This window comes from Papio anubis, chromosome 9, assembly GCF_008728515.1.
Source record: "Papio anubis isolate 15944 chromosome 9, Panubis1.0, whole genome shotgun sequence".
Lineage (NCBI taxonomy): Eukaryota > Metazoa > Chordata > Mammalia > Primates > Cercopithecidae > Papio > Papio anubis.
Window position 1 is genome coordinate 97,641,590 of NC_044984.1, and position 259,412 is coordinate 97,901,001.

Below are 259,412 nucleotides of genomic sequence, written 5' to 3' on the forward strand. Positions count from 1 at the left end.
GTATAAAACATTACTTTGCCCTAAATCAGTTATGATTAAATGAGTCATAGGACACGTATACACCTAACTATTGGACCAAGCAGTCTGTTGGCTATGAAGTGCCTGATACCTGCCCAAACCAAGCACATTAAGATACTAGAAGGAGTGTCTAGCTAGAGCAACACAAAGGCCAGAGGGAAGAGGTGGCCATTGAGCTGGACCTCGAAGGAGCTGGACAGGCCAACATATGAGTGAAGGACACCCAGGGGTGACAGACGTGAATTAGTTAACAAAGTAGCCAAAATAATGGGCAAAGTTCATTTAATTTGGCCACATTATTTTTTACAGAATAGAAGTGATTGGCAGTAGTTAGCTTGCTAACCAATTATTATGAGTTATCACAAAGTTGCTAATTTGGTTCCAACTTACAGATTCAGTAATAGTAAATGGAAATAAACTAATATTTTAAAAATCAAAACATGGAAGCACTCCATGTAACTCCAAGAAATGTTACCCTTAAATAGTTGAAGCAGAAAGACGCCATGCCATTAAGAATATCAACTCTTTCAATACCAAATCAAGTTTGTTTGTCGATTTCTTTCAAGTAAACCCAACTGGAAATCGAAGTGACTTTTACTGAGGGAAGTTTTGCTGGATAAACATTTCCCATACATTAATTTACCTCTTTAGCAATTAATTCTATTTTAAGAGGGCTGGATTTAAAGGATTTGGAAGAATACCAAAATATATTCAAATGATCTTATGCCATATGACTCTGTACCATATGTGAACAAACTTAATTAAACTGATTTCAAAAAAAAAGATGTCACTGTTTGCCTACGGTGTAGATATAACCCTTGGAACCTAAACATTCCAAATATTGGAAATGAAGTCATAAAAGTAGTTCAACCGTGCAAAGATTTAATATCTTTTTAAAGACAGACCTGAGTGAAAGGGATTATCTGTTCATATGGTCAGAGTAAACAATCCACTTTGGGGCCCAACAGATGGAGGCTTTGAATCTGGGAAGGAGAAAGCAGAGAAGAATAAAAATGCAGAGCTTAAAATGATCATTGGACTATGTTTTTAAAAGCCTTCTTCCCTACTCAGTGTGAGCCCAGAGGCTCATTATTACAGGTAGAAGGAAACATAAAAATCCTTTGGGTGTGAAATTTATCAGTCTATATTATTTATTCCTAGTAGGTATACTTCATTTTTAATATGCATAGTTAATTTCATAAAAACTGAAATAAGATTTTCATATTTTATTTTCTCTATTTGTAATAATTTATTTCATTTTATTTTTATAAAGCTATGTTTTGTAAGAAATGAAAAAGTTTTATGATTTTTAAAAAGGAACAAAGTATAAAATCAACATTTGATAAGAAATTTCAAGACTATGAATTCTTAAGTTGGTTCTGACTGCAACAAGTACCATTTTTTCAAAAAAAATCATTATCAATAGTCATCACCTTAATATTTCGAGTTAATATTTAATTAAGATCATATTGGGAAAATATAATAAGAATGTAAGTATTATAGAAAAACATAAAACAACAAAGTTCTTTGCAGTTTTTCAGACTCATTCCTGCTTGAAAAAAATAGAGCAAGAACAAACTTTTTTATTTGTTCTAGACCTCATAAAACAGTATGAAGGCTGGTAAATAAATTTGTCTAATAGTCTGTGCATTTTATGTCAAAAAATTTTATACATAATGAGATATTGTTTATGACATCAATATTTCTTGTACAGTTTCAAAAAGGAACTATTTATCATTCTATTTAGGGATAAAATGTTTGAATGCTATAAGATTGAAACAAATAAGCAAAAGTAAATCTCTGACCCTCTAGTGCCCAGGAGTATTCCTAGGCCAGCTTGTCCTCCTCACACCCACACCAATTCTTCTTTTCCCTTCTAAGGGAGTTCTCCTCCCTTTAAGATTCACTTTACTCATTGCCTTCTGTACGGGACTCACCCTAATTGCCCCTAGTCTAGCTGGGTCAAACTTCCTGACTCCTCTGTACATGTCTCTAGTGGTTAGGCTTGGCCATACTGGTTGGAATTTAAAGCTTTTTTAAATGGTCAGGTAGCCATAATTGAACTGTAAGACAGTTATGAAGAGAAACAGTAGCTAATAGCTATTAAATGCTCAGTAGGGTCCCAGGCACTATGCTCAACCCTTTTACATGGATGCCATTCCATTCTCCCAGTAATCCTATAGGGTAGGCACTCTTACTATTCCTATTTTACCAATGAGGAAACTGAGGCTTGAAAAAGAAAAGTAATACACCCAAAGTCATGGTGCAAGTAATTAGCAGAGAGAGAAAGCACTTCAACTCAGGTCTTTCTGCCTTCAGTCTGTTTCCTTAATTACTGTGGTGCACTTATTTTCCTTAGGGTCTTATTCTGTGCTTAAGACCTAAAATTCCTTTGAGTTGTAAATTTGAAATTTATAAGAAGGATTTATGAGAAGAAAACAACTTCCTTTTCTTTGTAAAACAATGAATCCATTTTTCTTAGCAAATGTTTAGCCATTATACAATGAATTGTCGGCATACACCACCATTACTCGTTTACATCTATGGAAATCAACATGATTATGTTTTAACACTCACAATGCAAACATTATGGCCTGATATTACAGCAAGTCAATAGTAAAGTACTCAAAATAATTTGACTTAAACTCTCTAAAGCAGAGTGTTCAGAGCCAACCAATAATTCAGATAATCCACTCAAGTCAAGGCAATTATGCATTTAAAGGTTCTATGTGAAGAAAACATTTCTAAGTCAAAAATCAAGTTGTCTTTCAAGTGTTGTTAAACATATTTATGTTATATTTATACATATATTACATACATAATATATTTCTGACCCCTTTGAAAAACATAGAGACATGACAGTGATTGAGAAAATTCCAAAGATTAAAGAAGTCATTAAGGAGTGAATTTGTAGTACTTTGAGACAGCCTTCTGGGAACCAAATAGAAATGGAATAGGATCCTGGTCCAACACCCTCTAGCTGTGAGACCTAGCACAAACCACTTAACTTCTTTGTGTCTTTAATTTCTCCATCTGTAAAAATGGTTTCTGGAAAGAATTAAATGCAATTATATATGTGAAAGTGCCTTTCACAGTGTTTAGTATATGGTTGACTATTTTTTTAAATGTTAATTCCTTTCCTTTGAAAGTTTTACATACAATTGTTGAACCCCAACTAATATTCTAGAAATGGTTCATTCTTGGCGAATACATAGATTGAAGATAGAATTTGGCCTCCAAAATGGTCCACAGTTTAGTGCGTAAGAATGATCAGAAAACCAACTAATAAAATGCAACATTAGATGTGTTGCCATAGAGATGATCACAGAGTGGAGGGAGGAATCAGACTCGAGTAGGAGCCCTGAGGGAGGTCATATTTGAAGGAGATGCTTAAGATGGGTCTTAAAAGTTCAGAGGATTGGAGTGAGTTTGGGGAAGCCAATCCAAGCCTGTGAATACTCGCGGAGATTGTAAGCAAGTTTTCTTTACTTATGTTTCTTCATTTAAACTCCACAATAACCCTTCGAGTTACATATAACTGTTCTTACCTTCCAGATAATGAAAAGGCAGGACTTAAAGAGTAATTATTAATTTTTATACATATGAATACCAGAAAATAAATAAAGATGACAATAGTATGCTACCATGAGTCAAAAACAGCAAAAGATGATGGTTGACTAAGACCAGCTGGTCCAGAATCTCAACATAAGTGAAGGAAGAAACTAAAATAATTTTAGTTTCAACTCTAGACTCAGTCTAGATTTCTAAAGATAGCAAAGATCCTATTGGAAGTCCTTGGAGTGGTGAAAAGTTTGGGAATAAATAAGAAAATCTCCTATTCTTACACTATCCCATATCTGTTTTCCCTGGTTCAATTCAATCCGAGAGAGAAGGCAGGAACTCACAAGAGGCTGCTGAACAAACAGGGACTACCCAGTTTCAGTACAGCACATATTAAATAAGAGAACAAACTCAAACACACAGGGCTGACAATACCTAGTGATGCAAATCAGTCTGCTTTATGTTATCATGCTGAAAGACTAATATTACCCATTCGTTAGGAAACAAAAGCCAGGGTGAGTGAGCAAACCAGTCAATCCTTAGATTTTCTAACCTTCCAGGAAAGAGTTACAAATGTCAACATTGACTCACCAGGGCTGGTTGTTATTCAAAAAGAAAGTTATGTTTTTCCCACTAAGGTTTTTGTTCAAGTTATGACAATATTCCCTGTAGAACATCAGTTTCTGCAGTTAGACTCATGATCTTGGTTGATGTAAATAATTTTTTTCCACTTTTAAGAAATCAAAGATGTCTATATATATGTTTGACTTTCTAAAGGAATCTAGTATGTTTTACTTCTTGGAATGTCAGCGAAGATTTTTTAGGTTGAGATTAAAATGCAAAGAAGCTTATCAGCTCATATAACTAAGACAGGCCTTGCTTCAGGAATGCTTTAATTGGGGGTTCCAATTACATCACGAGACCCTGGTTTTCTTTCTGTCTTCCATGTTGGCTCCTTTCTCATGTTGTGGTTGCAAGATAGCTTCCACAGCCCCAGAGCTAACATCTTTCACCTTCACATCCAGTATAAAAGCACAAACCTTTTCTCCAACAGCACCTACATTTTAAAGCACAGAGATGCAGTACAATTGGTATAGCTTTGAACTGCGCCCATCCTGAATAAACCAATCATTATGGCCACTGGGATGCAAAATGTTGCTAACCCAGGGAAGGGAAAGGCAAACAAGGAATGTCCAGTGCTCTTGTTCATGAAATATTGTTCAAGAGCTCCCCCAAAGGACAGAGGGAGAGAGTAAAAGCCAATTAAACTGATCTTCAAAAAATGTTAGGTGAGAAAGATCACTATTCCTGTAGATATTGACTTATAGCAGTCACGTGACTTCAATAGAAAGTTTTATTTTCTATCTTTCTTGTTTTCTCCAATGCCACTTTTTCTTGGTTCTCTTCTTTCTCTAATCGCTTCTTCTCAGAATCCTTCACAAGCTTTTTCCTTCCCACCTGTTCCCTTGAGTGTAAGTGTGTTCTTTCAGGATTCTGCCCTTGAGATTCTTTTATCACTCTGTGTGTATGTGTGTGTCTGAATGAGTCCATCTACTCCCATGACTTCAACCATTACTCAAATTCATATTTCAAATTCAGACCCCTCTTTGGTAATCCCAAAGACCAGCCCTTTCTGGCACTTAAGTGACAATCACTCATTCATTCATTCACCTGGTGTTTATCAAGCAACTGTGATATGCCATTCACTACTTGATATGCTAGGATGACAACAAAGCAAACACAAGAAGTGGTTCCTGACCTCATGGAGTAGTCATTCTGGCATGAAAGCCTGGCACCATCAGACACTTGGTTGCAAATTTGTAGTCAGTGCCCACAAACAGCAACCAGCTTCTACACCATCCCCCTTTCCCAACCCCACTATAGCACCTAAATGTGCCTAGCTTCCAGAGCTCTCTGCAAGCTTTGATTTGTCCATTGACATCTCTTCCTCAAGATGGCTGGTTAGTGCCTCTTCTTTGATCCTATAATTCCCCTACACAAACTTTAATGCCCAGCTCTTTCTGCATTGGGGAAATTCCAATTTCTATAATACATTCCTTAATCTGTACTCTTCATACAGTGTTCTGCTTCCTTGTTTGAACCCTGATTGAAAATTGCAGAGTCTGTAACCCAAGGATTTTATATATTAATAGTATGTTTTATATCCCCCACTATACCTTCTATAGAAAGGACAAGAGATTGCTCAAACAAAGGAAGAGGAACTTGACCATATACTCTCATTATCTTAACTAATTTTGAACATGGCCTGCATAGTATGACGTCTACTAGGACTTACAGTACCAGTATTGATCATGAGAATCCTTCACATTTACAGGGATTTATAATTTTTAAATGTTTTCATATATATCAATTAATCTTCACAACTGCTACAAGTGATTGTTTATTGCTACACACTGTATACACTGCACTAGATCAGACACTATATATAAGCATATAAGACCCTCACCATGTAATGAAATAAAAATATAAATTTTCTTAACAGTGACCACCAAGGTGTCTTTTAAGACAGAAATTATTTTGGGGCAGGGGATATATTGATAAACAATTATTTTATTTTATTTTAAGTTCTGGGATACCTGTGTTGAATGTGCAGGTCTGTTATGTAGGTATACATGTGCCATGGTGGTTTGCTGCACCTATCAACCCATCATCTAGGTTTGAAGCCCTGCATGCATAAGGTATTTGTCCTAATGCTCTCTCTCCCCACAAAAATTCTTTTTTATGGCTGCATAGTATTCCATGGTGTATATGTGCCATGTTTTCTTTATCCAGTCTATAATTGACGGTTTCAAGTCTTTGTAAATGGTGCTGCAATAAACATATGTGTGCATGGGTCTTTATAGTAGAATGATTTATAATCCTTTGGGTATGTACCTAGTAATGGGATCTGCTGGGTCAAATGGTACTTCTGTTTCTAGATCCTTGAGGAATTGCCACACTGTCTTCCACAATGGTTGAACTAATTTACACTCCCACCAACAGTGTAAAAGCGTTCCTGTTTCTCCACATCCTCCCCAGCATCTGGTGTCTGCTGACTTTTTAATGATCACCATTCTAACTGGCGTGAGATGGTATCTTACCGTGGTTTTGATTTCCATGTTGCTAATGACCAGTGATGATGATCTTTTTTTCATATGTTTGTTGGCTGCATAGATGTCTTCTTTTGATAAGTGTCTGTTCATATCCTTTGCCCACTTTTTATGGGGTTATTTTTTTTTCTTATAAATTTGCTTACGTTCCTTGTAGATTCTTGATATTTGCCCTGTGTCAGATGAAAAGATTGCAAAAATTTTCTCCCATTCTACCCAACAGGTAGGTTGCCTTTTCACTCTGATGATAGTTTCTTTGCTGTGCAGAAGCTCTTTAATTTAATTAGATCCCATTTGTCAATTTTGGCTTTTGTTGCCATTGCTTTTGGTGTTTTAGTCATGAAGGTTTTGCCCATGCCTATGTCCTGAATAGTGTTGCCTAGGTTTTCTTCCAGGACTTTTTTAATGTTTTAGGTCTTATGTTTAAGTCTTTAATCCATCTTGAGTTAATTTTTGTATAAGGTATAAGGAAGGGGTCTGGTTTCTGTTTTCTGCATATGGCTAGCCAGTTTTTCCAGCACCATTTATTAAATAGGGAATCCTTTCTCCATTGCTTGTTTTTATCAGGTTTGTCAAAGATCAGATGGTTGTAGATGTGTGGTGTTATTTCTAAGGCCTCTGTTCTGTTCCGTTGGTCTGTATATCTGTTTTGGTACCAGTACCATGCTGTTTTGGTTGTAGCTTTATAGTATAGTTTGAAGTTAGGTAGCATGATGCCTCCAGCTTTGTTCTTTTTGCTTAGGATTGTCTTGGTTATACATGCTCTTTTTTGTTCTATATGAAATTTAAAGTAGTTTTTTTCTAATTCTATGAAGAAAGTCCATGGCAGCTTGATAGGAACAGCATTAAGTCTAAACATTACTTTGGTCATTATGGTCGTTTTAACCATATGGATTCTTCCCATTCATGAGCATGGACTTTTTTTCCATTCATTGATTTCCTCTCTTATTTCCTTGAGCAGTGGTTTGTAGTTCTCCTTGAAGAGGTCCTTCACGTCCCTTGTAAATTGTATCCCTAAGTGTTTTATTTTACTTGTAGCAATTGTGAATGGGAGTTCACTCATGATTTGGCTCTCTGCTTGTCTATTTTTGGTGTATAGGAACACTTGTGATTTTTGCACATTGATTTTTGTATTCTGAGACTTTGCTGAAACTAAAGTTTTTAAAATAAACTTTCACTCCCGCTTTAAAACTTGCCTCATTCTCCCCTGCCTTATTCCCCTCAGTAAAATTCTTACCCCACGGTCTCAGCCCAAAAACTCCTTAAGCTGATAAACAACCTTTGCCCACTTTTTAATGGGGTTGTTTTTTCTTGTAAATTTGTTTAAGTTCTTTGTAGATTCCAGATATTAGGCTTTGTCAAATAGATAGATCGCAAAAATTTTCTCCCACTCGGTAGGTTGTCTGTTTGCTCTGTTGACAGTTTATTTTGCTGTACAGAAGCTCTTTAGTTTAATTAGATACCATTTGTCAATTTTTGCTTTTGTTACAATTGCTTTTGGTGATTTTGTCATGAGTTCTTTGCCTATGCCTACGTCCTGAATGGTATTCCCTAGATTTTCTTCTAGGGTTTTTATAGTTTTGAGTTTTACATTTAAGTCTTTAATCCATCTTGAGTTAATTTTTGTATAAGGTGTAAGAAAGGAAAGGAGTCCAGTTTCAATTTTCTGCATATGGCTAGCCACTTCTTCCAGCACCATTTATTAAATAGGGGATCCTTTCCCCATTGCTAGTTTTTGTCAGGTTTGTCAAAGATCAGGTAACTAACCTGTACATTCAGCACATGTATCCCAGAACTTAAAGTAAAATGTAATTTTAAAAAAATCAATGTTCACTGGGTATATTGGCCTGAAGTTTGCTTTCTTTGTTCCATCTTTGCCAGGTTTTGGTATCAGGATGATGCTGGCCTCTGAAGGAATCATATTACCTCACTTCAAACTACACAACGAGGCTACAGTAACCAAAACAGCATGGTGCTGGTCCAAAAACAGACACATAGACCAGTGAAACAGAATTGGGAACTCAGGAATAATATAGCACATCTACAACCATCTATGCAGCCATAAAAAGGAACAAGATCACGTCCTTTACAGGGACATGGATGGAGCTGGAAACTATTATCCTCAAACTAATGCAGGAACAGAAAACGAAACACTGCATGTCCTCATTTATAAGTGGGAGCTGAACAATGCAAACACATGGACACTGGGGCCTGTTGGGGGATTGTGTGGGGGTGGGAGAGCATTAGGAAGAATAGCTAATGTATTCTGGGCTGAATACCTAGGTGGTGGTTTGATAGGTATAAGAAATCACCATGGCATATTTTTACCTCTGTAACAAACCTGCACATCCTGCATGTGTACCCCAGAACTTAAAATAGAAATAAAAAATTTTTTAAAATTATAAATGTTTCATGCACCCTTCAAAAAATACATTTTCTGTAAGTGTTTTATGCAAGATTCTGTTTATATAGTCATTACATCAACTTTTACTATTGTATTGTCAAGCTCTCTGTTCTCCTACTAATTTTTATCATCAAGAATATGTGGGCCGGGAGTGATGGCTCACACCTGTAATCCCAGCCCTTTGGGAGGCCGAGGAGGGCAAATCATGGGGTCAAGAGATTGAGACCATCCTGGCCAACATGGTGAAATCCCGTATCTCCTAAAAATACAAAAAATTAGCTGGGTGTGGTGGTGCGCACCTGTAGTCCCAGCTACTCGGGAGGTTGAGGCAGGAGGATCACTTGAACCCGGGAGGCAGAGGTTGCAGTAAGCCAAGATCACACCACTGCACTCCAGTCTGGTGACAGACCAAGACTCCGTCTCACCAAAAAAAAACAAAAACAAAAAAAATGTGTGTATGTATATATAATTAAAAGAATGGCATGTTAAAATCTCCCATTTAAATTTTAGATTTGTTTATTTCTCCTTGAAATTATCCATTTATTCCTCTATATATTTTTAAGAACTATTTTCCTAGGAGTACACAAGTTCATTATTATATATACTGTTAGTGAATATTTTCTATTTAATAACACTATTTCTTTTTCTTTCTTTTTAAAACTTATTTATCATTTGTTTTAAAGACTAGTCTAAAATTAATATGTTAAACCACCCATATTTTGATTTAAACTTGCCTAGTACATTTTTTCTATCACTTTACTTCAAAAGTTTCTGCTTAAATATGTCATTATTATATCTATTATAAAGAATATATAACTAAATTTATTGTAGTAGTTGTAGTTTCTGCTTTTTAAATCCAATCTAGAGATTCTGGGAGGATCATGATGATAGTGACAGTATAGTTTCCAATCTTTTTGAATCCTCACTTTAAAATAGAGCAATTAAATTGCAAAACCAAAAATCCATGAGCAATGTTTACAACAAAACTAGGCAACAAGGTATGCGCCCTAATACAAACAAATGGAAACAAACAACCAAGAGCCCCAGGACCCACATGGTGTTGGCATCTGTGCAGGAGAAAGTAGAGGAAATCAAATGGTGCCATGTCTGAAGGTGAATGGATCCCCATAAGAGCCAACAGTTATTTACTGAAAACCACAGTGGGCCAATTTGAGAACACCTATGAAACTGAAAATAGATTTTTCTCTCCTAATACCAAGTTCAAAGAGCATGAAGTAAGGATTAAAGGGGTGGGCAGGTTAACTGTTGTGAAATCTCAAAACCAAAATAGGCTCCTTTCTAATACAGGAAACACCTATGGAGAAACCACTCGAACTAGAATAAAAATGAACAAGTTGGGGAAAACAGAGCCTAAAACAGAAGATTTTTGGTTTGGGAAGATAACCAAGAAATATCAAGAAACAAGCAGTTTTTTTTTTTTTTTTCAACATTACATAAAATTTACACTCCTACAAGCAGTGTATAGGCATTCCCTTTTTCTCCACGACCTCACCAGCATCTTTTTTTTTTTTTTTTTTTTTTTTTTTTTTACTTTTTAATAATAGCTATTCTGACTGTGTGAGATAGTATCTCATTGTAGTTTTCATTGGATAGAAAAATGTGGTACATATACACCATGAAATACTATACAGCCATAAAAAAGAATTTGATCATGTCTTTTGCATTTGCTAAGGCCATTATCCTTAGCAAACTAATGCAGGAACAGAAAACCAAATATTGCATATTATCACTTACAAGTGGAAGCTACATGATGAGAACATATGGACACAGAGGGAAACAACACACACTGGGTGGAGGTGGGAGAAGGGAGAAGATCAGAAAAATAACTAATGGGTACTCAGCTTAATACCTGGGTGATGAAATAATCTGCATAGCAAACCCCCATGACACAATGACACGAATTTACCTTAATAAACTTGCACATACACCCTTGAATATAAAATAAAGTTAAAAAAAGAAATGAGCCAATAAGGAACTCAATATTATTTCCAGAGATGATTAAAGCATGCTGAAAAGTTATACCACAAAACAAAACAAAATACGACTTCCATTTCAAAATCAATTCAAAGACATTAAAGAAAAGTATACAAGACATGAAGAAAGAATAAAAATCAGATTTTTAAAGATGAGAACTGAAGTGATAGAAAATAATTAGAGATAAAAGAACATATCATTTTGAAAATGAAGACTAAACTAGGACACAGTGTGGAAAAACACATAGTTAAGGGAAACAGAAGGCAGAAAGGAGCATTTCTTAAAGTCAAAGGGGAATAATGAGGTTAAAGGGGTTCAAGAGAAAGTAACAAATACAAGAATAGCAAAGAATATCTAATATAAAGATACTAGGAGTCCCTGAAGAAAAAAACAAAGCAAGAAGAGAATAAAATTATAATTAAAGAAAACTTTCCTGATATTTAAAAAAAGATTTAAAGCAACATATTGAAACAACATACTGACTACCTGAGACTATTGACCCAGTATGACCAATATCAAAAAAATTCTAGTAAAATTAGTAAAGATTTCTAAAAAATCCTATGGTCATCTAGAAAAAAAGGTCATGTGGCTTTTAAAGAAAATAAAATTAGATTTCTACCAGACTTTTAACAGCAACATTTTATTTCTGAAGAAAATAGAGTAGCATCAGTAAGCTGTTTAAAACAAGGAAGTATAAACTGAGGGTTTTATTTTCATTAAAACAGACTTTAGAGAATACAAGAAACACACAAACTATCATCAACATTCAAGAACACATGGAATATTATCCTAGTGAGCCCTTCCTAGTTTTGACTGTTTAAAACTAGATAACTAAGTTTTAAACAGTCAAAATAGAGAACTAAGTCTAAATAATAGCTTAAGAAGAGAGTAGAGCAGCCAATGGATGAATGCTGTAATCATGTAGATATTGTAACCTGCTCTAAAAAATGTGATCAGAGTAGAAATAGATATGTCATCTAACAAAAATTTTCAGCAAATGTATAATTAATAATGTAAGCATTCAATTTAAAGTAATAACCAGGTCAAAGATGCCCCATCACCACATCAACATTTTACCAGTGGTCCAAGCCAGCACAATAGTGCAAAGGTATTATATTGAATTACAACATTTCTCTTGTTTTTTGATTTATATATATATATATATATATATATATATTTGAAAACATATAGATAAATAAAAAAATAAGAATAAAATATTATAATTCAGACATGATAGTCCAAGAGACTATACAAACCATTAGAACTAACAAAGATCCAAAAAAGTCCTGTATATAAGATCAATGAACAAAAAAAACTTGTCTCTATATATCAACAAAAACAATCAGAATATGTATTCTTTCAAGGTACCTTTGCAAATAGCATCAAAACCTATATGATACCTAGGAACAAATATAACTGAAGTTGTGCAAGATTTTAATGAAGAAAAAATCAAAAAACACAAAAGGGGATTGAAATAGTGAGAATTATACTATGTTCATGGACGAGAAGATTCAACACCATAAAGATACCAGTCCTCTTCAAATTTATCTGTCAATTTGACATAATTTTAAGTTGAACCCCACTAACATGCTGATTATAAAATTCTCATAACAGAAAAAATGGCCAAGCAATTTTTAAAAACAAGGTGGTGTTCTTGCCCTATAAGACATAGAAAGTTGTAGTAATTAAGATAAGGTGTTCTTGGAACATGGATAGGCAAACACACCATTTGAATAGGGCAAAGAACCTAGAAAGAGAACTACATATCTGAAAAATTTAAAGCCTAAGCCATAATTATATTTTAGTAGATTTTGTTTTAGTTAATTCAATATTTTGTCAGGGCTCAGATTTCACTACACTAAGATTCTGAACTGAAATTGGATTATAACAAGAACGGTTCTCCTGGAGTCAATTTCTTATCTTACCTTTGTTTTTTCTTGAGACAGTTTTACTCTTGTCGCTCAGGCTGGAATGCAATGATGCAATCTTGGCTCATTGCAACCTCTGCCTCCCGGGTTGAAGCAATTCTCCTGCCTCAGCCTCCCGAGTAGTTGGTATTACAGGTGCCCACCACCACACCAGGCTAATTTTTGTATTTTTAGTAGAGACAGGGCTTCACCAAGTTAGCCAGCTGGTCTCGAACTCCTGGCCTTGGGTGATCCGCCTGCCTCAGCCTCCCAAAGTGCTGGGATTACAGGCATGAGCCACCGTACCTGGCCATCTTACCTTAACATTAAATCTCAGGATGTTCAGTTTTTATATACGCTTTTTTTTTTTTTTTTAAACTATTCGTAAGACAGCGTGAAAAAACCTTGGCATAGCAGGCAGGAAATGTCAATGTCAGTGTTGCCTTTTGTCAGTGGTTCACTGTGAGTGACTCCACCCCTTTTCTCATTTAAGGATAAGATGAATAATGTTCATAAAAGCACTTTAAAAATTCACACATACCCCTCTACCTCACATACTCCTTTATAAGTAATAATAATAACTGTTATTGGAGCCTTTCTCATGCTCCAGACACTGTACCAAACACCTTGCAGTACCTGGACTGTAGGCATTAATTCTGGAAACAACCATATAGGCAGGTACAATTCGTTTCATGTCTGGCACATTCCCGTTTAGAACAGTTAAATAACTTTATCTAAGGTTCAGATCAATCAGATAGTAAAAAAATAGAGCTAGGACTTGTATTTGTATCTATTGAATAGTAGCTCCTGAGCTCTTAATAGCTACTCCACAATGTCTCGCTAAAAAATATTGTCATTAACCTGCTTGAAATTGAATTAGTACATTTTCAGTCTTAAAATAGAAGAAAAAAAATTGTACAATCTGAATTAATTAAAACCAACTAATTATATCTCCCAGAAACATATTTATAAAATAAATTGGCTTCTTTATAATTTAGTCAGCTAACAAGAAATATACAGGGGACCAGTAGCTACTTCTAAAAAACAACAAATTTGAAATGTGTGAGAAACTTGGAGAGAATGCTGTTTCCTGAAACAAGAGTAAACTCCTAATGCCGTGTTTATGGAGAAGGTCTTGCACTGACACATGAAGAAGCTCTTTTTAATTAACTGGATAGGAATTTAATATCTTCACATATGCAAGGCAAGTCGACTTGCCCAGGCAACCAGATACACCAAGCTTTGTATATTAGTTCTGCTCTTTTGGCTTCCAAGTGAACCTTCTAAGTCATGGGCATTAAGGCTGGGTCTTAAGTAATGGTTTTGTACTCAAGTGTTTCTTGGGAAAACTAGGATATGCTAACTAGTGACAAAGAGTACAAAGTGACCCAGCAAATTAAAAATTATTAACAACAAGAATAAACCACAAGAGCTCAAGTTAAAACATCCAGAAGATTAATTTGCTGAATATCATGTTGTTTTCACTGAAAACATTGCTCTGATCTTCAGAGCGATGGCAAAATAGGAAACTGACAATTAGGCATACCATGCAAATGCATATATGTTTTTGCATAGTTTATGCAGAAACCATTTCCAAGATGCGTAAAGTGTGAGTTTTGCCACTTTAATATAGTTGTAAGTGTGAAGGTGTATTTTCAGACTCAGGAATAGTACTAAACTCTGATATAGGATTTATGGCTCTGTTAGTTGTCCCCTGAGTAGTCACATTACCAAAACTGAGAACAGTTTTTCTATTATTTTTTTCTGATATTTTTATCCTAATATTTTGCACTTATGATAAACATAACACCTCCTATGAAATTTGTCAGTTGTATTGTTTTTGCTAAAAATTGTTTAAAATTTTTCTTGACATTTTATTAGTGTTATTTCATATGAGTACACAAACTTTGGGTCTCTTTATGAGACTAAACACCTTAAGAGCAACTGGTATAATTCTTATTTATTATAAATTTCCCCCATCAAAATTAATGTATGGGGCCAGGTGCAGGGGCTCATGCCTGAAATCCCAGCACTTTGAAAAGCCAAGGCAGGTAGATCCCTTGATCCCAGGAGTTTGAGACCATCCTGGGCAATACAGTGAAACCCCATCTCTACAAAAAAAAAAAATTACAAAAATTAGCTGGGCTATGTGGTATATGCCTGTAGTCCCAGCTACTGGGGAGGCTAAGACAGGAGATCACGTGACCCAGGGAGGTGAAGATTGCAGTGAGCTGAGATTATGTCACTGCAAACCAGCTGGATGACAGTGAGACTCTGTTTGAAAAAAAAAAAAAAAAAAAGAAAGTATGGTTTTTCTTGCAAAAATACTTCAGGGCAGGAACTATTTTTTTATTTATATTTCAGTCTTCCATAATACTTAACATAGATCATCTCCCAAAGGAGACACTCAGTAAATTATTCTTCTAGTGGAATTAAATTTGTTTAATTACATTCTTTAAATATTTAACTTAATTTTATACATCTCATTTTATAATTTTCATTTTCCCTTATTCAACAAATATTTATTGAGCCTGTACTTTGTTTCAGAAATATATTAACATTGTTTTCCTTTTGAAACAATTTTTATGACAAAATTACAAAGAGTAAAATAATAGAATTTTACAGTTAGAAGGAGACTTGAGGATTACTATTCAACACACTTATTTCAGAGAAGATGAATAAATTTTGCAAGAGTTTGTAAAAGTAAGTTTGCAAGAGTAAATAGCTGAGCTGAAGGGAAAACAGCTGGTTGGTGCAGAAGGGAACTAACACTAACAGCCAAACCTGTTGACTTTGCTGCCAGGACTTGCTCTGTCATGAGTTATTTTTTAAAATTTTAAGTATAGTTATAGATATGAAGTTCATAAGAATATGTCATGGTTTGCACCTGGAAATGGTTACTAGTCACTACTTATCATAATAGTGCTACTTTAATAGAAGAGAAATAAATCTGTATTAAAAACGTTTAAGATCACAGTCAAGAAACTTACAATTATTTGTACCTTTCAACTCAATAATTCTACTTTGGGGAATTTATCCTAAGGAAACAGTCAGAGGTACACATAAAGGTTTGCATTGCTGGCCTTTAATCAAAATGTCTAATCATAAATTATGATACACCTCCATGGTGGAATTCTATGCATTTTCAAAGATGTGTAATTATGTGTCAAAATATATTTAGTATAATCTTAAGTTTTAAAAACGTACATTGCATATGGTTTAATTCCAGTTTTGTAAATTGAAATTGGATGTGTGCACTAGTCCATTCCAACCTGAGGAAAGTAAACAGATTTATAACTCTAGTTATTTCGGAGTATTACAATGATCAGTACTTTTATTTTCTTCTTTTTATTTATTTTTTGTATACTCAACTTTATAAAATAAACATATATGCATGTATAATAAGGGAAGAGAAAAGGAGAGACATTCAGTCCATAACAGATTACTTGCAGTACTTGGTTTCTTTCAGCAAGTATTTATCAAATGTCTTCTACATGCTGCGTACTGTGGTAGGTGCTGAGGATGCAACAATAACCAAGACTGATCATGTCCCTGACCTGCTTTCCTTCTATGGAAATTATAGAAAACTCCTTTACCTACTTTGAATCTATTTTATTTTGCTCTAATAGAATTAGAATTGTATAATAATAAAAATAATATTTAGCAATTTAAAATTATTAAAGCAGTTTCACATTCAGTTTTTCATTTGATGCTCAAAGAAGCTCAATAGGATAGGAAGAAGGACTAGTTCTAATGCCATTTTACAGATGACAAAGACAAGACGCTGAAATGTTCATGGTATTAGCAGGACCCATTCCAAGGACTTGTAGAAACAGACTCACATGGGTTGGGGGACCTGGAAACTGTCAGGGAGAGAAGGTAGCAGCCAGCATCTCATGGGAAAATAGAGTTCAGGCACACTGCTCATGATTGCTTTGGACATTTCTTAAGTTGTTTTGTTTTGTTTTGTTTGCAATGGGTACATACTGCTGCAATAACTATTACCTGCCATGCTTGAATCTTTTGTCTTGAGGTGTGTTGATCGAGTTCACCTTTGATGTTCTTCTTAAATGGATAACCTTCTCACGGGCATTTAGTGGGAAGGCCTCTTTCACAGCATAATCTACCCCTGGATTAGACACCCTTGCAAGGCGAGAACAAAATCGTTGCCTGTAAAAGTTTACCAGTGTCACCTGAGGTACTGTTTATGCTCTCTCAGGACAAGCAATGTGTCTTCTTTTTATTAGCCTCCTCAAATGCTTCTAAAAGCATTTTTTTAAAGTGTATTATTGAAGAGGTCTCCTTAATATCAAATTATGACAGTCAAAGTATTAGAAAAATTGTATTTGGAAATGATACCAGCACTCCAAGAACTAGATATCCAAAATAGAAGGAAAAGAGAAAGATACATAAAACAAAAGCCCAAGACTGGTTGTATTTATATCTGTATCTTTATTTTAGAAAGTGGACGGCCCAGCCCTGGACTTTCTAGTTGATGATATCATTTAGGAAAATGTGTATAAACTCTGTTATCAGAGGAGTCAGAAATGGAGAATTGGAGAATACCTTTTATATTATTTGATCTGATCAGTCCCCTTTTTCTCTACAGTTAAAGTAGCTAAATTTGTACCCCTTGTGGTTTTTAAATTCTGAAGAATTAAAAGAAATAGCAAAAAGCCAAGAAAAGGAGTGTCAACTTGGTCGAGGTAAGCATGTGTAAAAGTGGGAGCTATCTCTTCCATTTTTTTTAACCGTATCTAAGGTTGTACAAAAACTCAAACTAGGCAGATGGAGCCCAGGCTAACCTTGAATATTTCTTGCTTAATTTGACTATTTAAACTTTTTAATTTGGTTCCTTTCTGTTCTACATCTTTTTTAAAAAGTAGAGTATTTTTAGATTAAAGAAATAACATATTTTGTGAGCAGGTGGGGAGCTAGAAAATTCCAGTCACCAGGTGTCACACTATCAAACAGCACACCAGGTGTAAAAAGTGGAAAAATAACCTTCTAGGGTATCTGGGGAAAATTCCAAGAAAGGTCAGACAGTGATTATTTTAACCTATGGCAGACATTTTGCTTTAAAACTTGACTACAAAAAAACTATGAGTATTAGGAAGATATGTGCTAATTAAGCACAGCTTCCAAATCCAGAAACAAGCACACAGGGAGCAAAGCAGAAGCATGGGCACCTATTTTCACCATCTCTTGCTTTGGCTCACATTATACCTCAGCATGCAGGGCTGGTCCATTCTTCACCCACCTGTGTAAATCCTGCATGCCCTTCAGGTGTCAGATAAAAAGCCATCAATTCCAGGAAGCTTTCTCTGGTTCAAGTCAATTCAATAAATATTTATTGTTCACCAACACTGTGCCCGGAATTGAGGGATCAGCAGCAATGAAAAGAGACATTGGCCTCAAGTTGCTGAGGGTCTAATGGAAAGAGAGACCCTACACATTCGACAAATACTGACTGAGTGCTCAGTGTAGGCCAGGCACTATTCTAGTAATACCCACGCATCTATGTAAGTATCAAAACTCAGTTCTGAGAAAAACAGACAATTGTAGCATACATGTATACACACATATACATATGTAATATGTATAAATGTGAAATTACACAAATTATATGTGTATGTCAGTGTATGTAAATTATAAGCAAGTAGTATCACAATTGATTATAAATACAATTAGAATTAATAAAATAATAATAAACCTTTCAAAGTAATTAATTTATAACTTACAAAACACTTTGCATCAGTATCTTACTTGATGTCCAGAAAAGCCCCATGGGATGAGAAGGACACTTAGTTTCTCAGTGAAGGTGTTTTACAGATGACAAAGCTGAGGAGTGAGCAAGTGGGGTAAACTTATAAACACAGAAACTGGAAGGATAAATTTAAAAATCAAAGAAAGGAGTAACATCTAACAGGGAGTGAGGAAGTAGAATGGAATGGGAAATGGGAACAAATGTGACTTCGAATTTACCTGTGGTTTTCTAGTTCTTAGATTTGAACAAAATCTAAAGCCGAGAAGGCAAAACATAAACTTTAGTTGAGTTATTGTGATAAATAAACAGTCCTTCCTATATTAGACTCTACTTTTCAAAATCGTATCAAAATAACAGAGAAGAAACATATATAACAAAAAAGAAATTAATAGTATTTTGAAAATAAGCCTTCCTCTGTGTTTTTACAACATATTGTAAAAATCAAGAGTGATTATAGAATTGGAAGTTCTAGCCTGGCTAGTAGCAATAAGCATCTAATACACTGTCTTTTTCTTTTCTTATTTCTTTCCTTTTCTCTGTCTCCTCTTCTTTATCCCCCTACACAGCAATTAAATTGTTGTTTTGTATAACAATTGGAGTAAGGTGTTTCTACATCTTTTTCCATTAATAGATCATGACCGTCCTGAAGGCAGGGGTCCTCTCTTAGCCACCTCTGTATATTCAGAGACTGGCACCATGCCTGGTTAATGGTATGTGATTTGTGTTTGTTGCAAAACACACCTACACAGACCACAAGCAGAGGACTTACTCCTAAGCAGTATTAGCAGAGTCTGTTTTATTTTTTCCCCACAGTGACCTGTTTTTTCATTAGCATCCAGAAATGAATTAATAATTTTTCATTAAAAAAAAACAAAACCCCACCACCACTCAGGATCAAGCTCATGACGTCTTTAAAGTGTGACTGTTGAATCACAAGTCCTCCTGAACTTGTAAGCAAGATTTGTTTGCACTATATACTTGGAGAAAATGAGGATTTGGTATTGATTTTTCCCCGATTCAAAGAGAGTGCAGGTGTTTAAGCACTTATGAAATTGATTGACTCCCCTCTAGAAGTCAATTGATAATAAGTTTAAGCTTTGGAGTGAGGCTGTAAAAGGTTTGGTTATATTAACAATACTAATAGTCATGGGTTCATAAATCTTAAGAGAAAGCATGCATATGTCACATACAATGCATGAAAAAGTTGTTCTTTTATCATGGATAACTCTCTTTTGTGTGGAGACCCTGTTGATCAGCTATTCCATTATTTGAATAAGTATCTGATGTCTTGTTTTCTTTCAAGAAGGCAGGTGCAGGATGAAGCAGGAAACCTGCCAAGAAAGATGATAAATTACCATTTGGTGCTGGCGACCAGAGCTCTACAAGCACAGGGCTGCCAGGAACTGTGAGAGAGAGTAACCAGAAACAAGGAGGGAAATGACTTCTGATGACAACTTCAGAGATGTTTACTTTTTGTCTTCATTATCTTTGTAGTATTTTAAGGATCTCTGTTCATTTTGTAACCTACAAAATAAAGTGCTATTTTAAAACAATCATGTACTGCCTCAAAATATTCTATTACATCTGCTGAGCTCAAATTTAAAAATCAGAGTTGAGAGGGGGCTGTTCAGAGGAAGGAAGCAGATGACGTCAGTAGACAAATGACGTAAAGCAGAGGTGAAGTGTGGCTGCAGCTTCACTGGAGGGAGCACCTGGGCTCTACTTAGAGGAAGCAGTCTGCCCCAGATCAACCGCATTGACAGGGCCATATTGATATTGTGTTTCATCCCCCAAAACTCAGAAGAGTAAAAAGAATAACAATAGTCATGATCATAATAATGGTGTTTGGAATCAGTCTATTTCATTAATATCTCCTGCCTGCAGGTTGACTGTTCTGTTATCTTATTACAAATGGATCAATCAGTGTTTAATATTCATCAGTGACTCGACTGGAATCACCACTGGCAATGGACTATTCCTAATTTATTAAATTCAACAAGAATTTCTTGAGCCCCTAAAATGTACCTGGCACTCAGCGGGGTGCTTGGGATATAAAGATAGAAGACCCAGTCCCTCCCCTCAAACTCATGCTCTAGTGGAGAGGGACAAATCCAGTGCCGTGTGCTCAGTACTATGGTAAGGATGCAACGAGTGTCACAGGAGAGTTTGGAAGACTCACCTGAGAAGCCCAGCAGTGCAGGAAAGGGCTTCTAGGAGTGATGACATCTGAAATGGCAAAGGATGGAGGAGAGGGATATTCAAGGCACGGGGGAAAGAATGAGCTAGAGATGTAGATGTGAATAACGCAGCCATTTACAACCTTCCAGCTTTGTGTCTAGAACTCAGGATGAACATATGGATGGTAAGATATGAAACTGAAAGAGTCTCAGGGTTTATACTACAAAGGATTCTGGGTTTCAGACTAAGGAGTTTGGAATTTATTTTGACACTAATGGGAAGTCCCTAAAGAATTTTGAGCAGGGGAGCCATATGATCAAATAGCATCTGGCAGCAAATACTTACAGTACAACATAGTGGACACTGTGCTGAAAACATGACCTAAGTACTAGAGAAACACAGAAAAGGAGGAGGGTAAGGCTGTGCTTCCAGAGGAAGCCACATGTGAGATGAGCTTGAGAGGATCAATAGGAGTTTCCAGGCAGAAAGGGAATGGAGAGCATTTCTACTAGATAGGAGTAGGTGGGGGAAGGGAAGGGGAGGGGAGGGGAGAGGAGGGGAGGGAAGGGAAGGGAAAGGAAGGAAAGGAGGAAGGGAGGAAGGAAGGAAGGAAGGAAGGAAGGAAGGAAGGGAGGGAGGGAGGGAGGGAGGGAGTGGGGGGGGAGGGAGGGAAGGAAGGAAAGAAGGAAAATTATAAACATTTCAATAAAGCTGTGAAAATCTAAAGAAAATCTTGATTTGATTTAGACGATGTAGACTTCATTTAGATTTTTATTATTGATTTTTTGTTTTTAACTATCTAAAACATCTAGGTCTTATAAAATGAAAAACATCCAAAATATGTCAGATTGATAAAGGAGTTGTAATCTGTTCTCACTTTATCAAAATATAACATAATAACCTTCTTCAGTTATGATAATATCAGAATATCAAAATATCAGGGATAATTTTGACAGTTTCCCAGAACAATGTAGGAAAGAATTATGAAATAGAGGACAAAACCAATAATCCAGAAACATGAATGATATGATTTGCTTTGCCAAGGGCAAAGCAGTAATTCTGGGAATTTTTTCACAGCTGCAAAATAGCAGGACAGCATCTTGCTATGTATCAGGCAACATCTGTGTGACTTTTTGCAAGCCACAGTGGCCCCTGTAAAGTGGGGCACTGGGAGGCCTCCTCTGGATTTGAGGTTTAGCGCCTACCCACCTAAGGTGTTTTGTGTGCACCCTAAGTTAAGAATCAGTTATTGTATACTTCAAGTACAACAGCAGCTTAACCACAACAGCCTCACAAACAAACCACTATGAAATAATTGTCTTTGGGAAGATACAATGTTTAGATGCAATTTTCATTAGTGGAAGAGACAACTCTTTGAATTTCCATATGTAGCTATGTCAAACAGGAAGCCCTGGACAGTGGCTTTCATACAGGGTGAGAGGCAGGAAAATGCAATGGGAAGGAGTGAGACCTATCAGCTGTAATCCTGGTTCTGCCATTCACTACTTGTGTGACTCCAGCAAGATATTCCCTTTTAACATTAGTTTGCCCCCTCTGTAAAATGGGGACAGTAATGCCAATTTCCCTAGGTTTTTATTAGGAGTAAATGAGACAGAGTAGGTAAAGCACTTAGCACTGTGATGGAAGCTGAGAAAAACGTTAAGTAAATGGAAGCTCTAGAAGAATGACAGCAAGCTATGACCATGAAGAGTAAGGCTAAGGACACAAGACACTGAGGGATATAATACTCTGGGGCCTCTGTTCCCCCACTCAAATGCTACAACCATTACTCATCTTCAACATATGCATTTTAATGGTTTGATTGGCTTTTACCTTGCTGACAGATTTTAATAATTATTTAAAAAACAAACAGCACTGGATATTAGCTGCATTCTACTATGATGGAGAATGTATCACTCCAACTGTTAGAGAGCATGTGCTAACAATGTAACTTTAGCTCTATTACCAACTCTGTAATTGTGGACCCATCATTTAAATCTTTGGCATGTTTTCTCATCTATGAAATGAAAGATCTAGACTGCTCATTTACATGATTGGCCAACTCTCAAGTTTATTAATACACAGGAAGCTATGCCTAAAGATCTAAGAGGTGAGAACAAGGAGGTCATATGGAAATAGAGTCACTAAATTAAGCATTACTTTAGACAGCGTGGTGAAATAAACACAGGTAGGAAGAGGAACACACTCTCCTGGGGCAAAACATTGACCATGGCAGTCTTATTTCTAGGTCTCTAGCATCATAATTATGTTGGCATTAAAGGAGCCACTCAGGCAATCTGCTCAGTTGAACATGTTTAGACCAAGAAAGGGAATGACAGGAGCTCTTAATGTTTACCATATGGCAAGCACTGTGCAAAATTATTTACTCCCTACCCAGCACCTCTGAGCAAACTGAGGCCCATAAAACAATTTCATTCTTTGATGAAGATCATTCGATTTCTTACTGACTGGTATCTGCCTCCATGGCTTGAGGACATAACCATTATGTTGAGCTGCCCCTCATGAGAAACTGTTTTGAAAGCTAGATTTCATTTAATACATTTTCAAGAAGGAGCATCCTTATTTTCTAATGCACTCCCTCTGACACCTGATACAGAGATGGTAGTGTGTTTCTTTTTCAATGAAAATGGGCTCAAAGAAAATAGTGCAAGACAGAACTTTAGACTTTGAATCACCGAGAGTCTCTTTTTCTAAAGAGAATTTAGAAACAAGCAAATCTGAAGATTTCCAAACACACAGGAGAAAACTGAGACCCAGGGAGGCAGGTTAACTTAAGTCTGTAGGACATGCAGCTAGTCAGAGGCTACGGCAAGAAGGAATGCTCAGGCCTCCTAACTAGCACATGATCTGCTTTTCTGTCTCTTGAATGTCAACCAGGTGTGTTTTCTGTTCAGTACTTTTCCAGACTCTCCACTTCCAGTAAATCACAAGTTCATTATATTCACACCAAAGACTACTTTGCTCATTTGTTCCAGTTATTATTTTTATGCTGTGTGTTCCCTAATAGACATGAAGTAGAAGAACATTTTTAACACAGGTTGTTTTCCTCCTACATCTTCAACCCCTGATGACATTTAGCTGTTACAATATTAGTCATTCTTTCTATGCTGATATGACTCAGTCTGGGACCATCTGGGAGCTAGAATCCATATTTTCAGCCTAGATCCACCAATGACCTGTTAGGTGACCACTGGGAGGCCTTTGCCTAGGTTCAGTTTCATGAAAGAAGAAGGAATGTGGCCTTCTTTTTTCATGTAGGGTCACTATGATTTTTTTAAAAAAGTTATAACAAAATCATAAGAATGTCTTGAGTATACATATATACTATATAATTAAAACCATAAATAAAATTTTAATGAACATAATGATTGCTTTAAATAGCTTTTTTAAGAATAAACACAGCATTGTATATTGGCCATTTTAGACTGTAATGGAGGGTAAATCACTCCAACTACTAGAGGACACATTCCATTTATGTAGTTTTACCTCCACCACCAACTCCGTAATCTTGAGCCACCATCTGACTCTCCTGGTATTATCTCATCTGTGAAATGAAAAGTCTGGACTCTTAAATTTCTAATACCATGTCAAGTTTACTAATATACAGGATGTTTTGTCTAAAGACCCAAGAGGTAAGAAGAAGAAGGCGGTATGAGTATAGCACAATTAAATTACTTTAGGAAACCAGAAATTAGGGAAAAAAAGAAGGAAAAGGAGGAGGAGAAAGAGAAGAGAAAAAGAAAGAGAAGAGAAAAAGAAAGAGAAGCCCTTGTCTTTTACTTGATGACTTCATGGGTCTGAGTCAGCATTAATATGTCAGCAGTTTCAGACTGATGCACTCACAGTAGGTCTCCTCACAGTGGCTATTTAACCTAGAAAGCCAAAGTCCAAGGAGGGAAAGCAGAAAAGTGCTTTCCACATACTCACAGTAAGTACTCAGTGTGCTGTCCATGGTCAAGAAAAATTCCCCTAAGCGCACTCCTATTGCCCTGCCCTGCTTTTTTAGTTCCTCTCTGCCTTTCAGGCACTCAAAAAGTTATTACTAAGGGCTTATTCAGGGACAGAAACCCCTCTAAGTGCTTTATTATGTACTCATTTATTTAATCTTCATAACCCTAGGAAATAGGTACTGTTAGTAATCCTACTTTACAGAAAAGGAGTTTGAGGCAGAGAGAGACTAAGTAATACAGCCAAGGGCTGTCAAGCGGCAGAGCAGGATTCAAACTCAAGACAGTTTATCTGTGATGTCTGTGCTCCTAAACACGGACTTGGAACTCTGGAATCAGTTGCTCCTGTGTCCTTCCCAGATGAGATGGTTAACTGTGGGTACATCTTTAAACTGAGAACAGTAAACCCTACCCCCCTTGGTTGTAGCGAGCATTAAATATATATAATACTTAGAATATATGGAGGGCTTAATAATTTTTTTTCTTTCCCTTAGAAGTCTCCATTTAAATCTCTCCATTTCTCAGTCTATAGAGCTAGAATTCTTCTTATAGATATTCCTCATTTGCTACCCTTTCTCACTGTGGCTGATTTTGGGAACCTAGTTTATTATACATTGATTCACCTGGGCATAGAAAAAGGTATTTCATTTTTCTAGTGTTTGTGTCTGTCTGTCTGTCTGTGCATGTCTGTGTGAGTATGCATGCACATGAACATGCTCTTGTTTTACACCTTTTTTTCATATTTACTGAATAAATGAATCCTTCTCAAGGTTCAGCACTTGTTGTCAAAAAGAAAACAAAAACAAAAAAAAGAATACAGCTTGTTTAAATTTGATAAACAGAAGTTTCCAGCTGCTATGCTTTCAATCTGGCCAAACACTTTATGCTAACTTTAAAATTTGTTTCCTTTAGTTTTCAAGCTCCTAACTGATATGCCAGAATTGAATTATCTTTCCTCCTGATATCTTCGCTGCTTGGTTCTATCCACATTTAGTAATTTTAAAGTTTCATTCATGAGAAAAGAGATGACCTTTGGAGAAAAAAAAATCACGACTTTTTTTTCCATCGATATTTTATTTACAAGCTTTATAGTAAAAGCATTGCCTAAATTCAGTTGAATTTCAATCCTTAAATACTAAATATATATTTGTATTGGTATCTACTACAACCAACCTGAGGTCAATAACCCAAAAAGCAGAACCTTATTTCTATGAGTAAATAATCTTCAAAAGCTTCAGGGATACTGATTTTGCTGGAAAAATCTTACAAAAAGGAAAAATAAAACGGGTTGATAGAATTAGTAAAAGATTGTATACAGATGTTTTTAAAACTATAAAAGAGTATCATGAACAGCCATACACCAATAATTTTGAAACCTATACTAAATTTGGAAAAAAATGTAAAAAGCCAATACTGACACAAGAAACAAAAAACTTAAATGCACAAACCTATGAAATACATTGAAATTAAATATACAACATCCTCTCTCTCCCCTCTAAAAACAAGGCTGAGATAGTTTAATGCCAAACTTCAAAGGAACAAGTAATCCTGACCTTAGATAAATTGCTCTATAACACAGAAAAATAAGAAAAGCAGCCCAATTCCTTTTATGAGGCTATAATTTTATACCAAAAATTAAGGAAGGGCATATAAATAGAGAAAACTTATAGGCCAATTTCATTTGATAAAATAGGTGTAAAATCCTAAATACAATACTAGCTAGCAGAATTCAGTGGAATATTGATCAAGTATTATGATCAAGTAGGATTTTTTTTTACTCAGGAAAACAAGACAGACAAACTTTTTTAAATCCATATTGTTGACTGGGACAGTGGCTCACACCTGTAATCCCAGCGACTTGGGAGGTTGAGACAAGAGTTTGAGACCAGCCTGGGCAAAATAGGGAGACATTGTCTCTACTAACAATAAAAATAAATTAGCCGGACATGGTGGCATGCTCCTGTAATCCCTACTACTCAGGAGGCTGAGGTGAGAGGATCTCTTGAGTCCAGGAGTTCAAGGTTACAGTGAGCTGTGATGGTGCCTCTGCACCAGCCTGGGTGACAGGCAAGATTCTGTCTCCAGAAAACAAAATTCCATTTAATTCATGTTAATGTACTAAAAAATAAAAATTGCATAGCCACCTTAGTAGACATAAAGAGGGGAAAAACTTTTAATAAATTTTAATGTCAAGGTAATATGTGTTTTAAAAAGTTAAAAGTGCAAATAGTAGTTCTGTAACATGATAATAAGTTATCTGCCAAAAACTTACAACAAGCATTATACTTAATGAAAAAACTTTTCACTCATTTTCTTTAAGGATGGAAACAAACAAAGTTGATGACTCCCATAATTATTATTCTTCCTAGTATTTGTGGAAGATTCTAATATTCGTCCTTCATAATTACTTACCACCCTCTGCACTAGGCCTACCTCTAGAGACCTCTTCCCTGGTACTCTCCCCATTGCAAGAGTGAACTTCCCATCCCATTGTTTGCAAGTATGAACATCCGCTGTCCAGGGAGAAGCATTAACAATTACCCTGTGGTTCTGCCATTATGCTTTTTCCTCTGCCATAAGAAGGCCATGTCTCCGCTAGGGGTTGCTTCTTCCATCTGGATCCCAAAGAAAGGAGACAAAGCTGCTGTCAACCACAGCCAATGGGGTAGGTAAATGTGACCAAAAAATAGATAAATCTTTGATCTTGCAAACCTCTGAGATTTGGGAGTGATGTGATTTATTATCTTATCATAACATAATGAAAGCTGACCAATACAGTGCATTGTAGGTTAGGATGGCTGTTACGCAGTCTATTTGTGCAATTGATGGACAGGTTAGGATTTTTCATAGGTATTTTTGATTTAGTGCTCCTCATCCTCCTTCTAGAATTGATAATATGTGGTAATTAATTTTACTTTTAGGTCAATTGGTGATGAGACTTGAAGTAGGGTTGAGATTAGTGCTAGTTTTTTAAATATTTTTAAAATTAGAGAAGGGATTGAAAGAGAAATAAAATTTTTACAATTAGTATAATTATTTATAATAAAAACAAAGGAATTTTTCAAAGTACTAGTACTAATCAAGTTTGGGAAGATTGCTGGATACAAAATCAAACCAAAAAATCAATAACTTACACTAGCAAAATCATACCAACCAATACTCACTCTTCAAGGTGAAGAACCACAGCTCCCTGTAATTTCTGTGTGGCCTGCCCATGGTGACTTCCTTCCAAAAGGACATATGGAAAGAGGGATAGAAAGAATAACTGTGCATTAATTCAAAAATTATAATAAACTTATTAATCTATAACACAAATAACACTATTTAATGAAAAATAACTATATTTTCCAAAAAAATTAAACAGAGGAATGGCATTATGTTACATTTTTGCAAATCTCTAATGTTTGGTTAAACTCTCACATCTGCTTCTGCATTATGGTTCATTTAGCTTCTGGAAAATGAGAATGAAAAGTTAAATAATTTCTTAATGTAAATATGAAAACTATTTTGATCTTACAGACTCCTCAAAAGGGTATCAGAGATCTCTGGTAGTTTCTGGATTACGCTTGAGAACCACTGGTATATAATAGAAAATCATCTGACTTTGATGAGCACAATTTATATTTATTTATTTATTTATTTATTTTGAGACGGAATCTCACTCTGTGTCCCAGGCTGGAGTGCAGTGGCGCGATCTCGGCTCACCCAAGCTCTGCCTCCCGGGTTCACGCCATTCTCCTGCCTCAGCCTCCTGATCAAGCAGGACCACAGGCGCCCACCACCACGCCCGGCTAATTTTTTGTATTTTTAGTAGAGACTGGGTTTCACTGTGTTAGCCAGGAAGGTCTCGATTTCCTGACCTCGTGATCCGCCCGCCTCGGCCTCCCAAAGTGCCAGGATTACAGACGTGAGCCACCGTGCCCGATGATCACAATTTTTAATTCTATTAAGAGATAAAGAAAATACCTAAATAAATTGAAGAATAAATCACATTCATGGATAGAATAACGTAACATTTTTAAAAGTAAATTTCTTCCTGAAAATTGCTCAATGTATTAAAAAAAGAAATTGCACCCAGAATTTCAGCAAGATTTTTGATTCAAAAATGAAAACCTTAGAAAAAGGGTACTCAAATAACAAATACGGTGTGGGAGCAAAAATGGGGCAGCTATGTCTACCAGAGATTAAGAGCAAACATGGGGGCTATGTCTATCAGATATTAAGGGTTTTTTTTTTAAATCCACCTTAGAGATGCGGATTTTCTGTGAAAATGAAACTAGCTGATTTCAAAAGATGCTTTTAGAAATCATTTTTCCTCCACTGAACCAAAATACACTTTAAAAATCATCTATTTTTTCTCCAGTAAGATAGGAAAAAGAGCAAAAAGAAACAAACAAAAAAAAGCCCAGGAGTGTAATACTGCAGACCGAGCGTTCAGAGATTGGTAGAGCTGCGATCTGCCCAGTCATATGGAAGGGAGATGCCGGAAGCGTTAGAAGGGGCTGTGTTGAGGAGAGCTGCTGGGACAAAATGGGGACAGCTCATCTCCACTCCTGCACTGGGCTGTGGCTGGGCAGGTGGCACCTGCCAGTCAGCACAGGTGAGCTGGGTGAGTGGTCTCATCGCCCCTTGGTATGTGCTGACATGAAACAGCAGGCAGGAGAGGTGAACAAGTCAGGCTCGTCTTCCATTGCTCATGTATTAATAGCAACGTCGACATTTCACAGGGACTCTAAGTGGGGAAACTCACTCAGTATTTTCGGCCTGTTCCTTCCAAGGAATCTAATAGCGATTCCTCCAAAATAAATCCAATGCCTTCTCTCAGTACTACCACTGTGAGTGCACCTGACAACCAAGTTTTAATGAATAGGCATGTAGAAACTCCACATTTTCCCCTCCTGACCGTTCCTGTCAGCCATTATTCTCCTCCCTGCATCTGAGTTTGACTGCTTTAGATACCTTGTGTAAGTGGGAGGCGGTATTTGTCCTTCTGTGCCTGGCTTATTTCACTTAACATAATCTCCTCTGGGCTTATCTGCATTGTTACCTAAAACAGGATTTCCTTCTTTTTTAAGGCTGAATAATATTCCATCATCAATAGGTATAAAGTTTCAGTGATGCAAGATAAAATAAGATCCAGAGATGTGCTGTACCACATCGTGCCTATAGTCCATAATACTTCATTGTATGCTTAAAATGCTCTTAAGAAAGTAGATCTCAATTTAAGTGTTCTTACTGCCCCCCCCCCCACCACACACACACCAAATGGGCAGGAGGAAACTTGGAGGTGATGGATGTTTATTACACTGATGGTGGTAATGGTTCCACAGATGTACGCAGGTATGCAAACCCATCAAAACCTATACATTAAATATATGCAAGGTTTTTATTATAATTATATCTCAATAAAGCTATTAAATATACATGTGTATATGTATTTATATATTTATTGATGTATATATTGTTGTATTATGTTTATATAAAATAAATATAGAAATAAAAGCAAAAATATAGGCAATGTTTGGAAGCTACAGCTGGCAGAAAGAAATATTGCTCACAAAATTGGTTTCCCCAGGAACTCACCTCCCACACATGCTAGTTCACTGTTCCTATCAGAAATCACTGATAGAGAAAAACCAGTGTCATGAGAGACCAGGAAATGAGATGTCAGCATAATGACTAGGTGTGTGGTTGAAGATGAATTTACTCTTCCTGAAACGCTAGCTTGAAATGTTAAAGCTGATGCCTCTTATGGGTTTGAAAACAGGCAGGAGAAAGAATCCAGCTTTCTCTCTCTTGTATTGAAAGGTGGGACACCATGGCATGGAGACAGCAGGTAACCTAGACATAAGCTGTAATTAATTGGAGAACAGGTTTTCTGCTTTCATGGTGCTCTGTTTAGGCTAATAACATGGGAACTAAGACTGGAAGTAAAAGCATATGACAGGGTAAGTATAAAATTTCCATTCATTGATCAGGAAACATTTATTGATGCCCAACTGTTTACTGAACACTGATAGAGGCATTAGGAATTTAACAACATCGACAGTAATATTAATAATTAACATTGAATATGTACAATGTCCCATATACTCTTTTGAGCCCTTGACAAATATGACCTCACTTCATTCTTACAATAACCTAGGAAGTGTATACTGCTATTACCCACACTTTGTAGGCAAGGAACTGGAGGCTTTACAGATTAGGTGATTTGCTCTGGATCACATAGATTGTAGTAGTAGAGCAGGGATTCACATGTAATCCAGTGACAGGGTCTGTGCTGTGAACAACAACAACAGAAAAGAGCTATATTTCATTTTTCAAATCTTGAATGGGGCTGGGTGCGGTGGTTCATGCCTGTAATCCCAGCACTTTGATAGGCCGAGGCAGGCAGATCACTTGAGGGCAGGAGTTCAAGACCAGCTGGCCAACATGGCGAAACCCCATCTCTGCTAAAAATACAAAAAGCTAGCCAGGCATGGTAGCATGCACCTGTAACCTTAGCTACTCGGGAGGTTGAGGCAGAAGAATGACTTCAACTGGGGAGGCAGAGGCTGTAGAGAGCTGAGATTGCACCACTGCGCTCCAGCCTGGGTGACAGAGTGAGACTCCATCTCCAAAAAAAAAAAAAAATCTTGAATGGTAGGGGAGGATAAAATACAATAAATAAATAATACTAATTATGAAAACTATTTGTTATTGAGTGTTTTGCTTTGAGCAGTCAGCATGGTGCTAAGATATTACCAAGGTTTTCCCATTTAGTCCACCACATGAACCTATGGATAAGAGTTGTTCTCTTCAGCTCATGGAGTGAGAGCTGATACCAAGGGAAGAGAAAGTGACTTGTAGGTCACCCAGCCACTAAGAGGAAAATGTGGACTTCCAACACTAAAATCTTTACCTCCAAAGTCCAAATGCTGAACTACTCTTCAACATGGAAAGGCCACTAACTCAACCTTGCTGGAGGGTAAGAGGGAGGTAGATTAGGAAGACCCTGGAGGAACTAAACTGACAGTTGAAGTTTACGTAGAAATAAAATGCTAATACTTCATATTTGAGGTGACTGTATGATTTTCTACCCAAGTAATCAGTTACTAAGATGATGTCTATTTGAAAGAGTAATTCTACATTTATGAGATTCTTTACCCAGAATTGCAAGAATCTTAATGTTTGGGAAGAGAATTGAGATTATCTCCAGGTCTGAGAGGGTAAAATGAAGACTCCAAATGACTTTTCACCTACTCCACCCTTGTACTCCTTGTCTTTCTGTATAAAATGAATAAGTATAAATATGGGAGTTATAATTTTTCTTCTATGCTACTTTTGTACCATCCAGATGTGTTTGTTGTTCTCTCATTTTAATGTTTTGTTTGTTTGTTTGTTTGAGATGGAGTCTTGCTCTGTCACCCAGGCTGGAGTGCAGTGGCATGATCTCGGCTCACTGCCAGCTCCACCTCCTGGGTTCATGCCATTCTTCTGCCTCAGCCTCCAGAGTAGCTGGGGCCACAGGCGCCCGCCACCACGCCTGGCTGATTTTTTGTATTTTTAGTAGAGACGGGGTTTCACCATGTTAGCCAGGATGGTCTTGATCTCCTGATCTCCTGATCTGCCCACTTGGCCTCCCAAAGTGCTGAGATTACAGGTGTCAGCCACCGTGCCTGGCCTTTTAATGTATCTTTTTTTAAGTGAGGGTCTCACTCTGTTGCCCAGGTTGTAGTGCAGTGGTGCAGTCATAGCTCACTGCAACTGCAAACTCCTGGGTACACTTGATCCTCCCACCTCAGCCTCCCAAGTCACTGGAATTACATGTGTGAGCCATTGTTTCCTGCTAGTGTGAAAAAAAAAAGCACACAACTAACTCAACTAGACTATGAAGAGAGAGAGAAAAGAGAAAGAAAGAGGGCAAGAGAAAGAGAGATCCTGAAATTTCATGATATTTCTTGAATTCTTAGATTTAGCCATGACTCAATTATCCCTGTATTCTTGAGTTATGTGAGCCAATAAGCTTTCTTCTTTGGTTATGTTTATTAGAGTTGCACTTCTGTCCATTTAAAATCGAGAGTTCTAAATGATGTAATGACTATTAAGGAGTCTCTGATTCTGTAAGGTAATTAAGTTAAATTGGTACCTGCATTAAACATTAACTTCAAAGAAAATCCTCAAATAAAACAAATCTAAATAATAGAACAAATAAATAAAGACCTTGTTGTCTTAAAAAGCAAGATGAGAGAGGAAGTGAAATGGGAGAAATACCAAGAATATAGTCATGTGCTGCATAACAATGTTTTGGTCAAAGACAGACTGCTTATACAATGAAGGTCCTCTAAGATTATAATGCTGTATTTTTACTGTATCTTTCCTATGTTTAGATACAGTACTTACCATTGTGTTGCAATTGCCTACAGTATTAAGTACAGTAAAATGCTGTATAGGTCTGTAAGCCAGGAGCAATAGGATATATCATATAGCCTAGCCTAGATGTGTAGAAGGCTATGTCATCTAGGTTTGTGTTAGTACATTCTGTGATGTTCACACGATAACAAAATTACCTAATGATGCATTTCTCAGAACAGATCCTCATGATTAAGCAACACATGGCTATATGCTGTTATTATGGTGATTTGTACAATGAAAAAAAGAGATGAGGACTCTAGTTAAAGTATGTAAAGCAGAAGGTCAGCTTTAATTTGTCTTTAAGGTGAACACCTGCTACTGCAATGTAATGTGAGTGGCACTCTCGAGTCCTCTGTTCCAATTTTTGGTATTTTCCCATGAAAGAGACACTCTGAGTTTTGAAAACCTTTGGATTTTTCAAGATTCATTTATCAAGAGACAAGAACCACCCAAGGTCCGGAGGATGGTAGCACCTCAACACAGCATTTTTCAAATTATTCCATAGAAATTACTGTCAGAGGCAAATGACATGCACACACACACACAAAGGGAAACCAGGAGGTTCAGCCTCACAGATCCTGGCCCAAACAGAAAATGTCTTTGAAGTCTTCTGTTTTAGGTTTAAAATGTCAAATGAATGTTTTGTTCTATTTTGTATTCTATTTTTTTTAACATAAAACAATTTTTAAATTGCCATCTGGAATTATAAAAGCTTCCTAGCATTTTATCCTGTGCCTTTGCGTGTCATCAGTATACCACATCAGCATGGAGTAAGGTGCTGCCAGAGAACACCAAAGTTAGTGAACGGTATCTAGGAATCCATTTGTCCATTTCTACAATCACTATCTTGGTCCAAGTTGCCATTATCATTTCTCTGGACCACAGTGCATGGCCTATAGGCTGACTGCTTGCTTCTGCTTTAATCTACTCTGCTCTGTATTCAGAGCCCATCCCACTGCTTAAAACCATTTAGCGACTCTCCATTGCTATTAGAAGAAAATAAAAATCCTTAACAAGGTGTCAAGGCCCTCGGGGTCTGGCCTCCACTAATTCATCCAACCTCATCTCTGACCACAATCCCTTCACTCCTTGTGTTCCAGGCATGCTAGCCTCCAGCATGCCAGCTCATTTTCCTCTCTGCAGTCTTGGACCGGCCAGTGCTCACACCTGAAATACTCTTCCCCTTCCCATTTCCTTCCTTTGGGGCCTCTGACTAAGTCATTTTCTCCTATTATGCTTTCTGACAGCATCATCTATCTTCCCCACACTGGCACAAAGCTCCTTAAGGAGAAAGGCAACGTCTGTGCACCAATTTGTTTCTAGCGCCAAACTCCTTCCATGAAACATAGTAGCTGCTCAATAAATGTTTTGTAAATGATTGAATGGATGAATGTGCTAGTGAATAGCTTGTCTCCTTTCAGGCACAGAACAAGAGAAAATAACTTGAACCATTTTCTGGGCAAATGCAATGCATATTTTGTTCAAAGACCATTTTAATTATCACGAGAGGAAAAAATAGCATGAAAGCACCCCGTCAGCTTCACTTAAGACACCATTTAGTTACTTTTGGAATGAGAAGAAATTTTGAGTGGCAGAATCTTGTCAACAACTTGTGAAAGAACTTATCATAAGTTCTACTACACCTGAGTGTGACGCCTGAGTGCTCCTAATTAGGGCTATCTCGAAGAACATTACATAAGATGGCAAGGGCTTCTTTTATTTCTGAAATTTCAAAATTGCTATATAAATATCTGGAGTTCTTATTTTTAGTACATTGTTTATATTTGGAAGCACAGAGAAAAGAATGTTTTGTTAACAAGTACATCCATTGATGATAATCCTTGTATTGACTTGGGACAAGTTGGTGGGGAAAAAAAAGCAGAATGAACCGGAAATGAAACACAGAGAAACATTCGATAATCATTCTACCAACCTTATAGAGCTCTACCTGTCACTTGGAGACACAAGGATGAGTGACTGACATTGTCTGCCCACAGGTAGCTCTCTGAGCCTGGTAGCAAAGACAAGTCATCATCAGAGAGGCACTCGGGCCTAGCAATACCCAGACCACAAGAAAATTATTCTAAGATCAGGAATTTGGGGTGTTGGGAATATTTTACCCAAGGTTATTAAAAGACAAGATAAGAAGTTTTGTTTATTACAATGTCGCTAATACCAAGAGCAATATTTCGAACATGGTAGGCCTTTGTTACATATTTGTTGAATGAATAAATGAATGCATATCCAGGACACACTTCAGAGACACCTGGAAGGTGACTCTGTGAAAACACATGAGTTTTCCCACAGAGCCACAGTTGACTTTTGTGGGTCCTAGATACTTTTGCTTTCATGGGCCCCTACTGAAATGGTATAAAGACTACTATAATATAAGCTGGATTACACTCACTTTTTTTTAATTTTAAAAGAAATTAAGATATTTTCATGGAGCCCTGGATAGTGTAGTGGCTGCTAGGCTCTGTACCTGTTGTGCCAAACACAGAGGTGGGGCCTGGATTTCTCACTGGTCCCTAAGCAAATGATTCCCTTACCTAGGATCAACGCTCAAAGCAAGTAGTCCTCATAACAAAGCCCTGGCTTCTGGCTGAAATACACAGCAAAGGCAGAAGAACTCATGAACTAGAACATCAGTACATATGGAAAAGCCTCCTGGATACTGCTGTTTACTGACTTATGATATACTTTGGAAGATATTTAGTTGTATAAATATTGTTCTCTATATTACAGGCAATTAAAGAAGAATCATTGCTCCTGAAAACCTGAGCTATCAACAAAAATAATCATAATAAGTTATATTCATGAGGATCTACTCTGTGCTAAGCACTAAACTTGATGCAATTCATATATCACTATTAACCTTCCTAAGGATCCAGCCAGGTAAGAATTATTTCCTCCATTTTACATATTTGGAACTTAGATTAGGGCTTAGAGAGGTTAAGGATCTAGCCTTGAAGGACTGGAATCTACCTCTTTCTAGTTTCAAAGCTCACATTCTTTCCACTATGTCACCTTGCCATTAAATTATAAATATACACAAGTATAATAGAATACAAATAACTGTTTAAGAATAAAGATGAAGCCTTTGATAGGATAATTATAAAAAGGAGTGTTATTTGAAAAAAAAAAAAAGGAGTTATCAAAGCAAATTTCAGATCAGACTTCTGACAAATCACTGGGAATGTAATATGATAAATTATTTGAATAATATAGGATGTATAGTCCGATGCCAAATGTCAGCAACTCCAAATAGCTGAAAATCAGCTTTGTTGCATATGGTAACACACATTTTCATGGAGAAGATTGTTTTAGTCCCCCAAAATAATTGACACAAACATTGAAGTAGGTATCAATTTATTCACATAAAACTGAAAATATAACTCTGTGAAAGCAGGGATTTTTGTCAACTTAATGCTGAATCTTCAGTACTTAAAACAGTGCTAAACAGATAGTAGGTGTTCAAGTAATATGTCCTGAAAAAAGTAAATGAATGAGGTTGGGCATGGTGGCTCACACCTGTAATCCCAGCACTTTGGGGGATTGAGGCGGGTGGATCACGAGGTCAGGAGATCGAGACCACCCTGGCTAACATGGTGAAACCCTTTCTCTACTAAAAATTAGTCAGGCATGGTGGTGGGCGCCTGTAGTCCCAGCTACTCGGGAGGCTGAGGTGGGAGAATGGCATGAACCCAGGAGGCGGAGCTTGCAGTGAGCCAAGATTACGCCACTGAACTCTAGCCTGGGCGACAGAGTGAGACTCCACCTCAAAAATAAAATGAAATAAATAAATAAACAAACAGAGTATTTTCACATGAAGAAGTAGCATAGAGTGGAGTTACTAGCACAATTGTTAGAAATAGATGCCCATGTAGTCAGGCCTCAACTTAGCTATTTCTTATTTTAAGACAGTCATGAATTATATTTACACCCACTAAGTCTTGTTTTATTTCCATATATAAAATAATATCATAGTAACCAACTCAGACTTAATATGAGGTATGTATCAACTGCTTAGCAGAGAGTCTAGCACATAGTAAATAATCAGTATACTTTAGCTGTTATTATCATTATTACTATTACTGTTATTATCACTATTATTTTGCAATAGAGAGGAAAAATGTGTGTGGTGTTTTTACAATCAAAATATCTCTCAACTTCTGGATGTATTTGTCCCTCTTTTACAAGTTTTGACATAAAGATAAAATGAAATGGATCATAGAATATGGAAGCAAATTGGAATAAGTTGCTATATCCTAGGAACTAGCAAAAAGAAAAGATGGTCGTGAATAATTGAAAGCACTCTAAACAGGAATGTGTTGGGTACAGTAAAGGGAGGTTGGTAAAGCTGGGAAAAGTGTAGAATCATACAAGATCATCTCTGGAAGTCCTTCTCATTATGTAAATGACAAAAGGAGGACCCAGAGAAGTTAAATAACTTATTTATGGTACAGAATTTCAATTGGAACTTAGGTCTCCTCAAGCCTATGCCAGATTTTCAAAAGTTTTTGTTAAAAACTTCAGGCTAAGGATAATCGGGAATGAAATACCTAAAATAGTCTACAATTATTTGTGAAATCAATTACTATGCATTCACCATATAGGTGTCCTTCCATCCTGGTATAAAAACGTTAATAAATAGAAGTTTTTTGGTGTTAAGAACAAATTCCAAAGCTTCTTGGTTAGTTGAGTGGCACAAATTCCTGATGGACATACATTGCTTACAAAAGCCTTCATTACCTATAGCATGAGCTCAATCTCAAACTGAAAGCTTGATTCCTTGCACCTGATGACAAAAGAGAATCTCTAATTCAATAAATATTCAAGTGATCTGGGCTCAAATCATGACTTGTTTCCACTTGAAAAAGCCCAGTTTCTTTTCCCCTGGAAATAGAAACAGCTACTGTATTAGCCTATTCTCACACTGCTATGAAGAAATACCTGCGACTGCGTAATTTATAAAGGAAAGAGGTTTAATTGATTCATAATTCCATATTGCTGGGGAGGCCTCAGGAAACTTACAATCATGGCAGAAGGCAAAGGAGAAGCAAGCGCCTTCTTCACGGGGTGGCAGGACGAAGGGAGTGCAAGCAGGGCAAATGCCAGACGCTTCTAAAACCATCAGATCTCATGAGACTCACTCACTATCACAAGAACAGCATGGGACAAACAGCCCCTATAATCCAATTACCTCCACCTGGTCCCACCCTTGACATGTGGGGATTATTACAATTCAAGGTGGGATTTGGGGGGGAACACAGAGCCAAACCATATCAACTACTCAGAGATTATAATCTAATATTTAATAGTTTAGATGTGACTTTCTGTCTTTGATTTACCAATTTGTCCATGGACTAGGTATGTATGCAATGGGTGGGAGAGAAGTGATGTGTTACATGCTTCTCAACACAAATACCATAAATATATGATTATCTTTCAGATTCTAAAAAGATGGAATTAACTTGAATATTAGAGAGGGACAAGACACAGTGGCAGGTCAGAGGCAATGGCCACCAGATTTGAAACCCTAATAGTAATAATAATATATATTGAGACCTTCAGATTATCAGATATTATCATAAGACATCAATATACATTGTATATTTCACTTAATTCTCACAACCATCCTTTGTGGTAGGGACTGTGATTTTCAACCTCACTTGGTAGATGAGGAAACTGAGGTTCCGAGAGTATTAGACAAGTGGAAATGATGAAGAAAGTACCATTCAAGTGGAACAGGGTCAGTCATGGCTACATTCAACTATATGTAACAGAAATCAGACTTCAGTAGCTTAACCAAATATAAGTTTAGTTTTTTTCTTACATAACAGGAAATCCAAGAGTAGAGAAATCAGGGCTGTGCATCAGCTCAGGAAGTCATCAGAGACCCGGTTTCCATCATAGAACTCATGATCTATGAACTCATGATCTATGAACTATGAACTCATGATCATAGAGTTTACAAGAAAGTATCAAGTTATAATATAATAGTGCAAGCTTCCGGTTGCACTATTCTTAGCATATGGTTGTTATCCTCACGGTCAGGAAATAGCTGCTCCACATCCGACCATTGCATTTGTCATGGCAGGAAGAAGAGAAAATAACAAGGGACAAAGAACAAACCAGCTGAATTCATTTCTTTTAATCAGGAAAATGATAGCTTTTCCAGTAGAGTTCTGTTTACATCCAGTTGACTAGAACAGGTTAATAAGTGACTCCAGCTACGAAAAAGTATGAAGATTAGAATATTTTAAACCTAGGACACTGTTGCCCCAAACAAAACTGAAATTCTGTTAATAAGAGGAGAATAGATATTGGATAAAAGACCAACAGTGCCTGTCATGAACTCAGGTAGCTACTGAATGCTAAAACTCGATAAATAAATGGGCTCGTAACCTCTATCCCATAACAAAAATCAGAAATTCTAAACTTACACACACAGACACACAGAGGAGAAATAGAGAGAGAGAGAGAGAGAGAGAGAGAGAGAAAGTTTGAGACCAACTTGTCACTGGAGTGATAGTTTTTGTTACATTGCTTCTTCTGAAAGCCTGGAGCTGGAGCAAAGAAGGAAGCCTGAATGATGTCCCCGCTTTCTAATGGCCACTTTCCTCCCTATTTCAATGCTGTAAATGACCATCAAGCCTTCTGCTCCCTGATGACCAAACAGCGAAAATAATTTCTTTGAGAAGACTTTGTTCAATCTAATTTGTGAGTAAAATTTTCTAAGGGCAGCAGTGAAAGGCCCAAGATAATGAGGAAGTCTTCAAACTCAGGGGAACTGATGAGATATTCTCCCAAAGTTACCATACACCATTAATCAATTGTTACTAGGCAGAGTCACAGAACCCAGATAGAGGTCAATTGATCACATGACCCACAGCACTCCGAACTCCTGGTGTCCTGCTGCATAAACTAAAGTATAAGGGATTTTGTAACTTAACAGAAGTTACAATCTCAGTTGATTTTTCATAACGAGAATTCAGTGCAAATTGTGTAGAGTCTGAGTAAAACAAAGAAAATCTAGGGAGTGTTGGTAAAGGAGGGGTAGGACTCACCAAATACACAGGATAAATTGATCATAGAGTTTACAAGAAAGTACCAAGTTATAAATAAAAATTACATTTAGAACCTTACCTTGTTTAATGTGTCCTTGTTTGAAAACTGCAAGTACTTTTACCTGTCACTTTTAATAAACATTTAAATATAATTTCATCCTTTCTTAATCCAAAACACAGATGTTATATCCCATCATTTTCCACAGAGCACAATATTTTTATTTTTTCAGATGCTCTGTAAACCACACCCCACTATGTCAGACTTGTAAAAGATTTTGCCTTTCACTCACGTCCCCCGATACTGCTTACATGGCAAGATGCTTTATTTGTAAGTCAGAGTATCTTCAGAAGGTTCTGAATGATGGATAAACATCTCAAAATCTCCTATAACTATTTTGTATTAGCAAAAACCCCAAATCCTGAACTCCCCATTTATTAGTTCATTCATTGCCAGATTCTAGAAATTTTTAGTACTAAAGAATAACATAAACTTGAACAAAAAATGTAAAATCACTCATTACAAGGAGCAGGGCTATTTTTACTTCCTTTTATAAACAATTTCCTCGTATCTTGGTTCAGTGTGTTGTTTTTAGACATAATTGGAACAAGGTGTTGGACAACAATCACATTTAATAGAAATACACATAAGATCACTTGAAAAAACAAATCGAGCAGTGTTAAGGTTCTATTATCTTATCGGTTTGACATAGAACAGGTAGTACTAATATATTACATATTTGGAAGCCCCCAGTCTTAGTGCCTGAAGAGAAGTCCTCTAATTTGTCGGATAAAAATTCTACCACATTTACACCAAAGCAGAAAAATCTGTGTAGATCTAATTCATCATGACAAAACAAAGGGGCAAAGTCATGTTATTTAGGATCTCTGATGTCCATTTTTGTTTTGGACCAAATATTTCCTAACTAATATCATCATTTTTTTAAGTTCTGTGAGTCAAAGAGCATATCAGGCAAAATACTTAGGAATATTTTCGGACAGAAAAGATACCAAAAGTTAAACCTTAGGAATTAACATTATAAAAGTAATTAGAAGAGTAGATAACAATTATACTTAAAATATATTCATCAAACTCTTCATAAAAATATTTCCTATGGTGAAATTTGCAAATAATTAAAATGTCCCAAAATAATGAATTGGTTAATTAAATTATACTACAATGATGCAATAAAAGATTCTATAGGTGTTTAAAATGCTGATGTAGATCACTGTTTGTTGATATTGCAAAGATGTCAACAGTTCATTGTTAAGGGGGAAAAAACAGCTTATGGAACAATGTGTGTAGTAAGAGTTCATTCCTGCACAAATAGTTCTATATGTGAATATGCTAAGAAAAATGTATGAAAGGATATGCTCCAAAATGTAAACAGTGGTTTTCATTAGGTTATTAAGCTAAAGATAATTTCTGTTTTTTCTTAATGCCTTTTGGTAATTTCTTTTTTTCTCTGTCTTTTTGTAAACAATGAGAAGACTATGCAAAAAGTGATTTCCATTTTGAGGAGGAAAAGGGGAAGGAAGGGTAGGAGAAAGGTTCCTGCTCTAATGCCTGCCTCCCCATCTGGGTTAGTGACATGCAGGCAGAGGGTCTAAAGAGAGAAGTGGAAGGAAAGCAAGAAGGATGGCTTCACCACACTAAATGAAAAGCAAACAATATGCATATCAGCATCCTAAGATGTACCACTCTGCTGGGAAAACCCAAGACAAAAGAATTATCAGACACAACAGTTCAAAGCATATTGCACCTGTCAAAACGTCTGTCATCTTCTATAGAAATGCACCATTCTAAGAGAGAAAAGGGAAACTTTAGCAAAGTCACTCAGGAACAACAGCTTACTTTGTCTCCTTCCTCTAGCCAACTCCTCCATCTGAAAGCCATTGAGCTCCATGCTAAAGATTGCCTGGAAGGACCAGACAATAGGAAGGTCTCTTTCATTGTCAAGGACAGTTACACTTTGAAGATGACGCTCAAAAGAGGTTAAAATGGGTCAACAAGCAATTGTTGAGCCTATGCAAGGACATGTGAAGAGAACATTGTGAAAGTCACACACACAAAAAATCTTGATCTCAAAGAATTCAACTTTAACCTAGAGGAGGTGTGGGAAGGAAGGAACTGACACACAATACTGATTTCTGATTTCATCCCAAAGAATTAAGCGGGGAGGGAACTTACCCCAAGAGGATTAATTAATAATAGACAGTTTGGGGATGGTATTTGCCATTCTAACATCCACCCACACAGTATAGAAAGATAAGTGCAATTTAGGCCATAGTAAGAAAATTTGGTTTAAAAATAAAAAAACAAAAAATGTAAAATACGTAAGTGGTGTTAATTCCATGCGTGCTATACATTTTTAAGAATTCTATTTTCTGGATGCACTTTAGAAAACGTGTAGAATGGACATACAAAGTGGAGTAACGAACACTGGAGATTCTAAAGGGTGGAAGGGTTGGAGGGGAGTGAGGGATGAAATGCTACCTATTGAGTTCAATGTACACTACTCAGGTGATGGATGTACTAAAAGCCCAGCGTTCACCACTATGCCTCTCATGCATGTAACACAACTGCATTTGCACCCCTAAGTTTATAAAATGTTATTTAAAAAAGAAAATATAGTATTTAGTCAGATGATTGGCAAATGGCTAGAGGTAGGTGGGTATATTTAAACAGCAGACTTTTGTGCAACTTCTTAGATATCCTAAGTAAAGAAAACTTAGAAGCCCATCTGAGAAATTCTGATACGGAGAAAAGGCGCATGGCAAATTCTGGTCAGTCTGCCTGGGCTTACAGTCCAGCTCTGCCTTGAACAGACTGCGTGACTTTGGACAAGTAACCCCTTTATTCTGAGTTTCCTGTTGTGTAGAAGAGGATAACAACAATACGCCATAGAAGTATTGGCAAAATTAAAGGAGATACCAATGCAGGGGAATCCGAAAATTGGGCCTCAGCCCAGGGCAGTTGTTGGTTTCATGCAGCAAAGAATTCAAGAACAAGCTTACAGAGGAGTGAAAGCAAAGCAAGTTTATTAGAGCAGCAGAGCACAGGAAAATGGCTGCTCCATAGAGCAGGGCTACCCCATAGGCAGAGTATCACTCACAGATTGCTGGCTAGCTACACTTAATAGCTACTTCTTAAACACATGCTAAATAAGGGGCGAATTATTCACAGATTTTCTAGAAAAGGAGTGGGGAGTCCCCAGACTTGAGGATTCCTCCCCTTTTAAACCATATAAGGTAACTTCTGGGCATTTCCATGACATTTGTAAACTGTCATGGCACCGGTGGGAGTGTCTTTTACCATGTTACCCTATTATAATTAGTGATTAATGAGCAGTGAGAGCAACTGGAGGTTACCATCTTGATTTTAGCTGGTTTTGGCTGGTTTCTTTACTGCATCCTGTTTAACCAGATCTTGTTTTGATCAATGGGGTCATGACTGGTACTTGGAAAACAAGTCCTGCTGATCTCCTACCGCAGCTCTGCATGCAAGAGAAAGGAAAACTTATGTCCACACAAAAACGGGTACATGAGTGTTGATAGTAGCATTATTCATAATAGTCAAAAGGTGGACACAGCCCTAATGTCCATTAACCAATCAATGGATAAACAAAATGTGGTATGTCCATACAGTAGAATATTATTTGACCATTAAAAAGAAGGAAGTACTGGCATGCAATATGATATGGATGAACCTTAAAAAGTCATGTTAAGTGAAAGAAGTCAGTCACAAAAGACCACATATTATATGATTTCATTCATATTAAATGTCCAGAATAGGGACATCTATAGAGACAATAGTGGTTGCTTGGGGCTGGGTGTAACAGAGGAAAGCAGGGTATCAGCTAAAGGGTACAGGGTTTCTATTCAAATTCACATACCTGTGAATATACAAAAAACTCATGAACTGAACACTTCAAATGGGTGAATTATATGATATATAAATATGTCTCAATAAAGCTGTTAAAATAAATAAATAAAAGTAACCAAGCAAGAATAATAATCAAATCTTTGTGGTTTAAAAACAAAAAAGAAGACCAAAAGAAAGAAAGGAGGAAGGAAGCAGGGATTCTGCAATAAAGGAACCAGAAGAGTGCCTAACATACAGTAAAGATGCAATCAACACTATCAGTATTATTTAGTTACTTTTATTGATTCTTAACACCACTCAGTGATGTCACTATTCTTTTTAGTAAATATAAATTATTATGTATAGCTTTGAAAATGCTTTGGAAAAGAGTATTGCTACGTATAGTGACTAATAGTAAGACTGAAATCTCCATTTTAATTTTAAAGTATTCATCTTTAAATATATTTTGAAATTCATGCATATATTCTAAAATCTAAAGAAAATATATCCCTAGTCTATTAAAAAGGTAAACTTCAAAATGAAATGCAGCTTTTTCTCTTCTTTAAAGAGTTTTCCATTTAACTACATTAAAATAATTATGATTGACAAATATTTAAATGTTAGCAATTGACTAGCTATAGAGTCAAACATGAGAAAACTAAAAAAGGCCACTCACTCTGAAAAATACCATAGAATTCATTGAAGTGAATTTAATGAAAAATTGATTCATTCTTTAAAATCTCTTTAGACTATTTTCCAAAAGCCACTATGCCCAAATTTTTTAAAAAGATGTCTTGTTTTGGCTATCAATTTCCAAAATCTCAAACAATTCAAAAAGAAAATAAATAAGATTAATTCCCCTCCCTTTCAGGAACCCACCTTTGGTCTCCTCTTTCTCTCCTCCATGAGTCAACATAGATCTGCAGGTATATTTCACTTTATAAGGTAAATTCCCATGTCTTTTGCCTTACTCAGAGATGGATTTATTTAAAAACAAATAAAATGAGCTGAAGGGTCCTTTATTTGTAAGGACCCTTTCCTCTACCCAACTATATTTATAATGTTGTATTCTATTCCTGAAAGAGCTCCCCTCAAAACGTATAAGCTTCAGGTACCACGAAAGTTGATCAGTCCCTGGTTGCTACTTCCATTTTATCCACTATTTTGTCCCTTTAAATCCTCCACACTCCAAAATCAAGTTCAAATTCTTCTACAGGAAGCCTTCGATGATTATTCCAACCAGAACTGATCCCTCCCTTCTCTAACTTTCTACTGCACTTATTCACTTTAAAACTTCAAAATCCTTTTTTTCAAAACCCTCCAGGCTGGTTGAGTTCAGAATTTAGAATTTTTTCTATGTTACGGCCATAAGCTACATATTATGGAATGGTGCATAAATCACGTGTTGTTTAACACTTTCCGTGGGGGTCCAAGGCAGAACTACATAATCAAATATATTATTACATCTTCACTGAAATACATGAATATTCCCACAAAGTGAGAATACTCATGTATTCAGTTTGGCTCATAATTGACAGAAAAATGAACTTCAAATTTTCAGAAATTTTGGGTCTCACAATTGTGGCTAAAGGATGATCATCAAAGGACTTAAATATCATTGTGCCATTATTTCATGTTTCACTATCTAGGTCTCACTTAATTAAAATGGCTCTTCACTATTCTGTCTCCAGTAAAACATATCCAGCACATAGCAGATGTTCAGTAAATATTTTAGAATGAATAAATGAAAGAACTAAGCCTTGCACTAGGTTGAGCTAGTCAAGGAAGAAGACCATGTCCTTTTCAGTAGACATCCCCAGCACCAAGGCCAGTGCCTTGCACGTGGTGAGCACAATAACTATTGGTTGAGTTGAATCAAATTTCTCAAGTCTCTCTCAGAGTACCTAGGATGGTAAGGACCCAATTAACACTTCATGATCTCAATATCTCTCAATATCACGACTTACAAAATCAGATTGATTCCCATAGAGGAGGGAAAACACAGAGCATGGGAGTGTGGAGGAAGCAGGAGTGGGTAGCCTAAACATGGCAGAAAAAAAAAAGGAAAGAAAAAAAAACCTTGGATTGTGCAAGAGGGACCCCACACACCTTAAGAATTCTGAAGCATTTTTCTTTTTTTTTAAGTTCAGGGATACATGTGCAGGCTTGTTACACAGGTAAACTTGTGTCATGGGGGTTTGTTGTACAGATTATGTCATAACCCAGGTATTAGGCATAACAATACCCATTAGTTATTTTTCCTGATCCTCTCCCTCTTCCCATCCTCCACCCTCCACTCTCCAAAAGGCCCCAGTGTGTGTTGTTTCCCTGTATGTGTCCATGTGTTCTCATAATTTAGCTTCCACTTATAACTAGGAACATGGGGTATTTGGTTTTCTGTTCCTGTGTTAGTTTGCTAAGGATAATGGCCTCCAGCTCCATCCATGTTCCTGCAAAGGACATCATCTCATTCTTTTTTACGGCTACGTATTACTCCATGGTAAAGGGTTGGAGCATTTTTATTGAGGTTGAGTCTTCTCTTGACAACAACCTCTTTCCTGTGTCCCTGTGTGACTTCAAATCCTCAACATGACATTTGTAGTTACAAAAACATTATCTTATCCCTTCCCTTTTCTGGGTAGTTTTAGAGTCTTTTATAGAGAGCTGAACTAGAAGATCACATTTGGAGGATACCACATGGCATCCTGTACCCAATCTGAACTTTTCTAAATTGGAGGTTCTGCATGGAATAGTTTGTAAATTCATCAACTGCATACATTGTTCTTTTTTTTTTTTAACATATAACTTGCTTTGAATAAGACATTGTAGTGTAATGTTTGTGAGCATGAGTGATGGAGGTAGTCATTGGCCAAATTGCTTTGTCTCCCTATGTTTCAGTTTCCTCATTGGTAAATGGGACACTACTACTGACCTCACAGTATTGGAATGAAGGTAAAGGATATAGTATATAAAAACTTCTTAGAGAGGAACATGATGACACAGACAGCAGAAATAGTGCTCAATGTCAGTGTAAGGCAGTTAGATCTATAACCTCTTATATCAGCCCTGCATAAATAATGATAATATATGTACTAATTATTGTTTATATTAGTCATAAAATAATGATTTGAATTTGTATACCACTCTTACTTTTCAAAATGCTTTCATTTAATAGCAAATTTGGTCCCCAAGTTATCCTATGCAGTAAACAAAACGTGTAATCCCAATTTAACAGCGAAGACACTCTGTCCAAGTGGTAGGAGTGACGCTGAGTTCAGGTCACATTTATAGGAATGCACCCTTGGCTCCTGAGATCTGGGTCAGCCCCAGTACCTTAGCTTTTTCCTTAATGCTCCCACTACAACATCCCATGTCTTTCACAAGTCTGATTTTGGTCAGCTCCAATAATCTTAAAAGTGCTGCCATCTTTTGTAAACCTCAAAACAACCTCTCCTTCCCTTATTTTCTGAGCCTTCATTCACAGGGATAATGTTGTTTCAAATAAAAAGAACTATGTGACAATAATCTCTTATGCTTTGTTCTTCAGAGAGTTCAAATGTTCAAATGTATGCTATGTTGTCAACCCATAATTATCACTTCTAGTTCTCTACTATATAATCAGGAGGTGACGGGATGTGAGTAGAGTCTCTATTCTCACCTCACTTATGTACCAACAGCAGGGTATAAAAACTGATTTATAGATGTAGGTGGAACACAAACATATTCATATATGCATATATACTAGCTTTCATAACATATTGTATAATACAGCACCATATATAAAATAACATACAGTTTTTAAAAACATATTTGTATATGTATGTATATGTTATCATTATTATCATTAAAGATGAAGCTACCTTCTCTATGAAATGGAGATAACAGTAACTACTTCATGAAGCCATTATAAGGACTAAATGAATTAATACATGTTAAACAGGACAGTCTCTAGTATAATACACAATAAATATTAGCTGTTATTATAATTATTATTTTATATATTATAAAGAGTCCTTATTTGTAAACATTATTCACTAGAGACTATCCTAAATACTTAGTTTCTTCAATGCACCAAATTTTTATATTTGTCAATATTTATTTTCTAATGCAACTTTCATAAAAATATTTTTCTATGAAGTGGCATATTATGTTCTTTAAAGATACTTATAGTATGTGGTAATGCCACATAACCATAAGTCAAACCACAAAAGAAATAAAGTCAAACTGTAACTCAGAACCTGTGAAACAATTATTTTACACAATAGGGCCTCATTCTAGTCCTCACTGCCTGTGCTACATATAAAAATATATTATTTATTTCCTTAAATGGATTCATCCTCGGTTATGACTGTTTAATTTAGCGCTGCTTTCAGAACAAATGGTATTAGTAAAGAATTCACTACATTTACCTTGGTGCATTTGTGTCTAAGTTATAGTACAAAAGAAGCTGTCATTCCAAAGGACCTCCAGCCCATGATGATGACAGAGTTGAAAATGCTTCTCATCCATCACTAAAGAGCATAATCAGGGCTGGATCAACTAATTTTCTCCCAGACATGTGCATCCAAAATGAGGACAAATAAACAGAGACAGTTCATTACACTGCTCCAAGGAAGAATAGGGTCTCAAAGTGCTTCTTTCTTTAGCCCTGATTTTTACCGCACTAATGTGAAAAGAAATCCTTACTTTGAACCCTACAAATCTACAGAGACTTTGGTGTATTTAGAACAGAGTTCTGAGCAATGTTTTCCCAAGTGTGTTGCATAGGACACTGGTGGTACAAAGTACTGATAGGATTTTTTCAAAAACACGTATATGTATATACACACACACCAATCTATCAGGATTCCATGATTAAATAAGGTTGCTAGACATTGGGTTAAACAGAGTTTATCAGACTTTTTTAATTATGGGATTTCTCAGGGACCTAATGTTACTATGACTCTCTAAGAGCATGCATAGTGGGCGTCTCTCAGACATATTTATCTATGGACTCTCCATTTCACAAACTATCTTTCTTACACCAGTGTTTCACAAAACACTCTGGGAAACTTCTTTAGAATACAACATATTTTATATCTGTAGCCTGTATTCCTTTTCTGAATTCTGAACAAGATCTCTCCTTCTGTTTTGCATTTTTAATAAATTCAGTAATTTGCACTTCTACAGTTGAAGGAATCCATCTATTACATCAAGTACATTTTCTATTCTTGAAATTGACCATTACAAATTTTTGGTTAATTGTTTTAAAATAACTTAATGATTTCTTGACCTAAAAACATCAGTTGTGTTAACTCATAATTAAATAGCAAATTAAAATATCCCAGAATCAAACTTCTATATAAGTCCATGAGTTTGCCTACACACTTAATCTCCAACCAAATGGCATGAAGTTGAATTTATGATTGTCACATGAACTCTGGTGAGCAGATGCCAGTATATCTTCAAGAAACCACAAAAATCAACATTGATAACCTGTACATTGTCTTATAATAAAACCATATTAATAAATAAAATAAAAGCATATTTATTATAAAAATCATATTAATCTGGAACCAAGAAAGCTCTAAAGTTTAGGGATACCATTTTTCTTTAAAGTGCATTATTCCTAAAGCATGCTAATATTAAAAAAAAAAAAAAAAGTAAACAGTCTTCAGTCTCCAAAGGACTAAACAGACTCTTAAATGTTAGGAAGTTATTGCTGATAACACTTCATTCCTCTCAAAACCTTGAGACTTAAATTTGGACTTGAGACATTATGCTGTCTTAAACGTAATCATACGACGTCTATTAAGTTGAACTAAAGCAAAAAAAAAGTTTTTTAAATGCAGTAAGATTTGACAACCTCCATCTATCAAACTCTGTGAATCTAAGCTTGTGGGAAAATTCCAAGGAACTTGAGTGCAAAACTGCATATAAGCATATCGGTCACATTGACTTCTCTTTGTTTCTGAAGGGAAAAAAACCCTACTATATTAAAAAGAGAAAACCTAAACTCATAAAATCAATTGATAAAGTTGGCATCAGCATCCCATCATGATGAAAAGTTGCTATATTAAACAAAATAAAAGGTATTGCCTAAAATTACCAGTTTGATAAAAGGTTCCCTAAGCTGCTCCAGTATTTTGTATTACAAATCAGCAAATTCAGCACCTCTTTTACATTAAACTTGGTTCCAAGTGTTTCAGGGCCTCAAACTAGTGCCCAGCTTCAGGTTTCTAACATTAAACCCTTAATACGACATGAAAAATTCCCCTGGGCACATCAGGAGTAATCAAATTTCATGTAAATTATTAAATTACAGACATTCAATTATGTTTTCCCAATCACTGTTTAGAAATTCTAAAGGCCCTTAGAAAACATCCTTAAGCTAAAGGCGAAGTTGGCAAGTGAAACCGTTTACCTGCGAAAGCAAAACAAAGAGGGGTCCTCACAATCCCACGAGGCACGTTGCAAAGTGGCACGCGATGTACCCCATCCCTATTGTGAGGCACAAATTCTTTGTAACACTGGGAGACACCGCAGAACAAAAATACTATTAGAGATGCTTCAAAAGGAACATTTTTGGCTGCGCTACGGACTTTTGACATTATTTATTAGGTTCAAAAATGCTTCACAAAAGCCTAACAATGGTTCTGTGGAAACCAGTACATCTGAGGCCCTTTCTGTTGTTCTGAGCAGGCATTGATTTGAAGATGGGCAGCACTCGCCGAACAATTCCCTCGCAGCGGTCAATGTAAGTGAGCATTCACCACTGGCCTAGAAAGGGCCTGTGAACAAACCGTATGGAAACGCCGGGTTGGGCGGGGGGGTGCTGAGGAGCAAACCTTTATTAACCTCTTGGAGGGGAAATGGGTGGAAGCACCGGCCAGCAGAGGAAGGGGCGCTCCTGCCAGATTGCCATGGAGGGAGGTGTCCGCCCGAGGCCTCCTGTCCCGCGGGGGATGAGGATGCTTGGGGAGCATCTCCGGCGCCATGGCAACCGCGCCTCTTCCGACGGGATTTCCGGACGCGCCCAGGAGTCTGCTTTGGATGTCGGGGTGTGCCTGAGAGCCTGCTGGGGCTGCCATCCTCTTCTTCGGCTCCAGCTCTGCGTTACTCGGGCCGGCGCTCTGCAGGGCGCAGGGGGTCTGGCTCCTCCTGCAGAGGCCAATGGCAGTGAAAGGTCTGGCGGTGGAACCTGGAAGGCAAAGCAGGAAAGCAGGACAGAGATGAGGCTCAAGTGTGCGGGACCACACCGCGCCCCCGCGACAACTGGACATCTGAGAAATCGACATTTGTAATGTGCTCAGAGGGGAAAGAAAAATAAATAAATAAATAAATAAATAAATAAATAAAACCCTGACATGATCCTCACCTGCCTCCCCATATTTATCTAAGAAAACAAAAATGCTATCTATTCCCTTCCTGTTCTTTGAAACCACCTCCCCAACGCCTCAATATATATATAGCTTTTGCATAATCCTCAGAAAACTTTCTATTTCAAGGAAAACTGTTCAAAACCCCCAAAGAGAGAGACACAGAAGAATCGGTGGCTAAAATAGGGCTCGAACTTCTAAATGAGGGGAATGTTTGTGAATGGAAAATTGTCAAGTGGAGTTATTAATGGATATGTGAAAGCAAATGTGTCTACAGTCCCTGTAGACTGTCAACTGATGATTTTTTTAAAAAAACAAAAGGCTGTTACTTAATTAGTTTTATTGGAAACTTCAAACCAGCTGAAGATTAAAACAAACAGTAAATTAACCTAAGACTGGGTCTACATAACACACACATATCCACTAATACTAATAAGTTTGATTTTTCTCTTTCTTTGCCCAACAAAATAATTTTTCCATACAAAAGATGTGGTTTTCTTACAACATAGCCAAGACTGCTATATGTGTGTGTGAATATATATATATATTCACATACATATATTTACCTACTTGTTCATATATATATAAACTTCCATATTATATAATATATTGCATATATAAACTTCAAGATTTATATATAAATACATATATAAATCATGGAGCTTTTACCTGAGAAATTCTGCCCATTGACCTACACAAATTAAAGTCCAATTCTTCAGTAGGGACTTAAGATAATTTATGTGTTTAAATCACTTTCTAGAAGCTTTCAAAAGGTTTTTAATAGCATATAGATGTCTAGAATATTTAGAGCAACTCAGATCATTCCGAAATTCAAAAAATACGTAAAAGAATTAAAATGAATAGTACCTTCCTAACAGTGGTTGTCAGTCAGTCAGTCTATCTTTATGTAATTCAGTTTAGTTCATTACACTCTGTTCTATGCCTAGTATGTACTGAGTACCTCCCTCTGCACATGTCACATGCCCAAGTCAAACAGTGAAAATTTTTTTGTGACTCTGAATTCTCCAATGCAGGAATCACTTCCTGAAATAAAGGTCGAATGGCATTTTAATATCTCCAAGTAAATGAAAACTTTCAAGCGTGTTGCTTTGTGAACACTAGGTGCTTAATAGCTGTTGATTTGGATTTCTGGCCCTGTCAGATGGACCATTCACTGCCAACAATATTCAGTGCAAGAAGAATCCACTAGAGAACACTGATGTAGCTTTGGAGTTTGGAGCAACAGGGCATGACCTAGACAGGATATGCTTTCCTATGTTTTGAGTCAAAAAAAAAAAAAAAATAGAAATGTCCTTCCCTGAAAGCAATTTAGTAATGATACATTTTGCAACAAACTATCTTAAAGGGACAGTGTGGTATAATGAAATAAAGCTCTGGGGTCAGGACTTCATAGATTCCAATCTTGGCACATGACCTGGCCTAAGTCTCTTTGTCCTTACCCGAAAGATGGGAGTTATATTACCTACTTCACAGGGTTGCTAGTGAGATTAAGTTTGTTCATTCATTTAATAATATTTGAATGCCCAGTATGTGCTCAGCAGTATTCTAGACCTTGGGGATACAAAGGGAACATGGCAGGCAATAAAAAGTAGGGAGGAGAAGCAGACTAACAAGTAAGTGAATGAATAAATTTTAAGTGCCAGCTGGTAAATAAATCCTATGATGAAAATTAAACTGAGACAGGAATTTGAGAAAGAGCTAAGTAGGTGACATTTCAAGTCAAAGACTTGAAATGAGAAAGGAAACTAGCTAAGAATTGGAGGAAAGAACCTGACAAAATGTTGAGCATCAAGTACATGGCAAGTGCTCAGTGCTCAAGAGTCACTATAGTCATATTTAGAACCTGGATCTAGAAATACTCTGACCTGGATTCTGCACTAAATCATAGGAAAATAACAGTTTCTATCTCAGAGGAGGGTCATGTGGATCAAAATGGAAGATATACATTCCAATTTCAACATATTGCCTTGTTCATAGTAAGAATTCAAAAGTGTTAGCCAACCAGCATCTTCTGTTTCTCATTACCAGGCCCAGCTTCCAGAAACAAAGGAATCTCTGACATAGCCTTTCTGGAAGAAGGTCTCCCAACCCCCTGCTTGAGCACTTCTAGCCCATGCAGTATATTCTCTTCTAGTTCAAAGAAAGTTCTCCTTTGTATTGAGTCAAAATCTATCTCTTTTGTCTTCTAGTAAATTCCAACAAACTGCACAAACATGTGGAGGGAACCTACCTCAAAAGGTCCCTATAAAGCAGGGCTGTCCAATCTTTTGGCTTCCCTGGGCCACATAGGAAGAAAAAAAGTGTCTTGTTTTGGGCCATAAATAAAATACACTAACACTGATGATAGCTAATGAGGGAAAAAAAAAAAACCACGCACAAATAATCTCATGTTTTCAGAAAGTTTACGAATTTGTGTTGGGCCACATACAAAGCCATAGGCCATGAGTCGGACAAGCTTGCTATAAATGAGAAGAGTATGTAACATTAGTCTCATCCCTCTTCTACATGACAGCTCTTGGAATATTTGGAGATCCGCATTTTTTTTTCCTTAGATTTTCTCTCCTCCAGTCTGAACATCAGCACCATAAGTACCACGACCATCATCACCACCCCCATTAAGTCCTTACTATGTTCAGGAAATTTTATTTATATAAATAATTTAATTTGAAGTAATAATTGTCATTTTTTACAGATGAAAAAACTGGGTTGCAAAAACATTTATGGGACTTGATAATGGTTACAGAGCTGAGATGGGAGAGAGCTGATATTTGAGCACAGTTCTTTCTGGTTCCAAAACTTATCCCTTCTGGGCCATGTCCTTACTTTGAACCATTCCTCCTATATCTTGTGCTATGAATTCACAACTTCCTTGTCTGTAAAATGGGGATAATAGTATGATCTGCCTTAATATTATATTAAGATTTCATAAAATAATATAAAATGCCCAGCACAGTGTCTGGCACATGGTGAAAGCTTAATAAGTGGGGCTGGAATTGTGATGATAATAGCTGTCATTGTCAGGTGCAATAACTGAATCATCAAATTACCTGTCATCGACTCACACCTGTTCTCTCCTCCAATATAGTACTTGACAACAAGCAGACTTTCATTGAGGACTGGCTACTGTAGTTCTTGTGGTACCTTCTAGAATAGGACTAGCCATGAAATCAATATTTTTTCTGTTTATATTGAAGTTGAAAACAAAATGTGACCAGTTGAAACAAGGAGAATCAGTAACCACAATATGATACTTACCAGAATTTTTCTTGGGATTGCTCAAGGGCTGGGCCTTAGGTCTTGTGTGTCTATTGATGTGTATGCCCTGAGCCTCCAGGTGAACAGGATTTACTGAGTGTGCCCAACTAGGCTTTTGTACCAGTTGTTCCAAAAATGAACTGTTCCAAGCCTGCTTGGGTGCTCCTCTGGCTCTCTCCTCAGTTTCTCCACTGGCAGTGAAAATCAATGGGGTCTCATCAGTTTCACCAGATGGTGCTGGAGGGGAACGGGCTTCTTCACAGCTTTTTTCATCCAAAGAAACTGTGCTTACAGAAGACCTGGGGACTATGTACTGGCAAGTACAAAGTAGTCTTTTATACGCCACTGAACTTTGAGTCCTTTCTGGAAACACTGTGAAAGGTAAACACATTCGTTTGAAAAATTCACCAAAAACACCTGCTAAAGTAATGGCAGGAAGGATGGAGTCAGGTAATATGTAAACTTATGGTTGCTTGTTTTGTGTTTCTACTCTGAGTAAACAAAAATGACAGACTGGGGTAGCTGAGTAGGAGAAGAAGAGGAGGGGAGGGTCTGGAAAGGGAGGTAGAAGACTGCGGATGTTTGTGCTGAGTTCTGGTTATGTTGAAGGTACTGTGTGAGGGCCCAGACATGTGTGTCACTGAATCCTCTCAAGAACCATATCTAGCAGGTAGTATTATTATCTCTCTTGCACAGGTCAGAAAGCTAGTTTTGAGGCTTATGGGTTGAATTGTGTTCACCCCCTCCCCTCCCTGCAAAAGAGGATATATTAAAGTCTTCACCCCCAGCACCTGTGCATGTGACCTTATTTGGAAATAGGTCACCAAATTAAGATGAAGTCATTCTGGATTAGGGTGAGCCATAATCTAATAAGACTGGAGTCCTTATAAGAAAAGGAAACTGAGACACACAAGAGAACGCCATGTGAAGGCAAAGACACAGAGGGAAGACCCAGGTGAAGATGGGGACAGATATTGGAGATATGCTGCTGTAAGCCAAGGAACACCTGGGCTACCAGGAGATGGAAGAAGCCACAGGAAGATCCTACCCCAGGGGCTTCAGAAAAAGCACAGACCCGTGAACACCTTGATTTCAGACTTGTAGCTTTCCAAACTGAGAGTATACATTTCTGTTGTTTTAAGTCACCAATTTTGTGGTAATTTATGACAGTGGTCCTAAGAAACCAATACAGGCTTACAGCAAGTAGCTTGCTAAAGGTCACACAAATAATTAGCCGAGTTGCAACTTGAATCCAGATCTGTCAACCCCATAGCCCAATATTGACTGCTCAAGCCACTCCTTTTGATGCACTGTCAGAAGGTAAAAAACAATCTCAATTGCTTAAAACTGCCTTAGAATATTGTAAAGAGCACAGACAGAAAAGAGCTAAACCACCCACATTGATTCTTATCCAGTAGTTGATGTGGGTTCCTTTACCTAATTCATTTCCATTGGGAAACTGACAGCGTACTGTGTCAACTCAAACCATTCACATCTACATTTCTAACTTCTCAGTAGAAAGTAAATAGGAGAAAAAGTTCCCAACTGTCAAAGATATTAATGAGCAGAGCTGGTGCAATGCCACATTTCCCTGCCACCGGTGATGGTGACCTGGAGGAGATGGAGATAAGACAGTTTAAAGATGTATCTAAGAAGCAAATCTGGCTTCTTAGCCAATTTGGTAGTGGGTTGATTATGGGAGGAAGAGGCACACAGAAAAAGGGAAGAATAATTCCCTAGATTTACAACTAGATGAATGGTAGAGGGGCATGCATGTGTGTGCACATGTGTGTGTAGGTGTGTGCTTGTGTGTGCATGCAAATGTAGGATTGAGATTTGAGTGTTAAGATCTCTTTTGGGGAGAGGGGTGCCGTAAAAGGGATGAAAAGATACAAGATTCATTTGCCTTTTCCTTATTACCCAAGCCAATTCTTTTTGAGATTCTTGCTTCCGTGTAAATCAAAACGAATTATGGTTCGTTTCTAAGTTAAGATATTCTTCACAGTGCTGTGAGTGCAAGCTCTGAAGCTTGGTGAGCTGGAGTTTAATCCTGATTCTATGAAATACTAGCTGTGTAGCCTAGAAAAAATTCTCTAGGTTTACTCTGCCTCAGTTTCTCATTCGTAAAATAGGAATAATCATATCTACCACTAAGAATATTGTAACTATTAACAGTAGATTAGATAATGCACATAAAGTACTTAGGGTAGTAGTTGGCATTTAGAAAACACTTAACAAATATTTAACATTATATAGTATACTAGAGTTTACATGGAAAAAAATGCTTAATTATAACGACACATAAAATTATACAATTTTGATTTTTCAGAGGCAAAGAATAAAAACTGGAAGAAAATCAAATTAACAGTTGCTTCTCAGAGGTATAATTCAAACTCTGGGTAGCTTCTATGTAATATTCAAATTTTATGCACTGAATATGTTTTACTCTTATAATTCAGAAATCATCTTTAATTAGACAGTGCAGATAAACTTTAGAGAGTCAATGTAGTTTAGCATTCCTTACCTTTATTTAATCAGATGACCTGTCGCCTAACAGTAACATGGAATGAGATCATTCATGGAGGAAGCAGGATAAGGAAGGATAAGTGTTTAGAGCTTTGGGATCTGATTGGGTGAGGTGTTGAGCAGACTTGTCTGGACAAATAAAGGGCAATTTGCAGGAAGGCATTGGGCCTGAGGTAGCATGAACAAATGACCTAGCTTGCTATGATATAAATTGTGTCCCTTAAAAGATACGTTGCGGTCCTAACCTCCTGTAACCTGTAACCTATAACCTTATTTGGAAATCAGGTCTTTGCAAAGATAATTAAGCTAAAATGGTGGTCCTTAATCCAATATGACTGGTGTCCTAATAAGAAAAGAAAACAGAGACACAGCCATGCAGGAAGAATCTCATGTGATAAGGAAGGCAGAGATTGGAGGGGTGTACCTACAAGCCAAGGAGCCCCAAGTACCACCAACAACCACCAACAGCTAGGAAAGAGGCACTGAAAGGCTTTCTCCTTCAGAATCTCCAGAAAGAGAAAACCCTGCTGATACCTAAATTTGGACTTCTGGTCTCCAGAATTGTGAAAAAATAAATTTATGTTGTTTTAAGCCAGGTGGCTTGTGATGCTTTGTTATAGCAGCCCTAGAAAACTATTACACCTACAATAGCTCCAATTTACACATGTTGTCCCAGAGTACAGTTGACCCTTGAATTGAGCAGGTCCACTTATATGGGAATTTTCTTCTGCTTCTGCTGCCCCTGAGGCAGCAAGACCAACCCCTCCTCTTCTTCCTCCTCCTCAGCCTACTCAACGTGCAGACATAGTTGAAGACCTTTATGATGATCCACTTCCGCTTAATGAATAGTAAATATATTTTTTACGATTTTCTTAAAAACATTTTCTTTTCTCTAGCTTACTTTATTGTATTATAAGTATATAATACATATAACATACAAAAAATATGGTAATCGACTATTTATGTTATCAATAAGCTTCCAGTCAACAGAAGACTACTAGTAGCTAAGTTTTGGGGGAGTCAAAAATTATATGCAGATTTTCAACTGTATGAGGAATCAGCACCTATCCCCTGCCTTGTTCAGGGGTCAACCATAATTATTAATACCAGCCCTTTTCACTAAAAAAAAAAAAGAAAAAAAAAGAAAAAAAAAAGTGCCCAGATTTGGGGGATAGAAAAGAGGGAAAACCAGGAATTGGTAGGTATGAAATGGGAGCAGGATAAGTTGAGAGTTCTTGAGTTCTACCAAGTAGAAGCAACGGTGCTGGAGTGTAACAACTTGTAGCAAGACATATATTCCCTGCATTCAAGGCACAGTCAAATGGCAAGAAGGGTGTTGGCCATGCCAGCCCTCCTGAGTCACAGTTTTGTCTGAGAGGGGAAACCAAAGCAAACGCCTTCAGTGGCCAGGCGGATGACAGAAATGAAAGAAGGGTCCAAGTGAGGATACCCTGGGGTGGTATGTCCCAGTGTAAGGGGCCAGAGACCGTCAGATCCTATCTTTTATTGCCATGAGAGAATGTGGGTCCACTGTAGACAGTTGATATAGTTTGTATATTTGTACCCCACCCAAATCTCATGCTGAATTGCAATCCTCAGTGTTGGAGGTGGGCCCTGGTGGGAGGTGACTGGATAATGGGGACAGATTTCTCATGAATGGTGTAGCACCATCACTCTGGTGCTGTTCTTGTGACAGTGAGTGAGTTATCCTGAGATCTGGTCTTTTAAAAGTGTGTGGCCCCTCCTCCCCTCCTCTCCTACTCTCTTTCTCTCTCTCTCTCTCCCTCACTCTCTCTCTCTCTCTCTCTCTCTCGCTTGCTCCTACTTTTGCCATGGGACTTGCCTATTTCCTCTTCTCAGGAGCCAATTAAATCTCTTTTCTTTGTAAATGACCCAGTCTTAGGTATTTCTTTACAGCAATGCATAATAGTCTTTCCAGATTTTCAGGAAAAGCAGAAATATATATTTTTATGCATGTGAAAACCTCTGAGTTTTAAATGTTGGTAACATTTTGGATTTTTTTAACATAGTGTGAGACACACAAAACACAACTGCTCTTGGAATCATCAGAGGCCACCAATTTATGTCTTTGGCCTATGCCAGCCTTGTAAAGGCCACACTATCAATTACCTCCTTTCATAGAATCTTCACTCCAGAACATGATTTTATAAATATTCAGCTTTGAACAGCGGGAATGCATTTGCAAACCCTGTGCGCAAGCAGATTTTAGAACTCTAGAAATCTGGTCTACCTCCAAAACGTTAGGCTTTTCATTTTCATTTTAATCGGTTGCCTCATTTCATCTTAAAAAATGTCTACCAGAATTTGAAATGGTAGACAAATTGAGCAGGCTTTCCCAAATGCAGAGAAACATTTAGAATTATTCAAAACAGTAGCACTGGATCTCTTGATCTTAAAGGAAAACAAACAACACTAGAACCAATAGCATTCTATCTGCCCTTGTTCTGCTGTTCAAATATCATGAACAAGATGGAAGGCCTGAGGTACTTTATACACTTTCACATTCCAGGAGTTGTGGTTGAAAGAGACCTTAAAAGTCATCTGAGGCTGAGCCCCCACCAACTTCAATATCCACCTCTGTTTAAATACCTCCACGGAACTGGATCTTATGACCTGTGCATTAAAGATTTCACTGCTTCTCAGAAGAGAAAGTAACTTTGTATTTGCAATATTAACAGGCATTATGTGTGTGTATGCGCGTGTGTGTGTGTATTCCTTATACTTAAGTATAGGGAATAATTATTAAAGCCACCAGGTATGATGTTGGGACAGGTGATGACTGCACTTATTTATTTAGTTATTCAATCAATATTTATAGCTTCTACCATATACTAGGTACTACCCCAATGATTACCCAGGCCAATAGAAGTGATCATTTTAAGACTAAGTTGATCAGCTGATTTATTGCAAAATGAACTTCAGCAAACCAGAACCTTCTAGTCTCTCAGACCCCTGAATGAATTTTGGATTGCCTCTATGATACAACTACAACTACCAGGTTGCCTAAGTGGCTAGAGCAACCAGTTGTTTTGGCATTAAACAACCAGAAACAGACTGTTGGAAATGGAAAGTCCTTTTGCAATCTCCAATGGCTTTTATTAAGAGTATTATTTATAATTTTTCAAATCTACCATTCTAGATAGTGACAACTTGAGCCAAAATCCATAGCCCATGACTTAAAGTCCAGTGCTTTTTGTTACGTGACACATCTCTTGCATCGAATACAGTATTTCTCAATCCTGGCTGCACATCAGACAATACCTGACATGCTTTTAAAAATATAAACATGTGCTCCCATCCTTGACCGATCACTGAGAGTGGGACCCTAGTATCTGTTCATGCTAAGTCTTTCAGCAATGAAAATGTATAATCAGGGCAGGGAGCTACTGATCTCAGTCACTCATCAGAGATTTCAGGGGCTGTTATCATTTTTGTTCAGTCAAACAATCATGAATACACTAGAGCTATAAAATCGGTAAAGTCTTTCTCCTCAGGTATCTTTCTATAGATGGTCCTCATTTCAGAAACCAGCATTATTTGCTCCTTTACAACTTGTATGTTTCTTTAGATTTTGTTTTCATACCAGTAACTCCACTTGAGCCTCACAAAAACTCTCTGGCTTACTCATGTTACTGAGGAGGAAGCAGATTCAAAGAGAGGAAGTGTCTTGTTACACCCCCTTCTTAGGCAGTGAAGAAGCTGAGCTTAGGATCCAGGTCTTAAAATTTGGGGATAGCTTTGTTTTCTACTACACAATCAATGCCAGTAGTGCCAGAGGATATGCGTGACTCCCATGAACTGGGCTTCATGAAGTGAGGTGGATGCAAGTGGTCATGGTGCTAACAGCTAACAAACGCTGGGCACTGACCATTGGCCAGGCCCTGCTCTATTGTCCATGCCTTGGCCCACAGAAAATGCTATGAGCATTATTTCTAACATACAGAAGAAGAAATGATATCTTTAAAAAGTCTAGTACTCTCTACATTGCCCAAAGTTCCAATGAATAAAATGAGAAGGATCAGAGTTTAAACTATCCGCCTCTCGAGGTCCAACATTCTTAACCGTGTCCTCCAGCGTCCTCAGGCTACTGACACAAGGGCACGACTTTTCGCAACTACTGATACACTTGGGGTTTTTTTTGGTGCTTTGGTTGTTAAAAGATTCTTCCGAATATTCAAGTTTTACCAGTTCTTTTAATATGTAAGCATCTCTGTGTCTTATTTTGCAGCACAGGACTTCCATCTGTTGCCAATTTTATTTGAAGTAATATTGTGGCAGATGAGTTCAAGGTACAATAAAATAAAGAATGTATTTTACAGAAACAACTTCTCATTCCCTTTGAGCTGCAAAGCAGTTCAGGATAAATTATGACAAATGCTAATGTATTCATTTTCAGTTTTGATTCAATAGAAAAAGACAAGTATGATAACTCCTATACTTTCAGCCCCTCTGAGATACTAGCGAGGTGATCACTTCACACCCACTTCTTGTAGCCATCTCTTAAAAATAACTTCTATGTGTTCATTTTTCCACTCTGTCTTTTCCTCTGTCTCATGCTTGTAACTCTAGTATGTTCATGTTATGAAAAAACTAATGGCAATTGTCCTAAAAGGAGAAATGAAACAGAGACAATTAATTCCCCAAAGCTCATTTTGCCTTTCTCTCTAGGCACAAATAAGAGTTTGAAGCTAATTGATTTCATCTCCAGCATATCTAAAGTTCAACATAAACCTCAAATAGGTTTTCTATTCGTGCTAAAACTCCAGTGTTAGGCTTTAGAAAGTATTTTTAGACCACATAATGGGGTTTAATGAAGGCTGCCATCTCCTACTCAGCTTTTCAGCTAACTAGGGAGTGAAAGTCATTTTTAAGTTTACAGGGCTGAAGCGAAGGAAGAGTCTGAGATACACCACACCCAAGAGGTGGCAGAGGTTGGAGGCCAAGAGAACAAGCACTGGACCCAGACTGCTCAAGTCAAATCTATGCTTTTCCCCTTCCTGGCTATGTTACCTAGGCCCAGCTAATTAAGTGTTCTCTGCCTCAGTTTTCCCATTCATAAAATAAAAATGATGATAATGTCTATCACACATGATTGGTATACAGATTAAATGAATTAAACTTAACAAGAGTTTGGAGCAGTACCTGGCACATAGGACGTACTCAACAAGTCTTAGCTGTTATTATCGTTGTTGTTGTTACTGAAACTATTCCTTCCTCTCTCCCTCTGTAGTTCCTGAATGACCTCTTCCAGTAGCAAGGACTCAAGTAGAAAATTATATCATTTTCATCCATGCAGGATGTGCCTCATCTTATACATATCTTCATTCAAAAATATTTATTGAATGCCTACTATGTGTCTTGTCCTGTACTTGACCCTGGAGATATGACAGAATAAGGCAAACGTATGCCCTTGTGGGGCTTGCAATCTATAGGGGAAGGTGGCAAAAGCAGGCCACAATTACATGGTTATAAATAGTAGTGAGTGATATTAATGAAAAACAAGGTACTGAGACAGAGAAATATGAGTGGAGATCAGTGAAGATGATATTTAATCTGAGACTAGCCTGAAGGCTGAAAAGGGTTTAGTCACTTCAGGAGTGGAAAAAAGAGTATCCCAGCCTGACAAAGACAGATGTGTTTTCAGAACTGAGAACAGTCCCGATGGATGGAGGGAAAGGGCAGGAGAGGTGTTGGGATGTTGCACAACATGCAATAGAAAGCAACCAAGGGTTTTGAGAGCAGAAGCAGGTTAGAAGGCAGTCGGCAGTTGCCCAGTAAAAGGTGATGGCAACTTTGATGTGCCTGGTAGTTTTGTATGGTGAATCCAAATAGTCAAACCAGGATCTGTTTACCTAGAGCAGAAGCCTCTGGAACCGTAAACTGGTAGGAATGTTTAAAAGGTAAATTTGATGAGCTGTAGGAGGCTAGTTATGAGGTAGCTTGAGAATAAAAATCTTCTGGGGACCAGGTTTAGAGAGAACCTATAGTTTAGTGAGTTTTGCCTCAAGGAACTCCACCAGTTTCCCAAGGTGAAAGTCTGAAAAAGATTCCTTCATGGATTTGACAGGAGGAAGAGAAGAGTAATCATTGTGAAACATGGCCAGGGAATTCTTCATAACAAAAGCATATCAGGGCCTTGTTCTAGCTGAGGGAAGGGAATCTTTCCTACTCCAGCCTCCTTTAGCCTTCTTGTCTTACTTATCTAAGAGGGAGAAAAAAATGCTAAGAAACACTTGTGAAGGTCACAGGCACACTTACTAAAAGACTGAGATTTAATCACAAGATTATAGAATCTTTCCCCTCAATCCATACCTTATCATCACACCCACAGGGATTCAGAATAACAGTGGATTACAACTAAATATGTTGCAAGATGCAGCCTTTCTGTGTGAAAGGGTAGTTAGGGAATCTCAAAGTCCAGAAAATAGGAAAAAGAAAGAACACTGGACAAATTTGAAGCCTCTGGCCCCTACAGCTACAACAAACATTAAACACAACCCGACATCTAGCCAGATTAACATAAAACCTCATACTAAAGATTTGTTTATCCCAGTTTCTATCACCTGCTACATCACCCTTGGTTTTCAATAAAAATTAGGAGGCATACCAAAAGGCACAAGAAGATACAGGCTACAGCGACAAAGCAAGCATAAGAACCAAATTCAGATATGACACGGATGTTGGAATTTTCAAATAAAGAATTTAAAATAACTACAATTAATATGGGCTCTAACAGAACAAGTAGACAACATAAAAGAACAGATGGCAAGGTAAACAGAATGATGAAAACTCAGAATCAAAAAGAAATGCTATAAATAAAAAAACACTGTAACAGAAATAAAAAATGCCTTCGATGGGTTCATCTGTAGATTAGACATGGCCAAAGAATCAGTGAACTTGAAGATAGGTCAATACGAACTTCCCAAACTAAAATGGAAAGAGAAAAAAAAAAAAAAAAAAAACAGAACATACAAGAACTGTGGGACAATTTTCAAAGGTGCAGCATATACATAATTGGAATATATGAAGGAGAAACAGAGGAAGAGAATGGAACAGAAAAAAACATATAAAGTAATTATGGCTAAGAACTTCCTAAAATTAATGACAGGCACAAAACAGTAGATCCAGACATCTTAGAGGACATTTAGAAAATTTACAGGAGACATACACCTTATAGAAGAATGAGGATAACAGTTACAGTGAGAGATCTACTGAACCACAAGGTGACTACAGTTAATAACATCGTATTGTGTTTCGAACATCGCTAAGAGGGTAAATTCTAAGTGGTTTCACCACAAAAAATGGTAAGTATGTAAAATAATACACAAGTTAATTAACTTGATTGGGCCATTCCACAGGTACATATATTTCAAAACATCACACTTCACACTATAGATACACACACACACACCCCGACAAAATGTTTTTATAAATATACACACACATGCACTGATGCAGTATATATATATACACATACACACAGTACTGATACAGTATATACATATATATACACATATAGTACTGTGTATATGTGTATATATATATACACTGATACCTATATATATACTGATATAAATAGCATATATACACATACACTATTTTTATTTGTCAATTTAAAATTTAATTAAAAACAGATTACAGTAGACTTCTCATCAGAAATCATGAAAGCAAGAAAATAGTGGAATCAAATATTTAAACTATTGAAAAACAGAAAACATCAACCCAGAATTCTATATCCAGTAAAATTATCCTTCAGCACTAAAAGAAAAACTAAGACTGTTTTAGATACACACAAAAATGAGAAATTCATTGCCAGCCTACTTGCCCACAGGAGAGGATAAAAGAAGTTTTTCAGGAAAAGGGAAAATAACATAGATCATAAACTCATCTAAATAAAAAAGAAAGGACTTGGAGAAGGAATAAATAATATGAAATCTTTTTTTGTCTCCTTCTTGATTGATCTAAAAGGTAACTGCTCCTCAAAGAGCTTACTGCCTTTTTCATTCCAAAAAAGCCCCCTGTGACCTCCATCATGTCTCCTTTTCCTGCTTTATTTTTATTTGATTAACCATATACCATAAGTGTAACTGTTCACAAGTTTAATGTTCATTTCCCTCACTAGAATGTAAGTACCATGAGGGTAAGTACCAGCTCTGAGCCATATCACAAGCACTTGGCACATAGTAAATTCTCAAAAACTTATACTGGAAAAAAAAAACAGCAAATGAATGAATCCCTCATCTCTCCAGTGAATGCTCTTCAGTATTATAGTGTCACCCTTCTCCATGTTGCCACATCATCTCCGTCCTCTTCTGCAGAGTTCCCTGGGGATAACCACTTCACTTCTCTTTCCTCAGAGATTAGTCCACATTGCTCAGTTTATCATAGTCACTCGTTCCAGCTCTAGTCACCACAGTGGCCTGCCCCCATCAAAGGTGGCAAACAAGTTTTGTCTCAAACACCAGTCCCCCAAAATTGGTTGTGGCACCAATTTTTCAAGAAGCATTTTAGGGCTGTGTCTTGGTTCATGGAGCAATTACTGATGTCTGCCATGGATGTGGGAAAGTAAAGTTGCTACAAGAGGAACAGGCATTTTTCATAGCTCAGGTACTCTGCTAAGTATAAATGTGCCTTTTTCTTCTTCTGAGAAAAGTATATTCTTTCTCCAAACGTCACTCAACCACTCCCTCTCTCCTAGTAAAGGGACACATGGGTCAGCCTCTCATCGTGCAACAGAAGATGACTGCAGAGTATTCAGATGTAGTTCATCCTCCTCCCACGATATCACCTCTTCCCTATGACATCATCAGCCTTATTCAGTTGCATGTAAATCACAGAAAATCTCCAGCCTAGGGACATAGATTTATATTGGAATGTTTTATTTTTAAATGTCTGGGCTAGACTACAAACTGTTTCAAACATGAGATATAATTTTAAAAACACGGATTTGAGAGCCAGAGCATTTGGTTCTCATTGATACATTGATTCATTGAATGAATGTCTCTAGGCCTTGGTTTCCCCATCTACAGAAAAATAAAAATGATTTCCAAAGTCTTCTCCAATTTTAATAAGCCTATGAGTTTCTGAGTACTTTTTTTTAACTACACTGAGTATTTTTTTCTTTAATGAACTTCATTTATTTATTTTTTGAAACACTATGTTGCCACATGAAATTGTTATTTTGTAGGTCAAAAATGGTCAAATATAGGCCATTTCACACATTACAACTTAATATCGTATGTACAAAAGGGTATACATATACACATGTTAATATATACATAAAGAAAATAAATAGCCCCAGACTCACCCAATTTCATTATATGAGTATCCACAATGTATTTGTCCATTCTCTTACTGACAGACATAGGGGTGAAGCCCAGTCTTATGTTGTTTTTGTTTTAATGTTACCAACATGCTGGGCACAGTGGCTCACATCTATAATCTCAGCACTTTGGGAGGTCAAGGTGGGTACACTGCTTGAGCCCAGGAGTCTGAGGCCAGCCTGCGCAACATGGCGAAACCCAGTCTCTACAAAAATTACGAAAAACTAGCCAGGTGTGGTGACATGTGCCTGTAGTCCTAGCTACTCCAGAGGTTGAGGTAGGAGGATTGCTTGAGCATGGGAGGCAGAGGTTGCAGTGAGATCACACCACTGCACTCCAGCCTGGGCAACAGAGCAAGACTCCATCTCAAAAAAAAAAAAAAAAAAAGTATTACAAACAAGGCTTCTATGAACACCCTTGTATATGTCTTCTTGTGCATGTGCCCTAGTTTCTCTAGGAGTGCCAAGTCATGGGATGTGCATATCTTCAAACTTATTGTAGAATGCCCATTGTTTTCCAAAAATGTTTATACCAATTTACACTCCTACAAGCAGTGAATGCAGTTTTCTGTTGTTCCATATCCTTGCCAACACTTGCTATTACCTGAATTGTTTTTTGAATTTTTGCCTGTCCGGTAGAAAATGGCACTGCATTGTGGTTTTAATACATATTTTCCTAACAAAGAATGAACTTGAGCATCTCTCCTCCCACTAAATCTTTCATCTGAATTGCTTACAAACTGCATAATTGTGGGCTGAGTTTCAGTCCCTTTCCTTTCTCCTGCCCCGTGTATTCTAACCAGCTGGTGAATAGTGACATAGCCCTGGAGGACACAGTGGGGAGCTCTTGGAGAATCCACAATGTCAATAATCTGCCTCTAAATGAATAACCAGGATTTGACCTTCAGGAATTGTACTCACACAATTCAACTGCCATGTCCCAGTGTAATATTTCACATCGTGCTAAAACTCTGGTGAAGCACTATTTTGCATGCAATTAAGTAGTTGAATGATTCTTTCATCTAAATGATTAACTTATGTCAACCACAGCTTGCTAGAGACACAAAAGGCTTGTGCTACCTGCCTACATTATTAGTCCAGACAACACCTTAGCTTTCTTATATGAGGCTGTTTCCAAGTCTTTCATTCTCCCCACTTGAGAACATACATTTTCTCACTGACTCTTTTAAAACATGATATTAAGATGGGAAAAGGGCTGATATTAAAATTCGAAGGGGTGTACATGTGAACCTTTTAAATCACATCATTCAACAGCACATATTCAGGAAACCAACCCTTCACTGTGTTTATTCTTTAAGAAAAAAAGCTAAAATGTTTTCCCCTCATGCTAGAGAATTCAACAGGAATGATGAGCTTTCTTAAATGAACCTATGGATAAATAATTCTGATGAATAAAATTAAGCAGAAGAGTGGAAAAAGAGTCACACAGGGAGTCAGAAACAATTGAAAAATAAATCCAGGCTACCTTCAACCCTAGTCTTTGCTGAAGGGATCACCAGAGATCTACGTAGATATTATTTTGAAATTTAGAGCTTCAACTTGTATGAACAAGAATACCCATGCTGAGTTTTTGCATGCCCCTGTGAAACAGCAAAAGAACCCGACAGACCCTATTCTTGCATTAAAGCAACACACTGTGGAAAGCCTGAAAATAAACCATCTATGCTTGATTAATTAGGTTTGTAAGTATTGTTTCAGAACCAAACAATATTTCTAAAGATTTCAATAGTTCAAAGATTGCCCTATGGCCGTCTGGCCAATACATCTTCTAACACACGCGGTTTACAAGCATTTTTCTTCCCAATATGTTGTCTTTGGTTGGTGCGACATTGTTTGAGTGCAGGGCTATTTGGGTCATAGTGGTTTTCTCCTCCGCACAGCAGTGGTGCTGAGCACAGCACTTTGACCATACATCTTCCATGTCATTTCCATCAAAGGCACATGATACTTCCTGGTGACCAATCAGGAGTGGTCCAGCATCCTAACAGAGGGCATATTGGCAAACCAAGCTTCCTTAATGACAGCCATTGTTCAAGGCCAACAAAAGGGAGGTCCTGAATATTAACATGTGGCCTTGTGTAAAGGTCACTGGTATGGCACATCCATCATATTTCACAACCGAGAAAGAAAACGTTATAAGTTCTGTCAGAACCTACTGCTGTCCACATAAATGTATTAGGCTGACAGGTGACTCCAACAAGGCAGATGATCTTGACTGATGATATCCTCTTTCAACAAACATCCTTTCACTTCTTTGAAGCAGCAGCAGACATTATGGTGAGAGATAATGGTTAAGGAATATACCTCAAGGCCACAGGGGGTTAGAATAACCAGGCAACCCAATTGAAATATTAACTTAATAACATGTAATCATTACGCCAAATGGTATCTCCTTCTAACAGGTATAATTTCCCACACTGAGAAGAGAAATCGCATATTTTAACACTTCAGAGTCTTCAAGCATCTTCTTAATGGTAAAGACCAGTAAATCCATGAAATTTCTACCAGTAAGAATTACACTGTTGATACAGTTAGTAAAAGGGAACTTACTCAAAGGCCTGAGTTTACTGACAACGCTTTGTTTGGTTAAATGTTATGCAAAGCAAACTATAATGATAGAACTGAATGGAGCTCAATTACATCACATGATTTCAATACTAAACCTAACAGCAAATAGCAAGCTTTCTTCACTGACAACTGTGCTTAGAGATAGCTCTATGTTCAGTATTAGAGATATGGGGTTCTGGTTATTAAATATCATGCTTTTTAAAAGTTGAACTTTATTTCTAGTTAAGAGATTTGGAAAAAAAATAAACAAGGAAAAGATTAGTGAATAAGCATGTATCTAATCTGCTGCTTATGCTCACAACAATCTCCCTGTCTTCTGAATGACTCCAGTTATTTCTTGCTGTATCCTCACTGGACATATTGTAACTGAACGTCTTAGGTGAGTATACCTTTTTGTTAAAAAAAAAGTTGTAAATTATTAGAGAGAAGAATATGCATCTTTATGCTTTTCTGAATCCAGCCCAGTGCCTAGCATGCCACACTCTGTGAGTGTTCTATAGTTGTTAAATAAATGCATTAATACATACAAATAACAATTGTAAGTACTTAAGGAAGTTTTTTAAAAAAATTTCTGGTTGGCAATGCATTATTAAACTTACATAGTAATTATGTTTTATTCTGTCTTCTCATACACACACACACACACACATACACACACACACACCTGTCTTTAAGCCAATGATCCTACTACTCTAAGTGGTTTAAATGAGAACTTCCTTACTCTAGAGTCTTCCCTTCTCTGGCTGCAATGGGAAAATCACACAAGGTGATACCCTACCCCCTGTCCACAGTTGATTGGTCAAGGTTGTGCAAGTGACTCATACTTGGACAATTAGACTCCTTTGATTAATTTTTTTTTCCTTAGGGCTTAACAGACCACATCTCAGTTCCTTTCTGGAGGCAGATGCTGGCAGCTATTGAAGGCCATGTTTCACTGTTTTCACTGCAGAGGCTACAGTGAGCAAAAGAAGATGACATGCAGGAAGAATGAGAAGCACAGACGCAGGTCTCAGGACTGCTGAAGATCCTGGCTCAGAGCCTCCCTGAGGCCAACCTCACTCCGAATTCCATGTGCTTTGGATGTATGAGCCACCTCCATTTTTGGCCAGTGTACTTCAGATAGATCTCTGTAATGTCTACTTGAAATAACTTCAACAAAACTAGTTGCTATTATTGTATTTCATTAACTAAAACTGCATTTTTTAAAAACATTTAAACTGGTCTCACCACCACAAATGTCCACATTCATAAGAATGCATTAGGTTCATCTGTTATTTCTCTTAAAAAAATGGAATGTTTATGAAAAAGATACTTCAATAAGTTGTGAAGACTTGTTTTATCCTCATAAATATGGTCAAACTTATTACCATCTCTTAATGAATTCAAAAACCAAAAGTAACAATGACAATGCCCCAGGTAACAATAATGCATAATTGCATATTTCCTACTGATGATAAAATACTGCTCAGTTCCATTCTATTTGTTCCATTCTGCAGATGATGAAGAAACAGGCTTACAGAAATTAAGGCTGCCCAACTTTTCATTGGTAGAAGCAATCTTCTATGCTGGCTATAAAGTGCCTAGAACCATGTCTAGTGCCCTGTAGATGCATATATATATATATTTCCATTAGTTTTCCTCCAACTCTTTTTTTACCTCCAAATTCTGGCCTTTTCCTGCTATATCGCTCCTAAATGCTATCAGGGCAACTCCTGAAGCAGATTTCTACAGCCTCCCTTTCTGACTTAGGGCAACCCATGATCCTCTCTGCCTCTGTTTCCCATCAGAAAGAAAGACAGAAATAGTTATTATGCTCATCCAACAAAAAGGAAATTAATGGTTGATTAGATGCCTGTTCAACACAGTGAGGATGAAAACCAGTCTTCATGGTGAATTATTGAACTAAGGGGCCAACTTACAGTGCAGCTATGTCTACACAAAGCCAAACATACAGTCAATTCATCCAAAAAAAACTACAGTTTAGCAACAGGAAAAATGAAATTAGCAGATCAAGACTGTGCAGACAAAATAAAATGAAGAAGTGAATGTCAACACAATAGCACAGTTATAGTCCTGGCAGAGTTTACAAACTTAAAGAAAGGAGTAAGAATGAGACTTCTGGTGCTATCAGAAAAGTAGACGTTCTGTCGAATATGCAAAAGTAGATTCATTACATTTGTGTGAGAGTATACGTTTCTCTCTTTCTTCTGACATTTCTATTTTAGAATTCAAATTTAAAATGAAAATAAGAAAAAAAGAAAGCTAGTATCCAAAGAACTGAGTTACACCCCAGCCTGGGATATTAAAAAGAAACACTCCCTTTGGTAAGTCTGGCATATAACATATTATAATGCAGTCATTCAACATGACTTAGTATCATATTTGATGAATTAAATATTACCTTATTTTCTACAGGGCACAAAGTATATTGAGATGTATTTTATCTATAGAGAGTTCTACATAATGAAATTCATTTGGTGTTCACACTGATTTTTCCACATCCTCTTTAATACTGTGGCAAAACAAAATGTGTAATCTTTTTAGGTAGCAGTTGTTGATTATCACTGAAGTGTGTATGTGTCAACTGCGCTTTTAGGAAATGTCATTTTAATGTCCTGTATCATTTTTAGATTTATGTTTTAATCATAAGTACTTGCAATATTATTATGTTGTAACATTTAGAGCCTATAAACTTTAAATAGGCTCTAAAACTGCATTGTTTTCATAACTACTGATTCAGCAGAGTAGAAGAAGAGATAATAACTTATGAGTAATTTATCACTCTATTAAGAATAAACTACAATTAAAATTATAGATCTTAATTAATAACTTATTAAGTCTCCCACTCACCCTAAAAGAATTAGTCCCAAGAGGTAGACAAAGGAAGCATTCTTGAAAACAAATTGGAAAGTATAGTTTTGTGAACTGAGTCCTGAACCCCAGGAATGAACGCTTGCAGCTGCAACATGAACTGTTTTCTGTTACCTTAAATACTACTGGGCCATATGGAGTATTTTTGAGGACCTGCTATTTTAAAATGTTCTGTTCATGTTTTATGCGATTCCATATGTCTCATCCTTACTTCAGAGTTTCTATTCATTTCCATAAAAATAAGATCTTTGTTTTACAAGTGCTCATTTTTCCCTGTCCCCTCATCCCTATTATGGCCACAAACCTCCACTTGGGTTCTCACAGCCACTCTAGGACCAGCTGATTGTGGCAAGACGAATAGAGAATTATTTGGAAGAAGAAACTTCAGTGGCAGATGATCCGTGGGGCTGCAGAGCTCCTGTTTCCCTTGCTCATTCCAACGACCTAGTGTGGAGGGTAATAAACTTGACATTGGTGTTGAACTATTTCAAAATAAATCAAATATTGGCAGAAATCATTGGTGAAACCCTGAAGGAAGTACTGAAGGAAGATATAATTTGGTTAACCAAAAATTAACCAAAATGTACTTTCTGTAAAAGAAAGCTGCCGGTAGTTGGGGTAGACTTCGAGCAATTATCCAAACAAAACGGTTGGAGCCTGTGTTGGCAACTAAGTAGCGTTTGCATAAAGTAGAGGGAGAAGACAAATATGCATGAAAATTAAATTTAGGCCTCTGGGACCACCCTTTTGGGGCCATAGAAGAACTGATTTCATGTTCACAGCTGGAACTGGTGTTGGCAGGCAGGCCTTATTCATGGGCAGAGAGAAGGACTCCCTTTTTGAGGGACGTTCTTGTGGCAAAGCAAGAACAGAAGCACTGAAAGCATCTGATGCTTACAGACCTTAAGCTCTGCGTCCTCACACTGCTCAGATCTGGCATCCAACCACAGAAGTCTCTACCAATAAATAATTATGTGACTCAAAGTGCATGTGCCTGCCCAACTACAGGTTCTCTCTCGCATCATCAGCCTCCCAGACTGCTTTTGACCGCTTTACCATTTAGAGGGTAGCAAGTACGGCTAAGCAAACAGCCAGTATTCTGGATGACAAGAGGGCTGAGTCTTGTAATACTAAGGGTGAAGGTCATGGCATCATGCTGAAGCTGTCTTGGGACAAGGTTGTTTGGATCCTTTAATAGCCATAAGTGTGTGCTTTAGCAAGCGTTTGTCAACAGTTCTCTCAGCATGGTTGTCTTGGCATCTGTGGCGGTGGCTTGCAATATTGGCCCCAATTCTTCACCCTTCCTTTGCACTGTGACATTGCCCCATATTAAGATAGAGCTTGTTTTCCTCCTCCTTAATCTGGGCTGGATTTGTGGCTTCTTTTGTCCAATAGAATATGGCAGAAATGATATGGAGGGCTTCCTATGACAACTTAAAGCATGGAGAATGAGCAAAACTTAACCTGATGAATCGGAGAAAAATGAACAATAGCATCCTAAGACAAGAAAGAGTACATTGTACTCAATAATAATAATAATAATATTTATTGGACACTCATGATATGCCAGGAACAGTTCAAACTATTTTACTTGTATTAATGAATTTAATTTCCTCACAAGAACTTGATGAGGTTATCATTACCCTCAATTTTTTCAAATAAAGAAAACAAGGCCCATGGTGGTTAAGAATCTTGGCTAATGTCTTACTAATTGGCAAAGTCAGGATTCAAACACAAGGCGATTGGGCTTCAGAACCAATATTCTTTCGCTATTATATTATGGGGCTCTTGACAGAATTGGAAGAAGCTCAGCAGGACAAGATCAGCTTGCCAAACGTAAAAGCCAGGACTTCTGCAATAACCTCACAACCAAGGTCCAGTGGCCACTCATAGACTCCTTAGCCTATTCTCCAAAGAGCCACCAGGGGGATCCTTTTAAAAGTTAAATCAGATCCTGCTACTTCCTCGCTCAAGGCCTTCCAATGGCTTCCCATTACACTTACAGAAAAATTCAGATTTATTTTTATGGTCACAAGGCCTTACATGATCTAGCCCCTTCCTACCTCTCTACTTACATACCTTACCACCCTCTGCCTTTTGCACTCCACTCCAGCCACAGTGGCGTTCTTCCTGCTTCTTGACTGCTCCAAGTTTGTTCCTCCCCAGGTTCCATGCTTTTGTTGTTCCCTCTGCTTAGAATGCTGTTTTCCCAGACATTGACATTGGCTCAATCTTCTTGTCTCCTTCAAGGCGCAGAAAACTTATATCCTCAGAGAGGCCTTCCTTGGTCACCTTTTCTAAAATGACATCTCTGAACTGCACTGCTCTTTCTTTACCCTGATCCTGATTTACTTTTATTCATAAGACTTAGCACTGCCTAAAATTGTATTAGTTTGTTTACTTGTTTACTGTCTAGCTACTACACTAGAATGTATGCTCCATAAGGCAAGGTCCTTGGTATTTTTGTTTACTGCCTAGACCAGTGTCCAGCATATTAAAAGCACTCAATAAATATTGCTAGAAATTGTTTTATTTTAAAAGTTTCAAAAATTTGGAACATGAATCAATAACAGAATGCCCAAAGTAGGACATGTAGGAGTATAAGAAATAGTTACATTCCTGGCAGGGAGGGGACGAGGTAGGGGCAGTGCGGATGGAAGCCAAAGATCTCAGGTTCCTGGAATACTCAGGCTGGGGCCTTCAGGCTTCTGTCCCCTCCCTACCCCCATGCCTTGGGTTTCTCCCTAAAGAAGTGGTATTCAAGCTTCAGTGAACAAGAGTACAGCTTTCGTGTCAGGACCTCTTAGGTAAGAGGCCCCAAGCATGATTCTGATCCAGGTGTTCTGGGCATAGGGTTGCCAAATTTAACAAATAAAACTATATAGGAAACCAAATTAAACTTGAATTTCAGAATAGCCATGAATATATTACATGTGACATACTGATACAAAAAATCTAAATAATAGACTATTTTATATCTGAAAACACTGTCTGTGGACCACACTTGGAGAAAAATTGTATAAAAGAAGTGATATTCAGTCTGGAGAAAGTAAGGTTGGTTGAGGAAAGGTAATGATTTATAGTGACATACAAATATACAAAGAAAAAGAACCTCTAGTCTCTGCTGCTCTAGAGGACAGAACTAAGACCAGGTGTTGAAGTCACCAGATAATGCATTTTGATTCTCTGGAGAAAGATAATATTTACCATACATACAGGTAGGCCATGGTGGAATGGGTTACCTCTTACAGCATCTACCTCTAGGAGTATGCAAGCCATATTGTTAAAATAATTGAATGAACATTGAAGAAGGGAGTCTGTTCTGGTAGAGAATGGAAATGTCAATTCCAAAGACATTTTCAACACTAGAAATTCAGTATCTGGGAAAGAGTAAGAACAGACCTCCTCTGTATTAAACAGGACTCCATTCATTGCAAGTAACCAGAATCCAACTCAAATGGGCTTGAGTAAAAAATTGAGTTTGTTATTTTGCACTGAAAATTCCAGGAAGATCCTGACTCAGGAATGGCTGAATTCAAGTGTGCAGAAGTGATATTATTAGGATTGAGCTCCATCTCTCAGCACTATTTTTTCAGGTTGGCCTAATTCTCAAGCAGCCTCCTTCTTCTTGGTGATAAACGGTCACCAGTATTCCAGGTCAACATCATAACATGTTAGCAATCTCACCAGGGGAAAAATATCCCTCCTTTTCAATAGTTTCAGCAAAAATGCAAAGATAACATCTTATGGCCTGCCTTCAGATATCAACCCCTGAACCAGTATCACAATGCAGGGAGAACTAAATGCTCTAATAGGACTTATTTAAGTTATGTACTCATTTTATTGCTGGAAATTAGGAGTAGGCTTAGCCTCACCCAAGTTATAGGAACTGAGAGTCGGGGAGGAGGGAGATGTTACTTGAAAAAAAAATGAAATATTAATTTCTGAGCAGATAAAAGTAACAGACTGTCCTATATCCAAATTCAATCTATGTCCGCTATATTAAATAGCATCATATATGATAACAAGATTTTATTAAAGTCATCCTCATCCAGTACATCCTTCACCATTTCTTCAGCAAATTCTTCTTTCACAATAGGAAGATGCATCTCTTCTCCTCCCCTAAAACTCAATCCTTCCCACAAAGTTCAGTTCCATTGAGTGAAAGCATTTATTGAACAGAAAACATTTTTATTGTCTAGAAAGATAACCTTTCCAGTAAATACCAGTGGGCCATAGTGAAATGAATGACCTCTCAGAGCAGTGGTTTTCCATCTCCAGGAGTATGCAAGTCATGTTGTTGAAAGAAAGTTGAGGAAGGCAGTCTGTCTGGGTGAAAGTGGAAATGGCCTAATTCCAATAGTGGGAGTTCAGTACCTTGAAAGGAGTGAGAGATGTGCCTCCTCTGTATTCTTGAATGTTTCTGAATTTAAAATAATGATTGAGCCCTTACTCTGTTCCAGGTGCTATTTCAAATACTGGGGATATGAAGATAACTAAAGCACCGTTCCTGCCCTTCAGAATATCCTGATCTAGTGAGGGTGGAAATAAATTCAGAGGAGATGGTAACATGCAGTGATAAGCACAGGGATGCAAGCATGCATTCAGAGCTATGGCAGTACGAAGAGGTGGCACATAACCCATCAGGGACACAGGGAAGGCTCTCATTTTATCCTTTTCATCATGCAGGGGCCATATGTTTCCATGAAAGTATTTTTAACATCTTGTAGCATGTCACCTTGCAGTTTCAACGGTTACTAAGAAAGTCCAGTGAGAACACATGGACACAGGGAGGGGAACATCACACACAAGGGCCTGTCGGGGATGGGGCGCAAGAGGAGGGAGAGCATTAGGACAAATACCTAATGCATGTGGGGCTTAAAACCTAGACAACAGGTTGACAGGTACAGCAAACCCCCATGACACATGTATACTTATGTAACAAACCTGCATGTTCTTCACATGTATCCCAGAACTTAAAGTAAAATAAAAATTAAAATTAAAAAAAGAATTAAAAGTCTCGCTTGTGTGTTCAAAATATGGACTCAGGCCTGTTTATAAAAAAAAAAGAAAGAAAGTCCCAAAGAGACTAAACTAAATGATGCCGCTGCTCTTTACAAAACACAAAGGCTTTTAGTTTCTAATGATAGAAGCCTACATATTCATCGTACAAAATTTGGCAAAGAAAAGACATGGAAAAGGGGGAAAAAGTACATAGCCACTATAAGCATTTTTGTGCTATTTTTATTCCAGCCTTCCTCCTTTCTATTGCTACAAATAGACAAATATTAATACAAAATTGTGATAAATCTATATTAATATTATATATATAAATTGTATGATATGTATATCCACTGACATATCTGTATAATACATATAATAATACAGATAATTTCGTATTCTATTTTTCACATCATTAGACATTTCCCATGCCAATACATATTCTTTGAAGATTTTTGGAGAGAGAAAAATGTGGGACTTCCTTTGCTCATTTACTTCTCCAATTATAGAAGTATATGAAGTATAATTAGCAAGTAACCCTCACATAATTTTATAATATCTTTCTTCACATTCAGACCAACAGCATGCATTATTTATTATTTTTATAGTCTTTAATTGGGATTATATCAGTTACTTTTAATAATCAATTTAAAAGAATTTAATAAGCCTACCCAATTCCAGATGAACCTGTGTACAAAGGAATTGGCTCTTGGTTTTAGACACTGTATCTGTGTTAAATACCACTAATAATTGTCATATTGTTTTATCTTATTTTGCAAATTTAAGAATGAGGATGGAGTTCCGTTGGAGGTAAGGGAATTGCTCCCAGGGGTACATAGGGAATTCTAACAGGATTAGTCTCATTAGTCTCAATAAATTCCTCAGTGTTAAATTCTGGATAATCTGTGACCATTAGCTATAACCTGAAGTGGTTGGCTACTTGGGTTCAGAACATACAGGCAGTATATGGGACCGAATTTGTTTCAGATAGCTGGCCATGAAAAGCATGAGTCCATGTGAAAGGACAAAGGCCTTTGTCCACTATCACAAATCTTCTTAAATCTCTTGCTTTCCAGGAGTATTATTTTTTGGTGACCCTCTCTGTTATAACTCCCCATAGAGCTTTACTTTTCACAAGCTATATCATCTTGAATTATAGTTCTCTACGTTCTTACCTGGGCTCTCTTGTTTGCAAGGATTATCTATGTTTACCATAGCCTATGAATTCCTTAGGGAAAGAGAATATGACTAATATATCATACCAACAGCTTCAAACACAGTTCTAACACATAGCAAATACCTGATAAGGCAAATGAAATTGAAGTCCACTACTGAATAAATATTTATCTCACAAAAGTACAGAAAGTAGCCAAAGATAATCAGGGAGCCTAGAATGATATTCAAGACTCATAACTGCTAATTCATGCTAATTCCTTAATAAAATAAACCAATTCTCTACATAAAAGATATACAGATGCTCTTTGACTTATTATGAGGTGTGTGCCAATAAACCCATCATAAGTTGAAAATATCCTGTCAAACTGCCTTTAATATATCTAACTTACTGAACGTCACAGGTTAGCCTAGACTACCTTAAATGTGCTCTGAACACTTCCATTAGCCTACAGTTGGGCAATATCACCTAACACAGAGCCTATTCTATAACAAAGTGTTGAATAGCTCATGTCGTTTACTGAATATTGTATATTATATGTCAATATTGCCATAATTTCACTTCACCATAAAGTCAAAAAATTGTAAATCCAGCCATCAGTAAAGTCGAGGACCGTCTACAGTATTTCATGATTAACCCTGATCCAATCATCAGCTACTTCAACTGCAAGGAATTATTCATTCATTTCTTCATTCCTTCATCAAATGTTTGAGTAACTGTTTTGTGGCAGAGACTGTGCAAGGTTCTGCTCTTGTCGACTTTACAGTCTGGTGAAAGGACATTAATTTTCACACACTGTCAAGAAGTAAAGGTAAAGCAAGTCCAGGGAGCTGAAGGGGAACAGAGGCAGAACATGTGGCCCCAGTTTACTCATGTAAAGGGTTGGCAAGAATTACAATGCAGAGGGAACTATGTCTTGAAGGACTGCAGGCTATAGAGACAATGCAAAATTGAACAAAACAACTCTGAGACCACGCAGCATGGGAGCCAGACACAGGACACCTCCCAGGAGGCTGGGCATTGTCAAGGGTGTCAGCAGCCTAGATACAAGGAATTAAATAGATAAGGAGGGTATTTACAGTCATTTCCCACAAGGGGGAAGACACAGGATAGCAGTATGGGCAGGAAGCATGAACTCCTATGGAGAGTTAGAAGAAGGAAGAGTTGGTTCTATGCAATAGTGAGAACAGGGGAAAATGTACAGCAATGGAGCTGGGCTCTGGAGAATGGGGAGGACCTTGATTAATAGAAATTAGGAAAAGGGAATTCTAGTTAATATATAGAAGCAGAAATTAAGAGCATGACAATGAAAGTGGTTTGAGAAAACGTATAAAGAAAGGAGGTGTAGAAAAAGAGAATGAAAAAGCAACATGAAACCATGTTCACAATGGGGAGTGATTGTTCGCTGAGGACCTAAGAACAGGCATCTGGACTTAGCACTTGACACACACTAGCTTGCTTAACCTTCACCATCATCCCATTTCACGCATAATGAAACTGAAGCTTTCTTTTAAAGTAACTTGCTCCAAGTTCATAAAGTAAGTGGTATCCTGTCTAGCACACTCACCATGTAAATTGATTCCCAAAGGCATAAGTCAGGGTGGTAGAATTGGGTGTCTGAGCCAATTTCTTAGACAGTGAATTGCAGAGTAGATTGGGGATTTGAAATGGGAGACTGAGAACAGCACAGAGATGTTTCTGACACACCCATTTTAAGAGTCCTCAACAAACCAGCTGTAATACCACCCGAGTCTTATTGCTGTGACCATGTTTGATTTTCTTTAATAGCACTCATCCTTATCTGAAAATATTTTGGTTATGAGTTTGTCTGTCTCCATTCAATAAGAGCTTCTTAAAGGAAAGATTGTGTCTAGATTGTCTGCCAATGTATCCTCAGTAATGCCTGTCCCAGGCTATACACTGGGTTGAATTGTGTCCCCACAAAAGATATGTAAAGGTCCCAACTGCTGGTACCTGTGAATGTGACCTTATTTGGAAACAGTGTCCTTACAGATGTAATTAAGATGTAAGTAATCTACAAGCCCATGGACCAAATCCAGTCCACCAACGTCCTGCAAATCCTAACATATTTACTATCTTGACCTTTACAGAAAAAGTTTGCTGACCCTGGATTAGCAGGTCTGCCCCTCTGTTTTGAGAATCAAATGAACATTTAGGAAGCCACTTTAAACTGTGTAACACATAAGCCGAAGGCTTAGTACACAAAGAGAAGAATTTCAGATAGTAAGCAATGAAGATGAAAAATGCCGATTATGCTTGTCCCATCAGGCCTTTAAAAAAAAAATGGCACAAATTTGAGAACAGAGTGATGAACTTATACCTAATAACAATCTGAGCAGGTTCTACATCTCATTACCCCAACCTCTAATGCTGTCACATTTTTCCTTCAGAAAGGAGGCAGTATAATAGAGTGATTGAGATGATGAACTTTGAAATCAGACAGACCTAGTTTTGAATTGCTTCTCCATTCCTTATTGGCTGACTTTGAGCAAGTTAGTTACTCTCTCTGGGCCTCAATGTCCACATATGTGGCTGTGATGGTTACATGAGATCATATGTATAGTTTTTATAGAGTATTTGTTACATAGCAAACGCTCAATAAATGCCAGTCATTATTGCTATTGTCAGAAACTAGAATTTTACCTGACTTTAATTCACATAATAAGGAACTATAAAGCTCACTCTTTAGAAAAACACAGCTTCAATTTTCCAAATAGTTAAATTATATTAGACTTACTGAAAGTTAAAAATCAATTTCAGAAGCAAGGAAGAAACAAAGAAGAATAAAACCACTTTTTCCCTTTGTAGCTATAGCAGGTAAACTGTGTGCTGGCTCTAAAAACTCGGAATATCACATCCAAGATGAGTTGAAAAATTATCAGGGTCAAGGTCCTCTTTCAATATTATCTGGTTGTACTAGAACCAAATTTTCAGAGACAGAATTTTGAAATGTGAAAAGATTAAAAAAAAAAAATAGGCCTGTAATTCTTCAATCAAGCCACTTTGCTTTCAAAAGCACACAATATGTGAGTCACTGTCGTAAGTATCCAGGACACTCATTTCTTTGTGGGGAGTTAGCTTTGGAAATCAATCTCCAGAGTTAAGACCATGAACAATGCCTCATATTTACTACAAGAACCAGAGTTATAACAGCAGCGTAAGTACCTGCCTGGGGCTGTAACTTCAGTGCCCTAACTTCAAGCGCTCCTTCTTAATTAAAATTTAAGTTGCTGAGTGTGAACAATTTTAGCTTAATCTGTACTTTTATGCATATGAATGCTGAGTTAATTTCTAATTGGCAACTTTCACCTCCTTTTTCCATATTGTTTCTTTTGGGACAATGTAGAATCCAAAAAGCATCCAAGTTGTGCCTGTACAATGTTCATATTACTTCCAACTTTGCTGCATCAGAACCTCTGAAGAAGAAAAAAATTATAATAACCCACAAAAACTAATTCAGGAGGTTGGCGTATTCTGAGTTTAAACCAGCTCTTATCTTAACTTGCCTATGTGAGATTTACAAACAGGAAGAGAACAAATAAGGAGTAATTTAAATTTTAATTTAAAAACCCCTCTATTTTCTTATCCCTTATCAAACTGCCAGCATTTTTCCTACTGACAATGAGCAAGTGTCATTGGCATGGACCAGACCCTACCCAAAACCAAGGAATCTCTTTCATCTAAAACCCTGATCCCTTTAATAAACAAAATACGAAAAGGCAGTCAAAATTACGCTGTGGCTTTATAAAAGAAGGCAGGGAAATCCTCCGAGTACAATCCCCTACTTGTTATTTTCACATACCATGTGACTTCAAGTCATTCTGAAGGATAAAGAGACAGGGCTGCCACTAGATCCCAGCCACGATTTCCCCTGCGTTCCCAGCCCCAGCCCATCTGTTCTCCAGAGGCCACGTGAATGGCATATGTCAAGAGAGTCAGAGCTGTGCAAACTGCCCAAAGAAATCGCTCGGCCAACTTCCCTTTGCTTCCACGGCTTCAGCAATTGTTGCTGAGCCAACCACCATATGGCGAATAATTAGTTTTTCGACCCCACTCAAGAAAAATGTCCGCTTCATTGCCAAGCGTTAGCAATATGTGTGTTAATGAACAGTGGGAGTTGAATGCCTATACATTAACAAAAGTTCTGAATTTTTTTTTTCTTTTCCAGCTTCAAACTCTGTTCTCTCCTTTGCTTTGCCCCCTTTCAAGTAGGTGACAGTCTGGAGTCCACAGCATTTAGGAGTAAACTGTATGTTTCGTTGCTTTGTTTTTATTTTTATTTCTTTGTTTTATGAGAGGCTGGAATCCAACGGGAGATGCCCAGTTTTAATAGCCAAATGTCTATCTTTTAACAAAATATCTTTAAACTTCTTTTGCTCAAAATGATGAATTCAGTTCATACAAAGATCAGGACATCAGAGTTGAGCAACAGAGTGCTTTCTGCCATTGATGCATAAGAGGAGAGTATAAATTTACAGGCTGACATTAGTGCCTGTGCTCAAAAAGGATGCACCCTTTTGGCTTCTTTAAATAAACACTTACCTCCACACTCCAATGGAAAATACGTAGGACGCTTTTAGCATAAAGATTTAAGAACCCAGTTAAGGCTTCAAGTTCACTATCCCAAGAATAGAAGCCTTAATAGGCAGATAATTGCTCTCAAGAGGGAAATATTTTTGTGTGGTCAGAAATAAACATTTATTTAACATATATGGTGCAAGATAAAAATATCTAAGTTTGCATCTATTTTTGCATTTTCTGGAATCAGGCAACACTGATTTCGCCCACTGAAGTTTGAAGCTAACTGCTTTTTGACCTTGGCCTTCACATTCTCTGCCTGCAGACATACAAACCCTGAGAAAAAGAGACAGGCAATTGAAATGTTCCCTAATGCAATTCTCAAAGAATCTTGCTATAGGTCAGTGGTTCTCAAATATCTTCAGTGTGCAGACCATCCTACCATGGCAGAAGTCCCCAAAGATCCTCCCTCCTATTTGTGGCTGAAAAAGAAATGTTTCGCCAGAATAAATGAGCAGAGGGGTGCTGATTTAATGAGACAGCCAAGAAGAATCTCACAAGCAAAATACGAATTAGCTCCAGACACAATGACAACTGTTATTTTCTTTTTATGTTTGACTCAGTTAGAATAATATCTGCATGGCCCTCTAGACTATAAACGCCCTGAGGATACAATTGCCTCTGTTTTGCTCACAGTGTGTCCTCAGCACCTAGAGCCCAGTACCCAGCTGGATGTTGGGAATACAATGTACAAACTTTCAACACGTATTTGTTGAGTAAATACCTTACTCTAAACAATCTTGAATATTATAAGAGACCACCCTAGGAAACACTGGCATTTTGTAGGTCACAGCTGGAGAACCTTTGCCAGTGGGCACCGTAAGGTGATATTGAACATAGCGCCTAGTGGCATCTTTAATTTCATCTAATTAGTATTGTCCTATCACTGGCCTGTATTTATAGTCTTTATGTCTTTCTGTGCTAAAATCTTAATTTCAGAAGATATAGGCTTCATTTTTCATCAAAAAGCAGCTGATCTGGTGTTTTCCACAAACTTTTAATCAGAAAGCTTAGGGGCAATGGCATAATTTAGAAATCATACATCCTGAGATTCACTCCAAGCTTCACCACTGACTAGCTCTCTCTTCATTCCTCTAAGCCTCAGTTTTCTCATCTATTTACAAAGAGTGAGGAGAGAGGAAACAATAATTTCTATTTTGCAGCATTTTGTGAGTTAGAAAGTAAGCTGACCTGACACATAGTAGATCTCCTACAGAATGTGGCTATTTCTGAGTGTCAATCAATGAATATATCCTAAAAGCATCAAATATACGTAATCCTGGGGACCATAAAAGCTTTAAATTTTAAGGAACTGTTAATAAACACTGACCAAACATAAAGGGATTAGGGATTGGCCCTCTTAATTTGAGCAAAGCCTTTTTTTAGATGCATCAACTCATCAAACACTAAAAATGCATCGCTGGGATAAATCCGCAGCCTGAAGTGGCTCCCTTTACGGCCCAAACAATGCATTAGAAATGAGTTTCCTTTTGCTCCTCACTCTGAGGAGCATAACAATAACTTGGTTGAACAAAGGGTTCTCAAGGTTCCAGCACCCCACCTTCATCCAGTTGGTGGATGTCAAACCCAGTTTTAGGTACAACCCTTGAAGGAAGAAGGCTATGCTGAGGGTGAAGTGGCTTCACCAAGGAAACCGCACTTAAGGGAAACACTTCTGCTGATTAACCAAAAAATGTCATCCCGCAATGTTATGGTTAAATTGTGCTGTGTTTGATTGAAAACTTACTGAAGCAGAGCTGCTGTTCTGAGTGGTCTATGATCAAAAATTAGTCAAGAGGAAGCCAGAATAAAAGTCAACTGTAAACTAGAAAGTAACTGCCTGCAGACATAGTCTGTCTCATGTGCTACTTGCCCCTTTGTGCACAGTTGAAAAGTTTGCTCCTATCTGATGGCTTATAAGTCCCAGTGGAGGTCTGGGGACAAGGGTCTGAGACTGTGACGAAGAACAGATGGAAAACCTGGGGGGCAAGGTTTGTCTGTTTGTTTTTGACTGAGTCTCACTCTGTTGCCAGGCTGGAGTGCAGTGGCACAATCTTGGCACACTGCAATCTCCGCCTCCCAGGTTCAAGCGAATCCCCTGCCTTAGCCTCCCGAGTAGCTAGTACTACAGGTGCACACCACCCTGCCCGGCAATTTTTATTTCTATTTTAGTAGAGACGGGATTTCACAATGTTGGCCAGGATGGTCTTGATCTCCTGACCTCGTGATCTGCCAGCCTTGGCCTCCCAAAGTGCTGGGATTACAGGTGTAAGCCCCGTGTCCGGCCAAGGGATTTTAATATTTGACATGGACCATATCCTTCTAGGTGGGTATCCTTTAATAAGCCACACACATCCTGGTATGGCAGCCATGCAAACTTTCTCTATTCTCCTCAGAACAAGACCTCATTCCCAGCCCAATCCTTACACCACTGAGAAGAGCAAGCTATTCAGCATGAACCCCTTCACACCCCTCTACTGTCTGTCTCCACTTATCCACTTTTTTTATCTGTGCTCTTTTCTTTGCCAAGATTCAATCATGTCTCTACCTGACCTCATTTCATCCCTTGATACTTCTCCCAAGACCACGTTATATTAATTGTCCATGTTTCTACTGGAAAATTTGAACTCTTCTTTTATCTCTGTAAATGACTATACCCTTTTAGTTCTATTTAGTTCCAATCTTATCTTCTACTTTCCCTTTACCAGCAAATTTTGGGAAATAGGTTTCCAATATAGTAGCCACCAGTCAGAGGTAGCTACTAAACACTTGAGTATGGCCCGTGCAACTGAAGAACTGAATTTTAAATTTTACTTATTTTTAGAAACCTACATTTAAATTGCTCCATATCATATCCAGTGGTACAGTCATAAAGTTCTATCTCTTTTGTGCATCACCTCTCTCAAAACTTTGCTTACCTCCTCTGTGCAAAGAAGGACCACAGCTCTCTAACAGAATTAAGAAACAGACCCATGCTTTCAATCTTCCTCTGAAGTTCCACACCAGCTCTCTCAACAACACCTGAAACTCAACATTTCAGATTTTGCATTTTCCTGCTGTGCTTATGCACTTGAAACTGATGTTATCCTGGGAAAGCTTGGAGCCGTGTCTGGCCCCGGTACAGCAAGCTTTGCTAAGAAGGCCTGAAGAAGTGTTTTCCTGGCCACTCGAAATTCTTGCATTGTATTTAATCTTTACAATTATCTTCTGCCAGATTATATATCTTTGTAGAGCCCCTCCACAAGGTAAGAGCCTTCTAAAGTGTTTTTATTTTTTCCCAACATATTCGCCCTTTTTTTTTTTTTTTAGAGCATAGATTTATTCTATTGCCTACAGTTTCTGGGTCCCTGGCACTTGTTAAATAAGAGAGACGCTCTGTGGCTTCTCTGGCTGATCCCCAGGGTCACAAAAACTATTGACGCGTGCATTTGCAGAAAGGGGTGGGATGTAGTTCAGCAGGAGTGGGAGCAGGAAAGGAGGAGGAAGAGAGGAGTCGTTTTGACTGATCTCAGCACTTTATCAAATCCTGAGCTGAATTCACTTCTGTTGTGACACAGCCACCTAGCCACAAGGCACAAGCATATCTTGATCTCGTCTAAAGATACACTAAAAAGTACATTCATTCACATTAACATAAATAATTGCTCACGTTTCATCATTTTACTGATTTTTAAACTACAAACAAATTAGATTTAGAATCCTTTCCTTTTCTTAACCTTCACAATAAAAACAATTCAAGACATAAATATTATTTGCATTCGGGCTCCCAAAGGCAGGATGACATATTAAGACACATATATTACTAGATAAGTTCATACACACTTTTTAAAATCTTTTAAGTTCAGGGGTACAAGTGCAGATTTGTAACATAAGTAAACTTGTGTAATGGAGATGTGTTGTACAGATTATTTCATTACCCAGGTATTAAGCCTAGTACTCATTAGTTATTTCTCCCAATCCTCTCCCTCCTTCTACCCTCTACCCTCTGAAAGGCCCCAGTATATATTGTTCCCTTCTATGTGTCCATGTGTTCCCATCATTTAGCTACTACTTGTGAGACCATGTGATATTCGGTTTTCTGTTCCTGTGTTAGTTTGTTAAAGATAATGGCCTCTAGTTCCATGCATGTCCATAAAAAAGTGGGCAAAGGACATGAACAGACATTTTTCAAAATAGGACATACATGTGGCCAACAATCATATGAAAAAAAGTTCAACATTACTGATCATTAGAGAAATGCACAATGAGATACTATCTCACACCAGTCAGAATGGCTGTTATTAAAAAGTCAAAAAATAACAGATGTCAGTGAAATTGTGGAGAAAAATGAACACTTATACACTGTTGGTGGGAGTGAAAATCAAACACACTTTTGTTATATTTCATTTAGGTGCTATGGATATTCTAACAAGATCATAGCATTTTGGAACTTCAAGTTATATTCAGAAGTTCATCTGTACTCAAATAATTCACTTGGAATTTAAATAAAAGAAACTATGGTTAAATTAGAAAATACTTAGCGAAGTTCCTGAGAAAGAAAAAAAGACTTCTTAACAGATGCTACAAAAAAAAAAAAAAATTCGCGTGTCAATCTAATAGCACAGTGAACCCAGAAAGATGGGAGAAAACAAGGTGATCCCTAAGATTATTTAGCTTGGCCCCTTGAAAGAAGTTTACTGCAGTGACACAGGGAGGGGAACCATGGCAGAGCCTCACGGACTCCTTGAGTTGAGGAGAAAGAGTAGGGCTGGGGAGAACAAAATGGATAGTGTTCTTGGAAGACAATACTAACAGAAGAGCACTAAAGTGAGTGAGTTATCCAGGAGTCTGTAGAGGGTCCCCCTCAAGTATTCAGCAGAGTATTGATCAGTGAATGGCAGTGAGGAAACTAAGTTAAAAAGAACCCATCCAAAAGGATTAGCAGGAACTCATGTAGGGCCAGGAATGATGCCTGTTTTCACTAGCCAAACTGGAAAACTTCATAATTCATGGGACACTGGATAGTGTGCTCAAAAGCGTCTTGCCACAGTGATGGGGAATTAGCCCAAGACTAACTGCTTCTATTGTCCTGACTTAATAAAACACTTAAAAGCAAAACCCAAAAGAATCATACTGTTACCGAGTAACTTAACTGCATCACAGAACAAAGCACAAGAATATTTATAAGAAGACAAAAATATACAGCACCCAAAAGGGTAAAATTTGCAATGTTTGCCATCTAATCAATTCTTACCAAGGAGGCAAAGGAGTAGAAAAATATAAAATAAAGAGAAAAATCAGTTAATCGACGTGAACCACGAAATGACACAGACCTTAGAATTAGCAGACAAGGACATTAAAACAGTTATAACTCTATTCCATAAGTTCAAAATGTTATGTAGAGACGAAAGACCTTTTAAAAGACTCAAATTGAGGATCTAGAGATGGACACTGGAATATCTGATATTAAAAATAACCTGGATGGTAGATTAGACATTGCAGAAAGAAAGGTTAGTTGAGCTAAAGACATAGCAACAGGCCTGGCACGGTGGCTCACGCCTGTAATCCCAGCACTTTGGGAGGCCGAGGTGGGCAGATCAAGAGGTCAGGAGATCAAGACCATCCTGGCTAACATGGGGAAACCCCGTCTCTACTAAAAATACAAAAAAAAATTAGCTGGGTGTGATGGTGGGAACCTGTAGTCCCACCTACTCAGGAGGCTGAGGCAGGAGAATGGCATGAACCCGGGAGGCAGAGCTTGCAGTGAGCTGAGATCACACCACTGCACTCCAGTCTGAGAAACAGAGCAAGACTCTGTCTCAAAAAAAAAAAAGAAAAAAGACACAGCAATAAAAATTAACCAAAATAAAATCCAGACAAAAAAATAATTTTAAAAAATTTAAAAATATTGCCAGGCATGGTGGCACATGCCTGTAAGTCCCAACTACTCAGGAAGCTGAGGCAGGAGGATTGTTGGTGCCCAGGAGTTGAAGGCTATAGTACACTATGATCACACCTGTGAATAGCCACTGTACCTCAGCTTTGGTGACATAGCAAAAACCCTCCTCCAAAATTAAAAATATTAATAAGAATATCAAAAAGTCCAATACATACACAATTGGAGGTCACAAAAGAGAGAGTTCAATGTGAATACCATAAACCCCAAAGCACCACTGAAACAGCAAAACAAAGATTTACAGATAATGAGCCAAACACTAAAGCACCACTGAAATAACAAAACAAAGATTTATAGATAATGAGCCAAAAAAGATGATAAAATGGAATCATAAAATATCAGTTAATTCAAAAGAAGACAGAAAAGAGACAAAACAGAGAACAAATGAGACAAATGAAAGCAAGCAAGATGATAGCCTTAAACCAAACTAAAGTAATACTCACAATGTAAGTGACCTAAATACCCTCAGTTAATAGACAGAGATGTCAGATTGACTAAAAGTGCAAGACCTACCTACAAGTTGCCTACAAAAAGCACATTTTAAATATAAAGACATAAATAGTATTAAGGTAAAAACACAGACAAAGAAAGCCCATGGTAACATAATCAAAAGAAATCTTGAGTGCCTTATATTAATGTAAAAGTATATTTCAAAGAAATAAATATTAAAGATGAAGAAACTTTGATAACAATGATAAGGAGGACTTCCCAGCCTCCATAATCATGTGAGTCAATAGTTATAATAGATCTTTTCTTGTCTACATCTATATATAGCTTATGTGTCTGTTTCTCTGGAGAACCCTGACTAACAGAGTCGAGAGAGAGAGACCTACTATAAATAGATAGATAGATCGATAAACAGATAGATAGATAAAATATCTACACCAAGCTGACCAGTTTGCAGGCACATCCGCATTTTTACAGACCCTCTAGGTAGTGGGGTGCAAGGGTAGATACCTCTGACATATGGTAAAACTCAAAACTTGAGTTTATGGGCTCCTCAACCTTTTAACTTGATGGGCTCCTCAACCTTTTAACAAAATGTTCTAACAACTAAAGGATGTAGAGATATCAAGTGACTGAAGACTTCAACTCTTATGCCATCTAGTCTGGGATATGTTATTTTACCCTTGCAGAGACCTAAACAAGGATGAATGCCTTCTTGGGTTCCATTTTAAAAGGTACTCAAATAGAGAGGAGGGATGGAGAAAAACAAATATGCATGGAGCACCTACTATATGCCAGGCACTATACTAGGTGTTCCATGTATAAATTCTCATCTAATCCCCAAATCTGACTGAGTGTAGTATTATTACCCCATACTACAGACTATGAAAGAAGCTTAAGCAAAGTTCATCAGAAAGCCTGTAAATTAGAAAATACATTAGCTCTTTTAAGTTTAAAAAAGAGAAAAAAGGAAACCCAGATTGAAAGATTATATATTCATTTCCCCACACCCTCATCCCATCTTTCTACAGAAACAAGCTCACTCTTAAACAAAACTTCATGATAGAAGCTACAACATGCAAGGACAGCTGAACTGCATTAAATTAGAGCAATTACGTCAGTTTCTGAAGGAAGACACTGATAGGAAAACTTCGTTGTCCTGACACAGAGGTCTCTGCTGCTCTTCCAGATGTCAGAAAGAAAATAACCAGGCAAGTGCTTGGGCACATGCAAGGGTGCTATTTGAGAACCCTTTACCTCCTCACCCTGTGTACAGCTTATACACTTCATCTACCATGCAGAGTTCTAAGGAGCTGTCAGAGCTGTTTTACCATTTAATAAATAAAAAGAAAATATGCAAGTAGTAGAATTTTAGCACAAATCCAAATGGAATAATTCGTTTTCAAAATATCAGTGTTTGCTGCCAATGTGATTTAACAAAATTTAAAGTTCTAACATTCACAAGTGAAAACAAACCACTTCTACACCCAAGAAACCCACAAAATTATTCCCCTAAATGTCTTCCCGTAAGAAATGGAGACATTCCATATATTCCTTTAATTTTTTCTATATAGGCATTTAAATCACAAAATCAATTCCTTTTGATTAACCACTTTTTTGCCCTGATAAAAATAATAATTCAGTGCAGCAAAATTAAAATCTTGCTTTAAAATGAGAAACCCGCTGAAATCAAAGATTTTTTAAAAACTTCGACTACAGACAAAGTTTTTCATTTCAAAAAGAACATTTATAAAAGTCAGTATGTAGTTGAATGATCTTAAAAGAAGCAATACAGTCAGCTGAGGCACTGGAATCAGTGCAAATAAAACACTTTCTGAGGCTGGACATGGTGGCTCACGCCTGTAATCCCAGCACTTTGGGAGGCTGAGGTGGGCGGATCACCTGAGGTCAGGAGTATGAGACCAGACTGGTTAACATAGTGAAACCCTGTTTCTACTAAAAATACAAAAAATTAGCCAAGCATAGTGGCACACATCTATAATCCCAGCTACTCAGGAGGCTGAGGCAGGAGAATCGCTGGAACCCGGGAGGCGGAGGTTGCAGTGAGCAAAGATCACACCATTGATTGCACTCCACGTTGGCAACAAGAGTGAAACTCCATCACAAAAAAAAAAAAAAAAAAAAAAAAAGGAAGGAAGGAAGGAAGGAAGGAAACAAGGAAACATTTCCTGACATGCATTTTAATAACATTTCAGATGCCAGAATTTTTACTAATACCCCAATTAAAACACGAAGAGAAAGTCCACTGTTTTTCTCCAGGGCTGTTAGTTTTAATGGCACAAATTCATTGAATTGAAAACATATTAAGCACTACCAATTAGTATATCCGGGTGCTTTTAATGTACATATCTACAAGGAAAGACGTTTATCTTTTTCATCTTCCAATTCAGCCAAGAAGCAGTAGCCAAGCCCAGGCATGTTACCAAATGTCACCTGATGTGACCAAATTAGAAAAAGGCTGGAGGTCTTCCTACAGTTGTGCAAAATTAGTCATTTTAGCTGTTTTCATTGTTGTTATATAATAAAGAGGGATGGAAGGGCAGCTGAATCATGGATCGAGATAAAGAAGACCTCCCCACCTCATTGGCAAAGATGAAAATTAATCTAATTCAAACTTCCTGGAGCTGTGTTCTCATGGTGCAAAGAGGACAGCTGCTGAAATGGCCATGTAGATGACAGAGGAGGGGTAACTATCAGACATTAAACCCCTCTATGCAGAATTACACATGAGAACTTAAAGGCTGGGCAGTGAAGTCACTGGTGGATGACAAGGCCCACACAGCCCCTTTACCCTACTTAGAAAACTCTGGATTTTTGCCTGGTTCCAATCAGTGACATAGTGACATGTCAACCCCTACTTTGCTGCCTATATACCCGTCTTAGAGAAACTGATCCACCCATAGCCTGGTACCATGTGACACACACACACACCAACACAGGTGATTGAGTAAGCCCTGGGATGGATTGGATCAATTAAATTGTTCGTTCTCAAAAATCTGAAATTGAGGCACAGGGGCTAGATCAACTGGCTGGAAAGTCTGATGACCTGGGAGACAACGGCACATTTTGGGCTGCCTACGATCGTCCATGTACAAACAGAGCAGAGACAGTTGGTCTACAGAAAGAGTGAGACAAGTGAAGACACACACACACACACACAGAGAGAGAGAGAGAGAGAGAGAGAGAGAGAGAGGCAGCTTTGAGAAAGGGCGATACAAAAAAGAGAAGTCACAACAGAGTATCAGAAAGGACACTGAACTGGGAGAAGTGACATGGTTCCAGTATAGGACAGCTACTGTTCACAAGGTAGTTCTGGGTGAATCATTTAACTTCACTGGATTCAGGTCCCATGATGGCAGTACAACTTAGTAGCTAAGACTTTAGCTTTTGCCTGACTTTTGGATTTAGGCAGAGTTAGGTTTGAGTCTCTGATCTTTACAAGCACTGTGACCTCAGTCACCTGACTTGCCCCTTTTGGCTTCAAATACTACATCTACAAAATTGGAGTATAATTATACCCCTCATAAGAATTTTTGGGATCATTAAATAAAGGAATATATGTAAATCAGTTACATAGTCATCAACCTAAAGCATCCAAGAAATATTAGCTCTATAATAACTAGGAATTATTCACCTCTCTTTGTATGTTTTCTCTTCTATAAATGGGGATAATAACAACACCTTACTCATAGGATTCCTGTGAGGATCAAGTAAGGTAATATACAGAAAGCACTTAGAAGAGTGCCTGGCATATAATAAGGGCTCAGTAAATGTTTTATCACTATTATTGTTGTTGATGATGCTGTGCTCATCATTACTATCATTATTCCAGTGCCATCCATTCACAGCACTTTTACCATCACCACCTTTGCAGATTAAACCAATTAATCAGAAAATTATGGCATTATGTTGTCCTCTGTGTAGAACTTTGTAAATCTTGGATGCTTCATTAGGACTAATTTTGCTGATATTACCATTAAATATGCAGCCAGTGCAATAGTTTATTTCAATATGGTTCTTGAGTTTTACAGAAGCAAGCATTTTAAATTTATTCATGAAAGGAAAAATAAATAAATAAAAGCAACCTAAATGTCCCACAAAGGATAAGTGTTTAATTCAATAATATTATAGTAAGTCAGCTGGGTATAATATCATTGAGCCATTAAAGGAATATGTATACAGGTTTACTGAACTGAACTATGAAGCAATATAGAAATAAAGATGTAATGGTAAGGCAAAATATGCAATTGTAAATACTCTATGATTACTACTGTATGATAATAACTATGCACATGGAGTTATAGGCCTTCAAAGCAACGATAAGTGCACAGTTATAAGTCTTCAAAGCAATAAGTTTTGTCAAGTTATGGAAATTACAGAACTTCTCACTCCATTGACCATACTTCCTGAAATGAATTTTTCATAATAATTGAAATATCTGCAGCATTCTCTTATTAATTACAATCCTTCGGTGTTAAATAACAAGAAAATTCATAGAAAAGAGATAATTTTTCTTTCTACAACATAGAGGAAGCAGATTATAATCCCCCACAGTTTTGACTGTAATCACTTTCCTTAATTACATGCCATTAAACATTAAATTAGAATTGGTCAAATATTTAAATAAATAATGTTATTACTGCTATAACTAGTAGGTTATTTCCATCCTAATTCAATACAGCACATAACTGTGGTTTATAAATGAATAAACATATTAACACTAGCGCTTAGCCATATATAACAGAGAATACTCTTTTTACTTTCTTTTTCTAAATTATTTTTAATTTATTTTTAAGCTATGGGTAAAAAATGTGTATATTTGTGGTATACAATATGAGGTACCAACACAGGTATACATTGTGAAATGCCTAAGTCATGCCATTTGATGTATAGCAGAACACTCTTTTTCCAAATCATCTCTGTGCCACGCAAGAGAGTCCTGAAATAAAGTGGGTCTCTAGTAGATGTAATTAGCAGAGAAAAGTTGTTACTCCTCTCTGGAAGCCTCAGTGTGAGTACAAGAGGCACTCCTATACAAATGCATCTGTTTCCAGTGGTTTGCCCTTCCTAAGCAGAATCCCTTGGCAACTGAGTAACATGGTTGCACTACAATAAGCCATCTGTATCCAGATTCTCATATGCTGTCGGCCCTGTGGATTCTATTCCAAAGTCAGGTACCATCTTGACAGAACTGCAGGTTGAAGCAAAGACTAGTGCATGAGGTATTTATGGCTGAAAGCAAGTTTCCAACTACATACTACCAAAAATGCATTCTTGCTTACCTGTATAGTCTTAAGGAAAGTGGCAATAAGCTCATTGTTAATAAAGAAATTATTTATCATGCAATGAGAAATGTGGAACAGCTTGTTGGTCAGCCCCTCCCAGAGCTGACATCACAGCATCACTGACAGTCTCCACCATCTTTTGTAATTACCACTTTTTTTTTTTTAATTATACTTTAAGTTCTGGGTTACATGAGCAGAACATGCAGTTTTGTAACATAGGTATACACGTGCCATGGTGGTTGGCTGCACCCATCAACCTGTCACCTACATTAGGTATTTCTCCTAATGTTATCCCTCCCCTAGCTCCCCACCTCCCTGACAGGCCCCACTGTATGATGTTCCCCTCCCTGTGTCCATGTGTTCTCATTGTTCAACTCCCACTTATGAGTGAGAACATGAGGTGTTTGGTTTTCTGATCTTGTGATAGTTTGCTGAGAATGGTGGTTTCCAGCTTCATCCATGTCCCTGCAAAGGACATGAACTCATCCTTTTTTATGGCTGCATAGTATTCCATGGTATATATGCGCCACATTTTCTTAATCCAGGCTATCGTTGATGGACATTTGGGTTGGTTCCAAGTCTTTGCTATTGTGAATAATTACCACTTTTATAGATGCTATGAAATGTAGACAAGGTTACATGGCAAAATTCCATAAAATCAACAATATCAAGTGAAAATTCATTATTCAAAGAACAGTGCCAACTACTAGCCATCATTCCCAGGTGCAGCCTCTTCCCACTTCCTACTAAAATCTAAGCCTGAGAAATATGCTATGCTTGATTCTAAAAGACATTTATATAAAAAAGTATTGGAATGAGAACAAGGTGGGGAGCCATACATAGCCATACGATAACAAAAGATCCCCAACTGACTAAAAAACAGGAGGGAAAGATTTTACCCCAACCAGTTGCCCACACACTCAACCCTAGAAAGCGAAGGTCTGTGGTTAATTCAATAATTGAAAGAACTGGGTATAATATCATTGAGCCATTAAAAGACAATGTATATAGGTTTATTGAACTGAACTATGAAGCAATATTGAAAAAAATGATGTTGTGGCATGTTAAGACAAAGCATGCAATTGTAAATACCCTATGATTACTACTATATGATAATAACTATTCACAGGAAGAAACAAAATATATCAATATATCAATAAAACTGAATAAAAACAAAAAATCATAGTCATTTCTATGTATTATGCACACTGATGTGTAAGGCAGGCCATGTACTACTCCATCCCTGCCCTTGAACCCTGCTGGAATGTATAAGAAAGAGATAAGAATAGCAGTTGTATGGTCTATCCCAGAACCTAGAGATCTACATGAGAAGCATTAAGTCAGTAAGAGGCCTTGTGGTAATCATGCTTGCTGGAGTTGTAAACTTTCTTATAATTCATGAGTACCAGAAAACAAGACAGTGGAGGAAGATCCCACCTTATTGTGGAAGAAGAAGATGGATGTAGGCAAAGCCCTGAGAACAGGCCTAGCTTATACTTACCAACTAAAGAAAGATTCAAATAACTTCGAAGTGAACAAAGAACAGATGCAAATGACATCTGTACAACATGTCTTCCAAAAAACACCAAGGACCAGAGATACTGCTGTTCAAAGATTTTTAAAATGTGAATTAATACAATGCTACCTATAAGTATAATAGGTACTTTTCTATAGCAAAATAGAGAAGGTTGTCTTGAAGGCTCAGAAAAACCTCCTGGAAACAGTCATTTTGGGAATTTTTGAAAAAGAGTTCGGCATCCTTAATGGTATACAAAAGACATAGCCTTACTGAACAGGAACAGAAACCAGGAAAAGAACAGGATAAAATGACAATATAAGAGCTTTTGATGATTAAAAACAACAGGATGAACAGCAAAGACCAATCAGCAGAGACAAAACAGAGCAGGGTGAGATAAGGAACAATTGCAAGGAAATTAAATGTCCAATAGCAAAACGGGTGAGTAAATTGAATAACCGACACAACGAAAAAATCAAATCAATAGAAGGAAAGAGCAGACACTGTTGATGCAAATAGAAATTATGTTCTTCACACACAGAAACCACCTTTTGTTCAATATCCATACCTCAAGGAAGTCATCCTTTTCCCAGCTCAAGGGAAAGTCTCTACTAATGGTGGTCTCATTCTTCTTACTGTTATTAGTTTAAAGGAGGTCACATGACTTAGTTAAAGTCTATGAGATCTGAGCAGAAGTCTGCTGAGAGCTTCTAAGAAAAGTCTGCTCACTGACACAGGAAGAGGGCTGTTCTAGAATGTGAGGCCATCTTGAGAAGAGGAGAGAAACTAGGGCAGGATCTCTACATCGGGCATGGCAGCTTCTGTTAGTTGTACTTGGCAGAACCCCGATATGCAGAACAAACTTGAGAAGCCCACCTTTAATGAAGAAAAAAGAACAAAGAAATGAAAGTTGTGAGAGAATAGAAAATATGATGGAGGATGAGGAACCTAGGAAATTCTGGAGTTGCCTGTTGACAACATAGAAAGAGTATCCAATTCCAGTAACTGAAATCCAATTAATAAGCAAAGATATAATTTAAGAAAAATAATGCGGTGAAAAATCCTGATAATTCAAACCAAAAGAGCTCACTGTGTTTTAAGTAAACTTAATTTAAAGGAGTCTTATATTAACTTATGCTAGCAAATTTTACTTTCCATCTCTTTTGTTCATAAAGAAAAACTGTGTAAGTATCTTGGTAGAAAAATAAAGAACATCTACTTCTATACAAAAATAAGGTTGGTACCATGCTTCTTTTTATGCAATTTCAAATGCCAAAGACAATGTCCTAACATCTGCAAACACTAAATAACTTTACTTCTTGTTAAATTTTTATTCACATGGAAATACAATGGTAAAATTTTTTTTAAGATATGCAAAGGATCAGGAATATACCAAATAAATGTTCTTCTTTAAAATTTTACTTGAAAATGTCCAAATTCTAAATTATATAAACAAAAATGAGACGTTGCATTAGGAGTAAGTATAGTCCACAAAATTCCTTGCTTTACAAAGGAGTCAAAATATACTTTTTCATAAATTTTTCAATCATAAAAATACAAATTGAAGAATATTGTGGAAAGGATTAAATGTATTTGGGAAAAGATTAAATTTGGTCATTATATGACCAAATTTAGGAAGATAAGGTAATGACCAAATTTAGGAAGTTTCCGCCATTATTTCTTCAAATACAGAAGACCCCCCTTATCTACCATCTCACTTTCCATGGTTTCAGTTATCCACACTCAACCACAGTTTGAAAATATTAAATGGAAAATTCTGGAAATAAACCACACATACATTTTAAATTATACACCATTCTGAAAAGCATGATGAAATCTCGTGCCGTCTTGCTCCGTCACACCTGAGAGGTGAATCACCTTTGTTCAGTGTATCCATGCTGCATATATGCTACCTGCCCACTAGCCACTTCCTAGCCATCTTGGTTATCAGATCAGCTGTCACAATATCACAGTGCTTGTGTTCAAGTAATCCTTGTTTTAGCTAATAATGGCACCAACACAGAAGAGTAGTGATACTGGCATAAGATTATAAGTGTTCTATTTTATTATTAGTTATTGTTATTAATCTCTTACTGTGCTTAATTTATAAATTAAACCTCATCATATCTATGTATAGGAGAAAACATAGTATATATAAGATCCATAGTTTCATAGGTTCAATCGTCCACTGGGAGGATCTTGGAACATATTTCCCCCTGGATAAGACGGGACTCTTGTACTTTTTCAGTCCCACCTTCTACTCTTCTGCAGGAACTCAACAATGCAAATGTTAGCACTTTGTTATTGTCCCACACATCCTTGATAACGTTCTTTTTTTTTCAGCCTATTTCTCTCTATATTGTTCAGATTAGGTAAATCTAATCTGTCTGACTACCTGGATTTTCAAAAAGAGAGAAGTAAGGAAATCTTATTTTCCTAAAAATTACCAAGAGACATTTTTTTTCTCCAGAGTTCTTTGTATAACTAGGTCCTTACTTTTCAGATCCAGGTTTAACTGTCACTTTCACAGGGAGTTACTTCAATTTTACCTTCCTTATAGTCCCTTTCACAATCTGTAATTGCATTGTTTGTATGTTTTAATGGTTTATTTTCTGCTCCTTCCCCTAGAAAATAAGCTCTATAAGGTGTTAAATCAAGCTTAGCCTAAAGCTACCTCCTTACATATTTTAAGTTCAGCCTAAAGGTTTTTCTGTACATCATGAACTGTAACAAGTTGAGGTGTAAGCAGACCACAGCCTACACTTGTGCAAATCACCAAGCAATCCAATTGTTTGAACCATGTTTAAATAAGGCAAACGCCAACCTGTAACCTATCCAGCTGTTTCTGTACCTCACTTCCATTTTCCGTTTCTCAATTTCCCTTTTCCGTCCATAAATCTTCCTCTATCACGTGGCTGTACAGGAGCCTCAGAGCCTACCCTGTCCCGGAGGCTGCCTGATTCATGAATTGCTCATTGCTCAATTAAACTCCTTTACATTTAATTTGGCTGAAGTTTTTCTTTTATCAAAAGGCAAGGAAGATGTCTTCTTCACTATTGGTTTACACATTCAACACATACTATTTTGAACAGAAATTGAATAAATGTATCAGCTACCTCACACACGTCTGAGGAGAAACAACTGGCATTTCCCACTTGCTTTAATGACAGAGTCAGACCAAGAAGAAGTCAGGTAGAACATATGCACACAGTCTGGCGATTTTAAGATGTGTCACCCCTAAGAAGCGAAGCCCGCCCGTGCTCCCTTCTGGCCTAGATGTGCCTAGAAGTCTTGATAAAATAAACTTTAACTGGTATCCAAAAATAATTGAAGATTAATTTAAATCTTAATGTCAGTTTATTGAGGAAATACTGAAGAAGGTTTAGATTCACAAGACACAACAAATTCCTTAAAAGCCTCTTTTCTTAATTTTCGCTCATTTTCTCTCTCTCTGTCCCCCTTTCCCCTCCACCCTCTTCATCTCTTTCTCCCCCATCACTCTCTTTCATATACACAGAAACTGTCCCTCCCTTCCTCTCCTCAATCCTCCCCTGATCCAAGCTCCCAAGAGCCCACCCTCACCCAGCTACCACCACAGGCTCCCTTGCCCTTCCTCTTCACCCCACTTGACATTGTAATTCTTCTTCTCTTACTCTTGGAATTTTTTCTGGTTCCTCTGTTTCTCTGGTTCTTCACTTACCCATTGCCCCAATCTGCCTAAGAAAGGCCAAGGAGCTTACTGGTGAGGACAGAATTCTTCTTTACTTGTAAATTTGAAGCAGAGGCCAAATAGGCTAAGAGAAAAAGAGAATTTTCACTATGGAAGGAAGGAAAGGGGGATGGTGCTGTGCAGGATAGAGACTGTGAAGAAATAAAAATAAGTACCTTCACTCTATCACAATGGCACTAAAACAAGTAAGTACCAGATATCAAAGTATCCACATACCTTAGTATATTTCAAGACTTTGCTTTTCTCCCATTTTCAGCTGCTCCCTCGATCCACTTCTCCTTCTGTATTATTTTTTCCTACGAGGCTTTCAATAAGGGTTTTCTAACTAATGAATAACAGCAACAGTGGGCTGAAACAGGAAATGATCTACCATATTATCTTACCTCTTTAAAGTCCCCGCGCACCAAGAAACATTAAAACATAGAGTGAGCACATGAATCTAATTGTTGAAGGCACAATTAAATAGGTTTAAACAAACAGGCTTCAGGCACGCAAGAATAGCAGCGTGGGTTATGGTCACAAGCTATGAAGGGTACCAGATTTAAGTTGTCTCAATGCAACCACTTATTTTGTCAGAAAATGGAGATAATATATGATTACGCCATAGGATTTTTTATGAGGATTAAATGGACACTGGACAAAAAGTGTCATAACAGTACCTGGCACATAGTGAAGTTCAAGGAATGTTAGCTGTTTCTGTGGTTGAATTAGACATAGACCAACTGGTCTTGTCCCAAAAAACAGAGAGGTATAGGTGTATTAAAGGTAAGCAGGCTAAACAGAGTTAAGACAGATGCATACTCACCTAACCAAGGCCCTAATCACCATGTACTAAATGCCTTTCTTTTTTTTTTTTTTTGTTTTTTTTTTTTTTTGAGACGGAGTCTCGCGCTGTGTCACCCAGGCTGGAGTGCAGTGGCGCGATCTCGGCTCACTGCAAGCTCCGCCTCCCAGGTTCAGGCCATTCTCCTGCCTCAGCCTCCGAGTAGCTGGGACTACAGGCGCCCGCCACCACGCCCGGCTAGTTTTTTGTATTTTTAGTAGAGACGGGGTTTCACCATGTTAGCCAGGATGGTCTTGATCTCCTGACCTCGTGATCCGCCCGCCTCGGCCTCCCAAAGTGCTGGGATTACAGGCTTGAGCCACCGCGCCCGGCCAAATGCCTTTACATTTTGTGTAGTTTTGCTATGAGTGAAAAGTACCACATTGAAGTTCTTTACTTGCATGCAAAAGCAAAGGCTAAATTTAGCCTTTGCTTTTGCTTGCAAGTAAAGAACTTCAATGTGGTACTTTTCACTCATAGCAAAACTACACAAAATGTAGAGTCCAAAAGACACCGTGAGTTTTTCCCAAGGTGCAAAACAAGATTTTTGCACACTGAGAAATGCAGGGAGCCTACCTTCCACAGGGTTTGGACCAATGGACTGATGGCCATGGTACTCATAGAAAATGTCACCCCTTTTGTTCCCATAGAGTTCCATCAGATTTAAAAAAAAAAAGAGGGGGTGGGGGCAAGTACAAAGACTTGAAGGCACCAGTGAGAGAAGGCGACTGTGTTTTATTAATCCATGTGATTAATCCAGCATGCTAAGGAAGATTCTTTACAGAATCAAAACTTGCACGTTTTGATCCACATGGATTAGGAAACTGCTGCATTCACTTGCCAGTACCTCTTCTGCTTTGTGCTTGAGTTTTATTCTTCAGGGTCCAGCACGAACAAAAGAGAAAGAGTGTTTATGTGAGGACCAGTAGCAGAGGCACTTTGACAAATGTCCTTCTCCCCCTCCCTTTCTGGGAGACACTTCCTGAATTTCCCAAGAACTAAGCCCTGGGTTTGTATTTGCATCATTTCTCCCCAAAAGCTGAACAACTAAAAACTACCCCCTAAATTCAAATTTCTGTCAACCTATGAAAAGTGGTTTTCACCAAGGGGAGGGATGGAAAAATCCCACTCCAAACATTTTGCAAGACAGTAATGAGAATGATGCAGAAATATTCAAGGGTCCAGTGGGAACCACCAGCCCTTCACCAGGGTGAGCAACCTGAAAGAGTCCTGTCAGCATCTGAGAGGTTTCTCACAAGCTTTAGTGTGAGAGGAGTGGGAGCCTTTGGATATGCCAAAGAAAGAGAAAGAAATCTTCAGGGAATCAGAGAGAGAGAGAGAATTACCCAGCAAGGCTCAATCAGGATTCACTGCCTTCCATTGCCCATAATGTGATTCTGAAACCTAGCATGAAGTATATGTGTACAAACTAAGATGTTTTGAATCCATTTCATCTCTTCTTATTCTACCTGGGAGAAGCAACAATGAGTCATCTACACAAAACCTCTGTGGTCTGCAATACAGCAGTCTCCAATATTTGTGAGACTTTTCAAAGAAGGAGTTGGTCTAAGGCTGCTGTTAGGCCAGCAGAATGATGGTGTATGATAACAGTCACAGACACCTTCCCAAAGCACATTTAGAAACATGAGAAGCACATGCCTTTCAGTTCTAGGGAGAATTATGGCTTCCAAGTGAAATTGGAATAGCCCAAGTAAATGAGATCTCAGTTCCCCTCTCACCTTTCGACCTCCCATCTGCCCAGGTTCTCCAAGTCATGGTCCCTATGCTACTGCAAAGACTGAGACCAGAAGCTGGAAGACTTCCCAGGTAGCATTCCAAGACCACCTGGTTGATAACAATCAATGCGATTCATCAGAAATCTGAAAGTTTGTGAGGCCTCCCTTTTACAAATAATTTTACACTGCAAGACTTTATCCATATTTTTCCTATAGCTGCCCCCAGTACCCAAAACAGTGTTTAGTGCAGAGTAAGCATTTAATAAATATTTGTTAGATTGGTGAATGCGTATAAAATTACAGATAAATAGGAGGAATAAGTTGGGGCATTCTATTACACTGTAGGGTGACTATAGTTAAGAATATTGTTTTGTTTTGTAGAGATGGTGTCTCACTATATTGCCTAGAATGGTTTCAAATTCCTGGGCTCAAGCAATCTCCTCAGCTTGGTCTCTCAAAGTGCTGGGATTTCATGTGTGAACCACCATGCCTGGCCTATAGTTAACAATATTGTATTATATATTATCAAATAACTAGAAGAGGGGATTCTGAATGTTCTCACCAAAGAAGTGATACATGTTTGAGTGATGGATAAGCTAATTACCCTGATTGACCATTACAAAATGAATACATATATTAAACATCACAGCGTACCCCTCAAATATGTGCAATTACTATATACCCATTACAAATAAAAATTAAAAAATAATAAATATTTGTTGAACTGTATCATAGAACTGGTTGTCAGCTAGCTTCCTTATCCTTGGAATATTTCCCCTTTGAGAAAAATCACCATGACCAATGTGTCTGTGTATACCCAGCTCCTAGCAGAGCACCCAGCACATGGCAGGTTGTCAGTAAGTGTCTGCTGAATCTGTGGTCTATGGCATAACCTGCTTATGAGCAGGCTTATCATATGGATCTCTGAAGAGTGTGATTTGTGTTTGTATGTGTAGGTGTGTTTGCATATACATGCATACATTCTTATCTGCATATACTTCTGTATTGGTGTATCTATCCAGCTCTGAAGGCAGCAGCACGAAGGAAAATGAGAAGTCAGATGTCTTACATTTTGACTGGTCATTGACCCACCCATCTGAAAGGAAGAAAATCATTTCTACAACATTCTGCTTGTTGACTATCCAGGTTCTCATCAGTTGACTGAAGAATATTTTTTAAATGGGAATTCGATCAACCAGCCTCCTCCTCCACCTCCTCCTCCTGCTGTATAGCCAAGGAGATGAACCCAGAGACGTTAAACAGTTTGTACAAGGTCACATGGCCAGTCGTTCAGCTAGGCCTGGATCCCCAATAACTTTACCACCTCCTCAGTCCTCATATCTCACCACCCTAGTTTGAGCAACATGACTCTAGAAAAACAGTTTTTGTCAATTTTAGCAAGACATCCTAGCTGTTAAATCAAATGGGCCTTCTTAGTACATTTCTTAATTGTCCTCCCTTAGTATTGGATGCTAACTATCCTTTCACTTTTCTGAAACTCATGAAATCCTTTGAATGCAATAAAAACAATGCTAGTAATTATTGAACATTAAATATGGGCCAGGCACTGTTTCAAGGACTTTAACTATATTGTGACATTCATCTCTCACAATAAATCCTAGGAGTTAGATATTATCATGATCCTCATTTCAACTCAGGGTAAGTAAAGTGCAGAGAAGTTAAGCCCAAAGTCAATGGCTAATTAGGAATTCAAACTTAAAAGTCTAACTCCAGACTGGGCGCTTCTAACCACAATGCCTCTTGTTAGCTTCTGCTCCTTCCCTACCTTTCTAGGTCACATGGCTTCTCAGCTTCCTCCCTTTTATGCCTCCTCCCTTCTCTTGATCATCTCATCCACTCTTAAGAATTGCTTATCACCTCCTGATGACTCCATAACTTTTTACTCCAGCTCAGACCTTAATTCTAAGTCACAAACAAATAAAAACCTCTTTAAACATGCCCACTAGAATGTCTGTATCTATTCAGGTATATTAGGCAAAATGGTCTCCTTTGCAAACTTCTGCTCAGCTGGTAAGAAATTAGATGTAGCTTTATAATGTTCCATTTTCTGTTTTCTTCATGCCACATGGGGTGGTTTTTTTTAATGCAAAAATAGCAATCTAATCCCTACTTGTTATTTTAAGTAAATCCGTATTTGTTGCTTTTAACCAAAGAGTTAAGTATGTTATAAGAGGAATGCTCCATCTGTCTGCTGCAGGCAAGGTCCCAGTTGCTCAGCCATTTGGGACTCTGAAAACTCCTTTGATCACTGCCATCATACTGGGCCTGGCATCTGACATCATGATAATAACCAGGAGAGAAAAATGAGGGGCTGATGCCCCACTGATGAGGGAATAACATGGAGTCAGTCTTCACCAAAAACTCCAAGTTTCTTTTGTGAATCAGTTTTAACCCCTTTCATTGGCCAGTTCAGCCAGGTGCTATATTTGCTCTAGCATTCATTTACAAATAAGGCCAAATAACAATGTTATCCATGGAACAAATTTAGGCAGCAGTAAGTCTGAGGTTGGTTACCACCACCGAAACTCTGGGTGGTGTTATCAGTTAGCATTTGCTGCATAATAAACCATTCTAAAGCATAACTTTTTAAATTATTATTTTACATGATTCTATGGGTTGACTGGGATGTTCTGCTCTGAGTCTGCTCATCTTAAGCTGGATATTTTAGGATTACCACTCTGTACATCTAAAAATTGGTAGACTGGTTGGTATCGTAGGGGCTTCAACTAAGTGAGTCCCTCATTCTGGAGGGTCCCTATTGTCTTCCTAGTCCCACCCATCAGTGCCTTCTCAATCCCAGCATGCCTAATGGCTTCCTGTCTCCAAATCTAAGTCAAATATCGAGGAATTTAGGGCTATCAGAGCAAATCATGTAATTATAAACTATGTTATTTCTCAAAGTTATACCCATAATCTCAACTCTCAAGATCCTAGTATATCAAATCTTGAAGTCACATATTTTTCAGATTGTGATAGTGGCAATTATTTTATCTCTTCCTCCATCGTGTTTTTAAAGGAATAAAGAAGTCGGCATTTGCTTGTATTGAGTTACCACAGTAGGCTGGAAATAAGCCTAAATTACTCTTTCCATAAAACTATCAAAAGCAGGATAGGTCAAAACCAACTTTTAATATGTGCCATCAAAGCCGTGAAATATGAAATCCATATGATTTTAGTGGGCTCTTTGGGGGAATCACTAATGTTCATCAAAGGGCACAAGCTAAATAAATTAAAGTATATCCATAAAATATATTACTCTGAAGTTGTAAGAAAAATGAATGAGGCTCTGGATTCCATTACAAGTTTATACTCTTGCACCATTTGAGTTTCCAACTGCAAATCTTTAACAGGTATCTGGGGGAAAAAATGGTGGATAGGAGGCAGGACAAGATTGCAGCTCTCACTGGGACAGACAGAGCAGCATGTGGAGACTCATATCATGAACTTTTGCTCCAGAGCTACTGCAGAAATATACCAGGAAAGCCAAAAGAATCCACAGACCCTATGAAGAAAATGGTTTCCTCCTGCAGGACCCAGGAGACAAACCAAATACTGTGAGTGCCCAAGTTGTGAAAGTGGGAAAGGGGTATTATCCGTCCCTGAACACACACCCTCACTGGGGAACCTGAAGGTCTAGATCATGGGAAAAAGATTTGACCTTACCTGGAGCTGAGTCAATTTAGAGAGCCAAGTGAAATACAGTGGTAGAGGAAGCAGGAGGAAAAGCCCTGTGGGCTCTCTAGGTCCCTGGGAAGCAATTTCTTTCTCCCTGTGTGTGCCTCACAGGGGTCCTTGGGTAGGGCTGCCAGAGGTACTGGGAAAAGACCACAGGGAGAAGGAAACCTCCAGCTGAACTTTGTAGCAATTCCAACCCAATGTGAAATCTCCTGGCTGGAACTCAGGGGAGGGTGGGAATCCAGTAGACTCAACAGGCAGGGAGGTGCAAAAGCCCTAGGTGCTTTCTCAGTTGAGAGGCTGCTAGTCCAGGGAAAGTTCTCAGCCTTGCTCGCCCACTGCCTAGAAACAAACTTGGTACCTACGGTAGGAGTGAGATTAGCCTTTTGTGTTGCATGGGAGCTGGGTGAGGCCTGTGACTGCCAGCTTTCTCCCACTTCCCTGACTACCTGCATGACACAGCAGAGGCAGCCATAATCTTCCTGGGAATATAACTCCATTGACCTGGGAATCACACCCCCATCCCCCAAACCAGCTGCAGAAAGACTCACCCAAGGAGAGTCTGAGTTCAGACACACCTAACCCTTCCCCCACCTGATTGTCCTTCCTTACCCACCCTGGTAGTTGAAGACAAAAGGCATTTTCTCCTGGGAGTTCTAGAGCCCCATCCACTGCCTGATCCTCCCTATACTACCACAGCTGATGCCCTCTTGAAAGTGCTACCTCCTGGCAGGAAGCCAACCAGCACAAAAATAGTGCATTAAACAACCAAAATTAAGGATTCTCACAGAGTCCATTTCACCCCCCTGCCACCTCCGCTGGAGCAGGTGCTGGTATCCACAGCTAAGAGATCTGCAAAAGGGTCACATCACAGGACTCTGCAGACAACCCTCAGTACCAGCCTGGAGCCTGGTAGCCCTGCTGTGTGGCTAGATCCAGAAGAGAAATAACAATCACTACAGCTCAGCTCTCTGGAAGTCACATTCCCAGGAAAAGGGGGGGAGTACTAGATAAAGGGAACACTCCATGGAACAAAATAATCTGAACAGCAGCCTTGAACCCCAGATATTCCCTCTGACATAGCCTACCCAAATGAGAAGGAAACAGAAAAACAATTCTGGTAATACAACAAAACAAGGTTCTTTACCACCCCCCAAAAAAATCACACTAGCTCACCAGCAATGGATTCAAACCAAAAAAAACAAATCCCTGATTTACCTGAAAAATAATTCAGAAGGCCAATTAAGGAGCACCAGAGAAAGGTGAAGTCCGATGTAAAGAAATCAAAAAAATGATACAAGAAATGAAGGGAGAAATCTTCAGTGAAATAGATAGCATAAGAAAAAAAATTCACAACTTCAGGAAATAAAGGACACACTTAGAGAAATGCAAAATCTTCTGGAAAGTCTCAGCAATAGAATCAAAAAAGCAGAAGCGAGAACTTCAGAGCTCGAAGACAAGGTTTTCAAATTAACCCAATCCAACAAAGACAAAGAAAAAAGAATTTTAAAAAATAAACAACACCTCCAAGAAGTTTGTTATTATGTTAAATGACCAAACCTAAGAATAATTGGTGTTCCTGAGGAAGAACAGAAATCTAAAAGTTTGGAAAACATATCTGGGGGAATAACTGAGGGAACCTTCCCTGGCCTTGCTAGAGACCTAGACATCAAATACAAGAAACTCAAAGAACACCTGGGAAATTCATTGCAGAAAGATCATCATCTAGGCACACTGTCATTAGGTTACCTAAAGTCAAGACGAAGGAAAGAATCTTAAGAGCTGTGAGGCAAAAGCACCAGGTACCCTATGAAGGAAAACCTATTAGATTAACAGCAGATTTATTAGCGGAAACCCAACAAGCCAGAAGGGATTGGGGCCCTATCTTCAGCCTCCCTAAACAAAACAATTATCAGCCAAGAATTTTGGATCCAGTGAAACTAAGTTCCATAAATAAAGGAAAGATACACTCTTTTTCAGACAAACAAATGCTGAGGTAATTTGCCACTAACAAGCCAGCACTACAAGAACTGCGAAAAGGAGCTCTAAATCTTGAAAGAAATCCTGGAAACATCAAAACAGGACCTCTTTAAAGCATACATCTCATAGGAACTATAAACAAAAATACAATTTAAAAAGACCAAGGTATACAGGCAACGAATAGCACGATGAATGGATTAGTATCTCACATCTCAATACTGACATCGAAAGTAAATCGCATAAATGCTCCGCTTAAAAGGTACAGAATTGCAGATTGGATAAGAATTCACCAACCAAGTATCTGTTGCCTTCAAGGAACTCCCCTGACACATAGGACTCATGTAAACTTAAGGTAAAGGGGTGGAAAAAAGATATTCCATACAAATGGACACTAAAAGCAAACAGGAATAGTTATTGTTATATCAGACAAAATAAACTGTAAAGCAACAACACTTAAAAAAGACAAAGAGTGACTTTATGTAATAATAAAAGGCCTTGTCCAACAGGAAAATATCACAGTCCTAAATATATATGCACCTGACATTGGAGCTCCCAAATTTATAAAACAGTTACTACTAGATCTAAGAAATCAGATAGAAAGCAACAAAATCATAGTACAGGACTTCAGTACTCCTCTGACAGCACTAAACAGGCCATCATGACAGAAAGTCAACAAAGAAACAATGGATTTAAACTATACCCTAGAACAAATGGACTTAACAGATATTTACAGAACATTCTACCCAACAACTGCAGAATATACATTCCATTCATCAGTGCATGGAACTCTCTCCAAGATAGACCATGTGATAGGCCACAAAACAAGCCTCAATACGTTTAAGAAAGCTGACATTATATCAAGTACTCTCTCAGACCACAGTGGAATAAAACTGGAAATTAACTTCAAAAAGAACCTTCAAAGCCACGCAAATACATGGAAATTAAATAATCTCCTCCTGAACGATCATTGGGTCAACAATGAAATCAATGGAAATTTTAAAATTCTTTGAACTAAACAATAATAGTAACACAACCTATAAAAATCTCTGGATACAGCAAATGTGATGCTAGCAGGAAAGTTCATACTCTTACATACCTATATCAAAAAGTCTGAAAGAGCACAAATAGACAATCTAAGGTCACACCTCAAGGAACTAGAGAAAAAAGACCAAACCAAACCCAAACCCAAACCCAAACCCGGCAGAAAAAAAGGAAATAAAAATCAGAACAGAACTAAATGAAATTGAAACAAAAAAGAAATACAAAAATAAATGAATAAAAATCTGGTTCTTTGAAAAGATAAATAAAATTAATAGACCATTAGCAAGATTAACCAAGAAGAGAGAAGATCCAAATAAGCTCAACTGGAAAAAAAAAAATGAGAGACATTACAATCAACACCACAGAAATACAAAACATCATTCAAGGCTAGCATGAACACCTTTACCTACATAAACTGGAAAATCTAAAGGAGATGGATAAATTCCTAGAAATACACAACCCTCCTAACTTAAATCAGGAAGAATTAGAAACCCTGAACAGAACAGTAACAAGCAGTGAGAATGAAATTATATTTTAAAAATCACCAGCCAAAAAATGTCCAGAACCAGGCAGATTCACAGCTGAATCCTAGCAGACATTCAAAGAGTTGGTACCAATCCTATTGACACTATTCCACAAGATCCAGAAAGAGGGAATCCTCCCTAAATGATTCTAGGAAGCCAGTAGCACCCTAATATGAAAACAAGGGAAGGGCATAACAAAAAAAAAAAAATACAGACCAATATCCCTGATGAACACAGATGCAAAAATCCTTAACAAAATGTTAGCTAACCAGATCCAACAGCATATCAAAAAGATAATCCACCATGATCAAATGGGTTGCATACCAGGGATGCAGGAATGGTTTAAGATATGCAAGTCAATAAATACGATACACCACATAAACAGAATTAAAAACAAAAATCACGTGATAAACACAATAGATGCAGAAAAAGCATTTGACAAAATCCAATATCCTTTATGATTAAAACCCTCAGCAAAATTGGCATACAAGCAACATACCTCAATGCAATAAAAGCCACCTATGACAAACCCACAGCCAACATACTACAGAACGAGAAAAAGTTAAAAGTATTCCCTCTGAGAACTGGAACAAGACAAGGATGCCCACTCTCAACACTTCTATTCAACATAGTACTGGAAGTCCTAGCCAGAGCAATCAGACAAGAGAAATAAATCAAGCGCATCCAAATCAGTAAACAGGAAGTCAAACCTGTTGCTGTTTGCTGATGATATGATTGTATACTTACAAAACCCTAAAGACTCCTTTAGAAAGCTCCTAGAACTGATAAACGAATTCAACAAAGTTTCAGGATACAAAATTAATGTACACAAATTAGTAGCTCTGCTAAACACCAACAGTGATCACGCTAAGAATCAAATAAAAAACTCAACCCCTTTTACAGTAGCTGCAAAAATAAAATAAAATAAAATAAAATATTTAGGAATACCTAACCAAGGAGGCAAAAGACCTCTACAAGGAAAACTACAAAATACTGCTGAAAGAAATTGCAGTTCACACAAACAAATGGAAACACATCCCATGTTCGTGGATGGGTAGAATCAATGCTGTGAAAATGACCATACTGCCAAAAGCAATCTACAAATTCAATGCAATTCCCATCAAAATACCACCATCATTCTTCACAGAACTAGAAAAATCATACAAAGCCAAAAAAGAGCCTGCATAGATAAAGCAAGACTAAGCAAAAAGAACCAATCTGGAAGCATTACATTACCCAATTTCAAACTATATCATAAAGCCATAATCAACAAAACAGCATGGTACTAGTATAAAAATAGGCACATAAACCAATGGAACAGAATAGAAAACCCAGAGATAAACCTAAATATTTACAGCCAACTGATCTTTGACAAAGCAAACAAAAACATAAAGTGAGGAAAGGACATCCTATTCAACAAAAGGTGCTGGGATCACTGGCAAGCCACATGTAGAAGAATGAAACTGGATCCTCATTTCTCACATTATACAAAATTCTACTCAAGATGGATCAAGGAGTTAAATCTAAGACCCAAAACTATAAAAATTCTAGAAGATCATTGGAAAAACCCTTCCAGATATTGGCTTAGGCAAGGATTTCATGACCAAGAACCCAAAAGCAAATGCAATAAAAACAAAGATAAATAGGTGGGACTTAATTAAACTAAAAAGCTTTTGCATGGCAAAAGGAAAAGTCAGCAGAGTAAACAGACAACCCACAGAGTGGGAGAAAATCTTCACAATCTATACATCTGACAAAGGACTAATATCCAGAATCTAAAACAAACTCAAACAAATTAGCAAGAGAAAAACAATCCCATCAAGAAGTGGGCTAGGGACATGAATAAACAATTCTCAAAAGATATATAAATGGCCAACAAACATGAAAAAAAGCTCAACATCACTAATAATCAGGGAAATTCAAATCAAAACCACAATGTGATACCACCTCACTCCTACAAGAATAGCCATAATCAAAAAATAATAGATGTTGGTATGGATGCGGTGAAAAGACAACACTTCTACAATGCTGGTGGGAATGTAAACTAGTACAACCACTATGGAAAACAGTGTGGAGATTCTTTAAAAAACTAAAAGTAGAACTACTACTTGATTCAGCAATCCCATTACTGGGTATCTACCCATAGACAAAGAAGTCATTATATGAAAAAGATACTTGGACATCCTTGTTTATATAAGCACAATTCACAGTTGCAAAAATGTGGAACCAACCCAAATATCCATCTATCAACGGGTGAATAAACTGATATATATATGATGGAATACTACTCAGCCACAAAAAGGAATGAATTAATAGCATTCACAGCAACCTGGATGGGATTGGAGACTATTATTCTAAGTGAAGTAACTCAGGAATGGATAACCAAATATCGTATGTTCTCACTCGTAAGTGGGAGCTAAGCTATGAGGATGCTAAGGCATAAGAATGATACAAGGGACTTTGAGGATTCCGGGGAAATTGTAGGAAGTGAGTGAGGGATAAAAGGTTACAAATTGGGTTCAGTGTATAATGCTGTGGTGATGGGTGCACCAAAATCTCACAAATCACTACTAAAGAACTTACTCATGTAAGCAAATACCACCTGTTCCCCAAAAACCTATGGAAATAAAAAATTAAAAGAAAAAAAATAAAAGAAAGAAAGAAAAAAAAAGAAAAGAAAAATGAATGAGAAAGCACTCAATGAACTGATGCGGGAAGAACTCCAAGATATAGTGATAAGTGAAGACTGAGGTGCAGAATACTGCTACTCACCTGTACACTTTCATTTGTCATAAACACACTTATTTGCGTAGAGAAAATAATGAAGGATTCTCAAGAAAAGAGTGTAAGTGTTTTCCTATGGGAGAAAGGGGAATGAGGCAGATTGGAGCAGAAGTAGGAAGAAGACTGTCTTCCATATACCTCTTTATATTTTTGGGTTTTGAGCGATGTAAATCTATTATTCCCCCCGCAAAAATATTTTCAGTTCTTTTTAAGTAGAATTTGAGTGTGTACCACAATGTGATTCTCAAAAAACTCATTAAAATTACATTACTCCAAGAGTTTGAAACCATTATAAAATCAACAAAACCTTTCAATGGCCCTGATATGAATACATATGCAATGAATTTTATTAGCATATAAATATAAGAGAATGAATAAATACATTCTAAAACAATGCATTGTTCAAATGAAAATGTAGCAGTTACCTGCTTTATCAGTTGTCCTAAAAACATTTTCTCTTAGGTAGTAAATTGGACAGGTACATTTAAATATATCGTTTCAGATCAGTGAAATGGTCCTAAAAATGGAGTTTATGGACAGTCGCAGGGTGTCAAAATCATCTATGGTGACAGTGCTATGGGGAATATAACTAATACAATTATATATCATTTTTGGCTTGACACAAAATTATGTTCTTTTGCTTGCCCTATATCAACTTATTTAGGGAAATCATCCTTTTACTATTCTCTCTTTTTATCTGCCTCTCTCTCTCTCTCTCTCTCTCTCTCTCTCACACACACACACACACACATTTTGTGTAATTTAAGTGCAGCTGTCAATCAAGTGGCCCACCTCCCCTGCCTCAGAAGTAGCAAATGTTGACTGGTGTATTCCATTCTCCCAGCTACCTGGATTCCAGGGGTGAACGTAAGACCAAAGTTTGGCCAATCAGAGCCATTGGATAAGCAGTAGAGACTGTTATAGATGAATGAAACAAGAGGGTTTCTGTACTTTTGAAATTACAAGCTCTAAGAATCAGATATGCCTATAGCTGCCAGGGCATGTTACATGCCAGGGACATTTTGAAAATGAACCCAACTTAGTGAAGACAACAGGGAAATTAATAAAATGAAATTAATCATGATATTATTGGTGAACACTGGATCCAGCCATGCCCTAAGCCAGTCCACCTTTGGATTTATTAACTTCATGATCCAATGAATTCCCTTTTGTTGCCATTTTGAAACACAGTGCAACTGTTCCTCAATAAAATCTTTATGATTAGTACCTGTACATATTCCAGAGTTTCTTTGGAAACTCTGGTCTTTCTTGGGATTATGTCTTAATTTACCTGGAAAATTTAGACAGTGTAGACTACGAAATTTAGGAGATTCAGAGAAATTCTTCATGTGATTAATGAATCTGGAGCAGGTCACTGAAGTTCTTTCATAACAAGGGATATTCTGTAAGATAGAGGAGAAAAATACACAAAATAAAATTAGGTTAATGGCTCCAAAATAATTCATGCCACCTAGCACTCTTACTTCCCTAAAGTGAGTGATATTTTTTAAATATTTTTGTTTCTTTATTCTTTAAATGAAACAATCCTGAAAACAATCACAGTTAACTCTAGTTACCTTTACATGCACATTCCTCTTATGTATTCATTAAAGAGGCTAATTAACTTAATTATTTGTTCATTGAAAAAAATCGTATCCAGTTACACTATATGCTAGATATTATTCTAGGTAGTGGGAATACAAGAGGCGAAGTCTCTGCCCTTATGAAATTGACATATTAGGGGAGAGTGACAAAAAATAAACAAATATATCTACAATAGATTGGATGGTGATTTTTCTGTTGCTAAGATGAAAAACATAAAATAAGAGATATCTTCTCAGACAAGGTGACATGAAAACAAAGATTCACTGGCACAGATGGAGTAGCCATGTGAGGTCTTGGATGAGAGTCATTCCGAGCACTGGGAACAGCCAGTGTGTGAAAGAATGGAGAGGCAGGGGATAGGGAAAGGGGTCAGAAGGTAGGGGAGAGGAGGCTCTTAAATCAAGCTTTGTCACCTTGAAATAGCAAAAACAGAAAATAAAGAGGAGAAAGAGCTAAAAATATCTTAGTTAAATAATATGAAATAAGGTCATAAGTAAGGATCCAATTTGATTTAAATCAAAAACTATTCATTCTAAAACCTAAAACTATAAAAACCCAGAAAGATAACCTAGGGAATACCATTCTGAACATAGAACTTCGCAAAGATTTCATGAGAAAGACACCAAAAGCAATTGCAACAAAAACAAAAATTGAAAAACGAGATCTAATTAAACTAAATAGCTTCTACACAGGAAAAGAAACTATCAACAGAATAAACAGACAACCTACAGAATAGGAGAAAATATTCGCAAACTATGCTTCCAACAAAGGTCTAATACCCAGAATCTATGAGGAACTGAAACAAATTTACAAGCAAAAAACAAACAACTCCATTAAAAAGTGGACAAAGGACCTGAACAGAAACTTTTCAAAATAAGACATACATGTGGCCGACAAGCACATGAAAAAATGCTCAACATCACTAATCGTTAGAGAAATGCAAATCAAAACTACAATGAAATACCATCTCACACCAGTTAGAACGGCTATTACTAAAAAGTCAAAGAATAACAGATGCGAGATTGCAGAGCAAAGGGAACGCTTATATACTGCTGGTGGGAGTGTAATTTAGTTCAGTCATTGTGGAAAGCAGTATGGCAATTTCTCAAAGAACTTAAAACAAATTATCATTTGATTCAGCAATCATATTATTGGATATATATACTCAAAAGAATATAAATCATTCTAACATAAAGATATATGCACATGTGTCTTCATTGCAGCACTATTCACAATAGCAAAGACATGGAATCAACCCAAATGCCTATCAGTGTTGGACTGGATAAAGAAAATGTGATACATATACACCATGGAATACTGTGCAGCCATAAAAAAGAATGAGATCATGTTTTTTGCACCAATATGGATGAAGCTGGAGGCCATTATCTGAAGCAAACTAACACAGGAACAGAAGCCCAAATACCATATCTTCTCACTTATAAGTGGAAGCTAAACAACAAAAAACATAGATACTAGAAGGGAAACAAGAGGCACTAGGGCCTACTTGAGGGTGGAGTAGGGGAGGAGGGAAAGAATCAGAAAAAATACCTGATGGGATACTATGCTTATTACCTGGTAAGGAAGTTATCTGTACACCAAACCCCTGTGGGTGTACACAGTTCACCATATAATAAACCTGTGCATGTACTCCTGAACTAAAATAAAAGTTAAAAAATAATAATATAGATAAATAAAAACCAGTCATTAAACATGTAATCAGAACCAACTTCCCATTGGTTTGATGTGTAATTTTTATTGTTTGGATATGATTAGATATTATCGATTCAGGTGATTTGGATATTGTATAAATTTGGATATTGGATATTAATGTATGGCTAGTACTGTTTGGATATTGTGAATATTATGTGTTCAGGATAGCATTAATTTACTGAGTCTGTACAAGGTCAACTCATCCCTGCATGAGCAATAGTATCTTACTGAAAGGGTAAGGTTTTCATCTTGTCACTTCACACGGCCTATCACTCACCCAACTCTACCCACTCCCTGAGGAAAAGGTTTGTGTCTCAAGCCAGAAACTGTAAGCTAAGTGAGAGGGTCCTAGGAAGGCACTGGAGTGGGAACTCTCTCTTTTCCATAACTGTGGATCAAGGAGGCAGAGATGAAAGCTTAAGAAGATACACACCTCTTAAATGGCAGGAGGCAGCTGGGACTTGAGAGACCCAGTACAGTTGTACCAGTCATGGAGCATGGGAGATTAACTAAGGAAGGGTCAGAAACCTATACTTTATAAGACTTTTTTGCTGCTAGCATTTTCTTTCTTTATATTTGCTTGATATTGAGTAGAGTCTTCTTTAAAAATCATCACAAATGAGCTAAAATAAGTGAAAGGGAGAGAATTTCTACCATTTTAAAGAGAGAAGAGTACCACAGGAACAGCAGTGATTCCAAGAGAGGGCTTGAGAGAAAGTGAAATGAGAGAAAAACTGTTTTCCTGACTTGGTTAGAGCCACCGTCCATCTGGACAGTATGTGGGCATGGGCAATCTTGGAGGTGATAACTCAGAGCATGGGCTGTAGAGTCATGTAGGTCCACATCCAAGCCGCATCTCCACACCCCGCTCTCTATACAAGCCGGGGCAACTTACCTTCTCTATTCCTGTTTCCACCTTTACAAAATGGGGCGAATGCTATCCCACAACAACTATTACCCCCATTTTACAGATAAAAAACTAAGTAACTTATCAAAGCTATACAAGTACTAAGTATTGAAAGCAAGTCTCAAATCCACTCTTTCCTACTCTAACGCCCATGTTTTTAACCCCATTCCATACTGCTTCCCCATTTTAGAATAAGCACAATATAAGTATTCAAAAAGAACCTAGAAGATCACCGTGGCCTCCTCACAGTCAGCAACCTAAGTGTCCAAAACAGAAAGCATCCAAAACAGAAAGTGTCCAACGTAAGTGTCCAAAACAGAAACTAGAAGATCACCCTGGGCTCCACTACCTCCCTTATCCCTCAGATCTATGCACAACCATTTCCTGTCAACCTCACCCTCTCAATGTCCTCCAGTCCCATTCCCATATCTGCAGTCCTCTGCCACCTATTAGCATCTCCATCCACATCCCTGCTTGCAGTTCACCTCCATTGAATTTTCTTTCTCGCATTATCTTTCTAAAAGCCAAGTTTAAATATGGCACTGGCCTTCTTAATGGTGTTCATTGATTTCCCACCATTTAAACAGTGGTTCTCAAACTGTACCGTGCATAAAAATCACCTGGTAAAGATGTTAAAGTGCAAATTTTGATTCACATATGTCTAAGGGGATAAGCCCAGGCATGTGCACTCTTAGCAGTCATCCTGGGTGACAGATACAAGTGATCAACTTCTCGTTTCTCCAAGTGTGGCTCAGGACCCAGCATCACCAACATCACCTAGGAGCTTGTTAGATATGAAGATTCTCTGGCCTCGCCCTAAAACCTACTGGATCAGGATCTGAATTTTAACAAATCCCCAGCCCATCATACTCTGACCTAAAGAACGAAATGCAAAACTGCAAAACTCTATGGTATAGGAGGCTGGTCATGACCCACCATCTATTTATCTCTTGCCCCCAACCCCATCTCACAGGACTCTCCCCTCTGTGATCCAAGTGTGACAAAGTAGGAAAACTGAGGCACCAAAAAGCTAAGGCAGTGAGTCTCAGTTTCTTCATCTTGGTCAGCCCAATGCCTAGCACAGTCCCTGTTATGCGCACCCTGCTGCTTCATTGATATGTTTTGAATTTGACTGAATGGAATTAATGTATGTTTTAAAACAAATGTTGAAATGCAGTATTATATTCAAATTGCACCTTTCATCAGGGTATGATTTACTGAAATGAAAAGGAATGAATGCAGACAAAGACACTCCATATCATGGACCTGATGCATTTTACTCCTTAAAACACCTTACATTTCTTCGTTCAGCAGGGGAGACAGGTACTGATTCTTCTCTGTGAAGACACTGTGGCTTTTAGTTGATTCACTGCCTGAAGTCAAACCCATGCTCTATATATGAAAGCACAACCCCACCTTCTTTTTTAAGATGAGCAAACTTTCACCACAAAGATACAAGAACAGTAAATATTGATCTTCTGGACGGATGGCGCACCTCACGCCACAGGCCACTCAAGCATCTGCTCATTACCACCAGCCCTCCCCTTTGTTGGGAAATAATGCCAAGTGGCCTCATGTGCTATCAGCTATAGATTGCAAATATTTAAAAGAAATAAATTTCTCTGAATGAAAAGCACCTTTCTTTGTTATCTAACCCCCTCTCCTCCCAAGTCATGTTGATTTTGGGGTTGTGCACACTCCCAGCACCTGTACTTTTCAATTGTTTGCCTGCCAAGAACAGTGTGGTTTTCTTGCTTGGTTTTAGAAGCCATTCTAAGTACAGTAGCCAATGAAGGCATATTTTCTTTCTCTCTTGGCAATATGTAAAGGAAGTTTCAACTTTAGGACACCTAGCAGCAACTGTAATTAGAGGACAAGGAAAGAAATTGGAGTTTCTCCATCTCAGTATTTGTCCCACATGATCATGAAAAATGTACCACCACTGCAGACCAAAACCAAAAGTGTAGGTTTCTTCAACAGTCTTATTATTTGGCAGAAAGTTTTCTAAATTGGTTTTGCTGAAATCCAGAATCATTCTTTAGTGGAAACGTAAGATCTGGACAATAAGACAAGAATGGAATTTCAGCAAGTGGAAAATCAATTTGTGATTGAGAATAGCCACTAGGTATACAAATCCAAGTGTCTGAATATATAAATGTTGGATCAAACTATTATTTCCTCTACGTGGAGCATTATCAATTTGATGTGGTATCATCATGCCCTGTGTGTTTTTAATCATGGTTCTTAATCTCTTACCACTGAGGCACATGCAATGCAGTGTTAACGAGAAATAACCTACTGCCAAGTATTATGATCTGATCAATGCTGATGGCAAACTGGGTCTGGAGACAAATGATCTGTGTGTAAACTTTTAGTCACTCTCTTACACTAAGCTGAATTCTAATTCAAAGGGAACACTGCAACCTCTATTACTGCCACCACTTTTGTTACTTTTCATTTTGTTACATATTTTATTCTACTTTCATGAACGAGTATTTGGGGATTTACTCTTCCCCAGTTCTTGATCCATACAGTCTGGACAAAGCAAATGCCCAGATCTGAGCACATCACATTCCATTGGCTGCATGAATTGGAATTCAGAACCAGCGAGGTTTAATGGGATATTTTGAGATTTCCAGATTGAGGTTTGATTGTGAGAGATGGTAGCATCTGTGGCTGCTGCAGCTATTTCAACAGCATGAGGCAAGTGTCTCTTGGCTTTGAATTACTTCTCTGGTAAGCTAGCTTGAGCTGGATAAGCTATACTTTCTTGCCCATTCTGCCTGGTGTCAAGAGATCTGTATTTGTGAGATGAGGGTTCAAAATGTAGTCTATGTTTATGGAAGTTTATTTCACTCTAGGTCAGGGGTGTCCAATCTTGGGCCACACATGAAATACACCAACACAAACAATAGCCGATGAGAAAACACACACACACACGCACACAAAATCTCATAATGTTTTAAGAAAATTTATGAATTTGTGTGCAGCCATATTCAAAGCTGTCCGGGGCTGCATGTGGTCCACGCTGCGTCCTGGGCCACGTGTGGCTTGCTCCTGGTTGCTCTTGTTCAACCTAGAGCAAGCAGGTTAGACACGCTTGCTCTAGATAAAACTGACCAGTTCTGATAAAGATGATTCTGATAAGGACAATGCTCACTTTGTCTTAGTTGGCATCAATCTCCAAACAAACATTTAAGCCAAAATATTCTAGGTAACTTACGTATTCCAAAAATGAAAGAGATGATATTTGCTACAACATACAACCCTTATAACTAAAATGAAGTATTTTGTTGTTGCCAATGTAAGTAGTAAGCCATGGAGTAATAAGCTGAAGTGACTCTCTCTCTATTTGCACTGGATTAGCAAGATCTCCATGGAATTGTTTTAAATTATATATAAATCATAAAGCCACTTTCAGTTTCTTGTAAGACTTGAAAATTATAGGAAATGTCAGAAGAAACATAAAAATGACCTTTTATAAATTTAAATTTAAATTCAGAGTTATCCAAAACTGATTTGAAGGAAAATTTAAATCTTTTTAGAAAAATTATTCGGTAAGAATCATCAGCTCTAGATGTACTAATTTACATTCAGAATAATTTATCAGAAATGCATCCCAGTGTTGTTGGAGTCTGTAAAATACTCAGCAGTTTTAGGGTCAGCTGTATCAGGAAAAAGATTCTTCTCAAAGTAAAAATCATCAAAAATGATTTGCAATCTTAAAGATGAAATTGCTGAAAGTATAACATATAATGACCTAGTAAAGGAATGTGCAGAAAGCAAGCCCCGAAACACAGCTTATGATCAATTAAGATATCACATAGCAACATATTATTATTTATTGCATCATAAAAAATTGTAACACCAAAATGTTAATTTGTTCATGTTGTAGGTTCAGATTGTCATTCATGTATTGCTATTACCCCTATTACATTTTATAATTAATAACATAGTTATAAAGAAAAATGTTTTATATTTTAGTATTATTAACCACCCGTTCTCCTGCTTTCATTTCACACTGGGCTCCACAAATTGTGTAGCTTGCCCTGACTGTATCTATACAATTTTTCAGGCTAAGCCTTACATTCTCATAGTCAAATGGACAAGGTCAAAGGCTGTCAGAAAGATGATGGAATTCTATATTTCTCACTCATGACATTTGGAGGTGGCCCTTCTCCTATCCTGCAAGATCACTTCGTACCAAAGCTTAAAATATGAGACCGATATATTGCCACTTTGAAAGAAAATAATATCTACCATCTACTGAGTGTATTCAGTTGGCCATATATTGCCTCAGGTTAGACAGAAGATTGTTTATACAAGGGCACATGTATTTTTGAAAATTCCATCTTACACACATATGTTTAGTGCAGCACTATTTACAATAGCAAGGACTTGGAACCAACCAAAATACCCATCAATGATAGACTGAATAAAGAAAATGTGGCAGATATATAGACCATGGAATAATATGCAGCCATTAAAAATAACGAGTTCATGTCCTTTGCAGGGACCTGGATGAAGCTGGAAGCCATTGTTCTCAGCAAACTAACACAGGAACAGAAAACCAAACACCACATGTTCTCACTCATAAGAGTGGAAGTTGAACAATGAAAATACATGAACACAGGGAGGGGAACATCACACACCAGGACCTGTCGGGGGGTTGGAGGCAAGGGGAGAGAAAGCATTAGGACAAATACCTAATGCACGCGGGACTTAAAACCTAGATGATGGGTTGACAGGTGCAGCAAACCGACATGGCACATGTATACCTATGTAACAAACCTGCACATTCTGTACATGCATCCCAGAACTTAAAATAATACTTAAAAGGACAAAATTTCTCTGTCTTTTAGCATCAAAAGCTGATGTAGTCTGATACCATTATGTTCCTTTGTTTGTGATCTATCTGGGAGATATTTGTTTTATTTGTATTCTTTGTTCTTACATCTCTGAAAACTTTTATGATCTCTTTGTGACTATTGAAATAATGTTACAACAAAGTGTCTTAGTGTGGGTTTTCTTTCATTATACTGGGCACTCGAGTAAGCCGTAACAATCTGGAAATTCCTGTCTTGCAATTCTATAAATATTTTTTCTTTTTTAGAAATAATTTTCTCCCGTGTTCTCATTCTCGCTCTCGCTCTCTCCCCTCTTTCACTCTGTCTTCCATTTTTAAAGCTTTTCCTTTCTACTTTCTAAGGGCTTCCTTTAACTTATCTTTTCACTCTTATGCTGCTCTTTTTAAAATTTTTGGTTTTCACACATATAATTCCTGTCTATTTCTTCTTGTTGTTGTCACTTTTTAAAATATGGCATCCTATTCTTATTTAATGGATGTTCTCTGTTCCCTTATTCCTGAGTGTTTTGATCTTAGGGTCTGGGTTTGCCTTAGTAGTGTTAGATTTGTGTTCATATTGTTTGGTTCCCTGGGTTGTTTCAGTGTCGTCTGAGCTTCTCTCTTCTGCTTGTTTTCATTTATCTCATGTTAAAAGCCTTCCTCAAGGATCCTTGAGAGCCTTGACTGCCATTCATATATAACAGAAAGGCACTAAAAAGCTGACTGCAGCTCTGGATTCACTCAGGTAGCGCTTATGACCAGTGGGCTTCCCTGAAGCATGATGGGGTAGCCAGCCTACCTTCCCAATGACAGGTCCCTCACCATCAGAATGGGAAAGGCTTTCCCCTGGTATTTCCTCCAAGCACCAGTCCAAGAATGTATTTACCAGACCGGTAGCATTCTGGGAAGAGAGCAGGAGGAAACGGCCTGGGTGTTCCACAGGCCACTATCTAAAACTTCAAGAAACCCCTACTCGGAGCCCCCACCTCATCCCTGAGTTGGGAGTCCTTCTAGCCTAATTTTGCCAGAGAATAAATCTTTGTACCAACTCTGCAGGGTGAGCCAAGAGGAAATAGAACTCTGCATCCAGCCCCTCACCAGGCCCCTGTTCTAAGCCCTGCGTGATATAAAACTTCAAGAAATCCCTACTTGGAGCCCCCACCTCATCCCTGAGTTGGGAGTCCTTCTAGCCTTATTTTGCCAGATAATAAATATTTGTCCCAACTCTGCAGGGTGAGCCAAGAGGAAATAGAACTCTGCATCCAGTCCTTTACCAGGCCCCTGTTCCAAGCCCTGTGTGCACTCCCTGATTTAGAAGATATGGAGAACCTTCAGGATCCAGGTTTTTCTGGGGGGTAGCATGAATTGACTCACTTCTCCTCATCAGGCCCCTGTGTAGACTGAAGTTGGGAGTCACTTCATTCTGTTAACTCAGTTATCACTTTTTAACCAACTTTACAGCTTTCCAAAAATTGTTGAAATTCCTCACCTAGTATAGTCTTCTCTCTTTGTCTTTGTCTTTGTGTGTGAATGCATTTTGTTTTAAAGCACGGTGTTTCAATCTTTCAAAATCATGTGACATTAAAAATGGATAATAGTTGTAGGGAATGCTGGGGCAAATGGAAGAAGCTACTCAAAGCCAGGGGGAACTAGCCTGAGCTGACCTGGCTACTCCAGCTCCTACATGACCACCAAAAGGGCTCGATAAATTTATATTTCTGCCCACATGCAGCCTATTTGCAGCATACCATTTAGAGGCTCTGTTTCACCACAAATTTTACAGAGTTTAGGGAAAGGGATATGAATAAGTGTGGCCAGTCTACCATGTTTGACCAGATACCCTCATTGCTCACTCGTCTACACTGTCTAGGTTTGGATGATTTTTTTTTTTTCCTGTGGCTATCCATCTTGTGGTCCTGGAGTATCCAACCAGCTTCTTCAAAAGGCATCCTCCCAATTCTTTTTACCAGGATAACCATAGGCACTAACTTGTCTCTATGATTATTCTCCCTGAAAGTAGTAACTGCCATGCTTCTTACCTCACTATCCCCATCCAAGACAAATCCTGGACCCCATGAAGAATCACTTAAGTTGCAGGTACCTGGACCTCAGACACATTCAGCCTGGTCTCTAGTCACTGGAGAGAGAGGGGATTCTACCTCAGCCAATAAAACAGAATTGTGATAAAGACAAAGGGAATAATTTAAAAGTAGTTAACACACAGCTTGTTGGAGCATTATAACATATGCTCTAGATTATGGGATTTGGAATTCATACCTGAGTTGGAATCCTGCCTCTACCATCTACTGGCTATGTGATCCCAGGGAAATTACTTCACCTCCCTAAGCTTCAATAGCTTGATCTGGAAAGCGAGATTTAAGAGTAACAATTGTTGCTGTGAATGTTTAAGTGGAAAAGCAACCACAGAAGTGGAAAGCAAATGAATGGAAAGAAATTATCAAGGAAAATTGAAAGGGAAAAGATAATGTTTGCAGATGAAGAAAAGATACGGTGTTAAAAAAATTAAACAGTGAATAAAAAAGGTCAAGGCTACAGTTTACACACATACATATAGACACTTAGGTCCCTACCATCCACAGAGAAGAAGGAGATACATAGATATATAGATATAAATATACACAAAAATCACAATTCTCAATATCATCTGAGGTTTTATATGTGATCATGGTTCCAGAAATTAGCTTTGTGAAGTTGTCTTCCAGGGGAAGCACAAAGTTACTATCTCCACTTAGTTATTAATTATCCACCCAAATGGGATCAGGCATCCTCACCTATTGTTAGCTTTCTTTTTACAAGACCATAAATAAAAATACAACTGATGTCCCATCTCATTATCTGCCTCCCTAAGACACAAGCCCACACATTATTTTATGCTGCAAAAAGAGCTCAGTGTGAATATTTGAGAATGATACATTGAAGATGCATATGGATACAAGGCCAGATCATTACACACTTCTAACTATGTGCCCTAAGGTGTCAAAGGAAAACAAAATACTAACTTGGGAGAAAATATAAAATCGATCAACATCTCCTTGACAGCTATTGATAGACATATTACTAGACCTAAAGATGTTCCTTCTCAAGAAAACATAAATTCAAGTTCCTTCCAGGTTCTCTGTAGTGATGGAGTTTGGATCATGCTTGGACAAAGGAATCATAATTCAATTATCCAATGATTTATTACAATACACTTTGCCCACACTAGATATTTGGATGTGTAAACATCAGAGTATTATCCTCCCTTCCATCCCAGGCTTCGCATTTCAGATTTCATTAGCCAATAAAGCCAGGTTTATTTATAATAAAGTTAAGCCCTTCAAACCACTGACCATGGAAACCAGATTTTGAAATAATTCAGATTTGTGTTTCTGTTCTTTCTAATTAAGGGTAATATCGGGAAGCACAGACAGTGGGTAGCATTGTTCAAGCACCATGGATTTAAGCAAGAAAATCTGATTATCAGCTCATGTCAGAAGCCAAGCGATAATGCAGCTTAGCATTCGTTTGGGCTTTTTCTTTGGCCAAAAGATAATTACCGTTAGTGAGGCCTTACGTAAGTGTATCTAATATCTAAGACCCTAAAATTTATGAATAGCAAAAGCACACAATAGGCAAAGAAGAATTACTGTATTTATTATTTCTATGGCTTGTTCCACCATGATAATTTCATTATCTAGCAAAGTTGAACCTCTAAAATCAAAGTATAATTTCTTAAAGGACAAGAAGTTAAATATGCTGGCAAGGTTTTTGGCCTGATTTCCTTCAGCGAAAGTTATTACTAACAAATAAGAAGTAGATCAGCCAGAATTTTCATAGAAAATTTACTAAAGGGGACTCAAAGTTACCTATTGAGGTCATTGCATAAACAGATGTTAAGCTTCTGTAGTGAGTTGTTTTTTTTGTTTGTTTGTTTGTTTGTTTTTTGGTTTTTTTTTTTTTTTTTGTAAACTGTTATTTCTTAATCTTATGCTGCAGGAAAAATCTGAAATTTGAAAAGCACTTCTTGGCCAAAGCAGGATGGTGTCAGAATGCTCATTGCTGAATACAAGTAATGTCAGTATGTATCACAAAGAATAAATGCTGGAAACCCAGAGTGGGGGAATTATTTAAACAAGGAGTTAGAACTTTGTTATATAAAACCAAATCTAATTATGAGGATGAATAAAATCAAGTTGTAAAATTTGCAAGGTAAGTTGGCTGAGATTCTCCAAACCATAAAGAAGTAAATGCTTTTGAAAGAGAAAAAATAGCATTATTGTCCTTAAGTATATTTTTTTATTTAAAAGTACATTTTATTTTCTTGCTTATTATATACTAACAGCAACTAACATGTTATTGAGTAGCTGCTACAGTCCAGGCATTGTTCTAAACACTTTAGACAATTTTAACTCATCAAATCCTCACAATAACCTTAAGCAATTGGTACTTTATTATCCCCAGCCTACAGATGTGGAAAACAAGTGACAGAGAGGTTAAATAACTTGTCCATCTGGCTCCCATCACTCCAAATTGTATATATAGGGTACCTGATTTTATTCATCCTCGTAATTTGAGTTTGTTCTCTCTCTCAAACTTCTTACCTCTAATACAAATAATGTTTCCCCTCTGGGTTCTCAGAAAACTTATTCTGTGTGATATTTCTCAATCTGCTTGTATTACAGCAATATTCATTCTGACATCACCCTGAAGCAAAAGGAAATGTATTAGGACTCATCAGAGTAGTTACACTGCTGGTTCAGGCACTAACAACTCCCCAGCCTTCAGCAAATCACTAAACTGAACACCAGTCAAACAGGAACAATGTTCCCTTCCCTGCCTACTTCTCATGGTTCTTGAGACAGTATGGAGAGTCCAAAAGATCTCTGAGAAGTATGGAATGCTCTGTAGAGCTGAGCACATTGACAGGACAATGCAATTGCCGAAGGATGAAAGCACAGGGTGAAGGCATCCCAAGCAAAGCTCTCAGAATTGGTAACTGGTACACTTCCCACCTTTCCCTACTCTTCTCTTGAGCTCTTACTTGTAGCCGAGGTTTATTTGAGGGAGAGGAAAGAAAGGGGAAAATATTGTTGATGACGACAACAACAACAATAATAAATAGGTGTACTCATCAGCACTGAGAAGCAATGTGTGCAGTGAACCAAAGCACAGACGTTGGAGCTAGACTGCCCAGATTGGATCCTGGATCTGGCACTTGGGCAAACTGCTTTATCTTTCTCTGCCTCAGTCTCCTCATCTGTACAGTGAAGACAATAATAGTCTCTACTTGATTGGATAGTTATGACAATTAAATGACAATATTCATAGAGAATTTAGAGTAGCCTGACAGAATCACCACTAAATATATACAATTGAGAGCTGTGAGTAGCAGGTGCCGCCAATCCATTGGTTATTGTACTAGCAAACTAAAAGATGGAATCACGGTTTTTTTTGTTCTATTTTCTATCCTCATCAAAAGTTAGTAATTCTCTTTCTACTTTGGCCAAATGACTAGAACAGAAAATTGTGCTTCACAATTTCTGCGGCTGATTTCATCTACTTCCCATTGCTTTCATAGTTTAGTAACAAAATGTCCACTTCAGTATTATAGAACCATGTTAGATTATTAGGACTTTGGAGATTCATGGAGATTATGTTTATAAAGATGCTAAGGCAATAGTCGCAGAGGACTAAAGAGTCAAGTCAGTAGCAGACACAAAGCGGGAAAAAAGTGGAGCAGATGAGCAGTGTATTTCCTGCCCCAAAACCCCTGGCCTTAACCCATATGCTTTTGCTTTGACCCTAATGAGATCTACTAAGGAAGAAGACCAAATATAGTAGAAATAGACCTAAGCCTCCATGGCACTGAGCTAGATGTTTAAATCAACTCACCAAATGCTTGCTACAATACCATGAAATAAAGAGTACAGTGCCTATTTCATGGGTGCAGAAATTATAGCTGAGAGTAGGTGGCTAAACTTGTCAAAGGAAAGTTACTCATTCTCCTGTCTCTTCCTACCTCTCTCTCTCTTCCATCCCAAAAAGCTGTCTCTTCAAAATTCAATCCATTCTAGTTCTAGTCTTTCCCCCTCTTTCCTCCTGCCTTTCCTATGTGTTTATTTTTTTCCTTAGTCACTTAAGTTCACTCCAAAATCACTAGCCTTTCTAGAGTTCTTTCACTTCTTCTCTATACCCATCGCTGATTAACCCAACAAACCAACCTGACATGGCTGGCCCAAGCAGCAAAGGCACTTGCTCTTCAAAGACCAGTCAAGATCCAGAGAGGTCAAGATCAGGAATATGCACCTGTACACTGTCCTTGTCACAATATGATACTTACCGTCTATGCCATGTTTCTTGTATTTATAAATTTGTTCCTCGGGATATAGCATTCTGACTCTTTTTTTTTTTTTTTTTTTTAGATGGAGTCTTGCTCTGTTGCCCAGGCTGGAGTGCATTGGTGCAATCTTGGCTCACTGCAATTCTCTTGCCTCAGCCCCTCAAGTAGCTGAAATTACAGGTGCCCACCACCATGCTTGGCTAATTGTTTTGTATTTTTAGTAGAGACGGGATTTCACCATGTTGGTCAGGCTGGTCTCGAACTCCTAACCTCAGGTGATCCACCTGTTTTGGCCTCCCAAAGTGCCGGGATTACAGGTGTGAGCCACTGTGCCTGGCCTCATTGTTTTAAAAGAATGTCCTTTTTAAAAAGGGCATAGTATTCTATAATATTAAGAATGCATTGAACCAATCCCCAGCTGTTAAATATATAGGTTGCTTCTGGTTTATTACTACGATAAAGAATGCTGCAATTAATAAATTTTGTACATGCATATCTTTACATGTGAGAGAGTATAAATGCACTCTTGGCAAACATTGATTTGTGTTTCTCTGGCTCACCATCATATAATAACAACTAATACACATTTTTGAAAATCAATGAATAAGTGAGCAAATAACTGGGAGTGTGGCAATAAACCACAGCCAACATAAATGACATAGTAGTTCAGCCTGCTCAGTTCAAACTGCTAAGTATAGAAGTTTGCCTATACTTAACCACTCTTGAATTCAACTTTCCTTGCCTATAAAATAACAAAGTATTTTGAAAAACTGTTGAAAGGACTAAAATGAGATAATATCAATAAGGTGCCTAGTCCAGAGCAATGTAAGCTATCATGATTGGGCTAAAATCACTTATCCATGTAAATTGTTTAAATAAGCAGAGCCTAGGTGCTCTGATCATATCATGGACAAGGAAAATCACCCGAAGTGTGTGAGAGCCACAAGGCAGAAAGAACTGTCTCAAACCCAGAGCAGTGGTTACAGGGATGTAGTGGGTAGATTTTCATGACTCCATTGTTTTGAATGGTATTCATAGCACTATTCAAAGTGTTGTTATTTGTCTTGATCTTCCAATGACAACTTCAAAAATTAATTTTACAGGTACATGATTTCTTCTCTAAAAACTGTAATAGCAGCTATGTAAGCACTGAGGAATTTATACATCATCGTAAGCAAAAGGTATTTATTAAATGACTGCTTACATGCTAAATGACATTCAAAAACAAAAGTGGGGTGTTCCTGACCCTAGGAGAAACAAAAAGGCACCTAAATATAGTGAAAAGAACACTGGAGCCACCTAGATCTGATTTAAAGCCCAGCATTCATTCAACACAATTAAAGTGGTTTGTATACCAGTCACTACATTAAGTGGTGGGTGAACCAGTCTACCACACTGTCACTTAAAAGATGTTTAACCTTATCAAGTGATTTAGCTTATCTTTGTCTAGGGTGAAGTACCAGCTTCACAATCTTTTTATAAAGGTAACACATGTAAAATACACAGCAGTATTAAGTAAATGATGGTTTTTCCCACTCCTTCTTGACTAAGGGCTAACCATTCAAGACAGGACACAAACATTAAAACATTAACATGCATACATCAAAGAAAGCATGAAGCAATCAGAGACTAAACAGCAGAATAGTTACACCCAATCAAGTGAAGGAATTACACACTTATCCCAGAGCTAGAACATGCACAGAACCTAACACACAACACGTATGCAAAGATGTCTATTGACTGGATATAGTGAATCAAGAATTCAAACAATTAGAGCCTCAGGGTTAACAGGAAGCAATGTAACACACTGGGAAGAGTTCAGACATAAAAATTAGGAGATCCAAGTTCATGTCTAAGGAGTCTGAACCACCAGCCAAATTTTCTTGAGCAAATCATGCAAATCATGGTCTTCTGTAGCCTCAGTCTTCTCATCTGGGAAGCTAGAGGGTTGGGGTACATCTTTCCTAAGTACCAATAATTTCAGGTAACAATGCTTGTCAGAGCCTCCACTTTGTATTTCATTTGCTCCATCTGAAATTGAACTGCATACGGTTTGTTCCAAAACCCAGAGATGGTTTGAAACCCCCAAACTGGTGGACTTGATCAATACATCCACGTTTCATTTCTTTTTTTTTACCCTAAAATATAGTGTATGGACTAGTAAGTTAAGAAATACTGCTGCTGAAAAAAGAAATATCCCATTTTAAAATCTAAAGACTAAAATTAACCAGCCACTTCATGTTTTTAGCAAACATACTTACCATTGTGTGGGGTTTTATTGTCCCCTTGGTGAATAGAAATCTTTTAAAAATGTATACGCCTGGAACTGAATACCGTGTCAAATCTATTGGCACTGCATGTTTAAACACCTGCATCTCATCACCAGCCCTTCATAATATTGTTAAACAATAATTATACTTATGATGAGTAATGAATCCAGATATGGTCTTCCTTGAGATGTACTCATTCTTGTGTTAAAAGTAACCCATTAGTAGCATATGAAAGCTTCTCAGGTAAAACATTCATAAATACATCCATATAATACTCAATAAAGTTTTTAAATGGTAATAAATTGCAATGATACCCTCTTCTTTATTGGAGAATCTCACCTTATTTTTCTGCGAATGATCCATTTTTGTTTACCACAATTCTAACTTTCACTTGCCTAATCAGATTTAAATCTTAAAAATAAAAATCTTACTTTGAAATTTGACTCAAGTTTAATTTTGATTTTTTTTTCATACTTGTAAGGAGAATGGTAACTTGAGACAAAGGCTAAACTTGCCATGGAAGCTACCCTCACACTTTGCTTAAAATCAACCTTTGCTGATGGATTTAAAGAGAACTTCAAAGAAAATTATTCACCTACTTCCCAACCAGAAAGACTACAGCACGCTGATCACTGTGATCAAAAAGGGTCAGCTTCATTAAAAAGAGTCACAAATATAAACAACATTGGTCAAAGGAAATAATAGTAACAGCTAGCATGCCTGGCAGTACGGTTCTAGGCATTTTACATCTAACTCACTTGATTCCCACAACAACCTTATTAGGTTGGTGCTATTATTACCACATAGGCAGATGAGAAAGCTGAGTTGCAGAAAGATAAGACATTTCTCACAAAATCCCAGGACATAAATTGGCAAAGCCAGGATCTGAACTCAGGCTGTCTGATCCTAGGGTCTGTCTGCATAATCACTATCCTCAACCAATTATTCTGTTTGTGTTTGTCACACACTCATGCAGTAGCCACCTGAAAGCAGGTACCAGCAGCCTCAGCATCACATTTGTAGGTGATGTGGCAGAGAAATTCCATCCAGTGTGGGGCTGCATGCTGAGAACAAGGGGAAGACAGGTGGGAGATACGGTACAAAGGTGGGAGCTTCCAGAGAAAACAGAGTGAAGACATTCTATTTCTCAAATTACTCTCTTATAAAACATCTTAAAATGCCTTTCAGTACAAAGGCTATATTTTGCATATAGCCACAAAACGGAAGTCCATCCGTGGCTGTTCTCTGCTCCTCCTGATGATCTTGTAAAGCATTCACTGTTATTTTTATTTAATTCCTTTTTTGGTCAATCAACCAGAATTGGTTTCTATGTTGGTCCATTCTTGCATTGCTATAAAGAAATAGCTGAGACTGGGTAGTTTATAAGAAATGAGGTTTAACTGGCTCACAGGGGTGTGCAGGTGTGTGTGTGTGTATATATATATACACACACAAACACACCACATTATATTTATCCATTCACCTACTGATGGCACTGGGTTATTTTTTTTTTTAGCCATTTTGAATAATGCTGTTATTAACATTGATATACAAGTATCCGTTTCTCTGTTTTCAATTATTTAGGAATAAAATTGCTGAGTTACATGGTAATTCTGTTTCACTTTCTGAGGAACCACTAAACTGTATTTACAATGGCTATACCATTTTACATTCCCACTAGCAATGGATGAGTTTCAATTTCCGCACATTTTTGCCAAAACATATCATTTTTCATGTTTTAAATAACAACCATTATGATGGGTTTTATTGTGGTTTTATTTACATTTCTCTAATGGTGTTGAACATGTTTTCATGTGTTTATTGGCCATTTGTACATCTTCCTTGGAGAAATTTCTATTCAAGTCCTTTGCCCATTTTTTAATTGGGCTGCTATTTTGTTCGTGATGATAACTTTTAATTCTTCACATATTCTGGATATTAACCATACATATCATATATACTAATCATATTTAATTATATATATAAAATAGTATATATGATATGTGTGTGTGTGTGTGTATATATATATATATGATTTACAACTGTTTTCTCCCATTTCGGTGGGTTGTCTGATCACTCTCTTGATAATAGCCTTTGACACACAAAAAATGTTTAATTTTGATGAGGTCCAATGTGTCTATTTTTTCTTCTGTTACCTATGCTTTTGTGTCATATTTAAAAGACCATTACCAAATCTAAGGTCATGAATATTTTGCCTTATGTTTTCTTCTGACTTTTATAGCTTTAGCTCTTACATGTCTGTCTTTGGTCCATATTGAGTTATTTTTTAAATATGGTATAAAGTATGTGCTCAATTTCATCCCTTTGCATGTGAATATCTAGTTTTCCCACAACAATTTGTTGAAAAAACTCCTTGCTCCATTGAATGATCTTGGCATTTTTGTTGAAAATCAGTTGACCATACATGTAGCAGTTTATTTCGTCACACGCTATTCAATTCCATCAGTTTATATGCCTATCTGTATGCCAGTACCACATTGTTTTTACTAGTGTCATTTTGTAGTAAGTTTTAAAATCAGGAGTATGAACCTTTAGAATTGGTTCTTTTTTAAGATTGTTTTGATTATTTGGGAATCTTTTGAGTTTCTACATGGATTTTAGGATACATTTTTCTATTTCTAAATAATTTAAATGAAAATATCCATTGGAATTTTGATACGGATTGCATGGAATTTGTAGATCACTTTGGGTAGTATTATCATACTAATGTTAAGTCTTCCAATCCATGAACATAGAATGTCTTTCCATTTATTTAGGTCATCTTTAATGTCTTCCAGCTGTTTTACAGTTTTCAACATACAAATCTTTTGCTTCCTTGGTTAAATTTATTCCTAAGTATTTTATTCTTTATGATGCTATTTTAAATGAAATTGTTTTCCTTAATTTCCTTTTCAGGTTGTTTATTGCTAGTGCATAGACATACAACTGATTTCTGTATGTTGATTTTTCTGCAACTTTGCTCACTTAATCTTGAAACAAATCTGTGAAGTAGCACTGTCAATGTCCAGGCACTTTCATTAGCAGCCAGACTCATGAACTAGTAATACATGAAGAAAGGACGGGAAATTCTCTTTCTCATTCTCTTTCTGGCAGCTGTGCAGTAGCAGAAACTGCAAATTTGAGTTCCTGCCACAGAAGTGGCATCAGTACAAGCTGTGGTATCTCATTCTCAGTGGTGGAGGTAGTGGCAGGTGTTATCAGGTATCACAGCAGTTGTACAGTGTCCCTTGGGACACTGTTCCTGGAAGTCCATGCGTGGCTCTTCTTATCTACTCCTCCTGAAGATCTTGTAAAGCATCCACTGTTATTTTTATTTAATTCCTTTTTTGGTCAATCAACCAGAATCAATTTCTGTGTTGGTCCATTCTTGCATTGCTATAAAGAAATAGCTGAGACTGGGTAGTTTATAAGAAAAGAGGTTTAATTGGCTCACAGGGGTGTGCAGGCTGTTCAGGATACATGGCACCAGCATCTGCTCAGCTACTGGTGAGGGCTTCTGAGCTTACAGTCATAATGGAAGGGGAAGAGGGAGCAATCTTCTCACATGGTAGAAGTGGGAGCAAGAAGGAGAAAAAGTAGGGGTGGGGAGGTGCCACACTTTACAACAATCAGATCTCGCAAGAACGCACTATCACAAGAAAAGTACCAAGCCATGAGAGATCCATTCCCATAACCCAAACACCTCCCACCAGTCCCCAACTCCAAGATTGGGGATTATATCTCAACATGAGATTTGGAGGAGACAGCCAAACTATACTAGCTTCTGTTGCTTGCAAATAAGACTCTTATATGGCAAATATCAACAATGACACATGCTTCCATTCCCTTACCCTGCTTTTTCTCTATAGTATCACTAACACTATCTGGATCATCTGTTTATTGTCTGATTCCCACACTGCCACACTGGAATGAAAACTCCATGAGGTCAGGGTTTTTTGTTCACTGCTATATGACTAAATTAATGCCTAGTATATATTGTACTTAATACAATTTATTGAATGAATGAAATAGCTAATTATTATTAATTTACCCCAGACAACAATACACATCTGTTAGAAATCAAAACCTATGGTGTTTATTCATAACTCTGTGCCATGATTTCACCTCTGAAAAGCAACTCTTTCTAGCTTTATGCTCTATGACTCTAGGCAGAGCAAATTCCTGGAAATCAGAGAAATCCCTAGGGGAACCTTCCCCAGGTTTGCTGATATGATCCTCAAATCATTTCCATAGGACATTGACTTGCGAGCTATCCTCTGGGGCAATTATTAGTAGTTTTGCCAAAGTGAATGGACGCTTTTTCTTTCAGGTATTCATACTGGATATTAGAAAAAGCAAACATTTCAAAAATCTTCCCATGCTCATACATAAATGCCCAAAGAAGCACCTAGTTGAATATAAAAGGTATCTCCAGACCATCTCAGAAACAGCAGGAGTTAATCCCCGCTAAAGTCAGAAAGGAGATTGAGAATGAGTTCAGCGCCATGTCATGCTGAGATGAAGACACTCTATTTCTCAAATTACTCTCTTATAAAACATCTTAAAATGCCTTTTGGCACAAATCTAACTCACACCTGCTGAGAAAATGATGCTCTTTTCTAGGCCACAGGTTGTCTGTCCTGCCCTACGTTTACCTGACTTCTTAGAGTCCTCAGGTCACGCATGGCCTAGATGCATTCTGGCTTGTTCTTTAAAAGGTCCACTTTAACACTTGCTGTGGGAAAGATGCAGTCCAAGGTTACTAACCTGTTTACGACCAACTCTCCTGTGTCTCCTCCATGCTAAGCCATACAAACCTTGGTTTGTACACTACATAATTTTAAAAGACATGTTTAACATAGGATCACTGATTTGGTTATGTGTTTGAAACACAAAACCACTGAACATACTTTTCAGAAAGCAATTTATTTTTTCCACAAATACTACCAATTGTTTCCGAACAGTTCTATCAAGAAGGGTTCCTGCAGAGCAGCAGGAAAGCAAGCACTGGAGGGGTGGCTTTAGTGGACAGCTCATTGGGAAGCACAGATGGGGTCCCCTTTCCACTCCTATTCCCCAAGGAGAGGCCTGATAACTGAGGCTGACTCCAAATTGTGGCAGAGAAATTCCATCCAGTGTGGGGCTGCATGCTGAGAACAAGGGGAAGACAGGTGGGAGATATGACACCAAGGTGGGAGCTTCCAGAGAAAAGCAAGGTCATTCCAGGAACAGCAATTAAACACAGCAATAGAAAAACAGGAACAGAGGCTTACCAGAGTACCTCTAGTACCTGCAAAGTGCTCACTCACTCATTTATTCATTTATTCAATAAATATCAAGTGAACATCTACAATGTACTGCCATCCTGCTGGGAGCTAAGGATACCACAAAAAGTAAGACAGACTAGTACATGCCCTAAAGGAGCTTACGTTCTATCATTCAGCAGGTACTGAATAAATATTTGTTGAACTGATCAATTGAAGAAAATGATTGAACCAACATACTTCCTTCTGAGCCCCACTTGCCTCAGAATGAGTAGATCTGTTGTGGTTGTACTCAGAACCAGTACATCTGGGGTTGGTACTCTCCTAAGCAACTCGCAAGAAGGTGCATTGTTAGTAGACAAAACAGTAAATGCAAAGGACCTAGGAGGGAAGCGTGCTTGGAGGACTGAGCAGAGGAAGGGGCTGGAGAGTAAAATATAAGTGAAGAGACCAGTAGGGTAGTGGGGTACAGATTATGTAGAGTCTTGGAACCATGATAAAGACTTCAGATTTTATTGTGAGTAAAATCGAAGCCCATTGGAAGTTTGTGAGCAGAAGAATATGATCTGTTTATATTTTTGGAAACATTACTAAGTTCTTCAATCCAGCTTTGACCCGGAATATATTTTTACCACCATCTTTCTGATCTGTGTGTCTACATCTCAAATGGCTCCAAACTGGGAGGGAAAAGCAAAGGTGTATAACTTTACCTTCTAAGTGACAGTATCTGTCATACCAAATATGTAAGTAATTCTATAACTTGATAACGTTCAATCACCATCAGATTATTGAGATTTATCCTTGACGGTCTGTACAGCTTCAATTTATTCCTTTAAACTAGTTGCAACAGACCATTGCATAAATTAGGCCACAATGTATTTATCTACTCTACTGTTAATGAACACGTGCTTTTTAATTTTCCATTACAAATCAATGCATCAGAAAACGGTCCTCTATGTCACGGGTTCCCAAGCCCCAGACCATTAGGAACCAGAAGGCACAACAGGCGGTGAGTGGCAGGCTTGGAGCAAGTGTTATCACCTGATCTCTGCCTCCTGTAAGATCAGTGGTGGCACGAGATTATCACAGGAGCTCGAACCCTATCGTGAACTGTGAGGGATCTAGGTTGCACGCTCCTTATGGAATCTAACTAATGTCTGATGATCTTCTAAGGTGGAACAGTTTCATCCAGACACCATCTCCTCCAAACCCCTCCTGGTCCGTGGAAAAAATGATCTTCCACAAAACGCAAAAAGGTTGGGGACTGCTGGTCTATGTGTCTTCGTTGAGTACAAAGTCTCTAATTTCACACCTTGATGGAAATTGTTGAGTCAAATGTGTTTTCATTCCAGAATGATGAATACTAGAGGCTGGGAAGCGTATCAGGGTAGGAGCAAGGATAAAGAAAGATTGGCTAATGGGTACAAACATGCATTTAGATAGAAGGAATACATTCTGATGTTCAATACCAGAGTATGGTGACTATCGATAACAACAATCTATTATATATTTCAAAATAGCCAGAAGAAAGGACCTGAAATGATCCCAACACATAGAAATGATAAATACTCAAGGTGGCGGACACCCCAAACACCCTGACTTGATCATTATACAGTCAGTGCATTAAACTGAATATCACATATGTACCCCATAAATATGTACAAATATTTGTATCAAAAATAAAATAAAAGGTGTTTACATTCTACAACTGTTTTAGATCATGAAAATTCTCTCTAACGTGATTCTGCAGCAGCTTTTGTGAGACTCTCCATTTCTCTATACCATTGTCAACATGTTTTATCATCTGACTTTTTCATTTGTGTCAACTTACAAGTATGAAATCATCTTTCATTACAGTTTTTATCTGCATTTCCCTTGACACTAGTAAGCTAAAACTTTTATTTATACTTTTATTGGATATTCAGGTTTCCTCTTCGTGAATTGTCAATTCATATCCTTTGCTCATTTTTCTGCCCAGTTAACTATCTTTCTCTTACAAATTGGTGGGAATTCCATGTAAATTATAGAAATAAATTACTTGTTAGTATTTGCTCTCCAAATATTTGTTGTTAACTTGTAACCTGTCTTTATTTTTGTTATAAAGCTTGGTAAAGGAAACTTTTTAATCTATAATGTAGTAAAATGTATCAATATATCTTGAAAGTTTATGATATTTATACCTTGGGAAATCCCTTTATACCCCTCAGGTCATAAAATATATTTTGTATTTTCTCTAAAAGTTACTGTTTTCTTAAACCTGCCCAAAGTTTACTTTTCTATTTAGTGTGAATAGATAAATATTACCTTTTTTTTCTGTAGGAATAGCCAGTTGTCCGTAGTCCTTCCTTTCCCCATCAGTATCTAATATCCTTTCTTTTGTATATCAGATGTATATATTCTGTTCAGTTCCACAGGCCTACGCTTGAGCACACAGCATGCTGTTTAATTACTAAGGCTTTATAAAAAGTCTTGATATCTGGTAAAAACAAGTTCCCATATTTTTTTCTTCTTCATAATTGAAAGATCAAGTTATGGTCTTTCATTTAATTTGTAGGATCAGTCTTCTTTTAACTTCACCAAAAAGACTAAGATGGACATCTCATTCACATACATAGTATCTCTTCATTTATTTGGGCACCTTCTTTTGTATCCTTAAATAATATTTTATACTTTTCTCCATATATGTCTTATAATTTTTTAAATTTATTCCAAAGTAATTTATAGTTTTGGTTTTAATAATTTATATATTGTAATAATTTTGAGATAATTTTAGAATGTCCAGGTAGATAATAAACATTATCTTTTCCCCCCAATTCTTATACATTTTCCCTGTATATTATTGCTTTGAACCCTGAGGACATTTTTGAACAGACATAATAATAGTAGTCATTGGCGTTTTTCTTTATGTTAATGAAAATGCTTCTAAAGGCTATTAAGTCTATTTTTGTTGTTGCTGTTTGTTTGTTTGTTTGAGACATTCTTATTCCGTCACCCAGTCTGGAGTGAAATGGTGCAATCGTGGCTCACTGCCACCTCCACCTCCCGGGTTCAAGTAGAATTACTATATGATCCAGCAAACTCAAAAAAAAAGAAAAAAGAAAAAGAAAGAAGGAGAAGGAAGGAGAAGGAGAAGAAGGGAGGAGGAGGAGGAGGAGGAGGAGAAGAAGGGAGAAGGGAGAAGAGGAGGAGGAGGAGGAGGAGAAGAAGGGAGAAGGGAGAAGGGAGAGGAGGAGGAGGACGAGGAGGAGGAGGACGAGGAAGAGGAGGAGGAGGAGGAGGAAGAAGAAGAGGAGGAGAAGGAGGAGGAGGAGGAGGAGAAGGAGGAGGAGGAGGAGGAGGAGGAGGAGGAGAAAGGAGAAAGGAGGAAGGAGGAAGGAGGAAGGAGGAAGGAGGAAGGAGGAAGAAGAAGAAGAAGGGCCTTCCGTGACCACCTTACCCTAGCAAAAGCAGCACCCTCCTCCCACCCCAAGAGACACTCAACCTCATTACCTCCAATCTACAGTTTTCATAACAAAGCAGTTTTCTGGAATTACTTGAATTATTTATCTGATAATTTCCCATTATTTATGTTCTTCACTATTGATAGTCTCCTAAAAAGCAAAGACTTTTTTCTTTACTGTTGCTTTTAGTATCTGACTATTGCTAGGTGGTCAGTAAATACAATATATAAGGTATAATACTGGAACACATACACACAGCCACAGCCACAGAGGCACACAAAGACACACACACACACACACACAATACAGGTTATCTGACATATATGATAGTATGTTATACATAGTATATGTTTCATATACATGTGCTATATAACATCTGATGTACAGTGCATAATATACAATGTATAATATATAATAAAGTATATAGCAGTCAATATACAGTATATACTATATGCAACAACATAATATGAAGGTATTTTAAAGATATAAATCTTAAAATTTTTTAGTCCTACTTCTATAATTCCTCCAAAGTCACAAAAACACAGAGAGGAAGAGAGAGAGAAGAAAGAGAGAGGAAGAGATGATGCAATTTGAAAGAGGATCTAGCTGTTGCCAAGCCCTGCTCTACATAGGACTGCACTTGCTTCCCCGTTCTAACTTAAGCTGTCAGAGGAAAGGAGTGGCACCCAGGGGGCACTGGTCTGTGAGTTCCAGAGGCATCATCTTGCTGCAGTATGAGCTAAATGCCAACTCTCATTGTCACCTGCACTACTCCTTGATGAGAGAATGGATCTGTGGTCCCTTTTCATGAAGTGTTGTCTTCTAAGAGCCTTGACATACTAGTTATGGAATAGTAGTAATAAAGGGACTTTACTGGGGCCTGTCTCCTTTCCAACACAGTCCATTCTGGGAGTCATGGAATCCTTCAGTTGCACAGATCCTTGAAGTCCAAATGGACATATAACTAATGAAACAGTATATTGCAGGTATCTTACTTAGATACATTCCTCTGCTTTAGTGCAAAGTAAGAACAGGGAGAAAACTAGGTCATGTTTTTCAACTACTTCATATTTTTCATGTTTTCTACTATTATTGGCCTTTTCCATTAATCTTAAAATGTGATTTTCTACATCTTTGATTTCTACTCTTGAATTGTATTTCCAGTCACCATATGCTACTTTTCTGCAAGCTGTAATTTAAGCCAGTACTGCTCACAAATTTTGTAAAAGGGAGTCCACAGAAGAGAAAACTCTCTCCTCCTCATGTGCTTGGGATGTTGTGATTTCATCAGTGTTGCTGGACTGTGTGTTCCTTTTTAGAGGAAGTTGCAATTCCCTTCATGGTAAATAGGAAGGAAATGAAGGTGATTAAAGCCCTTAGGATGTAAATTTCAGTGTTGGCCAAAAGGTTCTTTTCATCCCAATCCTGCTTTTGTAAACAAAGCTCCAGTGGGACTGAATCTGGAAAGCTACCACAGCTCCATGACAACTGGACTAGCCAGCCATGGTGACCATCTCCATGTTCACATCGTAGTCATTTATAGCCATGCATATGCACATCGTAGGGACAAACATTCACTTTGGCTCTCACCAAGAAAAAGAGCATTAGCAACCAATTAGTAGAAGATGGTACAGGAAAGGAACACTACTAACAGGTCAACTTTTTGCCTAGTGAACTCAGCTGTAAATTTTTATGGATGATGGTAAGATAAAATTATTGCCCTAGTTTCTGTATGTTGGTCACATAAATGCACTGAAAAGACCCCTAATGTACTGTGATTTCTATTCTTGGACATCAGTGGATGATACAGGTTTTTCTAGGTGTACATATCTGTGTGTAAAGAATAAGGAGATAGCATGACTCTCAAACAGAGATCCAAGGTTTTCTAGGAAATGTCTTTTAACATCCTTCTTATTTTAAAATGTAAAAAATCCTTTACTAGTTATAAAGTCAAAAATACAAAGGAACAAATCTGCTTACACGTAAAGCAACTGAAGCCAAAAGGTCGGCACTATGGAGCAGCCCTGCACATAACACTCCACTGACTCACCTTTGCATGGGGTGTGCTTCTATCCCACAGGGTGGCACTGCTCACAATGGGAATGTAGCAAGGGGATTTCTGAAACATTAGAAACAAGGCATTTAGTATCACTTCAGTAATTCTTAGAAAGAAACATTTCCATTCCTGTGATGGTTTCTAGGCAGATCAGAAGCTAATTCTTTCAAACAATGGCTGTTCATTCACTGAGCACCAGATATTGCCCACAGCACTGTCCCAGGTGTTTTGGGAACAATGGTGAGCCCAAAACACAGTTCCCATCCTCAAGAGTCCAGAGGAAGCCATGGGTAGTAACGAAATAATCACACAAATAAATGTAAAATTTTAACTCTGATACATGTGATGAAAGAGAGAGACAAAGTATTTTGAAAATATGGTGATATATTGGGATGAAATAGAATTAAACATTTACACCCTTTGCCATGTGACTTTGCTGTACCTCCCATAGCCTGAAGCCCATCCCAGCTGAGCCCAATGCAGCCATAGTCAACCCACAGGTTCATGAACATAAGTAAGAAATGAATGTTTCTTGTTGAAAGTCACTTATTTGGAGTTGCTTGGCATGCAGAATTATCACTGTAGACACCTGTGACTGAAACAAATATACAAAACATACAATAGATAAACTCAGGGAGGTCAGAAGAGGTAACCCCTGAGGATCTCACAATGGAAGAGAACAAATTTACTTAACTATCAAATCAGACATTTGATTTGAAACTTACTTGCAATTTTACTTAAAATACCAAACCTTAATAAGATAATATCAGGATTTGTTTTCATACTTCTGGTTTTCAATTCAGTGCTTTTTATTTAGTTAGTTATGCTCCTCAAGGTCTTTGACTTTCTGTTGCCCAATATTTGCTAAAACCAGTCTGTTAAGATTGGTGTCATGAAGGAGAGACCCCCAAAAAATCTATCACCAGGATACAAGTATATGTCAGAAAAACAATGGTGAGTCTGCCACTACCTTTCCCAGAGGTGATTAGAGTCTAAAGCAGAAGGTAGTAACCAAAGAATCACATAAATAAAGTTAAGATTCCAATAACACTAAATGTCCTGAAGGTACAGAAACAGGTGGAGTCAAGGAATATAGATTATGTAGACTTGGGTGAGGGCTAGAGACAGAAACTGAGACAAAAATGGTAGAAGAAACAAGAGCTTCTCTGAGATTAAAGTACCATGATAGAAGAATGGTGCGAAGAGCAGTAGAAGGGGGCCCAAGGGGGAAGAAATAGGTAAAATTACTAGAACTTGGAGTAAATAATTGGGGAGGGTAATAGATTTCACAGCACTGAAGCTGAGTAGTGCTACCACTGTGATGCATTTGTACTGCTGCCAAAGACAGGCGGGGTGCATGGGCCCCCCGATATGTCTTCCCATGAGATCAAGAAAATGTGTCTTCTACCTAGTATCCCTGACATCAACTCTATGCTGGGCACATGGTAAGCATCCAGTCAATGCATTGAAAGAATGCAGGGGAACTCTCCTGTCATCCCAAAAGGAATGTGGTGTCACAGGGTGTGGAGCCAGAAGGAATTCTAAATTGCCAACATTTGCACTTGATAGATGAGGAAACTGCTCAAGATCACACAACTATGTAGTGACAAGCCAGGGCTCAAATTTCAGCATCCAGACTTTGTATTCTACCCATCGTCCTCTGTTGGGTTATCAGCACACATGCATAGCCTTCGAACCTCAGCTGCCGGTTTGATTGGAAAAGCAACCCCATGTCTGCAGGGAGGGGAAGGAATTTCATTTACAAAGCAAGAATTACCAGGGGGAAAATCAGGCCCATCCCCATGATGTGCATCTCAGTTCTCCTCCTCCATGGACTTCCTGCCACTCACTCAAACCATGTACATTCACACATGTGGTATCTTCCAAGTAGGCAACCTTTGCCCAGGGCAATCAGCACGAAGCACTGAATGCTGTCCCAAACCACCCTGCTCTGATCCATTTTTTATTTCATTGGAGATTTCTTAGTGCCACTCCTCAGAGCTATGCAAGTTGTGGATGGCACAGCAGGGTGGCATCATTCACAGAGATTGTGATGCAAAAACAGTACCTTTTAGGGTAGTTCAGTGTACCACCTGACCGTCTATACAACGCAGTCCTGAGATTTCTGTTGTCCAAACAACAAGACTTTATGGTAGCCAATAGCCCAAGGAAATCATGTGCATTCTGATTGCCTTGGTTTTTTAATTTTTTATAAAGCATTATTGAGATAAAGTTTATGTACAAATAGCTACATATATTGGACATATCTGCAGGAAGAAAGAACAATTAAGGAATGGGAGTACCTTAGAAACCTTTACCTTGAACTTTTAAGCAAGACGAGGAGTCCAGAAAGAAACAGACTAGGAGTACAGGTAGAATTTCCTGGTAAACAAAAAAGCTATTGTAATCAACAAGGCAAAAATAAATAACTAAAAAGCTTGAAAGAATAAAGTAGCTGGGATATTCATTGCCAGTCATTAACCTGATTTTCTAATGAATATGGTATTAGGCATTCATTAACAATCATTTGTGTTTATGTTGAACAGTGGATGTATAATGAAGGTTGGTAAATGAAAGCAAAATTAAACCAGGGAATTTTGGACACTTATAAAGCAATTAACTTGTTTGGCAGTAATTACACATTGAAAGCTAAATCAAGTGCATTTAGAAAGCCACAAGAGTCGCCACATAAACCAGAGGTGCTTTGCTCTAAAATAATAGAAAAGCCTCTCTTTCTTTCCAAATGAAAGAGAAAGGCAAAAGTATGGTATAAATGACAAACAAGGCTCAGGTCTAATGAAAAGAAATACGGTTACAGCCCATATGTTAGAGAAGAGGCAAGTTATGAAAAAATAGGACAGCTCAGCTAATTAAAGGAGGAAAAAAAAAAGCCTTTTGTAACAACAATGATGTGAAAACAGGTGGTATGTGCTAGAGAGTTGAGGTTTTTGTTCTGTTCACGCTCATAGGCATGCACACACATGCAAGCGCACACACACGCATCTATACACTTGAACCACCTAATAGGTGCGTGAAGAGTAAAAACTGAATCCACCATCAGGTCCTTGGAAGGCCACAATATCTCAGTAGCAGGTCTTTGTCACTGACGATTTTGTAACATGATTCTCCAGATGAGTGTTTGACCACAGCCTTTTATTCAACCTAGCGCATGGCATTAGAGATCAGTCATTGAACACTCTCTGGGACTCTGTTATTTAAAAAGGAGGAGGGAATAAGGTACTATGGAAGATACAAAGGTGAGACCCAGGGAGAAACCATGACTGAACTGGTGATAAAGCAAAAGCAGTAAACATAAAATTTCATGCATCTACAAGATTCATCAACAGAAATGTTAGTATAAAAATGCATTTAAAATCCAATGAAGCTTTCAGATAAGGAATGAATTTTCTCAGAATTTTCAACCCTACAATATACTAGCCAAGAAATGCTACAGAAGTGCTGTTTTTGTGTATCTGTGTGTGTGGAGGGGCATGTTCCAACGGGATGATAAGGCTGGAGAAGGGAGTCTTCAGATGAGCCCAAAGGTCTGAGCAAAGGCATAAAGTTTTTCAAACTGGAGTCTTGATCATGCTCCTCAAAAAGATCTGAAGATTCATGACCTCTTTCTGTCTGACAAATACCTTCACAAATAGGGAGTTGTAGGCTCTCGAGGGTTAGTAACCAAAAGAAAAGTTCCCAGGGGGATCTATAAAGGGCAGTTGGCTTTGTGGAAACATTTGCAAAACGCTTGGGTGTCAACTATGCTGAAAGCAAATACTTGCTTTGCCTCTAAGATTGGAACAGAAACCAGGAGATAGCTTTTGAAATCCTTGCTTCAGTCATTAAACTGCTACCAAATAAAAAAAAAAAAAAAAAAAAAAAAAAAAAAACATGTTTGCCTTGATGTGGGATAATGCATTTCTTTCTAAAGAAATAGTCTCTTTAAAATGATAATCATTTTCTATCCAAGCAGAGGATCAAGACATTAAGATGAAATACTTGTTTCTCACTTATTGAACCCGTTTTAAATATTTAGGTTGTCTACTTAGTTCTAATCTAATGTGGATTGTTTCACTTGCAGTTAACTTGGTTAGAAAATTACTGCCTGATTTTGGCCAAGATCTCATCGATATACCAATGTTCTATTTCATTCTCTTTGCAACAGACCCAATGCCATTCCCTGAGACATCATAGGCAAAGGCATTTAAATATCAATAAATTCAGGGAATACATTATTCTTAAAGGCACCTACTACTAATCCAGGGCTTCTTACATTTTACTGTACATCCAAATCACCTGAGGAGTAGCTAAAATGCAGATTCTAATTCAGGAGGTCTAGAGGAGGGCCTGAGATTTTGGTTTTATAGCAAACTCCCAGGTGTTGTTGGTTCTGGAATAGCAAGGTACTGATCTACTGATGTTTGTAGATAGCTGCTTTCAAGAGGTTATACGGTCAAGACAAGACATAACTGAAGCCCTGGAAAGAGATCAGTTCTTCTCCAAGAAGAGACCTGGATAGCGCAATGGATCAGAAATTAAGCAATAGAGGAATATCCATTAGAGATGAAACATACAAGGAAGGGGTCTGGTCACCACTGCTTCTAATCATCTATGTTTCCCAACTGCCATGGCTTTGCCGACACTTTTCTCTCCACCTGTCCAGATGTTGAGATTAAGACAATGCAGCTTATCAAATAGTTATTGGTTTGCCATGTACTATGTTCAGTACCAAGGATACAAAAAAAAATGAAGCATAATGCTCCCCTGGTGCAATTACAACATAGCAGGATAAAGACTGTGAAAATGGATGCACAAGGTACCGGGGAGCTCATCTACCAGACCTGAGGAGAAGATTTAGACAAATGTGAAGAATCAGTAAACACTTCTTGGAAGAGATGTCAGCTGAGCAAGATGTTAAAGAAAGAGCAAAAAGAAAAAAAAAAATCCAGTTGAAAAAGAATAAGTAAAAGTAATGTTAATAGAGGGTCAGCATGGGGAAAGTGTAGACTGAGAGAACATTCTGACTCTGCTATGAGCTGCTGCCAGGTCAAATAGTAGATGTGCCCTGTAATAACTCCGTTTATCCTCCACCAAAGGACATTGAGAACCAACAATTTTTATCCTTATTTTGTAGATGAAAAATCTGAAGCCCACAGAACTCAATGACAGCCAAGGCAATATCACTGCGTAAGTGGTTGGAGTTGCGATTCCAAGGTGAGCCTTCCTAGTCATAAAGTCTGCAGACTCTTCACAGTGTTCAGGTGTCTCCCATCAGGATGACTGCAAAGGAGGAGGGCATGAGACAGCCAAGTGATTGAAAAAAAGAGATTGGCATTGTATTTTTACATAATGATTTTAATTTTTATTTTTCTTCCTTCAACTAGTATTTTGTTTAAATATACAGAAAAATACAGTAGACCTTTGACCAACACATGGGTTTGAACTGCGCAGGTCTACTAATACAGTGATTTTCTCCCATATTTGCCACCCCTGAGACAGAAGGTGAACCCTCCTCTTCTTCTCAGCCTACTCATTGTAAAGACAATGAAGATGAAGACTTTCATGATGGTTCACTGCTACTTAACAAATAGTAAATACATTTTCTCTTCATTATGATTTTCTTAATAACATCTTTTCTCTATCTTACTTTGAGAATACAGTATACAATATGTATAACATACAAAACTATGTGTGTTAATTGTTTCTGTTATTGGTAAAGCTTCCTGTCAACAGTAGGCTATTAATAGTTAAGTTTTGGGGGAGTCAAAAGTTGTGCATGGATTTCTTATTGCACAAGGGCAACTGCACCCCAACCCTCATGCTGTTCAAAGGTCAACTACAATTCATCCCAATCCCATAGTGATTTAAGATTTTAACCGCCTTGAGGAAGGCCTCCTGTTGACAAAGAATTTTGTACCCTTTAGACAAATGAGGTTTCATTCTTGCTCACATGCTTTAAAAGGTTGAGATTTTGAAAAATAAGATCAGACAGTAAAGGCTGAGACTGGACCAAGGGAATTGTGGACAAAGCCACAGCTAGCCCTATGGAGCCTTCAGGCAAAGCACAAAATAATTATTATCATCATCACAGTAACAATGGCACGCCCCTCTTGGCAGATAAGGCCCCATGGTAGCACTTAGTCTAGCTATTAAATGCACCAAAATTTTAGCCTCTTCCTATCCCCTTGGCTTGGAGTCTTGTGTAAGGTATACCATCCAAACTTACATGGTGGTCCTGATTGTGGGCACCTTCCCCTGGAGTACATAGTATATAGTGAATATAGAAACTAGATTCTGGAGAGTGACGTGGAAATACAGGCTGTGGGTATAGTAAACACCATTTTTAGGAATTTAACCATGCATGAGAAACAAGAAATGGAGCAGCAGCCAGATAGAGCAGCAGGGTCAAGTGTTGACTTTTTCTCCCCCTAAATAATCAGAGAGATCTGGGAAAGCTTAGAAACAGAGGAAGAGGATGTGGAGGTGAGGAAGTAGGCTTAACACACACAATAGTCAACTTTAAATTCAAAAGCATCAGCTCTTAATTCTAATCTTCTCTTCAGGGAAAACAAAATCATCTAGGAGGAAAAGTTTCTTTTTATCTAAGAAGATATAAACCTGATTCCTCTCTCAATAAGTACCAAGTCTCAAATTTGAATAAAATAACTAATTATTTGTGTATGATTATAAAACTGATTCCTCAATTTGTCATTGACAGCCACTAATTTCAGAAGCCCAAGAGTAACAATGGGAAAATGGATTTTTAACCTATAGAGTATATAGATTATTGCATTTCATTAAAGTGTAGCTTGTAGACAAGCTTCTTAAAGTTTCAACAAACTGTTTAAAACCAAAAACTGTATATTTTTTGTCATCTCCTGTTTTAACTGTCTCCTAGCTGAAAGCACAAAAGCGCATCTGCTGGTAACTCTTCCCTTCCTCTGGTAGCTAAAAAATCCAGGAGATGAACAAGTTATATTTGATGTATCCATACATTAGCAATTTCATTATAAATAAATGATCATAATTTTTAAGCATAGATTAACATAGTAAACTCTTTAAAAGATTAACCTTAGTAATAACCAACAGGAATAAAGAGGGTTAGCATTTTAGTTAATCGCATATTTCATGTTTTATCATGGTTACCATTTCAGAAGACTCATTGAATTTTTAGGAACCCGCCAGTCTAGTCAAACGAAATCACAAATCCTTAACTAACATATGCTAACTTTTCTTTGAGGAACAAAAGAAGCATCTTTGTTTGTTCCTCACCAGCAAACACTGAGCCATCTAAAAGGAGTCCTTTCAGTGGTAATGTTAGCAGGGAAATTCAATTGTATTTAATTAAGTTCTTCCCCCAAAAACTGCACACAGAAGCATCAAAGAGGTTATCAGAGGTCAGATGCCTGTCATGACTTTCTGACCCTCCCAAAATGCAAAATAAAAGATAGTGGTATCCCTGCTGGTAAGATGGGCTTCCACATTTGTGTCTCTCCCTTTCTGCTTTAATTTAATAGCAATCAGCACAATATGGCTGCTTTTTTCTGAACAATAGGACGGGCAGAAGTTAGATTTACAACGCTGCAAGGGGGAGGATAGGAGACAAGGGAGGCTCACTATGGCTTTTAAGGTTCAATAAGAACATCACTTTGATACCCATAAAAAAAAAAAAACTTGAAAATCTATTTAACATTCATTGTGGCCAAAAATGGACAGATGTGCACTTCTCAAATCTCGTAGTCTAGAATTATCTTAAATTGTCAACTTTTTAATAGATCTTTTTTTAAGATGGGTATGCAGATAAATAAGACTTCTTCCCTACCAAAAAATAATTATGATATCGTGTCATGCATCTAGCAGTTCCTTGACTTTAAAAGAATGTATTATTTTCATCATGATTTTTATTTTCTAAATTTTGTAATTTTCACAAGTCTACTAACAATCTTATATTGAGCACAATATACTAAGATGGTCAGAAGTACAAACGTGTTTTATGAAACCAGGGAAAAGTTAATTAACCCAAATGTTATTTAGAGTCTTGAATGTCTAATTGCAAATGAATCCCAGACATGGAACTTACTTCCTGAGACATTTCATATTTAGGAAATTACATTTCTAAGTGACACTGTAAGGAGAATCTCAGAATCTGGGGCCCAGAATACATCTTAAAGATCATTTAATCCAACATGCCAGCTGATGTTTGAATTTCCCCCATAACTCTCCCACCCCACTGCCATCCAGTCAGTAGTTGGATAATTCTGCTAAGACTTCAAATTCACTGTTTCTTGCAGCCACTCACTTCCAGGGAGACACTATTTTCAGAAGCAAAAATTGAAAAGCCTAAACTAAAAGGAGCCTTAATTTTGAGGTCAAGAACCCTAAGTGTTAATCCTGCTTCTCCAATCAATTTAGGATCTTAAGTAATCCATTTAATCTTCTCTGTGCTTGTCTGAAAAAGAAGCAAAAATATTTGTGTGATCATCTGTGAGCCAAGATCCTTGTGTTCCAATTTGTGTGTTTTCTCCTACAGAATTTTTAAGTCAGGACAACTTAAATGCCAACTCACACCAAGTGGGGAGGGGCTCCCTGGAGACGCTTCCAGGTTTCACAGGAAAGAGGCCCTGACTGACGGGCATGATTGTCATGGCCACAAGCAAGCCCCAGGATGGATGGGGAATATCTACCCATACTTCAACCACCTTTGTTCTAGGTAATGCCTTGGAAAGAGCTGCCAGAAGAACATTTGAACTGTATCTTTATTCCAGCAAGAATAGCATGGAAAGCAGGGCAGGTGAGAACAGAGGAGTTATTCCCAGGGTGGTTCTAGTCTTAGGGATCAGAGAAGTCCCACTTTTGTCCTTTCAGACAAGCAAATCAGATTAAAAGTAGAAGACTCTGTATGTTCACGTCTATTCACACTCTTGAAAGCCAGCCACAAGGAAAGCAGGAAGAGAAATCAACGGTTACTGAGCACATCCCAGCAACTGTATGGAGTAGGTACTGTCATCTCTATTTAGATAAAAAAGCTGACTGAAAGATTAGATGATAAGTCCAAGGATACTCAGTTACCAAGCAAGGAGGATTTGAACCAAGATGTGTGCTCAAAGTGCCTCCAAATATACCCCAATAACTTTTACTATTATTCTTAATTTCCTTCAAGACATGTGTACAGAAAAATACTAGACAGCAGTTGTTTCCACCCTCCCTTGTCCACGCTGTAGTGCATTGCACACCTGCAGATTCATTTGCCAGCCTTATCATCATATCAAGCTAATATGTAGCTAGCTAATTTGCTATATATAAAAAACTATCTCTTTGAGTAATAACATTATTCTAATAGAACTATATAGCTAATTCTATTAATATTTTTAATATGCAAAAGCTTTAAAAATCATAATCAAAAGGGAATTTACTGTCAATTTTATTAAGAAAAACTGTAGCAGTGTATTCTTACCATGACACTCTACTTTTTTTCATTTGATATAATGTTGTCAGATACAATAGAGTTACTATGCAGAAGTGAAAGCACAGAAAGTAAAATTGTGATACAAACAATCATTGCTATAATCTGAATGTTTGTATCTCTCCAAAACTCATGTGTTGAAATCTAATCCCCAACCCCTTAATACCATGTGTTGTTATTAAGAAGTCGGGTCTCTGGGAAGTGACTAGGTCATCAGGGTGGAGCCCTCATGAATAGGATTAGTGCCCTTATGAAAAAGAAACCCAGGGGAGCTTGTTATCTCCTTCTGCCATGGGAGGAACACAGAAAGAAGGCATCTCAGCGGCAGAAAGCAAGCCCTCACCAGACACTGAATCTATTTGTGCATTGATCTTGGACTTCCCAGCCTCCAGGACTATTAGCAATAAATGTCTGTTGTTTATAAATTACCCTATCTAAAGTATTTTGTTACAGCATCCTGAACAGACTAAAACAATTATGTACACATGCGTGCACATGCATGCACACAAACACACACACACACACATAGAGGGAGACAGGCAGAGAGAAAGAAATTGACTTAAAAAGTTTATTTGAAGGCTGTACCATACTTCTACTCTAAATATAAGTTATAGAGGAGCCCAAGATGGTTACCAATGCAATGATCACTGGCAACTAACTATAGTGATCTGAGTTTGTAGAGCATAAAGTAAACTACACTCAACAAAGGTGCCACATCAGGACTTGCAATCAAGGCAGCAAAACACCATCTGATAACCCAGGATAAAGCACATTTTCTGAAACTCTTTCTGAAGACTCACATTTTAACTGAGTTTAAATTTTTAACCTTGGAATCAGCACAAGTAAAATGTCATAGTTCAGAACTGAAATGAGAAATATATTGAACACCCAGCCCATTTTTATTAAACCGCATTTCAACTAAACACTAAGATTGTTTTAACTCCACTAAACAGTAATAACCAAATAAATAGTATTGTGATATACACACGTACGATGGTGTTTATCAGGTAAACTGGAATAAAATTTGAAAGAGACAGCCAGGTGCTATGGCTCATGTCTGTAATCCCAGCACTTTGGGAGGCCAAGGCAGGCAGATCACCTGGGGTCAGGAGTTCGAGACCAGACTGGCCAGCATGGCAAAACCCTGTCTCTACTAAAAATACAAAAATTAGCTGGGCATGGTGGTGGGCACCATGCTACCAGGAAGCTGAGGCAGGAGAATCGCTTGAACCTGGGAGGCAGAGGTTGCAGTGAGCCAATATTGCACCACTGCACTCCAGCCTGGGTGACAGAGCGAGACATCATCTCAACAACAACAACAACAACAAAAACACATTTGAAAGAGATTAATGTTCTGTATCAAGGAACAAATGTGGCTTTCCTTTTGCCATGGGAGGATGTATCCTGTTCACGATGGGTAAAGAATGGACCCTGGAGCCTGACATACTTTATTCACCTCTTCCTCCTTTTGCTAGTTCTGTGATCTTCAGTAAATATTAACAAAAGCAACCTTTTATCAAACACCCACTCTGTTCCAGACATTTTACGTGCATTGGCTCTTTTAATCACAGTCATAGATATGAGAGAAAATGATGAGTGAAACAATAATATAAACAAATACGATCCAGTTAAATTTGTTTTTCTTTAGAAATAAGCCATCTTAACAATGGAAAAGGCAGTCATCCCCTAGCATGAAAACCAAATATACAAGGACAGTGGGGAAAAAAAACCAAAGGTCAGTTTAAAACCAAATGGTGTCTATGAAATGTAATGAAAGTAAGCAAATAATTCTTGCATGATTTTGACCACAGAAGCATAGTAAGAGCTGTGTGCACTTGGTTTCTTCAAAAAGGGGATAGCATGGCTAGCAATGAATATGGCCAAGGAATGTGTGACGATATGGTTAGAAAGGTGGTGATAAATATGCCTACTCTGATCAAAAAGTGCAGCCCTGCAAGACTGCCATACACATTGTACAGACCTCCTCATAAACAGTCAAAAGAGGGGATCAATAAAAATATTAATGTTTAAGGGGGAATAATTTGTTTAAATTTTAAATTCAAGCATATATGTTTGAAAACTTCTAGATATTATAGACTCCTTTCTTTTCTTGCAGATTCTAGCCAGGGCAACGAAATTAATGCATTATATAACTACACGTTCACACTATCTCACCTGTACCTCAAAACAGTCAACCCTACCACTAGATGAAAACATGGGACTGAGATACCAAAGCCATTAGGCAGCCTGTTCCTTGATGGTTTCCACTTCTGGGAATGTAGGACATTGCCAGAGAAGGAACAGCCAAAGAGGTTATGGCCTAAATTTTCTAGGCAAGGAAGCAAGTCCTATACCCAGTCAGACATCACACCTGGTAAGAAGTGATAAATTGGGGTCTCATCCCAGAACCCCTGAATGCAAAGCTCATGCCTCCCTCACTTTACTCCCCAAAGCAAGTCCGTATCAGTTAGTATTTCCTCTGGCACATCATACGCATATAGCAGATATAGCTCACTGATTTGTTTTTTCCAACTTTTATTTTAGATACAAGGGGTACATGTGCAGGTTTGTCACGTGAGAATATTGCATGATGCTAAGGTTTGGGATACAGATCCTATCACCCAGGTAGTGAGCACAGTACCCGATCGGTAGTTTTTCAACCCACATTCCCCAACTTCCTCTCCCCTCTAGTAGTCCACAGTGTCTATTGTTCCCAAATTTATATCCATGTGTGTTCAATATTTACTTCCCACTTGCAAGAATACGCAGAATTTGGTTTTCTGCTCCTACATTAATTCACTTAGGATTATGGCCTCCAACAGCATCCGTGTTGCTGCAAAGGACATAATTTCACTCTTTTTATGGCTGCATCGTATCCTATGGTGTATATGTACCACATTTTTAAAGTCTAATCTACCACTGATGGGCACCTGGGTTAATTCCACGTCTTTACTACTGTCAATAGTGCAGTGTTAAACATAAAAGTGCACATGTCTTTTTGGTGAATTGCTTTATTTTCTTTTGAGTATATACCCAATAATGGGATTGCTAGGAGGAATGGTAGCTAAGTCCTTTGAGAAATCTCCAGACTGCTTTCCACAGTGGCTGAACTATTTACATCCCCACCAACAGTGTATAAACATTCCCTTTTCTCCACAGCCTCACCAGCATCTATTGTTTTTTGACTTTTTAATAATGGCCGTTTTGACTGCTGTAAGATGGCATCTCACTATGGTTTTGATTTGCATTTCTCTGATGATCAGTGATATTGGACATTTTTTCATATATTTTTTGGCTCCTTATATGTTTTCTTTTAAGAAGTCTTTGTTCATATACTTTGCCCATTTTTAATGGTGTCAATTGTTTTTTGCTTGTTAATTTAAGTTCCATATAGATTCTGGATATTTAGCCTTTGTGGGATGCATAGTTTGCAAATATCTTCTCCCATTTTGTAGGTTCTGTTTACTCTGTGGATAGTTTCTTTTGCTTTGCATAAGCTCTTTAGTTTAATTAGGTCCCACTTATCTATTCTTTGTTTTGTTGCAATTGCTTTTGGAAACTTAGTCAAAACTTATTTGCCAAGGCCAATGTCAAGAAGAGTATTTCCTAAGTTGTCTTCTGGATTTTTATGGTTTGAGCTGTTACATTTAAATCTTTGATCCATTTTGGGTTAATTTTTGTACATGGTGAAAGGTGATGAAAGTATCTTCAGCATATAGCTAGCCAGTTATCCAAGCACCATTTATTGAATAAGGAGTCCTTTTCCCATTGCTTGTTTTTGTCAGCCTTGTTAAAGATCAGATGGCTGTAGGTATGTGGCTTCATTTCTGAGTTTTCTAACCTGTTCCATTTGTCTATGTGTCCATTTTTGCACCAGCACTATGCTGTTTTGCCTACTGTATAGCTTTACAGTATAGTTTGAAGTCAGATAGTGTGATGCCTCCAGCTTTGCTCTTTTTACTTAGGATGACTTTGACTATACAACCTCTTTTTTCATTCTGTATGAATTTTATTTTGGTATTTACTCTATTCTTCTTCTTATTATTATTATTATTATTTCAATAGTTTGGGGGAACAGGTGGTGTTTGGTTATATGGAGAAGTCCTTTAGTGGTCATTTCTGAGATTTTGGTGCATCCATCACCTGAGCAGTGTGCAGTGTACTCAGTGTGTAGTCTTTTTTCCCTCACCCATCTCCCACCCTTCACCCCAAGTTCCCAAAGTCCACTGTATCATTCTTATGCTTTTGTGTCCTAATAGCTTGGCTCCACTTATAAGTGAGAACATGTGATGTTTGGTTTTCCATTTCTAAGCTACTTCACTTAGAATAATGGTCTCCAACTCCATTCAGTTTGCTGCAAATGCCATTATTTTGTTTCTTTTTATGGCTGAGTACTATTCCATGGTGTGTGTGTGTGTGTGTGTGTGTGTGTGTGTGTTCATATATATCATATACATCATTATAATTTTCTTTATCCACTCATTGGTTGATGGACATTTAGGCTGGTTTCATATTTTTTCAATTGTGAATTGTGCTGCTATAAACATGCATGTGCAAATGTGTTTTTCTTTTCCTCTGGGTAGATACTCAGTAGTGGGATTACTGGATCAAATGGTAGTTCTACTTTTAGTTCTTTAAGAAATCTCCATATTGTTTTCCACAGTGGCTGTACATTCCCATCAGCAGTGTAAAAGTGTTCCCTTTCACCACATCCATGCCAATATCTATTTTTTTTTATTTTTTAATTATGGCCATTCTTGCAGGAGTAAGGTGGCATCACATCGTGGTTTTGATTTGCATTTCCCTGTTAATTAGTGATGTTGAGCATCTTTTCTTATGTTTGTTGGCCATTTGTCTATCTTCTTTTGAGAACTGTCTATTTATGTCCTTAGCCCACATTTTTTATGGGATTGTTTGTTTTTTTCTTGCTGATTTGTTTGAGTTCCTTGCAGATTCTGGATACCAGTCCTTTCCCGGATACATAGAATCATTTTTCCAGTTCTAGCAAAGAATAACATTGGTAGTTTGAAAGGAATAGCATTGAATCTGTACATTTCTTTGGGTAGTATGGCCATGTTTATTAAATTGATTCTTTCAATCTATGAGCATGGAATATTTTTTCATTTACTTGTGTTGTGTCTGATGTTTTTAAGCAGTGTCTTATAGTTCTTCTTGAAGCGATCTTTCACTACCTTAGCTAGCTGTATTCCTAGATATATTTCATTTTCTTTGTGGCTATTGTAAGTAGGATTGTGTTCTTGATTTCACTCTCATCCTGGAAGTTGCTGCTGCACAGAAATACTACTGATTTTTATACATTAACTTCGCATCCTGAAACTTTACTAAAGTTGTTTATCAAATCTAGGAGCCTTTTGGCAGTCGTTCTAGACACAGAATCATATTGTAAGTGAAGAGAGATAGTTTAACTTCTTATTTTCCTATTTGGACGCCTTTTATTTCTTTCTCTTGTTTGATTGCTCTGACTAGGACTTCTAGTATTATGTTGAATATGAGTGGTGAGAGGGGCATCCTTGTCTTCAAAGATACAGAATGTCAGTCTGGATAAAAAGATAACAATCAACCATCTGTTGTCTTCAAGAGACCTGTCTTACATGTAACAACATCCATGGGCTCAGAGTAGAAGGATAGAGAAAGATCTACCATGAAAACAGAAAACAACAACAAAAAAAGAGTAGGAACTGCTATTCTTATATTAGGAAAAAAAAACATACTTTAAACCATGAGAATTGAGAAGGATAATGAAAGACATGACATAATAATAAAAGGTACAATCAAATAAGAAGCCTTAAATATCCTAAATATATACACACCCAACAGTGGTGCACCCAGATTCATTAAACGAGTTCTTCTTGGCCTATGAAATGACTTAGACAACCACACAATACTACTGGGAGACTTCAGTACCCCTCTGACAGCATTAGATAGATCATCAAGGCAGAAAACTAACAAAAAAACTCTGTACTTAAACTCAACACTTGACCAACTAACAGACATCTAGAGAACGCTCCACTCAACCACCACAGAATATATATTATTCTCATCTGCACACAGAACATACTCTAAGATCAGTCACATTCTCCGTCATAAAGCAAGTCTCAATTAATTTTTAAAAATTGAAATCATACCAAGAACACTCTCAGATCACAGTGCAATGATAATAGAAATCAATATCAAGTGCTTTTGATTTTTAAGATAGCTGCTGAATAATGTTCTGCAAAATGCCATGACCACCTGTGACTCATGCTTTACAGTAACATATGCTTTCAGAGTTTAATTTGGTTTTGAACAGGAGTAAATGTGCCAAAATTCAGACTGTAAGATATTCATAATTAGGGACAGAACACAATAGTCACCTTACGTGAAGAGCAATTATTTAACATGAATTCATGAATTGCTTGATGGTGTTTTCTTGTGGAGACAGGCACAGCTGCCATGCTGATAAAGTGCCAAATTTTATTCTTTTTTTCCCCTCCTGTTTCCAAGAAGAGAAAACTCTTCTGCCTTTTTCTATAGGTTTCCTCATTCTTTTCAGATGGGTCTACATGATTTAGCAGGTGATTACTGAGGCACCACTGTCTTTGTTTAGTGGTGTTTCTTTATTGGCCTTTCTGCAACTGAGTGTGTATGCATGTGCAACTTGTGCAACACATGGGTCTGTGTGCTAGATGTCATTTTGGTTGCTTGTTTTCGTTTTAATCAAAATTTATGTTATTCTGTAGGGGTATGCACATTTTCATAAAATAATGTAAAAATTGATATAAAAAGTAATGTAGGTCTAAAAAAAAAAAAAAAAGGTTGTGACTCCCAGTTTTTCAGTTGATTTGGAGAGCTGGTGAAGCTTGCAAAATCTGAGAGAACGTTCTGTGAACTAAAAGGTGTAGTGCATTATAGGGAATGGGGAGAAGTGAGTGGCCCACTGCACTGGGCAGAGTTCAACATATTGGAAAAATATACACATTTTCTTGAGGGCCTGGAAATCCAGTAATGGCCAGAGAGCAACTCCGCAGAGAGATTTAAATTGGTTATTTTCAACAAGGCAATACAGGAATGATAAATTTCATGGGAATAAAACATCCTCTTGAGACTGAAGAAAGCATTAAAGCATCTGACCTGAGACCACCCCCAAAAAGTACTGTGTTTATTCACATACATGCTACATTTATTACTATATGCAAACAGCTAAAAAAAAAAAAAAAAAAAAAAAAGTTTGCTTCCAGGAATACAAAGACAGATATTTTTGCCCTGACAAAACTATTTTACAAACATTCTATCTTCTCCGTCAAAAGGATCTCCTGTTCTATACTTTACATAATTCTGATTTTATCTTCTTTCAACTCAATGACCTTGAGAACTGACACAGAGTTCTTCACCTCTGTTTTACTCTTCTAAACGTTGAATAGCATGCTTCAAAGCAAGCTTTGTAACTGAGTTAAATGTTTGTTTTTACACTAGTTTCACAAAAGATATTACAACTAGTATGTGCAAGGACAATGGATTGATGTTTTTTTATTAAGAGAAAGGGCCTATCCTTCCCCTATTTTCAAACACGGACTTTGATAATTGTGTCTTCACTCCATACCTTCCCTATGTCACTGTATTAAAAGCTATTTGAGGCCGGGCGCAGTGGCTCAAGCCTGTAATCCCAGCACTTTGGGAGGCTGAGACGGGCGGATCACGAGGTCAGGAGATCGAGACCATCCTGGCTAACACGGTGAAACCCCGTCTCTACTAAAAAAATACAAGAAAACTAGCCGGGTGTGGTGGCGGGCGCCAGTAGTCCCAGCTACTCGGGAGGCTGAGGTAGGAGAATGGCGTAAACCTGGGAGCCAGAGCTTGCAGTGAGCTGAGATCCGGCCACTGCTCTCCAGCCTGGGCGACAGAGCGAGACTCCATCTCAAAAAAAAAAAAAAAAAAAAAAAAAGCTATTTGAATATACTAGTCCAGGAAGAGTTTGTTTGAATACATAAATTACTCTCTTCAATATTCAGGAGATAGTCAACATTGAACATAAACTAAAAAGAGTAACATAGGCATAACTTCCCTCTTCTATCTCTGAAATATGAACAATACTTGAGTAATTTTAATGGGAAAGTCCCCCCACTAAACAGTGGCAAAGTTCGTATGCTGTAAGTGATTTAAAGGGTAAACCTAATTATCTTGTAGCACTAACCAGTCTCTCTCCCTCTTCTCTCGTATTGCTCTCATCCAAACCATCCCCTAAAATGACCTGAACTGATCTTCCCAAAGAATAATTAAACTTCATGTTATTTTCCCTGCTCATAAATCACCAGAGGTTCTTCATACTCCTCCATTTGGCACTTAAGAGCTTCAGCTCCTTTATCCAAACCATCTTTCAGCCTTAGCCTCCATATTCCCCTGCACACACCTTTTCACACACCTCACTGTTCCCTTTGCACTTTACGCTTTCCCATGTGTATGGCAGCATCCATACTTTGTCTCTTGCCTTCCACTCTCTTCTCTCCTATCTGCATCCAGGTCCCAATCTTAATTACTGAAGAGACTGCTATTAACCTTTAAGCACTTTTAGAAGAGAAACTATCTTAATTATTTTTGAATCCTCTCAGTAACTGGAAAGTTATACTGGGTAGATGTTTGTATAAGGTTTGCCAGATAGATAAATGGATGGATGCAGAAATGGATAGGATAAGAAGTGGATGGACCGATGAGTAAGTGGATAGAAAGATAATGAATCAATGGATAAATGGGTGAAGGTATGCAGGAGTCAATGGTTAGATTAATTAATGAATGGCATTATTAACATGAGACTTAAGTAACAGAAACCAGATTTTATCAAGTTAGTTGACACTGAAGAATTCTGGCAAAGAATATCCATTAACTCTTAATTCTGTCTAATTCAACTTTGTTCACAAAGACATTTTTAAAAGATAACTTTGCTATTCTACCCTATGGCCAAGAGTTATTTAGAATAACTTATTATTTCTACAACTAACATAGAAATGGTATTTAAATTAACCTCAAACCAGATCTATTTCTAAAGTACTACCTAACCAAATCCTCCTTTTACTGACTAGAGAAATATTTGCTCTTAATGGAGTAATCCTCACATCGGAAAAATTCAGGGTTTTGGAATCACCAATTCATGAATACAGGTCTCCTAGAATCCAAATCAAAGGACATGAAAGCCAGGTACCAGCAGGCATGCCCTCTTCTTAGATAGGATCATATAGCCTACTCTTATCTAACATATAATGCTAAGAAGATAATCTGATCTCCAACAAGCCCCAGATCATGAGCAGCTACTGTGATACAGGAAGAGGAGCCAGTTTAAATCAGTGTAATCACTGCAACAAACACTAACAGTTTACAATCAACAGATAAGCCAAAAAAGAAAAAAAAATGCTTTTAAAACTGTTTAGGAAGCTCATTTTCTGTATGTAACATTCCGTTATTTATTTATTTATTTATTTATTTATTTTTTGGTAGCTATATTACACAGTTTGCTTATCTTATATCTACTATTGACAAAGGTCTGCAGTTCTTTCCACATGTGCTTCTGGCAGTCTCAGCCCATCAGGGAAAAAGAATTAAACAGATGAGTCCTGAACAGCTGTACTAGAGGGGAAAAATCTAAGTCAGTCTCAGGATTTTTGGGAAGCTCCCCAAAGAAAGCGCCATCCAAACTTAGATCTAGATGAAAGTTAAATGAGAATATGAGGTATGGCAGGAAGGGCTGCACGCACAAAGGCTATCATCTTTCAATGTTGGTACATTCAGAGAACCACAGGGAGTTCAGTGAGATGGCAAACTAAGGAGGAAACAAAGTTTAAGGCAGATAAAAGCAGGAGAGGAAGCAGGGTTGAGATGGCAAAGAACCTTAAAAAAAATTGTAAAGGAGTTTTGAATTTATTCTGAAGGCAATAAGGAGTCATCAGGTTTTAAACAAAGGTATAAATTTTTAAGCCAAGATATGTTTTATACTTGATCTTAGCCAAAAGTGGTCCAAGATAGGTTTTAGAAAGGTCACCTTGGGCCCCAGGTGGAAGTTGTATGGGATAAAACAGACTAGAGGAGAATCAGGACATAGAGGGAGATGGGTGACGAGATAGGAAGCAGTGGGGAAGACAAGTCCTTCACCTCCCCAGGGCTGCTCCTATAATCCAGTCTAACCCACCATGGACCATGGTGGTGATGGCTATAAAGACCAGTGACTCCAACTCTCTGAATGTCCCTAAACAGAGTCCCCCATGCTGGACTCTCAAATTCTCCAACTCTGCTCTGCACACTTGCCAGTCCTTCAGACCTATTTGTGTCCACTCCTTTAACTAAACCTGACGTCCTCAGCTTGACCTTGGTCTTTCTGAGAATATTAGCTCAGAATCACCCCCCAGTCATTTCCATTTCTGGCCGCCTTGGGTGGATACCTTGTCATAGCTCTGCTTCCTGGGGCCCAAACCCTGATATTATTTGCCTCCAGTTTCAATCAAGCAGGGGCTTTATACAGAAGGTTTTCTGCCACAAAACTAAATGTGTGCAAAGGGATTTCTATAACAAAAATTTCCATAACTGTGATTAATTGTATAAAATTATGTAACAATACTATATATAGTTGTTTTGTATAAACAATAATTGGCTATTATATTAATGTGTGGCCAAATAAATGATATAGATATCATATAAAATTACATTTTTAAAAACATTTCTTTAGAAAGGAAATGTTACAGAGGGGAAAAGTTGTATTGTCCTACATAGGCATACTTTTACATAGTTGTTTTCATTGTAAACACATGTTTCTTCAATGTAACATTATATTGTAGATATTTTCTAATTGCTACAGCTTGATAATTAACATTTCAAACAACCTGGTTTTGTCTGCGTAGGTGGGTTTGCAGTATCCCTCTAACTGAATCCTTTGTGCTTACAAAAATAACCATAGGAAAAGTACACACTGGGGGCTTCTTTCCTTTGAAGATTCTTTAGAAGACTCGGAAATCTTGCAAACTGCCATGTGAGGACGTGGATACTGAGATCTTTGCTAAGTTGTGCACTCACAATGAGCTTCCAGTTTTGTCCCTCTCCTTTTGCCTTCTGTACCCCTTTATTGCTCATCAATTGTCTGCTTGTGTCAGTACTTTCCTTTCTAATGCATACGCTCTAAGGCATTGATTCTCAAACTTTGCATGTTTCACGTTTCTTTTTTTTTTTTGAGACGGAGTCTTGCTCTGTCACCCAGGCTGGAGTGCAATGTCACGATCTCCACTCACTGCAACTTCCACCTCCCTGGTTCATGTGATTCTCCTCCCTAAGCTTCCCAAGTAACTTGGATTACAGGCGCACACCACCACACCCAGTTACTTTTTTGTATTTTTAGTAGAGACAGGGTTTCACTATGTTGGCCAGACTGGTCTCAACTTCCTGACCTCGTGATCCGCCCACTTCAGCCTCCCAAAGTGCTGGGATTACAGGCGTGAGTCATGGCGCCAGGCCTGCATGTTCCTTTTGCACTATACACGTTGTAGATTAACATGACCATTGGATTATTTGTGGTTATGAATAATTCCCAGCAAAATAGCATTAATTCCACTATTTCTTCCCACTCAAGAAAGCATATTATGAAGTGAGAAGACAGTGAATCTATTCTTACACATTTTTAAAATATTTTCAAAATCTTATACTTAATTGTACAAGTTACTAACAAAAATACCTTTAAGTAATCACAGTGCACCAATATGAGAAGATTGTGTGGTTGGGAATGATGTCCTGGGGACCAAGAAGCCTGTTTTATTCATCTTTGCAACTTCTGTCTCACAGTGCCTAGCCCGCTACAGAGACACAAGAGGCCCAGGGACTAATGAGAAGGGAGAAAAAATAGAGAAGGGAAGAAGATAATGTAGAAGAGAGGAAAGGAGGCAAAGAGAAAAGTTAAACCAAATAAATATAAATGTAAGAATATTTTAAGGCTGGGTGCACTGGCTCACGCTTGTAATCACAACTTTAGGAGGCCAAGGTGGGACGATCTCTTGAGCCCAGGAGTTTGAGACCAGCATGGGCAACATCAGGAGACCCTGTCACTACAAAATAAAATAAAAAATATTACCTGAGTGTGGTGGTGTGTGCCTGTGGTCCCAGATACTCAGGAGGCTGAGTGAGAGGATCATTTGAATCTGGGAGGTTAAGGCTGCAGTGAGCCATAATCTCACCACTGCACTCCAGTCTGGGCAACAGAGCAAGACCTTGTCAATAAACATAAATAAATAAATAGATATCAGCATGATCAATTAGTAGCAAATGAACTAAATAAAACTCATAAAAAGAACTAATATTCCAGTATAGTAGTAGTGTTTCAATACTATACTGTTCTAAAACAACTGTTATGAAACATACCGTTGGGCTATAATTCCCTCTCAGAACTGAGGAATAAAGAAAGATCTGATGTCTGCACAAGCGTGTGTGCAAAAGATACAAATTAACTGCTAAATTGTCAAGATAACAACTTTCCAGAAGGAATGACTAATAGCAAAATATTTCAATCCTATTCGCCTCTCTTATATTCCTGGTTACATTCATGTTCCTAATAATAACAATAATAATAAGATGGTCAGAAATTATATTATTTGTATCTAAAATGTATTCATTGGAGCCAGAGGGATAGCTTTATGTATAATGAAGTATTGAACTTGATTAGACTCAGTATTGAATTATTAAATCGCTCCTTAAATAAAGAAAAGAGAGATGTTGTTCAGAAAAGCAACAATGGATAAATCTGATTGAAAGCCCTATTTTTGAGCAATCCCTTGTTCTATTCAAATCTCTTTAAATTCAGTGAAATGAATTTGAGTCCTGTAAAGGTCATGACTCAAAAAAGAAAAACCCAAAATTGATTTAAAGGGGCTAATCAAGGAGGAGATTTGCAGTACTTTCAAGAAACAACCTTCTGAAATGGAAGGGAATTGGCCAACAATTCCATTTTACTAGGCCACACGTTAATATAACAGCCAATTATTGTTCAACAAAAGCAATATCCCAATTCATTCTTTTTCACAAGGTAACGACTCTGGCCTGTGAGTTGAGAAAATAAAATGATGGACTAGACACACGCCACAGAGGAAAAGTGTGGAGTAGGATTTGGGGCTTTTTACTGGATGCCGTACATTTCATTAGTGGTTCTGAGTCCCCTGCTGGGCTCTTATTTCTAAGCCTTTTGTGTGGGATTTTCCTTTTAAAATGATACCTCAATGCAAATGTCCCAGTGTAAGAAAACACTTAGCACATGTCTAAGAAACCTGTAGAATGGCCTTGGAAAGCATAGAAATTTTTTAAAGCAAAAATAAAGGACATAAAATGGAATATTTTAGACTGCCCTAGCAGGTGGGTATCTGGTGGTAGAAAACCAGCTCCAAAACAAGCAAGACTGTAACTGTAACAAGAAAAAATACACTTGTGTTCCAATAATCCCAACAAAATTAAATTGCAACCTGGGAACATTAAAAAAAAAAAAAAAAAAAGGACACAACACCCTTCAAAAGAAAAATAAAACAATGCTCCCAAAATAGGCCCGATTATGTGGGTCACTGCATACTGTGTATTTCCCCTGTAGCATTTTATCGTGGTTACTGTTGCCAGGGGACACCTGATGCTCTCATTATATATGTTTGTCTTTCACATCCACATTGGAGCCAGTTTTTTTCCTTCGGTGCCCCCAGAACTGTAACAGAAATAAAAATAAGGAATGGACCCCATTATTACACAAATACCTACAAAGCAGAGGGAGTGACCCCCATGGGTCACCGTGTTGTCCCTGGAAGCATTGATGCCCTTGCCCTGGGGCCCCCAGCCCTTTGTCACAGGGTCAAAGCCAGGACCTCAGCTGAGTATCCTCTGTGAAGAATTAACAAGTGTGACAATTTGTGGGCCCTCCCCCCTTGGCCCCTGGTCTGGCCTGCCTGAATGCTGTAAATAGAGACATCTGGATAGAGCCCTTTCACTGCAGTAATTGAAAATGAACACGGATCAAGTTCTGGCCTGTTGTATTCATAAATCTTGAGGCCTAATTACATTAAAGGGAAATCTAGGGCCCAGCACTATGGAAACTGCAGATTCTATCAGGCGCTTGAATCATGAATCTTTAAGATAAGTGGGTTTTCTCTCCCCACCCCACCCCCTACTCTTTAGTAGAGTTGAATGGGAAATTTTCAAATCAAGTCTTCCAGTATTAATGCACCAGGAAACTTCTGAGAAGATTTTGTGCTTTACTGTTTGTACATGTGATTCCATTGCATGTTCACTGGGTGACATTTGCAGCATTCCTCAGAGCAGATCAACATTTTCAGGCTTAAAATTAGTCACATTTCTATGAGGAATGATGACAGATTTGACAGATATTTAAAATATGTTTTTCCCCCAAGTTAAGCAGAAAGAGCACGGCTCTAGTTAAAATGTAATGAGTTTCAAAAAAAGAATTATGGCAATTTAACATTCCAAATGAACTCAAAGCTCTCGGCATCCCCTGTAAAGATAACAAGTTGAGAATCTGACTCCAGAGTAGTTCTACTGAAATTTATAAATAACCCATCACATAAGTTTTTTATTGTTTAATATAAAAATTTATTTAGCTCTATTACCTGAAGATGTATTTCAAAGTAAATGCATGATGTTATTTATTCTGTTTATATTTTTCTTATAGTTTCGTGTATTGGATGATATTTGGGCCATTTTGGCAAATGAATGAATGGAGGACATTGCAACTTAACTTACTAGAAATGCATCTACACCAATCACCATGCAGAAGTGAAGCCTTTTGAGCACAAGCTCCAATGTGATTAAGATCCCCCTGCACATGGTGCCTCTTCCCATTTGTCACATGCCATGGGCACAAAATAAATGCTGTGGAGATGAGCTAATGAATCTACAAACTGAATCTGTATCTCTGGGGTCAGCTATAATAAGGAAAATATGTTGTTACTATCCTTTTGTCTTCATTCATTCGTGATGATTTCCTAGCAGCTAATAAGAAAATCACTGGGTATAAAAACATACCGAGTGGCTGGCAAGATGGCCGAATAGGAACAGCTCCGGCCTGCAACTTCCAGCAAGGTCAATACAGAAGGCGGGTGATTTCTTCATTTCCAACTGAGGTACCCAGCTCATCTCATTGAGACTGGTTAGACAGTGGGTGCAGCCCACGGAGGGCGAGCCAAAGCAGGGTGGGGCATTGCCTCACCTGGGAAGTGCAAGGGGTCAGGGAATTCCCTCCCCTAGCCAAGGGAAGTTGTAAGGGACTGTGCCTTGAGGAACAGTGCATTCCAGATACTATGCTTTTCCCATGGTCTTTGCAACCCACAGACCAGGAGATTCCCTTGGGTACCTACACTACCAGGGCCCTGGGTTTCAAGTACAAACTGGGCAGCCATTTGGGCAGACACCGAGCTGGCTGCAGGAGTATTTTTGTTGTTTCATTCCCCCATGGTGCCTAGAACACCAGTGAGACAGAACCATTCACTCCCCTGGAAAGGGGGCTGAAGTCAGGGAGCCAAGTGATCTAGCTCAGTGAGTCCCACCCCCACCAGGGAGACCAGTAAGCTAAGATCCACTGGTTTGAAATTCTCGCTGTGGGCACAGAAGTCTGAAGTCAACCTGGGACACTCAAGCTTAGTGGGAGAGGGGTGTCCACCATTACTGAGGCTTGAGTAGGTGGGTTTCCCCTCACAGTATAAACAAAGCCACTGGGAAACAAAGCCACTGGGAAGTTCAAAGTGGGCAGAGTCCACCACAGCTCGGCAAAGCCACTGTAGCCAGACTGCCTCTCTAGATTCCTCCTCTCTGGGCAGGGCATCTCTGAAAGAAAGTCAGCAGCCCTAGTCAGGGGCTTATAGATAAAACTCCTATCTCCCTGGGACAGAGCACCTAGGAGAAGGGACAACTGTAGGTGCAGCTTCAGCCGACTTAAACATTCTTGCCTGCCAGCTTTGAAGAGAGCAGCGGATCTCCCAGCACAGCGCTTGAGCTATGCTAAGGGACAGATTGCCTCCTCAAGTGGGTCCCTGCCCCCCGTGCCTCCTGACTGGGAGACACCTCCCAGCAGGGGTCGATAGGCACCTCATACAGGAGAGCTCCAGCTGGCATCTGGCAGGTGCCCTTCTGGGACAAAGCGTCCAGAGGAAGGAACAGACAGCAATCTTTGCTGTTCTGCAGCCTCTGCTGGTGATACTCAAGCAAATAGGGTCTGGAGTGGACCTCCAGCAAACTCCAGCAGACCTGCAGCAGAGGGGGCCTCACTGTTAGAAGGAAAAGTAACAAGCAGAAAGGAATAGCATCAACATCAACAAAAAGGATGTCCACATAAAAACCCCATCTGAAGGTCACCAGCATCAAAGACCAAAGGTAGATAAATCCATGAAGATGAGGAAAAACCAGCCTCAAAAGGCTGAAAATTCCAAAAACCAAAACATCTCTTCTCCTCCAAAGGATCACAACTCCTCACCAGCAAGGGAAAAAAACTTGATGGAGAATGAGTTTGACGAACTGACAGAAAAAGGTGGGTAATAACAAATTCCTCCAAGCTAAAGGAGCATGTTCTAACCCAATGAAAGGAGCTAAGAACCTTGAAAAAAGGTTAGAGGAATTGCTAACTAGAAAAACCAGTTTAGAGAAAAATGTAAATACCTGATGGAGCTGAAAAACAGCATGAGAACTTTGCGAAGCATATACTAGTATCAAAGCTGAATTGATCAAGTGGAAGAAACAATATCAGAGATAGAAGATCGACTTAATGAAATAAAGTGTGAAGACAAGATTAGAGAAAAAAGAATGAAAAGGAACAAACAAAGCCTCCAAGAAATATGGGACTATATGAAAAGACCAAACCTACGTTTGATTGGTATACCTGAAAGTGACAGGTAGAATGGAACCAAGTTGGAAAACACTCTTCAGGATATTATCCAGAAGAACTTCCCCAACCTAGGAAGACATGCCAACATTCAAATTCAGGAAATACAGAGAACACCACATGGATACTCCTTGAGAAGAGCAACCCCAAGACACATAATTGTCAGACTCACCAAGGTTGAAATGAAGGAAAAAATGTTAAGGGAAGCCAGAAAGGTCAAGTTACCCACAAAGGGAAGTTCATCAGACTAACAGCAAATCTCTCGGCAGAAACCCTATAAGCCAGAAGAGAGTGGTGGCAGTTATTCAACATTCTTTTTTTTTTTTTTTTTTTTGAGACAGAGTCTCGCTTAGTCACCCAGGCTGGAGTGCAGTGGCGCGATCTCGGCTCACTGCAAGCTCCACCTCCCGGGTTCACGCCATTCTCCTGCCTCAGCCTCCCAAGTAGCTAGGACTACAGGTGCCCGCCGCCTCGCCCAGCTAATTTTTTGCATTTTTAGTAGAGACGGGGTTTCACCGTGTTAGCCAGGATGGTCTCGATCTCCTGACCTCGTGATCCGCCCACCTCGGCCTCCCAAAGTGCTGGGATTACAGGCGTGAGCCACCGCGCCCGGCCAACATTCTTAAAGAAAAGAATTTTCAACCCAGAATTTTATATCCAGCCAAACTAAGCTTCATAAGCGAAGGAGAAATGGAATCCTTTACAGACAAGAAAATGCTGAGAGATTTTTGTTACCACCAGGCCTGCCTTACAAGAGCTCCTAAAGAAAGCACTAAATATGGAAAGGAAAAACCAGTACCAGCCACTGCAAAAACATACCAAATTGTAAAGACCGTCAACACTATGAATAAACTGCATCAACTAACAGACAACATAACCAGTTAGCATCATAATTACAGGATCAAATTAACACATAATATTAACCTTAAATGTAAATGGGCTAAATACCCCAATTAAAAGACACAGACTGGCAAATTGGATTAAGAGTCAAGACCCGTCAGTGTGCTGTATTCAGAAACCCATCTCACGTGCAAAGACACACATAGGCTCAAAATAAAGGGATGAATATTTAACAAGCAAATGGAAAGCCAAAAAAAGAGCAGAGATTGCAATCCTAGTCTCTGATAAAATAGACATTAAACCAAAAAGGATTAAAGAAAAAAAAGACGGGCATTATATCATGGTAATGGGATCAATGCAACAAGGAGAGCTAACTATCTTATATATATATATATGCACCCAATACAGGAGCACCCAGATTCATAAAGCAAGTTCTTAGAGACTTACAAAGAGATTTACACTCCCACACAATAATAGTGGGAGACTTTAACACCCCACTGTCAATATTAAACAGATCAATGAGACAGAAAATTAACAAGGATATTCAGGACTTGAACTCAGCTCTGGACCAAGCAGACCTAATAGACATCCACAGAACTCTCCACTCCAAATCAACAGAATATACATTCTCCTCAGCACCTCATCACACATATTCTAAGATTGATCACATAATTGGAAGTAAAACACTGCTCAGCAAATGCAAAAGAATGGAAATCATAACGAACAGTCTCTCAGACCACAGTGCAATCAAATTAGAACTCAGGATTAAGAAACTCACTCAAAACCGCACAACTACATGGAAACTGAACAAACTGCTCCTGAATGACTACTGGGTAAACAACAAAATTAAGGCAGAAATAAATAAACTCTTTGAAATCAGTGAGAACAAAGACATAACATACCAGAATCTCTGGGACAGAGCTAAAGGGGTGTTTAGAGGGAAATTTATAGCACTAAATGTACACATGAGAAAGCAGGAGAGATCTAAAATCAACGCCCTAACATCACAATTAAAAGAACTAGAGAAGCAAGAGCAAACAAAGTCAAAAGCTAGCAGAAGGCAAGAAATAACTAAGATCAGAGCAGAACTGAAGGAGAGAGAGACACGAAAAACCCTTCAAAAAATCCATGAATCCAGAAGCTGATTTTTTGAAAGATTAGCAAAATAGATAGACCACTATCTAGGCTAATAAAGAAGAAAAGAGAGAAGAATAAAACAGACACAGTAAAAAATGATAAAAGGGATATCACCACTGATTCCACAGAAATACAAACTACATCAGAGAATACTATAAATACCTCTACAAAAATAAACTAGAAAATCTAGAAGAAATGGATAAATTTCTGGACACATACACCCTCCCAAACTAAATTAGGAAGAAGTCGAATCCCTGAATAGACCAATAACAAGTTCTGAAGTTGAGGCAGTAATTAATAGCCTACAAACCAAAAAAAAGTCCAGGACCAGATGGATTCACAGCCTTATTCCACTAGAGGTACAAAGATAAGCTGGTACCATTTCTTCTGAAACTATTCCAAACAACAGAAAAAGAGGGACTCCTCCCTAACTCATTGTATGAGGCCAATGTCATCCTGATACCAAAACCTGGCAGAGACACAACAAAAAAAGAAAATTTCAGGTCAATATCCCTGATGAACATTAATGAGAAAATCCTCAATAAAATACTGGCAAACCAAATCCAGCAGCACATCTAAAAGGTTATCCACCATAATCAAGTCAGCTTCATCCCTGGGATGCAAGGCTGGTTCAACATACACAAATCAATAAACGTAATCCATCACATAAACAGAACCAGTGACAAAAACCATATGATTATTTCAATAGATGCAGAAAAGGCCTTTGATATAATTCAACACCCCTTCATGCTAAAAACTCTCAATAAACTTTAGGTATTGATGGAGCCTATCTCAAAATAATAAGAGCTATTTATGACAAACCCACAGCCAATATCATACTGAATGAGCAAAAGCTAGAAGCATTCCCTCTGAAAACCGGCACAAGACAAGGATGCCCTCTCTCACCACTCCTATTCAACATAGTATTGGAAGTTCTGGCCAAGGCAATCAGGCAAGAGGGGAAAAAAAGGGTGTTTAAATAGGAAGAGAGGAAGTCATATAGTCTCTGTTTGCAGATAACATGATTGTATATTTAGAAAACCCCATCGTCTCAGCCCAAAATTTCCTTAAATTGATAAGCAACTTCAGCAAAGTCTCAGGATACAAAATCAATGTACAAAAATCACAGGCATTCCTATACACCAATAATAGACAAACAGAGAGCCAAATCATGAGTGAACTCCTATTCACAACTGCTACAAAGAGAATAAAATACCTAGGAATACAACTTTCAAGGGATGTGAAGGACCTCTTTAAGGAGAACTACAAACCACTGCTCAAGGAAATAAGAAAGGACACAAACAAATGGAAAAACATTCCATGCTCATGGATAGGAAGAATCAATATCATGAAAATGGCCATACTGCCCAATGGCCATAGATTTAATGCTATCCCCATCAAGCTACCATTGACTTTCTTCACAGAATTAGAAAAAACTACTTTAAATTTCATATGGAACCAAAAAAGAGCCCGTATAGCCGAGACAATCCTAAGCAAAAAGAGCAAAGCTGGAGGCATCATGACACCTGACTTCAAACTATACTACAAGGCTACAGTAACCAAAACAGCATGGTCCTAGTACCAAAACAGATATATAGACCAATGGAACAGAACAGAGGCCTCAGAAATAATTCCACACATCTACAACCATCTGATGTTTGACAAACCTGACACAAACAAGCAATAGGGAAAGGATTCCCTATTGAATAAATGGTGTTGGGAAAACTGGTTAGCCATACACAGAAAACTGAAACTGGACCCCTTCCTTACATCTTATACAAAAATTAACTCAAGATGGATTAAAGACTTAAACATAAGATCTAAAACCATAAAAACTCTAGAAAAATAACCAAGGCAATACATTCAGGACATAGGCATGGGCAAAAACTTCATGACTAAAACACCAAAAGCAATGACAACAGAAGCCAAAATTAGCAAATGAGATCTAATTAAACTAAAGAGCTTCTGCACAGCAAAAGAAACTATCATCAGAGTGAACAGGCAACCTACAGAATGGGAGAAAATTTTTGCAATCTATCCATCTGACAAAAGGCTAATATCCAGAATCTACAGGGAACTTAAACAAATTTACAAGAAAAACACAAACAATCCCATCAAAAAGTGGGCAAAGGATATGAACAGACACTTATCAAAAGAAGACATCTATGAGGCCAACAATCATATGAAGAAAAGCTCATCATCATCACTGGTCATTAGAGAAATGCAAATCAAAACCACAATGAGATATCATCTCACACCAGTTAGAATGGCGATCATTAAAAAGTCAGGAAACAACAGATGCTGGAGAGGATGTGGAGAAAAAGGAATGCTTTTACACTGTTGGTGAGAGTGTAAATTAGTTCAACCATTGTGGAAGACAGTGTGGTGATTCCTCAAGGATCTAGAACCAGAAATATCATTTGACCCAGCAATCCCATTAGTGGGTATATACCTAAAGGATTATAAATCATTCTACTATAAAGACACATGCACACATATGTTTATTGCAGCACTATTCACAATAGCAAAGACTTGGAACCAACCCAAATGACCATCAATGATAGACTGGATAAAGAAAATGTGGCACATATACACCATGGAATAATATGCAGCCATAAAAAAGGATGAGTTCATGTCCTTTGCAGGGACACGGATGAAACTGGAAACCATTATTCTCATCAAACTAACACAGGAACAGAAAACAAAACACCGCATGTTCTCACTCGTAAGTGAGAGTTGAACAATGAGAACACATGGACACAGGGAGAGGAATATCACAAACTGGGGCCTGTTGGTGGGGGTGGGGAGATAGGGAAGGGATAGCATTAGGAGAAATACTTAATGTAGAAAACGAGTTGATAGGTGCAGCAAACCACCATGGCACGTGTATACCTATGTAACAAACCTGCACGTTCTGAACACAAAGTATAATAATAAAAAAAAATACCAAGGTACTATGAGGAGAATATAATACTAGTTGACATTTGTCAAGAATATAATTTCTCAGACATTATGCTAGACTCTCCATAGATAATCTTCCAAATGCTCACCGGCATTCATCTAGGGAGATATCGTTATTTCCATATTCTAGATTGGGAAGATGTGGCTCAGAGACATTAGGAGATCATGATCACACCTAAAAGTGATGGAGTTGAAAATTAAATAGAGGCCATTTTGACTCTAGAGTCTATATTATTTCCACAAAGTCACATGAATAGTTAACCTTTTATAAAAATCTACCCTTTATAAAACACTTTCCTATATGTCATGGATGGCAAAATATTGCAGTCAGACCATGACTCTGGGCTCAAATCCTGCATCCTGCACTTACTTGTTATGGCAACACAGGCAAGTTAATCTCTTTGGCCTCTTGAGCTCCTCATACTTAAAAGAGGAAATGGTACTGATAGTAATAATGAAAGCCAACTATGAGGGTCATTTTGAAGATGAAATGAGACAATATACACATATGCATTACATACCCTGGCCCACAATAATTGCTTAAGAAATAATCACTGTATCATTATTCTGTCATTCACACAAGCTTTTAATGAGTATTTTCTATTATGATTTGACTTTCTAGAAATCTCTTAATGTTAGCAGCAGACGTATCCAAGTCACACAGCACCAAAGTATGCTAGTGGCAGTGAATCTCTACAGGTCTGCAGCAACCTCAATTCTTGCCTCCTCAGGAGAAAGAATTTAACTGAGGGGCATAAGGCAGGAGAGGAGGAGACAGGTTTTAGAGCAGGAGTGAATGTTTATTTTAAAAACTTTAGCGCAAGAATGAAAGGAAGTACAGTACACTTGGAAGAAGGTCAAGCAGGCAACCTGAGAGATCGAGTGCACAGTTTGACCTTTAACTTTGGGTATTATATGTTGGCATGCTTCTGGGGTTGCATTACTTCTCCCCTGATTCTTCCCTTTGGGTGGGCTGTCCACATGTGTAGTGTGTTTACTGGAGTTGTACACATGCTCACTTGAGGCATTCTTCCCTTACCAGTCAAGTGTTCCTATAAGGTCATACAACAGTTAAGCTCAGCCATTTGGCCTCTTAGTAAGCATGCTTACCCCTACTTACCCAGCTCCTGAGATCTTACCCACAAGATGCTTATCACCAGCCTTAGGTGTTTTTATCTATTAGAAGGCTGCTTTTCCCTGGCACCAGCTGCGACTAATTATTATTTTAGAAAGGCAGTTCAACAACCGCCTGACCATCGCTTGATGCTTGCTGACACTCCTGGTTGGCAGCTGCTGGGGGGGGCCCTCTCCTGCCCTGCTCATATCTGATTTGTTACCTACTGTAACATTAATAAACACTTTCTAGAACTTTATTTGGTGTGCTGAAGAATTCATGACATACAATAGGAGGTTTCTGCTCTCTAAAGAGGCTTGCTGTCTAATGAGAGAGAAAATATGTAATACTCTTACTCCATGTTATGGGCTGAATTGTGCCTCTCTCCCAAATTCACATGTTGAAGTCCTCTCCAGTACTTCCGGTTGTGACTATTTAGAGATAGGGGTCTTTAAAGAGGTAATTAAGGTTAGATGAGGTGGTACCGGTGGGTCCTAATCCAATATGCCTGGCATCCTCGTATGAAGAGATTAGGACACAGACACGCACACAGAGGGATGACCATGTGAGGGCACAGCAAGAAGGTGGCCATCTGCAGGACAGAGGCCTCAGAAGGAATCAAACCTGCCAGCACCTTGATCTTGAACTTCCAGCCTCCAGAACCGCGAGAAAATAAACGTCTGTTGTTTAAGCCATCCAGTCTGTCGTATTTTTTATGGCAGCATAAGCAAACTAATACACTATACAAAATAGATTAAAACCATAAAGAAAAAGCAACCAGAAGCCCAGGACTCCCAGTGAAATATAAACTTTCTTTACATTTCACACTATGCAGTAATTGTTAACTTACTCCTCTGTATTACCCAGGCCATAGCTTCCCAGCAGTAGGATATAGATACATTTGTTGTGTCCCAGCACCTAGCACGATTCCTGGCCCCCAATACATATTCACTACATAATAAAACCATGAGAAATTCTTTCATCTTCCTTTCCTGTGTTTTATTGTAACCAAATAGTTGATGAAAAAAAAGTTCTTCTTTATACAAATACTGTACCTAATAAATTGCAGAAGGAATGATAAAATGCAAAAATGGAGCTAGCACAATTATTAATGAATTATGAATGAGGAATTCACAAGGAAAGCATCATAGTGACACCATTTGAACTCACTGATCAACTTCAGGATATATAAAATGGGGAGAGGTCGATTTTATGTGCCTCATAATATGATGCAACAAGAAGGATACGGCAACATCTCTGAAGCACAATTTCCTAACACTTGTACCAGCATCTAATTGAATCTGTGGATCTAACTACCCATTTGAAAAATGATAGGGAATAGAAGAACAAGTTAAAGACACAGCAAAATCCAGGAAGTGGGAGGGACATTTACAAAGAAATTACCTATTTTCTCTAAGAAAAGAGTGGTATGGGTTGAAGGAACCCATTGTTATAAAACACATGTGAACTTAAGACACATAACAACATATGCAGAATGTGCAGCTTGTTCAGATTGTGACTCAATTTTACCAAGTGCAAAAGTGAAATGTTTGAGACAATCTTGGAAACAGAAATATGGACTAAATTGTATTGATGAATGACTTAATTTTGCTTGGCATAATAATAGCATGGCCAATATATGGAAACATAGAGATGTAAATTTAGATATGTATATAAATAGCCTTACCAACTAATAATGCATCCTGAAGAATTTGTGAATAAAATGGCATGATGTTTGAGAATTTCTATAAGAGTTTTAAAACTAACTTGATTCTCTTAAATGCTCTATCAAACATGGCAGGTTTTGTTTTGTTTTTTAAAATGAAGACATTGGTAACCCAATTATCTTGGTTAAGAGGCTTGCCAAGGTCACTCAGTCAGGAAATGGCAGGACCAGTTTCTTCAAACTCCTACTCTGGTACAAGTGGGTACTTCACCATAGACCCCTAACTTCAAGAAAGGAAAATAGAGGCATAAATTTTAAACTAACATTTGTTATTATGCAACTAGTCTTGTTGAGTGTTTTATGTCCACTACGAACCCATGAGATATGTGCTATTAGACCCATTCTGCAGATGAACCAGAACTCAAAGAGGTTATGTGATTTGTCAAGAGTGGCACAGGATTAAAACCCAGAATGGCCTAACTCCATTTCAAATGAGGTACAACACCACACCATGGCTCCCCTCTTGGAGAACTGCAATGTACAGTAGTTTAGGCCAAGTTCTACAGTGAAAAAAAAAAGTGTTTAAATTCCTTCACCAATCATTTCTCAACCTCTGACCATGGAACCTTTCTTTTACACTTAGCATCTATTAAGCTTGCATGTGACCACAGGGTACACAAGAATTGCTTCAAGCTAATAATGGCTGAAATCTTACTGTATTTCTGCTATGTTTGAATGTGGGAATATTAACACATGTCATAATTATTACTAAAAAATAAACTACTTTTCATTTACGTAGCAAAAAGTTAACTACATATGGCCAGCATCATTTTTAATTGATAAGCACCAATTTTACTCTGCCAAAAAGCAAATATTGTTTCCTCCCTAGTTGGACTCCTAAGTATTGTATTTTCCAAATAGCCCATGAGGTTTGAGGCACCCTTCCCCAACTCAAGCTTATTAGAAAGTTTATTTCCTAGACTAGTGGACAGAGAAGGGAGAGGAAAGTTACATTTTGCCAAATGACCTCATGATTTAATGGCACTGGTAATACTAATACAAGCTCAAGCCTTTTGGCCAAATTTTGCAAAACTGGTTGAGGTATTTTTTCCTGTAGATATAAAACCTTCAAACTGAAACTGATCATTAAAAGGAAAAGGAAAACTAAGCAACAATTTCAAACTGGGCTATTTTAAGAAATGCCTTCTTCACATAACCAAAAAGTTCTCACCTCTTCCTTCCCTCCATGAGTATTTTTGCACTCATTTCTGAACTCGGACATCTCTGTGGATCTGACACACAGGAGCAGCAGCCTACAAGGCAGTGAGCAGCACCTAATGGAGTTGAGTACGAATGACTGAAGCTCACCAAAGGAGAGTCCTCAAAAGCAGCAGTGGTGAGATGAGGGCTGGGGGAAAATGGAAAGCAAGCCCTGTCTTCAAGATGTGCAGAACAATATCCTTTCTCTCTCAGGTCTGGCATCATATTCAGATGAGCAAATGTGAAAACCAGAAATGTGTTCTCAAATGACAGAAACTTCTCTTGAGAAAAGGGGAAATGTGAATCCAGTTTAAAGAAAACTCAATCATTAAAGACAAATTAATTTCTCTTAGAAATCAAAAATCTGGCCCCAGCATGGTGGCTCATCTCTGTAATCCCAACACTTTGGGAAGTCAAGGCTGAAAGAGTGAAGCCAGGCATTCAAGACCAACCTGGTCAACATAGTGAGACCTCATCTCTACAAAAAATTAAAAAATTAGCTAGGCTTGGTGGTGTGCACCTGTAGTCCCAGCTAGTCAGGAGGCTGAAGTGGGAGGGTCACTTGAGCCCAGGAGTTTGAAGTTACAGTGAGTTATGATCACACCACTACGCTCCAGCCTGAGTGACAGAGGGAGACTCCATCTCAAAAATAAATAAATAAATAAAGTCTGCACTCCAGCCTGAGTGACAGAGGGAGACTCCATCTCAAAATAAATAAATAAATAAAGTCAAAAATCTGCATCATAACCTTCAAAATGTCCACCAAAATTTTCACATGTAAATTCTCCTCCACTTTTACAACTTTCCCTTGACTGCTCTCAGTGTTAACATTTTATAGCATCACTTTTATGATGAAATTCCACATTATGAAATCTGACATACCTACATTTCTCTAGATATTTACAATGAGATAATGCCAGCAACTAACCATAACCAGTGTGCATGCACGGCTGTTATTTCTTCGCAAAAGCAAGGAGCAATATGATTGATGATCTCACATCTACTTTTTGGTCTCACAGTCTTACAGGGATGACAGTTGTGTACAATGACATTTGCACGCACTGGACAGCACAGATGTGCAAGTCAACAACAGGTTGCTGGTTTGGGTACCTAAGACCTTCACAGACTGAAGACAAGGAGGCTTCCCTTGCAAAGCCTTATCATTGACATTCCCACCTAACAAATGGGGCCTTAGCCTATTCTATCATTGCACCTTCCTGCTGCAATCTAAATCAGCACTCCATTCTGCCAGTTCCCTGTACATCCTGACACAGCCTCTTTTATTCCCATCCTGATAAACACTGCATTATTATTTTTTAACAAATCACCAAATCACAAGGCTTTATGATCAGAACAATGTAGATAATAAAACTCTTGAATTAACAAATAATACATTGTTTTCTATGTGTCAGACACTGCACTACATGCTTTCCATGTGTCATACATAGATCTTTTTAAAAAGAAAAGAGTAAATGAATGAAAGAATATATGTATTAAAGAGTAAAAAAAATGTAATTTTTCAAATTGTTTAAAAGGGAAATAACCTTGGAAATTATACATTCTCTCTCTCTCAATCATTCATTCAACAAATATTTATTTTATTTAATGCCTATTAGATACTAGGCTTTGCCCTACGTTCTGAGAACAAAGTAGTAAACGGCAGGTGCTCTAAGCAGATTACAGTCAAATGGAGAGAGTTACCACATGGAAGAGTGAACTGAAGTCTTGAGTTTCAGGCAGTAAGGAGGTGCATGTCTAGTAACTTATATATATTAGAATAAACTGAAATCAAACAGCACAAGTTTCATCTTTTCAAACACCTAGACAGAGAATGTTAACTATTGCTGAATATTTTGTCGAGATAATTTTATTGCTCATCTATGACTGACAGGTGCCAGCAATTTTATGTTGTAGAGAAGAACAACAAAGGCAGAAAAGGAAACTGATACAGAATGAGCCCCCAACCAGCGGCCCAGAACTCTGCCAGATGTTTTTATGTTCTTTATCTTAGTCAATATTCATTGATCTTCTAAGCCTGAGTTTCCTCCATATTGCAAATAAGGAAAATTAGTGCACTCTAGAGTTTAGGTAACTTTTCTTAGACAATCTGCTAGTGGGTGGCAGAGATGAGATTAAATCCCAAGACTCTCACTCCACACTCCCCACTGGAGACTATAGTGAATGGAAGAGCACAAGCCTCCTCTAACCCTCAGCAATTCTGATTTTTGCCATGCCAAAAAAACATAAATTTTTAAGTGAAATCTCTTTATTTTTTTTCGATTAGCGATAATTCAAAAAATTAAAAATATGCTGCAGGTCAAACAAAATATATCTGTAATCAAATGTTGAAGTCATTCATTTGAAACCTCTGCTTGGCAGTGTTTTTCTCCACTGAGGTTACCCAGCTGAGCAGGGTTGGCACATACCACAAAGGGTACAAAAAGGCCGTGCAAGAAGTCATGTTGAGTTGAGATCAGACATAAGCTTATTTTCTTCAGGGTGTAGGAAGAGAAAGAGACTAAACACTTTATGGATGATATCAAATTGGATGGGTGAGGCTAAGTCCTTGAAATGTAAAACTGAAATTTTAATTACCTATTTCCAGATTTTACGTTGTACATTTTTTTAACATGTTAATGTTTCTAAAACCTGTATCTTATCACCAATGTCAAATAAAAATTCTTTACTTGTGCCGTTTGTCTCCTTTTCTTGGGTTATATATGCCAAATGTTTATTTTATTGTTTTTTTACAAAAACTCATTTTTGGTTTTATGGATCAACTTTACCGTTTGTTTTCCATTTTAATAATTTATTTTATCTTTACTAATTATAATTATTAATGCAAAATTTGTTATTAATTTGCTAGCTTCTTAAGTTGAAAGCTTAGTTCATTTTTATACTGTTTGTTGTTTCTAAATAAAACAACAATAAAATAAATAAAATGTAAAGGTCTACATTTTTCCCTGGGCTCCACATGGGGTTAGTGGGTTTCATAGGTTCATATAAAGGGCTTTCTTCTGTTGTTTTTTAGTTCTTAGTTTGTAACTTCTAAATAAATATTTAAAGTAAAATTAGAAGCATTTTAAACATTATTTATTGTATAATTCTGCCATCAATGTGGCCTATATAATATCAACTTTTTGAAATGTATTAAAATTTCCTTTTTGTGTAGTAAATGAGTTAACTTGGTAAAACTTTCCAAGTATATTTTTAAATAATGTTATTCTCCATTTCTATTTGTATTTGCACACAGTCACATGTGTAAGTACATACTTGTAAATTGTGTTAGTTCTATCTTCTGTGGCCATACTCATGTTTGTCTATTGATTCATTTGTTTCTGAAAGATGTGTCTTAAAGACTTAACTAGAATTTGAATTAGTTTCTCTGTATAAGATTGTATAATTACTTGCACAAATAAGCAAGTTCTCTTCTTCTTTATAAGTTTTTGATGTATACACACACATACATATAAGTTCTGTTGACTATCATACCTTCTTTAGTAATTAATCCTTTTATCAATATCATATTTTCCCCCTTTCTTTTTTCTTTGTCTTTTGCATTGAAATCTATTTTACCTTAAATTAATATTGCTATACCACTTTCTTTGTTACATGCCTTGAGATATTTCTTCTACTTCTTGAATATATTTTTGATATTTTAAATATAAAATACTTGATTATGGAAAAGAACATATGTAGATATCCATAAGTAATAAACCATAAATATAAACATACTTGAACCCACAATCCAAAGTATTTTTTTAAAAATGTTACCAATCATGTTGATACTTCCTGAGTACTTCTTGCCAATCTGTGCTCATCCCCCATACCGTCTCTCAGGGGTAGACATTATGTGAGTTTGTTTCTTATCATTCTCTTCCCCTCAACCTGTGGGATCTGACACTATCCCCAGGTAGATGATGTCAGTATTGAATTGGAGGAAACCCAGCTGGTGTCCACTGCAGAATTGATTGCTTGTTTGTTGGTGGGGGAAAATCCCACATGTTTCGTCTGTGTTGATTGTTGTGGTGTGAGAGCAGAGGAAAAACAGTTTTTTTCAACTCAATACCATATAATATCAAACTGTTTCTCCAACTAGTTGTACAAATTTGTACCGGTTCTAACTGTTCCATGTCCTCACCAACATTTCATTTACTTTTTTTGGGTTTTTTGGGGGTTTTTTGGTGTGACTGCTGCTATCTCATTTTGAATTTAGTTTGCATTTTCTTGATTCACTAATGAGAACGAGTATCTTCACATGCTGACTGGCCATCAGCATAGGTTATTCTGTAAAATGCTTGTGCAAGTCCTTTCCCATTTTCCTATTGTGGTTTGCTTTTTTAATAAATAGTTATTTATGTGCCCTAGATATTCCTTCTGGATTATATGTATTGCAAATATTCTCTCCCATTTGGAGCTTTCCCATTATTTTGTTTTCCTTATGATGCTTAAATGAATGGAATCCATTCTTTATGTACTATACTTATCAAGACCTTTCTTTATAGTTAGTATTCTTTGGGTCTTGTTTTTGAAAATCTTCCCTCATTTAAGGTCATGAAGATGTTCTTCTATATTGTCTTTTAAAAATTTTAGAGATTTGTCATTTTTATTTAAGTCTCTTATTAATCTTGAATTGGTTTTTGTATATGGCAAGAGGTGAAAGCCAACTTTCTTTTTTTCAATGGGATAGCACCATTTACAGATAAGTCCATAGTTTCATCACCAATCTACAGTAATGGTAACAGTACTAACAACAGTAACAATAGCAGCTAATTTTATACGCTGCTTACTACATGACAGTCACAGTTCTAAGCAATTTACATGTAACGCCAGCTCTCTCATATGATTTGGTATTAAAAAAAAAACCTATCAGAGTAACAGCATATTTCTCAGCAGAAACCCTACAAGCTAGAAGGGTTTGGGGTCCTATTTTTAGCCTCTTTAAACAAAGCAATTATCAGCAAAGAATTTTGTATCCAGTGAAACTAAGCTTCATAAATGAAAAAAAAGATACGGTCTTCTGGAAAAACAAATGCTGAGAGAATTTGCCACTAACAAGCCAGCACTACAAGAACTGCTAAAAGGAACTCCAAATCTTGAAACAAATCCTTGAAATACACCAAAATAGAACCTCCTTAAAGCATAAATCTCACAGGACCTATGTAACAATAACACAATTTTTAAAAATAAGGTATTCAGGCAACAAAGAGCATAATGAATAGAATAGTACCTCACATCTCAATACTTACATTGAATGTAAATAGCCTAAATGCTCCACTTAAAAGATACAGAATGGAATAAGGGATAAGAATTCATCAACCAAGTTTCTGCTGTCTTCAGGAGACTCAACTAAAGCATAAGAACTCACATAAACTTAAGGTAAAGGGGTTGAAAAAGATATTCCATGCAAATGGACACCAAAAGTGAACAGAAATGGTTATTCTTATATCAGACAAAACAGACTTTAAAGCAACGACAGTTAAAAAAGATAAAGAGGGACATTATACAATGATAAAAACGACTAGTCCAACAGGAAAATATGACAATTCTAAACATATATGCACATAACACTGGAGTTTCTAAATTTATAAAACAATTACTAGTAGGCCTAAGAAATGACATAGATGGCAACACAGCAATAGTGGGAGACTTTAATACTCCATTGACAGCATTAAACAAGTCATCAAGACAGAAAGTCAACAAAGGAACAATGGACTTAAACTATACCCTAGAACAAACGGACTTAACAGATATTTACAGAACATTCTATGCAACAACTGCAGAATATACATTCTGGTCATCAGCACATGGAACATTCTCCAAGATAGACCATATGATAGGGCACAAAAAAGTCTCAGTAAATTTTAAAAAATCAAAATTATATAGAGTACTCTCTCAAACCACAGTGGAATAAAATTGGAAATCCACTCCAAAAGGAACCCTCAAAGTCACACAAATGCATGGAAATTAAATAACCTAATCCTGAATGATCACTGGACCAATAATGAAATCAAGATAGAAGGTAAGGTAACAAAAGCCATCTATGACAAACTCACAGCTAACATTATACTGAATGAGGAAAAGTTGAAAGCATTTCCCCTGTGAATTGGAACAAGACAAGGATGTCTACTCACCACTTCTATTCAACATAGTACTGGAAGTCCTAGCCAGAGCAATCAGACAAGAAAAAGAAATCAAGGGCATCCAAACTGGTAAAGAGGAAGTCAAACTGTCGCTGTTTGCTGATGATATAATCATACACCTAGAAAACCCTAAAGAATCGTCCAAAAAGCTGCTAAAACTGGTAAATGAATTCAGCAAAATTTTAGAATACAAAATTCATGTACACAAATCAGTAGCTCTGCTATATACCAATAGCGACCAAGCTGAGAATCAAATCAAGAACTCAACCCCTTTTACAATAGCTGCAAAAAGATAATAAAATGCTTAGGAATATACCTAACCAAGAAGGTGAAAGACCTCTATAAGGAAAACACAAAACACTGCTGAAAAAATCATAGATGACACAAACAAATGGAAACACATCCCATGCTCATGGATGAATAGAATCAATATTGCGAAAACGACCATACTGCCAAAAGCAACCACAAATTCAATGCAATTCACATCAAAATACTGCCATCATTCTTCACAGAACTAGAAAAAACAATCTTACAATTCATATGGAACCAAAAACAAAAGAGCTCGCCTAGACAAAGCAAGACTAAGCAAAAAGGACAAATCTGGAGGCACCACATTACCCAACTTCAAACTATACTATAAGGCCATAGTCACAAAAACAGCATGACTGGTATAAAAATAGGCTCATAGACCAATGGAACAGAATAGAAAACCCAAAGATAAAGCCAAATACTTACAGCCAACTGACCTTTGACAAAGCAAACAAAAACATAAAGTGGGGAAAGGTCACTCTATCCAACAAATGGTGCTGGGATAATTGGCAAGTCACATATAGAAGAATGAAACTGGATCCTCACCTCTCACCTTATACAAAAATCAACTCAAGATGGGTCAAAGACTTAAATCTAAGACCTGAAACCATACAGATTCTGGAAGACAACATTGGAATAACCCTTCTAGACACTGGCTTAGACAAAGACTTCATGACCAAGTACGCAAAAGCAAATGCAACAAAAACAAAGATAAATATATGAGGCTTAAACTAAAAAGCTTCTGCACAGCAAAAGAAATAATCAGCAGAGTTAAGAGACAACCCACAGAGTAAGAGAAAATCTTCACAATCCATACATCTGACAAAGGACTAATATCCAGAATATACAAAGAACTCAAATAAATCAGCAAGAAAAAACAATCTCATCAAATGTGGGATAATAACAAGAACAGACAATTCTCAAAGGAAGATATACCAAAGGAAGATATGGCCAACAAGCATATGGAAAAATGCTCAACATCACTAATTGTCAGGGAAATGTAGATCAAAATCACAGTGCGATATGACCTCACTCCTGCATGAATGGCCATAATCAAAAAATTTTTTAAAAAAATAGATGTTGGTGAGGATGTGGTAAAAAGAGAACACTTTTACACCGTTGGTGGGAATGTAAACTACTAATAGTACAACCACAGTACACAACACAGTGTGGAGATTCCTTAAAGAACTAAAAATAGATCTACGATTTGATCCAGCAATCTCACTACTAGGTACTGACCCAGAGGAAAAGAAGTCATGATATGAAAAAGATACTTGCACACACGTTTATAGCAGCACAATTTGCAATTGCCAAAATATGGAACCAGCCCAAATGCCCATCAATCAACAAGTGGATAAAGAAAATGTGATATAGATAGATAGACAGATAGACAGACAGACAACACTGAATACTACTCAGCCATAAAAAGGAAAAAATAATGGCATTTGCAGAAACCTGGATGGAATCGGAGACTGTTATTCTAAGTGAAGTAACTCAGGAATGGAAAAACCAAATATTGTATGTTCTCAATCATAATTGGGAGCTAAGCTATCAGGACACAAGGCATAAAAATGATACAATGGACTTTGGGGATTTGAGGGGAAGGTTGGGAGAGGGGTGAATGATAAAAGACTACACATAGAATATAGTGTATACCACTTGTGTGATGGATGCACCAAAATCTCAGAAATCACCACTAAAGAACTTATTCATGTAACCAAACACCACCTGTTCCCCAAAAACATATTGAAATAAAAAAAAATTTAAAAATAGACATAATAACAATCACTTATTAAGCATCTGAAAAAAATAAGACAATAATATGTTTTGGTGTGTAATACCAGCTCTGTGAGACGTCAGGTTTCCAAATTTGTGGCTCTCTCTTCCATTCCATTGGGCTTTTTCTCTATAATCATTTTTAATTGCTACATATTTATAACAATTCTTGATATCTAATAAGGCAATTCCCCACCCCCTCAAATTTACTTTTCGTCAGGAGGATCCTGGCCATTCCTGCCTTTTTGTTTTGCCATCTAAACCTTAGAATTTTTTTCTAGTTCCATTTGGAAAGAAAAAAAGCATTCACTCAAGTGAAAATGTACAAACTCTAAAATTAATGGGAAGAATGACCATCTTTATAATGGTAAGTCTTCAAATATAAATATATTTTATTTTTCTACTTTTTAAATTTTATTTAATGTATCAATATAAGGTTTTATAATTTTTGCATAAAAGTTATATCTTTTAATTTTTTAGGTTTTGTAAATGGTATCTTGTATTATTGAATTTTCCATTCTTTGCTGTTATATGAACTGGAATTAATTGTATATATTGATTAGGCATTTAGATTAAATATTTTAGGTTTAGGTTTTTACCTTAGATTTAGATCTCTACCGTAATCTATTAGTGTGGTAAATGAATTGATTTCTTCATGTTAATCTGCCCTTGCATCCCTAAGATAAACTTAACATAATAGACTTGGTTTACTAGATTTATGTTCAGGATTTTTGCATCAATGACCATTAATGAAATTGGCCTATAATTTTCCCTTTCTGCACTGTCGTTTTAATTTTTGATATCAAGATCATGCAGTAATTGATTTTCTAATATTAATCTCTTCTTGCTTTACTGGGATAAACTCAGTGTTCTGGATTTATTTACTAATATTTTGGATCAGTTTTTTCTATCAGGGTTCATGAAATTGTTCTATAACTTTTGTCTCATGTTTTCTTTCATTGGTTTTGATATCAAGATTATACTTGCATGACAAATAATTTGAGGTGAAGCGGCGGTGCATCAGTTATTTTTTGATGCATTCACAGCATTGTTCCACAGCAAATCTAAAATTTTACTGAGCAAATGTGGCTGGGTCAACCCCATGGTCTCCCCTAGGAATGTGTCCTTAATTAGACTCCAGTTTTACCCTCCAGGAGTAGCTCCCAATCTGCTGTTCTTCACGGTTTTTTGCTTTACCCATTGGTTCTACCATGAATCTTGTGCTCTGTCCTTTGAGATGTGATTCCTTTTTCATCACAGCCTAGATTTCTTGAAATAAAAGTAGATTGCACTGGCAGCTGAGTAACTTTCTCAGCCTGTTTTCAGTCCATAGGAAGTTGGGGGCCCAGAGGCCATTTTGGAATTTTACCAATCTCAGACTATTTAATTTCAGGTTGATAAGGCTTTTTTCATACAACTCACTTAAGAACTTCCTGGACCTTTTATACATCTGATTCCATTTAAATGCATTTGCTGAAAATTATACCCACAGTTGTTTTCAAGACATCTCTCTCTTCTTCTCTCTATATCATTGTCACTTTGGGTGTGTCAAACTGCTATGGGACACCACAATGTTGAGGTCTCAACAAGTAGTCTTGGGCACACCTTCAAATTTATCTATGCCTCCAGGTTCCATTTTATTTTAAATACCTTTTGCCAAATGGAGACAATGTTTTCTATTTTCTTTTTCTTCTCTTTCATTTTATTTATTTATTTGTTTGTTTATTTATTTGAGACAGGGTCTCACTCTGTTGCCCAGGCTGGAGCACAGAAGCACAATCATAGCTCACTACAGCCTCAACCTCCTAGGCTCAAGCAATGCTCCCACCTCAGCCTCCCAAGTAGTTGAGACCACAAATGTGTACCACCATGCCCAGCTCTTTTTTATTTTTCATAGAGACAGGTGTGTCTATGTTCCCGAGGCTGGTCTTCTGCTCCTGGGTTCAGGAGATCCTACCACCTTAGCCTCCCAAAGTGCTGGAATAACGGGCATGAGCTGCTGCACCCAGCCCATTTTATTTTCTAACCCAGCCAATTCTAGCCTCTTTATGTGCCCTACAAATTATGCTTGCAAACTGGCCAGTTCTTTCTTAAACTCATTTATTTCTTGCCATAATATATGATCTACAGTTTGGGACAATGAGCTGACTCTCCAGCATTCTGCCTGGAAACAAACTTAGCCAAATCGAAACATTTGTTGGGTCTATTTTCCCCTTAGGAAAGTTAATTCAGGCAATAATGTTGCCAGTTGCTTTATTACATAACATATGTCACCCTTATCCAGCCTCCAATAACAATGTTATCACCACTTTTCCAGGTTTTGCAGCCAGTTTGCTTGCCATTTTCCCAGTCTCTGCTTGTAGCCCAGTTCCAAAACCAATATTACACACTTTAGGTTTTTGTTATAATAGCACTCAATTTCTAGGTATCAATTTTTCCATCAGGTAACTATTGCTATGTAACAAACCACCCTAAAACTCAATACTTAAAACAATAAGCCTTTCTTATTGCTTGGGAGTTCACGGGTCCACTGAGAATTTCTGTTGATTTAGGCCAGTTGTAGCCAAACTTGTCCAAGCTCACTGATAGGTCTGTGCTTAACAGACAAATCAACTGAGGACCAGATCATCTAGGATGTCCTTACTCACCTGACCAGCAGTTGTTTGGCTACAGGCTGAAGTGACAGGGATGATTAGATTACAGGTTTTTCACATCTAACAGGGTAGCCTGGGCTTATTTGCACGACGGTGTCAGGGTTCCAAAAGCACGGAAGCATGAAAGAGCTCTGAAGGCAGAGGCTGACCACTGGCACACCAATACTTCCACCACATTCTAATCACCAAAGCAAATCATAAAACCAAGTCAGATGCAAGAATTAAGGAAATAGACCCCACCTCTTGATGGGAGAAGCTACAAAGTCATATTGCAAATGGCATAGATTTAGGAAGGAATGAACAATTAGAAAAGGAAATATTTTTGGCAATTAATTTGGTAATTCTAAATTTTCTGGAAAAGTTTGCCTAAGACTAGAATAATCAACTCTCTGAATGCATAGTGTAACTCTCCCATAAAAGAAGTGTTAACTCCCTGTTAATGGACTTATTAAAGTATTAATTTTATTTCTTTAATGACTATGCAGTTTTTCTATTTCTTCTTAGATTATTATTTATCTTATATAAAGGTTTATATGAAGTTATATTCATGTAAGAGGTTTTTAATGTTATATTTTTCTAGAATTTTTTCATTTTACCTGTTTTCAAATTTATTAACATAAAGGTTTAATATATCTTTGTTATTCTAATCTCTGTAGTCTGTACCCATGTCTTATTTTTCATTCGTAATATTATTCACTTGCACCTTCAGTCTTTGTTTTATTTATTCTTTCCTTGTTTCTATTTTTTATCCATCTTGGCAAAAGTTTTGTTGTTGTATTCATCTTTTCAAAAATCTAATTTTTTATTTAGTGAGCTTTTCTGTTTATTTTCTATGTCATTAATTTCTGCTCTTATCTTTATTTCTCCCTAATAGCCTTTTGTTCCTTATCTCCCTAGTAATACTAATTACATATGTTGTAAAGCCTTGCTGTCATGGCTTTATTCGCTGTTTCCTTGGATGTAAATTCTTCTAATATTCATTAAGCTTTTTAACTCCTCTTCTTCATTGCAATTTTCTTCCAATATTGAGTGACTTTTGATTTTTTCAGTCATCTTAATAAATCAGATTTCCTGTTAAATTACCTTCTATACTTGTTCCACACAATAACTTGCCTCTTAAACACATAGATTCTTTCTTCTGTCTTGTTCACCACCTTGTCTCTCTAACAAAACTCCACAACATAAGCACTTAGAGGCAGGACAGACCCAATAAAAAGAGAGAAAACACCAATTTTAAACACCTGGATAATTGTTACTATGATATCTCAACTAACCACCCTACCATCAGCCATGTACCCACCTTCTGTAGTCACAATCCAATGTACAAGGTCCTGAGCTATAGTTTCCATAATCTGATCCCATCTGCTTTGCTTCTTTTTAGAATTCTTCCCTGCTCTGGTCCTCTATAATTTATTCTCCTTATTTTTGAAGATGGTTACATATTTATATTGTTTCTCAAATTTCTAGGGATTTATTTCAGGAGGGGAAGTCTATAGTTTGTGCTCAGTTATTCTTAAAACACAAGCCACCACAGCTTTCCTAGGAATGCCAGAATTCCACCAAAGTGGAGTGACCAGCATCTCAATAGGACTTGAAAATTTCATTTCAGAATTAGAACAGGGAATACTAATCAAAATTCATGATAATAATCTTAAGTCATTAAGAAGGATGTTTTAAATCTTATATTCTGCTGAGAAAAACAGGAAACTATGTAATACATCTTGGAAAGCATCCTATTTCTCTTTTTATTGGTGATATTTCCATCTTCCCTATTCCCATCAGCCAAAAATATACTCAAATTTCTGTATCCAAAAAAGACCTTATCTACTTTTTCCTCAGGTTTCTGTCCCCAGTTCTTTCCTTCCTGTCATCACCAGACTTCATAAGAGTTGCTGAAAGTTACTTCACAATTCTATCCCGAGCCCACTGGATGTTGGTTTCTGCTTCTACTGTCTTGCTGAAACTTGTCTTAAATGTCATTAAAAACGGCCCAGCTGCCAAAATCATCATCTTGCCTTTTGGTTTGTTTCATTCCATCTTTGTTTCCACTGATAATTCCTATCCAGTTAGGATTAGTAGCTTTTCCTCTTTGTGTTCACAACATGTCACAACCGTCTTGAGACTTTGAACAGAACGTGTCTCACACTCCTCTATGTACTTACCCAGCATTAACTCTTATTAGGTAAGTGACTTTTAGCCAGTGCCTTCACCTTTTAGTGCTTCACTTTCTCATCCCTAAATGAGGATACAATTAGTTACTTTACTTCATAGGTTTTCATGAAGATTAAATGAGTTAACATATGTAAAGCAGTTAGCACAGCACTTGAATATAAGTTATTAGTAATAGTAGTAGCATATCTGATAACATGTAAGTCTTTCTACTATATTACTACCTCTCAGAGGAAAGAACTCTGTCTTTCTCAACTTTAGAGCCTTCAGATGATATAGCAAAGTGACTACGTAGAGAATCAATGTAGAAGGAAGCCATGGAGGCTTCTATTCAAGATGATCCTGCTCTGAGGATGTGCTGCAATCTCCCATGCTTTGAAATGTATGTTCAATTGAATTAATCTAGATTTGTATAAAGATTATAAAGCCATGGCTCTTGTTTTCCAGTTCTGGAGTGATACTGTTTTTAAAGAAGGGTGATAAAACCAGAAATGTCTATCTTTATAACACTCTCCAAGTTTTAATGGGGCTGAAAAACGTGGTCCAAAGCAATGTTCATTAAAAATTTCATTCTCGGCCGGGCGCAGTGGCTCAAGCCTGTAATCCCAGCACTTTGGGAGGCCGAGACGGGTGGATCACGAGGTCAGGAGATCGAGACCATCCTGGCTAACCTGGTGAAACCCCGTCTCTACTAAAAAAATACAAAAAAACTAGCTGGGCGCGGTGGCGGGTGCCTGTAGTCCCAGCTACTCGGGAGGCTGAGGCAGGAGAATGGCGTGAACCCGGGAGGCGGAGCTTGCAGTGAGCCGAGATCGCGCCACTGCACTCCAGCCTGGGCGACAGAGCGAGACTCCGTCTCAAAAAAAAAAAAAAAAAATTCATTCTCTAATCTCTTAGGTTTGTTTTGTTCTTCTACCTCAAAAAAACTCTTAGGCATCCTCGTTTGACATCATCACCTTGGTCGCCACTTCCTCTCTGCTCCTCTGAACACTGTCCAAGAAGTCTTATCACTGTACCACAAGATCCCTGGGGGTGGGAGGTTCCTCTTCTACTTTCACTGATTTTACCTTAAGCATAAACCGATGCATCTTTTTGTCCTTTTCTCTTCTTAGAGAGCAGGAGAAGAAGAAACAAGTGAACTTGCTTATTAATTTTTATCCTGCCAGGCTTAGAATAAGTATTTCTGAGCTATATTAGAGATTTCTAAAACATTTGCTTGTTTTCTACTCAAAACAACCACTTATACAATATTCCTTTTTGCTGTACCAAGGATAAATTTCACGTACTAAGAATCTCAGGCCTACATATTCTTCCTGAGAATCAGATTCACCATGCACCAATTACTCTATCTCCTGCCTGAGTTCTATGAGACAGAACTCTCACAGAACAAATTAAGTTAAGCAACTTTATTACTCATACATAGGCAGCAGGGAACAACAGAAGCACAGGATTTATAGCAGGCTGATCCCCCAAGTCTCAAGAAAGTTTCTGAGGGTAGATGGAGTCTTGTCTGCAAATACCCCACACCTCACTGCAACTAAGGGACCCTGAAAACCCCGTACCCTGGATTTTATATCCTGGAGCAATTGCACTCACTGGGCTAAAGCATTGCAGGTCATTCTGTGCTGGGAGGGACAGAAATGAAGCCCAGCCAGCTCCTCTTTATCTCAGAATGTTGCATTTCCAGCACATTCTGCAGTTATTCTTGAGAACTATAATCAAGAAAAGGGAAAAAAAACTGGGTCACCAAGATCCATCCAGAGACCTGTCCTGCACTTCCTTGTCTACTTGAGATGTTGTCACGTATGTCTCTAAAACAGAGCCCCTTAGAGAATACAAAGGCTTTTGACATTTATAAGACATTTTCTGGAAGCAAAACTGGCTTCTCAAAATTTGTCAAAAGTCAATACAAAACCTTCTGCGCCTGCTTTAGTGTGCTAGAATTGCCACATTTGCTGTACCAGGAAAAGAAATCTTTTAAGTCATTATTTACCATTTTTGTTATGAAAACAGCACAGAGCACACATGATACAATAATTATTAGCAAAATATAAAGTAAATTAACATTGAATATTTCCACTGACGTCTGCCTGGATATGTGGTACTGTCTATATTTCCATGAAAGGCAATTATTGCTTAAAGGTTGAGGCTTCCATGCAGACCTTAGAAACTGCATTGTGGCTTTCCTCTTCCATCTGGACCTGTCTGTCTTCTTTCTTTTGGAAATTCCGCACAGATTCAAGGGTATTTCTTATGTATTACTTTATTAAATCAAATTAATAAACAATTTAGGAAAATCCTTTTTGCAGCCATTTGTTCTTTATGTTTTCTTTGTCTGATTTTTAAAATAACATAATCTGCTTTGAAATTTTCATCAGGATGATGATTATTTGATCCAAACACTGTTCTGAAGATGCAATTTCTAAGAAGCTTAAATAGCCCATGTGTAATACAGAGAAAAAAAACCACCTGAATATGACGTTTCCTCTCCCTTTTGTGATCTTTCCTCAGTTCACAAGTATATACTGAAAAACTACTCTGTTCACAGAACTTGGACTTTGTTACTTTGAAACACTGGAAACTATTTATTTATTTATTTATTTTTCTACTTTCAATCTAAAGCATATGATGCTAAGGGAATAGTTCTGAAAGTTTGTCCTTTGAACTAAACATGAAGATATAACTGAATTTCTGTATCATTTTCCCAAGGGGGAAGAAAGTAGCTTTTAAGGCAGTTAGTAAAAGAAGCCACTGGCAGGGTATACACTGTGTTTCTCTTGGAAATTAACTTTTCTTTTTCCATGTTTATACCCCAAAAATTGCTAGTCTGCCCTTCACCTTGGCTTAAAAGTGCAGAAAAGATGAAGCTAATAATGCCCTGTGTTTGTTCAGCAGGGATGCTGTACATCCCTGTACACTGTATTCAGGAAAATGGTGTATCTCACGGACCAATGTCTTACTGCTGTGTCAACCAGGTCAGCTGAATAGGGATCTACATGTCTGTTTTTAAATTCTGTTTAGTTCCCATACTGTCAAAAACATCTAGTTAAGTTGCCTAAATAGTAACTTAACTTTCAAGCATTTGAATCAGTTGCCGTGGTAACAGATGTTCAAAAACAGGGACCTATTTTGTATTAAACTGTTTTTCTCCACTTCCCACAAGCTTCACATTTATATGCTCTGCCCTCCTGGTGGGGGGTGGAGGAGTCGGGGGGAGTCAAAGCACAAGTAAAATTCAATCTTTTTTACCCCCTTTATATTGCAACCTTTTTAAAATTAAAAACTTCACATTGGACTAAAAAATGTGGCCATAACAGGATGTTATTTCATATAAGACCTGAAAATATTGAACTAATGGTCATCGTAACTGAGAAGGAGAGGAGAAAAAAGCATTAGGCTCTTGTTGCTTGTCCTCCAACTGCACTTCAGATAAAATTAAAACTACACAACTCCATTGACTGGTCATCTTGAAACAAAGAACAAAAGCTTAATCACATATCTAGACAGGGCAATTAAAGTCAAGACCACAGAAATCTAATTCTCCAAGCACATCCATGCATAATAACCACTTTTGGAAATGTAGTCTATACTGAAAAGACTCTGTGTCTGTATAGAATCTGAACTTTTTAATTATGAGACATTTCACATAAAGAAGACATTGGGGGCAGGAACAAATCCAACAAACCAGAGAAGAACTTACCCTCTCCACAGACTCTGAAACTAGGAAGTTTCTACCTTTCTTTGTAGAAAAAAAAAAAAAATAGTATTTTTCCAAGAATTCCCTGCAAGACTGCTCTCTGAAAAGGCATATGGTGAAACAGAACAAGTATGATGAGTTATAGGATAGGCAAAACTAGTTCAAATAGCAGCTCTGCTCTTACCCAGGGTGTGATGCTGGGCACCTTACTTACTGTCTCTGCACCTCATCCCTACTTTGAGATAAAAATATCTACCTGAAATGAATTTTCATTTTACAATCCAATGAGATCCCATATGGAAAACATCCAGCTCAGCTAGATCTTAGTAAATGTTCATTCATTTTTGTTCTGTCATCCCTATCATGAATCCTTGTGTTTAAAAGCAAGAAGTTCTGTCTCCCAGTTACTCTTGCAACTTGTCCGGTTTCTTGGATGGACCACAGGAGCCTATGTAACCACACCTTTGCTAGAATGCTATGAACTGCTCAAGGGCTCACACTCATGGTCTATCATTGAACCTCACCTAGTTGGGGAACTATACAGATGACCACAGATTCTCTCACAATTTAGGAGAATTTGTCCCTTTTTACAGTCACAAACAGAAAGATTAGAATAACAGAATGACTTCTGGGTTAGTTCAGATCCTCTGAGAAGGAGACACCAAGATGGATTAAATATGCAAAAAAAAAAAAAAAAACTTATTAGGGGAAACATCTATGGGAGATGTGAGAAAAAACAAATCTGACCCTGAGGGAAGGAGAGAAGAAAGGAAGGAAGAAAGGGTATATGGAAGCTTCCTAGACTGGCATGCAGTCTAAGAAAATATCTACAACTTGAGGGAGTCCTCAAGCTACAGTTGGCGTAAGAGAGATCCTGTGTTTCCCAGGAAGGGCTCATCTGAGTCTCTCTACCATACTCAGCCACTGGCTGAGAGCAGCCCTTGAGAAGCAAGGCCTCACCACAGATCAAAAAGTGAATTATCACAGTCGCCACTGCTTTTTAATTAGTGATATGGTTTCGGTATTTGTTTCCAAATCTCATGTTTAAATATAATCCCAGTGCTGCAGGCGGGGTATTGTAGGAGATGTTTAGATCATGGGAGTAAATCCCTCGTGAATGGCTAAGTGCCATCCCCTTTGTGATGAGTGTATTCACTGGAGACCTGGTTGTTTTAAGTGTGTGGCACCTCCCCCTGCTCTTGCTCCCACTCTCACCATGTGAGATGATTGCCCCTGCTTCACCTTCTGCCATGATTGTAAGCTTCCTGAGACCTCACCAGAAGCAGATGCTGGCACCATGCTTCCTGTACACCCTTCAGAACATGAGCCAATTAAGCCTTTTTTCTTAATAAATTGCCAACCTCAAATATTTATCCATAGAAATGCAAAAATGGCCTAACACAAATAGGTTGCAATTTTCTCCTGCTGTAGATACAACTTTCAATGAAAACTTAGATATTTCAAAAAGGGACACTTAAATAAAGCTAAACTGCAAATTAACAAGGTCTTTATGTAAAGCACACTGTGTAGACAGAGCTTCTATTGACATTGGCTTTGCTCTACCTGGAGCCCTTGCCACAGCTGGGCTTTACTCATGGCTCAGCCATCACCCACTTCTGAGAACCCTTTTCCCCTGTCATTCTCCACACCTCTACTGCAAGACGCCTGCCTCCTCACCAACCTTGAAAGCTGCCCTCTATCCAGAGCCCCCTCCTTTACTGCACCCCTTTACTGCCATCCCCATCATTCTGAAAAGTTCAGTCCAAAGTGGCTTACCTCCAAGGCACAGGACTCATAAAGAGTATTAATTAAGGCTTGCTGTTATGATGGATAAATCCTAAAAGCTCAGTGGTTTTACACAATTGAAATTTATTTTTGTATATCCAACTATCCATGTGGCACACAGCAGGCAATCTTTATACAATGATTCACGGACCTTTGTTTGGTCAACTCCTAGGGACTGGTGGACATCCTCTTCCAAATATTGGACAGAACAAAAAAAAGAGAGAGAGCAAAGGAATTCCTGGGAAAGATTACTATGGGCCAGGTTGGCACATGGTAATTATCACTTCCACACATATTTGTTGAAAAGAACAAGTTGCATGGTCTCATCAAACTGCAAGAGACATTGGGAAATGCAGTCCAGCTGTGTGCACAGGAGCAAGAGTAAACAGATTTGGTCAGCACCTCACTCTCTCTGCCGAGTAGGGTCCAGTACTGAGGCCTGAGGGTGGTGTCTTGGACTCCCTCTCCAGTACTGTTTTCCTGTGCAATGGGACCTGCAGTTTTGCCCTTTAAGGTTTCTGAAGTTGGCTTCAGAACCTAACCAGAAGAATGGGAGCTGCTTGAGGGCTCAGCTTTGGGCACTCAGTAAATGTTTTTGGATGGAGAATTTCTATGAGAAAATGTGTTGTGAGTTATAAACAACCTATGTATAAACAGACTTTAGTAAGAAACCCCATCTGTAAGTTGGGAACTAAATATATATATATGTGAGCATAAATGCATATGTCATATTTTGCAAAATCTTGAAAGGGTGTAAATTTGGATACTGTGTAAGGTCATTGGTGACTGACTCCCATCCTCTAACAAGCTTCAGTTCTTGTTGTCAGGGAAGAGTGGGTCAGAGGCAAGTTAGGAAGCGACTGTCCATGATCATCTGGGATTTTCTCTGTGCAATCTATAGCCTGTTGTAGATTTGTTGTAGAACAACTTAATACCATTCAGTTTATTCTCTATGTCTGTGGGCTTTATGACAGTACAGACTGGTTAAAAATACTGTCTTCTATTAACCTTCAATAAAGCAACACATTAACCTTCAATAAAGCAATGCTTTATGAGAATAAAATTTTTGGACCCTATTTATTGAATTATGGTGAAATTTTATTTTATATTCTTATACATATGCAAATATGCCATTTGAAACATATGCTTGAAGAGAATGCAAAAGACCACTGGCAGTCTAATCACTTAGCTCAGGCAACAAACTTTACTTTTTAAGCTACCTCAGAGCTCCTTCTTCTTTTGAAGATGACAAAGAGCTTTTTTATAATCCCCTAACAACATAATCCTGCGTTACATTGTCCATTGTAGAGGACAGACAATGTTATGGGCTTAGAAATTAAAGTCAGGAAATTTTTTTTAAAGTCTGCTAAGAAGTTGAATAACACATTGCTGACAAGGAAAAAAAAATCCATAGATTATCTTCCAGACTCACTTTGCATTATAAAATATTTCCACAACACTTACAGACATGTGGACATAAATGATATTGTGTTTGTGATGTCTACATTTATACTTATGGAACTGGAACAGAGGTGGCAGAGTGTGGTAGAAAGAGTACTGATATAGGAATCCACAGACTTGAATTCTTGACTCACTTCTGAATTGATTAGCTGTGTGACCTGGAATGAGTCACCTAACTTCTCTGAGTGTTGGTTCCCTCCTTTGTAACACTGAGATTTGGATTAAATGATTTGGTGCACCTCAAGTATCCAATACATTCCATTAACCATTCGGAATCTCCATTTCTACAACTAGAATACTGGTCATAAAACTATCTACCCCTTTTTTATCCCAGGGCTATCTTAAGGATCTAAAGAAGAAAAATATTTAGAAAAGAGCTTTGTAAGTTGCCTTCCTATTTCTCCACAGCCTCACCAACATCCGCTATTTCTTGACTTTCTATAATTGCCATTCTGACTGGCATAAGATGGTATCTCATGATGGGTTTGACCTGTATTTCTCTAATGATCAGTGATATTGAGTTTTTTTCATATTTTTGTTGGCCATATAAATGTCTTCTTTTGAGAAGTGTCTGTTCATGTCTTTGCCCACTTTTTAATGTTTTCTCTTCTTGTAAACTTAAGTTCCTTACAGATTCTCGATATTAGACCTTTGTCAGATGGATAGATTGCAAAAATTTTCTCCTATTCTGTAGGTTGTCTGTTTACTCTGATGATAGTTTCTACTGCTGGGCAGAAGCTCTTCAGTTTAATTAGATCCCATTTGTCAATTTTTGCTTCTGTTGCAATTGCTTTTAATGTTTTCATCATGAAATATTTGCCAGTGCCTATGTCCTGAATGGTATTGCCTAGATTTTCTTCTAGGGTTTTTATAGTTTTGGGTTTTACATTGAAGTCTTTAATCCATCTTGAGTTAATTTTTGTACAAGGCGTAAGGAAGGGGTCCAATTTCAGTTTTCTGCATATCACTAGCCAGTTCTCCCAGCACCATTTATTAAATAGGGAATCTTTCCCTGTTGCTTGTTTTTGTCAGGTTTGTCAAAGATCAGAACGCTGTTAATGTGCAGTCTTATTTCTGAGATCTCTATTCTGTAACATTGGTCTATGTGTCTGTTTTTGTGCCCATGCCATGCTGTTTTGGTTACTGTAGCCTTGTAGCATAGTTTGAAGTCAGGTAGCATGATGCCTCCAGCTTTGTTCTTTTTACTTTTTACTTTGTTCTTTTTACTTTACTCTTTTTACTTATGATTGTCTTGGCTATACGAGCTCTTTTTTGGTTCCATATGAATTTTAAAGTAGTTTTTCCTAATTCTGTGAAGAATGTCAATGGTAGTTTAATGGGAAGATCATTGAATCTATAAATTACTTTGAGTAGTATGGCCATTTTCAAGACACTGATTCTTCCTATCCATGAGCATGGAATATTTTTCCATATGTTTGTGTCCTCTGATTTCCTTAAGCAGTGGTTTGTACTTCTTGAAGAGGTCCTTCACTTCCCTTGTTAGCTGTATTCCTAAGTATTTTATTCTCTTTGTAGCAATTGTGAATGGGAGCTCATTCATGATTTGACTCTCTGCTTGTCAATTGTTGGTGTACAGGAATGCTTGTGATTTTTGCACATTGATTTTGTATCCTGAGACTTTGCTGAAGTTGCTTATCAGTGTAAGAAGCTTTTGGGCTAAAATGATGGAGTTTTCTAGATATAGGATCATGTCATCTGCAAACAGAGACAGTTTGACTTCCTCTCTTCCTATTTAAACACTATTTCTTTCTTTCTCTTGCCCGATTGCCCTGGCCAGAACTTCCAATACTATGTTGAATAAGAGTGGTGAGAGAGGGTATCCTTGTCTTGTGCCAGTTTTCAAAGGGAATGCTTCCAGCTTTTGCCCAATCAGTATGATATTGGCTGTGGGTTTGTCATAAATGGCTCTTATTTTGAGGTATGTTCCATCAATACCTAGTTTATTGAGAGTTTTTAACATGAAGGGATGTTGAATTTTATTGAAGGACTTTTCTGCATCTATTGAGATAATCGTGTGGTTTTTGTCTTTAGTTCTGTTTACGTAATGAATTACATATATTGATTTATGCATGTTGAACCAGCCTTGCATCCCAGGCATGAAGCTGACTTGATCATGGTGGATAAACTTTTTGATGTGCTGCTGGATTTGGTTTACCAGTATTTTATTGAGTATTTTCGCAACAATGTTCATCAGGAATATTGACCTAAAGGTTTCTTTTCGTTGTTGTATCTTTGACAGGTTTTGGTATCAGGATGATTCTGGCCTCATAAAATGACTTAGGAAGGGGTCCCTCCTTTTCAATTGTTCGGAATAGTTTCAGAATAAATGGTACCAGCTCCTCTGTACCTCTGGTAGAATTCAGCTATAACTCCATCTGGTCCTAGGCTTTTTTTGTTTGGTAGGCTATTTATTACTGCGTCGTGAGTAAAATTTTCTACATCCTCAAGCTCTTTCTGAATATTCCCTTTGTCTTCTTACAGTAATGCAATATTTCCCAAATCTTGGTGTGCATCAGAGTCTCCCAGAGGGTTTTGTAGTGGCAGCCTCTAAGATACTCCTTACTGATCCATCCCTCGCTCCTAAGATTCACACCCTGAGTAACACTTTCCCTTAAGTATGAGCTAGAAGTAATACCTCACTTCTAATGAATAAATTCAGCAAAAGTAATTGTTTATCACTTTTAACAATAGGTTATAAAAAGAAACAGACTTCTGTTTCTCCCTCACTCTCTCTCCCTCTCTCCATCTTCCTCTCTTCCTCTCTGTTATTGCAAAATAAACCATATAATGTTTTAAAATGTTACCCCATGTGGTACACTAATTGCATTTAGGGCTAGAGTCATTCACCTGTCCCTGCATCCATATCCCTTTGCCATATAACGTTGTGGGAACTCCCACTGGGTATCTAGGCTCAGCCATATTACTTGCTTTGGCCAGTGTGATGCTATCAAATGCAAACACAAGCATAGGCTTCAAGGGGAGGCACTATTGGAGTTGTTCAGTCTTGCCCTCTGCCATTGTCATGAGAATATGCTCTAGCCAGAGCATATTCTGCCTGCTAGAGTCAGCCTGCTAGAGGATGCAAGACAGAGTAGAGCCAAGTCACCCAGTCTTCGCAGACAAGGCCATCCTGGATCAGTCAACGGCCAACCGATACCCAGCCAAAATCAGCCTTGCTGTCTAGTGGACTCACAGCTGACCACAGACATGTGAGGTAGCCATGCTGAGAACCAGACCAAAGTAGCTGAACCTCTCAAACACCTGAACAAAACAAATATTTACCACTGTAAATTGTCTGTTACATATTGGATAATATTATGTAAAAAAGCATTCTCCTTCTCTGTGGATATCACTGATTGAGATCCCATGTATTTACTAGAATTTTATTTATAAAATTAAGATCTGCTATTTACTATAATTATAAAATATGCACATATTGACCTAATCATTACATAACCATTGTATATTGCAACTTAGAATATCCTTCATTGTATTAATGGGGAGGATAGGGACTGGACAGAAAGGTATTTGCTCCAAAGACACCTGCTGAAAAACAGGAGATCACTGCAAAATGATCTGATGGATATAAATTTTTGCACACAGTGCACTTTGGGACTGTTCTCATCTCCAAATACAATTAGAGGAAAGCACTGACCCCGTCCCAAGTCAAGCCTTGAGCCTGCAGAGTCCTGATGGTAGGAATGAGGGTCCTGTCCTCAGGACCTGCTGGAGGGTGGAACAGGTGGGTTGATGTCTGCTGTACTTCCTCTTGGGCCAATGCACTTCAGTAAATGGTATCTATTTTAAGAGCCCAAATATCAAGAGGACTTAAAAGGACTGGACTAGGATATCCTGAGACTCAAAGCATTAACAAGATCGTGATGCCCATTGGCATACGTAATTTAAAAGATCTGCTTTTCAATGACACAAAACCTCATGTATGCTGTGATCTAGTTATTCTAATTTGGGGAACTTTCTGACATTACTAAAAACCAAACTTCTTTGCATTTTAGTGAATTTCTATGTATCCATTTGGGGGGTGGGGGGTTGTTTTTCTCTCTTCTTTACATATTTAGCTCTTCTGTGGGGTATTCTACCTATCTGCAGATTAGAAAACAACCCAGGAAAGCTAGATTTTTTTTTTCTACCTGGGTCTCTGACTGACCTAACCAGTTGCATCTATTTTGGAATGGAAACAATTTGTACCAACAACAAACTTTAATTAATAAATCCAAAATAGATAACATTTCATACACTGTGCTTTGGAAAACAACTTATTTCTGAATGTGAGTCATTCTAAGAACAAACTCTAATTGACAATGTAAATTCAGCTTATACAAATTTATGTTAAATACCATTACTTAATAAACTTTCTTAACCACCCTCCTGATTTTGAACCTGCTTTTAAATTTTAATTAGATGTAACGATCAGACAATTTTAAAATGCTAACATTCAAAGACGAATTGATGTATATTGTTTTCATCCTAATAATTGGGACCTGCCATTCTGGATTCCAAATGTAACCTGTGTGTGGTTTCTGAGGACTCACTAGGTGTGTATCATCCAAAGACTCTAAATGTAATGCATGTAATAGTTACATTCATAGGATAGCTGTGTAATTTTATTAACCAGACTAATAAGCTTCAAAATGCAAACTATAATACATGCAAGTTGTAGCCTGTAGTTGTTTCCAGAGTCAGACTTTTAAAGTTAAAATTCTCCTTGTTTTAAATTCAGATCTCTTTTACTCTGGACTAAGAGGCAATCCTCCCCATTCTTGGTGTTTAACACGATGCAGCGACTTTAGAATTCTCTCCCATTTCAAGTGCCCACACAACTGCTATTGCTCCTTACAAAAGTTGTGCATAAGCCTGGATACAAAACAAACCCTATGGGAAAAAAAACGGGTGGATGAATTCACCCAAAGTGCAAATTACCTCAAGATTCAGTTTTCCCTTTTTGTGGAACTAACAAGTGAATCTTATGAGTTGGGACAAAAAAAACCCCACTGAAGTGAGCCTTTGAGAGACATTTGTGCTGGTGATGACAGCATTTTCATGGTAATTTGTTAATGTTCTTGCAAAGCAGGGGTAATTTACTCCAGTAAAATCTAGCTAATAGCCTTGTAGATTTGAGGCCTTCAACCAGGGGCCACAGGCAGGCTTTAGGCGGCCTAGTGCCTGTAGGAGTGCATAACCACCAGAAGATCTCACACCTGACCTCCTGGCTGACTCCCTTTCTCAGCCCCATACCACCTTCACATCTCAGATCCAGTTCCCAGTATGGGACGTCCAATTGGTGTTAAAGGGAGCAGGGAGCTTGGGAAGGGGCAGGGCAGAAGGCACAGCATTCATGAGTGTTAAACTCAAGAAGGCATGAACATGCCAGCTCTCTTTTTTTTGGAGGCAGGCATTAACACAAATAAAAGAAAATGATGTGTAAAAACGTATATCAATATCATTCATTTTCTTTTCTGATTATAAAAATAATACATATTCATTACAGATTTTCGAAAACAGAAAGACCTCCAAACGGGGACAAAATCACCAATAATTGTACCTAGACATCTTGATGCAGTTCCTGCCAGTTTTTCTCCATGCAGACTTTAATTACTTTATGCAAATTTGTTGTGTATGAATACTCTTTTAAGAAAATCTGATTTTTTGGTCACATAGTATCACTATTTGTATGCACTGTAAGTTATAAAATGTTTCTATTATTAGACAATATAGGTGACTTCCATTATTGCATAACTATAAATAACATAGCAGTGAACATCCTTACACAGAAATCTTGGTCTCCCACTCTAATTAGGTTTTTAAAACAGATTCTCAGAAGGGATAAGTGGAATCAACGGGCATGGATGTTTCAACATATTTGATACATAAAATCAAGTCAAATTGCTCTGCAGAAAAGTCACATCGATTAGACAGTGTGTTTGGCCACATGGTAAGAGAGGCCTTTATTAATGCATTTTCACCAACATTGAGTTTTTAATCTGTGCTAATTTGACAGGTAAAATGACAGATCAAAAGTCACATTTTCAGTTTATGTGTACAAAATGCATTACATATAGCTTAGTTTGCTCATAAAATTAACATATTTGGGCCATTTGGAAAGCCATAAAATGAGCCACTGAACACTGAAAGTGACCTCAAAAAGCATGGAACATCCTGAAGGTGAAATGGTTTGCCCAGGCCACTCTGTAGTAAAGAACTCAGGACTAAAACCCAAGAATTCTTCTACTTCCCATTCCAGTGTTCCTAAATAGAGAGTTTTAGTAAGATAGAACCTGCTTTAAAATGCGGAAAGAATGGAGAGGCGGAGGAGACTTTTAACTGTGGTTTGGTAAAGCTGTTTTCCCCACTAATTTTTCAACGCTTTTACACGTCCCAGGCTGGTGCTCCTGACATCTCCAGCTTTTTAACCTTACCTTTTGGAGGGGAAAAGTCAAGAAATACGAAGTTGTTTCAGAATTAACCAAACAAGTATCATTAGGAAGCTCAGTCCATTCCGAAGATATCTCAAGAGACCATCTACAGTTAAACATAAATGACTCCTCATGGTCTCTCTCTATTTACCCGAGTTGTCTATGGTTCATTCATGGTGAGAATGTGAAGATATAAAGGCCACAACTAAAGATTTTGCTTGTTACCACCCTTTTAAAACTTCCTTTTTAATTTTTACATGCAATTCTCAATTCTTCCCAATGAGAGAAAGGATCTTTGAAGGGGAGCCTTGAATCTGGGCAGATTTGTGACTGCTTTGACCAACAGAGTATAGAAGTGATGCTATGTGATTTGTGAGGCTAGGTGATTAAAGGTAACGGATCTTCCTCCTTCTCTTTTGGGAACACTTGTTCTTGGAGATATTAGCCACCCTGTGAGAAGCACCAATACCCTGAGACCATTATACTATGAGGAAGTTCACACCACACAGAAAGGCCCTGAGTAGACATGCTGATTTACAGTTCCAGCTGAACGCAGCCTTCGAATCACCCCAGCCCAGGTGCCAAACGTGTGAGTGAAGAAGCTTCCAGATCATTCCAGTCCCCAGCCATCTGAGTCAATCTCAGCCTTTGTGTCTGCCCAGGGAATGCCTCAGACATCGTGGAGCAGAAGCAAGTCATCCTTACTGTGCTCTGTCTGAATTCCTGACTCACACAATTAATAAGCATAATAAAATGATTGTTGTTTTATACTACTGTGTTCTGGGGCATTTGAGGTGCAACAAAAAAGAGGTGAAATAGACCGTGTCTCACTGGATTACTCTCCACTTTTTCCTTTCCTTACTCAATTTGTGGGCTACCACTGTCCCCATCATTCTTCCCAGAATCTCTGTGGATTGGATCATTGCATTCATAACAATATATAATATTAATGTGTTTCATGATTGCATTGAAAAAGAGACTTGAAAGTCACCTAGAACACATGAAAGGGCCTAGAAATGGTTTTTCTGTTGGCATTAAAACGTCTGAGACGTTTTCTCTGCTCTTTATTTTTTCTCTACTTCCTATCCTTGTTCATAATTCCTACCCACATCTCCGATGTAAAGCATTTCCAGAAATTTCCCATACTTAACCTAAACAGCCAACAGCAGTCAATTTCATTTAAAATAACAAAATAAGCTATGTTAAGTCGTATGTTAAGCACTTTGCTCACATTGATTTAGCATCTTGATTGTATGAGGTAAGTCATATTAACCTATTCTGCTGAAGAGAAAACTGTGGTTTGGAGTTGTAAGGTAACACAGCTCCTAAATGGTAGAGCCAGGATTTCAACCCAGGGTCATAGGACCCCAAACCCAGATTTTAACCTCTACACTGGTAACTTATAATCTTTTGGTCTATATCCCATGGTAAGATATACATCTTACATCATGGCCAATAAATACCCACATGTATATAACTGAAATAAAAGTATCAGGAAACAAGAAACATCTTACTGTGTATATAGCACATTGACCTCTCTATTTTTCCAATCTATTCCTCTTTCTTAAAAATGTAGATAGTAACCCATGAAATTGATTGTATAACCTGCTGCAAATCGATCACAACACAGAGACTTTAAAAATTTACTTCACTTTGATGAAATTCAGTCTATCAATTTTTTCATATTACGAATTTTGCTTTTGGTTTCATGTCTAGCACTCTTCAATAAGTCCTAGGTCATGAAGATTTTCTCCTATTTCTTCTAAAAGTTTTATAGTTTTACATTACACATTTACATATTTAATGCATTTTGAGTTGATTTTGTATAAAGTGCAAGGTTTAGGTTCAATTTTTTACTATGGATATTCAAATGCTCAAGCAGCATTGCTGGAAAGACTATCCTTTCTTCATTGAATTGTTTTGCACCTTTGTACAAAAATAAAAATCTGTTGGCCATAAAAAAAAAAAAATTTTACTTCACTACCTTCTCCCATTTGACTTAAAATCTGAGAGGTCATTACCTCAAAACTCTTTTCTTCTTATAAACTGAAGGTCACTACCTACAGGTTAAAAACAAAAAGTTGTAATACAACTCAATTTTTAAAATTAGAAACAAGCTTAAAATCTCTATTCACAAATTCTCTTTCTAATATGAGACTATTTAATAAAAAGCCCTATCTGGTACATTTAGCAACCAATAAAATTGATACCTCAGTTATATTTTATATTCAGTTGTTGGACAGAACAACCGCCGCCACAGCCCTCACCAGGATCACAGCTCAGGACACTGCCTGCCCTCCTTGCTCCAGACGTTTGGACCATCAGCTGACCAGAGGACTGTGATATGGCAGAGCATGAGAAAATTAGCTAGACTAATCTCAGTACTTAGAATGACAGGAAAATAAGCCAAAGAATTGTGAGAGTAGAACTAAAAGTGCACAAGACAGCACTGGGGATGGAAACGCCATAGCAGTTATGGACAAACCACAGTGATGAAGAAACAGAAGAAGCCATGTGGAAGGGAAAAAAGAATGGAATATATATTCAGAGAGAAGCAGGGAGAGGCCCTGTACCCATGGGGAAGATGGAGTCAAAGAGAAGCTCATCTCTTGCACGGCAGCAGTTTCTGGTGGCTTTTTAGTTCCAATTCCAGGGCACAAATATTCAAAAGGAAGATATATCTTTCTTTCTGGAGGAGATTTGCAGGACTTTTACTTCTGCATCATCCAAATATCCTTAATTAAAATGGATGCCCAAAATATTCTCATGCTATAAATTTCAGAGGAAGGCAGTGTAACACAGACAGAGTCAGACAAGAGACAGAACTTCACAGAGGGTTTCTGCATGCTTTTGCCTTTTGGAATATTAGAAATAATAATTACAATGCCATTTCTTTGATTAATACAGTACTTTATAGTTGACAAAGAACCAATGACACATAATCATCTGTAAAATGGGAATGATAATTATAACAGTACCTGCCTCATATTTCTATTATGAAGGTGAAATGAGTCAACATATGTAATCCTTAAGATTAGTGCTTCCCATATAGTGGATGCTAAAGAAATAGGCTTCGATCCTATAATAATACTGTGACATGGGGAGGTATTGCAGAACCATTTGATAGGTGAAGAAACAGATAGTCAGAGAGACCCCAGGCCACGCTAAAAGTTGGCCACAGCCAATAAGTGGCAACTACAGTCTTAAGGCTTCTCATCTATCCATTAATTCCACAGATATTCATGGAGTGCCAGTCACACTCTATACAGTGAATGTGACAGGTGCAATTTCTGCACTACCAAACTTACAGTCCAAGGCTCTTTCCCAAGGTTTACCATGTTTCTATTGTACAGGCATCAGTTAGACAATTGTTATTTGTTTTATGCCTTGCAAATGAGATTAAATTAGTCTAATAAAGAGCCACAAAACCACATGCATCTTCCAGTGTCTCGAAAATATAGCATCGGTACCAGTCTTCTGGGCTCACTCCCCATCCCTGTATTATAATTAATTCTATGGGGAATTGGGAATGCCATATTATAATTCTTTGGATAATTATCTTTCCCCATGCCTCAACCCAAGACTCTCAACTCCCTGAGGGCAGAAACTATCCTCTGAGTAGCACAGAGGATGTGCATAATAAATACTGGTGGCCGGGCGCGGTGGCTCAAGCCTGTAATCCTAGCACTTTGGGAGGCTGAGACGGGCGGATCACGAGGTCAGGAGATTGAGACCATCCTGGCTAACACGGTGAAACCCCGTCTCTACTAAAAAAAATACACAAGAAAACTAGCCAGGCGTGGTGGCGGGCGCCTGTAGTCCCAGCTACTCGGGAGGCTGAGGCAGGAGAATGGCGTAAACCCGGGAGGCGGAGCTTGCAGTGAGCTGAGATCCAGCCACTGCACTCCAGCCTGGGCGACAGAGAGACTCCGTCTCAAAAAAATAAATAAATAAAAATAAATAAATACTGGTTAATTTTAAATGAATAAAAAGGATATCATATCTGTGCAGATGTCTTGATTTTTCTTAATACTCAGATTAGTCTTAGCTTTTAATGTCACTGAGAGGTTTTTATTCCTTGAGTTTTGAGGGGGTTTTGGTTCATTGTTTAGAGTACACCACCATCCACCACCCCATCCCATGGTGGTTTTTCAGCTTTAGAAGTGGAAACAGCTCAATGCGACCTGAAGTGGGCAGCCAGAAACTAAAATGGTTTCCACAACCACCACCAATAACACTTTCATGACTTTCCTAAGCCCTAAGCTCTAGGAAAGCAGGGACAAAAAAGCAAAGGAGTAAAGAAAAGAGAAAATAAAGGGGAAGAAAAGGTTGGAAAACAGCACCAGTCAGACATGACAAAGCAGAATTAAAATTACCGAAAAGTTAAATTGTAGAGTGCCATTTGACCCCCTCTTCATTCCTACCAGATCAAGAAGAGAGTCTGGCTGACTGAACATACATATTCTTGATCCCTCTCTGTCTCTAATCTCTGTCTCTATCTCTATGTATGTCTGTATGTATGTATACGTGTGTGTGTGCACGCGCACGTGTGTGTGTGTATAAAGTACATCAAGATTGATCAAGAATAATTCATCAAAAATCCGTGTGGAATCCTTTGGAGTCTTTTATTAAAAGTAAGTCTTTTTCTAAAGAACTGTGATAAATTTGTAAATGTAAAATTAGTCAAGCTCAAATAAATCTATCAACCAGAAACATAGTTCTAGCTTTTAAATCAAGTCACCACTTTTGATTAATTAAATCTTACCCAAAGTAGATTTTCCTTTATTATTAATGTATTTCATTCATATCAATTCAGAGTAGAGCAATTTTGAAATCAAAATAAATTTTTACCAAAGCCAGGGTTTACAAAATCAACAGTGCTACATGTTAATGGGTTCTGCCTTCATGAACTATGGGGGAAGGAAAGGTAGCTGGATTTTGAAACTTCATAAAATTCTAAACATCAAATATTGGGAATTAGCAGTAAATAGACGAAGGTTTAGAGACCCTCAAGATAAATTTTCCAAAGTTAGGCTTCTCTCCTGGTTAACATAAGCCAAAGGATTCTCTGAAAAATACAGTAAATTTGAACTTTTGTGTGGCCTTTTTATTTGTATGACTGTGTTTTAGCAAGCACGCTGGAATGGCAAATGCTTCCTCATTGGTGGAACCATGTAGACTCAGAAAAAAGCCATCTTCCACTGAGAAGACAATTGTTTTCTATAGAGACAAAAAACAAATGCCCATGACCCAGGTCACCTCATCCCAGCAGGCTTTTGCTGCGGCTTCCTCTGAGCAAACACAACAAAGTCCGGAGCAGTCAATCCTGCTGCCCCACACTGGGCTGCCGCAGTTGTGCTCTGCTATTTACCCTTCCTATTAATCTGTCAATGTTCTAGTCAAACATGCAAAACAATATGGTGGGCACATAGTTTGATTGGTCATTGCTAAGTAACTTGGACCAAAGATGAAGAAATGGAACTTCCAACCAACAAAACGTGAGGCCCAATTTGATTGTTAGAAAATGTTCAACAATACCAGTGCATGACAATTTTCTCAGGGTGGCTGTGATTTAGCATCTCTCTCACCGAAAAAGAGTGGTCCCAATAAATGACATTCAGTTCCAGAATCTAAATTCAGGTCATGTTGCTGTTCCTATCGTTGTGGCATAGAACTGTCTGGGCATTTTGCAAAGGAAGATGTTCATTAGAAGATGTCATCATTCCATAGTGAAGAGACCATTGAGGAATTTGGTTTGGTACACAGGTTGAGTCCCTGGCTAACAAAATATTTTTTGAGCTTAAAAACAAGAGTCCTTGATTCAACACTTCCTGGATGCTGAAAAGTGCAACTCCATATTTCCAAAAGAGAATCTGAATTATCAAACATTTTGAGCAAATTAAATAGCTCATATTCTTATTTCACTTTCCTCCTTTTCTGCTAGGCCAGATGAAGCCTCAGAATCCTTCTCAACACAAAGCTGTAGACAGCCACTTTTATTCTCCTGGAATTAACATGAAAGATGGGGCCTGTTTGTCATTCCAGCCCTAGACCCTCAAGTGAACATGTTCAAGTACAAGATGTACAGATGAGCAACAACTGTCCAAGGAACGCCTTTTTAGAAATACAGAGTGTGCATTTCCTTGCTGTGTGCTTTCAGAAAGCAAGAAGAATGGAAAGAGTAAGTGGCCAGGATGTCAGAGCATAAAGCAAAGTTAAAGAAAATATAGACAATGAAAGTAGGCTGATGTGGGATAAAAATCCCCCCCATTCACTACCTATTTACAAGGTATTTGTCCTGTGGAAAATAACAGCTCTGAGATATGTTTGTTCATATATAAAATGGAGAAAATGAGACCACATACTACATAAGTCAGGACATCTGACTCCTATCCCTGATCCATTTCCTCTAATTCGCCACAAACCACAAGCAGTTTCAGGCTATATCCGTGCCATTTTTGGACCCGAGAGGAAAAGAAACTCTCTCTTCCCATAATGTACCCAAAAACTGAGAGGAAGAACTCTGGCTTGATATGGACTACATATTAACTATTGGATTCCCACTAAAAGATTCTGACTGGTCCAGACTGGTTCCTATATCCATCTTGATAGCCAAGAGGCCAAAGGATTGTGCTTGGGCTGTTCCCAAAACCACTTGCGGGGAATGGAGAGAAGCAGTTTCCTAAAAGAAGCATTGGGTAAGGGGGATAGTTTTCTTGGGTGGACAAAAGAGTAAATGTGTACTTTATGACCTCATGGAGTGAGAAGATTAAATAATGAAAAGAACTCACTAATGGCACATAGCAAGTAGTCCATAAATGCTAGCAAAGATGATGCTAATTGTCTTCATCACTATTATTATCAATCCCTACTGCAAAAGAATAAAATCAATAGTAGGGTATTTACAGAAAGATACTTAATATATCACATTGAATATTACTTACTGATGTCAGTTGTAAATCTGGCTACTCAAATAGCACTCTCAGTGAAATAACAAAGTACAATGGTCATAGATTTCATACTTCAATTTGAATTCAACTCATAATTCAAATTATAGAGATTTCACTGTGATCCAGCTTACTGAAAAAAAAATGTGATGTTAAGGGATGAAATTTAAAAACTGATTCATTCATGCATCATAGCTCCTATGTACCAGACAGACCTAGACCCTGATTAACACAGGGGAACAAAGTTGACCAAGTTTCTACCCTAAGGGAGCTTACTTTTCAGAAGGAGAGCCACAGAGGAGTGAATAATATAATCCAATATAATGGCTGAAGAGGGAGGCAGAAGAGGAGGTTGGAATGATGTGATGTGAGGAAGATTAAACCCTCTGTTACTTGTTTTGAAGATGGAGTAAAAGTAATAGGAGTCAAGGAATTCAGACAGCCTTCAGAAGCTGGAAAGGGAAGGAAACAGAATCTCCTCTAAAGTCTGTAGAAAAGAATGAAACCTTGCCAACACCTAGATTTCAACCCAGTGAGACCTGTATCATACTTCTGAACCTACAGAACTAAGTGGGAGATAATAACTTTGTACTGTTTTAAGCCACTAAGTTTGTGGTAATTTGTTATAGCAGCAACAGAGAACTAATACAGAATCATTCTTACCATTACGAGAGCACTTGTAGTTTTTTATATGTCAGTGAAAAGTTTGTCTTCAGTTAAAAGCCCGGGCTTGTGCAACTTCTTAGGAACAATACCAGTACCTTTAAAGTGAGCACATGTGCCTCAATCCTAATGGTGTGGGGTTACCTTAGTAAGATAATAAATAAATAATAGCAAAGACAACACATTTCTAAGTTTTCCTAGCATAAATGTAATGTGTCCCTAATAGTGGGGAAAAAAATAATTTATGAAAGCATTTAAAATTATACTGTAATTTACAATGATGTGAGTATGGATAAATATGGAAACTAAGAGGATTATCTAAAATATAATATCAATGACACTGAATCAAGAATCAAAATTAGTGGCTGAAATGGAGCAAACCTATTAACCTAAAAAAAAATAAGAAAATGTAGTATCTCTTATTCATTACCTGCATCCTGCTTGCAAAAGGTCTGATAGTTAGCAAGAATTCTTCTTCCCTTTGCTTCATACATATCACTGTAGACACTAATTTTACAAGTTCAACTCCCTATAAACAAAGAATGGAGAAAGAAGAGCAGGTTTACAATGATGCAATGACAATAATAGAGAAAAAAAATGACATCTTTAAGAGACAGAATCATCCTATCCATGAACATAGTATTTCTTGCCAATGACTTTCAATAATTTTTTTTTTTTTTTTTTTTTTTTTTTGGTGGAGACAGGGTCTCAATATGTTCCCCAGGCTGGTCTGGAACTCCTGGACGCAAGCAATACTCCCACCTTGGCCTCAATAAAATTCTATACTTTTCTACATAAAGTTCTTGATCATCTATTGCGAGATATAATCCTAGGTGGTGCTTGCTTTGGTTGGTTGGTTGGCTGGGGGAAGTGTGGGTTGCGCTGTAATGACGTCTTTTAAATCATCTTTCTAATCATTTCCAAAGTATAGACATGCAATTTAATTTTATACATTGTTTTAAAACAGCAAGCTAGCTAAGCTTTCATATTAATTCCAAAAAATATGTCTGTCGATTATTTGGGGATTTTGATGTGAACAACTGTATTACCTAGTAATAGTAATGGCTTTGTTCCTTTTTATTCAAATTTTTGAACTTTAAGTTTTTGTCTTATTGCATTAGTTTACATCTCTAAAACATATAGCTTAGGTCCTCAGGAAGCAAATAAAACTTAGGCCCTCATTTGCACAGACCCCTGTGAGTTCCAAGAGTTATTAGGATTTGCAGGGTATTCTAGGTATAGAAAGGGAAGCCTAGTGAAATTGGGAAGCATTTCCAATCAATTGTTCTAAAAGATCTCAGACTAGAAAGACCAAAATCTCTAAGTCTTCAATATTTTTTGTGCATTTTTTCCTCATATTCATTTTAATACATAATTTCTTATTTGTAGTTCTGAAGCTGGAGTTTTGAGACAGTTCAACCAACGAGAAGTTAAGACAAGGAATATTGGTTACAGAGGTGTTAAAGGGTTGAAAAAGAAAAGAAAAGATTAGGTGTGAAGTTGCAAAAAATAAGAGGAGGTGATATCAACAGGTCAATAAATCCTAACACTCAGGAATCAGAGCCCCAAAACAGTATAAGTTTCAGTCTTCACAGAAGTTGGATATGCTTGGTAGTTCCCGATGTTAACAGAAATTCATACATTTCCTCATCCAGTATGATATTTGTCATGGTTTAATATTTTTGCAGATGTCTTTATCAAGTCAAACAATTTTTCTTCTATTCCTAGTTTGTAAAAGTTTTCGGTTTTAAATTAGAGACAGAGAGCAAATTCTATTAACTATCTCCCCTGCAACTGTTAAGAAGATTGTATATTTCCTTTCAATGATGCTGAAGTGATGCTACATTAATAAAATTTCCAATATTAAATGAACCAGGCATTCATGAGATAAAAAACAACGTGGTCATAATGTATTTTCTTTTTAGCATAGTGCTGGATAGTGCTAAATTTTGTTTGTTAATATTTTATTTTGCTTTTTTTCTTCTTCTTCAATGCTCACAAGTGAAATTGCCTTTTTCCACTTTATAATGTCCTTACCTTATTTTAGTGTCAAAGTTATGCTAGCTGCAAAATACTTGGAGAATATTCTCTTTTCATAATCACTGATAGAGTTTGTATAGGATTTAAATTACTTGCCCCTTAAATATCTGAATAACTGTATTGGTAAAAATCACCTATTCTGATGCTATCTTTGCGGGAAAAATTTAAACTATTAATTCAATTTATTTAATGATTATACAGTTATTTATATTTTCTATTTCTTTTTAGTCAGTTTTAGCAAACTGTATTTATCAAATAAATTATTTTATTTTCTAGATTTCCAGATTCACTGACTTTAAAATGTATATAATACACACATATTTTAATCTATTCAGCATAAAAAATTATATTCCATTATGTTCCTGTTTTAATTATCAGTATTATTTATAATGCATTTCTCATTTTTCTCTTGACATATATTGCCACAGGCTTGTCAATTTTATTAATTTTTTCAAAGCACAAACTTTTACCTTTGTGGATTCTTTTTGTATGTTGATTTTCTAATTCATTAGTTTTTCTTTGTGGGGGGTGTTTGTTTTAAATTATTCATTCTCTTTCCTATACGTTTTGAGGGCTTATTCTGCTATTCTTGTGTTTTTAATTCACTATTTAGTCTTCTTTACTAATGTATTTAAATAATTGTATTTTTTTTCTAATACTACTTTGCCTGCCTCCAATGTTTTGAAATATAATGCTTTTATTATCTCTCGTTTCTAATGCTTTTGAATTTGCATTTTGATTTCTTAACCCATACGTTGTTTAAATGTATGGTATTTCCCAATTATCTTTTTGCTATTAATTTTTAAATTGGTTACATTTTGATCCAAAAATGAGATTTGTTGATATCAATTCTCTGAAATTTATTGAGGACAATTTTACAGTCTCCGTGTAGCCGATTTTAATAAATATTTCATATGTGCTTAGATTCAACATTTTCAAATTAATGGATGTAATCTATAACTATTCATTAGCTCAAGCCTATTAATTATGTTCATATCATCTATATCCTTGATTTTTTATCTGCTTCATCTGTTAATTACTGACAAAGATATATTAAAATCTCCCACTAATGTATGGGTCTTTCTAGTCTTTCTATTTTTTTCTGTAGTTCAGTCAATTTTTGTAATTTTGAGAGTTTATAATTAGCTGCATAAAAGTTTAGAGTTACATCTTCTTAATAAATCATTTTATTATATAGCTCTCTTCTTTATCTCTACCAATTTTTTTCCTTAGAAAGTGTTTAGTTTGATGTTAATATAGCCACAGCAGTTTTCTTGTTAGTTTTGCTAATACAATAAAACCTACGCCATAGTGGGATAAGTAATATCCAAAAATAAAACATGGGTTTATGTATGTGGCTAAAGGAATATTTTCAGTTACTCTGTTCTGTCATGAAAAAAAAATCCCATAAGTAAATAAGAAAAACTTGTCCTCTATGAAACTGAAGAAATGTATACCATACTGTAAAAGTCTTAAGTGATCAAGAGTCTGTCACATCCTAATCCTACTCATATCTCAACAGAAGAAAATAAATCGAGCCTGTCCCTATTTAAAAATAAAGGGAAGGACAGAAGTCAAATGCTGAAGACATTCTTTCTAAATTTTTTTTAATTGGTATTTTTGTGGGCTACATTTTCCTGGGGGTTTACTACATATTTTTTTCCATACTTGAACTTTTAACATTTGTGTTCCTTATGGTTTGGGGTGGGTTTTTTTGGTTTTGTTTTTGCTTTCTTGAGACGGAGTCTCTCTCTGCCGCCCAGACTGGAATGCAGTGGCGCTATCTCTGCTCACTGCAAGCTCCGGTTCCAGGTTCACGCTATTCTCCTGCCTGAGCCTCCTGAGTAGCTGGGACTATAGGCACCCGCCACCACGCCCAGCTAATTTGGGGTGTGTTTTTAAAATCAACATAAAGCGAGTCGCTTAAAAAAAAAAAAAAAAAAAAAACACCGTCTGACACTCTTAACTAAGAAATTTAGCCCTTTTCTACTTATTGTGATAATGAATATATTTGAACTTAATTTCTACCATCTTATTTGTGCTTTCTACTTATCTACTTGTCCTGGTTCTTCTGGTTTTTGCTTGGGTTTTTTTCTCCCCCTACACTTTTAGAATTGACTAAATTATTTTTTCTTTTTCTTTTTCTACTTTCTCCCCCTCTATGTCTTGGAAGTTATTCATACAATTTTACCTTTATAATAAAACATGTATACTAACTTACAATCTAAATATTTAATAAATTTAACACTCTTGTAAATAAAACAAGGTTCTTCAACACTGACCACCCACTGCCAAATTCAAAGCCGTTGTTGTCCAATATGTTAGTTCTCTAAATTGCTGTTCTTTTCCCCCACAAGTTAGACATTGTCACTATTATTGTTCTAATTTTTTGCAGTCAACTGTTATTTTGATTTATGCACACACTTACCAATATATTTCATAATCGGCCTTTTTTTGCATAGCAGATCTGTCTGGGATTACATTTTTCCTTCATAGAGAAAATTCTTTAGAATCACCTTTAGTGAGGGTCTACTGGTAGTAAACTCTCAGGTCTGTTTGGAAATGTCTTTATTTTATCCTTACACTTGAATACAGTTTTGCTGGGTGTGCAGTTTTAGGTTGACAATTATTTTCTCTCAGTCCACTTAAGGTATTATTCCACCATCTTATAGTTTTCATTATTTCTGTTTTAAAGATAGTGGTCAGTCTGTTGCCAATGTCTATTCTCTACGGTGTTTTGGGTTTTGTTTTGCATTTTGCTTTATTTTGTTTTGTTTCTAGTCTTCTTGCTTGTCCCTTCTGTGGCTTAAGATCTTTTGTGTGCATACGAATTTCCACCATCTTATAGTTTGCATTATTTCTGTTGTAAAGATGGTGGTAAGACTGTTGCCAATGTCTATTCTCTAGTGTTTTGGGTTTTGTTTTGCATTTGCTTTATTTTGTTTTTTTGTGTGATTTGCTGGACTTCCTGTATGTTAGGATATATATCTTTGAATACTTCTGAGACAGGTTTCAGTCATTATCACCTTAAATATTATCTTTTATGTTTCTATTATCTTTATGGAATTCTGATTAAATTTGCTAGACCTTTTTCTCTATTTTCCATGTCTTTTAATCTATTCTTTTTGTTTATGTTTTCTTTTTTTCTCCCATCTTTCTAGCCACTGGATAGTCTCTTTAGATTTACATTCCAGTTCATTAAACTCTTCTTCAGGTTTTTCCTATCTACTATTTAACTTGCCTATTGAATTTTTAATTTAAAGTATATTTCTATAAGTTTATTTTTACAATATGACTGATTTTACTTTATTGCATCTGTCTCTTGCTCATATTTTTGAACTTATTTTTCCTCTCAATACAGTAAATATACTTAATTTCTGATGATATCAAAAATCTATGCAGGTCTAAAATTGGTGTCCGTTATTTCTGTTGTCTCCCAATTAGACTACTTCTTTGCTTGTGGGTATTGTGATTTTGGACAGTGAGTTTCTCGTTTTAGTTTGAACCTTATATGTAAAATTCCAAACACCAGGAGTGAACTGTAATGTGAACTATGGATTTTGGGTGATGATGTGTGTAGGTTAATCAATTGTAGCAAACGTACCACTCTGACTGGGTTGTTGATAATGGGGAATGCTGTGCATGTGTGGGGGCATAGCATGTAAGGGGTATCTGTCTACTCTACTCTCAATTTTGCTCTGAACCTAAAACAGCCCTAATAAGAAATTTAAGAAAATTCTTGAAGGCAGGTGTTTAACTCACAGTTTCCCAGAAATGATCCAGCCTCAGGCCATTTTAAGTTAAATTCTCCAGTTAAAATTTTTTTTTCAGACCCTCAAATACATGGCATGAATAAGGACTCAAGCATTTATGAGAGCTGGCTTGTAGTTATGAAAATTATGGTTACGATTTTTCTTCACTCCACCCACAGTGAAAGTTGAATCAAGCAGCTTTTTTTTTTTTTTTTTTTTTTTTTTTTGCTGAATTCTTTATGTCAGGTTTATGTTTTTTTGTTTTTCTTTTTTTTCTTTCTTTTTTATTGTACTTTAAGTTCCAGGGTACATGTGCACAACGCGCAGGTTTGTTAGATAGGTATACATGTGCCATGTTGGTTTGCTGCACCCATCAAATTGTCATTTACATTTGGTATTTCACCTAATGCTATCCCTCCCCCAGCCCTCACCACGTGACAGGCCCTGGTGTGTGATGTGCCCCGTCCTGTGTCCAAGTGTTCTCATTGTTCAGTTTCCACCTATGAGTGAAAACATGCGGTGTGTTCTCATTGTTCAATTCCCACCTATGAGTGAAAACATGCGGTGCTTGCTGTTTTGTCCTTGTGACAGTTTGCTGAGAATGATGGTTTCCAGCTTCATCCACGTCCCAGCAAAGGACATAAACTCATCCTTTTTTATGGCTGCATAGTATTCCACGGTGTGTATGTGCCACATTTTCTTAATCCAGTCTACCATGGATGGACATTTGTGCTGGTTCCAAGTCTTTTCTATTGTGAATAGTGCCGCAATAATCATGTGCATGTGTCTTTATAGTATTATGATTTATAATCCTTTGGGTATATACCCAGTAATGGGATCACTGGGTCATATGGTATTTCTAGTTTTAGATCCTTGAGGAATCACCACACTGTCTTCCACAATGGTTGAACTAATTTACACTCCCACGAACAGCTTAAAAGCTTTCCTATTTCTCCACATACCCTCCAGCATCTATTGTTTCCTGACTTTTTAATGATCACCATTCTAACTGGTATGAGATGGTATCTCATTGTGGTTTTGATTTGCATTTCTCTGATGTCCAGTGATAATGAGCATTTTTTCATGTGTCTGTTGGCTGCATAAATGTCTTCTTTTGAGAAGTGTCTGTTCATATCCTTTGCACACTTTTCGATGGGGTTGTTTTCTTCTTGTAAATTTGTTTAAGTTCTTTGGAGATTCTGGATATTAGCCCTTTGTCAGATGGATAGATTGCAAAAATTTTCTCCCATTCTGTAGGTTACCTGTTCACTCTGATGGTAGTTTCTTTTGCTGTGCAGAAGCTCTTCAGTTTAATTACATCCAATTTGTTAATTTTGGCTTTTGTTGCCATTGCTTTTGGTGTTTTAGTCATGAAGTCCTTCCCCATGCCTATGTCCCAAATGGTACTGCCTAGGTTTTCTTCTAGGGTTTTTATGGTTTCAGGTCTAACATTTAAGTCTTTAATCCATCTTGAATTAATTTTTGTATAGGGTGTAAGGAAGAAATCCAGTTCCAGTTTTCTACATATGGCTAACCAGTTTTCCCAGCACCATTTATTAAATAGGGAATCCTTTCCCCACTTCTTGTTTTTGTCAGGTTTGTCAAAGATCAGATGGTTGTAGATGTGTGGTGTTATTTCTGAGGCCTCTGTTCTGTTCCATTGGTCTATGTACCTGTTTTTGTACTAGTACCATGCTGTTTTGGTTACTGTAGCCTTGTAGTATAGTTTGAAGTCAAGTAACGTGATGCCTCCAGCTTTGTTCTTTTTGCTTAGGATTGTCTTGGCAATGCAGGCTCTTTTTTAGTTCCATATGAACTTTAAAGTAGTTTTTTCCAATTCTGTGAAGAAAGTCATTGGTAGCTTGATGGGGATGGCATTGAATCTATAAATTACCATGGGCACTATGGCCATTTTCATGATATTGATTCTTCCTATCCAGGAGCATGAAATGTTCTTCCCTTTGTATCCTCTTTTATTTTGTTGAGCAGTGGTTTGTAGTTCTCCTTCAAGAGGTCCTTCACATCCCTTGTAAGTTGTATTCCTAGCTATTTTATTTTCTATGTAGCAATTGTGAATGGGAGTTCACTCATGATTTGGCTCTCTGTTTGTCTGTTATTGCTGTATAGGAATGCTTGTGATTTTTGCACATCAATGTTGTATCCTGAGACTTTGCTGAAGTTGCTTATCAGCTTAAGGAGATTTGGGGCTGAGATGAGGGGGTTTTCTAAATATACAATCATGTCATCTGCAAACAGGGACAATTTGACTTCCTCTTTTCCTAATTAAATACCCTTTATTTCTTTCTCTTGCCTGATTGCCCTGGCCAGAACTTCCAACACTATGTTGAATAGGAGTGGTGACAGAGAACATCCTTGTCTCGTGCCAGTTTTCAAAGGGAATGCTTCCAGTTTTTGCCCAATCAGTATGATATTGATTGTGGATTTGTCACAAATAGCTCTTATTACATTGAGGTACATTCCATTAATCCCTAGTTTATTGAGAGTTTTTAGCATGAAGGGCCATTGAATTTTGTCGAAGGCCTTTTCTACATCTACTGAGATAATCATGTGGGTTTTGTCATTGGTTCTGTTTATGTGACAGATTACGTTTATTGATTTACATATGTTGAACCAGCCTTGCATCCCAGGGATGAAGCTGACTTCATCGTGGTGGATAAGCTTTTAGCTGTGTGACTAGATTCAGTTTGCCAGTATTTTATTGAGGATTTTTGCCTCGATGTTCATCAGGCATATTGGTCTAAAATTCTCTTTTTTTGTTGTATCTCTGCCAGGTTTTGGTATCAGGATGACACTGGCCTCATAAAATGAGTTATGGAGGAGTCCCTCTTTTTCTATTGATTGGAATAGCTTCAGAAGGTATGGTACCAGCTCTTCTTTGTACCTCTGGTAAAATTCGGCTGTGGATCCATCTAGTCCTGGACTTTTTTGGTTGGTAGGCTATTAATTATTGCCTCAGTTTCAGAACCTGTTATTGGTCTATTCAGAGATTCAACTTCTTCCTGGTTTAGTCTTGGGAGGGTGTGCATGTCCACGAATTTATCCATTTCTCCTAGATTTTCTAGTATACTTGTGTAGAGGTGTTTATAGTATTCTCTGACGTAGTTTGCATTTCTGTGAGATCGGTGGTGATAGCCCCTATATCATTTTTTATTGTGTCTATTTGATTTGTCTCTCTTATTAGTCTTGCTAGCAGTCTATCAATTTTGTTGATCTTTTCAAAAACCAGCTCCTGGATTCATTGATTTTTTGAAGGGATTTTTGTGTCTCTATCTCCTTCAGTTCTGCTCTGATCTTAGTTATTTCTTGCCTTCTGCTAGCTTTTGAATTTATTTGCTCTTGCTTCTCTAGTTCTTTTAATTGTGATGTTAGCGTGTTGATTTTAGATCTTTCCTGCTTTCTCTTGTGGGTATTTAGTGCTATAAATTTCCCTCTACACACTGCTTTAAATGTGTCCCAGAGATTCTAGTACATTGTGTCTTTGTTCCCATTGGTTTCCAAGAATATCTTTATTTCTGCCTCCATTTTGTTATTTACCCAGTAGTCATTCAGGAGCAGGTTGCACAGTTTCCATGCAGTTGTGCAGTTTTGAGTGAGTTTCTTAATCCTGAGTTCTAATTTGATTGCACTGTGGTCTCAGAGACAATTTCTTATAATTTCTGCTTTTTTACGTTTGCTGAGGAGTGCTTTACTTCCAATTATGTGGTCAATTTTAGAATAAGTGTGATGTGGTGCTGAGAAAAATGTATATTCTGTGATTTACGGTGGAGAGTTCTGTATATGTCTATTATGTCCGTTTGGTGCAGAACTGAATTTAAGTCCTGGATATCCTTGTTTAACTTCTGTCTCATTGATCTGTCCAATATTGACAGTGGGGTGTTAAAGTCTCCCATTATTATCGAGTGGAAGTCTAAGTCCTTTGTAGGTCTCTAAGGACTTGCTTTATGAATCTGGGTGCTCCTGCATTGGGTGCATATATATTTAGTATATTTAGCTCTTCTTGTTAAATTGATCCCTTTACCATTATTTAATAGCCTTCTTTGTCTCTTTTGATCTTTGCTGGTTTAAAGTCTGTTTTATCCAAGACTAGGATTGCAACCCCTGCTTTTTTTGCTTTCCATTTGCTTGATAGATCTTCCTCCATCCCTTTATTTTGAGCCTATGTGTGTCTCTGCACATGAGATGTGTCTCCTGAATACAGCACACTGATGGGTCTTGACTCTTTATCCAATTTGCCAGTCTGTATCTTTTAATTAGGGCATTTAGCCCATTTACATTTAAGGTTAATATTGTTATGTGTGAATTTGATCCTGTCATTATGATGTTAGCTGGTTATTTTGCCAATTAATTGATGCAGTTTCTTCATAGCATCGATGGTCTTTACAATTTGGCATCCTTTTGCAGTGGCTGGTACTGGCTGTTCCTTTCCATGTTTAGTGCTTCCTTCAGGAGCTCTTCTAAGGCAGGCCTGGTGGTGACAAAACCTCTCAGCATTTGCTTGTCTATAAAGGATTTTATTTCTCCTTCACTTATGAAGCTTAGTTTGGCTGGATATGAAACTCTGGGTTGAAAATTATTTAAGAACGTTGAATATTGGCCCCTACTCCTCTCTTCTGGCTTGTAGGGTTTCTGCTGAGATATCCACTGTTAGTCTGATGGGCTTCCCTTTGTGGGTAACCTACCTTTCTCTCTGACTGCCCTTAACATTTTTTCCTGCATTTTAACCTTGGTGAATCTGACAATTATGTGTCTTGGGGTTGCTCTTCTCAAGGAGTATCTTTGTGATGTTCTCTGTATTTCCTGAATTTGAATGTTGGCCTGCCTTGCTAGGTTGGGGAAGTTCTTCAGCATAATATCCTGAAGAGTGTTTTCCAACTTGGTTCCATTATCCCCATCACTTCCAGGTACACCAATGAAATGTAGACTTGGTCTTTTCACATAGTCCTCATATTTCTTGGAGGCTTTGTTTGTTTCTTTTTACTCTAAACTTGTCTTCTCACCTTATTTCATTAAATTGATCTTCAATCTCTGATACCCTTTCTTCCATGTGATCGAATCAGCTATTGAAGCTTGTGCATGTGTCATGAAGTTCTAGTGCCATGGTGTTCAGCTCCATCAGTTCATTTAAGGTCTTCTCTACACTGTTTCTTCTAGTTAGCCATTCATCTAACCTTTTTTCAAGGTTTTTAGCTTCCTCACAATGGGTTTGAACATACTCCTTTAGCTCAGAGAAGTTTGTTATTAAAGACCTTCTGAAGCCTACTTCTGTCAACTCATCAAAGTCATTCTCCGTCCAGCTTTGTTCCATTGCTGGCAAGGAGCTGCGATGCTTTGGAAGAGAAGAGGTGCTCTGATTTTTAGAATTCTCAGCTTTTCTGCTCTGGTTTCTCCCCATCTTTGTGGTTTTTATCTACCTTTGGTCTTTGATGTTGGTGACCTACAGATGAGTTTTTGGTGTAGATATCCTTTTTGTTGATATCGATGCTATTCCTTTCTGTTTGTTAGTTTTCCTTCTAACAGTCAGGTCCCTCAGGTGCAGGTCTGTTGGAGTTTACTGGAGGTCCGCTCCAGACACTGTTTGCCTGGGTATCACCAGCAGAGGCTGCAGAACAGCAAATATTGCTGCCTGATCCTTTCTCTGGAAGCTTTGTCCCAGAAGGGCACCCAGCTATATGAGGCAACTGTCAGCCCCTACTAGGAGCTGTCTCCCAGTTAGGCTACATGGGGGTCAGGGACCTATTTGAAGAGGCAGTCTGTCCATTCTCAGAGCTCAAACACCATGCTGGGAGTACCACTGCTCTCCTCAGAGCTGCCAGACAGGGATGTTTAAATCTGCAGAAGTTTCTGCTGCCTTTTGTTTAGCTATGCCTTGCCCACAGAAGCGGGGTCTGTAGAGGCAGTAGGCCTTGCTGAGCTATGGTGGACTCCACCCAGTTTGAGCTTCCCAGCTGCTTTGTTACCTACTCAAGCCTCAGCAATGGCAGATGCCCCTCCCCCAGCCACACTGCAGCCTCACAGGTCAACCTCAGACTGCCGCGCTAGCAGTGAGCAGGGCTCCATGGGTGTGGGACCCACTGAGCCAGGCACAGGAGAAAATCTCCTGGTCTGCCAGTTGCTAAGACTGTGGGAAAAGTGCAGTATTTGGGCGGCAGTGTCCCATTTTTCCAGGTATAGTTTGTCACAGCTTCCCTTGGCTAGGAAAGGGAAATCCCCCGACCCCTTGCACTTCCCAGGTGAGGCGATGCCCCCTCCGCTTCAGCTCGCCCTCCATTGGCTGCACCCACTGTCCAATCAGTCCTAATGAGATGAACCAGGTACCTCAGTTGGAAATGCAGAAATCACCTGCCTTCTGCCTCGATCACACTGGGAGCTGCAGACTCAAGCTGTTCCTATTCAGCCATCTTGGAACGGGAACCCGAACTATGTCAGATTTTTGTATTGTTCATTCTTACACTAGGATCCCAGCTTTATGTTTCAATTAAGCTCTCCATTTTATTTCTAGCAGCCTATCTTCTGTATTGCCATTAAAATTTAAATCTTAGTCTCTGACATTTAGAAGAAATCCTTTAAGTTCTGGCATTCTGTTATTTCTCAGGATTTCTACCTTTACACCAGCTCATAAATGCACGTTACAATGTTTTAAAAATATTTTATCCAGTTTTTAGTCAATTTAGAGAGCCATATAGGATAACTTGTATGAAATTCTCTTAAAAATACAAAATCCCCCATTTTATTGCTAACTCACCTTTATTAATTTTTTAAATTATTGAATTTTGTATTTATTTGGTATTGAATCAGTTTATTCAATATGATTATCCATTGATTTTATTTTCACATATCAGTGAGCAATGTTATTTGCAATTAGTGATCTTTTTCTTCTTTTCTTTTCAACGACTATACCACTCATTTCTGTTTTACATCTTATTTAATTTTCTAGAATTTTTAGAACAATCAAAAACAATAATGGCATGATAGGTCTCCTTGTCTTATTTGTAATTTTAATTTTAAAGTCTTCTAGTGTTTTTCATTAAGTATGATAATTGCTTTCATATTAAAATAGTTTATTATGTTAAATAAGTATCTGTTTCTAATTTACAAAATATTGTAAGAAGCAGTTTTATCATATATTTGGTATTTAATAGGATTCCCATATGATTTTTATTGTTTACCATATTATTGTTATATATTCCTAGAATTCCTAAAATTAAACCATTCTGAAATAATACCTACTGGGTAGCAGTATATCTTACACTGATGAATTAAATGTGTGCATGGGGTTTTTCAAACATTAGCATCTACATGCATGCATAAAATTGTTGATTTTGTTTTATTGTACTCTTAGTCCAGTTTGGCAATCACATAAATTAGAAAAATTTCACCAGTGTTTATGTATTAAATTTCTATAATGTGGAACTTCTTTTTCCTTAAAACATTGAAAGAACTGACTTGTAAAACTATCTGGGCTTAGAACTTTTTTGGGAGTTAACTATTTGAAAGCATTTTTCATCTTTGTCATTACTATTGTTCCAGTCAGGTCATCCACCTCTCCTTGAGTTAATTTTAATTATTTTTCCCCCATCAATATAATAATATTTGTTAAGCTATTTTATAGTTTACCACTGAATTCTACATAGCAGTTTTTATATTTGAATCTCTATATGTGCTATAACAAGAGGAAACTCTGGTGCATCCATCCCATTTTCTTGGAATTGTAGGTATAATCACTTCTGTTGTACTCTCCAGAAAAAATATGGAAACAAACACTCCTTGCCTCAAGAGACAATTGGCGAGATTAAAGAAAGCCTTATATCTAATGGCCCAAATTTAGCAGGAGTTAAGTAATAAGGTGCCACCTGTATGCTATATTGTTATCTGGCTTCCTCTTTTGCTTCCCTGTGCTCAGACATGGCAGGCCTTGAGCTCCTGGTTTCTACATGGCAATCAGACTTTGTAAACCTTGGCAAATGTCAGTCACTGTTATTTCTACCCCCAGATCCTCCAATGTAATTTGTGAGTTATCTTCAGTTAATTTGACTGGAGAGAATAGAAAAACTCACCCTGGCTTAAAACTCAAGCCTCATTTCTCACTTTAATCTTTATTATGGAGCCCTTTACTCAGAGAGTCATTTTAGTGGACCTCACTAAATCTGATAAGCTGATTCAAAATAGGCCTTACTCTATGAGCCAGGACTCTGAAGGGAAAAAGGAGTTCCTGATTTCCCAAACATAATGCTCAACTTGTTAGAAACTCCTTGTTTTCAATTTTTTTTTTTTTTTTTTTTTTAAGACAGAGTCTCACTTTGTCGCTCAGGCTGGAGGACAGTGGCACAATCTCAGCTCACTGCAACCTCCGCCTCCCAGGTTCACGTGATTCTCACGCTTCAGCCTCCTGAGTAGCTGGGATTACAGGCATGCGCAACTACGCCCAGCTAATTTTTGTATTTTTCAGTGGAGACAGGGTTTTACCCCGTTAGCCAGGCTGGTCTTGAACTCCTGAGCTCAAGTGATCCACCTGCCTCAGCCTCCCAAAGTGCTGGGATTACAGGGGTGAGCTACCACATTCGGCCACCATTCTTAATTTTATGTGTTTCTGGTTCACATGAACACATAAATTCATTATCCAGCAATTTGCATGTTGTTTCACAGTCTGAAATAGGAGATTCAGTCTGGGTCAAAAGCAACTGTAAAGACCTCAACTGCCTGACTTCACAGGTCTTCGTCCTAATGTTCCTCTAGTCACATGGCATATCTTCTTTCCATAAACTTGCTCCTTTCTGCTAGCTTCTTTAGCCTTTAACAAAAATTTCCTCTCCCTCAACTGTGTTTCATAGACTTCTACTTATTCATGGCATTCATTTGATCATAATCTTTAATGGTTCTTTCTCCAGCTCATGACTTTTCAATCCCTTCCCTGATGCAAACTGCCAGATTATCTCAGTATTTCCAGTTCAGACTCAGGAAGTGGAAAATCTTACAAGCCCAGCTCATCCCTTCATCCCATGCCACATCATAGATCCCAAGAAGCTTAGGAAAGGATGAGGGCATAGGGCAAGTCAAGTGTCTGTCTCCAGGCCTACCATCTCCTTTTGACCACCTCAAAAATAGCTCAAAATTAACACGTCGAATTATTGATCCACACCTCCATCTTTATTCTCTTCCCCATCTCTGCAATGTACACCATGATCTGCCAAGTGTGCTACCGTCAGTTCTTCCCTTTCCCTCATCACCCCATGCAAGCAATCTCATCCATCAACTCTCATCAGTTCTTTCTCTAAAGCAGATACTAAATCCATCTTCATCTCCATTAACACCACCTTGATCCAGGATACTGCTGTTTCTTGTCTGAATTACTACAACAGCCTTCTAACAGCTTCCTAACCACTTGTTGCACTTTCTATTATTTCCATCATTCAATCCATATTCTACACAGCAGAGGTAATGATCATAAAATATAAATTCAGTCACATAGGTCCCTCAAAATCCTTCAGTAGTCTCCTATTTCTCTTAGAATGAAATCCAGTTTTTTCCCCACATCTGATACAGCTTTCAGCGATCTGATTCTGGCTAATCTCTCAAACTTCATCTTGCAGTATTCTCCCCACACTGGCAATGTTCCAGTCACACCAGCCTTGCTTCAGTGACTCAGGATCCCTGAAGCTCTTTTCTGCCTCAGGGTCTTTGCACATGCCTCTGCTTGCTTGGTGTTCCCGTGCTTTCTCACTTGCTTTAGGTCCCAGCTGAAATGTGATTTCCTCAGAAAGGGCTTGGCCACCCTAAACGAAAGGGAATCTCCCCTAACTTGTAGCTCTTTATTTTACCCCCTTATGTCTTCATATTTTTGCCCTCCTCCTCTCTAAATTATTGCGGGAAAAACTTCAAAGAACACAAAAAAAGCAAAAGCCAAAAGGGGAGTCCAAAAAAAAAAATTTAAAGATAAGAAAAATGAAAAAAAGACAAGAAATTAAGAGGAAATAGGAATGAAAGTATTAGCATTTATGAAAAATAAGTTCATAAAATTTTTAAATACATGTAAATGTTATACAACCCTAAAGCAAACATTCTTACTACTTATTTCTAACTCTTAGAGAATGATTTCTAACTTCACCTTCAAGATAAGTCATCTTTCTTTGAATTCCAGTAAGTACAATATTCACTAGTGTAAGAACTTACCAAAATGAAGGCTCGAAATGAGTTAGAAGCATTTGAAAAAGTCATTATGAGCCCCTAGAAGAGTCTAATGCTTCTTTTCTCATTGTAAGTTTGCATAGCAAGGATCTAAGACAAGTTTTAAAATAAAACAACCCTCTCTTAGGGCCATGGGTACATGAGGCATCATTTATCCACAATAGCCTGGCCCTCTCGCCTCCCTTTGTCCTCTGCAATGCCTCTTTGTAAATCACAGGTGTTTGTGGGCATAAAGCCCATCAGAAGGGAGTTTATTGTGAAGAGTTCTTTCTTTGCCACTTGTTCTAAACCTGTTCAGAGAGTGCTCCATGCCTTAGACGAAATCTCCATAAAAATCAAGAAACAAGAAGTTTTCTGTACGCCTGTACAACAGCCACACTATGACATTAGTTTCGACAGCTCTGTGACCCTGTATTGTCCCAACTTTATTCACCAGTCTCTTTTTCTCTTTCTCTCTCCATTCCTTTTTTTAAGCCTTTATTGGCATTTTTTTTATCTACTGTAAAATAAAAAGGAGGAGGATGGGTGGGGCTTTTTTTTAAGCACACTATGTGGCAGATAAAAAAAAAAAAAACACTATCTGCAGTTACTGTAGTAATGGTTTCAAAAAACACCTGCAAATCAAAGAAAGACACCACGGCAGTGTCTTCAGATTTTTTTTTTCCTCTTCTTCTCTTAAAGTTCCTTCTTGGCCATTATAGAGTAGGCCTGGCAATGAATTTATGTGACAGCTATGAAGTTACTATTAAAATTGTGAATAGTGCCTAGCAGTTTTCATGCCCTTAGTATAAGATCGCCTCAATTTGCCACACAGCGGTGAATAGGGTAAAGAAGGGAGGGGTTGTCGAATGAATGGGAGGAGGAGGTTATGTGAATGGGAGGGTTTCCCGGGAGGGGGCAGCACAGTTGTCATAGGGGGAAGAGTGATTTATTTTTGAAATTCCAGAAAGGAAGACCAAAAGAAGCTGCCTAAAAGATCCTGAAGTGCGGGGTGGGGGGGATGTGAGATAAATAATATGTCTACACACATTTAGCAAGTGTCAAGGCCAGCTCTAGAAGTAGGGACAGGGTGCGGGCGGCGGTGGTAAATCCATTCCTCTGGTCTTCCAAGATTCAATATTAAATGCCAGCAGGGAGCAGATGTGGGCAGGGGCTGCAGAATAGGGGTAAGGAGCGCGGAAGGAGGGGTTAAGCGTTTATCTCAATGGAAATTAACCACTTGGGGGGAATTAGAAGAGAGCTGGAGCGGGCGGGGAAGGTAGGGGGAGAAGCAGGACAGGGAGATTGTCTCTCCGTGTAGAGAGGAACTTTCCTGGTGCCGAGATCTGGGGAGGGCATTCAGTGAAATGAGGTGAGTAGGGCTGCAAAGAGCAAGGCGGGGCGTGCCCTCCACCGCCCCCCACCGCTCCGCCCGGCCCCTCCCTTGCCCAGCCCCTCCCCCGCCCCCCCCTTCCCGTATTAGCATGCGGGCAGCGGCGAGGCGGCCGGGCGGGCGGGGAGGGCCGCGGTGGCATCGCCGCGCGGGGCGCATTGTGGGCCGCGCTCGCCTCCGCGGGGGACCATCTGCTCGCTGTCAATGCATCACCTGCTCGTCTGGGCCGTCGCCGGGGCAACGGGGGGCGGGGGGATTAAGGAGTGTGTGCGTCTGGGTCCCGGCCCCGAGGCGGCAGGGTGGGGGTGGGGGTTGGGGTGGGAGTTGGGGTGGGGGTTGGGGCGGGGGCGGAGCGCTCCTCGGCCCCCCCAGGCCCCTGCCCCGGGTCGACCTGCTCAGAGGACCAGCGACCACTGCGACGCGTTCCGCTGCTAGCCGCCACTCCTTGGCCTTTGCTCCCGTGCTGCCTGTTTTCGCGGGCGCGGCTGGAGTCCCGGGGAGCAGCAGAGAGCAAACGGTCCGGCCCTGCCTCACCCTGCTAGGGGTCGAGTCCCGCGCTCCCCGCGTCTACCTGGAGCTGCAGGGTCCCTGTCCGGCCGCGCCGCCCGCAGCCTCCTCCGCGGGAGCTGGCGCGCTTGGCTGGGTCCTGGGGACGCGGCACAGCGCGGTTCCAAGCGCCCCGCGGTCGCCGGGCAACCACAATGGGGCCTTCTTGCCGTGAGACCCTCTCCCGGCCTGTCACCAAAGTCACAGAAAACTTTCACACCTCTCCTCTGACACTGTGGCCTGTGCACGACGCCAAGCACTGGAGAAGCCTTCCACATCAGAATATGAGTGGCACTTGTTCTGGGGGCCGGCAGGGGGGTCCCGATGTTTATCAAACGGGTTGATTTTCCACGGAGGGGGTAGTTCTGGAGGTAGTAGTCCCAGAAATCCTGTAATTCCCCCTTCCACCTACTCATCTTCCTGGAATTGTAAACGATTTTGAACAGAGGAGAAGCGCATCCAGGAGTAATGCAGCCAACAGCAGGGGGCAGAGCAAGGCTGTAGACTACAGTGGCCATTAGGGGACACTTTTAATCCAAAGTCATGCTATTTGGTTTAGAAACTTTTGAGAAATTTTACTCTCTGCTCTTCCCAATCTCTATCCCTACCTCCGGCGGGTCAAGGACATTTAGCTGCACCAACAAAGGTCGTTCTCATCTGCCTGAGGAGTCCACACACTTCAACAAAGGGCTGGTTAACACCCCCTAATTCCTGCCCATAAGCTATCCATAGACTGCACAGAACCAAAGAGTTAAGTCTTCATCACAATTCGTAATATATAAATATTTTTTCTGGCTTACCTAATTACTGGACACTCTTCTGCAGAATCACAGGACCAGCAGAAAGTGGACATTCACACCTGAGTCCCAGGATGGACACCGCCCCACACACACACCCACATCTAAAATATTATATTTCTAGCCAGGAAAGAAAAAAAAAAAAAAAAAACCCTGCTTGTTTTTAAAGACTCTGAGTCCTGTTAGATCTCATTCAAAGGTCTAGCAACTCTTGGGAAGCCAACAGCCTTTCTCTGACTTAACTTAGCAATTCAAACCCATTTTCTGCATTTCTTTCTTTAAAAAAAAAAAAAAAAAGTTTGTGCTGTTGACCCTATGTTCATCTTTTCCACCTAAAATCTCGTGATCATCGAGTAAAACTTCTCTCATCCTTTTATAATTTCTAGGTAGAAACACCATGAATCAGGCTAATTTTATGATTAAAATGCGGTTTTTTTAATTTGCTGTGACCACACAGAAAATGACAGTTCCATTAATGTATCATTTTCTTTTTATCATTTGTATGTAAGAGAGAAAAGTTAACTATCAAAATATCCATAGCTTTGACATAATAGATGAAGGGGAAAAGGTTTATACGTATAAACTTACTCCAAAGATAAAATTCTCATCCTTTTACTTTAATTAATGACTTCCATAACTTCAAGTTGAGAGTTCTGAGAAGACGTGCCCATCGATCTACAAGGTACTCCTAAATACATAGAATCATGGCATCATTCCAACTTACAGAAGGGATGAGCTGAGTCCAACCCTCTTATGTATAGATAAGGTAGCGAGCCCCAAAATGGTAAGACTGGCCCAAGACTGTACTGCTAGTGGCCAGAGATGCCCAGTGCTCTCTTAATCCCAACAACATCACAGAGGTACAGCTTTGCACACCAAAAACACCTGAAAATGCCCTTTGTCTACTCTGTTACCATTCCTACAGCTGCTGGCTTCACTACAGAAATGAGAACTCTTCATCAATTTCAGCAAACAATCCTTGGGTACCTACCATGTATCAGGCAAAATAGACAAAGATCCCCATCCCTGTAGAGCTCATTCTTTTGTGGTGCAAACAGATTTTAAAAGAAAGAAAAGCCTGGGCGCAGTGGCTCACGCCTGTAATCTGAACACTTTGGGAGGCTGAGGCAGACGGATCACTAGGTCTGGAGATCGAGACCATCCTGGCTAACATGGTGAAACCCGTCTCTACTAAAAAGCATACAAAAAATTAGCCGGGCATGGTGGCACACACCTGTAGTCCCAGCTACTCAGGAGGCTGAGGCACGAGAATTGCTTGAACCCGGGAGGTGGAGTTTGCAGTGAACCGAGACGGTGCCACTTCACTCCAGCCTAGGTGACAGAGCAAGACTCTGGAAAGAAAGAAAGAAAGAAAAGAAAGAAAGAAAGAAAGGAAGGAAGAAAGGAAGAAAGGAGATAAGGAAGGGAAGGAAGGGAAGGAAGGAAAGGACGGAAAGGACGGAAAGGAAGGAAGAAAAGGAAGGAAGGAAAGGAAGGAAGGAAAGAAAGGAAGGAAAGGAGGGAGGGAGGGAGAGAAGGAAGGAAGGAAGGAAGGAAGGAAGGAAGGAAGGAAGGAAGGAAGGAAGGAAGGAAGGAAGGAAAAAGAAAAGAAAGAAAGAAGGAAAGAAAGAAAGAGAAAGAAAGGGGGGAGGTAGGGAGGGACAGAGGGAGGGAGGGAGGGAGAACTATTCCTTTATTGAACATCTAATCAGCTAATATGAGAGGGAAAATATATTTACAAATAAGATATGGATGTCAACCTTAAAAACAGAAGAGCATACATGAGAATCAGAACAATGCAATCAACTAGAAAATATTATCAATATGACAAAGTATCATGAAGTACAGAGGAGACATCAGGTAGTTTTGCCTGGGCAATGTAATAGAAAAGATGTCATAAATTCGGCTATATAATAGCAGTCCCTGGCACCTAAACAGGGTATGGCACATAGCAGATGCTCAATAAATAGTTGTTGGATGAATGCATGAATGAACAAATGAATAATGCATTTTCCAAATAGGCAAAAGGAGGAAGATATTCCAGGCAAAGATATCACAGAATATGAAAATGTGGTACATATATAAGATGGATATTGTATGTACCTGAAGATATTCCAGGCAAAGTATCACAGTATATGAAAATGTGGTACATATATACTATGGGATATTAGACATAAAAAGAAAATTTCCCCACTTGTGACAACGTGGATGAGTCTAGAGGGCATTAGGTTAAATAAACCAGCCACAGAAGGACACACACTGCATGATCTCACTTATATATGGAATATTAAAAAGTCTAACTCAACCCAAATGCCCATCAATGACAGATTGGATAAAGAAAATGTGGTACATATACACCATGGAATACTATGCAGCCATAAAAAGGAACAAGATCATGGCCTTTGCAGGTACATGGATGGAGCTGGAAGCCATTATCCTCAGCAAACTAACACTAGAACGGAAAACACTGCATGTTCTCACTTATAAATGGAAGCTGAAAAATGAGAACACATGGACACAGGGAGGGAAACAACACACACTGGGGCCTGTTGGGGGGATGGGTGGGGGGGAGGGACAGCATTAGGAAAAATAGCTAATGCATGCTCAGCTTAATACCTAGGTGATGGGTTGATAGATGCAGCAAACCACCGTGGCACACATTTACCTATGTAACAAACCTGCACATCCTGCACATGTACCCCAGAACTTAAAATAAAAAATAATTTTAAAAAAAAGTCTTAACTCACACAAGCAGAGGGTAGAATGGTAGTTACTACAGGAGGGGGAGTGAGGAGGATGGGGAGTGAGGCAAATGGGGAGATGTTAGTCAAAGGGGATAAACTTTCAGTTATAAGATAAGTAAGTTCTGGTGATCTAATATACATCATGCTGACTAAAATTAATAGTGCTGTATTACATACTTGAAATATGCTAAGACAGTTCTCACCACCACACACCAAAAATGGTAATTATATGAGGTGATGGATGTCCTCATTAGCTTGATTGTCATCATTTCACAATGTAGACGTATATCAAATCATTACATTGTACACCTCAAATGTATAAAGTTTTTATTTGTCAATTATACCACACCAAATCTGGGCAAAATTTTTTTGAGGAAAGATATCACAGTATGAACAAAGGTTTAGGGTCATCTGTATTTAAGGAGTGATGAGTGAGCCATGAACTGTGAGCAAAACAAAACAATAGAGAAGAAAAAAGGAAGATGGCACACTGTCTTGGAGGTATGTTAAGAAGGGATTTGACTACCATGCCAAGAATGTGGATTTTGTCCTGAGGACCAATAGTTTTTCAACAGCAGCACACTTGTTTTAAGCAGAATCTTGTAAGAAACCCAATAGGATAAAACTGATCCATATAGAGCTGTCCTAATAGAAGCAGGGATAGGCCCCCTGCCCACAATCTCACCATCCAGGCATGGCTGGGGACTCTATATTGTCCCTTGAAATACTGTTTGAACATCAATATAACTGGCAATGAGTCATCTTTGAACATTATCAGACATAAGAATGTGAGTTTGGAAGGAAAAGAGAAGTCAGGAAGAGCAGTTAGAATGTCATTGAAATTGTCCAAGCACAAAATAATGAGAACTTAAATTAGATCAGTAACATTCATAGTGAAATGGAAAATAAAGAGATTTCAAAAATAGAATCCTTCATATACATGGTCATCCTGCTGCAGAGAAAATAATTTTACCTCTGGTACATCTAAGTTTGGATATCTTTTTAAATGAAATTTATTATAAACTTCAGCCTTTTAACTGTTACTATGGCTAATACATTCTCACACTTGCAAAAGTTTATGAAAAAACACAAATTCCTTTGCAGAAAACTGCTTAAATGATGGTTCATATGTCAGAGTATGGATTTTGGGATCCTGAGAGAAGCCAATGGAAGCTATAGAAAGATAGCAAAAAGTGAAGCATGTTTAAAAGATATCTAATACTCCTTTCATTTACTAACCTGGCATACCAATTTTTGAGCAATGATCAAAACCATCATGACCATTTCCCTACACTCCCTCAAATGTAAGCATTCAAGCTTTTTCTTAAAAGTTACATAAAATTATTCATTACCCACTTACAATTAGTTACAATTGCCCAGTAAAAGCTCCTCCTGGGTAGGTTTGTGACTTAAGGAATTCATGACACTCCTGGATTAGGTAAAACGAAGATATGCTCACACAAATAAGCTAATAAGAGAGGCAGCAAAAGAGAACTGGGAAGCCAGAGAAATTCACATGATGAAGATACCTGGCATTTAGCCAAAAGTAAAAACTATAAATATTAATCAGATGAGAATCAGTGTCACTTTACTGCAAGAATGTTCTGTAATTAAAAGGGTAGGTATTGTGTTGTGCATGTTAGCACAATTGCCGCCAATAATATTGGATGCCAGTAGCTCCCGATTACTGCAAAGAGCAGATTCCTAAGGATGTCGCTTAGCAGAAAGTTTACTAAATATCAACTGTTTATGTCAACTTCAAGTGATACTGCAAAGTAAAGGAAGAAGAAATATCAGGTTTCAATATTGTGTTCCTGTCTTTAAAAGATAAGAAAAGGCAAGAAAAGAAACCTTCCTTGGACATCTATTATAAGCCAGGCATTTGCTAGGCGCTTTCCAGACATAATGTCTTTGAATCCTTACCTCAATCCTGCAGAAGAGATGTCATCATAATCACATTTCAAAGATGCAGCTATTCCAAAGTTAGCTTTGTCATCCAAGATGTGGCTGTTGTTGTGCATGTCTGAAGTGGAGCAGAGGTGACATGTCCCTGAAGTTGATAAAGTCACAAGACTGTGAGACTGCAGTGCTTCATGGATCATCCCTGTGGGTCGATGGGCCTTGGAGTGGATGAAAGGCATGGGAGGGAGATACCGAAGCTCTCATTTGGGTAAATCAGCAGTAAACCTACTCAGTGGTCAGGCAAAGGAGGTTTGGGCAACATACTGGGAGTGTCAAAAAAAAAAAAAAAGGGAGGATAATTGAAAATCAGAGTAGCAATGGTTGGAAGAGGCAAAAGGAGACAAAAGTGTCCCGTTCCCTTTCTTTCCTCTGTTCCTAGACATAGGGATGAGAGAGGATGAACAGCCTCCACTACTGAAGGGTGCTAAATGGTAAATACTCCCACTATGGTGGATTTCAAGCTCTCATGATGTTAGTGAGCGCAGAGTTGGGAAAAGATGTGCACAATCAGCTCTGATGATCCAGTGCCAGTTAACGCCAGCACTGCCCTTTCCCATGTCATAGCTTCCCGTCGCTTCTTCCCACCTGTTCTTGCTCAAAGATAAAGCTGTTAAGTTGTGCAGACTGTGCACATTGCGCAACTCTAGTGTTGCCATTTTCATCATAGCCGTCATTGACATATATAATTTAATACGACAATTTTCCGTTAGAAAGCTGTACAGAGCAAAGGAGACCCTTTCCTAATTTGCACAAAAGCACCATTTGGGTTGGTTTTCATGCTGCTCAAAGACCACATACTGGAAGTCACAAGCAAAATTCAGCCCACAGACATTTTTTCTTTAACTCACATTGGGTTTCTAAAAAGACATTTTTTTAAACTAGCTTGCCAACATTTAAAAGTCAGGAAACCAAAATCCAAATTACTAAATTATCTTGGAAAAATCAAAGCAAGCTGCACTACATTGAAAGCAATAACAAAGAAAGTACCTATGCCTAGATCAAGGTAGGCATTCAAAAGATGTCAGGATCCTTCAGCCCACCCTGGCTAATGTTTTGTACTCACCTTTTTTATCATTATATCCTGGAAGTCACATCATCTGGACTCTATGTTCCTCTGTGGCTCCTCTCTTATCTTCTGTCAGTTTCTAGAACAATCTTTGAACCTCAGGGCTTTGCACTTGCCCATCTTCTTCCTGAAACACTCCACCCTCCACCCCCTTCACTGGTCCAACTCCCACTCATCCTTCCATTTCAGTTCAGATGTCATCTCCACCATCAGCTTTCAACAAGACTCCCAAGTACCTCCAACTCACGGCATGCTCCATGGAGCAGTCAGAGTGATCTTTTTAAAAAATAAATCAGATCATGGCACAGCACAATTGTCATGAAATGCAAGCTCCTTCAGCTGGCCCTTAAGGAATGGTGTGGTTTGGACACTGTCCCCATCCCTCAGTTACACTGTTTCCCTATTTCCTTTACAAACACACCTCCCATGTGCCTGCCTTTGCTCTTGCCACTCCCTTTGCAGGAACACTTTTTCCCAGGTTTTCATAGCACCTACACCTTGGTAACATTCTGGTCTCAGCACAAACCAACCGCAAATCCTCAGAGAAGCCTTTTCTACCCACCCATGTAAAATAGCAGCCCTGCCTGCTGCCAGCCTCACTTCAATGACTCTCCATCACATCCCTTGATTACATATCCCAGATATACCCCAGACCTCCAAGTCAGACTTTCTGGTGGTGGGACCTGCCAATCTTTCCTTTTATTAAGCTACCCTTGGGGATTCTGATATGCAACCAATTTAGGAACCCCCCGTCTGTGGTATAATGGGAAAGGAAAGAATGGTAGGCATGTTGAGTTGTGCTGTGGTTCACAGCGAATGTTTTGCTCCTCGTGAGTTTTGATAGTCCAATATTACAGTGATATAGGATACTACAAACCCACTGTAATTTTGCAGCAATAAATTACTGTCATTCCCTTTCTTGTTTACAATGCCACCTGAAACCTCAGTCAACAAAATTGTGGATAGTCTGTTAGAAACAGAGCCAAAAATTCCTCCAACTTCTTCGTAGAATAGTTATGATCATACTAGCGAGAGGACTAACTGAAGAATGGACAGCTAAAGGATTCGACAAATTAATAGGTTGAAGGAATGCGGACACATCTTTTTAAGCCAGGAATCTGTGGGTGCTTACAAATCTTTGGGAAAATACCCACTGTCACCAAAAAATTTAAGATTAAAATATGTGGTGAACTGGAAGGTACCAGGTCAGGAGGGTGCAGGGGCCAGGGCCAAGGCTGGGAGCGACTCCATTCTGGCACCCCAGCTCCTCCAGGTCACAGTCCTCACTCCGCCCCCTTGCCCACTGCTCACATGGTCCTGAGAGGCGTCTCTGTAGGGCTACTGAGCCCGCAGACCCGGCCTGCACGTTCTGCACTCATGGGTCTCAAGACCAAGAAAGATGGGAGGACACAGAGCTGACCGGCCAAGTATAAGGACTCTGGTTGCACTGTGCATCTGCAGCCCCTGCCCAACTGTCTGCCTGCCCCAGGTGGACTCTGTCCCAGAATCCAAGGGCTACCTGAGCAGGATGACAGGGTCATGCCCAGGGTCAGAGGCACTGAGGCACCTCGCATCCCGAGTGTAACTCGCAGGACCCGCTGGTGCTACAGGAGCAGATGAGGGCAGATGAGACTCATCAGGGACACCTTCCACACCTACCACCAGCAGTGACTCATGCCTGGCATCCTGCTGGCCAATCGCATTGAAGTTTTTCACAGGGAGGACCATATAGCAGCTCTGGGAGCTGAGTGTACCAGGCCCCACCATCAAAGGATATGGCTGTACTGGGGTCTCATGTGTGGTCTTTGCACTTCCGGTCTGAAAGCTGGAGTGGGTGGACAGTGGCTACAGGTCAGCGATGAGTATCTAGTCCTCCCTTGTCATGCACCCTATCTACACCTACATCAGTGAGGAGCGGTGGCAGATGTATTAGGTTGGTGCAAAAGTAATTGTGCTTTTTACCATTACTTTTAATGACAAAAACTGCAATTATGTTTGCAGCAACCTATACCTGCCCCCTGCTGGCCAAGGTGGAGCTCCTGGGCTACTTCAGGCTCACAGAGCCCGACTGCAGAAGTGACCCCAGCAGCATGGAGATCAGAACCTGCCACAACCCCTGGAATAAGAGCTCCACCCTCAATGGGACCACCCTGATCCAATGGGACCTGAATCACCACCAGGATCCAATGAGACCTTGGTCACCACCTCGCCTGTGGCCAACCTGTTTGTAGTGCAGGCTGGAAGATGGCTACCTTTGGGGCTTCCTGTCAGAGAAGGGGATGTGGGGTCTCTTGGCCTCCAAGATTGAGGGCAAGTTGTTCTCCCTGCGGGCCTCTGCCATGGGCATGATCATCGTGGACAGCATAGAGGTGAAGGACGTGCTGCTCAGTGCAGGCAGCCTGGAGGGTTCCTTTGGCTACCTGAACAACGCCAGATCTGGTATCATGTGGGGCGTGCTTGGAGCTGCTGAGTCTTGTCTGCTCGTGGCCAGGCAGTACACCCTGCACAGGATCCAGTTCGGTGTCCTGTTGTTCAGGCACCAGCTGATTCAGAAGTTGGAGAACATGCTCACTGAGGTCACGCTGGGCCACTCCATGCCTGCCTGTAGCACGGCCACTTGAAGAATCAGGGCAACGCAGCCCCAGGACAGGTCTCTCTGCTAAAGAGGAATAACTATGAAAAAAGCCTGGACGTTGCCTGCCAGGCCTGAGACATGCTGGGGGGCACTGGGGTTTCTGATGACTATCATATGTTCCAGCACATCAGGAACTCAGAGGCCATGAAAACCTGCGAGGGTACGCATGACATGAGCACCCTGATCCTGGAAAGAGCTGTTCACAGGAATCCAGGCATTCATAGCTGGCAAGTGAGCCCATCCAGCCAGGGGCCCAAAGCTCTCAAACCCCTTCCCAGAGACAGGCCTGGCTGGACCGTGGGATTGCTGTGTTCTGAGCTTAGGAAGGAAGCTAGCGGATGGAGTGGGAAGTGACAGACACTGATTTTAAAATATCAGAATTTCCCTTCTGAAGTTGTTCAGATGTGTTCCTTAAAAAGAAGATGGAATTCTCTGTAGAGTTTCTCAATCCACTTTTAACTATGGATGAGAACAGACTCCATTTACCTTGGAATAGAAACTTCTATTGAGAGAAGACATTGAAGCAACTTCCTGGAGACCCCCTTGGTCTCTGCCTGAGCAGACCCCCCCTTACATCCAGGGATCACAGTGCACCCTCCGACCCTCCCATCCGGGGGTAGTGCCTTATGCTGGACGTTGAAGCAGAATAAGGGAGAGGAAAATAAGAAGGCTGCATGTCTGACCCCACAGTGTTGGGCTGCATTGACTGGTAACCACCTGAGAAGTAGTTTCAGTCACAGGAGAAATGAACACATCTGGGTGCTCTGAGTCACTGGGACGTGGTAGGGACCATGTTGACTGGTAACCACCTGAGAAGTAGTTTCAGCCACAGGAAAAATGAACACATCTGAGTGCTATGAGTCACTGGGATGTGGTGGTCTGGCCCACGTCTGAGTCTTAGGCTCTGCTGTAATAAATAAACCCAGGTTAGCACTGCCCAGGCCCCTGAGGGGCATATACCAGGGATGCAGGGCTCAGGGCTGCAGACGGAGAGGACAGTTTCTGACCAGCAGGGGTGCAGGGGATTTTGTTCTTTCTGTCACCACACAGCTGATCACATGATGGTGAGAAATGACAGTGGTCTGGCTTCTCCGCTTGGACACACCATGTTACAGGGGGTCACAAATGAGATGGCAAGAGCACCACAGGCCTTGCAGGGACTGTGGCCTTGTGCGGTCAGGGCTGGCTGCCTGGTTTCTGTTCACATTTACTCTCAGCTAGGCCATCCCTAGTTCCTCAGGCAGAGCCCCCAAGTGAGTTTGCTCAGGCGGGATACCTCAGGCCGGATGCACAGGTCTGTGTACACAGTCTCCTTCTGTGGCCAACTTGGTTGAGCTCTGTTTTCAAATGGCTGATCTTTGCCACTTTCTGAGTGAACCCCTGGAGCTTTTCCTGGATGATCCTGATGTGATAATTATAAAGCTGATAGATCCTCTCCTCAAACTGCTCTGTCAGATCCAAAACTTTTCAAATAAGACACATTATTGGAAAATCAAATAAGAGGTATCACCAGCCATTTATTCTAAGTGGATCTGAAATTTCTGCAATTTATCTTATAAAATGCTAAAACAAACAAACAATGCCCCCCCACGCCACTCCCCCCCCCCCCACACACACACACACACAAAACAACTCCAGTGCAGTCACTGGGGAGTTAAATTTTTTTAAGAGATTAAAATATATAAAGTCATTTGCCACATAGTGATGTTTTGGTCAATATTGGGTTGTATATGCTATGATGGTCTTGTAAGATTATAATATAATATCATAATTTTATTGTACCTTTTCTTTGTTTAGATATGCTTAGATACACAAATACCATTGTGTCACAATTGCCTACAGTATTCAGCAGAGTAACCTGCTCTGCAGGTTTGTACCCTAGGAGCATTAGGCTTGACCATCTAGGTTTGTGTAAGTACACTCTATGATGTTCAGACAATGACAAAGTTGCTTAACTTCACATTTCTCAGGAATGTTCCCATTGTAAAGTGATGCATGATTTCATACAGTATAAATTCAACTAGGTTAGAAAGAAAGTACATAAAACAGGGGCTAGAAGAGGCATGCAACAAAGTGGTCTCTGGGTGATGTATCAAATGCATGATTTTATATATATATTTTTTTTACTGCGTTATGCATTTCTCTACTTTCTACATTTTCTATGATGTACCAGGGTACGTACCAATACGGATTGGGCAGGGGGGCATAAAAGTGGAAAATAGGTTGGGCACAGTGGGTCACCCCTGTAATCTTAAAAAATCTTTTAAAAAATTGTTTTTTAAGTTGTGGGGCGTGGTGGCACACACCTGTAGTTCCAAGCTACTTAGGAGGCTGAGGTAGGAGACTCTCTTGAGCTCAGGAGTTAGAGGCTGCAGTGAGCTATAATTGCACTACTGCACCCAGCTTGGGGGACACAGTAAGACCTTGTCTCCAAAAAACTGGTGGAGTTGGGGCGGGTAATAAAGTCATCCTTTCATCGACACATGTGGAATTAGCAAGCTGTTCCATTCATGAGATCCATTATATTTGAAGAGGCATCAGGCACAACCATTAATTTAGGACTTGAGCATAACATCAGGCATTGCAAGACATAAGCTCCTGGCATGTTGAAGAACCCCAGCTCTCCCATCAGAGAATATTTGATGACTTCTGGAGGGCATGGATGTGACGATGCAAGCTGTGCCTCAACCCCGACTACCATAGCTATTCATCCCTGTGTGAAGTGAGAGGGCTGGGCATTGGATGCAGGGGAACCTGAGCCCTCAGCCTGGCTCTCTAACTTGGGCAAATCATTCATTTCCAAACGTTATCTATAAAATGAGTCCAAAATCTTATTTTCAGGATTGTTGTAAGGGTGAATTAAGATACAGGTGGTCCCCAAGTTACTATGGTTTGATTTATAATTTTTCAACTTTATAATGAGTTTATTGGGGTATAAAGTATATGTTCAACTTATGAAACAAAAAAGGTTAAAACATTTCATTGTTGTGAAAGTGTAAAAACAAGAAAAAGAATAGAAGGTGGCCATAAGATCAGCAAAATTTAACAAATTGTGTGAGTCGAAGGATTATTTTGCTGCCAAAACAAACATGAGAGCCATAGAGAAATTATTTCCCAGGAGCTTTAAAAGATTTTGAGTTTGTCTTAGCAACACTTAAGTCATTGGAGGTGTCATTTTCATGGTATACTTCCAAATTTAACATTTAAATAGGAAAAAAAGTTCCAAGCCAAATTTGAACACCCATAACCAATAACTGGAAATGCAATTCAGTCAATATTTGACTGACAGTGTTGTAATTGTTCACACTATGGCTGAGAAGAAATGTTACCCCTCTCTGAAATGTCCCCATTTCCCCATCTAGATGTAATCTATCCTAGCACCATTTATTTATTTATTATTTGCTTATTTATTTATTTGCTGGAAATTACAGTTACTTATAAATATGTGTGTGCTACCCTACAACTTCCTTTTTGCAACATAATATAAGATGGCCAATAACCTAAGCAAAGGAGACAGAAACACTTGTTTTCAAATCCTGTCTCAGCCACTTGCCAACTGTGACCTTGTGCAAATTATTTGATCTTTCTAAAGGTCAATTTCCTCATCTGTAAAAATGTGGCAATCATGTAAGAACTAATAATGATAGCTAACATTTATAAATGTTTATAAGCCAGGTAGGTACTAAGTATTTGAAGTGCTTTACATGTAAAAATTTTGCTAACTCTCAAACGGACTCTTTGAGGTAGCTACTATTATTTTCTCTGTTTTACACAAGAGACAAACTGAGGCATAAGGATGTTAAGTACCTTGCTCAAGGTGTGCAGCTAATAGGTGATGGAGGTGGTGTTCAAACCTAGCCCACCTGATGTCAAAATGAAATAGTTCTTGTAAAGTGTTCAGTGTGGCAGCTTTATGGGTAGAGTTATCTTTTCACACCAGGGTTTCCTCATACCCGCCCCCCCCATCTGTGCCATTCAGTAGGTATTGAACCTAAACTACCTGATGCTTCAATGATGCAATATTTGTTACTGAAGAATTAGGAAAAAATACAAGAATGTCAAGTGTTTCGCTCCTTCTTCATTCATCACTACCCAACTGAGAGCCTCAAGGAAGAATCATTTTCTGTAAGTTCTCAAAATCTGCCATTTTCAAAGGAAAAAATAAATCCGAGCCCCTGAGCCAAGCGTGATCACCTACAGACAGCCTCGGAAATGCAATTTAAACAACGTCCAAAAAAAGCATCCTTGGGTAAAACACAGATGATACTGCCAAAGGAAAGAAAAGGGTAAATTGAAGCAAGTTTTTAAGCTTAAATTAATTTAACATCGATTCCAAGGAGAGCAGGTACTAGACACTGCACACGGCTATGCTGACCCTAGACCAACTCTCATTTTATTCTGAATTCCCATTTTGAGCAGTGCAAACTAGCTAGCTTTCAGAGGTCATTCCTGAATGGCTGTTTGTATATCTTCTGGCCAAAAAACATGGAAATTGTTATTACATGCATGGGAAGTAAAGAGAAAACCTGCTTAACATCACTAATGATCAGGGAAATGCAAATGAAAACCACAATGCGATGCCACCTTACTCCTGCAAGAATGGCCATAATCAAAAAAAATAAAAAAATAATAGATGTTGGCAGGGATGCGGTGAAAAGGGAACACTTCTACACTGCTGGTGGGAATGTAAACTAGTACAACTGCTGTAGAAAACAGTGTGGAGATTCCTTAAAGAACAAAAAGTAAAAGCACCATTTGATCCAGCAATCCCACTACTGGGTATCTACCCAGAGGAAAAGAAGTCATTATATGAAAAAGATATTTGCATATGCATGTTTATAGCAGCACAATTTGCAATTGCAAAAATGTGGAGCCAGTCCAAATGTCCATTAATCAATGAGTGGATAAAGAAATTGTGATGTATATATATACAATGGAATACTACTCAGCCATTAAAATGAACAAATTAATGGTGTTCACAGCAACCTAGATAGAACTGGAGACTGTTATTCTAAGTGAAGTAACTCAGGAATAGAAAACCAAACATCAAACATTCTCACTCATAATTGGGAGCTAAGCTATGATAGGATACAAAGGCATAAGAATGATACAATGGACTTCGGGGACTTGGGGGAAAGTGTGGGAAGGGGTGAGGGATAAAAGACTACAAATTGGGTTCAATGTATACTGTTTGGGTGATGGGCGCAACAAAATCTCACAAATCACCACTGAAGAACTTGCTCATGTAAACAAATGCCACCTGTTCCCCCAAAATTATAAAAAATTATAAAACAAAAGGTAAAAAAAAAAAAAAAGATGTAAAAAACGTTTCTAAATCCTGTTTCAGACTTTGACCTTTAGACATTCTGAAACCAGGGAATTCTGCCATGGAGATATAAGTTTCTTTAAATCTCCCTAAAACAATAATTTTATTTTATACTCAGTGATAAAATGACAGAATCGCACTATCACACTGGACTCTTTTCCCTTATGGTGTGGGTTAGAGAGAGGCCAGATCATAGATATTTAAGAACATGAAACTTCAATGGGAAATCGATGATCTTTTATCTTGCCCCTTCTTTAATGGCTGCAGTTTGGTTCTTCACCCATCCTTAATCCTAGCTGCACATGCTGCAATCTTCTTTTTAATCCTGACCATACACATCAGGTCCAGTCCCATCATCTACTAAGAGACTGCACTTTGACAAGCGTTCCCCAACTAGTCAGTGGGAGACATTGTGTGGCCATATTGGCAAATTGTGGGAGGCTCCCATTCCAGCCCCTTCTCATGAAGCCAGTGGACAGGGTTGATCATTCTAACTCTCAAGAGGCATGCAGGTGAGGTTCTGACTTTTTAAAACCTCCAAGAAAAAATGGAGGAGAAGATGGGATGCTTTGGAGAAGAGAAGAGAATTTCACTTACCCAAGATGCTGGTCTTTCCAAACTCACCAAGTTGTAAACATTACATACACACAGCTTTGTGTATGTAATTATACATCAATAAAGTGATTTTATTAAAAAAATGCTAGTCTTATGATTTTATATTGTTTTCCAGTGGTATTTGGAAAGTCCAAATAAAAGAGAACCAAAACAAATCATATATTTTTATATATTTAATAAAATTGTTTCTATTTAATATAACTTATATAGTATACATTTATATAATTTATAATATAATTATAGCATAAAATACATGTTATATATAATGCATGCATATGTATAACATGTGTCTATTCATATGAAATTGAGGTATAAAAAATGTTCTTGTACTATAAAAACACTCTAATCTTCTCTTGGGGTGTAAGGTATTCCAAAGTGGCCTACTTCATTGCTCAACTCCCCTTTTACCCCTCTTTCTCCCAACCTCTATGTTCTCTAGAAGCATAGATAAATGCATCCAATTACTCAAAAGAGCCTCTGGCTTGCTAGTGCATCTTGAAAAAATAAAGTAGAAGCAGGCCCAGGTAGAGACACATTCCCTCACCTCCAAGTTGACTAATAATAGCACACCCCTGATAAGGTAGTGATTTGATACCTCTTTAAACCGCTATTCTTTAAATATTTAAAATTTTCACACTTATTTAAATTTATATGAAATCCCTAAATATATAAATGGAATTCTGACTTTTTTTTTTTTGAAGTGTTAGGTATGGTAAGAAAAGGACACAATCAGGACAGCCCTATCTTTATTCCTATGTATATGGAGAGCTATACTTTAATTGACTCTAAAACAGCAGCCCTGAAGGTAATCTAATTCACTCTCCCTAGATGGCAGTTGGGGAAATAAGAAAGCTAATATTTGAGGTTGCTCCTTGGGAGTCTTGGTCCCTTCCTAAATAGAGTAGGAATATTTTTATTCCTATCACTGTCTTGCTCTCCTGAGAAGTCCTGGTAAATTAAATTCTCACCCTCTCATTACATTTCCAGTGATATTTTGGTTCCCTTTAAGGAAATATAGAAAATTGTCTATGTGCACAGAAAGACAACTATTGCATGTTCTCACTCATATGTGGGAGCTAAAAAGTCATCGATTCCATGGAGGTGGACAGCAGAATGATAGTTACCAGAGGCTATGAAGGGTGTATGGGTGGGTGGGGGGTGAAAAAAGAGATTGGTTAATGCATACAAACATACAGTTAGACAGAAGGAATAAGTTCTTGTGTTGGACAGCAGAGGAGGATGACTATACTTAGTAATAATGTATTGTGTATTTCAAAATAGCTAGAAGAGAGGACTGAACTGCTTCTGACACATAGAAATGATATCTACTCAATGTGATAGATACCCTCAATACCCTGGTTAATCATTCACATTCTATGCATGTAATATCACATGTACCTCATAAAATGGGCAGAAATTGTATATGGATTTTTTTTTTAAGAAAAAGAACATGACCCATGTGGTGTGCCCTTCGATGAGACTTCAAGAATTCATAAGGATTTCTGTTGTTGGAGTTAGGGGAGAAATTAATCCTTAAAAAGAGAGTAGGCTGGGCGCGGTGGCTCATGCCTGTAATCCCAGCACTTTGGGAAGCTAAGGTGGGTGGATCACGAGGTCAAGAGATTGAGACCATCCTGGCCAATATGGTGAAACCCCCTCTCTACTAAAAATACAAAAATCAGCTGGGCATGGTGGCGGGAGCCTGTAATCCCAGCTACCCTGGAGGTTGAGGCAGAAGAATCACTGGAACCCAGGAGGCAGAGGCTGCAGTGAGCTGAGATTGCGCCACTGCACTCCAGCCTGGGCAACAGAGTGAGACTTCATATCAAAAAAAAAAAAAAAAAAAAGAGAGAGAGAGAGAGAAGATAGTAGACACCCACTCCTCTGCCTGCCCAGTGTTCCACTGCTCCTCCTTCATGTAAAAAGCTTGCTGATATTCCCTTGGAGAAATGCTCCCTGTCCAGTGTCAGTTCCTGTGGCTCCAACGAGGCAGGTGTTCCAGAGCTGACACTGTAACTGGTTTAGAGAAGGACCTGTGACCTCAGCCAGGCCAAGGAGGGTCAGAATGTTTGCAGGAACCCTAGGGGAAAAGAACTCTCTTTCTGTATGATTTGCTGGTAGAAAGAAAACCTATAGCTCTATTTGGCCAATTTTGCCATAATATAGAAGGAGAATGAAGCCACAGGAAAAGAAGCAGAGCTAAGAAAAAAAAGAAAAAAATTCTTAAGAACATGCTGGTCCAGCCATGTCTAAAACCAGACATAACCCTGGATTTTAGTTATGTGAACAAATACTCCCCTCTTTGCTTAAGCCTGTCTGAGTTGGATTTTCTGTCTCTTGCAAATGATAAAGTCCTGATTAATACAACTAAACTTTATGACCAGCCTTCCCCTCAATCAAAAAAAGAAAAAGCTTTTACTCTCAGATTAGAAAATGGGGTCTTTCTCTGAGGACAGGTTATAGTCCATCTCTGGACCTGGAGGACCCTAACTGGGGAAAAAAACTAAGACTGAGAATCAAAGCCCACTCAAACTAGATTTATTTAACAGAAAAAGTATTCAGTCCTTCAACAAGTGTTTATTGAGCAACAAATACATACTGGACGAATGAATATGCCAGGCACTAGGACACAACCATTAACAAGAGCCAGTGTCTGCCTTCTGATGCATGCATTTCAGTGGAGGAAAACTAAAAAAAAAAAAAAAACAAGTATGTACTATGCTTTGTGGTAACAAGTGTTTTGGAGAAAAATAAAAAGGATAAAGGGAATAGAGAGTAAAGGATGGTGTATTAATCCATTCTCACGTTGTGAATAAAGACATAACCGAGACTAGGTGATTTATAAAGGAAAGAGGTTTAAATGACTCACGGTTCAGCATGTCTGGAGAGGCCTCAGGACACTTACAGTCATGGCAGAAAAGGAAACACACACATCCTTCTTCATATCGCAGCAGGAAGGAGAAGAATGAGAGCCCAGTGAAGGGGGAAGCCCCTTAGAAAACCATCAGATCTCGTGAGAACTCACTCATTATCACAAGAACAGGATGGGGAAACCACCCTTATGATTCAATTATCTCCACCTGGTCCCTCCCACAACATGTGGGGATTATGGGAACTACAATTCAAGATGAGATTTGGATGGGGACACAGCCAAACCACTTCAGATGGGTTGATGGGGAGACCTCTCTGAAAAGGCAGCATTTGAGCAGGAACTGGAAGAAACTGCAAGATGGAAGCAGCTCTCTCAGAGACCCGTGTTCCTGGAAGAGGGAAGAGCTAATGCAAAACCTCCAGAGTACGAGTGTGCAGGGCAGGGCCTAGGAACAGCAAGACTGATGTGGCTGGGGCCCCATGGGGAAGGAGTATGGGAGACAAAGTCAGATCCTCAGGGCCTTGTAGACATCGTAAGAACTTTGGCTTTTACTCTAAGTAAAGAGGCACCACTGGAGGCTTTTGAACAGAGGAAAGATATGATCTGACTTTTTAAAAGAACACTATAGCTGTTGCACAGAAAACAGTTCACTGGGTATTGTCTGTGGGCAAGAACCAAAGCTGAGAGATGTTGCCCGCAGACGATTCTATACAAGAGAAATAGTATAAAAGCCTCTAAATCCAAATTGGCTATTAGAAGTCTGCCATATGAATTAAAATGAACAACTGAATTCCCAAATATACCTATAAAAAAGTTCGAGATGATAGCATGCAAATAATTATTAGTTTAGTCCCTCATAGTGGTTCTCAATTCTCAATCAGAGACCATTTTGCCCCCTACCCTTACCCTGAGATAACTGGCAACGTCAAAGGAACTTTGTGGTTGTTACGACTGGTACGGGGTGGGAAGCAGGTAGAGTGCCACAGGCATCTAATGGGTGGAGGCCAGGGATGCTGCTAAACATCCCATAATGCACAAGACACCCCACACAACAAAGAATTATCCAGCTCCAAATATCAATAGTGTTGAGGTTGAAAACCCCTTTATTAATGTAAAGATTCATTGTTCTCAGATTTCGTTATTCTTAAACTTGCAATAAATATAAAATCAGAGAAGCACAAATTGAGTTGAATTATCTCCCTTTTTGGCTGATCATTTAAAAGGTAAAAATTATCGTTGCTGTTTTGCATTTAAGAACAACTTCTTGAGGAAAAAAAAAAAGGCATAGTGGCCTGTGCTCTCAAATCAAAGCAAGAGATCCTTAGGGAAAAAGTGACATAGAATGTTTCTGAGTTTGCAACAGGAAGACTTCAAATTTTTTTTTAATATAAAAATGTCATTTCAGGAAAACAAAAGCACCTGGCACAGATTTTGCTTTGGGGAGGAAAATTCCTTTGAAAACCCAACTAGTTGTATAATTAAGTGATAATGAATGCAGAGCTGTACTTTGTATTCCATTCCAGCACATTGGAGTTGAATCTAGGCTTGAAAAGCTAAATCCCTCAGTGCTCTGGCCTCTCATCAGTGAAGTGCAAATCAAGGCCTTTAACTGCTATAGAAGGGGTGGTTCCAAAAAAATGAAGTACAAATATTATGTTTTCAAACTGCCTACTTTCAAATATATGCTGAGTTGTATGCGCAAAACTGCATTAAATAAAAAGAAATGTTTCACTGGAACAAGAAAGCAAGCTATCATATGTAATATTTTACATGATGGTTTATACATAATAGAACAATAATCTATTTTTTAAAAGAAAGAAGGTCTATTAATGTCCATTTTATAAGGCAAATAGGATTTTTAATCACTGGTGATTTCACTTAGAGAAAGACTAAATAATATATTTGTACTCTAGCTAATGTCATGTGTAAGAAAGATGAATGAGGGTAGGTGCGCGTGCTGGATTGAGGTTTTTGCTTGGTTATAGAGGTACAATGGAGTATAGATAGTACTTGGAAGTTTGATTTTTAAAATTTGGATATACTTCTTTAAAATTACCGCAACAAAATCATAATAGGGGACCTGTAAACATGAGAAATTAATAACTTGATGTGCTATTTAATATTCATCATCATAACTAAAGGATGTAATATAATCAGCCTGTGGCTAGCCAATCACTCAAAGAAGCCACTATCACTTGGTGTTTTTATCTTAACTTAAAATGAACAAATAGAGACAATTTTGATTTTGTTTCTATAAAAATTAGTATTTTCCCAAAAGGAGATTAAAACAAATATTCCATGTACAAAGAACTTAGGAGGAAAACCTGATGGAAAGCAAAATAGACCATATGATACATATTCAAGCTCAAATAGCATTTTATAAACATTGTATTAGTCTGCTCTCACACTGCTATAAAGAAATACCCAAGACTGGGTAATTTATAAAGAAAAGAGGTTTAATTGACTCACAGTTCCACATGGCTGGAGAGGCCTCTGGAAACTTACAATCATGGTGGAAGGGGAAGCAGGCATGTCTTACATTGTGGCAGAAGAGAGAAGAGCGGGGAAACTACCACTTATAAAACCATCAGATTTCATGAGAGCTCCCTCACTATCATGAGAACAGCACAGGGGAAACAGCCCCCATGACCCAATCACTTTCCACCAGGTCCCTCCATTAACACATGTGGATTACAATTTGAGATGAGATTTGGGTGGGGACACAGAGCCAAAGCATATCAAACATGCTTAAATGTCTGAAGAAAAACAGAGCTTTATAATAGCAAGGTAAACAAATGACAAAAGCAATAAGAAAACATAATTATTGGTATCACACAAACAGGCATCCACCTGATATAATAGAGAGCACAGGTTCTTGCATGGTTTTGAACATAGGAACAGACCATAGTGCAACAAAATCCTGCAAGGAAACCACCTGCCTCAGAACTATTAAGGGAACTACTGAGAAAGACCAGGACATGAATCAGACAAGGCTGCTCAAACTAGACTGTGCATTAAAACTATTCTCTTCACTGAGGTAACATGTCAACATAAGGAAGAACTTTGGCAAAAAAATCAGGTTGGTGACATGGTAACACAGACCAACGGGACAGAGGAGCTGGATAGGATAAAACACAGGAGAAGAGGTGTTTTTTGTGATTTGGTTTTGGTTTTTGGTTTTTTTGTAAACACATATACATCCAAGCCTGTATACTTGAAAACTTACTGGGTAAGGCAGACAAATTGCTTTTTCTACTGACTCTAGTCAAACGAGTTTAGGAAATAATCAGAATTACACATCCTCATTGTCCCTTCCGTCTCTGAGTCAACATCCCTGCAGAAACCACACCATGAATTGAGAAGCATGCAGTCTGCAGCCTGGATGACTTACCCATGAGATTTGAGTAGAATAAATAGTAAATCCCATAGAACTGAGCAGGCTGGGAAGGAGGCCTTTGGGATGCCTTTGCTGATGCCAAACATGAAATGTTATCAGTACACCTGAAGTTCAAAGAGTGACAGAAGCCACCTGATGGATGAGCCACAAATTAAATTAGATCTTTTTAGGTGAGTAGTTGGAGAGTTAGATAAACCAACACTTCTTTTCTGACTTTTTTTTATTAAAAGACACCACAGTGGTACAAGACAGGGTGGCGTTTGGGAAGTGTATTGCCTTGAGCTATGCTTTGAATTTTTTTTTTTTAAATGAGAATGTCTTTTTTCTCAAACTGGATTCTATATTTATTATGTTTCTCTGTTATCGACCTCCCATCTCCAGCATTTAGCTTTTATTGATAGCTTTTAGCAAGGCCCTGCTCAGAGAAAAGAATAAAACTATAAAGAGTCACAGAGGACATTTTTAAGATTTGAAAGAAAACTCACAGAAAATAAAAATTTTTAATAATCTTTTCTAAAAGAGTGTGTAAATTACTGGCATGTTTATGGATTATAACTCCATTTTTGTGATTGTTTTTAACATCATGAATCAGAAAGTGAAAAAAATGAGCAATATTCAAAAAGCAGTAGAAATATCTTAATGCCACTGAAGGCCCAGCATAAATTAAAACTCTTTTATCAGAATATAAGAGTTAGAGATATTGCGAATCACGAGAAGATACACAGATGTTACTTTGAACTTCAAGTCATCCTTTGGCTCACAGGCCTGCCACAGTCTACTGATACACGGTCAGAGTTCTTGGTTGCAAATAACAGAATATATTTTGGCTAGTTTAAACAGAATAGGAATGTATTAAAAGAAGCCAGGTAGCTCATGGAATCTGAGGAGCAAGAAGCCAGAACCTGAAGCCATTTAGCCAGGAAACCAAGCCATCCCATTGGATTCTCTAGTGAAATGTCCCTACCACCACCATTCAGCATCAATCCTCCTTGGGACTAGACACCAGAAACTCTTCTGCCAATGCCTCAGATGAAGTGGACGCCATTGCCCCCACCATGCCCAGAAGATTGACTCTCGCTTAGGTAGCGCTAACTCCCACATGTGATGACATTTTTATCCTCTGAATCAAGACCTATATGGGTGGTCCCAATTGGCAGAACCTACGCCACACACCTGCATCCCAGGTGCAAGGGAGTCCAGAGATGTGTTTTTGCCCTCAGCCTTGAAAAGGACATATAAAGTTAGAAACTTTCACAATGTACAGAGAAATGTTCAAACATAGCAGTCAGCCACAAATGACAAAAACCCTCTATGAATTCCAATCTACCTTTTTTCACCGATATTTCTTCCAAACCTTCCCTTCCAGGCATCCTGATCTCTTTATTCCTTTTACATCCTACTTCCCATCTTTACAATATGAGGTTTATTTACATAATGTACTCAAGATCATACAACTACTAAGAAATAAAACTCTAGATTTGAACTTAAATCCCTTCTGAAATCCAGATTCTGCATCTTAGTTAGTATGGTTAAGCTTTGTATCCTAGACAAATCTCACCTTGAATTGTAATTCCTGTAATCCCCACATGTCAAGGGAGAGACCATGTGGAGGCGATTGAATCATAGGGGTGTTTTCCCTCATGCTGTTCTCATGATAGTGAGTGAGTCCTTATGAGATCTAATGGTTTCATAAGGGGTTCTTCCCCTTTCGCTTGGCACTTCTCCTTCTTGCCACCTGGTAAAGAAGGTGCCTTGCTTTCTCTTCACCTTCTACCATGATGGTAAGTTTCCTGAGGCCTTGCCAGCCATGCAGAAGTGTGAATTAATTAAACCATTTACCTTTATAAATCACTCAATCTCGAGCAGTTCTTTATAGCAGTATGAAAATGGATGAATATATTAGTCATGTGTTGACAGTTGATTTAAAGTCTACACTTCACACTATGTCCCAAAGCACCAAGTTCACTGTACTAGATACTTAGTATCAAGTACTAAAGAGACAGTAATTTAATTCATCTCAACAGATATGTTTTTACTGCCTGCAATGGAATCTTAGTTCAGCCACCTAGAAATTATTTAATATTGGACAAATTATTTAACCTTCTAGGTCTGTTTCCTCATCCACAGAATAGAATGGTGTACTTCTCATCTGGTTAATGTGATGACTTTTTGGAAAGGGGGCACCACCTGGACTACAATAAGCAAACAATAAATATCAGGTCCATATATAAAAAACATAAGAACATGGCCTTGTGCCTTAATGGAGAAAGAGGCTGCCTATCCATGTCATTTTCATGATCCTAGGAAGCCCCTCACGCCTCCACCTACCCCTCCAACCCACTTCCAGACACAAATTACTCCCACCCACCCACATACATCTCCCCACAGATGACTGGAGTCAGGAAATGCCAGAATCCAGCCATGAGGAATGAGGCTGAAAAGGTCATGGATCTGAATAACCCACATTGAGATGGAAGTGATGGCTCTGAGGTCTCATCCTGAGAGCAATTTTACAGAAAGAGGATGGAGGAAGACGAAGGACATTGGACTCTGGTGGTGGAAGGAGATGGGCACCCCAGGGGGATGTCTGGATGCAAACAGGGATGAGGCAAATGCTGCAGTGGCCACAGGCATTCCTCAAAGTGACAAAGAAGTCCCACTTGACTAATGTGGAGGGTGAGCAGTGAATATGAACGATCTGCAAGACTCAGAATAGGTGGTCACAGAAGAGGGAAAGTCTGTATCCCCTTATAATGGAACAAACTACCCACAACTCCTGGGCACATGTAGTCCCAGTTGAGGAGGTTAGGAGAGAGGGGTGACGGGGTAATTTCACTCTATTGGGACCCCAGGGGCAGAGTATTGAGATCATCAGCCTGGCCTGTGAAATGCCACCTGTGTGTTCCCTCTGTTTACCTAAATGTAACCTTATAATATATGCTCCTCCCAGAATACTTATTTTTTATTATTTTAAAAAATAAAAGTCAAGTGCAGTGGCTCATGCCTGTAATTCCAGAACTTTGAGAGTCCCAAGTCAGAGGATAGCTTAAGGCCAGGAGTTTGAGACCAGCCTGGGCAACATAATAAGACCTCTGCCCCTAACCAAAAAAAAAAACCTTTTAAAATTAGTTGTTGGGGATTGCGGCAGGAGTATAACTTAAGCCCAGTAATTCACAACTACAGCGAACTATGATCATGTCACTGCATTCCAGCCCAGGCAACAGTCAGATTCTGTCTCAAAAAATAATTAAAAATAAAATAAAACTAATAAAACTTAACTGAAATAATGGCCTGAGCCAGAACCTATTAAGGAAAAAAAATGGAACTGTGAAGACTTCATGGGCATGCCCAGTTCAGACACTCATCTGTCTCTCTCTTGTGTGAATGTCCTTCCTGCCTGTTACTACATGATGCACTCCTATTCAAACTTCAAGACCCAAATTAATTATTTATTGCCTTCATTGTGAAGCCTTCCCCCAAAACTCCAGAAGGAATTAGTCACTCCCTTCCAAGTTGTAAGAGGCTTTTATGCTGACATCTACTATAGTGCTTGTCTCCCTCCTAAACAGTAAACACCTTTACTTTGCCATGTCATCATGCTCTATGTACTATAGGTTGTAGGATATGGCATGCACTGTGCTGCATTACACTTTTCAGCTCCAACAGCTAACACAATGTATGGCACTGTGGAAATAATTAATTCAGGGTCCATTAGCTAGAGATGGCTCCAGCACCTTGAGTTCCAATTAAAACTAAACCCAGAGTGGAATCGTCATAGCCTAGGAAAACAAAACAAACTTAACCAATCATTGCATCACCATTCACAACAGCAAAGACATGGAATCAATCCAAATGGCCATGAATGATAGACTGGATTAAGAGGTGCCATGGAATACTCTGCAGCCATTAAAAAAAGTGAGATCATGTCCTTTGCAGGAACATGGATGGAGCTTAAAAAAAGTGAGATCATGTCCTTTGCAGAAACATGGATGGAGCTTGAAGCCATTATCCTCAGCAAACTACCACAGGAACAGAAAACCAAACACCGCATGTTGTCACTTATAAGTGGGAGCTGAACAATGAGAATACATGGACATAGGGAGGTGAACAACACACACTGGGGCCTGCTGGGGTGAGCAGTGGGAGGGAGAGCATCAGAATAAATAGCTAATGCGTGTGGGGCTTAATACCTAGGTGATGGGTTGATAGGTGCAGCAAACCACCATGGCTCATGTTTACCTATGTAACGAAACTGCACGTCCTGCACATCTATCCTAGAACTTGATATTTAATTTAATTTTAAAAAAAGAGGAACCACCCACTAACCTCTAACTGGGGACTTTCTACTTTAGTCAATGAAATATTGTCTTTGTCTTGCTTCCACTAACACCTCATAAACGTTTTCCCCTCTCTCCCTCTCAGTGGAGCCCCAACCAGTTGTAGTTTGGTGCTGCCTGATTTATGAATTGCTGTCTGCTCAAATAAACTCTAAAATTTAAATGTACCTAAGTCTATAGATTAACAGCACAGAATTGGGCTGAAAAGACATTAATGGATAACCAGACCTGATCCTTAATTCTGTCTCCCCGCAGTTGTGCTTTGTCTCCCGGTTGGCACCTTTTGTGCACCTCATGTTTCTTTGGCTGGTGATATGGTTTGGCTGTGTCCTCACCCAAATCTCACCTTGAATTGTAATAATCCCCACATGTCAAGGGCAGGGCCAGGTGGAGATATTGAATCATGGGGGCTATTTCTCCCATACTTTTCTCGTGGTAGTGAGTAAGCCTCACAAGATCCGATGGCTGTATAAGGGGTTTCCCCTTTTGCTTGGCTCTCATTCTCTCTTGCTGCCACCAGGTAAGGCATCGGTTGCTCTTCCTTTATCTTCCACCATGATTGTGAGGCCTCCCCAGCCATGTGGAACTGTGAGTCCATTAAAGCCCTTTCCTTTGCAAATTACCCAGTCTTGGGTATGTCTTTATTAGCAACATGCGAATGGACTAATACAGCTGGGCTTTTTGTCCCAGCCCTCTCTGTAACACCAGCTATGCCCAGGAGCCATTTGACAACTTTGCACCTCAATAGCACCCACATCTCTCATGGCTCTCCAGCACAGACACATGTGCAAACCTGGAAAGAAAAGGAAGATTACATTCCATAGGGCACTCCTTGACCATTGGGATATGGGAGCTGATTTTTAGAATGCCCCCCTCTTTCATGTCTCAGGAGACTATTTCGAGGTATATTCTGCACAGCTCTTAAGAGAGTCCCCAACAGGATTGTGTTCCTATGGCCCTCAACAGTAACCAGCTAATAATACACCCTTAGATGGGCTTTCACACCCTGTACCTTGAAATTACTTCCCAAAATGTATTGCCTGCAAACAAGTCCTCATCTCAGACTCTACTAAGATGCAAGTCCACAATGGTTTAGATGGCAGAGGAAATTACACAGGGGAACCAAACTTCCACAGTCAGAGGCTGCACTGCTAGACTCAACAGGTCAGCCTGGAAACAAGCCCCATTGTTACAGGATTATGGAAGGAGATGGTGTCTAGCATGTTCTGTGGCAAGTAAGCACAAACCTAGAAGTCCCAAGGAAGGAAAAAAATCCCAAGATTGAATGATGTCAGTCTGAAGGGCCATCTCTGTGCAGCAAGGCCATCTCTACATCTAACTTAGCTTAATATCAATAGCTAACATAAATGAGCCCTCTCTTTTAAAGATGCTCATCTATAGTTAGAATTTAATCCTTTTGGACTAGTAGGTCCCAGTCACTTGGCGGTCTACGGAGCTATTGTGGGAGCTCATAATAATTTATATAAGCATCATATCTTGTCTGGAGAGGGAATAAATGTCTCATCATTTCTTTGGACAGCCTATGTGTATATGTGCTGTTTCAATTCATCAAATAAAAACTCATTCTAAAAATGTTACTGATTTTTTTATAGCTTTTGGCCATTATATATCTTCTCTATCAATAATAGTATCCTCATTTAAAGGGTATCTGCAAATTACATTAACATTAGAAAGGGATCCTCATATTCCAAAAGTTTTATAACACCTGTTTTAAGTGATAGTAAAATAAAACATTGCTGTAGTTGCTTAATGATAGCTTCTAAACATCAAGTGTCTATATATGTATATATAGTATTTATATATACAGTGTCTATAGACACTACATTTATATGAGTGTTTATATATACAGTGTCTATATATAGATTTATGAGTATATATAGATGTGTCTATGATTTACATTTATATGAGTGTCTATATATAGATGTGTACATATATACATGTATATATACTCTATATATGTATATATATGTAGTGTCTGTATATAGACACTCAATGTTCAGAAGCTATCATTAAGCAATGACAGCATTGCTTTATTTTAATATCACTTAAAACAGTGATTTTAAGTGACATTTTAATATCACTTACAACAGGTGTTATAGAACTTTTGGAATATGAGGTTCACTTTCATATATATATATATCGTGAATCTTTCAACAACCCCATAAAAGAGGTATTATTTGTTCCACTTTAAAAGTAAGCAAACAGATTCAGAATGTGTAGGGAACTTGCCCAAGACCATAGAGATAAGTGTTGGAACTAAGACCAGGATGGAGGCCTGTGAGCCCTACCTGTCACCATCATTCACGCACTGAATAGGCATGTTGGGGACGTGTGGGGACATGCCAAGTGCTGTGCACTTTGGGTAAAGCATAGTCATTATCCAACCCTTGCTCCTGGAAAAATTTTCCTTCTGCCACAGTTTAATTCAATTATTCTTCTTGCTCAGCTTAAGTGGGTTTAAGGTGTAACAGAATCTGACCTTCTTTAGCTTCTTTTCACAGCCCCTAAGACGCATTCTGCCTATCCTTTTGCAAGGATTTCTTGCTCTTTTATCACCTGTTTGTTCTCTGGCCTCTAGTTCACCTACAAAGAAAGATTAAAGGGGAGACAAACTCAGTTATTCGAGTCTTTCCAGCTGCCCCAATTTCTTCCTTCTGCCAGGGAAGAGAGCTTGGTCCTATAAGGAGGAATCAAAGAGTTGGCAAGAACAGATTCCCATCATTTCCAGCCACACTGCCTTGAGGCACACAGAGGTGGCAAAAAAAAGTGCCTGGTCAGGTTTTCTGTGTGTGTCCTTTGTGTTCCAAAACCAGAGAGACCTGCTTCCCAAGCCTCCACGTGCCTTCTCCGTTAGCACCAAGCACAGCTAAACCCTGGGCAAGCCCTGCCTGTAAAATACCACCAGGGAACAAACCCAGCAACCTTATCATTTATCAGAATGATGATCAGCCCAGCAACAGTCAGGCTGGACCAAATCAACTTCAAGTTATTTGAAATGTATAATCCATTAAGTAAATTGATCTGTCACAATGCCCTGGGTCATTCCCTGGCAAGGTAGCCTATGATGAATAGCTGCTAAGGGGCAGAACATAGGTAGTATTCTGAGGTCCATCAACAGATAGACTGCAAATAAGTGCCAAGACAGTTACAGGACACCTCCAGGAAGCACTTTCAGGCATGCCTTGATATCACAGTGACAAGAAAAGTTCAGTATCATAGGACCTGCAGCCGGTTTTGATCAGAGTTGTCTTCTCCTGACTCCAGGCAATGCTGTCACAAAACATGCCTGGCTCAGCTAAATTGGAAGTTGTTCCTTTTAGGGTTTTTTTTGGTGTGTGTTGGGTGGGGGGGCAGGTCTGGGGAGTTTTTTTGTTTGTTTTTTGTTTGTTTTGTTTTGTTTTGTTTGAGACAGGATCTTGCTCTGTCACCCAGGCTGCAGTTGGCGCAATCTCAGCTCACTGCAGCCTCAACCTCCTGGGCTTACGTGATCCCCCTGCCTCAGTCTTCCAAGTAACTGGGACTACAGGCATGCGCCACCAGATCCAGCTAATTTTCTTTCACTTTTTATAGAGATTGGGTGCGGGGAGGTCTCCCTATGTTGCCCAGGCTGGTCTTGAACTCCTGGACTCAAGTGATCCTCTTGCCTCTGCCTCCCAAAGTAGTAGGATAACAGACATGAGCCACCACATCTGGCTGGATGAAGTTCTTGAGTCTTAAAGAAGCTGAGTGACAAATGCCTTGTGACCCCACAATGTAGCTCCTTTAGGAATCCATCTCAATGAAAGCAAAGATTTGGCTACAGGTTGTTTCCTAGAGTGTTATTTGTGGATGATGTGATGTTGATGATGGTGATGATGGATCAAGCTTGGCACTGATCCAAGTACTTCATGTATATTAACCCAAGTTATCTTAACAGCAACCCCCTGAAGTAAAATATTATTATTAACAGTATTGTCATAATTCATTGTAGTAACCCCATTAGCAAATTATAATTATCAATATTATTATAAATAAAGTATTATTATTACAACTTTACAAATGAGAAAACTGAAACCTACAGCAAATAATTTTTTTTAAAACCTCTGCAATTATTAGTTTATTAGTATCATCCAGGACTCAGATGTTCAGTATTCCTCCTGAAATTACATAAACAAATGCAAATGGAAAGAATCCAAGTCAAAATTATATAACAAAACAGCACTCCATCACAAAAGTGTGTAAAATTACAAGAACGCTATTTTAAAATACTGGCACTTTAAGAAAACGATAATCTCGAAAACCACAAAATTGCCAAGTTGTTCCCTAAACTGCTAAGCAGATAATGACTAATGAGTTTGTTTTGTAAAGAAAAATCATTCAAATAAATTGAATAATTCATACTGAGATGCAAAGTTTAAGTGTCTTCTTTCCTCCTATCTACTTGGATTTATAAAGTGGCAAACCATAATATAGGAAAATATACCCTATTTTGAAAGTGGTATCTTCATTTTAAAAGCTGGCCCAATTAATTAAAAATACTTGTAATGGAAAGTCTCGTTTCCTGAGCAGTCCATATTGAGATAAATGGGAAAAGACATCTATAGCCAGCATTTTCAGTTTTCACTGAGACTAATGTCAACAAAAAATTTAATATGGCAGTCTTGTATTTTAAGCTCACGCTTTTGAGGATACATTCTCAGGTCTTCTTTAATGTGGGAACTGCAAAATATAACTGCCATTACATGGTAATGGGAGTTAAAGAATAGAGTCCTCATGTAAAGGTTAGAACATACTTTTCTATTAGTCCTTCAAGGACAGATTTTCAAAATGTTTGATTCTAACAATCCCATGCTTTGAGTAGACTGATTACTCTTCAGTTTGTAAATGTAAGTGGGCTATGTGAAATTTCTTAACTGATCAAGATTTTCGATGTTCAGTTATGGATGAAAACTATCTCAATTTAACTTTACCCCTATTATAGTACGCAGGGTGTGTAGACAAAAGCTTTTTATTACCTAACTATATGAAAGGATAAACACTGTAATAATTCATGTGATTCAAAATGGGCAAAAGCAAAAGACTAGCTTCCCCTCAAGAAGAAAAATTTCAGACCTATGAAAAGGACAACAATACTAATAAAAAAAATTGTATTTACTTAGAAGCATTCAGAATGTCAACAAAACAGCTGCAACTTTTTTTTTTTTTTTTTTTTTTTTTTTTGCAATTACAGAGTGGTATTCAGTTAACAGAACAACAATTATTTCGTATAAGCTGCATCAGAGACAACTGAAGATGAAAAAACTACCATCCCCATATATAACTAATTTGTGCCGTGCACCAACAAGAACCTGCTTTAAATTTCCATGCCAATTTACAACCCCCATACTGTACCAGGCAAGGTTAGTAGCTATGTTTTTTTTTTTTTTTTTTTTTTTTTTT

General features: G+C 38.2%; 1 protein-coding gene across 14 annotated transcripts; it reads right to left on the bottom strand.

Annotated features, from left to right (window-relative positions):
- Window positions 1–50,812: 50,812 nt before the first annotated feature.
- C9H12orf42 (chromosome 9 C12orf42 homolog) lies at window positions 50,813–234,330 on the bottom strand. 14 transcript variants are annotated; one of them, XM_021922829.2, is made up of 9 exons: window positions 228,443–228,742; window positions 210,740–210,838; window positions 204,721–204,759; window positions 189,298–189,370; window positions 187,130–187,313; window positions 140,922–140,990; window positions 113,781–113,892; window positions 54,869–55,240; window positions 50,813–51,414 (listed from the first exon to the last, which is right to left on the bottom strand). In XM_021922829.2, exons 7-9 carry the CDS (start codon window positions 113,836–113,838, stop codon window positions 50,966–50,968), a joined length of 879 nt encoding a protein of 292 aa, XP_021778521.1. In that variant the 5' UTR covers window positions 113,839–113,892; window positions 140,922–140,990; window positions 187,130–187,313; window positions 189,298–189,370; window positions 204,721–204,759; window positions 210,740–210,838; window positions 228,443–228,742; the 3' UTR covers window positions 50,813–50,965. The 14 variants fall into 14 exon arrangements, with proteins under 14 accessions (XP_021778521.1, XP_021778518.1, XP_021778517.1 ...); XM_021922826.2 differs by lacking the exons at window positions 187,130–187,313; window positions 204,721–204,759 and adding an exon at window positions 190,901–191,016; XM_021922825.2 differs by lacking the exon at window positions 187,130–187,313.
- Between the last annotated feature and the right edge of the window lie 25,082 nt (window positions 234,331–259,412).

Bases quoted from the DNA above. Each gene is read 5' to 3' on its own strand.
- C9H12orf42 (XM_021922822.2), bottom strand. From the start codon at position 210,799: ATGAAGCAAAGGGAAGAAGAATTCTTGCTAACTATCAGACCTTTTGCA. The intron at 140,991-210,739 runs GTAATGAATAAG...CTAATGTTTCAG, and splicing joins CTTTTGCAAGCAGGATGCAG to AAATCCCCTTGCTACATTCC. The intron at 113,893-140,921 runs GTGAGTCAGTGG...TCTATCTTACAG, and splicing joins GAAGCACACCCCATGCAAAG to AATATCCCTTGTTATGAAAG.